The sequence below is a fragment of the Triturus cristatus genome, chromosome 8 (genome assembly GCF_964204655.1).
Source record: "Triturus cristatus chromosome 8, aTriCri1.1, whole genome shotgun sequence".
In the NCBI taxonomy this organism is placed as follows: domain Eukaryota; kingdom Metazoa; phylum Chordata; class Amphibia; order Caudata; family Salamandridae; genus Triturus; species Triturus cristatus.
The window spans coordinates 1476064691-1476353048 of record NC_140591.1 but is presented as its reverse complement, the minus strand read 5'-3'; the positions used below and the strand labels follow the sequence as shown (position 1 = coordinate 1476353048).

Sequence of the window (288358 nt, the reverse complement as noted above, 5' to 3'; positions counted from 1 at the left end):
CAAGACCATGCATACTGCCATTGCAGGCTGCGTGTTTTAGTGAAGAGCTAACCAAAGAGTTGACATGGCAAAAAGCCCTGTGTGCCATGCCCCCATACACTGCATGCGATATAGGTAAGTCACACCTACTGCAGGCCTTAAAGCCCTAAGGCAGGGTGCACTGTATCCCATGTGTGGACATATCTGCATGAGTAGATATAAGTCCAGAGGGAAGCCATAGACAGCACATGGGCTGGATACTTGTCATTACGAAGTCCCAAACTCCATGATGGCTTCACTGTACCCTAAGATGTTTGGTACCAAACATCTCTTCTTAATAAATCCTCACTGATGCCAGTGCTGGATTTATTAATGAATGCACATAGGAGGCCCTTTTGAGGGTCCCCTTAAAGGCTATCAACCACTGGTGCGGTCTCTGTCTAGTTTCAGCCAGCCTGCCGCCACCAGACATGTTTCTGAACTCATGGGGTGACGGTCAGTGCTCTCAGAGGCCAGGAACAAAGCCTGCTCTGGGCGGAGGTGCTTCACACCTCCTCCAGGACAGGCTGGCCTTCCGACGCAGCAATCTTCAAAGGCCAAGCCACATTTGAAATGCAACCCAGGCACCTCCAGAAAGGGGAAGATGCCTACATACTTTTCAATCTCCATTTTTTGCGGGAGGAAAGGCAGGAACATTTTTTAGATGATGTGTCCACATTCAGTGAGCACCACCCCTAAGGTGTGCCAGGCAATGTGGACCCCACTTTTGCAAATCATCCATCTTGGGATGGTAGAAAAACATCCTATCAGGGCTAGGGTAGTGCCCCTTTCCACAGGAAGTAGTCACTTAGAGGGTTTAGACACCCTAAAGGTATTTAGTCCATTGGCTACTACCTGTCTCTCCCTTTAATACCCCTAAATTTAGTATTTCGGTGGCCTCCCTGGACATTTTTTAATATTTTTTTTTAATACAGAGTTTTATATAGCGTGAACTTGACCCGAAGGTATCGGGTATCAGAGTGCTTTACACGAGCACAAGTTGGGTTACATGAGGACACATTCATTTTTGTTAGGCATGGGGAGATTAAGTGATTTGCCCATAATCACAGGATGTTGCGGGTCTTTGCAGAGACTCGAACCCAGTTCCCCAGATTAGAGGTCGATTGCCCTAGCTGTTAGGCCAACTCCTCTACCCGACCTTGAGTGTTAGATTCGATGGACACAAAGAAGAAACGGACCGCGAAGAACAGCTTCCCGAGAACTGAACCCTGCTGAGGAAAAATTGGCACCAAACCCTGCCTGCTGCCTTAAGGACTCGACCATTGTGGTGGGCTAGCTCGTCTTGCCATTGTGAGGTGTCCAAGAACCCAAGAGCACCTCCAGTCATCCACAAATTGCAAAAGAACCTCCCTTGGAGCAGAGGCTCTGGTCCCCTGCGACACCTGGCACTGGACTGCAGACTCTGGCCTTACCGACTTGGCGCTTCCCGGCGACTCTAATGCAGCACTGATCAAAAGTGGTACACCAGCTCTGAAGGGTCAGATCTGTCCCCGCACCAAGTTGGAGGACACCAAGACCTACTGGAGCTTTGCAGCGCCAATATCCAAGATACCCGACCCCTTTCAACCAGTACCAAGGTGAAGAGTCCACTCTGGACTCCAACTGTGCAGGAAGAAAACACCTATCGAGGGACTTTGAGGCCCCTGAGACCCACTTCATGAGAGGCCCAGCTGTCCCGAAATGGCCTCTCCATACTGCCTGCCACTGACCAAGAGGAAATCTTGACTCATGCTACCCAGCTGGCCTATCTGCTCTGCACCCATCCTGACCGGTAACGACGTTCCAGCTGTGCTCCAGTGGTCCTGAGGCCCTTGCGACCTGCTCCCTTGAGTGGCCCCCCCGGACTTACGTGTAAGTCCCCCTGTCCAGTGCATTTTCAAGGGACTCCCTTCTTCAGAGCGCACCAGCTACCAACCACCTCAACACCCTGTTCCCGGCTGAATCTGGCACGTTCCTGAGAATCCGCTGGTGGAACATTGGACCTGGCCATGCTAACTACTAAAATCCAAGAGGTGAACCTTGAAAGTTGACTGTACGATTTTATATGCATTTTTGTCCTTTTCCCCATTGACTTCAATGGTGTATAATTGTGCACAAAATGTATCTATTTTGAGAACTATAAAAATTCATAATTTTTTAAGTACTTACTGTAGAACGAAGTTCTTGGTCTGAAAATTGTATATAGAAATCAATATTAGTTTTGCAAATTGAGTGTGCGTCTCATTTATTGCCTCTATGAGAACAACGGATACTTAGCACTACCCTTTGATAAGCCTAACTGCTTGTCCACAATACCACAAACTGAGCAATAGTATTATCTCCTTTTTCCCTTGTAAACCAATAAGGGACATACTGGACTCTCTGCGCAATGCTCTTCGTTTTAGTACACTATATAGAGAGCCACCTTCCTACAGTAGTCCGAGTAGCAGAGCACTAGGGAAACATGCCTCATGGGTGCAGTGTCCCCACAAGGTGGCATTGGTATGGAGTAAGAGCAGAAAAGGGGTAGGGAACACTCACTCCCCGTGCCTGGAATGGGTGGCATTGCAATAGCTCTTGTGGTCCATTGGGAGGTGTGGTACCTCCTTTTCTGTTCCACGGTGTAAGAAAGGGGAGTGTGGTGCGCTGCGGAGGTAGACATGTGGTGCTGTGGGGGCAGCGCAAGGCTGTCCTGAGAGAAATGTGTCAGAGAACACAGCAACAGTGCCTGGGCATCGGACCATCACTGGCAAAGAGGAAGGTCTGGCTGCCAGCGGGATGCTTAGGGAGTGCGCGCGACAGTGTAGTAGTAACAGGGCAAGTGATGATGGTGGGGAACAGCAGTCCAAAAACCAAAGGAAATGATGGACGGAGTGTTGAACATTGCAAGCACTCACCCCCAGTCAACTGATCTGGGTTTAATCCATCACCGTTCTTTAGCCCACTCTGCCACCCCAGTTCAGACATGGCCATATGCAAATCAGTCTGACCCTGTGCCTCATGGGAACAGTCCAGCCCGAACTGCCAAGCCATGTCTTCCCTGGACCGGAAACAAGCTTCCTAGGACCGGTTTCTGGCACTTCAGCCGTCTTCAGCCAAGCTTGCTTGAATCCAGTGGCAAAGTGAGCAAGGGACTCACGTCTGAGCATACCCTGCCAACTTATGGCGAACAAAGCAAAAACCAAAGGAAATGATGGACGGAGTGTTGAACATTGCAAGCACTCACCCCCAGTCAACTGATCTGGGTTTAATCCATCACCGTTCTTTAGCCCACTCTGCCACCCCAGTTCAGACATGGCCATATGCAAATCAGTTTGACCCTGTGCCTCATGGGAACAGTCCAGCCCGAACTGCCAAGCCATGTCTTCCCTGGACCGGAAACAAGCTTCCTAGGACCGGTTTCTGGCATTTCAGCCGTCTTCAGCCAGGCTTGCTTGAATCCAGTGTCAAAGTGAGCAAGGGACTCACGTCTGAGCATACCCTGCCAACTTATGGCGAACAAAGCAAAAACCAAAGGAAATGATGGACGGAGTGTTGAACATTGCAAGCACTCACCCCCAGTCAACTGATCTGGGTTTAATCCATCACCGTTCTTTAGCCCACTCTGCCACCCCAGTTCAGACATGGCCATATGCAAATCAGTCTGACCCTGTGCCTCATGGGAACAGTCCAGCCCGAACTGCCAAGCCATGTCTTCCCTGGACCGGAAACAAGCTTCCTAGGACCGGTTTCTGGCATTTCAGCCGTCTTCAGCCAGGCTTGCTTGAATCCAGTGGCAAAGTGAGCAAGGGACTCACGTCTGAGCATACCCTGCCAACTTATGGCGAACAAAGCAGTCCCCCTATGGCCTGCAACAATTGTGTTTGAGGTGATGGGGTAGCAAGGTGTCTGCACAAAGGCCATTGCAGCGGGGAGGGGCAGAGCAGAACCAAGTGGCGGTAAAGAAAGGTAGGAGGTTGTGGAAAGGGTGGATATGGAAGTGGAGCTGAGCACTGGCGTAGAGATACGGAGAGTTAATGCAGAAAAAGTGGTACTGGTTCAGGTGGCAGGTAAGTGGGGCTTATGAAGCATGTGAGTTAGAGTTGGGAAGGAGCCAGGAGCAGATGAGGATGGGTTCAAAGTGAGGATGGGAGTGCAGCAGAAGCGATAAGCATAGAGGTGCATTGGGCAGGTAGCCAGACGGATATTGTTGAGCGGGATTTCGAGGAGAGAATGAGGAGAAGCAACATCCGGCAGCCGGGAGAGTCTTGTGTGGCTCCCAGACCTCGACCGGAAGACACGGTGTGGTCTGGTGTGTTTGAACTAGTGATGTCAAGGGACAGGTCTGGAGAAGTGCAGTGAAGGTCTGATAACAGCCCCCACCCCTGAAGAAGAGGACAAGGTGTTTATTGGTACTTGATTTTGTTGACAGCTGTGGGGGGTGAGGAAGAACCCAGTACAAATAGTGTGGGAGGGAAGAGACAGAGACTTGTTGGACTATGGTGAGGAAGAAGAAGAAGTGGAACAGGGGGTGGTGGTAGAAGGGTATCATGAGCAGCATGATGAGAGGGAGGATGGATGGTGGTTCTGGTCTGAGGACCTAGGAGCACAAACCCAATGATGGAGCTTGATGTGTTTCTGGAGTCAGCAGAACCACCTGGTGTGTGGAAGAAGCTTGCCTTCTCAGGGGATGGATGTCAGACATTGGCAGGTCGCCAGACCTCGGTGCGGGAGCCGATCACAAGGGCAGATCAGATTGTCAGTCTGTCGAAAGGACAACACGTGGTTGATAAGGGGATAGGGACGGAGGAAGAAGCGAAGGCGGTAGCATGTGGAAAATTAGTCGCAGCATCGACAGGTGGAAAAAGTGATGGGAGTGAAGATCCGGAAGATAAGGAGAAAAAAAGTGAATAAGGAAGTGAAACTTAAAAAAATCCCATCAATTTGGATGACAAAGCATTTGGGTGCTCATTTGATGTCTGCAACAACAACAAAAAGATTTGGAAGGGCAAATACCGTGAGGTGTTTCAATTGATGCAGAGAGGTGAGAGCTAAAGAGGGATTGAAGGAAGAGCAATGGAGGCTCTCTAAAGGGCCGAAGGTGCCTGTGACTATTGAGAACTGGACGTCGGATGTAGCAGGCTGGTGGCGGAGCTGGACGTGGATTTGTGGATGCGGCAGACTGCACCCACGAGACCCGCCACCACTACATGCCAGGCCAGCGGTCTGCCAGGTGGTTTACAGGCCCTTTTAGGGACGGCTCATACTGTATATACATACGTAGTGGCATATCTTAGTAGATATGATAGTTGATCAAGGTGATGATAGTAGATGTGGCGCTGTTTTTCTCTCCCCCTTTGACGTAACGTAACACAGCGCGGTGCAACTGCCCTTCGTTTTGCTAAAAGTTAGTACATGTGCCCCACACTGTTAAACTCACTGAGCTATCTTGCAGACATTCAGCTATTTCGTTAATTTGGTGCTACATTCGAAATATCCAAACACCACCAGCTTTGCTAGGAGCAACAGTGCCATAGTGAGACATGAATACGATTATACGACTGAATATCGACCCCCAGAATATTGATCTACATGAATATTGTGGACAGAATAAAGAGGGCCAAAATATCAAAAGGTAAGTGCAATATATAGACTTTTATACCTATCTTTGTGTAATACAAAATTTTATTTATGAAATGTTTGACAAATGTAAAATTGCCTGTGAGAAACCACGCTTTTATATTTTGTTAAATCCAAGTCCTATGTCTATACTTATTTGAAAACTTTATTGACAATTTTGTAAGCGGTTCTCTGATTGGGCACCTTATATATAGCCACTGATTGGTCCTGCGCGTCATGTGATCAACACTGCCGTGGGGCAGTCGAAACGCGTCAGGCTGAGCACTTGCGAATTATTTTGCACTATGCACTTTAATCTGCACACCAAATAAAGAAAATTCAACTTCCACGCTGTGGTCCGTACCTGCTTTTTAGGTTCTATCGGGAACCGTTTCAGGATACTTGGTTATCATATATATATATATATATATATATATATATATATATATATATATATATATGTGACCACGAGCTGGATAGCTCGAAATGCATCTTTTTATGTTTGCCCTGAAATAAATACTTATTGACCAACTTGGATCGGTGTGGCTCATGTTTGCGAGATTTTTGAGAGCTTGTTGGTGGATATATATATATATATATATATATATATATATATATATATATATATATATATATATATATATATATATAGCGCCATGACACATATATGTATATGTGAAGTTAGGATAGTAAATCTAGACTTACATGTCGCTATTTCAGTTTTGATATTTTGTCCTCGATACTCTTTGCCATCGATATTCGGCTTTCGATATTCATGGAGCACAATATGAAAATGAAAGTTTATAATCTTGGGTAATTGCAGAAAATGTCCCTTAGTTGAAAATGATTTAGATAGCGAAATGGAAAACATTCAGGGAATTCCCATGTCCAAATGAGTGAAAGGAATGAAACAATTAATGTTTGGTTACCAAAATTATTATATTTGACTGCCCCTACCAGGTAAGTACCCAAAAGCAAGTTAAAATGTCTGGAAATCAAAGATGGCGTCCTTCAGATCCTACAATGAAAAAACATAAGAATGGGCACGTGAGGCGCTTCGGTATAATAGCATTACGTTTCCGTTTCTGCTGAAACAGCAAATAATCACATTTATGCAATGTGATTGATGTAAGAAGCGATGCAAGATGCAATGGAGGTTTATTATGAAAAATGAGGACAGAACAGCAAATTTTTCCAAAAACATTAAAAGTGATATGCCTTGTGGCGACCATGCAATGAAGGGTCCATAATATGGCATGCTGATCTGCATGGGGCAGAAGCGTTTGTTAGACTGATGTCTGCGGCCGCAGGATTTCCACGTTGAAGATCCTCTCCTCTTGACTGGCTATCATCATCTACTCAAAGCCTTATCTTCGGTACTTGTGTATTCCTCATCCATAAGCTTCTCATATATTCTGCTTGTATTTTATTCAGAAGAGCAGAAGGAGGAGTTCCTTTAGTACAGATTGAGACTAACACTCCCGGCATTCATCAGATTTAATGGCCCGATTCACAGAACTAACTTAAGACAAAATCCTAAACTTACTACAATTTTGGTATTCACAGAAGGCACTTACTCATTTTGGTATTCACAGAAGGCACTTACTCATTTCGGTATTCACAGAAGTTTGGAGTCCTAACTTTAGGCCTCCTAAACTGAGAAAAATTCTAATTTTAAGACTTTCGGTATTCACAGAAGGCATTTAGGAGTCCTAAAGTTAGGAATCCTAACTTTACTACTCCTAAACTGAGAAAAATCCTAACTTTAAGACTTCCGGTATTCACAGAAGGCATTTAGGACTCCTAACTTCTGTGAATACCGAAATGAGTAAGTGCCTTCTGTGAATACCAAAATGAGTAAGTGCCTTCTGTGAATACCAAAATGAGTAAGTGCCTTCTGTGAATACCAAAATGGTAGTAAGTTTAGGATTTTGTCTTAAGTTAGTTCTGTGAATCGGGCCCCCTGTCTTTAATAAATCCACATTGTGACCAGAGAATTCAAGTTATTTGTCTCTTCTTCTTCTGAGTACTTTTGAAGCTATCAGAGAATTATAGAGCTTCTGTCCTCTCTGTCTCCCCTCCCTTGTTGATTTATTCTTCACTGATACATCAGTCGGTGCCCTGAAGAAGGTAGGTGGTCGGCTGACTTCTTTACACCAAAACATGCGGTGGACTAGCTCTACAGCCACTCAGACATCGAACAAAAGTTTGATTCATAAGTGATGTTCTTTATCTTTGTGAATGTATATAATCCCTGCCTCTTTACCTCACTCTTGCAGGTTCTTTTTCATCCCTGCTATTTCCTTTGCTATCTCCCTTTGTCACTGTCTTTCCGTCTTTCTCTCCCTCTTCCTTTCCTCCTTTAGTGTTTCTCTCTCTCTTGCTCTGGATTCAAGTCTGTTGAGAAAATATGAGCGCAATGGGCTGCCCCTGCAACCACTGGCTCAAATTAAGTACGGAGTATTCTTAGCATTTGCTAGTTTAGAAAATAAACAAACATTGGGAAAGCCTATAGTTCTTGTTTTATTAAGCTGTTAATTCTGCCAATGATTTTACTGACAATATGTAGCTTCGCAAAAAAAAAAAAAGCCATGCTGCGTCATTCCGTAGTCATATCCCCCTCGCATACACATCTACTGAATGACGCAGAAGCCCTTTAATTATTTTTTTTATTTACCGTTCCAAGATGGCGGCCTTTTTTAGATCAGTAAATAAAAGAATAAAAAATCTGTTGCACTAAAGCGCATTTCTCAAAGCACTGTGACCCGTCAGCAAGTGGGAGTTGCTGGACGCTCCGAATAAAATAAAATAAATAATAAATGTATGAAGGACCGCGAAGCCTGGGAGAGCAACAAAGGAGTAGTTGGTGTGACGCAATGGAGTGCGGGTGAATGGAAGAGGGGAAATGCAGCCCACAAGTAAAAGAGCAACACTGGGGGAGAAACACACAAGGAAGCAAACAATATGGGGCGAGGGGAGAAGCACGGGTGGGGAAATGCAACAGGAAGCATGGGGGAGAAGCACAGGGGAGAGAAAGAGCAATTTGGAGCATGGTAGGGGAAGAGAAGCACACAAGGGGACAGCTGGAACCCATATGCAGTCTCATGGAGTGCATAGCCAAAAATAAAAAAGTAGTTTCATAAAAGTGAGCAGTGAAAGCATAGAAGCCAGCCAACCAGGAAGATGGTAAACAGGCAAGATCGAAAGGCTGGGACATTAAATACTATTGAATGAGAAGCAAAGAGATGAAACTGACAATTAATTGAACCAATGGTAAACCATGGGTGGCCGACAAGCCCCTGTAAGTTCTAGTTAGCCCAGAAGAGGCCTTTTGCAACCAGACCGCTTTTGTTGTCGGGTAGGCTCCACCTACTGTGTCACCCCTGATTAGACCAGTCATTCCTCCAATGGAACACCACAGGAATACTGCCTTCCCTCAAGTAACTCCATCGTAACTGCTGAGCATTCACAATGAGGAAGGAGTTGCCTGATTGAAAATGTTGCACCTTGTCATTAAAGAACTGCTCAATTCTACACCATTTTTGATGCTTCATTATTTAGGAATGGAGCGAACACATGCTGCTCCTAATGTTGTCGAGGCACTGACGCGTGACGTTTTAGCAAAGTTAAAAGGTGTAGCAAACTGGTATAATAACTCGAGTATTTGAGTGATTCTTATGCAATAGACAATGGAGCAAAGCCATTTTGCTCCACTTTTCAAATTTGAAACCAGACTTTGGCCTAGGTGTACTCATTCTTCACACAGTAGCTCTGAAACCAGATTTGCTGTTCAATGTTGTGTAAGCGGGAAACGCAGCGCAGCGCCAAATCTGCTAAGATTGGCCTGCGGCTGCTGTCCTCCTCTGCACATCTGCTCCAATCCTTGGGCACCGCACAGCCTTGCACCATGGTGCAGAAGTGAGTGTGCGCTGTTTAGCAAAGGATTTGTACTGGATGTATACCCTTCCAATACACATTCCTATTCCTAGACAAACTCAGAAGGATCCCACACAAGTGGATGTGTGCTATGCAGCGCAGCGCAAAAGCACTGCATTGTTTTTTGTTTGAATAAACACACTTCCCCTTGTTTACGCCTGCTTGAATCAAGTGTTAGTGTTTGATGCAAGCTGCAGTATGGCTGTCTTACTAGGCCACCATTGCATCGAAACCTTTAGGTGTTTGCACTCATACCCCCCTGTAACACCCTTGTGGCTTAAAGTTTAAAGCGATACAAACAGTGCAGAGAAAAGGCCAACTTTCAACCGCAAACCGCCTTTTGCAAAGTGCCTGGATAGTAAACACCATGGGCCACTCTGCGGTGCATTGCATTGGCACAAAGCCTTAGTAAATCTAGGCCTAAGTTTCACATTAAATGCTCCTTTTCCTGTTAGGTAAGCAGCAATCACAGCGCAATATCATTTTTCCCATTTTGGCTCATCTTTAGGCAATGTGGCCATCAGCAAAATCTGATGTTTGCTCCGTTCAAAGTAACGCGTGTTGCAAAAATGGCGCAAAATAGACGTGCATGATGTTCCACAGTACTAATTATGTTTGATAAGGCCTTTAGTCCCAATGCCATGGACCACACCAAGCAGCACAAAATCAAGATGAGTGGAATTTTAGAACAGTAGAGCACTTTCGACTGTGGAAATTCAGCCAGTGGAAAAATGCATGGAACACCCACAAACTCATATGTTTGTTGGATTCACAATTGTTTCCACCCTGGAAACAATAGTAAAGTTGTTTCCAACAAGACAGGAATAACTGGGCCTCTAGGTTGGAGTGACCCTCAGGCTTCCTAAAGATGAAAAAAGCCCTAAAAGAGACAAATGTCCAAAGCACAGTTCGATTAACTTACTGATGCGTACTTTAACAAAAAGTGGAAAATCCACACAAGTATATATTGTTCACTAAAGGTACTCTTGCAAACTACAATTACCATAGATGTCTGACTCTTTAGAGCAGAGCTTTTTGAACCAGGCCTTTAGAGAGTAACAAAATACCTGAGGCCAAGCACTCCGCCTAAGACCCAGCCAACATGCCACTACCTTTGACTGGGCCATGCTTGTTGCAGAGCTACACTCTATACATACATGTGCTGCTCTCAATTTGCCACAATCCTTGATCGAGTGAAACAGAGCACTCTTCGTTAGTGGAGATTTGGGAGATGAATCTAGTTCATTAATTGGGTATTTACATGTGTGCATTACACATTTTACATTAGACATGTGTGCAACGTGGGGTTTGCTCAGAATCACATGATCTTTGGTCTAGCGATGGAGCAGGGACCAGAACACAGACCTGCAGGTTCCACGGTCCCCAACTTAACCACCAGGTCACATCTTCTAAGAGAACTTTGGCAGAACCCTCTACATATGCTAAATAGAGTGATTCCAAGATGGCGGCTTACATGGGCACTATTATTCCCTAAGGCGTGCTTCAACTACTTTACAGATTTTCTTCCCATATTGGCTCACTCGTACCAGGCTATTCTTTCACCTATTTGTCACACATGGAAGTGCCACAAAATGGCTTAGGATAATTCTATATCATGCTGTAATATCCTTCCGGATGCAACATTTACTACAAAGAGCATATGCTCCTGCGATTGAGAACAAACAGTGTAATGGAAATGTTGGACAGATGCTTATTAATGGCTGAGAATACCGCAGGAACTGCATAATCCTATCATTCTTTAGCTTGTCTGAGCCATCACAGAATGGGACCAACCCTAGCCAGACCAGTCCCGACTTGAACCACCATAACTCTTCCTCCCAGTACCAGACAACAAACAACCCAGATCTATTTCAGCCTCGTTGGGCCTCACCAGTGACTTCGGCTTACTTCTGTAGCTTCAGCGCGCAGGAGACCCACATCTGGACACGCACGCGCCATTGAAGGATACTAGACGGAAAAACCAGGGGGCATAACAGCAACACCCGGCGATAATTATCGCTCAGCGCTCTTAGCGTGAGGATAATTATCGCCGGGTAACGTGGATTTTTATCGCTGAGATAGCGTGCTATTAGCAACGCTTATCTCCTCAGCGATAAAAATCCTCATGCTAACTGCCTAACGTGAGATTATCGCTGGAAACCCAGCGATAATCTCACGCAATGTGGCGTTAGCTTGCTGATAGGGACTCACAAACTTAGCCATGATATCCACCCTCCATAGGATATCATGGCTAAGTCGGTCCTGAAGCAGGCGTAAGGAAAGTAGCGATAACAGGGGTTATCGCTACTTTTCTTGCCGCTATGCTTCATAGCGTGGGGCTTGATGATAGGAGAAACGTCGCTTAGCGACATTTCTCCTGTCATGTTAGGTCAGGAACACCCACTTTGCAACTCATTAAAGATGCAAAGCTGGGCGTAAAGAATCCCCACGCTAAAGCAAGGTTTCACGCGTTAGCGTGGCCTTGCTAATTAGGCGATAAAATTATCACCGCTTTTCGGCCGAAAACGGCCGCAAAAGCGGCGATAATTTTCTATCGCCGCCTTGTAAATATGCTCCTAAATGTGATCAGAATGCTTGAGCTGCAGCTTCTAAATTACAGTTTACACCTGGATATGTTCTCTGGTGCTGGTCTTGTATTTCCCATTACCGAAGAGGACCGACATGATGCAAATGAGTCCAACACTGCCCCGATTGGAGCAACCTGAATAGGACGCAGGGACTAAATCCCTTCTTCACGAGTCAAAATATGAATGTAGGTCCCATTGTGTTTCAGCTTTTTCGATAGACACCCTGCGAGGGGTAAACTGTGCTGTAAAGCCATTCAGCCAATTTTTATGTTCGTGTCCAACCCTTGGATGCAGCCAACCATGCATGGTTCGTCATTGGCCAATCATGGTTGGCCATGGCTTGGTCGTATTTCTAACTGGGTGTTTGCATCTGAGTTCTGCTACAGTTCTGTGGTGTCTTTGCGACTCCTGGCAGTCTTTGATCCTCACCCTTCACGGCGAGAGACTATCCTCCATCTTAGAGTTCAGCTTCGCCTTCCTACGCCCCCTTAGGGTTCAGCGTCCATCCCTCCCTCCGTGGACCGTCCATGCTGCTCTCCATGCTTGTTACTCATTAACAGCGCCCTCTCTGCACTTGGCAGAAATCCCCAGAGGAAATTAGAGCTTGTTATCCTCGCAATTGCAGACTCTGATTGAGCCGATCTTTGTGCTCCGTCTCAGGGGAGATTTATTTGCTGTTCTCTGAAATTGTGTGTAATTTGAACAGGATACTCGGTCTGCCTGGACTCCAGGCGAGCTCTCTGGCGCGTTGCAATATGTTTAATGTCCTCTCTATTCTTCTGCAGCATTGGATGATGGGAGGCAAGCCATGGCTCTGTCTGGAGTGGAGACAGGGGCGGTCTACGGAGCTGCTCTCCTGCCCTGATGAATTTGCCAGTAAGTTGTTGTGAGGCAATGAATCATGGCGGCCCTTCACACTAACATGGTCTAAAGGTGTGACTGGTTTTAATCATGAGTCTGGGCATGGAATAAAGGCATACGCTAATGCCACATTTAACTCATTTTTAATATATAATTTTTTTTGTGAGGAAGATAGAACAGTCATTACTTCCTCTACGAGAACCCATGGAGGCTGAGATGTACATGCGACTTGACAGAGGCACACGCAAAGAGCGCTATCAGATTTTGCCCTAGTGTTGGTCCCTCCACCTTGTTTTATAGGAAAGCTGCCAATGATGAGAAAGCGAGCCAGATGGTGAGTAACAGCCAACAGGCTCTTGGTGGCCGCTTACGTGAGACACTTCCTATATAAGTTCTTCTCTGTGAAGTCCTTTGTCACCGGGCCTGGCAAAAGTATCGCACACAGGCATAGGGGCAGCATCTGAACGTATAACAGAGCGGACGCTCCCCTTATGAAATAAACTCGGATACTGGGGGTCGCCTTTTGAAAAAATATATACATCTTGTGTGGCATGTATCAAGTGCTGTGGGGTATACATAGGGTAAGGCGGAGGAGCGTCGCCCCACTGCTTTTCAGCAGTGTGAAAAAAGTAAAAATAAAATGATAATGACATGATGTGGTTATCATTTTATTTGTTCCTGCTACGGCCGCTTTGCGGGTGGGGCAGGGCAGGGCTGGGCTGCTCTCACAGGAGCTGCGGGAGGAGTGGTGGGTACACTAAAAGTGTGCAAGAATGTTTGGCCGCCGTCTCAGCCCGGACAAACAGTCATGCGCACTTTGCATGTTCTCCTACCAAGCTGCATTAGAGCCTGAGTGGAGAACATGCCCAGGCTCCCACTGCCTGTCTGAGCGCTGAATTACGGCGGCGCTCAGACCAATCACAAGGGAGCGTGGGTGCTTCCTGCTTCCTGTTCCGGCTGGGTGAGACGACTGAGGAGAGACTCGGTTAAGGGTAAATGCATATATATTTTTTTCTTTCTGCCCTGCCCCCACCTGCCTCCCCCAGCCTCACCACCTCCGATCCGCACCAGCCGCCATTGCTGGAAGCTTCTGGAACTTCCTCCAGCCCGACCCATCCATTCCAAACACATCTACATGCGGCACTGTGTATGTATGTATGTTTGCTGTGCATAGCATTTCATGATTAACACTCGCTCCATACATTCCACTTTCTTTGTCTGAACATTACGTGCCTCTATATGAGTGGTCTATTTTCCAGCTTGTCGGCAGTTCTATGCGCGGGAGGTGAACCAGCGCACGTCCGAGGAGGACGGGACACCGACACTTGGGTGTCAACTGCGCCGACTTGCCGTATGGAGTGAGTAGCAGCTAGTAGCTAGGTTACCACTGGGATTTACCGGACTGTGTGCTCGCTTCCAAGGAGTGTGGTAGGTAAGAGTATCGTTGTCCACCACACCACCACGTGTAGATAGTTCCTGAATAGTATAGGTCCTGATGAAATGCGATGGATCAGTATTGACCGCTACGCATGAAACATGTCGACCCCTTCACACGAGTAGAGCTGAGCTCTTTTGGACCACTGAGCCTGAGCACAGCCACTCAGCTTGTTTTTAAGAACGGGGATTACCATTCTAATAAAGGGTTTTTGTGGACTATCCAACCTTTTTTAATATCACTCACATACACCACATCTACACGGTTCTTCAGGGCCCTCACACCCACGCTCCAAACGGCAGGAACAAAGGATCTCCGATAAAGAGCCCCGTTTAGCGTTTGCAGCACCGACCCGACGAGGAGCAAGTCCATATGATGAAGCATGACACATAGCTTGCTTGGTGTGTGAGGACTCTAGTTCCGAATAGGAGGATCCCCTCATCCTCTTCCCCTCCTTGCCCTTTTCTGCCTTGTGGAAACAGCATACCATTATTGTGGATGATGGTCTATTTTCCTCCACGGTGTCACTCCTTCTTGGGAGTTACAAATACCAGGAGTATTGGTAACTAAAACTTATTGATATCAGGGGTGTCAGTAACGAGCAGGTGAATTCCAGGGTTTTTTGACATGTACTCTGAGGGAATGCTCAGAAATTAAGAATTACTGGGGAATCAGTAATGCAGCACCCAATTGCCTCTGTAATTCCTCATTTTCCCACAGAGTTTCACTTGGAAGTTTTGCCTATCTGGAGCAGCTGGAGAGTTTGTAGGTGAAATATGCTGGTTCTGGGAGATCTGAGCAGCGGCGGCCGGCAGGTCTGGTCGGTGGGGGGGGTGGTCGTGGGGTTCGCGAGGGGGGTTGTGGGGGCATAGGTGGGCGCGGGAGGTGTCATGCAGGGGGGCAAAATAATAAATAAAAAGAAAATCTAAACTTACCTCGAGGCTCACTCCCGCGTCTTCTCAGCTCCTGCTCTCCTGCCTCCGACAGAACCAGGAAGCAGGCAGCCAGACTCCCTCCCCTAAGCCAATCACAACACTACCAATAGCTGACCCATCTTTGTCAGATCTGCATTCTGATCACACTCTTATCCAAGTGGTGGGGTAATGCAGGGTTATTCAGGACAGGGAGATGCGGCGAGTATGGTTGTTTGTGGCCTGCACGATTAGTCTTGCACAGTGGCATCCAGAGCGAGCAACCGATCATTTTTATATTATGTACCAGTTTTGAGGGGCTTAGTGGTTATAGCAGTGCAGAGTTCCCCTGTCAATACATGGTCTTATTCTATAGGAACACGTGGCGCACCACCCATAGGGGCATACCAAAAGGCAATGTAGCTTGACTGTGCAGTATGAAAGCATCGTTCCATGTCAGGGACCGCAAAGCCTCCCCGATGAGTGTCTCTCATTTTAGCCCCGGGTTGGGTGCTGCCCAGATTACACTGATTAGCATGGACAGAAGGTAGAGAAAAGAGTCTGGTTCGGGGAAATTGGAATATTATGAAAAAGGTATAAAAAGCTACGGCACAACTGTCATTTTTTATTAGGGCGATACGACCCACCATGGAAAAGGGCCGTGTTATCCATCTCTTAACTTGGACCTGCAGCTTAGCCAGGGCTGGGCCATAGGTGTGCAGTATCATTTGGGACTTGTTCCTATTTAACATGATCCCTAAGTAATGCATCTACCCCTCACACCAACTAAAGGGGAACGCCATCTTTGGTTTACTAGCAGTGCCTGTCAGTGGGAACACTTTGTATGTAGACTAATTAATGCATATCCCAGACGTATCGCTGTAGTGTGAAATTTCATCTATAAGTGGAGAGAGATGGGGATCTTCAACGTAGAATGTGATATCATCAGAATAGTATTCGCTTATTGGGGATCCTGGAGTTGGGTTGTCAAGGGCTGCGTGGCCAATGCAAACAAAAGGGAGAGAGGGGACATCCCTGCCACGTGCCCCTACCTATGTGGATTGGATCATATACGCAGACGTTGATGTGGATCGGGCCATATTTGAAAAGGGAGGCCAGTGTTACGAAGAACTGCAGACAAAAAAGGCCATTCGAGAGAATCGAATGCCTTCTCGGCACCTAGGACTGCTACAGCATTTAGTTCTGGGTTAATTTGTGGCATAACTGCAAAGAATGTACGAAGATTGTTAGAAGAAGCCTCACCTCGGGCAATTCCCACCTGCTTGATTAGTATCAGTCCAGACTCTGCGGGGGGGGGGGAAATGTTTGAAACACTGCGTGCCAATATCTAGTTATCTATGTTGAGGAGGTATCGCAGTCTGTAGGACTGGCAATGCTGACAATCTAAGCAAGTTGACTCTTATGCAAGCAATAGGTTTCTTTTTGTGCACTACAAGACAGTTCAACACTTAGAAGAATTTCCGGGGAAACCCCACTATTCTGTCCTATGGGAAAAACGAAGTGTTACATTTGCAGGTGAGTAAAACAGTTTAGGATTGGGGTTTTGGGGGGTAGAACCAAGGTTCAGGTTGGCACTCAAGGGGCACCACCAGTGGCACTGGGGCAGCCGAATGCAGGGTGCCAATGTAAGCCAATGTGTCTAGGGAGGCACCTTGGTGGGGGACTCTCACAGGCAGGCCACTCGTTCTCAGGAGCCAAGCTCCCAGGGTGAAGGTCAGGGCAAAGGAGGTTCCAAGTTGGCACCAAGTCCACGCCACATTGGCACAGGGAGGCCGAGTCCAGGGTACTCCGGACATGTCGAGAGCCCAAGGCTTTTCAATGGAGGATGTCAGTCACAGAAAAGGATTGCAGGCTGGAGCCAGAAGACTGGATGAAGGAAACCAATCACTGGTGGATGAAGAGGAAGAGCTGCTGGACACCAGGACACCATTGGTCGGGCACCTCAGCACTCTGGAGCTGGGTGTGTAGGGCTGTCCTTTAGTGTCAGATTCTTTTCACCTGTGCCAGTTGCGGTTGGGGGGACCCTTCAGCAATAGGCTGCAGGCGTCGAGGAGAAGGTCACTGAAGGTCATCCAATGCTTGAACACAGGCCACGATGCCGGGGGACCTTGCTGGGGTGTTGGGCCACTCGAACTCGGGACGTGGGTGTCGGGTGCAGAGTGGTGAGGACTCGTGGATCCGGCTGGATCTGGAGTCCTGGCTTGGGTTGGTGTTGGACAAAGCCGCTGTCCACGGGAGATAGGAGTTCTTTCTTTTTAGAAGGCAGGGCTGGTCCCCGGGGTTCTTGAAGGCTACTGGCTGCAGGACACGCCGGGTTCACCTCGCAGGGGTTCAGAGTCAGAGACAGGCCGGTAGGGCTGGGGCCAAAGGAGTTGTCGTCATCCTCCTCTTTTGCAGCGCAGCTCTTTGGTCCTTCTACTTGTCATGTTGCGTCTGAAGAGGCAATGTCCAGGGGTGCCCCTTAATACTAGATTTAGGGCTGTTACAGGGGTGTGCAGGTTGGGAACAATTGGTCCCTTCCCTGTGGTGTCTACACCCCCTAGTATTACACCCTCCAGTGGGAGGGGATTTTAAGCCTTGATTGGAGGAGTCTCCTCCATCTACAAGATGGCAGGGACTGAGATGTGCGTTCACCTCGACTCCCCCACCAGAGGTGTGGGATTGGCAAAGGTTTTACCGCCGGTTCTCGTGCCCAAAATGGGGGTCAGAACCAGTAGAGCCAGTTGCTGATAGCATCAAAAGACTAAGGATAGTTATCAAAGGTGGCATGTCTTTTAAAGCTCCCTCGAGGACCCTTCCCATCATTAAAACCAGCACTGGCATTAGTGTGATTTTAATGTGCTGGGAAGTTTGATACCAGACTTTCCAGACTTCAGTAAAGCCATCATGGCGCTGTGGAGTTTGTGTTGACAAACTCCCAGCCCATGTGCTCAAAATGGCTTCACTGCACTTACAATGTCTGAGAATGGCACAGACACTGGAGGGGCATATTGCTCTTGCAGCTATGCCCTCACCTGGACATGGTGCACCCTGCCTTTTGGGCTTTAAGGCCAGCTAGAGGGGTAACTTATCCATGCCACAGGCAGTGTTGGTGGGTATGGTATACAGGGTTGTGTTATACATGCATGTGTATTGCACACAACTAATAAGATATTGCTTTAAGTCGATGTTCAATGTAGTGTAACAATATGCCTATTTAGCATGCTGGTCAAGTGACATTTGACACTTGAAGCAACACACTGGGATGTGTGCCATGTCGACTCTTTAGTTTGGCCTGCACCAAAACACCCAGTCTGCAATGGCAGGGTGGGGGTGTTAAGGTGAGGGGTCTCTGAGGGTGACATAATACTTGCTGCGCCCTCAGAGGCCCTCTCTGGTTACAAGTCACAAGGCCCTTGGTACGAGGGGTATCTTTTACAAGGGACTTACATGTTGCCCAGATGTGTGCCAATTGTGGGTACAAAGGTACAGTTTTAGGAAAGAACACAAATGCAGGGGCCTGGTTAGTTGGATCCCAGCACACACTCAATCAAGTTGGCATCAGTTATCTGGCAAAAATTTAGTGGGTAACCATGCAAAAAAGGGCACTTTCCTACAGCCTGGCTACAGTGTCTCTAGCCAACAAACGCATGTCTCTGTCTAGTAGATCTTTACTCTCAGCGTGGTGTCACCAAGTTGGTAAAGTAAACGTGGGTCATGAGTCACGCCATAAGTGTTCTCTAATTTTACCATGTATTTCTCTAGACGAAGAAGTCATCCCTTCATGGATTGCAGGACTCCATCATATTTGCTCAAGGTAAACTCCCTAATGTATACTTTGAAGGTTTCCCATATTGTTGCAAACCTGGGGGTAGAGCCAATATTAATATCAAAAACTCTGTAATGGTATATTGCAAGTCTTTGGTGAAGACTGCATCTGCTAGAGTGCCATTTGGGAAGCAGCAAAGCTGATAGGCATGGGTGTCTCTGGGGAGCTCAAGTACACACGCCAATGGAGAGTGGTCAAAGTGTGTGGGGTAAGTGCTGGAGCTCCATGATCCCTGGGGGGACTTTCCGCAAGGAAAATAAAAAATCTATAAGGGAGTGTAAGTTATGCACCGTTGAGTAATAGGAGTATACCCTATCCCCCCCACATCTAGCCCTCCGCACATCCTGCACACCATCCATATCCAATGTGTTCTTACACCTCAGTAGCCAGCGGATGGAACACACGTGTAGGGTTGTTGCTGTCAAGTGCAGGGTTATTGATGAGGTTAAACCCCCCCGTCCCCAAAGAATATTACAACCAGATCACCACCTGAATAGTGTGAGTATGGTTTCAAAGAACTAGGGCAATCAACTTCGGAGGCATAAGAGTTTGTCAGCGTGACATACGCTGTGTTTGGTGTACCCTCCACAGATATAAATCTACCTTCAGGGTCTGTAGGGAGAAATATCAGGTGGAAGCATACAGTCTTTTTGATGATTATGGCTACACCCCTAGAGTATGTACTGTAGGATGCATAATAGGATAAGTGTCTCCAAGCTGTGATGGTAGTCAGCGCCAAATGTGTCTCCAGTAGGAACCTCACCTCTATGTCATGCCTCTCCCTATATGTTAAGGTGTGACATTCCTTATTTGGTTTGCCAAGACCTCAGATGTTCCATGTGATTGCTTTAACCTTGCCCATCAATAGCCTTACAAAATGTGATCATTGAGGAGTGGTATGTATCAGCACCATACCATGTAGTATGTATGACATATATATCTCCATCAACAAATAGTTACAGGACAAAAACATCTCAGAAACTCTCTCCCCCACCCACACCCACACTGAATTTCCCAACTGTTAGTGTAATACCACGTTATACCAAACTGTTCCATAAACAAAACAACAGGCTTGTTGCTCAGGGGGGGCCCAGCGCCGAACATTCCCTGCTCCCTATATGTTACAGTATACCTTGAGATAATGAATTGCAATGAAAGCATTGCCGGGGTTGCCAAATATTTGGGAGGCGGATGAGGCGTCCCCCAGAAGGCGACATAGGCCGCAGTTTGCTCGATGCGAGGGCAGCCCAAGGTACTCGCAATGGGGGGCCTTTACCTAATGTAGCAATTAAAAGAGTATAGTCTGGATCCAGCCACGGCGCGTATAGGGCGTGCTACCGGGGCGGTGACGTAGGGCGGGGGAGGGGCAGGGTGGGGGTTTGTAAAATGCGGCATACGGCTGATTTAATGTAAGTAACGAAAAAAAAATAAACCTAATTTTGTTGCGCGCGCTGCATCACATTTGGCGATGCAGCACGTGCAACGAAATTCGTTTGTTTTTTTCCGTTACCTACCTGAAATCAGCCGTATGCTGAAATTTACAACCCCCCGCCCTATGTCACCGCCTCGGTAGCACGCCCTATACGGGCCGTGGCTGTCTGGATCAAATGGTCCAGTCAAGTTGAGTTATCTGAAGTGGGATAGTGTCTGGGACTCTGCCTCGCATTCCCGAGGTCTCCCTAGTCCGCCCTCCAGGGATCATCTGTGTCATTTGGCTGGGAGCTGCAGAAAAGAACAAGTGATGGACAGAATGTTTAACAATGTCAAACATGCACCCCAGTACAGAGATCTGGCAGTGGCGGCTCCTCCGCTGAGGCGGAGGAGCATCGCCACACTGCTCATGGAGCAGTGTAAAAGAAAAAAAGAAAATGATAATGACATATGTTATTATCATTTTATTTTTAGTATTGCCAGGTTAGGGCGGGGCTTGGCTCCCGTGATGTCGGGAGGAGTAGTGGTTGTAGCACTCTTAAGTGCGCATGATGGTTTGGTCGGCCGTCTTGGCCTGGCCAAACTGTTATGCGCACTTTGTATGTTCTCCGCCCAGGCTGCGTTACAGCTGGGGTGGAGAACATGCCCAGGCTCCCCTTCCCCATCTGAGCACCGACTCACGGTGCTCTGACCAATCACAGAGTTGTGATTGGCTAAGGGGAACCAATTACAATGCTGCATTGAGGCAGCATTTTTGTAATTGGGAGAGACGGAAGAGAGACGCGGCGATCAGGTAAGTGAATTTATTTTTCCCCCCGCAACCCCCACCACCCTGCAACCCACGCCCATCACCCCTGTACCGTATCGGACGCCACTGAGATCTGGGCCTAAATCCATAGGGGCTCATTTATGAGCCCCTGCGTCACTTTTGCGCCACCGGTGCGTCACTTTTTGTGACGCACTAGTGGCGTAAAACATGCGCCATGTTGCGCCATATTTACGAAGTGACGCATGTAGGTAGATGCGTCACTTCATAAACCCCTGCGCTACATTATACCTGCGCCAGGTATAATGTATGCAGGGTGGGCGTACCCCCGCAAGAAAGAGTCGTAGGAGTGGCGCAGCGAAATATATGAGATTTCGCTGCGTCACTTCTAGGACGCCAATGCGTCAAAACCTTACGCCTGCCTCATGGCAGGCGTAAGGGTGATGCAGGCCCTTGTGAAAGGAACATTGCTGGAGTTGCGTCAGGCTTCCAACACAACTCCAGCAATGCGCCACTTTTTGCGCCGACAGATACGTCAGTTATACTGACGTATCTGTCCTTCCTTGCGCCATGATGCGTCATATTATAAATATGACGCATCATTGGTGTCGCAAGGAGGGCGCACAGAGAAGTGACGCATCGCTGCTTTCACGCAGCGATACGTCACTTCTCATAAATGAGGCCCATAGTTTTTTTGCTCCCCATGCCATTCCAGTTTAAACTCAGCCATATGCAAATAAGTCATGACCCTGCTCCCCATGGGAAGAGTCCGGCCCGAACTGCCATGCCAGGTCCTCCCTGGACCGGAAACAAGTATCCTAGGACCTGGTTCGGGGTTTCGCCTCTCATCAGCCAGGCTAGCTTAACTCCACTGGCATGGAGAGCACTGGACCCACGTCTGGGCATCCCACTAGGGATGACAAGTGCAAAAAAAAACAATTGATGGACAGAATGTTGAACAATGTAAAACATTCACCCCAGTACAGAGATCTGGACCTAAATCCATCGTTTTTAAGCTCACTACGCCACCCTAGTTTGGACCCAGCCATATGCAAATCAGTCTTGACCTGCTCCTCATGGGAACAGTCCAGCCTGCACAGACAGGCCAGGTCCTCCCTGAACCGGAAACAAGCATCCTGGGACCGGTTTCGGGGCAAAACCCCTCATCAGCCAGGATAGCTTGAATCCAGTGACACAACGAGCAAGGGACCCATGTCTGGGCATACCCATCCCACTTAGGATGATTTGCACATGGCTGGATGAACGGGCAAAAAAATATGGATGTTACCCAGATCTCTTGAGTGGGGGTGAATGCTTGATTCATTCATCATTCCGTCCATCATTTGTTGCTGCAGCTCTTTTCGCCCTAAGTGTTTGGAGGCTGCTGGCTCCTCCTTGTGGTGCAGAGCTCCATAGTGTTTGGTAGGTTTTGGGCTATGTCTCTGCCCACAATCAAAGATGGTCTCAGTGGCCTTCAAAATTCAGCATGGAGTGTAGGTATCCCAGGCCAGGTCAGGGGGTGTTGCAGGGAGCACCGGCATAGAGAGCCAGCTTGCAGCAGCTAGAACGTAGGCAGCACAGGCCCTTGCACGAGCCCCTCATCTCCTCCTCGTCGTCGTCATGTCGTTGAGCTCTGTTGCGTTTGGTAGGTTTTGAGCTATGCCTCAGACGATGTCTGTGGCCTTTAAAATTCTGCAAGGAGTTTCGGCGGTGATGGGGGTGAGCGCTTCTTGTCGCCCGCCATCCTCAATAGCCCTATCATCAACATCGCTGCCCCATTCGGATGACCAGTAGGCCAGCTGTAGACCGAGCTCGCCTGGTGGATCATGGCAGCCGTGCAGGTAACTGGAAAACCCCGGGCTACACAGTGCTCAGTTCCATGAGGTGTACGCCAATTGGTACCACCTTGAGAGAGTGTCCCGGGCACCATATACTACAGGGGTTTACTGCATTTTAGTGACATGGATGAGAGAGAGCTCTGCTCTACCCGGCCAACTTCGCCGGCGCCTCACCCTGCCCACCAGATTGTGTTTGAAATGTACATTCTTTGTGGTGGATTAGGGCAGTAATCTATTGTGCTATATCAGTAAACCTAAGCCATGTTCTGAAGTTACTTGAATTTTGCCAGATTTTGATGACCTCGCCACACAGTGTGCTCAAAAGGGGAGCAAAACAAAATGATTTACCAATATCAGTGATGGTATGCATTAAGCCAAATCCTCTCTTACATCAAGCAAAACACCAGAGTACATGCCGACCCAATGCTACTTTCAGACTACCATTTTAGACGTTCATGTCAAATCAGGCAAACTCTTGTTTCCCTTTCAACATTGTGGTCTTGGCTGAGGGAATCTTGTGTGATTTTATAACAAGGCTTCAAACTGAAAAACAAGCATTGGCAAAGCCAGTAGGTCTCACCGTTGAAAGGAATGAGCAAACCTTTTGGCAATTCTTATTGATGAAGCAGTTTGTAACTGAGAGCAACAACGAATAATGGGGTGGAGGGTGCAAATCAGCGCTGCTGAAGGTGCAATGAAGGAGTTTGGGAAGGGGTAAAACAAAAAAGATTCTAAAGTAGTTCAAAGCCCACAGGGGGACTATAGGGCCCATGGACTCTTATGTACCTCCTTTGCAGATGATACTCCATATAATGTCGACAGAGAATCCCCTTAGAGATTTAATATTATGTGATATCTATATGTCATCGCTACTCTTTATTTTGATTTTATTGATTATATATGTGAGGCATTTATTTTGAATGATGTGTCCTATTTGACGATTGCTTTTTTTCAGTTGTTTTTTTCATTGTATTGTTATTTTATGTTAATAATAAAAATATTTATACATTTTTTTTAAAAAGCCCACAGGGATGAGGAGGGGCAGCGGATGCAACACAAAAACAGGGAGACACCGTTTTGGGGATGTAAGAATATTTTCTTTTATTTAGCTTAAAACAGCCAGTGTGTTCCTGTGCCTTTTTAGCGGATTCATTCTTGTCTTTACAGTAACAAGGATTGGCAGTGTTCCTTACTGCAGGTTTGTAGCTTTTACATAGAAGGCTATGTGCGTACCTGGTTCACACACCTGAACTGGTGCAGCAGGAATAAAGTGATCCTGTAAGAGCTCAGAGTTGCACTCAAGAAGGGCATTTCAGCCCTTCCCTGGAGTGGACATCAGCCGAAAGGAAAAAGAATGCCTTAATTATGATGTTTAAAGCCTATGGTTAGGTTTTCCAAGATGCCCTCTTCGGTGTGTTTGAGCAGTAGTTTTGTGTACTCTTTTCTGTTTGGTAAATATATGAAGAACGTTAAACTGCTGTGGAAACTGTGTGGACAGGTGTGCCACCACTGCTGTAGGAGATGTGCGAGTAGATGTGTCGTTTCTTTTGTAGGCCCTGTGTGGACAGGTGTACCATGTCTGCAGTAGGGGATATGTGGACACGTGTACCACCACTGTATCTGGAGATGTATGACCAGATGTGCAACGTCTGCTGTTGGTGATGTGTGGACACATGGACTACCTTTTGCTGTAGGGGCTCTATGAGTAAATTACCTGTTCGACCTGGCCTTTGTTGGCATGGTCTCCCCTAAGCTTTTTGGCTGCCGCCATCGTAGTGGTGTTTGGGACTGCCCCCCAGACATGCGGCGGTCCCACCACTGCAATTAGGATGCGCCCACCATACTGGCAGGCGCATCCTGGGCTTTTAACATTGCTGGCCGTACTGCTGGCTGCAGCACCGCACGCAATGTTAAAAGTGCGTGCACAGCATTTCCCTGCACTACTTGGCAGGCACCACGTGGTGCCTGACACTTGGTGCATGGAAATGAGGGGTACCTCCCAGGGCAGCGACACCCCACCACACACAAGGGGGGCCTGCATGGGGCCCCCAAACCTAATCCCTGCCAGCCTTTCCATGGCGGCATGGCCACCATGGAAAGGCCTTTTTGGACCCACATTCTAATGTGGTGGACGGTGCCTGATAGGCACCGCCACCATATTAGTGGCCCTGCTCCGTCCGCCAGGCAATCGGTGCGATTGCCTTTGGTGGTGAAAACGGCGATCATAATGGCCCCCATAGTGTTTCGTATCGATGAGTTCGTTCTGGCGAATCCTCTCTGGTAGTGGAGGGAGTTTGACATTACGGTGCTGGAAATGTTACTTTAGGGAAGTGGGCATTTCGATGGTTGGGGCTCTGTGTGACTGGTGGCCTGCCTTCTAATTCACAACTGGGGGCTAGGGGGGCTGCCACATCCGTGCATTTCTGATAGAGGGCCGTAAACAGGGAGTTAATCGGACCTCTGACTCGGAGGGCCTTTCTTGGATCGTTACATTGGGGTGTGTTAGACCTGGCACCTTGGCGTGAGTCTCCCTTCCACTTTTTGTCGCTGTGCCTCATGTGTTTTAATGGTGTTGGCCGCTCAGAGCACTGTGCCACTGCCAACCAGTGCCACAGTGCAAGTGTTCCCTATGTAAAATGTATATGTTGGTTGGATTCCATGATTGGCTTATTTGGTTTACTATCAGACCCCAGTAAAGTGCACCAGGAGTGCCCAGGGCTTGTAAATACAAATGCCGCTGGTGGGCTTGCAGCACTGGTTGTGCCACCCACAGACGCGGCCTGGTAAAAATATGCCTAAGGTCTGCCATTGCAGAACCTGCGTGCAGACAGGTACTGACATGCTGACTGCACACACTTGCCAGTCCCTAAACCTTCCCTTAACTTCATATTAGTCACCCCTATGGTAGGCCCAAGGGCAGGGTGCATTGTAGCATAAGGTAGGACAAGCCCTGATGTGTGTGGCATGTCCTAATAGTGAATTACAGCCATTTTCGTTTTTCACTATTGTAAGGCCACCCTGTTCTCATAGGCCAGAATGGGCTGTTAAGATTGTTACATCCTATGATCCTAGCAGGCCATGGGAACATGGCAGAAAATCGAGTTTAGTATGCCTGAACTCAGAATAATAAGGTACATCTTTTAGCAACGTTTATTTTAATATTCTGCGTTTGCAAATGCCACTTTTAGAAAGTTGGCATTTGCTTGCCTAACCATTTCAGCCCGCCTCTGCGTGATGTGTATCTGCTGTCTGGCTTGTGTGAGTGACAGGGCTGGGGAAACCCATATGGGCAGGGCTAGGTAGCCTGGTGGTGAATAGAAAGATTGACCTATAGATGGGTGGGAGGAGTACACCTGGACTCTCAATAGGGCTGTGCTCTGCCACCACAATGCTGGCTCCGCCCCCTGTGGAGCGTCTGATGGCTGTGCCCTGCACCCTGAAAGAAGAAGTCTGCATCGCATCAACAAAGTACTCCAGAACTGGACTGAACTAGGCAAGGGCCCCCCTAGCCTGAGAGAACAAAGGATTTGTGGTATAAATGTAGGAGCCCTGCTCCTATGAAACTAGATCCTGTCCTGCCAAGAAGAAACCTCTGTCAGACCTGAAGGAACTGGAAAAGCTGCATGGAGGAGTACTGTCCCTGACCTGGGGGATTGGCCTGCAGTGGTTGCCTTGCTGCTGAAGAAGAGGAAGAAAAGACTCAAGAAACTTTTATTTGACTTATGCTGAAGATCTCCAAGGGCTTGTGAGTGAGCTTGCCCCCTGAACGAAGTCCAAGGACCAGTGGACTTCACCGCCGTGAGATCGCCTTGGAAAACGGATGGTTTTCCCTGCATCTTCGACTCGAACTGCTGCGTACGTCTCGCTGATCGCAGCGTACCCCCTGAAAGCTGGGATCCCGCTGTCCGGCCCGAACAACGTGACTAAGGCTCCTCTACGAGCCGTAGCTCGCACCGCAAAGGAAGGTATCGTCCGGCCTGAGCAACGCGACTAACAGGCCCCTACGAGCCGTAGCTTGCACCGTAACGGAAGGACTGCGAACCGTACTTGCTACTATCCCCTACGAACCGTACTGCCGGCGTACGCTCCTCTCCCCTGCTTTGGAAAGGCTGCGGTGCGTACGGTAGTTGCGTGCGCCTCCACTGTGCGGAGCGTACTGTTCGCTTGTATCCAAGGGCTTCGAATCAAGATTGCCGATCTCATGGTACGGCGCGAACGCTGCGACGAACTTTGAATGCACGGTACCTACGCACCGTCCCCTGAAGCCCTGCACGCCCAAGGTCTAACGTACCGTAGTACGCATCGCCCCAGGAGGACAACGCACCGTACATCGCGCTTGATGTCAGCGCAGCATCCATGACAAAGTCCCAAATAAAGGTACTGTGCCTGTTTGCACCGTAGGGTGTACGCTTCATCCCGAAGCACCTACAGTGCGTGTGAGACCCATTCCCAAGCAGTTTTTACCACGTACGAAGCGTACGGACAGGAACGAAGCGCACAGAACTTTAAAACTACGCTAAAACCAAGAACTCTTTGTTTAATAAGTATTGTGGACCGTTTTTACGTTATCTGGTCTTGTGCTAAGCCTAAACTATATATATATAAAGTATTATTTTTCTATATCCCAGTGTGGAGTCCATTTGTGGGGTTGTCACTGAGTTACTGTGTGGGTGTTCACAAATACTTAACCTGAACGCTCTGAGATAGGCCTTGTCTGCTCGCGCCAAGCTACCTAGAGGGTGAGCAGGGGTCATTGTTGGAGTGTACCCCCTACCCTGACTAGAGGAAAGGTTCCCTGCTTGACACAAGTACCTACCTGTGCCAACCAGAGAACCCGGATTCTAACATTGGTGGTCAGTGGTGAGGATTACGAATTTGCATTTGTGATACATACACAGTGATTGGTGAACGCCACATAGTGAAGGCAGACCAATAGCGCAACCACTTACTTCTAATTCGCATTTTTGCTGGAAATCGCCGGTTGTTAAAGAAATCATGCCTGGTTCAGTTGTTGTTGAAAGGGCAGCATCCCTCATCTCTGAAACTAAAGACATGGAATGGGAAGAAGAGAGATTAGAGAGCTACACCAAGGCCCAGCTGAAGGGCTTCTGCAGAAAATTCAAAGTCCCCACTGTTGGATGTAAGCTCAAAGTAGATCTTTGCAAGGCGCCGAGGGCCTGGATGGAGTCAAGAAAAGACTCTGATGAGGTGGAGGAAATTGAGCAGGCAGAGATCATCGTTAGCTTGGGCAGAGGCCTGTCGGCAGAGGAATTGGCCGACAGGAAGGAAACCAGAGCTCATGAGACAGAGATGGCGAAACTAAATGGACAACTGGCAATGGAAAGAAAAAGGCTAGAGATGGAAGAGAGGAGAAGCCAAATGGAGCATAAGATGAAATTGAGGGAGCTGAAGTTGAAAGCCCAGGGCTTGGGAAGCACTCCCTCTGGTGGCAGCACACCCCCAGTGCAGGTAGAGTCCAGAGTGTACATACCCAAAGATGTAGTGAAGGATTTTTTTTTAAATGATGACATAGGGCAGTGGTTCAAAGCCTACGAAGTAGCCATGTCCTCCCACCGGGTCCTTGAGAAGGATTGGGGAGCGGGGTTGTGGGGGCGGTTCTTGAGTGAAGGGCGGGACACACTGCTAGATTTGCCCTCAGATGTGTATAACTCTTACCGCCATATGAAGGGTGCTTTAATGGCTAGGTATGGGTTAACTCCTGAAATGTATAGGCAGAGGTTCAGGGATTGCACTAAGATCCCCAATAGTACGTATGTGGAGTATGTGACTTTTTTTGGCAGAGCACTGGATGGTTGGGTAAAGGGTAGCAAGGTTGATAATTTTCAAGGGCTTCTTGATTTAATGGCATGGGAGCACTTGTCCAGTAATTGTTTTCCTGAGCTACGCCAGCACCTGATTGATAGTAGGCTGACTAACCCTAGAAAGCTTGCTGAGGAGGCGGACCGCTGGGTCACGTGGGAGACTCCACCAAGGGTGGGCAGGGTACCCAGCAGAAGAGTGGGGGGGACAAGGGTAAACAGAGGGAGTTCCAGAAGAAGCCCCAAAGTAATCCCCAAGGGAACCAAGGGAAGGGTTCTCAGCCTCCCCCACCCCAGAAACCGACCGGGGCCCCGACAGGTACCCCTGTTCAAAGAGGGCCCCCAAACTGTTACAGATGTGGTGAGCTGGGTCATTTTGCCAATGATCCCAAGTGTCGCCAGTTTGGTAAGCCAGCACCCACTGGTGCACCCTCCCCCGGCAGACGGCTAGTGTAGCCCTGGGTGGAGAAATGGGTGTCCAAGGTGAGTGGGGTTCGGTAGAAATGTCCGTGGTCTCATTAGGAGACCGTGAAGTGGTCCCCAAAACCCAGCTGCCTGAGAACACTAAGAAATACAGGCAGTGGGTGACCATAAATGGCCATAGGGTTGAAGCTCTGAGAGATACAGGAGCCAGTGTGACGGCTGTCAAGCGCCACCTGGTGTCTCAGGAGCAGGTTGTCCCAGGAGCATTCTATCCGGTTGTTGCCGCTGACAACACGGAGAGTCACTGCCCGGTGGCTCAGGTTCCCTTTGAGTGGGGGGGGGGGTCTCTGGTACTCTTCAGGTAGACTCTTCAGGTAGCTGTGAGGCCCGACATTCCTATAGACTGTCTGTTAGGGAACGATCTGGAGAGCTCACCTTGGGCTAAGGTGGAGCGGAGTGCTCACCTGGAGATTTTGGGTATGCCTGATTGGGCGTGTGTCACCACACGGTCCATGGCAGCCAGTAGGGGTGCTCAAGAGGACCTGGAGCCTGAGAGGGAGGCCCAGGAACCGGCCTTAGGGAGAAGAGGCAGGGGGCACGGGAAACCGGCCCCCGAAGTTCCCACGGTCCAGGAGGAAGCAGACCTTGAGGGGGATGCCCTGGAACCTACAGGGGAACAGATAGCTGAACTGGGGGACCTGCCTGAGCTGACCCATTGGCAGCAAGAAGGAGGACCCTCCAGGGAAGAATTCTGCAGGGAGCAGAAAGAATGCCCTTCTCTAGTGGATATGCGGCAGCAGGCTGCTGACCAGGCCAACGGTGATCAGTCTGGAACACATTTTATTTACTGGGAGAACGACCTCCTGTACTCTGAGCCTAAGGTTGCTGAGCCTGGGTCAGCCTGTGTGCTGGTGGTACCCCAGCGCTTCAGAGCCTTCCTACTGGGGCTGGCTCACGATGTGCCATTGGCAGGACATTTGGGGCAGGACAAGACCTTTGAAAGGCTTGTCACCCACTTCTTTTGGCCCCAAATGCGCAGGAGTTCAGACACTCACTGCAGGACCTGCCAGACTTGCCAGGCAAGTGGAAAGAGTGGGAGGAAGCAGAAGGCTCCTCTCCAACCATTCCCTGTGGTCAGTACCCCCTTTGAGCGAGTGGGGATTGACATCGTGGGGCCGCTGGACCCCAGGACAGCCATGGGCAACAGGTTTATCCTGGTCCTGGTGGACCATGCCACCCGGTACCCGGAAGCCATCCCTCTGAGGACAGTGACAGCCCCCTTTGGTGGGACGTGCACTGATGGGAATTTTCTCCCGAGTGGGATTCCCTCTAGAGGTGGTGTCTGACCGGGGTACCAATTTCATATCCAAATATATGAAATCCCTTTGGCAAGAGTGTGGTGTAACCTACAAATTCACCACACCTTACCACCCCCAAGGAAACGGGTTGGTTGAGAGAATTAACCAAACCCTGAAGGGCATGATAATGGGTCTTGAGGAACCCATGAGGCGTAAGTGGGATGTCCTCTTACCATGCCTTCTCTTTGCTTACAGAGAGGTACCCCAGAAGTCTCTAGGGTTCAGCCCCTTTGAGCTTCTGTACGGCCACCCAGTGAGAGGACCCCTAAGTCTGGTCAAAGAAGGCTGGGAGCAATCTCCCAGGAAACCTCCCCAGAATGTATATAGCTACATGCTGGCCTTCAGGAACCAGACTAGGCGTTTCAGGGAACTTGCTGAGGCAAACCTGGAAGCCAGCCAGGAGGAGATGAAGCGGTGGTACGACCAGAATGCCACTCTGGTAGAGCTTCAGCCTGGACAGAAGATATGGGTCTTGGCCCCAGTGGAGCCCTGTGCGCTCCAGGATAAGTGGACCGGTCCCTTTGAGGTTGTGGAGCGCAAGAGTTCAGTTACCTTTTTGGTGGACTTACGGTCTCCAAGGAACCCCTTAAGGGTCCTTCATGTCAACCGCCTCAAGCCCCACTTGGAGAGGTCCCAAGTGGGCATGCTCTTGGCAACAGATGCTGGGATAAAAGAGGAGACCAAGCCTCTTCCTGACCTCCTGTCAGCCCAGGAGCAAGATGGGTCAGTGGATGGTGTCATCCTCACTTCCGCCCTGACCCCTGAGCAACAGAATGGTTGTCGCCAGCTGCTGAGGCAATTTTCTGATCTGTTTTCCCTGGTCCCCGGTGTCACTGATAGGTGCGTCCATGATGTGGCCACTGGGGATAGTACACCTGTGAGGCACAAGGCCTACAGGGTGACTGACAGGGTTAGGGCATGCATCAAGGAGGAGGTCTCCAAGATGTTTGCACTCGGGATAATTGAGTCCTCCAGCAGTCCTTGGGCCAGCCCAGTGGTCTTGGTCCCAAAGGGTGCAGCGCCGGGAGCCACACCCGAACTCCGGTTCTATGTGGACTACAGAGGACTCAAATCAGTCACCAGGACTGACGCACACCCCATCCCCAGAGCTGATGAGCTCATAGATCGGCTAGGGGCTTCCAACTACCTCAGCACGTTTGATTTAACGTCTGGGTACTGGCAGATCGCCTTGACCGATGGGGCCAAAAAGAGGTCAGCATTTTCCACCCCTGATGGGCACTACCAGTTCCGGGTTATGCCCTTTGGGATGAAGAATGCCCCTGCCACCTTCCAGAGGTTGGTCAACCAGGTGTTGGTTGGACTGGATTCGTTCAGTGCAGCCTACCTGGATGACATCGCAGTGTTCAGCTCCACTTGGGAAGAACACCTGCGCCACCTCTGGGAAGTGTTGATGGCGCTGCGGAGGGCAGGCCTCACGATCAAGGTGAGTAAGTGCCAGATCGGGCAGGGTTCCGTGGTGTACTTGGGGCACCAGGTTGGGAGTGGCCAGGTGGCGCCCCTTCAACCCAAGATAGAAACCATCCTGAATTGGGAGTCGCCCGAAACGCAGACAGAGGTGAGAGCCTTCCTAGGTCTCACCGGGTACTACAGGAGGTTTGTCAAGGGGTATGGCAACATTGTTGCCCCCTTGACAGCGCTGACTTCTAGGAAGCAGCCCAGGAAAGTGATTTGGACGGACACCTGTCAGAAAGCTTTTGAGGCCCTGAAAGCTGCTATGTGCACGGTGCCTGTGCTCTGGGCTCCCAACTTCTCCAAAGAGTTTATTGTTCAGACAGACCCTTCAGAGCATGGTGTGGGGGCTGTTCTTTCACAGATTAATGAAGAGGGCCTAGATCAACCCGTAGCCTTCCTTAGCAGGAGGTTACTTCCACGGGAACAGAGATGGAGAGCTATTGAGCGTGAGGCATTTGCTGTGGTCTGGGCGCTGAAGAAGCTAAGACCCTACCTGTTTGGGTCTCACTTCCAGGTTCAGACAGAACACAGGCCCCTCAGATGGTTGATGCATATGAGGGGTGAGAATCCAAAGCTGTTGAGGTGGTCCATTTCCCTACAGGGTATGGATTTCACGGTGGAACATCGCCCTGGTACAGAACACGCCAATGCTGACGGTCTGTCCAGATTTTTCCGCCTTAGTGATGAGGAACTCCCTGGGGTAGGGTAGTTCTCCCCACTTTTCAGCTGGAGGGGACACGTGTTAGACCTGGCACCTTGGCGTGAGTCTCCCTTCCACTTTTTGTCGCTGTGCCTCATGTGTTTTAATGGTGTTGGCCGCTCAGAGCACTGTGCCACTGCCAACCAGACGCTTTATAGCATGTTTTTGCACAATTTAGCGCTCACATTCAGTTCGCGTTTTTTCTTTCAAAACGGCAGGTAGTGGGTTCACTTTCCTAATTTCAAATTCAATGTGTGATTTCATGGATTTAACACCACATAGAACTACCATTAATGAGATCACGCAGTGGAATCATTGCACCAACCAGACCTATGTTTTTCAATGACTTCTTGATCAACTGCATTGATATACTGTTTTCACTGGTCACTATTCCTACTAACCTATTTAGGTTTGTTGTACATAATGTTTTTTCGTTCTGGCATGATCCCTCATTGTGACACTCAGCTATATATTTTTTGTTATTCAGATATCCCTGATGAAGGGCCCAGTGTGCCCGAAATGCATTGGGATCACGCTTAAGAGCGGGGATCAAAGCACTCTAATTGCATTTGGATCTTTTCTGCATACAATTTATGGAATACTAATAAAGTCTTGTCAAAGAACTTTGAAAAAAAGATAGCATCAATTTCATTGATTCAACTTTCATCAACATTTCAAATTCGCTGTTGCGAAGACTCAACGTAGCGCCCAGAGGGACGTAGTCTGATGGCAGACAGCGCATGAGGAATTCTTGATAACACACACTCCTTGGGTTCAGAGAGTGATACCTCTGTGGCACACGACAGCAGCTCAACTTTTGGACACACAAGCGGTTAGTGCACGTCCCAAACCTCTATTGACCACTGCCAACCAGTGCCACAGTGCAAGTGCTCCCTATGTAAAATGTATATGTTGGTTGGATTCCATGATTGGCTTATTTGGTTTACTATCAGACCCCAGTAAAGTGCACCAGGAGTGCCCAGGGCTTGTAAATACAAATGCCGCTGGTGGGCTTGCAGCACTGGTTGTGCCACCCACAGACGCAGCCTGGTAAAAATATGCCTAAGGTCTGCCATTGCAGAACCTGCGTGCAGTCTGGTACTGACATGCTGACTGGACAAGTGCACACACTTGCCAGTCCCTAAACCTTCCCTTAACTTCATATTAGTCACCCCTATGGTAGGCCCAAGGGCAGGGTGCATTGTAGCATAAGGTAGGGCAAGCCCTGATGTGTGTGGCATGTCCTAATAGTGAATTACAGCCATTTTCGTTGTTCACTATTGTAAGGCTACCCTGTTCTCATAGGCTAGAATGGGCTGTTAAGATTGTTACATCCTATGATCCTAGCAGGCCCAGGGAACATGGTAGAAAATCGAGTTTAGTGTGCCTGAACTCAGAATAATAAGGTACATCTTTTAGCAAGGTTTATTTTAATATTCTGCGTTTGCAAATGCCACTTTTAGAAAGTTGGCATTTGCTTGCCTAACCATTTCAGCCCGCCTCTGCGTGATGTTTATCTGCTGTCTGGCTTGTGTGAGTGACAGGGCTGGGGAAACCCAGATGGGCAGGGCTAGGTAGCCTGGGGGTGAATAGAAAGATTGACCTATAGATGGGGGGGAGGAGTACACCTGATCTCTGAATAGGGCTGTGCTCTGCCACCACAATGCTGGCTCCGCCCCCTGTGGAGCGTCTGATGGCTCTGCCCTGCACCCTGAAAGAAGAAGCCTGCATCGCATCAACAAAGTGCTCCAGAACTGGACTGAACTAGGCAAGGGCCCCCCTGGCCTGAGAGAAAAAAGGATTTGTGGTATAAATGTAGGAGCCCTGCTCCTAAGAAACTAGATCCTGTCCTGCCAAGAAGAAACCTCTGTCCGACCTGAAGGAACTGGAAAAGTTGCATGGGGAAGTACTGTCCCCGACCTGGGGGATTGGCCTGCAGTGGTTGCCTTGCTGCTGAAGAAGAGGAAGAAAAGACTCGAGAAACTTTTATTTGACTTGTGCTGAAGATCTCCAAGGGCTTGTGAGTGAGCTTGCCCCCTGAACGAAGTCCCAGGACCAGTGGACTTCACCGCCGTGAGATCGCCTTGGAAAACGGACCGTTTTCCCCGCATCTTCGACTCGAACTGCTGCGTACGTCTCTCTGATTGCAGCGTACCCCCTGAAAGCTGGGATCCCGCTGTCCGGCCCGAACAACGTGACTAAGGCCCCTCTACGAGCTGTAGCTCGCACCGCAAAGGAAGGTATCGTCCGGCCTGAGCAACGCGACTAACAGGCCCCTACGAGCCGTAGCTCGCACCTTAACGGAAGGACTGCGAACCGTACTTGCTACTACCCCCTTCGAACCGTACTGCCGGCGTACGCTCCTTTCCCCTGCTTTGGAAAGGCGTACGGTAGTTGCGTACATCTCCCCTGTGCGGAGCGTACTGTTCGCTTGTATCCAGCGCTTCGAATCAAGATTGCCGATCTCATGGTACGGCGCGAACGCCGTGACGAACTTTGAATGCACCGTACCTATGCACCGTCCCCTGAAGCCCTGCACGTACCGTAGTACGCATCGCCCCAGGAGGACAACGCACCGTACATCGCACTTGATGTCAGCGCAGCATCCGTGACGAACTGCCAAGTAAAGGTACTGTGCCTGTTCGCACCGTAGGGTGTACGCTTCATCCCGAAGCACCTACAGTGTGTGTGAGAGACCCGTTCCCAAGCAGTTTTTACCATGTACAAAGCGCACAGAACTTTAAAACTACGCTAAAACCAAGAACTCTTTGTTTAATAAGTATTGTGCACCGCTTTTACGTTATCTGGTCTTGTGCTAAGCCTAAACTGTATATATAAAGTATTATTTTTCTATATCCCAGTGTGGAGTCCATTTGTGGGGTTGTCACTGAGTTACTGTGTGGGTGTTCACAAATACTTAACCTGAACGCTCTGAGATAGGCCTTGTCTGCTCGCGCCAAGCTACCTAGAGGGTGAGCAGGGGTTATTGTTGGGAGTGTACCCCCCTACCCTGACTAGAGGAAAGGTTCCCTGCTTGACACAAGTACCTACCTGTGCCAACCAGAGAACCCGGATTCTAACAGGGTGGAATTGGCTCCTGCATTCCAAGGGGCAGGGTCATGACCCCGCTAAAGATTGTGATCAAACCTCCCGGGGTAGGATGGCAGACAGGACAAAATTTAGAGAGGGCCTTTGCATTTCAAAGGTGGCCTTTTGACCTGACCGTATCTTCAAAGGCTATGGTGGGTACAACTACTGGGACTTCGGCCTCTGAAAGTAGGGCCACTTTTGGATTTGGAACAATACTACGCTGGTTCGATACTGGGACATTGACACAAGGAATCATTAGGGCAGGAGGGACTGCAACTGAACTATTCTCATACTCATGGTGGATTGGAACTTGTCGTGCTCCAGGAAGGGGACTATCACTTGGTGGATTTTGTCTGGACTTTGCTCGTTTGACGCAAAAGGCCTGGGTCTCAAAGTACTCTCCAAGGGTTGGTGAGCTGGCCTCCTGTTCACGAGATCCCAGGGACACAAAGGATCTCACTATCTCCACAAGATCGTAAAGGCCGCACTGGGTGCAGCGGAGGCAGGTGGAAGTGATCGTGGTTGGGTCAAGGACCGTCCTCACATACACCATCATCACGCTGCGCAAGAGTAGTGTGTGCAGAGTCCGAGGGATTTGTGCTTGCAAACAGGGGACTTGTGCTCACTTGCGCTCCAGTGGGGGGGTGTTGAGGCAACTTGAGCTGAGATCTGAGAATGTCTTCGACCACCAGATCGGGAGGATGATATTGCCTGACATCGCAGCCTCTGACCGAGGTCGTTGACTCCCCCTCCCATGGACCCATGCCACATGGTGCTTTGTTTTGGAAAACACTGTGGCGAGACCCAAGGGATTTCGTGTGCCTTGTGGGCATCTGCAGCTAACTGTTGAGGTCTATGGCAGGTCACCCCTCCTCTTGAGGGGAAAACATTTCTCCAGACAGGGAAGCGTGCCAGCTTCCTGGGTCACAACCTTTTGTCTATGGGGATAGCGAACCCGCACTTGTGTAAGTGCCATCGGGCGCCTATAGGTCAAATTCGGATGGACGAAACTACGTAACTGTTTCTTTCAGTGTTAGTTGGTTCCGACTGTTTAGTCAACAGGTTGCCAGCCGGGGCAATGTGTATCATTGGCGGGTGGAGTTGAAGGTCACAAGGCATAGTCAGAGACAAGTGACTGATTGACTCTTTCTGCAATGGGAAAGTTTAACAATTGCATATAACTGTAAAGTGTATATACAATGGGGCATATATACAAAGAAATGTCGGAGCGTGGAGCTGCACTAAAATTGGCAGCGCCGCACTCCGACATTTCGAAAATGCAGGGATGTACTGTATTTACAAAAATACAGTGCACCTTTCTGTTTTCCCTAGCGCTGGCGCTAAAATTAGCTGCCTAGCGCCAACGCAGGCACCCTTGCACCATGTTGCAAGGGTGCCTGTGTTGCATGGAATGATTGTTTATGTGCAGGAAGGTGTCCCTTCTTGCGCATAAACAACCAATAATAGCGATTTGTTACTTCTATGTGTGCTGCAGATGTAGAAGTAGCAAATCGTCATTATTTAAAGATTGTTTATGTGCCGGAGAGGACACCTTCCTGCACATAAATAATCATTCTTGGCATTTTGCTCTTTTTACGTATGCTGCAGAATGCAGCAGACATAGAAAAAGCAAAAATAAGGAGAAATACAAATATTTCTCCTTGTTTTGCCATGCTCTTGCATGGCACTAGTTTTTGGCGCTGCCTCAGATTTACAGATCCTTGTAAATCAGGGGCAGCATCAAAAAGCAATGGGTGTTGCGATGGAATGCCCACAGTAACACCCATTGCACACCACTTTCGTGCAGAAACCTGCGTGAGAGGGTACCATGTTTACAAAGCGGTGTTAAGCAGCAAAAAGTGGTTTAACGCCACTTTGTAAATATGAAGCAGGGTATTGCGCCACAGGAACGTTGTTAAATGTGGTGTTCCTGTGGCGCAATGCCCATGTATATATGCCCCAATGTGTATTTCGTTTTGATTTCAATGGAGAAGTTTGACAATTGCATGCAACTGTAGAGTGTATTTACAATGTGTATCTCGTTTTGATTTCAGTGTGTGTGTGTAATACAAAGACAAGTGTTTTTATACATATAGCATGCAGCCTTTTTGTGGCGTACACAGTGTGTTGTGATGGGGGGTGTTGTGCCAATACTTTACACTTGAGCCCTGAGACTAAGCCTCTACTGCTTGGTGCCAAGCTACCAGAGAGTTATCACAGGTTATCAGACGAGTGTATCGTACTCATCCTATTTGAAACTGTGGATTCTGACTGGCTTTGATATGTCTTAACCAGCCCGAAACCGCTGGGTCTAACAGTACCACTTTTGTTGTAGATGCTGTGTGGACAGGTGAAACACCTCTGTCATAGATGATGTGTGGACAGGTGTACCATTTCTGCTGTAGGCATGTGCAGGCAGGTGTACAACCTCTACTGTTGTAAGTTCTGTGTGAAGAGGCGTGCAGCCACTGCTACAGGTGCCGCGAACACAGGTGTGCCGGCACTGCTGTAGGTGCAATGTGGACCAGTGTATAACCTTTTCTATAGGTGCTGCAGATGTAAAGTATATAGCTCTGTAGTAAAATGTGTGGACAAGTGTACCACCTTTGATGCAGCAGCTCGGTGAACAGAAATACCACCTCTTTGAGGTACTTTGCGTAAAGGTGCATCACCTCGGCTACACTTTATTGAGGACAGGTTTATTAGCCCAGTGTACCACTTTTCCAATAGGTGCTATGTGACAGGTGCACCTCCTCTGCTAAGTACGTGGTCTGAAAAAGTGTAGTGAGTTTTTTTGATCACCATGCCATTCCAGTTTGAACCCAGCCATATGCAAATCAGTCTTGACCCTGTGCCCAATGGGAATAGTCTAGCCCGAACTGCCAGGCCAGGTCCTACCTGGACTGGAAACAAGCATCCTAGGACCGGTTTCGGGGTTTCACCCCTCTTCAGCTAGGATAGCTTGACTCCAGAGGCGTGGAGAGCACGTGACCCACGTCTGGGCATACCCGTCCCACCCACTCGGGGTGACAAATGCAAAAACAATTGATGGACAGAATGCAGAACAATTTCAAACATTCACCCCAGTACAGAGATCTGGGCCTAAATCCATCGTTTTTTTGCTCACCATGCCATTCCAGTTTGAACCCAGCCATATGCAAATCAGTCTTGACCCTGTGCCCAATGGGAACAGTCCAGCCTGAACTGCCAGACCAGGTCCTACCTGAACTGGAAACAAGCATCCTAGGACCGGTTTCGGGGTTTCACCTCTCTTCAGCCAGGATAGCTTGACTCCAGTGGCATGGAGAGCACGGGACCCACGTCTGAGCATACCCGTCCCACTTGGGGTGACAAATGCAAAAACAAACAATTGATGGACAGAATGCAGAGCAATGTCATACATTCACCCCAGTACAGCGATCTGGGCCTAAATCTATAGTTTGTTTGCTCACCATGCCATTCCAGTTCGAACCCAGCCATATGCAAATCAGTCTTGACCCTCCGTCCATCAATTGTTTCTTTTGCATATGTGGCCCTAAGTAAGAAGGGTATGCCCAGACGTGGGTCCCGTGCTCACTACACCACTGGATTCAAGCTAGCCTGGCTGATGAAGGGTGATGCCCTGAAACTGGTCCCAGGATGCTTGTTTCGGGTCCAGGGAGGACCTGGCTTGGCAGTTCGGGCTGGACTGTTCCCACAAGGAACAGGGTCAAGACTGATTTGAATATGGCTGGGTCCCAACTGGGGTGGTGAGCAAAAGAATGATGGATTTAACCCAGATCCTTGTGACTGGGGGTGAATGCTTGCATTGTCCAGCATTCCGTCCATCAATTGTTTCTTTTACATATGTCACCCTAAATGGGAAGGGTATGCCCAGACATGCGTCCCGTGCTTACTACACCACTGGATTCAAGCTAGCCTGGCTGATGAAGGGTGATGCCCTGAAACCGGTCCCAGGATGCTTGTTTCCGGTTCAAGGAAGACCTGGCTTGGCAGTTCAGGCTGGACTGTTCCCACAAGGAACAGGGTCAAGACTGATTTGCATATGGCTGCATCCAAACATGGGTGGTGTGGTGAGCACAAGAATGATGGATTTAACCCAGATCCTTGTGACTGGAGGTGAATGTATGACATTGTTCTGCATTCTGTCCATCAATTGTTGTTTTTGCATTTGTCACCCTGAGTGGGACGGGTATGCCCAGAAGTGGGTCCGGTGCTCTCCATGCCACTGGATTCAAGCTATCCTGGCTGATGAAGGGTGATACCCCGAAACCAGTCCTAGGATGCCTGTTTCCAGTCCAGGGAGGACCTGGCCTGGCAGTTTGAGCTGGACTGTTCGTGGAGACATCAGCAGCTGATATTGAGACACAGCGATAACAAGAACTCCTAATACTACAGGAGTTGCTTATGTTTATTTTTATTAGGAACTATAACTGTAGACAGGATACAAAACTATCCTGAAAGCATTGCTGAAAGATCATCAAAGCAGCTCATATATTGCCCTATCATCATACAAGAGCTCCCGAAACATTCAGCGAGAGGGCTTGGGGGAGTGGGACAGAAGCCCTCAGACTAACATTAACTTTGAGCATAGGTTGTGCAATGAAGCACACTGAGTGACATGGAGCTCAGGGAATGGAAAAAACAGACTTCCTGAAAAGCAAGCCCTCGTGAAAGAAGCAAAGAAGCCAATCAGAGAGGTAGTAAAGAGGCTGTGCTCCAAGATGGGACAAAGTCATGCTAGATAGGTTAAAACAAATAAAGCCAGGAAATACAAAGAAAGAGAGTGACCAAATACATAGCAAATGGTAAGCAATAGGCGGAATATATTCCTAGGCCAGCTCTCAGAATGTCCCCAATATGTCTTTGCAACTGCAGGCTTGGACAAACTGGTGTTACAGACAAGTAACCAGGGCCGAACTGGCCGTAGCGGGTATCGGACGTTTCCCCCGGAGGCTGGAGAGTGTGGGGGCCAGTGTTATATGCCTGGGCTAGGCCCATGTAGCGAAGCTCCTCATTTCTTACATTGCCCTATTCTTAAAAATAACATTTCTGTTGGGACCTTTTGCACACATTTGCTTGCACAACAAGGTTGGATTAGTTTCTCTGAAACTACTTTATTTACACATCTACCTCCGTACAACATTATTATGTTGCCTCAAACATCATGTACAAGGCCTTTCTACACACACTGGGGCATATTCTCAAGAATGTGTGATAACTACCGCTAAATTAGCTTAACGCAGCTCTTCACATCGCAGTCTATTGCGGGAAAATAATGCCGTGTTAACGTGATATTCCCAACACAGCGGTACCATGCGATAGCCTCACAATAACGCGTCAAATGAACGCGTTAAAACCAACGCGACGCCGCAAAAACGAGAAACACCAATGTGAAAATAGTAGCGATGATGTAAATCGCAATACAAAAATCTGCGAAAACCAGCCACAGGCCTGCAATTCTCACACGTCATGCGTGAAAATGCACTATAAATGTAGAAAACAAAATACAAACAAAAGCCAAAAATACGGCAAAGCACAATGGAGGTAGCCAGAGCAAGTACATAGGACAACCAGAACCCCACAAGCCCCTCGGAGGACCAGCCTGGGACCTCGGGGTCAGGGAAGGACAAGAAGAGTAAGAAGAAGCGGTTCAGTCTGCAGGAAAACAGGATCCTGATAACGGAGGTGGTGGGACACCGTCAACTACTGTTCGTCACCTCCACTGTGTCACTGACAACTAAAATTGGAATATGGCAGACCATTGTGGACAAGGTGAATGCAGTCGGAGTGCTGAAGAGGACAATGGAAGAGGTCAAGAGGCGCTGGAATGATGTGAAGCGCAAAACCAAACAAAAACTCGCAAACAACTGGAAGGCAGCAATGCAGACTGGAGGTGGGAGTCCAGCGCCACAGGAGGAGCTGGACGAGATGGAAGAAATGGTGTCCACAGTCAGCAGTGGGGAGACGGTGGCAGGAGTTGAGGGCCCGGACACTGCTCAACATGACCAGACACAACAGCAACACGGTGAGTAACGACCAGGGACTGGGGGGACAGGGGGAGATGAGCACAATAGCACACATGCACAATTAAGCATAGCACATCTGCAGACAAACCATGCCCCAGACCCCCAACTCCCACCAAGAAACCAATGCACCCAAGTATGCAACAGCTCAACACTGTATAAGTACAGAAGCCAGAGGCACACCGCATGTAAGGGATAAGGGGCAGCTAAATCAGAGTTGCAGGGGCGACTCCCCCAAAATGCGGCACACACAAATTACATGCAGAGCACATCAACATTGACAACGATGTGGTACAAACCGCAACACGTCCACAACAGAACAGAGGACAGAACTGGTGCCGCATGTGCGTAGAAATGCATTTGGCATTGCAGGGAAATGTGAGTTGACAATGTACAAGTACAAACACACATCCGTGATGTTGTCGGAATGTCCACTGTCCCGCATAAAATAGGAAGCTCCCCCACACAGTCACAATGTACACTGTCATGCAGTCTGAATGTAAATATATACAATGCATCAGCATACATGTGAACACAAAGTTAAACTGCATCTCCCCTTCACATTGCAGGGGGGAATCCAACACCTCCTGCAGAGCAGTCCCAACCTCTCTTCTCTGATGACGAAGAGGACCACCACACCTTTGACTCCGAAGGCCACCAACAGCTCATGGACAGCCTCCGCACCCCACCTCCAGGAGCAGGGCAGCCCAGCTGCTACTAGGAGAACTCACCCCCTGCACAGAACACACAGCAGGCAGCAGGCAGCACCCACCACCACGGCTGCCTCCCAGGACCCCCACGATGAACACATGGCCTTCCAACGCCATGTGTTGGGGTGCCAGGAGAAGCTGGCTGAACAGGTGCAGGTGGGGTTCAACCACATGGCAGCCAAACTAGACGCCATACGTGTGTGTCTAAGTTCCATCAGGGACCACTCACAGTCCCTAACGGACACCCACAGTCCGCTCCATGCTCTCCAATGAACCATGGATGACATCGCTAGAGTCCTGACTCTGCGACAAGAACGACTGTCTAGTCAGAGTGCCTCCAGCGATCTCGCCCGGGAGTTGGGACACATGCGGAGGCTCATGGAGAACATGGAGCGGACGCAGGTGGAAAGAGTGGCTGCCCCGGCTGCACACCAGCGAGAGGTAGCTGGGTCCCTCAATGCCCTAAAGACCCTCTTCATGGCATTGCTGCCACAAGGCCTGGTGCTGATGCATGCTGCTGCTACCACTCCAGCCACATCTCCGGCCCCTGAAGTGTTAGTGTCACACAGTGCTGGAGACAGAACATCACCACCCACTTGTGAAGCACACGCAACAGCAGAGGACGAAGATGTGGATGAATCTGCCTCAGTGGTCAGAAGGACGCAGTAGCATTCATCTCCGCCATGTGGCCTGTTTCTACTTGGTTCTGCCCTCTGCATCATCACCTTCCACTGTCCCCTACTCACTCTACAACACTCACCTTGGACCTCAACATGGACTGCCATATTCTGTTTGGTCACCAATGACACAGCTATCAGACTGCGGACTGAACTCCTCCTCTTCTGATGTACTTGTCATTCCCTGAAGGACTCTGGCTGGCCCTCCACGGGCCAACAATGTAAAGTGGGGTTTGCATGGCCCTGTACTGCTCCAGCTGCAAAACTCCACTGAATGTGCAATAAACATTCATATTCACACAGATGTGTCATGACTATGATCTTTCAAGTGTGGAAGTATGGATGAATGTAGGGTCAGTGATTCCCCCTTACATCCATGTTGTGGGACTTGGGTCACAGGGTGACACATTGCCGATTGCGGTCCAGGTGGCGCCGACACCACTACGGAGATACATGCATTAGTTAATTCCTTGTCCAGGCCAGGACAGAACCACGCCCAGAGCCCCGGGGTCATTGTTCACACCCTTACGCTGGACTGGCATATGCTAGGACAGCCCACTCCGCTTACGCTCCCAGGGGGGGGCGGGGGGGACAACGCTACATGTCCCAGGTCTTCCCTGTAGGGATCTGCTGCTCACAGGTCTAGTGGTCAGCATGCCACAGCCACTCCCTCATGGCTGGTTTACACCCACACCACACCCATCCAGCACAGGCGGCACAGGACATGTGACCCTGCCAATAAAAAGAGCCTGGCGCACGTGCTGGACGCCATTTCCACTCTCTAACTGGGTGTCTCTGTGTGGTTATCATTTATGCATGAGGGCCTAGGGCCCTGCCACCTCACATTGCCCAGTTCCGGGGGTAACATGATGGCATCCACACCACAGGTCTTAATCATAAAGGGTCCATGGCTGGAGGTGCACAGACTTGGTGGCACCGGATACACTGCGGCAGGCACAGGCACACCGCCACGGGACGGTGTCTGGCGGTGCACTGAGGTAGGGGCACCTAAAGCGCTGAGCGGGTGTGCAGCCTGCAATGATGTACCGTCCTGGCGGTCTGGACTGGTAGGGATTAGTGTTTGCCCTGCTGGAACGCAGTGTAGGCCCGAGCCAGCAGGCAGTGCGGGCCTCCTGCCATGTAGTGTTGCCTCGCTGTTCACAGAGTTAGTGGCACCTCAAGAGCTGAGCGGGTGTGCAGCCTGCGATGATGCCATGTGCACTGATATGGTCTCTGCCATTGCGAAATCAAGACCCAGAATCATGTGTGCGAACTGGTGGCCCGCGGTGCGGGGCTGCATGATGTGGAGGGTGCCATGGTCGTGGGCCCTGGGCTTGGAGCTCCCACTGGCACGTGGTGGGCCCTCTTGGAGACACGCAGGTGGCGGAAGGTGAGCAGTGAGGCCTGGTTGTGCAGGGGCGGGCAATCGTCGCTGGGCGGCGGGAGGGGCTGGGGTGCAGCAGCCTGTGTGCACAGGGGCGGGTAAGTGATGATGGCGTGTGCAACTGAATGGACTCTGCCATTCATGTCTCTGGAAACTGTTTCAGATAAGGGACCTGGGGGACTGCAGTGTATACCGGCACGTGGTTGGAGACACACCGGTGGCAGCAGATGAGCAGTGAGGCCTGGGTCCGCAGTGTCGGCACTCTCTCTCACTTTCTTTCTCTCTCCCTCTCTCTTTCTCGCTCTCTCTTTCTCTTTCACACTCTCTCTCTCTCTCTTTCTCTCTCTCTCTCTCTCTCTCTCTCTCTCTCTCTCTCTCTCTCTCTCTCTGTGTACTTTGATGAGCGTATGTCACACCTTCTTATCTAGTTTTCTGTCTTGCAGGCTGTGACTTACAGAATGTCCTGAGAGGACACGCCATGATCCTTCAGAATTGTTGTTTTGGTTTTATTCTGTTATAAACTTATTATTTGAGTATTATGAGATGAATGTATGATTTCCATTTTTTAGTCCACATATGTATGTTAGGTGTTGTGATTGTGCGACTTCAGGCAATTGTTTGGTTCATGATTTCCTAGGGTTGATGCGCAATATCTTTGTCCAAAGGGGGGGGGGGGGGGGGTGCCAGGGGTAGGGCCCCGGGTTGGGGTGTCCTGGGGGTGTTGGCGGTGGGTATTGTTGCCCTATTGGGGCTCTGGGCTGCATGATCAGTTTCTCCATGGCATCGGTTGTTCTTCATATGTGGCTATGGGCTGTGCTCCCTTGTCTGGTGCCGTTTGTCATTGAACTTTACACCAGGTAAAAGCAGGTGTTAAAATCCTGCTGCTAACGCGCCTTATCGCCTGTTTTGTGATCTAATCGCTGATCTGGGTGGTCGTTGAGAATGTTGTGGAGTGGTGTTGTGGTGGCTTTTTGCACTGGAACGGCTACTCTGCATATCATTAGCGTTAGTTGCCGGGGTCATCTGTGGCGATGTTTTTTGCGACTGCTATCGCAGGTAAACTGGTGATATTGGCTGTTAGCACCAGCTTGTGAATGGGGCGATAAATGTATCGCGACTTTGGCTGCGATAAAGTGCCGGTAACTCGGCGATAGATCCTTGAGAATATGCCCCTATGTACGAATGTCATTTCTATCTTCATCCACGGGGTGACAGGGCTATCTACATATCCATAACATTGCTAATCTATATACACATCGCAAGGCTGCTTTTATTATTAATAAAGAGGATCCCATAAGATTAGCAGAGGAGGCACTTCAGCTGACACTGAGGGTCCCCGCATGCTGAGACTTCACTACGCTGCGTTCTGACATCTCTGTGAGTGGGTGTCCAGTTTGTGACCAAGACAGGGTCCTACATTCTCTCCCCCCAGGTAATGGGGTTAGATCGTCCCTTGGGGGGATTCTTGGCTTCACACCTACACACACTCTAGGTACATGCAGAGTAGGGTTTGCACAGTAGGAGTAGGGCTGATTATGCCTGCATATATACACTGTTTCTGCACCATGGTAGAACTATATCTACTATTCACCCTTTTGGTGCTTGTAATCAGTTTCATCTGCTTCTGTCTACTGATTATCGCAGCACATTTATTCTATACAAGAATAACGTTGGTTCAATAAATATATTGAAAACGTCCCATTGTGTATTCTGTATATTTGTGTGAGCACAAGAAGGCACGAGTGACTGAGCAAAAGGTTCTGATCTGTTTCCACGATCCCTGAGGGGTCAGGGTTGTAATGTTAAGGGGTTGCCAGAAACTAGTTGCTACCTAATAAGGTTCGGGGGCTTACGGTGGAACTGTGAGCTAGCTGGTCTCTAGGCCAACATATCCTGCGGGGGGCTTGGAATCAGTTTGGACACCTCAGCCAAAGTCTATGTTGTCCAACAAACGTGCAGGTCCTACGGATTAGTGGGAACTACATGACACCGGTTTTGCAGCAGTGGGGTCGTTTTTGTTACTGGGGGATGGATTTGCAGCGGTGCTGCAATATCGCCACCCACTATCAAAGGCAGCAGTGCTTCACAGTTGCCCCCCCCCCCTTCCCTCAACCCTCTGGGGGGCTGGTCCATCAAAATTGCCAGGGCTGCTTTGAGTTCCCAGTCTGGCGCTGCAAGTAACTTTCTGCTTTGTAGCATGAATCACTAACAAAAAACCCATCCTTGAAATAAGATAGCAAGTAGCGTAGTACCTGGTAGGGAAGAGGGTTTGAACTAAAAGAAGTTGTCACAAAATCCCACATTGCTTTTTGACCAGAGCATCTTACCTTGGAATCAAGGACGTAGAGGCAAGAAATGTCAGTGCCAACCCACATGCTTCAGTCCCGAATATTTTCTGCAGTGGTGTATCCTCTTTGAATGTTGTTGTAGACACCTGGCTTTGGCAGAATGTACTGTTGGCACACTGGGTTAAAGGTTTTTGCATTCTGGTTCACTATGCCTTTTATTGTGATTTGTTAATGCCAACCTGTAGCCTTCCAAACAAATTGCACAAGAAGGGATAATTTTGGTAACTCAGTGGTGGCTCCTTGGGGTGAATCATGTTTGACGTATGTCCTTCCATGTGGATGTTAAAGTCCTTTAAAACAGAGAGCAATTCCAAAGTTGCAACTATGGCTGCGTACCCCAGCAGCAAGTATTAGTCTAACAGGGGAATTTATCGTTTTTCCTTGTCAATTTGTGATTTTTAAGTACTTCCTTGTTAATTGGGCATAATGTATGGGAATAGGTCAAACAGAAATGCCCACATATTTTTCAGCTGTAGTCTTCCAGTCTTTTCAGTTGTATTTGAATGGCAAATGTCTTTATTTGGAATAATATAACTGTGAAAATAAGGTCAGACAACACATAGACTCATAACCTCTGTCCCAGATGTATAAATATTTGACACAGCACAATGCAGTAAGACAAGTTGCTGCGCTGCGTCAAATGAAGAAGGCAGGTATGTTCCATATTTACTAACATATGGAGAATGCCTGCTCTCTTTCTCTCTCTCTCTCTCTGCGCTGGCTCAATGTGTGCTGCCTAGCGCTAATGCAGGCACTTTTGCGCCATGCGTAAGGATTATTTTTGAGTATGGATGAACGAAATAGTTTTATAGAGCACGCAATACCCGAAGGTGTCTTAGCGCTAGACGGATCAATGGACTAAGGAGGGAGCATCAACCAAGTTAGGTCTGAGACCTTGTTGTTTACCGGCGCAAAGAGCCAGGTCTTTAACTGCTTTCTGAATAGCTGCCGGCTGTGTTGGGATCGGAGGGCAAGAGGAAGTGAGTTCCATAACTTTCCTCCCTGGAAGGTCAGTGTTCTGCCGCCCCAGTTTACTTGCTTAATTCTGGGAATCAGGACCTTATGCGGCGAACTAGATCTAAGTGTTCTACTAGGCGCATACGAGGAAAATCGCTCCTGGAAATAGAGGGGGCCAGTACCGTGGGGAGCCTTGTGCATTAAGCACAGACTTTTAAATGAGATTCTCTTCTCCACTAGTAGCCAATGAAGGCCGTGTAATAGCTGAGAAACTGGTTTAAACTTGGGGATCTTCAGAAGGGTTCTGGCTACCATATTTTGTAGAAACTAAAATTGTTTTACCAGGTATTTCGAGGTGCCAAGATAAAGTGCATTGCAGTAGTGCAGCTTAGAGCCAATGAGGGCCAGCATTACGGTCTTCTGAAGGTCGGTTGGAATGAAAGGGAGGATTTTTTTGAGGACCCGTAACAAAGTAGCCCCCAGAGGTCACAGCATTGATCTGAGCATCAAAGCATATTCTGGTGTCAAAGATGACTCCCAAATTTTTAGCCTTCTGTACCGGCTTGGGTAGTTCACCCAGCTCCTGTGGCCACCAGGAAGCATTTCCAGAAAGAGGTCTCATTCCCAAGGAGCAATACCTCAGTTTTATCCGAATTCAATTTAAGACAGTTCTCCTTCATCCAGCCTGCCACTGGAGTCATACAGCTGCAGAAATTGTTGGCATCCTTTTAAAAACTGAGATGGAACGGACACCATTATCTGTGTGTTGTCCACGTAAGATAGTACGGTCAGGCCGAAGCTCAGAATAAGCTTTATAAGAGGGGTGACGTACACATTGAAGAGAGTAGGACTGAGTGCCGAACAGTACGGCACCCCACACGGGAGGGAAAAGGGGCTGGATTTTATCTCTCCCATCTCGACCCACGGTTGCCTATTTTCAAGAAATGAACTCAGCAGGGATAGTGCAGTGACCCTGAGTGCAGGCGTTTCCTAAGAAGCACGTGGTGGACCATATCAAAGGCGTCAGAGAGATCGAGTACAATTAGTGCCGCTCTGCCGCCCTTGTCCGCTATACCTTCCTGCACAAAACTATCTTTAGAGGCGTTTTCCTCTTTCTAAGTGTGCTGAAGAAGGAAGAATTCAGCACACTAACAAAGAGGGACAAACCCACAATTCTTTTATAAATCTGACCCTCTGTTGTTTAATTCATAAAATGAGGGTTGAGTGTGCTGTTATTTCTCAATTAGTGAAAAACTGTTGTTTATTATCCACTAATGATTATCTGAATGTAAATTTACCGCTTGTGCTCTCCTGAAAATGGTGTACAACAGGGGTGCACTCATAGTCCCTCTGTTTGCTCTGAGAATTCTGAAGGGGCGGGGTCTTTCGCAGCAGTGCCCGAGTTTGTTTTACCAGGCAGGGAAAAAAGATCAGTAAAATTTGGGGACAGATTTACCATTTAAAGCCACAAATTCTGCAGTAAGCTGCGTGAAACGGAGAAAGCAGGAGAGTGCCATAGTTACAGAAATATTGCGATCTTCTCCTCTTTCCCTAGCGCCGGAGCTGAATTCAGCTGCTGTGCGCCACAAAGACACCTTTGCGCCATGGTGCAAGGGTGTCTCCGTGAGTCTAGCATAGGTTTTGTCCTGGAAGGGCACCCTTCCAGTACAAAATACTATGCTTAGACTAATTTTAAAATTGTTACTACTTTGTGTGTGTACTTTCAAGTGTAGCACACGTACAAAGTCGAAAAGGAATGAGAAATGAAAGCATTTCTTGGTACTTGCGCCTACTTCAAAAGGGCACAGTTTTCTGATACTAAACCCTGTCTACGTTATTTAGTAAATAGGGTTTAGCGTTAGAAAACCTTAGGTGGTTGCTTTGGAACGCCCATGCACCACCCACGCTGCTTTGCATAACTTTTATGTTATTTCCAGTGCTAAACAAGTTTAGCGCTGGAAAGTAAATCGGAAAAAAAGAATTTGCGCCGATTTGCTTCACTTGTGTAAGATCTGAGTAAATCTCCCTCTCAGTCTTTTTTTGCAGTTTTATATAGCACAAACTCGACACAGAGGTATTGGAGCGCTTTACATGGACACCAGTTACATTACACAAGGACACATTTAATTTTTTTCTGAACTTGGGAGATTAAGTGATTTCCCAGAAGCACAGGATGTTGACCCAATGCCGAGACTCGAACCTGGGAGTGCCACATCCTCTCCCCATTTATTATTGTGACATTTATTGTTGCAATCAGAGCGACAAACCGAGTGGAGAAGTTGCAGGCACCGCCGGAGGAGGAATCATGCATGGTCTTCCATAGATGTAAAAGTCCTATCACATCCACCATAATTATTCTTTTCATACGTTTTTTTCTGTCTTTGACTTCAACCAAACCATTGGACCACCAGTGTTCTTTTCTATTGAATTAGAAGTCTGAGGACATTCTACCAATATATTTACGTCTCTGGGTTTGCTGGGAGAATGCTGAAGGTCATCCTAGACAAGATGTGCGTCAGAAATGATACATTTATATACGGGCTCTGCGATGCCAGCAGTAGTGAGTACACATTTCCTAGCTTGAAAAAATGAACGCAGTCACTTATAAACGCTTGAGTTGTGAGGGTTTGGGGTTCGATTTCTCTACCTTCGTGGCAGTAGAAACCCTAGTAGAGGATTGGAACCTAAATCAGAGCATATAGGCGGGCAGCATACCTGCTCTTCATGATAAATGTTGACATGGTAGCCTCAATTCGGATCTGGGAGACCAGGAGCACCGTGACTGCCCAACGCCCTCCTCGCAGTCCCTGCATAGCGCGTGGGACGCCGCGGGCAGGATTGCAAGGCTGAAGCTGCAGCACCTACTGGTGTGACTCAACAACTGAGTAAAAATGGCGGCCATCATTTAATGAAGTAGATCAAAGAAGGTGGACCTGAAGTCAGGGAAGGGGCTGGCCAGTTTGGAAGGCAGCAATGGGTACACCCCTCCTCCATCATTAAGAGTTATCCCAGTGATTTCTTCCTCAGGAGCCCGCCTCCTGCGCTGCCAAATGCTGGAGTTGCCGAATCCTAAGATTACCCAGTCTAATGACTATGGGCCTGATTCACAGAACTAACTTAAGACAAAATTCTAAACTTACTACTTTTGGTTCCACAGAAGGCATTTAAGTCTGTCCTAAGTTTGTCTTAAGCTTGTCTTAAGTTTGTCTTAAGTTTGTCTTAAGTCTGTCTTATGTCTGTCTTAAGTTTATCTTAAGTCTGTCCTAAGTCTGTCTTAAGTCTGTCTTAAGTCTGTCCTACCACTTTTGGTATTCACAGAAGGCATTTACTAGTAGTAAAGTTAGGATGTTGTCTTAAATTTGACTTAAGACAGACTTAAGACAGACTTGAGACAGACTTAAGACAGTCTTAAGACAAACTTAAGACAAACTTAGGACAGACTTAAGACAAAATCCTAACTTTACTACTACTAAATGCCTTCTGTGAATACCAAAAGTAGTAAGTTTAGGATTTTGCCTTAAGTTAGTTCTGTGAATCGGGCCCTCTTTCTTCTCCACCTTCGTGTCTTTTTATCTCACACTTGCAGATTCTTTTTCATCCATGCTTTCTCCCCTTGTCACTGTTTTCCTCTGTGTAAATCACTGCTCTGGGGTCGGTCACTGAAATCAAAACCATGTTACTCACAAAAGGCTCTTGGCTCCAGGTTAAAAACAGAAGCCGGCCTGCCTCCTTTCTTTCCCTAAGGGTTGCGTGTAATGCCTCGATGCACAGATGGGATAACCTCAGGTTTTGGAGCCGTATCTGTTCCCAAACTGGTTCCTGTGGTGAATAGTCTGTCTGGTTCCGTATTTGTCAGTAGATCAATTTTTGCTCATTGAATAGCTTTCATCAGCAAACAATTTAAATGGAGTACTTTTTTTGTGGAACTAAGGGTTTGCGTCTCGGTTGCTGTTGGGTGTTTAATTGTTAACTCTCCCAGATGAGAGAGAGTCAGAAATGCTTTCCTCAACTCACCCAATTAACATGCCCTCCCTAAGCAGGTGAGGTTGTCCTCCCCCACCCCACCCCACCCCCTATTGGAGAAGCACCATTACAGGGTATGGGGACTCTGGGTGACAGCGATTCGGTCACCCATGGGACCAGTTACACCCATTTCATCCCAGGCCTCCAAAACCACACAAACCGCTGTCTGTGACTGACCTAGCCTCTCCCCATTGTGCAAGGCGAGCTCTCCCAGGAGCCCTTTTAATCAATGTGTACCTGACAACATAGGTACCAGTACCTCCTACACCGGCTGACCTATTGGAAGGTGAAAAAATAGAAGAGAGAGTGAAAGGGGGAGCATGGTCCCCCAATGCCTGGCTGCCAGGGCCCCTGCACCTCATGTGCTAACTGATCTATACCGCAAATCTGAAGGGGGTAAGTATGTTTTAGAAGTTGCAATGAAAACCCCCAAAATATGTTTAAAAACAAAACAGCCCCTTTTTGCCTGCCAACCAGGGCCACCATGGGTGTTGCCCGGATACAGGAAGAATGTGGTTCAACATTCTGTGTCTGCAGCCCCAGCCCACCTTAGGCCATCTTCATGGCTGCTTGAATAGAAATCTGATCAAAGGGGATGAGGCACAGAGGAACCCCAAGTTTGCAATCATTACATTGCGACACCTGCAGACCAAGTAAAAGCCTTAGAGTGTATGTGTGGGTGCGAGTTGTTAAGTAGAGCGAACAGCAATGTTTTTACAGGACCGAACTACTGAATAGCGGGACCAGCGATGTCGTGGTATACCAATGTCAAGGGCAGACTATCGAGGGACGAAGTATTGAAAGGGAAGTGCATATGAGGAAGTGTAGATTTACTATTTCTAACTCCGCAAGTACCTATCTTGAAGGTATAGGTGCTGAGTAGCAGCCGCGGTCGGTAGTAGCATCGCATTTGGGGATGCAGTGCACGCAACGAAATTCGTTTTATTAATTTATATGTTAACTTACCTGTAAACCCCCGTAATCCATAGTTTACTACCCCCCACCCTGCCCCTCCCTCTCCCCACGTCACCGCCCTGCAGGTACTCCTACTACCGACCGCGGCTGCTGAGTAGGCAGTGCTTAATTTGTAAATGAATGAGCGCAGGTGCCCAAAGCGCTGATCAGAAGCCTGCAGCTGGTGCAATTAAATGTCGACTCGCTGAATCCCAAAGCTGTGTAGTCTTCAATTCACCTCACACCTCTTTAATCCACTATCAGACACTCCCGCAACCTTTACCTCACTCTTCCAGGTTCCTGCTTACTCCCTTTGTGAAATGTTTTCCGTCTTTCTCTTTCTCCAACTTTCCCCTTTGTGTGTTTTTGCCTTTCTTGCTATCAGAAAATATCTGAGGTGGAAAAATAAGTGTTGGTCCCCAAAAATAAGCGCCAGTGGCCCCCACCGCGGTACAAAAGGGGGTGGTGATGGACGGAGCATCAGAACCAATCAAACACTCACACCCAGTCAACAGATCTGGGTTTGATCCATCACCGTTCTTTAGCCCACTCTGCCACCCCAGTTCAGACATGGCCATATGCAAATCAGTCTGACCCTGTGCCTCATGGGAACAGTCCAGCCCGAACTGCCAAGCCATGCCTTCCCTGGACCGGAAACAAGCTTTCTAGGACCAGTTTCTGGCATTTCAGCCATCTTCAGCCAGGCTTGCTTGATTCCAGCGGCAAAGTGAGCAAGGGGCTCACGTCTGAGCATACCCTGCCAACTTATGGCGAACAAAGCGGTACAAAAGGGGGTGGTGATGGACGGAGCATCAGAACCAATCAAACACTCACACCCAGTCAACAGATCTGGGTTTAATCCATCACCGTTCTTTAGCCCACTCTGCCACCCCAGTTCAGACATGGCCATATGCAAATCAGTCTGACCCTGTGCCTCATGGGAACAGTCCAGCCCGAACTGCCAAGCCATGCCTTCCCTGGACCGGAAACAAGCTTCCTAGGACCGGTTTCTGGCATTTCAGCCGTCTTCAGCCAGGCTTGCTTGAATCCAGTGGCAAAGTGAGCAAGGGGCTCACGTCTGAGCATACCCTGCCAACTTATGGTGAACAAAGCGGTACAAAAGGGGGTGGTGATGGACGGAGCATCAGAACTAATCAAACACTCACACCCAGTCAACAGATCTGGGTTTAATCCATCACCGTTCTTTAGCCCACTCTGCCACCCCAGTTCAGACATGGCCATATGCAAATCAGTCTGACCCTGTGCCTCATGGGAACAGTCCAGCCCGAACTGCCAAGCCATGCCTTCCCTGGACCGGAAACAAGCTTCCTAAGACCGGTTTCTGGCATTTCAGCCGTCTTCAGCCAGGCTTGCTTGAATCCAGTGGCAAAGTGAGCAAGGGACTCACGTCTGAGCATACCCTGCCAACTTATGGCGAACAAAGCGGTACAAAATGGGGTGGTGGCCCCCACCAGCAACCACCGGATTAAATTAAGCACTATGTAGGTACGTATATGTGAAGTTAGGTATAGAAAACTAGACTTACCTGCCTGTTGATATCTTATTTTCGATATCCTTTCCTTGATATTCTGTCCCATTGATATTTGATATTCAGGGGGCACACTGTTTTACAGGAGTATTTACCCGCTAGCTCGAGTAGGTCTATTGGCAGTATTGTAAACAATGGTTTAAGCTGCCTCAGAAGCAGATGCAATAAAACATGTTTTCATCACAAGACTGCATAAATGGCTAGCTTTACCATTACAGGACTGCACGTTCTTGTTTTGGGAAAAAGATGTATTTGATGCACAATTAAATCTGATGCCATCTCTTGAAAGTATGCAGTAACAACACAAGGCGATCAGGTTCTAGGCACAATAAACCAGGAGCCATATTTATGGAAAAGTAAGGCAACACAGCGCAGCAAGTCATTTTGCTTCGCTGCGTTACATGGAAAGGGCAGGAATGCACCGTATTTAAAAGAATGATGGGGCATATTATCAAGACACGGCGTTAAAATTATCGCTGCTTTGGCGGCAGAAAACTGCCGCTAAAGCGGCGATAATGGGCTTGATAATATGCCCTTGAGAATTCCCATAGAAGCCCATGTTCTGGTGTCAACATGGGCTTCTATTGGAATTCTGTGCGGCATATTATCAAGCCCATTATCGCCGCTTTAGCCATGCTTGATAATATGCCCAACAGTGCATTCCTGCCTTTGTCCCTGCACAGCTGCCGTTTTGGCTGCCAGGCGCCAACATAGGCACCCTTGCATCTTGGTGCAAGGATGCCCATGGTGCATGCAGTATTGTTTTTGTGCAGGAAGGGAAACCTTCCTGCACAAAAACAATCTTGAGAGGCATATTCCTCTTTTACGGTGTGCTGCATAATGCAGCACACCTATAAAGAGGAAGTAATGAGGAGAAATAAAGATATTTCTCCTCTTTTACGGTGTGCTGCATAATGCAGCACACCTATAAAGAGGAAGTAATGAGGAGAAATAAAGATATTTCTCCTCGTTTCGCCTCCCATGGGAAGGTGCCTATTTTTGGGGCATTCCCAGGTGTACCCCTTTTGTAAATCGGGGAATGTGTCGAAAAATCATGGGAGTTGCGTGGGAACACCCATGCAACACCCTTGGAACCCCTTCCCATGGCAGAGTAACACAAAGCAGCGAGTTGCGTCGTGTTGTCTTACTCCAGATTTATGAGGACTTGCGTGGCTTCATAAATCGCTTGTGGTGTAAGTGCGACGGAACTCCCCTTATAAATAGGACCCTCATTGTTGGGAGTAGTGACAGCTTTATTTTCTTCAGGTGCCCTCATTTGGAAGGCGATGGTTTCTTCTTTAATTGGAAAATGACACAAAACATACAACTCGATATCAGGCCAGCTTTTTAGCTGTATGTGACATCGTAAACACATTTTCCAGGTCTGAAATCGAGTTGTATGTTTTTTGTCATTTTTCTGCCATTGTATATCTCATGTCTTTTTATATAGAAAGTTAGAAATTATGAGTTTTGTAGCCATGTTAACAATAGTTTTGTATTAATAAAATCAGTTTTTTATAATCAATATTGGTACATCGAGTCGATTGCTATCCCCTCAGATTTATGGTCTGTTAGTTCCTTAAGACCAATTGGTTGCTAGGGATTCTTTTTATGAACGATAATATACAGCCTTATAGCCCGTGGCCAAGGGCTAGACCGGCTGTTGGGGCTTGGGCCTAGAACGAAGAAGAGGGCCTTTAAGAACCGGTATTGCCCGAGGCAGAAGGGTCTTAACACTATTAGAACATTCCACCCACTACAGCTAGAATGCTCTAAATTAAAAAGTGAGAAACATGAAGACAAACATTGGAATGTTGGCGCTCCGGGCTTACTCCATTGTCTTCAATGGAGCTCTTAGCACTCCAATGTTCTAATATAGGGTACAGGAAATGCACAGGTTTCCAGGCATACCTTCAGATGGTGTCAATCCCACTGGGGGTTAAAAATCAGAAAGGGGTGGTGGTGGGGGCAGAAGTCTAAAGTAAAATCAAAGGGCACTAGGAGCGGGCTTCTGAGATTCCACGTAATATAATCAGCAACCACTTCCGGTGCAACCCTAATAACCCTTGCAGGCACACAAAGGGCTACATTCACACAAAAAACTAAATTTTACTAGTCTTCTGAAATAGTGTGCAGATTCAGATCTAGGAATCGTAGGCTCATGCCTTCTATTTTAGCAGGGTTTTAAATTATTCTTTCGAGACTCAAAATTCCCATCATAGATTTACAGACATGCGTCAAGTTCCGCACCAATACAAAATGTGCAGTTGCACATTTTTTCTAGAATTTTTTTTATCTCAGTATGTACAACATTTTGACAATCTGAAGGCATTCTTTAACCTACGCCTCCTGAAAAAAGGAAATGCTTGGAAATGTTTGGTACACTTTCACACCTTAAAAGAATAATTATGTCAACTTTTTTTTTGCAATGATTTAAGTTCCACTTATTGAGAATAACCATACATTTCTGATTTTCAAGACATTTATTATATTCTGAACAGCCAGCCATCACTCAGCCTTGGTGTGGTAGCGTCTGTGAATAAATAATAATGATAAATAATTGTTTTATGATGAATATGCAAATGCTGAATTAACATGTTTGCAATTGAAACAAGTTTAATATTATATTTATTATTGTAATTTAGCTGTGCCACAATTTCCCAAAACCGCCATATTGAATAACTTGGATGCTGTACCGATGCTGGTCTATAATTCCCTACTGTTCTTCCCCCTCCCATCTCATCCCCCTGAGCATCCTCGCTTCCCACAAGCTCTGCAGCAGCGAAGACAACTGATGTCACGACGTTTTACATTATAATAATGATAATAATCCACATTTGTAAAGCGTGAACAATCACCCGTAAGGGTCTCTAGGCGCTGGGGGCCATCGGGAAGATTAAGCAAGCTATTGCCCAGAGTCACATGGTGCTGGGCTAATCTGCCGCCGGCGCTGGGGATCGAACCGTGATCCCCAGATTCCGGAGTCAGTTGCCCTGGCTGCGGCGCCACACCTCTTCCCTCACATTGTGCATGTATTGTGAATGAACTTTCAGGTGTTCCGAACTGTACCATTGCTCAAAACCCTTCCGCTATCGTTCCGCTGCTGGGCCTCGTCTTACCTGTTTGTGTAAAGACTCATTGTTAAATATTTCATATTACTTGCACGCATCTGGATAGCAATAACATGGAAGATGCTCCATGCCTTCTTAGAATGGGTTTGTGCTTCGGAACTTTAGAAGTGACATTGACGACTCTGATTTGTCGAATAATTTTTTCGTTACTTGTGATCATCGCACGTTCTCAATCAGACTGCGGTGTTCTGAATTTATTATGCATGAATTGTGTATAAGAACCTCTTGATTGTGGGGGTGAGCCAGAGATTTTTCTTAACCTCGTTCAGCTAGGAATATTGTCTGATTAATTTACGATTCTCCTGCTCATTTGGGGCTTAAAATATTTCTGATTCTTGACTACTCTGTATAACTTTGTATTTGAGCCTTCATAGCTTTTATTCTGTGCCGCTCGATTGTGAAGTGTTTGTAAAAAATCCCTTTAACTATCTTTCTGATCTAGAATTCAGTTATTGAGTGGTCACAATACTTTTGATTATTACTCTGCTAAATTGATGCGGGGGAGTGTACCTTCTTACATAAGATGAAATGGGGCAGAACTGTTATTTTCTAGCCTATTCACGAAATCTCCGAAACTATAAAATCTCTCACTCCACACATCCCTCGATGGCTTAACTATAATATGTGTCGGCCCCCTTTTGTGCGGATCTGTGAAAGACATCAATCGAACCAGGGGACTGTTTTTTTAGGTCTTGCCTGACCCAGCGCATGCGCTGGTCTGGCAAGACTTTTTGAGAGGGCTCCAAAAAGTGCTACCAGGCCAGCCTAGAGCTACAGTGCATGTGTGCCGGTGCGCGCGCCACCCTTGACCGCGATTACTTTCACTTTCGCGGCCGCTTTGATGTTTGATCGCGATTTATTAGTTATGCAACTGTTGCATGGCTAAACACTTATAAGGTCCCAAAGCGAGACCTATTGGCTATGCCAATGCTTGTTTGGGGTTTAGTGAGTTTGTGCAATGTTAAGTTTCAAAATGTTTTGTGTGACTTGATGCAATAGTATAATAAGTTATTTCTAGGTGGATCTTTGTGGTCTTAATGTATATAGGTAGGTATATCGAAGCACCAGCCCTTCTTCTCTCGATTGAAAAATGGTCCATTCCTTAGTCAGAATACTGAGCTTTTTTACAAGCATCACAACCCAGGTGTGCATCATAAGACACAATGTTGGTCAGATAAGGATGTCCTAAGTTTATGCTAGTTTTTACTGTGTGTTAGAGTGTATGCTAATGTGATACACGACAGGGCCATTGATTTGGTATCACTGTGCAACTATGCGGTCTTGATCAATCAATCAATCAGGGCATTTGTAGAGCGCGCTACTCACCCGTGAGGGTCTCAATGCGCTGAAGGGAGGGGGGGGGGGGAGCCGCTACTGCTCGAATAGCCAGGTCTTGAGGTGTTTCCTGGAGGTGAAATGGTCCTGGGTCAGTCGTAGGTGTGCGGGGAGGGAGTTCCAAGTTTTGGCTGCAAGGTAGGAGAACGATCTTCCTCCGGTTGTGGTTCTGCACATTCGTGTGATGGTGCAGGCGTTCTCTGTACTAAGTATCTTAGTGCGACCAATTATGGGTGAGATTATAATGAAGTGTGGGGTTACTGTTGGGTATGGGGTATTATAGTTGCAAGCAATAAAACAGTTGCACGGTAATAATAGGGTTTCCTTGTTAACACAAATCAATTATGATATAATTTCCGTATTCCGGGAGCACTGATGATTTGATTATGAGTATAATTTCTATGTTTCTGCGGTGTGTTCACTCACCCAAGCATCTATAAGGATCATCAGGCTAAGAGAAGTCCCTCCACTAATAAAGCTTGTCCTTTATAGAAAACAACCTTGTGTGCAATGTCTATTGAGGACGAATTGTTCAGCGCTCTTATCCAACAAAACGGTTCTCATGTTATTGACCTTGGGAGGCTGGACATCTGACCGTGCACGAGAGACACATGACGGCATATTTACTAAAAATTCATGCAACGCAGGGCAGCAAGCAAAGATGCTCACACTCGGAGATCTGCACACAACGCACTCAACCCTCTAGCCTTCAAATGCACCGCCACTCACAATCGAGAGCATCAGTAAGCATACTTTGTTTTCATTCGTTTGAGGGGGAAAAAAACTGAAATAAATAAATTACCAAGCAGTCATTTAAATACCTTTATTTCTCAAGTTGCAGAAACAATTTGGTCTACAACTGCTACAATAAATAAAACCAGCCAACGGCTCCAACTCATAAAAAGTTTCAACTAAAAGCAGTTCGTTCCCTTGTGATTCAAACGTATAAATAACAGAAATCCGGTTGTTAAATATTATAAACAATGGTCGACGGCAGGCAGCAGAACGAGTCAAGTGTAAACGCACAGCAGCCGCACTGAAACCACACGAGTAGCATGTTTGGCGCCGCACAAGTCTTAACAACATAACATAACAAAACTTACTGTAAACATGGATTTACAAAATCAATAATTTAAGTAGCATTTTCTTTAAAAAATAAAGCGGTTCGGTGGCCACAGTAGGAGATGAGGCAATTAATGACCCTTAATTCTGGATATTTTGTGGTGCCTATTTCATGGTATATCTATGGAAGGCAGCAAAAGGTTGCTTTTGAACATTGTTTAACTTCTAAAAGAAATTACAAAAAGGCACAGGAAAGACTTTGCGACCAGGAAAATATGATTATGCAGCTTTGCTTCCTGGCGAGTCGCACCTCAGCCCACTATCTGCGACTTTAAAAAAAAATAATTAAAAAATGGCTGCCACAAGGGCCAGACCACGTGTTCCTGAGTGTCTTATGTGCAGTGACACCCAGTACAGATGGGATGGTTGGTAGTGCAAGCAAACCAAGGCAGTGGAAAGCAATCAGTGGCAGAAAGGTGTTCTCATCTTGAAACAGAGGTAAGTAGTGGTAATAGGAACAGGCTTTCTAGCCACCAACCAACACTAAAAATATGTGTGAAGCAAGTTTAGAAATAAATTAATAAAGCAAGTACAATGTCTTTCACCTCACCTCCCTTTGTAGCTTCTGCTAGCAACATAAAGCATGTTTTTCCTGAGCCAACCAGCAGATGGCGGAATAATGCACAGCATGTGAATCTAGAATAGGTACATGTTGCAAAAAACCTACACTAAGTACGCTACAGTGATATTTCTCCCAGGATACACCTGGCTATGCACAGCTGTAGCTTAATGGTCTGCAATACATATGTGTTGGGTAAGTCAGTTCTGAAATTAGCAGATCAGGATTATCCTCACCCTCCCTAGGGACTGTCCCATGCACACATTGGTTACAGCCAAATTCGAAGTACAATGCTTGATGCACGCACTCGGAAACCTCTTCATTGGTTCACAGATGAAAATCCAACAGCACAACCAGTGAGAGACTCTTAGCAGACCGAACACCTGGGTAGTGGACGAGAAATACCTCCTGGGTGAGGAAGGCCTTGGCATGGTCACATTGGGCCCACTGACCGCCATCTTGCATGCAGTTAAGACCACATTCACTGGGCGTGCAGTTGGATACATAATTTTAAGGGAAGTTGGCAGTTAGGGATAAATTCTCAGTTTGTTAATTTAATGTTGCTGAACACTACTATCAACATTTATGTATGATATGTAGGCAAATGAGAATAACTTAATACAGATTAAAAATAAAATATTAGCATAAAAATCTTTGATCATTTAACTCCCTCTCTGATACCACTGTCCTATCTCAGGCAGCACTTTCACTATGGAACACTTTCCATAAAGAGACATAATTCGAATTTTGTGCACAGCTTTGTTTGTGAAAAGTGTTTGTATTATAGGATATTCTCCCCTAAGACTTACTCAGTGATGGAATCCATGCTCCTAAAATTAACTTACTTTGTTTGTTCATCCTCTATCTGAATGAATCCCAAAATGTACAATATAGAAATTAACCCTATATTGCAATGACAGTGTGAACAATAAAGCACAGTTGCTTTAAGCAACTCAATTAAGCAGGAAGGTAAGACGAGCCTGCTCGGTGATGTCTACCAATGTTTCAAAACCAGGCCTGGGCAGTAAACTCTGCTCCGTTCACAGAGTTTTCTGCACTCCGCGGAGCTCGTGGAGTGCAGAAATCTCTGTTCAGCATAGCGCAGCAGAGTTTTTTCCCAGCTCGCCAACGGTAAGTTGGCGAGCATGAGCTGCTGCTAAAAGTAGAATTTTTACCCAAGCAGCAGAAAGATCAGTGCGAATGGCAGTTCACGCCGCACTCCGCCGCTTGAGGAACTCTGCGGAGGCCCAGGCCTAGTCAAAACATATTTCACAAACAGCGATATGCAAATTGTCAAATAGTTTGAGAGTGTGCAAAGCCCCCCAGGCGAATTCTATTTGTAAAACTCATTCTTCGGCCAACATAGTGTTGTTTTCATTAAATAAGGAAACTATTCTTCTCTTTAAAAGTTGCCCATTCATCTCTAAAACCTTGAAAAATCCTTTGCAGTGGAATACGTACATCACATCAGAATGAATTTGTTATATTTTTGGAGTTCAATGGGCATGGATACCAGTGTCATTGGTTTTGACTCTCAGTTTTCTACTTCAAAGTCAAGGAAAACTTTCACAAAATATATCTCTTGAAACATATACCTTAGTATGCAAATCTATATGTGGTTGCTTTTCTGAGTAGGTTGGAATGAAAATATTGTTCGCAATGTTTTATTCTTTGGCTTTATACATTCAGTAGACCTTGAAATTGCATCTACTGTTCGAACATTTGCTGACGTGTTAAATTGGTTGGTGCTCGCGTCTGGTCGCCGGTGGATTTTACTAGTTGATGCCTCGGGCAGTGTATTCTGCTTGCCCGTCTCTCTGGCTGTCGGCAGAATCCTCGAGCCTCCCCTGTACCAAGCTGACACTGGATGCGGATGTCGCAGTGATAAACTCTGATGGAATATTGTGATATGAAATGGCTCCTCTGACCAGTACAGCCATTGTACCTTTGAAAAGAAGAGGCACGAGGGAAGCTTTCCATCGAAGGGGGTTTACCTGCTTGGAATACTTGTTAATACTTACTGCATCAATTTATGCTGCTCTTGGGACATGCACACTGCCAGCACAAAATCATTTTGCAAGTACCAGTTTTAAGTTTGTCTTCGAAGTCATGACTTAATCACGGCGCTATATCGAGTTGACTGCAGCGTGGAAGGCCTCTGTTGAACTTAATCGCCAGTGCAAAGCACCTTACGTGCAAGCTCAGACTAGCTTTCAACTGATACCCTCCCACCCCAAAATGACTCAACCCAAAAATACTTTTCCTGTCACTACCAAGAATACTGTCTTCTTTGTGAAAAAATACTTGGATTGTTGCCATGGAAGCTATTGGCATGTAGTGGTTTTTTTACGCGTTGTAACTAACTAGAAATATACATCCCCTCCCCCGATTCTTCATAAAAATAAGTTTCGTAATGGAAGGCGCGTTCTTGGAGAATTTATCCCCTGAACCACAACACGTTGCAGTTTCTGCCATCCAGATCTCCTCATGGAATGTGCCTCGTTTTCGACTTCTGGATTCCCACAATTGTCTTTTGCGTTCTCACTAGAACTCTTGGTCCAGAAGCCTTGAAGCAACACTTTTTGTCAGGTCTTGTGGTTGGTGAGGCAGTCAATCGACATCCTGGAGAAGACATAGGAGAAGAAGAGCACAAGAGTCAGTCAAGACAGGAGCACACTTTCTAAACAAGAGAACATTAACACAACGAACCGGTCCTCCTTGACATTGAGGGGACGATTCTAGGCAGTACGTTTGAGAAAAAAAGATGGAAAACTTGAAGTGAAAACCTTTAAACTTGAGAATATAAACTTTACGTACAAAATGCAAATAGTTTAAAAACATTTAGGGGCGGATTTATCAACAATTTGTGCCGGGCAAAGCCAGAAAAACTACGCAAACTGGTGCAAAGTGTTGCTTTGTTATTCGGTGTACAGCTCACAACTTTTTCTGCGCTGGAAAGTTACCAAACGTAGCACAAAGTAGCCTTTGTACAACATTTCGTGAAGGAGCGTTCCATTGGATGTACCTGGTCATACCTACGCTAACATCCATAGTTTTTAAATGCAAAGCCATATATGCTAACATTTGTAGGCATGGTTTTGCACCAACAAAATATACCTCCTCAAGTACGATGTAAACATGGAGAAATGCTTTGATCATTCCAAACGTTGAATGTTTGCTGTACGCTATAGCACACACAATGTCTGAAAGATTTAAAATGTCGAAGCATAGTGTGCGCACACACACAACACACACCTTTTTTTGCATAAAGGTGTGTTTGTGGTGCAAGGCAGCCTGTTTGAGAGCAGCCGGTCCATATATTTGTACCTTTGGTTCTCCGCTATATATTACCCTTCTGAAACACAGTGCAGCAACTTTGGGTGCTGTGCAACATTTTAATAAATCTTCTCTTTAGTGAGATATTCTTCCACATTTAAACAACCCTAGGTTTCACCTTACCTCTAATTCTTATGGCAACTAGATACCCTTCCCCTTAGAGCTAAACCTGACCCTAACCTGAGCCCCCCAGGCATACACCCACTTGTGGCCCTCGCGGGGCCGCACTTGCAGCATGTGCTGCACTTGTTCAAGCAGGCAGGGCTCTTCAAAGTGGTGTTGTAAGAGCGCCACCTAAATCGCACCATGGTCTAGGCTCAGGATGCGTTTGTTATTTTTCCTCTCTGCGTTATGGTAAATGACGCCTTTTGCAATTTTCCTAAGGAGAGGAGTGTTAATGTTAGCCGCTCATTAGCAGTGTGATGGTCACAATTGCATCTGAAAGGCTATCTCTGCCCTCCCACTCACTTGGATGTTTAACACATGATTGTCTACAAGAAAAGAGGAAGAAAGCCATGAGCTACATTTTAGTTTTCTGTTCACAGCTCTGTGATTTGGCACCATGACAAAGATACCATCATCTATTTATTTTACCAAACAAACCAAAATGTTGCATTTAATAGATTCACAATGGGCTCAAACCCCAAGATACAAAGTGCTGTTGGCTACAATGACAGCTTTGGCTAATTGTCAGCCATGTTTTAAGTTTTTACAATGTCATCTTTTCAGCTATGTTTTAAATTTTACAAAATTGACAACTCCATTTAAACTAATGCCCGTTTCTTGCATAAATTGGAGTAAACTTTTTTCATATATTTTATGAGGGTTCACTCTTTTACTCAAATCATGCATTAAAGCAAGCATTGGCAATCTGAATCATTTTTCTTATGTGCAGTGGAATATTTTGTACCGAGGTTCAAGACACAATCACGGTAAAACATGGATAGCAGCAGCGCAACCTTCGCTAACACAATTAAGTTAAGGATAGGTGGCAGCAGCAGAAGGAACAGAACACGATTCTCTCACACATACAAGACAGGGAGTGAGAGGCATTAAATAACTTGTATAATTTCCAGAAACCTACAAGAAGTATGAATGTCCTGGAAGAAGCAGTCAAACTTCTTATGGAAGTAACATACATTCATGTACTCATATCGATGACGAATGCTCACCTACCTAGCGCGGCATTCTTCATCAATGGCTTCAGTATCTTGCACTGGGAAGCATTCAAGGATGCTACTGTTCTCTGGTTATGAAGGGGCATATTATCAAGAAACGGCGTTAAAATTATCACCGCTTTGGCGGCAGAAAACTGCAGCTAAAGCGCCGATAATGGGCTTGATAATATGCCGCAGAGAATTCCCATAGAAGCCCATGTTCTGGTATCAACATGGGCTTCTATGGGAATTCTCTGCGGCATATTATCAAGCCCATTATCACCGCTTTAGCGGCAGGTTTCTGCCGCCAAAGCGGCGATAATTTTAACACCGTGCTTGATAATATGCCCCACAGTCTCCTAGCTCTGGGTTCTATAGTTTGGGTGCGGTTTTGTCACTTATGTCGACATTTATGTTCTCCCTTCGTTAACCGGTCAGAAGTATATTAAAATGATATGTGGGTGAGCTAAAAATTGTGTTTTTTGGTGTCTCTACCACAACTTTAAAAACAGGAAGGGTGAGCACAGACCCTACTTCTCTTTCCCATGGACATGTTTTCGTCCTCGAATATTGCCCCTTGGGGTTAAGCATCTTACCCAGGAATTTAGGTACCTAGGTATCTCAAATCAAATATTAGGAAACAGTCACTTCCTAGTGCATGTTCAGTGGCCTCAGAAGGGAGGTGAGGCGACAAGGGGACACATTTCTTAGCCCCCACTCCTTGAAGGGGCCTTGCAGCATGCTATTGGGGAGGCTGTCCGCACGGGCACCATGTTTCAGAGGGCGAGTCACTGTAATCCTAGCCTGTGCTATGAAACAGGCCATGCAGAGGTGCCAAGCCAATCTCGCAGCTGACTTGGTGTTGGAAACATGCAGTGCCGGCCCCCATTAGGGCGCAGGAGCATCGCCCCCCCCCCCCGTTGCCAGTGCAGCAAAAGTGAATGGTAATAAAATGAAATTACCATTTCATTTTCACAGCTCCCAGCCCAAGCTTTGTTTGGGGGCGGGGCATTGCTGCTGACTGGCAGCAGGGGAGTGGGGCTCACTCTACCAGTTTACACTGCGCAAGTCACTTTGGCCGGCAGCCTGACATGCACAGTGTAATCCTCTACACCTAGCTGTCTTAGACAGCTGGGTGGAGAGCAGGCACAGGCCCCCTGTGATTGATGAAGCGTCGAGGCAAGCTGCTCCATCCAATCCTGGAGCTGCTCTCATGATGCTCCTCTACAGCATGAGAGCAGCATCGGGATTTGGGGCCAGTTGGCTGAGGCTCCAGGAGGATTCGAGCTGACTAAGCCCAAGACGAAGAAGCATAGGTAAGTACGTTTTACTTTTTTTTTGGGCCCACTGACAGGCACTGAGAGAAACTTGCATCGCCTTCAGTCTTAATTCCAGAGCTCTCAGTCACGGCCCGTTATAAAATCTGTTAACAAGCCATGATTGAGAGCTTTGGAATGTGAGCCCAAAGTCACTGTGATTTATTACAGTGCCTGCTACTGGGTTTGGAACTCAGCTCGACGACCCTCCACTGTTGAGAGTCACCGCCCGCCACTGGAAACGGGAGTGCAAAGGCCTTGAGACTCCGAACCACACACCTAATGCCACAGCATCTCCTACTTTGCCACCAGTGCCAGTAGGGCAGCGGTAGTAAGGTGGTGGCGGCTGGGCTCCATAATTCTCCACAGCCTTATCAATATTGCATGTAGAAAAGCGGCACTGGAGGCTGAGAAGCAAAGCACTTGCAAAGTAGGAGATGCTGTGGCATTAGGTGTGTGGTTCGGAGTCTCAAGGCCTTTGCACTCCCGTTCAACCACACACCTAATGCCACAGCATCTCCTACTTTGCCACCAGTGCCAGTAGGGCAGCGGTAGTAAGGTGGTGGCGGCTGGGCTCCATAATTCTCCACAGCCTTATCAATATTGCATGTAGAAAAGCGGCACTGGAGGCTGAGAAGCAAAGCACTTACCTCATCCTGGACCTCATGCTCTGCTGCAAGTGTCGCTAGCTGCACCTTTATAGTTGAGGTACAAACTTTGACATAAAAAATTGTGGATGGATGGTTTCACTTTAGCACCTTAGATGATGTCATTGCTCGGACGGCCTTTATTAGAATCGGTGAACCAGGCCCTTTCTGATGCGACAGTTGTATTAATGACTCGAGGGGCAAGTCAGTTGTCTTCTTTCTCCTATATAAGCCTTTATTTTTTATGACTGGAGGAGCATTATGGTCCATTAAACCATACACAAGAGAGATCGTGTACAGTGTGCATCCAGAACTGAATTATTATAAGGTGTTCTCAGAAGTGATGATCATGAAAAAGGAGAGACAGGGAAGAAAAATAAAGCCTAGGATCAGACAGTTTGGTCAAGCCTGGAAGCCAGACTGAAACCAGGTTTCCTGGAGACACTGAGCAGTTCTGATCGGTAATGGGTATCACGTCCTTTCCCCTTTCTGCACGATGACAATTTTGTTAATGACCAAAGAGGCAAGTCATTTGTCTTATGTCGTCTTTGCAAGGCCTTTTATGTTGTAGATGAAGCAACATTGTGACCTATTAAAACATGTAAGACAGCGGTTTATGTACAGTGCACTTCCTGAACTGAATTATTTCAAGGTGCTCTCAAATATGATGATCACAGAAAAAGGAGGGAAGATAAATAACTGCCCAGGGCCACACTGTTTGGTTAAGCTGAGAAGCTGGGACTGAAACTAAGGTCTCTGGGTCAGGACTAGGCCTGGGCAGAGTTTGTGTAGTTCCGCTCGCAAAGTGACCAGAAAATACGCCGCGCTAGGCGGTGGTCTGCAAGTGGCGGGGTGCGTAACGTTGCGCCGTTCGTGCTGATTCTTAGCGCTGTGTGGTTGTCCGGCGCTGTAAGACCAGCGCGAATGGCACTATGTGCAGTGCAACAGGGCGCTGCTTCTTTCTGCCGCTCAAGTACAAGTTCTATTGGAGCAGCAGCTTTCTCGATGCGAACGGAAGGTTTCTCAATGCAAGAGGTAGCGACCATCCTCGACCGCGCTGAGAACTCTCGCTGGGAGGTGGTCAGGAGTAAGATTCTCCTTGCTCGGCAACTTAACATTGGCAGGTGCGAGCGAGGAACTCCACGCAGTATGCGGAGTACGGAGTGGGAAAAACATTGCAAACTCCACGAGCTGAGCGGCATTTCACATTCCGGACTAGTCAGGACCCCACAACTACTTTTGCCCTGGGTTCAACAAAAGCTTCTGACTGGCCTTGGCATGTTAGGCAAGTACATTCAAAATATCATTTGGGGGCAACGGTACTGGATTGAATGAATGAATGAATTACTATATTTTATAAAGCGCAACATCTGTTCCAACCAAAGTGTCCCGGCGCTAACTACTGAAAACACAAGAGACTGGAAGAAATCCCTCAGGAAACTTAAAGATTCTATGAGGAGAAAGGAGTAGAAACCAAGAAAAATCATATCTCTTTGAAGAGATAGGTATTTAAACAAACCTTAAAATTGGTCTCTGAAGTAATAGTCTGAAGATGATCAGGAAGAGAATTCCATAGCTTAGGAGCGAGGGACGAGAAAGCTCGGCCTCCGGCTCTTGATCTGTGTAGGTTAGGGACGCACAACAAGTTTTGGGGAGTCAAACCAAGGTTTCTGAGGCGTAGGTACTTTTTTCATCTTGTTTTACATGTACAACGGGCCCTTCTGTTGTGATGCCCTAAATGTAAATAGAAGGGTTTTGAATCTTATTCTTTGGCTAATGGAAAGCTAATATAGGGTCTTTAAGTCCTTCCTGGTTGAGTGCCATTGTTCAATTGTCAGCACCAACCGTGCCGCAGCATTCTGTACCCGCTGCAGTCTGTTTATCAGCTCTTCAGGGTACCCAAGGAGCAGGTCATTTGCATAATCTAACCTTGATGTGATTAAGGCACGGAGGATGTCTTTCTCAACTTGAAGGTCTTTCTCAAAGCTTTCAATAAGGCAAACAAAACTCGGGCAGGGGTTTAGACTTGGGGCTTAAAAGAGAGAGTTGTGTCAATCTTGACCCCCAGATCTTTTGCAACAGCAGTAGGGGCTGGAGGAATACCCAATTTTTATGGCCAAATTGCAGTCATGTTAAGTGCGAAGGTGTGACAAAAATCAAGATCTCAGGTGTATCAGAGTTTAGGCCAAGGCAGCTCTGGATCATCCATTAAGCTCCTGCCAAAAGGCAGCCCTGGAAACTGGCTGTAACTGAATTGTCCAGGTGGTTAAAGGCATACATTAATTGAGTGTTGTTCACATAAGACACAACATTGAATCCCCAAGTTTGTTCGATGGAGGCAAGGGAGCAATAGAGACGTTAAATAAGGTCGGGCTATAGGCCGAGCCCTGCGGGACACCACACTTGGCCTCTAGAAATGCCGAAGTGAAGGGGGTAGGAGAACAGCTTGTTTACTATCAGAGAGGAAAGATTTTTACCAGATCCAAACAGTACCAACAATACCAATCTCTTCAAGACGCTGCAGTAGGATGTCACGAGACACTGTATCAAACGCGGCAGATAGATCAAGCAGCACTACTATAGATTTTTTCCCCAAGTTCAATCTATGTTTTAATAAAATCTATCACCTCTAAGAGGGCTGATTCTGTGCTGACACTGGCACGAACGCCGGAATGCGAGGGATGCAGAAAATAATTCTCGTCTATGAATTTGGTGATTTGAAGATTGTCCAAAGATTCAAGCATCTTTCCTAGCACGCGCAGTAGAGAAATGGGTCTATAGTTACTTGGGTTTAATGGATCCAAGTTAGTCACCTATTGCCTTTATCCAGCTTTCGTGCATGGATCCAGAGTCTCGGGAAAGATTAAAGAGAGAATTCATCTGCAAATTTAGAGTCACTCACAAACCTCGGAATCTGCGGAGGGCAACCATCTAACGGAGAGCCAGGTCTGGATTTCTGGATGATCATTTCAGGATCTTATAGCGATATCTCGTCGAAAAAAGTTGGGGAACATTATCCAGAGCCTTTGGAGGTGATATAATAGTGACATGATTCTTATTCTCTTTACTTTTTGAATAAATATTACTAACTTTTCTCATAGATGCCCTCCTGGAGGAGGGAGGAGACGCCACTCTTCATAGAGCGGGCCAGAGTCAGTGCGAGCTTCCTAAAATCTGAGGACAGCTACAACTAGGAGAGCATCAGGACAACCCTTTCCCGTCACCGGACAGGCTCAAACTGGACTGGACAGCAGCCGAGCAGGCTTTACTGCCTCACAGAACCAGGACTGAGTGGCAGTAGCAAAGCAAGCTTCCCTCTCTCACAGAAGGCGAGACGTGCAGTCTTCCATTAATCACAGAACCGAGATTTCACCTTTCACCGAACAGGTACAGTCATGGCATGAGCGACATACATGTTACAGACAGAACCTGGAGTTGGTGCTTAAGTCACTGAGGTGAAGGTATAGGCGGGTCAGTGAGTGAATATTCGAGTTTTGACAGCATTATTGATTAGATGATATTCCAGGTCAGCCTCCTGGAAATCCTGCTGCTCTCAGTTGGAGACCTGCAGTTTGTGTTGATTCTTTGGTGTTCCATGTATTCGGGGGTAGATTTAAGTCAATGTTATTTGGAACAGACGCACTACAACATAACTAACTGTGCTCTAAACAGGCAGACAAGCGGCTACCTCTTCGAAAAGGTTTTAAATGCATGTGTCCTAGGCGCTGTGCAATCCCAGACTCAGTGCTGCATCTGTTCAAAAAGTGGAGGGCTGCCAGTGCGTACCCCTATTAGCCAAAGTAGCTCTCACTCCTTACCCCGTTGTGTATTTGTAAGGTTAACTCCCTCCCTTACTCAATACTGCAGCCTCACTGAAACTGTAAATCGTATGCCTTCCTTTACCTGCACGCTCTCTCTGTGTCCAACCGAATCCTTTCCCATAACACATCCCCAGTGTAAGGGCGCTCCCCTGCCTTATCACTCACCCATTGCATTTACTTGTTTTTCCAGCTTTTTTAGAACTTTTGTTTCAGACTCAACATTTACAAACTTTTTGCTTTACCTATCTTTACAATGTTTTCTTTCTCACTATAGTTTTCGGACTTTTGACGTAAAAGGGAGTGGTCATGTGAACCAGTCCTGGAAATTAAGGCTCACCATGTTTCAGGACTCAGAAATAGGTTAGCAGCTCTCCGGCGTTTGGAAATGTTTTCTGATCACACACAATAATTTACTAATCCCTGATCAGCTTTTGTTTTGGACATCTGGCTGCTCGTGATCGAGTCCTTATTCAGGGATATGATGTCAACATTCCGGCTTTTCACGGTTGGCTATGACTAAGGTGCCCATGGCAACCAGACAGGCACTTCCCCTTACCGGCTGTCTCGAGCTCACCTGCAGCGTGCTAAATCCGTCCCCTGAACCAAGGTCACCGCTCACCTCAACTCGTTAATCCAACAGGCTGGGTGGAGGCAGCGGGGAGGGGTAGCCTGAGCTCAAAAGAATGACTGAGGAGCCCCAGAATTTAAAGTATCTATCAACAGGGCTGGGGAGGGATCTTGGGCTCTGCAGACCTGCCAACTCACACAATATCGGCTCCCATCAATAGTGGATTTGCAGCTTGTTTTCCGAGGCTTCGAACTGCCAACGTCCAAGACATCGGCACCAGCCTCAGCAGGCTTTTTTTGTGGAGGAGAGGGCTTGGGGGCGTGGTGGGGGCAGGGTGGGGCAAAAGTGCCTCTTTTGTACTTCTCTGGACGAGGCCCTGCCCCCTCCGAGGCCCCGCCCCCTCCTCGCAGGATGAGTTTTTTGTTAAAGTTGGCAGGTCTGGGTCTGTTGTGTTCTCAATCTAGTTGGCATTCCAGCCTTGACCTCTACAGCTGCCTCTCGGACTGCGGCTAAAGGTTATTAGGAGGGCCATCCAGGGAAAGATGTCACAATAGGTCTCAAAATCCAAGAAGACAACATCAAACAAAGGAACATTCTAGAATGCCTATTGTTGAGTTTTTATTCGGACTGCTTAAGGAGAACTGCTTTTTCACATTTACATAAAGAGCTTACTGGGTCTGCCAACAGGCCGCGTGCGAAAACATAGACAGCAAATAAATCATTGATGAAAACATATAACCAAAGATAGGAACAACCTCTTGATCTTTCTTGAATATCACATTAAAATGTTTCGACCAGAACATAAACCCACTATCGAGCACTTGCTTTCACGCATGGAGGCACTGGAGTTAGACTAGCAGATAAATCCAGTCCAAGCATGAGAGCAACTGAGGGGTATATTTACAAGCCCCCATCGCCACCATAAACTCACTTTTTATGACGTTGCGGTCGCGATAGGGACTTTGCCTTATTTACAAGGTAGTGTTAAGCTAATTAATGTGGCTTAACGCTGCCTAGTGAATAAGGCACCCTTTCACCATACTTAATGTGAAAGGGGCAGGCAATGGGTGCCGCAACACCGATTGATTTTAATGCTGACCTATATCTACAAGGGTGGCGTAAATATGGGGCAGTGCCAAAATTAAGACCAGGGAAAACTTGGTCTTACCCTGGCGCAATGAGGATAAATGTTTAATTTCTCCTCGTTTTTGCTGTTTCCATCCGTGGTGCGTTGTGCAGCACATATAGAAACAGCAAAAGGCCATTGATTGTTAATGTGCAGGAAGGTGTCCCTTCCTGCAATTTAAAAAAATGATGTTTTGCAACTTCTATATGTGCTGCATTAAGAAGTAGACATAGAAGTTACAAAATACCATTTCAAGATTGTTTATGTGCAGGAAGGGACGCCCTACTATGATGCAAGGGTTTCTGCGTTGGCGCTAGGCGGCTGAATTAGCACCAGCGCAGGGGGAAACGCAGGGCTGCACCGTATCCTTGTAAATACAGGGCAGTCCTGCGTTTCAGAAGTGGCGGAGCACGGCATTAAGCCAAGGAGGTTAACGGCGCGCTCCACCACTTCTTGTAAATATACCCGACTTTGGCTGTAGGTTGAAAAGTTTGTGCAAAAATTTGGGCCGGGCATGTTTACACGTGCCACCAAGCCATCAATGTATTTATATGTCAGTACATCCCTTTAGAGAAAAAGTACAAAGGTACCTAAACAGATCATGCATACATTGAAAACAGAAATGTACCATTATGGTATGGCAAAGGCCTATGCCTATAATCTGCGACAAGCACCCAGCCCCAAATATCAGAGGACTGCAGTTAGAAAAGTACTTCGCCTGGTCATGCATGGGCCACATTCTAAAACCTTTTCTATTCATCTAGGCACAACTTAGGCAGATAAAAAGCATCATTTGGCAAGAAAAGTGCCATTTCTAAATCAGGAATAGAGGGGTTTTGCCCTAGAAAGCTGGGTTTACTCTCTCTGGAAAATTCTGGCAGTGTGGTGGTGTTTCCTTGTGAATAAATCCACTTTTAGTGGCAAGTTTAGGAGTGTTTCAGGGTGGGTCTGTTTCTAAAAGGCGATGAGCACTCAAAATCTCGCAGGTTTTAATGTATTTACCCACAATCTACATGTAGTTTTCCCACCCAAAAAGCTTGTACATGACACTTAATGGCAGGAGTAAATGCACTATAAGGGGGTGGGAATGGGAAGGAAACCCCCAACATTGATGGGGGTGCAGGAAGAGGGGTTTGTCGACAGGGAAAATATTTCCCCTGCAGTTAGCCTGGACCCCTCAGTCAAGAGGACTCAAGTGCAAGGGGAGTCCTGGCTCTGACTGTAGATATCCCAGGATGCCTTGCGCTCATGCACTACTAATGTTGACTCTGCAGTTACCACTTACACCAAACTCCCCAAGGTACTGTCGGTCTTACTGAACCTCGGAGAGCTCTGAAAAGTGACGAAGGCACCAGGAGCGCTCCTGGGCTTTCAAAACCGTCCCCCAAGGGATGCAACCCCCGGGGAAATACCTGGTGGAACAAAAGGCCTGCCCAGCCAGGCCTCACCACCAGGCTACTTCCTTGGGCAACATGTGGCATGGGATTCAATACTTTCGGAAAAGCCAGGCCCCCTGGGCTCCAATAATCTTCAAGATTCTAAACTCTTGTCACGTGTGATTGACAGCTGTTAGCCCTTCGGACCACTACCTTTGTAGTGTCCACTGAACCTACAACCTCCCCGACTCTTAGCCAAGGGACTGGTCATACCGTCACATGCCCGTTTTGCCAACAAGAGATCGTCCTTCCCAGAAATGTAGGAGTAAAACAAACTTGGCCAATACAGTTGCTCCTTTAAAAAAAAAAAACGTTCAAAGCGAGAGGCACAACAGGCAACGCGGTGAAGGCCACGGGAGATGCTTCTAGTTATAAAGAAGTCAGATGCAGCTAACTCGCCCTGGCCTACTATCTCCCACTTTACATAAACCCACGGTCCACAAATACCAAAAGCAGCTGTCCATTCCTGTAGATCACGCCAAAAAGATATACGTGCTTTGGAATCGTTTCTACTATTTTATCAACTACATAGTATTCCTTTGATCGACTTCAGAAACAGCGGTCCGCACTAAAACTGCTTCTTGAGTGTTAAAGGCAGCTCTCTGCGGCAGGCTCTCTGCCCACTGAGCTGAGGAAGATTGTATATTGCTACACAAAAGAATTTCTGAATGTTATAGCAGACGGGGGCTGCCGAGCCACCCTCCCACTTCTATAATGCTGTGTTAGGTGTTGCCCGTCCCCCCGACCCGTCGTATGCGGGCACTGTGTCCCTAGGAAGCCTGTTGAAGAGCGGCCCTGAACCTGCTCTCCAGCGTGAGATGGCACAGCAGTGAACCTGACCACAAATGTGTGACGTGAGGGGGCGGGCGAGGCTGGTTGTGGGGAGGACTCATCCGCTGAATGTCACATGCATGGTATGAGTATTCCAATCACGGCCACCCTCTGCCTACACGTCCACCCCCCAACCCCCACCCCGGCCGGTCAGGAGGTCGCCCGCTGGCCCTCAGCTTCGGATGCTGATGGCAGGAGTGAGTCAGCCGGGCTCGGAATAGCACTAGGCGCTATTTCTGTCCTATGCGTTGAAAGGGCCGAACGGAGCCTTCGGGGAAATGTAGGATAAAGTGCCCATACATATACAAAGACCGCGTGCCTAGGGAAGGGGCCTCGGTTGACGTACTCTGGAAGTGCCCTATGAAGATGGGGCCCCAATCCGGTTGCTCCCCGGACTGCGCGAGGCGCAGGCCCCGCAGGTGTGAGGGTGCATGGCAGTGGGAATGGTACAGGGTGGTGTCTCTGGAGAGCTGCAGTTCATGTGGGCCTCGGCTCCTCAGCCCTGCAGGTAGTAGGGTGCATGCTGTGGGACTGCTGTAGGGGCTAAGAGGCGCCTCTCAGAGCTGCAGTCCACGGGAGCCTCGGCTTCCCAGGCCCCGCAGGTGTAAGGGTGCAGGGAGGTGCCTTCGCAGAGCTCCAGTCCACGGGAGTCTCGGATCCTCAGCCCCGCAGGTGTAAGGGTGCATGCTGCGGGAATGGTGCAGGGAGGTGCCTTCGCAGAGCGGCAGTCCACGGGAGTCTCGGCTCCACAGCCCTGCAGGTAGTAGGGTGCATGCTGTGGTACTGCTGCTCAGCCCGCAGGTGTAAGGGTGCATGGCTATGTGAATGGTGCAGGGTGGCCCCGCTGGAGTGCTGCAGTTCACGTGGGCCTCAGCCCTGCAGGTCGTAGGGTGCATGCTTCGAGGCTGCTGCAGGGAGGCGGCACCTCTGCAGAGCCGCAGTCCACGAGAGCCTTGGCTCCTCCCCGTCCGTCTGCAGATAATTAATTTCTCCCCCCCTCGCTTGCGTTCTGCTGCACTGCTGAAACCCTTTAGTCATCCTGTTCACCAGCAAGCACGACAGCGTGACAGTGAAATATGGCGCTGAGTGGAGGGCGAGCAGGTGGAGCGTGCAGGAGGGGAGATGGGGGAGGGGTGTTTGAAGTGACGGCTCCTCCCTCCGATGCCTTGGCTGAGGCGCCCTCCTCCCATTGATATACCCTACCCCAACTCCCCTTGCATCTAATCACTCTCTTTCTGGTATTTCCCCCGCCCCCGTTACATCCAGCCCCTTCCAGAGCAGTGACCTATTTATCTCACACGAGTAAGTCTCCTTCCATGCCAGTCCCTCGTCTCCATCACCGAGTCATTCTCCTTCACCCCAGAGTAGTTACCCTCCCATGAATGTGTCTTGTCTCCATCACATGGAGTCAGTCCCCTTCCATGGCTGTGCCTTGTCTCCATCACATGGAGTCAGTCCCCTTCCATGGCTGTGTCTTGTCTCCATCACATGGAGTCAGTCTCCTCCCATGGTAGTGCCCTGTCCCCACCATGCTCAGTCAGTCTCTTTCCATGGCGTTGGACTGACTCTACCACAGCAAGTCAGTCTCTTTCCATGGCTGTGTCTTGTCTCCATCACATGGAGCCAGTCTCCTTCCATGGCTGTGTCTTGTCCCCATCACATGGAGTCAGTCCCCTTCCATGGCTGTGCCTTGTCTCCATCACATGGAGTCAGTCTCTTTCCATGGCTGTGCCTTGTCTCCATCACATGGAGTCAGTCCCCTTCCATGGCTGTGTCTTGTCCCCATCACATGGAGTCAGTCCCCTTCCATGGCTGTGCCTTGTCTCCATCACATGGAGTCAGTCTCTTTCCATGGCTGTGTCTTGTCTCCATCACATGGAGTCAGTCTCCTCCCATGGCTGTGTCTTGTCTCCATCACATGGAGTCAGTCCCCTTCCATGGCTGTGCCTTGTCTCCATCACATGGAGTCAGTCCCCTTCCATGGCTGTGTCTTGTCTTCGTCACATGGAGTCAGTCTCCTCCCATGGTAGTGCCCTGTCCCCACCATGCTCAGTCAGTCTCTTTCCATGGCGTTGGACTGACTCTACCACAGCAAGTCAGTCTCTTTCCATGGCTGTGTCTTGTCTCCATCACATGGAGCCAGTCTCCTTCCATGGCTGTGTCTTGTCTCCATCACATGGAGTCAGTCCCCTTCCATGGCTGTGTCTTGTCCCCATCACATGGAGTCAGTCCCCTTCCATGGCTGTGCCTTGTCTCCATCACATGGAGTCAGTCTCTTTCCATGGCTGTGTCTTGTCCCCATCACATGGAGTCAGTCCCCTTCCATGGCTGTGCCTTGTCTCCATCACATGGAGTCAGTCTCTTTCCATGGCTGTGTCTTGTCCCCATCACATGGAGTCAGTCCCCTTCCATGGCTGTGTCTTGTCTCCATCACATGGAGTCAGTCTCCTCCCATGGCTGTGTCTTGTCTCCATCACATGGAGTCAGTCTCCTCCCATGGCTGTGTCTTGTCTCCATCACATGGAGTCAGTCTCCTCCCATGGCTGTGTCTTGTCCCCATCACATGGAGTCAGTCCCCTTCCATGGCTGTGTCTTGTCTCCATCACATGGAGTCAGTCTCCTCCCATGGTAGTGCCCTGTCCCCACCATGCTCAGTCAGTCTCTTTCCATGGCTGTGTCTTGTGTCCATCACATGGAGTCAGTCTCTTTCCATGGCTGTGTCTTGTGTCCATCACATGGATTCAGTCTCTTTCCATGGCGCTGTACTGACTCCACCGCAGCAAGTCTGTCTCTTTCCTGGTCAATCCTCACCTCCATTGCACCTGCTTCTTCCATGCCTGCGCCTTGCCTCCACCACACCCAGCCAGTCTCCTTCCCTAGTAATTCCCCGGCTTCAGCACCTCAAGCTTTTCAGTCCCCTCCCTATCCCTCCCCCTATCTCCAGCCTACCAAGTCACTCTACTTCCCGGGTAATCCCCTGGTTACATCACATAGAGTCCGTCTCTTTCCAGGTAAATCCCATGTCTCTATCACGCTGAGCCAGTCTCTTTCAGTGGTAAACTTCCTAAACCCCTCCGACCTCCATCAGAATAAGACAGCCTCCTTTCCTGGTATTCTCACACCCCCATCACAGCCCTTCTCCCAAGGCAATGTTGCAGGGATGCTGAAATTCATGCCAACATTTTAGGACAGGGACGTGGGAGATTTAAAATAAAAGATCGGGAGAATGAAAATTCCCCATTGACTTCTATTGTACAAAATGCAATTTCAGGCTTGAGACCGCTAAAATAAAGCAATTTATGGCTTGAAAAATCGGTATTCTCCCGCCTGAATCGGGTCTATTGGCATAAACACTTCTAGGACTTCCGCCCGTCTCTGTCCACATATGGGTCAGGCGGAAGTGACATCACTTCCAACGGAAATATTTAGGCAAACACCAGAAGGGTGCTTTAGTAATGTTGTTAACTATGGAATACATTATGGCGGATCCGCCGTCCGATCAGAAGTGACTGATCTGCCGCCACGTCCGGCTGGGTTAACTCTGGGACAAACTGTCATGGAAATGTTGGCAGACTTTCACAAAAAGGTAATGCGGGTGGCTCGAACATGCTGGGAAACGCCCTTACTAAATTTTTGGCAATGACTGGGTACTGAACGAGTACTCCCCTTTGGAGGAAGATTCTCATTGGTCATTCGTGGTGCTGAAAAAAAGTCCAAACACTCTGCTGTGGTTCGTCTTCTAAGCTCTACACCCGGCTGCAGATCTCCTATGCAAACCAGTTGCAATTAAAGAGCACACGCTGAGAAAATACACCAAACAACAGAAGAGAGATGTAGTTTCAACACCAACCACAGAAGAGGAAACGAAGCACTTCCAACTTGTTTGTTCATTTTTTAAGGTATTAGAAAGTTCATTTGAAAGGTATCAATGTTAAACGCACACCAAGGCGGGATTGTCAAATCACCGTCCACGTTATGCAAGATCCATCAATCCCTCATTAGACTGCATCTGCTGTCTTCTGCTCAGGAAAGGTGACCCTATGTCAACTCTGGACAACACCAAAGAGGAGGGGGGGGAGGGGAAGGCGGGGGCTCCCTCCCTTTGAGGTGAGCTTGCTTGCTGTCAGGATTTTGAGGCCTTCAGAAGCAGAGTGACAGTAGGCATCGCCTTACTTGAACGACCATCAACGGCGCGCTTGTGTTAATCCTTTGGTGCCAAGGAAAGCAGCAGTGGCACGGGGAAGAGCTGGGAGGTTTCTCAGAATAGATCAGTCCTGCCCACTGACCCCTGTCCTTACTCAGAATCCACCTGATTCCAAGGGGTGGTGGGCGTGGTGGAAGGATGGCGATAAACACAACACACAGATGTTTGAGCACTAGATAACTCCCAAAGCACCCCGTCTGAAGAGGTGGCCTCCAACACAAAGCACTGACGTGGACGTTCAAGGTCTATTTTCAGCTTTTGAAAAAGTCCATCAACCTAGGGGTGATTGGAGTTTAATTGATGTCTAGGGCCATTTCACGTACATTACTGTGCTTGTGATGTCACTACTAGGAGTAACGTTGGTATACACAATTATCAACTGATTAGCACTATGAATCCTGTCAGCCGTGTCCTGATTGGTTGCTGAAGCATCAGTTGGCCCTCTGTGCAACTATGCACATTAGAATTAATGCCTCACCAATGTCCAAGCTCACTTCTGACCATGCGGCTGTTGTAATGGCGCACAAGTAACGCCTACTGGCAAATGGTATGAGAGTGAGCTCTAGGGAATTGACCAATGGCATAAGTATGCAGTTCTATGACATCTGACTGGGGCACAAGAGTATGGTCTTATAGCAAATGACATGAGAGTAGGGTCTATGGAACTGACCAATGGTTTTAAATTAAGAGTCTATGACGCAGGCCAAAGGGTGACCTGTTGGCAAAATAACACAAAAGTAAGTCTTCGGCACGGACTAATCGCAGATAAGAATGGTCTGTGGCATTGGATAATGGCAGGACAGTATCGTCCGCGTTGCTCTGGGGCCAATCACCAAGAGTGCAGCTGAGAGTGATTAGGAAGAAAGGGGAGAAGAAAGAAAGGGGTGGCTGTGGTATCACTCTGACAAACCCCAAACTTATGTCCAACAGAGGCAAAGAAAACCACAATCTGTCCAAGCCCTGGAACCTCAGTGAGCAGCTTGAAGGAAGGGTCATCTGTGGGTCAAAGCTCGAACCATGGACAGGAGAAGAATTGATGATTTACCCAGTCATCCATTTAGTTACAGTTTGTGGTATAGACTTCAAGTTAAGAAACTTTGGAAGCAGGTCTAACACCACAACACAATGTCACAACAGTGAGACTTGTCTCTTTCATTGGGCCCCTTACACTATCCCACCTCTTCTGCCCCCTGGTTCTCATTCACAGGTCTCTTTCATTCTAATTCGTTTCTCCACTGTTGTCTTTTTTCACCATCCCTAGCATTTGTACTCACTGATACCTCCTGCTTAAGTCCCCTGACTCTCTCCTCTCTGTACATGGCAGTTCCCAAACCATGGACTTTTAATCACGATGCACTCTAAGGTCTTTCTTTCCACTGCTTGTCACTTTGTCTATGTCTCTGTCATATCTCAGACCTACATGGCTTTCAGACTTTCACGCCTCTTCCCGCGAACGTCCCATGATCACTCTGTTATGTTCACCATCACACTTTTTATGTTCACCATTACACTTTTTATGTTCATTATCACACTTTTCTACATAATGTATCTTCGCATATCTGGTGCACCTCTTGCAGCGTCTCTTAAGGATAAACATGCCTTTTCTCATTTATATTTCTTCCTCTAATGACTCTCTCCAATGCCTCTCCCTCTGGCTCTTCTGTCATCTCTGTGTTCCCCATATCTCTTCCCACTCGCATTTCTTCCCTACCTCGTGCTTCTTTAGATGCCTGTTGCTTCCTCAAGACAATTGCATCTTCTCACTTCTCTTCTAGCCATTTCCCTTTTTGTCTCCATCGGGTCTTTTCCTTTTCTCATGTGTTCCTCCTCTGGTCTCTTCTTCTCATTTCAGTTTCTCACACTTCCTCATGCCCCAAGTCTGCTTTCCCCTAATGTTTTTCCTCTGCCCATGATTCCTTTTCTCTCAATGGACTGCCATGATGACTCCCATTCCCAGTCTGTTTCTTGCAGACTTCCGTATCCCATCTCTGCAGGTTCCCAGCTCCACTGCCTTGCGGGTTCCTGCCTCCCTTTTCTGTAGGTGCCTGCATCCGCCGCCCGCATGGTTTCCTTCTCTATAGGTTTCTGCTTTAACCCCCTGCAGGTCCTACTTCCTGTCCAGTAGGCTCCCGCCTCCATTCTCTGGCAGACTTCCATGTGGGTTCCTGCCTCAGCTCCCTGGATTTTCTTACCTTCACTCCTTGCAGGTTCCGGTTTCAATTCACTATCTATATTTCATATACGTTACTGCTTCAACCCTTTCCAATTTCGTCTCCTCATCTTACAAGTCCCTGCTTGCCTGCAATTTAGGTTCTATATAGGTTTGTGCCTCAACCCCCTGGAGGACCTGCTTTTCCTTGTTGAAGCTTCCTGTTTTTCGTGTGGGTACCATCTAAGTTCTTGCTTCTCCTTGTTGCAAGTCCTTGTCTCTCTTCCCTTCATGCTTTCTATGCAGTTTTCTTCCTCAAATCTTTATAGGTTTTCACCCTCCTTAGGGGCTTCTGTATGATCTACCAGACCATCTGCATCAGACCAGATTGTAAATGGAATGGACAAGGACGAGGAGGCACTTTACACTACAGTAAGCAGTTGAGGGGGGTTATTCATACACTAGATACAGGAAACAGACACGCTACCCAGAGATAAGCATGGATCAGTAACTTAACTAAGTAGGATATTGCTTAACAAGTTGACCATGAGTAGCTGGAATAGGTATAAACATCAAAGGCAATCAGGGCTCCAGAAGAGTTTCATGTGCCAGCGGCTCCAGACACAGGGCACGGGAATATGTGACGTTACAACAAGGTTGTTACACCGTGGTACGTTACATCGCAGTTATTACAACGCAAGTCGTTACAAGAACTTGCGCTGGAGGGCGCTGGACTTAGGAATAGTATGATTTACTATTCCTACTCGGGCCTACGTAACAGTAGGGAAGGTGTTGAAATAGCAAATCATACTATTCCTTTGTGTATAGCGCCATACAGCGCAAGTCGTTATAACGACTTGCGTTGTAATGACAGCGATGTAAATGAACCGCGGTGTAACAACCGCGTTGTAAAGGTCGTTCGCCGGGCACGGTCTTGGATGCTCAGCACACACAGTGACACAGCCTTCTCTTTGACATTTTTTCTTGTGGGCCATACATTGAGATATATAGAGCTTCTCTACTACGACATTTATTTGACACAAACAGTTTAGTGCCAATGCTTTTCAACTCCGAAGATAGCAAGGTCACAACTGGAAAAGGGCCATGGTGAAAACTTTATTAAAGAAACCCAATCTGGATCCTGCAGATCTGGGCAACTATCGCCCCATCTCTCTTCTTCCAGGGATCAGCAAGATCACTGAGAAATACATAAACCAGACTTGATCTGGTTTTCTTGAATCACACGACTTGCTTCATTCCTCCCAAACAGGATTCCGCCCGCGACAGCGCACCGAAACTGCTCTGTTAGCTGTGGTGGAAGAATGCAGAAAGATTCTAGATGCTGGTGGGTCCTCAGCCATTATACTCCTCGACCTAAGCGCAGCCTTTGACACGGTGAACCACCGTATCTTTGTTAAGCGTCTCAGGAGCGCCGGAGTAACTGGTACTGCGCTTCAATGGCTGCGTTCCTTCCTGGAGGGAAGATTTTTTCAAGTATTTGAGGGTGACAAGGTTTCAAAGCCCCTTCCATTACAGTGTGGAGTGCCTCAAGGCTCATCGCTGAGCCCGACTGTTCTTAATGTTTACATGGCCCAACTGGCGGACATTGTAGCCCCATTTGGGATCCACATGGTAACGTACGCCGACGATACCCAACTGGTTTTAGCATTGAATCATTCAGATCAGAGATCTAAAGGCCTCCACTTATGTTTGGAAGAAGTCTCTAAGTGGATGGGCAGGTCACATCTTAAGCTCAACGGTGAGAAAACCGAACTCATGATTCTGGGCAATCCCTTACATTTTAAATCCAGCACGATGTGGCCAGCGTGTATGAGCCTGGCACCGGTGCCAAAAACCGAGATAAAGAGCCTAGGCATCTGGTTAGACCAGAATTTAAACTTTAAGGTGCAGGCCAGGAAGACTGCGGCCACCTGTTATGGCCTGCTCAGAATGACCCGCAAAGCGCTTCCCCTCCTTCCTTCTCAAGCAAAAAAAATGTTTGTCCAATCGCTAATACTGTCCAGGATTGACTATGGCAACGCCCTATATTTGGGCGCCCGTACTGCAGTAGTCTCGAATCTTCAGACAGTACAAAGCTGTGCAGCGAGACTGCTGATGGGAGTTTCCAATCGCCATTCAGCAAAACCTGCACTCCACTCTCCCCATTGGCTTCCAGTGCGAGAAAGCATCAGTTTTAAGGTCCTTTGCGTGGTTCATAAAGCCCTGCAAGGGAACGGGCCACCGATAAATTCATCTAAGATCCGCCCATACAAGGCCAAGAGGAAACTGCGATCAGATGAGCTCCATTTAGTTGAGGTCCCTAGGATCAAGAAGGCCAGAAGTGGAGGTCGGCTGTTTTCGTATAACGCTGCTAAACTCTGGAACTCTCTGCCTCTGTTCTTGCATAGGGAATCTAATCACCTGGCCTTTCGCAAACAATTAAAGACTATTCTCTTTCCTTAAGTTCTGTTACCTGTCTCTAGTTTTGTCCAGCGCTGGGATGCTTCTGGGTAGCCATGCGTTACATAAATGTTTTTTTCATTTCATTTACAAGGGAAGCCACATGTTTGTATAGATAGAGATAGAAAAGGCTGATATTGAGAAAGTGACCTGTGACTTCCAGAGACGCTTCAACCTGTGGCACAATAAACCTGTTTGGGTTCAGAAATTGGGCATCTTTGGAGAAGGGTGCAGACAGAAGGTCCCCTAGGGCCAGCTGTAGGTGGCTAAATACCAGTCGGTAACGCCGAAATTCGGTAAATCAGCGTTACTGACTGGTATTTAGCCATTCCTAATGTAGGTAAGGAATCGGTAAATACCGATTCCTTATTGCTCTTGCATTTAAGGAATCGGTAATACCGATTCCTTAAATGCAATGTAGGAAGCACATTAAAGAGTGCTTTTGAGCCTTAAGAAATCGGTAATTACCACCAACTTGAAGTTGGTGGTAATTACCGATTTCCTTTAAAAAAATCACTTTTTTGTTTTTTGTTTAGTGCCATGTGGCACACATTCATGTCCTTAGGGCATGTATGTGCGCCACATGTGCACACATCCACATTTCAGGGGTGCAACAGGGTGTCCTTTTGACACCCTGGCACCCTTGAAAGTGCTCCCGCTATTAGCGATTCGGTAATACCGAATCGCTAATAGTGAAGGTCTTCACATTCATTTCTATGGGCCTCCAAGCCCATAGAAATGAATGGGTAGGTATTCCTTATTACCGAATCTCAATTACCGATTCGGTAATAAGGAATATTAAGGATTCAGTATTTTTTACCAAATCTTTACCTACATAGGAAATACCGATTTCTTAATAGCGAATCGGTAAAATTCGCTATTAAGAAATCGGTATTTCAGATTTACCAACATCTGGTCCCTAGACTGTGGTGCTACAATCTGTAACAGGGTGAATCCTTTGACCCCTATAAAGCTTCCAAGCTTGTGGCGAATTAGCTGTAGATTTGGGGAGACAGTAAAGCTGAGGAATCTCGGAAGAGAGGTCAATGCCTGAGATATCCTATTAACGGACTCCAGTGGACACCTTCCAAAGCTTTGAGTCAATCCCCTGTCAATGAAGGGTAAAGTTTTAGTTAATGTGATGCCATATATACTTTCAGCATTTTTATCAGAGCTCTGGGTCTTGCATTTTTAGAATGCATGGTACGTTTACTATAGCTGTATGCTTCCAACGTTATGGAATACAATAATGTTGAATTTTCACAATACCTGCCTTAGTCATTCCTTCCAAAGATTGAATCGCATGCGTGGCTGGGTCAATCTCACAGAATTTCAGAAGCAGGATGAAGCAGAGAGGCTTAACTTTCTCCATTTGGCGTCTCATTTGACATTTACTGGAAGTAGAATCTTTTTTGAGCTTTTCCCAGGCACTCACCCTGCCCTTTCGCCAAACTGGTATATGGTTTTTCTCTAGGTATGGACAACAATCATCCCATGTATGCGAGTGCCGTTGCAGTATCCCTGTGGCTCCGAATCCTAGCCGACACTTGATGACAATGTGGTGAGCATGATCCTGGAGCTGCTGTTACTTCTCTTCCTGGGACTTTTCTGGGGTAAAATAGACTAAAAAAAGTAGCGAGAGTTGGTAAACCACTTGCTCTCGGCAGTGTTCCTCTAAGGGTGGACTGACAGCAGACTGTTCATGGGCTCGAGGAATGAGGCTCGGTTGGTGAGACAAGTTCAGGACTTCGAATGCCAGGGAAGAAGTCAAAACAATTCTTAATGTTTAACGCCAGCTTTGGTTTTTAGACCAGCTGAGACCTTCATCCTTATTGCAACCACCTCGACCCGCTCGTGTCAAAAAGATACAAGGTGGAAAACGAATAGTTTCTTACCTGTCGGTGTAGTTTTGCAGCTTGAAGATCTTTCTGGATTCACTATGCTGTGCATTATTCCGCGATCTTGTGGTTGGGTCCGGATTCGTAGTCTTTTCTTTGTTTTTTTTTTTTTTTTTCGTAGCCCAGGTGGGCGTCGACGTCCACCATTTGGTGCACCTCCCGTGACGTCGTCGTGCTTCCTGCGGAAGTCCCACCTTTGGGGCGCCATCTTCGGGTTCTTTTTTCCTTTCCTTCTTTTTTTTTTTTTTTTTAACCCTAGGCGATTGATTAATCCTTCTTGTCCCTTTATCTGTATGTTTTCATTTCTTTGATCTTTTCCATTTTACCCCCTCCTCCTCCAGCCTCATCTTCCTGGCGGAGGTGGGTGGGTTCGCTAGTGAATCCAGAAAGATCTTCAAGCTGCAAAACTACACCGACAGGTAAGAAACTATTCGTTTTGCAGTGTGAATCTTTCTGGATTCACTATGCTGTGCATAGACTTTGTAGCGGTTTTCCTAATTCTGTGGCGGCTGGGTGGTAGATGAGCGTTGGTCGTTGAAAATGTGCTGAAGCACCTTCTGTCCAACCTGTGCTTCCTTGTTCATCTGAATGTCCACGCAGTAGTGTTTCGTGAACGTGTGCACAGATGCCCAAGTTGCCGCGAGGCATATGTCCTGGATGGGCGTGTTCGCCAGGAAGGCCACGGTGGCCCCTTTCTTCCTTGTGGAGTGAGCCTGCGGCCCCTCCGCTAGCTCCTGTCCAGCCTGTTTGTGGCAGAATTGAATAGTGAGGGCAATCCACCTTGCGATGGTGCCCTTAGTCACTGGCCTACCCATGAAGCTAGTAGCAAAGGACACAAACAGCTGTTTCGACTTCCTGAGTTCCTTGGTCCTCTCAATGTAGTGCATCACCGCTCTTCTGGCATCGAGGGTGTGCAGTGCCTTTTCTGCGTTTGTAGTCGGGTTTTGGAAGAAACTTGGTATCTGGATACTCTGATTCATGTGGAACGCCGACACTACCTTGGGCATGAAGTGTGGGTCCGTTCTCAGGACTATTCTATCTTTGTGAATCTGAATGTAGGGTTCCTGCAGCGTTAGTGCTTGAAGCTCGCTCACCCTGCGTAGTGAGGTTATGGCCACCAGAAAGGCTGTTTTCATAGTCAACATCTGCAGTGTGGCCTTGTGAATGGGTTCAAACGGTGCCTTCATGAGCTCCGTCAGGACCACATTCAGATTCCATGCCGGCGGCGGCAACCTTTTCGGGGGGGCCATCCTTTTGGCTCCTTCCATGAATCTCCTCACCACCTGCGAGCTGAAGAAACTTCCACCTTTTTCACCTCTGGTGTAGGCCACGATGGCCGCTAGGTGTACCCTTAGTGAGCTCGAGCAGAGGTTACTCTTTAGAAGGTGTGTGAGGTACCTCAGTACTGTTGAGTCTCTTGTCATTCTGTTTTGCAGGCCCTTTTTTCGGCACCACACAGTGAACCTCTTCCATTTTGCGCTGTAGCATTTTCGTGTAGTTGGTTTCCTCGCCTCCCGTAGCACTCGCATCGTGCTCGGCGGCAATCTTAGGTGTGCGAACTCTAGGTCTTCAGGAGCCATGCCGCCAGGTTGAGGGTCTCTGGCTCTGGGTGCAGGACCTCTCCGTTTTGCATTGAGAGCAGGTCCTTCCTCCTCTCGAACCTGTATGGGTCGCCTTGTGCCATTTCTTGAATTTGTGAGAACCATGTCTGCCTCGCCCACTGCGGAGCCACCAGGATTAGAGTCATGTTGCTGGTTCTGCACTTGTCGAGCACTCTGTGCAACAGGGGTATCGGTGGAAAGGCGTAGGCAAATGTCCTCGACCAGCTTATCCATAGGGCATTTCCCTTGGATTGCTGATCTGGCTGCCTGGACGCGAAGCTTTGGCATTTTGCATTGTGGCGTGTTGCAAATAGGTCTATTGTGGGAGTCCCCCATCTCCGGAAGAGTTTCTCCGTTTCCTGGCCATTGAGCTCCCACTCGTGTGATGCTGAGGTCTGCCTGCTTAGCCAGTCTGCCTCCACATTGTCCTTCCCCGGTAGGTGAATTGCCAGTAGATCTATCCTGAGAGGTATGGCCCATCTCCAAATCTCCTGAGCTAGGGATGAGAGCGGGAACGACTGTGTCCCCCCTTGTTTGTTGATGTAGAACATCGCCGTGGTGTTGTCTGTTTGGACCAACACCCTCTTGTTGAACAGGTGTCTCTGGAATGCCTTCAGGGCTAGCAGGATTGTTTTCAACTCGAGGTAGTTGATATGGCGGACCGCATCTGCTGGGGCCCATAGACCCCTCACTCTGAGGTTGTCCATGTGCGCTCCCCATCCCTTCTGCGATGCGTCCTTGGTAATGGTCACTGTTGGGATTGGTGGTGTCAGGCTTCTCCCTGTTGTTATGTTGTCTCTGTTCCACCAAGTTATCTCCTCCTGCACTGCGTGCGTTACAACCACTAGATCCTCCCAACTTCCGTTTGCTTGTGACCATTGTTGTTGTAGCCATTCCTGGAATGGTCTCATGTGCAGGCGTACATTCGGCACCAGCTGGATACAGGACGCCATCATCCCCATCATCTTGCTCACAGCCCTCACTGTCAGAGCTCGCCCCTTCTGGTAGAGCTTCGCCTCCTTCAGTAGAGCCTCTGTCCTCCTGTCGCTGGGCACTACTGTACTGTTGCGGGAGTTGATCTTTGCCCCCAGGAAAATCTTCACCTGCTCCGGTTCCATCGATGATTTTCCCCAGTGGATCGAGAATCCCAGATTCGTGAGGGTGTCTGTTACGCGTTTTGCGTGCCTCTCGCACTTTCCGCGTGAGTTTGCCTTGACCAGCCAGTCGTCCAAGTAGGGGTAGACATGTATTCCCTGCCTTCGTAGGTGCGCCGCTACCGCCGACAGGCATTTTGTAAAGACCCTTGGTGCTGATTTTAATCCGAAGGCCAGGGTCGTGAACTGGTAGTGTTCTTGTTCGATGTTGAATCTTAGAAGGCCCTTGTGCCTTCTGTTTATTGGGATGTGAAGGTAGGCATCCTTGAGGTCCACGGTGACCATGAAGTCCCCTTCTCTTATCTGTGGCAGAACCTCCTGCAGTGAAGTCATTTTGAACCTTTGCGTTCTGATGAACTTGTTTAGGTAACGGAGGTCTAGTATGGGTCTGAGGTCTCCGTCTACCTTCGGAACCACGAAGTAGTTTGAGTAGACCCCTTTGTTGCGTTCTCTGAACGGCACTGTCTCTATGGCTCCCTTTTGCAGGAGTTTCCGCGTTTCTTCTCTGAGTATTGCCAGTTCTTGGGCCGATCTCAGTCTTCCCTTTGGTTTCCTGTTTGGAGGTCTTTTCTCCAACTCTACGCAGTATCCGTACTGCACAATGTTCCGTATCCACTTGTCTGTGGTTATACGCCGCCACTCCTGAAGGTAGAACCTCAGTCTTCCGCCTACTGGTGTCGTATGCTCGTAGGCTCTTGAATCTTCTCTTCCCCCTGATGACACTTTTTTGCGCCTCACCCTTGGGGTCCTGACGAGGGTAGGCGTCCTCTTGCGTGCTGAGTCACTTCGTCGAGGGCTGTTCGCCCCCTCTCCTCCTTTGGCCACGTCCGTTCCCTCTCCCGCGAAAGGACTGGCCCCGAGGTTGATATTGCCAGTTTTGCTTCTGCTGACCTTGTCCGTGACCTTCACCCTGCTGACTTTGTTGGAACGCCTGGTGCGACGTCCCCTGCTGGCTTCCTCCCCTACCGTAGGGTCTCCGAGGGATTTCCTCGCCTCATTCCCCTGAGTTGTAGGGCCCCCATGGACCTCGCCGTCTCGTTTTCTTTTTTCAGCTGGGTGAGCTTGTCGTCCACTATTGCTCCGAACAGTGTCTCTCCGTTGAAGGGGGTGCCAAGGATGTTGTTCTGCACTTCCGGTTTGAATCCCGAGATTCTTAGCCATGCATGCCTCCTCTCTGTGACCCCTATGGCCATGAGTCTTGCTGAAGTCTCTGCCCCATCCAACGCTGTCTTTATACAGGAGTTGGCGATGTTCTTGCCTTCGTCTATCAGGTGAGAGGCTCTCTGGCGGTATTCTTCGGGGAGGTGCTTTACTAGCTCCCCCATCTCATCCCAGTGCTGGTATTGGTGTCTATTGAGGAGTGCATTTGAAATCGCCATGCGCCAGTGCATTGCGGCGTTCCTCTCGACCTTTCTTCCTGTGAGGTCAATCCTCCTGCTCTCCTTATCCGGAGGTGGGCCCGAAGTTGCTGGTACGTTGGCCCTTCTCCTGGCCGTGGAGGCTATGATGGAGTCCGCGGTCACGCTCCCCTTGATGTAAGGGGGGTCCAGGGAGGAGTGCTTATATTTCTTCTCTGTCCTGGGCGTGATCGACCGGCAGGTCGCAGGTTCCTTGAAGGCTTCTCTCCCCTGACTCATCACGCTTTGTAGCATGGGGAGGAACTGGCTCCTTGTCTGGATGGGGAGCAGTGTCTCGACGAGAAAATCGGCTTTCGGTTTCTCCTCGTCGAGTTTGACGCCGAAGGCCATTGCTGCGCTCCTGACCACCATATTGTAGACCCCGATGTCGTCGGGTGGCGAAGGCCTCGAAGGGTACGTGTCCACGGGCTCCTCCGGGTTTTCGGTGTCGAGATCGTGCCATTCGACGTCGTTGCTGGTAGATGCCGCCGATTCGTAGAACGACCGTTGGTCTTCTTCCTCGGCTTCTCCCTCATAATAGGGCTCTTCTTCCTCTTCGAGATCCCTTGTCAGCCCTTCGGCGTCGAACTCGTCTTCGACCTCACCGACGTCCGCCGATGAAACCGTTGGAATCTTGAATTCCTTCATCCTGGCGTCGAACTCCTTCTTCCTTTGAAGGATGTTCTCCATTTCGGCCTCGAGCCGCCTCTTCTTTTTCTCCATCTCGGAGATGCTTTCGGCGTCGACCGCGGGTCTTTTCGATGAAACTTGCGTCGACGTCGAACGTTCTTTCTGCGTCGATCGGCCCGTTTCATGGGATGCTTTCGACGACCCTTGCCTTTCGGCGTCTTTCGGCACCAGGGAGTCCTTTTCTAAGGATCCGCTCTGCCTCTTGTCCGTGGTTCCCCCTTTGGACGTCGAAGTTTTCGGCGCCGGGGCTCCCTTCGTGGACTTTGACTCAGTTTTTCTCGAGTCACCCTCGTGTTGTCGAGGAACTTTCTGTTTTGCGCTCGACGATTCTCTTACCTCGTCTTCTTTTTTCTTGTCGGTCTCTACGACCGTGAAGTTTTCGGCTGTCTCGGCGACGTTGTCCTCGTCGTCCGTGGAGAGGCCCAGATCGTAGAGCGTCGGGGGCTTCCCCTTGCCATCCATGTTGGCGTTGGCTCTTCTCTGCCGCTCTCTCACCCTGAGTGTCTTCGGCGCGAAGGCTGAGCAGGCGTTGCAGTCGATACTCTGGTGATCGACCGGCAGGCAGAGGTTGCAGACCGGATGCTGGTCTTTCTGCGCGAACTTGTGGTGGCAGTTTGGGCAGAACTTGAATGGCGTCTTGTCCATTGCGCTCAGGGTCTCTGAGCGTGCATTCTCCAAGGCCGTCGAAGAAAAGGGGCGCTGGTCCTCCTTTCTTCGCGCTCCTGATGAAATCTCTTCCTTTCCTGATATCTTCTAGTGATTCTATCGACGAAACTCGCTTTTCTTCCTTCTTCCTTCGAGTGTAATTCTGGAGCTTCCCGATGACGATCCAGACCCAACGGCGGAAAAAAGAATCTGAAGATGGCGTCCCAAAGGTGGGACTTCCGCAGGAAGCACGACGACGTCACGGGAGGTGCACCAAATGGTGGACGTCGACGCCCACCTGGGCTACGAAAAAAATAAAAAAAAACAAAGAAAAGACTACGAATCCGGACCCAACCACAAGATCGCGGAATAATGCACAGCATAGTGAATCCAGAAAGATTCACGCTGCAAAAGGCGACCTTCAGCTGGGGCAGGAAGAGAGAAGCTGCTCTGAAGCCTTGTACGAATTTTCCTTATTTTGATTTTTACATAATCCAGTATGATGTCACTATGTAGTTAGGTATTTCATATTCAAGTATAGCTTTCCATTCGGCTCCATGACTGTTAGAAAACAACCTCTTGTATGAATTCCACACTATCTTTATCTCCACCACAATACTGGTTCAATTCTATTGGTGTTTTCAATCCTGCAAGGCCTGTTCTGATCTCCCGAGCTCTAAATTAAACCATTGCTTTGTATATTTAAACTCTTTTATTTTATTCTCATTGGGGCTTCCTTTCCGAATGATCTTAGATCGTTCGGTGTGGGTGAGATAGGTGAAGCGAGCCTAAGTGGGAATGGTAGATTGGTCTGGAGACACACGCTACTTTTATTTCTGGGTTATGGATAGTAGTAATCCATTTGAAGATTTAATACAAAAAGGGCTTATGGGAGGTGCTTGCTCAAACCCTTTTGATAGGGTTTCAGGCCTTCCTGTGACTCTTAACAACATTGAAAGTGAATGAGGAAGGTTGGCGAGTGGGGGCCGATCCTCTGGGCCAGTATTACGCACAAACACATGTTGAGACAACAGGAACCACACAGTAAAACAGGAAATACTATAGTGAATATTTCAGGAAGCAAATGCAGTCAAGAAGAAAGGTGGCTGTGTGGGTGGTTGCTAAGTGGAAAGTCACAAGTGAATCAAGTGGCTAGGAAAGCTGTTGAGTTCCCAAGCTGAAAAATGGTATGTGAAAAAAGGAAGAAAGCGTGTCATCGACCAATAGCACGACGCATCGAGTCCGGCAGCCATTAAGCAAAAGCAGAGACCGAGATTAGTGAGTTCAGTAGTAGAGCACAGTTCCCCACAAGTGTTAGAAAGCAGAGATGGTGGCTAAGTCTAACACTCTACAGCGAAAGAGCCGAAGCATCCTTGACCCGTTAGGACTAGCAGCGTGGGCGTGATTATTACCTTCAGAGGACCAGATCTTTCTCTCCTCGGCTAATGAGGTGCATACTGTCCTGAAAGGAAGAATCGTTAGATTTAGAAGAATGCATCTTCAAACAGGACCCAAGCATCACACCACTGCGCTGGTAGACGTCTCCAGTTGCTTCGAGGAACATTATACCTCTTTATGGTTCCAACAAACTCACACGAAGATTTGTTTTCTCCTCTTCCACGGATGCTCTCATAAAATTACTCTAGCAAATTCACACCAAACACCACCCAGCAACCATGAGCACAAAAGGAAGAGGGTGTTTATGAGGAGGCAACAGGCCTGGTGTGTAACATGTAACTGGAATTGCATTTTCCCATTGCCACAGTTCCGCTGGATTGAAGATTTAGTGAGTGATAGGGTCCACCACAGACAGATTTTCTCTAATTCAAGTGTGGAGGTCCATAAAGGACTGCATTCAAATGGTTTCCCTGCTGATGAAGCCCTTGTAAGGTACAGTGTATACAACGGAGATGCACAAAAGAACTGTGACTGTCGCATGAACATATGGTTCGTCCGGAGGGTCTGGTCTCCGATCTCCAGACTTTTACCCAAGTGAAATCTCTTGCAACCTCTCTCCCCATCCCCGTGCAAAATGTGATGTTTTAAGGTCTAATATTGGACTGCTTCTCAACAAGGGAAAAAGCAGTGCACCCCAACATATAGTGCTACATGTAAACATTAAGAGATGACAGAACCCCACTTAAAACAAAACAGTTAAGGGACATTCATTTCCCCATGCCCAGCCCCCCAGGCCTATAATGTACTCAGTCCTGAAGGCATAGCCCTAGTTCTTGTTTTTCCAGTGAGGGGTTATGCATGAAACTGGGTTGTAGCGCTTTGCTCTGCACTGTGAGGGCATGTTTGTCCTGGTCTTCCAAGTCGAACATTTCTCTTCTCTGGACCACCTACCATCAGGAGGTTGGAACCAGCAAGTGCTAAACCACCCCTTTCTACCAGCCCTATAGAGCAGCCCACTGAGGAACACCCACGCGGAGCAGGAACGTGGCGATACACATTACTGTATGTTTGCATTGAATAATAGTAAAGTGGCAACACACAGTGATTAAGTGACTTGACCAAGGTTACGCTGTGCATCAAGCAGTTTAGCTGGTCTTAAACTCATATAATTCTAAACCAAAGGATGTCATGTATATTTGTTTCTATGCAGGGATTGTGCACGAGATCCATGGTATGCCAGGGAATGGTTGGTGTATTTAAATAAAGACTTGTCTGTGGGCACACACCTGTCTGGGCATTACCAATTACAGGTGTAATAAAAACCGAAGCAGCTCAGTGACTTGTCTGTAAGCACACACAGAGTCTGGGAGGACCTGCAATGGAATAATTATACTATGATGTTTGCCCTCACTCGACCACATCTTTGGCATCATTGGCCAACTAATCCGAAGACTTATACAGCACGGAAAACAACTTGAGCGTCATCATTAAGTACACCAGTGTAAAGATCTATAAACAGACTGAGTCACATGGCTCTAACAAGCTCCCAAACCATCTCAGGAAGACACCCAGGTAGGAGTGATCTACCCACTGGCCAGAGGAAAAGCGCCCTGCTTGGTGCGGTCTACTTCCTGTCCAGTTCGAATCCTTGTAACTTCTGCTTCGATGATTTTACTCCTGCTCTTGGCGTCACCCTGGGGCATAGAGCCCGGAAATATCAAGATAGGCAAGCAGTGTGTGATGTGCAGTGGTGCCACTACGTCCCACTTCGGCATGCTCCCAGGCCATCTTCTAGTCTTCCTATACTTTGTCGTGGTCGTAAGCCACATATGATAGAAGAGGATGCATGACAGCGCAGATTAAGAGTTGGATATCACGCAACGCCTTGTGAAGAGAGTGGTTAGTCGAGCTTGCATGCTCGTAGATGGATGATGGTCAAAGGTCCAGGTGGAACTGCCTCAAGGATACAGGATGCTAATGCAAAGTTAACTAAAATGACTTCCAGGGTATCTTTACCCTAGTTTCATAGCAAATCGCTACAAACCTCTCATTCTATCTAGATCTATCAATGTATCAAGTTTAAAGTGTGCGCCTCCTATATATCTGCATCATACCTAACTATCTGCAAAGCTCTATATATCAGCCTATCACATTATCACTTTCTAGGAGGGCATGTACGTCCTCGTCAGCAAAGTAAGACCTTTCTTCACAATTTTCTTGGTTATCAAGAAATTTGCCCCAAAGTGTTTTTTGGAGATTCCACTATTCATTCCTCTAGCCTACAAGAGTGAAACAGGTGAGTGACAAATTGAAGGGCTGAGAACATCCCATGGGATGAATAGAGGAGGCGAGCGTATCCCCTCAGGATGTGATGCAAGGATAACAGATCATATAAGATGGACTTAGGGGGAATCACATCACTAACACGAGCACGTTTTTCTTAGCGTATGGCGGTAGATGCACGGGAGGATGGGAAGGAGGAAATCAGCATTTATGGTTTTTATGGGGCCACATGCCACCCCGAGACCTCTTCAATAATAGACTGAAAACTAGGAAGACTAGGAAAGACACAGAGGAAATACTGTAAGAGCCAAAAGCGGTTGTGCTTTCCTACAGCACTCACTGAACACCCAGATTAGAATGGCCAGCTCTCTTGGTTTTCAATTCATATTTGTATCCTATTTAAGCAACACTGATGATCCACTGGCATCTGAAGGCGGGCAATCTCTGCTAATGTGAGTTACACGAGTAAGATCTCTGTCCCACAAAGAGATTCTCTGAGAAATGCAGAAGGTAACTACTGCTATATGTTTGACACAGTCTCGCAATTAACCCGCTGCTCACCACAGGGTGGTAAATAGTGTCCTCAACACAGACAGACCATGCTGCAGGAACTTCTGTAGCAGTATGTCAGAGAAAGGGTCTCCAGCTTAAAGATCTCACTATTGGGTAGAGATGTTTTTTTGGTCACAAAAAATAATTAGAAGTTCTCTTAAGACAAACGAGATGCCTGAAGAACAATATGTGGTGGAAGTGTCGGTGACAGCCCTGAACAAGGTGTTTCGAACTCAGTGGCACGGTCTGCTATTAGAACTCAAGAACCACTCACAGCGTGCATTGCACTGGGAACATGGCGCAGCAATTGTAAGTTCCTTAGCATGGACTGTGGTGGCAGCACAACCTCAACCACATGACCCGCACCTTCACTAGCTTTCTCTCCCAGGAACAGAGTGCTCGACAGAAGTCCTGCTTCCTTCGAAGGGATGCAGGATTAGTTGGGGCATTCTTCACGACTGATGCCCACTTTAGGGACGGCGGATCAGCTTCATTGGCATGGCCATTAGGATCCCTGGCTTTCACACCTACCACTTTTACACATCACATTGATGCAGCAGATGGGCATTTGACCCTGAACTCCACATCACAATATTGATCTGTTCGAACTTTGATACAGTGGCATAATCTTGTATACTTTTCGGAATTTCATGCTACACAAAATTACCCAAATTTGCCATTATGCCTCGTTGTGTAGTTTCAAGTCAGTTCAGGTAAAAATCCTATTGCGGATGCAGGGAACAACAGGGATGAACAGAACGTAAGCAGCACTTGTAATTATAGTGCTATACTTTAGTGTGAAGTGCCAGATTTGCATTTTGTGTAATTTTGCTGCGTTTTTATGAAATTTGGCATAATTTCACAAGAGAAAATTATGCAAATTTAGCAAACACCCAATAATAAAATACATGGGTATAAAGGGAGTGCGGGCATAGCAGAGAGGAATGGGAAGAAAATTATATTCTTCTTTTCAAGCCTGCTATCAATCAATGAGCTTCCATTGAATAACTGATGGCCGGCTACTACTGTTCTTGGCGATCAATCACTCGATGGCAGCTCATTGACTGACAGCAGGCCAGCTATGGGTTTCCATTCCCCGCTAGGTTGGCAACTGCGGAACACTTCCGTTACAAAGCACAGGCTGTATTACACTCCGTGTCCTGGGCCTACTAAAAAAAGATAACACACATTCAAGACAGAGGTTGTATGCAAGAATATCATACAGATGTTGTCTGCCACATATTTTGTGCCTTAGATATTGTTCACACCAATGTCATGCCATTGTGTGTGAAGTTTCTATTATTTACTCCAATGGGGAGATATTTTGTAGATGATATTTAGGACACAATATTTATATAGAAGATACTCTGGTACCACATCAAGATGGAGGATGCCAAGTGCAGCTCGGACAAAAAGCTGCCACATTCAAGGTTTCCCAAGTCCTTCGGAATTAGGTCTTAAGACCCCTCCAGACTGAGCCATCCACAGCACCCGATTAGGTCAAGTTGCTAACGCAGGAGACGCCTCAACCCAACCCTGTCCTCATTCACCAAACCTCAGGAAGACTGCAGAAACCTCTGCAGCAGCATGTAAGAGAAAGGGTCTCCAGCTTAAAGATCATACTAATGGGTAGAGATTTTTTGGGGGGGGGTCAGAAGAAAATAACTAACAGTTCTCTTCAGACAAACAAGATGCACAGCCGTGGGAGCTGAGGAGATCTGGCCCTGGACACAGCTTACTCACCTCTTGCTGGTTTTCTGCTGGTTTCAGCCATTTTGTTTTCACACCATTTCCTAGTAGCGTTTTCTGCTCCACGGGATGGCTGGGCGCGGCCTCTGTGGTGTCGTGGTTGCTAGACTCAGAGATGGTTTTGAGTTCTGTGGGGTTCAAGCTTTGTCTCTGCTCTGGTATGCGAGCTACTCGGAACCTAGAACAAATGTAGTACGATGAAGAAGGATGAGTACAAATATATCTACACAACAACAAAATATCAGCACTATATTCTTGCTTGGCTAGAGACAATCACATTTCAAAGTCTTACAAACTGGACTGGTCGCCTGGTTCCTCTAAAGATCTTCTGATGTTTGAATGTTGCATGCAGTGTCCTGAAGGTTGCTAGACCTCATGTCCGCGTTGAAGGTCAACTTCCCGAAGACCCACAAGCTCAGATAAATTCAACTTTCCCCCCTCCTCTGTTTTTAGCATCCTGCTTTCAGTCACATTGCCTTGTGCGGTCCTTGTCCTGACACTGTGCCAAAGATGAATATCCAGTGTAGCTGGATAACCAACCTGCATCCTTCACATGTGTACCCCTAAAATGACACCTGAATTGCCTTTGAAAAGGATCCCCCCCTCTTATTACCCAAAATCAGTTCAGCGTGGCCCTCTTGTGCCAGGACATGCTACGCCTATGGCTCCATCCTCTCTTATTACCACTCAGGGAATGGACAGTTTGTCATCAAGGAGGTGGAGATGTTCAGTACAGCTTCAGTCCCTCAATGGTTGACGAAGGCCGAAGAGTCCCTTATGGACATCACTTGTCCAGTCACCACCAGCGCCAGACAAGTGACTCACAAGAAATGTTTCAAAATGGCAGGACACAACCATGTCATGAACCACACGGCGTGATTGGCCTTCATCACGAGCGATTGTGTTCCAGATTTGGGTACCGCAGCATTGTGCGAGGAAGGAAGTTGGTGAGAACTGCTTCAAAGTGATTGTGATAAGGAGAAGAGTGGACAATAAGCTATAAAAAAATGGACGTTCTAGAAACATCACCTAAGAAACACTTTGAGCTCCAAATGCCTAGAGTGTATTGAAAAGTCTGAGAAATTGTTCAATCACACAAGAGTATCTATGAATAAACTACACATGCTAAAAGTGCCCTGACTTACCGGCCCACAGAGAGGATGGTGATTTCTCCTGGTCGGCCGGTCTTGGCTACTGGCTTTGGGGGCTTTACTGGCATGGCGGCCATGGCTGCGGCCGTCTCCGGGGACAGGAGCACCTCTGGCCATTTCTTCTGACTGCAGCGAGAGCAGCAGGAGCCGGAGCGGGAGCCCAGGCCCTGCACCGTGTGAAGGTGGTGCTGGTGCTTGCAGATGTGGGGTACCTGGGGCAGGAACTGCAACCTGCGGAGAGAAGGAGGGGGGAAGTGAGATGAGCAGACACATACCGAATGCCAGCATCCCAGACACAGTGAGTAACCTCCCCCCCTGTTCTGTGAATGGATCACCCCGGAGAGTGTTCTCACACGATGGAAGCTAATTGCACTAGGAAAATCGTGCATCTCAAAGTATGTAGTATGCCCTGTCTAAATCTGCCCCCCAAACCCCTTCACTTGCTACCTGTAATCCTCCAGTTACCCAAACCTTTAACAGTCCTCCTACGCATTGAAGCTCGGTTTATGTTTGATAAATCCTCAAACGTACATATCTAAAACGTATATGCATGCACAGCTCTATGTCCAAGAGAGCAGGTCAATTTGTTTCATTAAAATACATAGTAAGCATCCTTTCTGAATGCTTTGCCATGTGAAGTTAAGCCTCTTTATACTCTATTTTGTCATGTTTCCTTACAAATGTGGGGTTTTTATGCTCCCTTTCTTTCTCTTCTGTCTGATTCCTTTCCAGTGTTTTATATAATGTCATGCTAGCATATGCTTCCATAGTGCCAGGGCTATTCCAGGGTGCTTTAGTTGGCGCTATCTGTTGTATAAATAGTAAAACCTGCCTCCTGTCTAGCTGTGAACCTTTCTAAAATACAACATTCCGCTCACATGTCTATGGGGCATCGCAGCATGTGCCTTAATTAGATGTTTATGACTTACTAGAGCTGTTTACTTACCATGGCCCATGTATGTCTCACCTGAACTGCATCTCTATACAGGAAGGCTGGCCTTACATAGACTATAATACCTGGGGAGACAGCCTGCTTCAATGTGTCTCATGTCCCCTTTCTTAACCCACTGGGCTTGCTTTGCTATTGGATTATGTGGTTTTCATGACCTGCAGCTGGTTGGGATGATGGACACTCGTGCACCCTCGTGGTGCAGAAGGGTACATACACCATGGTGGCATCTCAGAGCAAAGAACTGGTAAAGTCAGGGAAACAGCTCAGTGGGCTAATGCCCACTGAGCAGAGACGTCACAGATCACAGCTGGCAAGTTAACACCAGCCTCAATGGAAGTTGTTTAATTAAACCCAGAAATATGGAGGGCACCCAGGACCTGAAAAAGGTGAAAACTATTTTCTATTATTCTTTAATGTGATTTTTTCTGTATCCTCGTCTACTCCCTTATTCTCTTTATAAGTTATACTCCTGCCTCTTTCTATTCAATACTATTATATGTCAGAGAGGCAATACTCCTGCTACACAGATGTGTGCAAAACCAGGTCACAGGTTTGAATACTACAGGGATGACTCAGCCTTTCATCCTTCTGAGGCAAAACACTAGCTGTACAAATCTGTTGAGTATTAGCAACAGCTGCCATTTACACTGAAGACCCGTCTCTTTTTCTTTGTATATTTTTCTAGTTTGGGCCTTCGTTGTGCCCTGGTGGTTCCTAGCGCTATGCTAATGCTAGGTTAAGGCAACGCTATATAAATACGTACACTCAAAAACATGTACATTGTTATGAATATAAAACACAACAGCCACACTTTATTCAAGGACAATTGAATTATACCTTCAGCCAGCTACCTTATACACTTGTCCACTCTTCCCTCTTCATATCCGCAACCCTCCCTCTCAGATGCCTCTGCCTTTCTTGGACCTGCTCCTTTTTAGCCCTTCTCATCTGTCCCTATGTATGCCCCCTCTCTGCCGGCTCTCCTGCTCACCTCCAATCCCAATCTTACTGGTGAGCTCTGCAGAGGTAGGAAATGGAACCTGCTCCCTCTTGAGATAAAATGACTAGACAGAGGGCCTGATTTAGATCTCAGCGGATGGGTTACTCCATCACAAGGGTGACGAATAACTCGTCCGCCGAAACATATATCCCATTATATCCTATGAGATTTATATTTCGGCAGACAGGATGTGCGTCACCGTTGTGATGGAGTAACCCGTCCGCCGAGATCTAAATCAGGCCCAGGGTCCTGACAGTAAGAAACATACGTTTGCAGGAACGTAGCGGGTGAATACAAATTCTTGATGTTGTAGATCCCTTTCATGAAAGCACACAGGGGCGGAGTTGTTACGGTGTTCATGCGGGAGGTCAGATCATAGAAGCGCAGCCCTCTCATTTACTTTCCCTGTACCCCTCCTCACTTAAACAATGATCCTTTGTGAACCCTTCAAGTATTCAATCACTCATTTACAAACAGGGAATACTACTCTGTTGCTGGGCGTCTCTCTGTCCTGCGCTAACTTACACGTTGCGGCCCCTCAGACCTTCATCAGGCACACAAAATGTTGTTTTGGATTCTGAACAACAAGCTGTGCATCACAGCGATAATTTGCACACAAGCAGCGCCCACTTATCTGCTGCCACTTACTTGCTTGGAGGCTTGCTGCTGGTGGTCACAATCTGCTTACTCTGATAATCCCTCAGCAGTTCTTCCAGGGCAACTGCGTTCTCTGAGGGGGAAGCAAAGACAGGTAGAACTCAACAACAGCAATACTGCGAGCTTTGCTTACTAGGAAATGGATTTAATGAGGTTCTGTCAGCATGACGCGTTTCGGCCAATCCTGGCTTTGATCACATACATATATATGTATATATATATATATGCCCTTTACTCCTTTAGATCTTATACTTTCATTTCTGTAGACTCTATTTCTGTATTAATTACTGTATTGAATGCATTTGCTTTTGAAAAAATAAAAACAGTACCAACTAAAAAACATACATAACTTTAACCTGTGCAACTTTGGTTTTGTAGCTGTTTAAGCAATGTGTAAAGCATGCGGCATGCAGGTATAGTGGTGAGAGGCAGCAATAACTCAGAGATCACAAAAATATTAAAGATTCAGGGCCTAATGTATGAAAAGTGTTGCATCGCTGCATGAAAACAGCGATGCAACACTTTTCAGTGCGCCCTCCGTGTGCTACACCATGGATGCACCATATTTACTATACGGCGCTCCATGTAGCATGGATTTACAGATACGTCAGTATTCCTGATGTATCTGTAGGCGCAAAAGTGGCGCATTGGTGGGGTGTGTCTGAAAAGAGACGCAACTCCAGGAATGTGTCCTTACACATGGGGCAAGCCCCATGTGAAAGGGCCTGCGTCAGAGTTACGCCTGCTGTGAGGCAGGTGTAGGATTTTGCCGCAAGTGAGTCCTGGAAGTGTTGCAGTGAAATCTCATAGATTTCACTGCGTCACTTCTACGAGCCTTTTATGCGGGGGAACGCCCCCCCTGCATACATTATACCCGACTCAGGTATAAGGTAGCACAGGGCATTACAAAGTGACACATCTGCTTAGATGCGTCACTTTGTAAATATGGCACAAAGTGGCACATTTTTTATGCCACCGTGTTACAAAGTGATGCAATGGCGGTGCACAGGGTTTATAAATAAGCCCCTCAGTCCCTACAAGATTTGAGCTCCAGAATGTCATATGTATAATGTCCAATTGCAACAGTTTCGGAGCCAGGACATTCAGGCCCTAGAAGAAGGGGCAAGTTTGTCTCCGAATCTGCAGCTGAGCAGACTGCAGGTAGCTTTATTTTCTATTGTCTTAAGGATGCTCTAAAATCAAACTTTGGGTGCAACAATGGGAGCCTTGGATGTATCCTCCTCGTGCATGTAGCTGAGCCTTACTACTTGGAGACAGGCAGATACTTGGACCTGGGGCATATCAGGTTCAACAGAATCACACATCTGTAAAGTTTCAGCTCTGAATTAGAAATACTAAGCAGATACAAAATGTAAACAAAATAAGAAAGTAAATACAGTTGTGCCAGCATATGGGCTGCATAATAAACTATCCAACTAGCTTAAAATGAAAGTGTATATGTTAAAGCGCCTTAAATGCGTGAGCTGGAGCGCGGTCCATCCTGCAGCAGTGCTAAAGATGAGGGCCGAGAGCGTTCTCAATCACTGGTCCTTCTATACATCAAAATGAAGAGCATCAAAGTGGCAGTAAGCGCTGGATCAATGCTCCGCCTGCTTGCAGCGACGGCCATGGGTAACACTCCAGCAGGCATGAGACTGAGGGCTGCTGTGTGCAATCCATTCCTAAATGTCATGCACGGGGGACAAGCAGCACTTCTGTGACAAAGAGCAATTTATGGATAAAAGCTCTTGCTGAGATGTGCTTAGTGCACTCTGTGTTGAAGAGACTGGCAGACAACATGGCCGGCTCCCGCTGCTCCATGCAGTAAGAATCTAGGTTCAGGGAAAAAAGGGCTAACGGGGTAGAAGCAGGACATGGTCACTTCTAGGAGCTCTCATTCAACTGGGTCCCCTCACGGGTGGCACCTGTGTTTCGGGGTTATCCAATGACAGTGAAGCTTTTAGCCTCACTAAGGCTTTCTTTGTCTGCGTGAAATGCACTTGGTGGGAAGGTGTGGACTCCGATGATCAATTTCCTGCTGACTGCACATGGGGATGTCACCCATCAAATGCGCGATCACTTTGCCTCAATGACTAGATCAGATGTCCACTGCATGCAGAGAGATCTAGAAAATCATGTTGCTCTTTATGCCCAAAGGTTATCATGGATCCAGTCTAACAAAATCAGTATCAAGTCCCACAGGAAGCAAGAGGGATCCCAGGGATGCGAGGACTGGTCCAGAGATGCAGATCGCATCTGCAGAAAGCTAAGCGCAAACACGCTCAGCCATAGGTGGGCAACACGGTACAGCGGCTAAACCACAGATTCAATCATGTAATCATGCGAGAAGGTGGTGTCTCCGAGAGGACATCAGGAACCCATAACTGGTTGAGAGCATCACCGGGAGACTATTCTCCCTGTTTCTGTAGAGGTGTCCCAGTACCAGAGGCCACAACATGATGTTGGAACGCAGAGTCCCACCATCGGGATCCGTTCTACAACTGGAAGGGCACAGTCACTCTCCAGTGCGAGCAGTAAGCACATAAAGAGGAAGTATAGTCAGTAAGAGCTGTAGGAGTCAGAGAGAAGCTGAAGACCACATCAATCAATCAAACAATCAAACAAACAGGATTTATAAAGCGCTGTTAATCACCCGCGAGGGTATCAATGCTTAGGGGTCTACACTAAGTGGGGGATAGGCCAATTAGGGCACCCTAAAAGCTTTTTTCTGCTGCCAAGCGTAGATACTGTAGTTTGGATTTTGGCACACAAATACAGAAGTTGCTCGATTGAGGTATCACTCTGCACCCTTCACGGCCTTGCCTGCCACTCACCTTTCTTTTCTGTGATGAGGCGCACCAGGACTCCGATAGTGTCCTCATTGGCGTCTTCCACTCCGAACATGGGGTTGTTCGCTGGAAAGAAAAAAACACCTTTTAATAAATGATGCTCAGGTCTCGGAGAGCCTCCAAAGAATGCCCCAAATATTCAAGGTTACCCACCATTGCTTGTACACAACAGGTGAAAGAAAATTATTATCTATCTTGGGTACCAGTAGTTCTCTACCCCTCTTGATGCCCCCACTCTTCAACATGCCCACCAGTGATTGGATACCGGACACAACAGATGATAGGAAAAACACTGTCCATCTTGGGTACCAGTAGCTTCCCACCACTCCTGATGCCCACAGACATCAACATGCCCTGCGATGCTTGGATGGTAGACACAAATAAGGAAATACAAAGTCATTGTCTATCTTGGGTACCAGTACCTCCTCGCCACTTGTGGTGACCACACAAATGAACATGGCCACAAGTGCTTGAGTAATAAATGCAACTGGAGAAGTGAACAACAATACCTAAAGATGGGCCACACGACCACTCATATTGTTTAATCTCTAGCCAGTCAGATAGCAGTATCCTGTCGTTAGTGACAGTCATAAGCAGCTGGTTTGATTGTTTCCTAAAACCAAATGCTAAAGAACTCTGCAAACGTTGTTCATTAAATCTTTTAGGGGTAGCTCTGATCAAATTCCCCAAGAATTAGGGGTTCAGGTCCGATGTCTTAACTAAAACCTCCCCTTTTCAGGTTTCACCGCCTTCTCAAAATGCATGAAAAGTGGGTGCCACAAAGAATCACAGCTTCAAAATGGCTCCTTGTCATCAAGGGTAAAAGTGTTGGGGGTCAGCCAGGTGAAAGCACGGACTAGCAATGTCCTGTGATAACCAAGGCAAGGGCACACCATTGGCCTCTTTTTGGCCATGACTCTATACCTATTTCTGTAATGCTTACAGCCCAAGAGTGGACCCAACTAACTCCCTGCGGAAGAAGAGTGCAGAAAAACAAAGTCAATTGACTCAGGGAAAGATAAAGGCAGGAAATTAAAACAGAAAGGGATGCAGATATAAAAACACAAAACCAAACAGACGATATTGTACAACAAGCATTTGCAAAACTAATAGGCCTGGCATTGATTGCCAGTCTTTACCTTTGCTTGGTACATTTTGTAATGTTTTTTTTTAAAAAACGTTATTGTTGTGGGAGCTCCTGGGCACTTGACTAATAGTAAAATTTCAAAAATCCCACGTTGACGTAGTAGTCTCTGACACTGAGGGAACTACTTTATGTGCTCCTTGTGAAAGGGCAGGATGCTGTCACTCACATCCAAGTTAGCCAATGACTGACGTGGGCTGACCCGCTTTCCCATGCGGTATGCTACAGTGAGCAGAATGAAAACGTGAGTAATACAATATCAGACCAAAGGATAAAGAGGGCAGGCTGGAAGGCCCTATCATTAAGTATATTATATATATATATATGTTAATAGAACCAAAAGGTCTTAGCTTACGCCAGACCTAAAATTTCCAAGATGGGTCCAAATAAAGGCTACTTTTGGTAAACCTGGGACACAGTCCAAAATAACTCAAGGATCCACTGGTTTAGATGCTAGTCCTGGTTGAGGGAGGTACTTGTTGAATATCATAAGTTGTTTTAACTATTTATTTAACACACAACACAGAAAAAAAACTATTTTTTTCTTTCACTTTAAAGAACAGGTGATGTTTACCAACCTCCAGAATTGTACTCCTTCGTCAATATCAGAAGGATGAAAGGATAAATTGGTCCATGCAGGGATTCAAATCTGACAACTACAGCAGGCACTCAACCTACAGAGCAATCCTGTCAGCTACAAAGATTTTTAAAATGTGTTGACTGAGCACATCACCTTCCCTCCCCTTCCACATCTGCGGTTTGGGAGGACGTTATACAACTGTGGTGCGACAAAACAGAGTGATTTCACTCTGACTTTGTGCCACAGACAAATGGAGGCTCGCTTCCCGACTGGCAAGCGAGCCACTGAAAAACAACAAGCCAGAAAAATAAAGCACACTCAGACAGATTTGGAAGGGGCGCGGACATGTAAACAACCACATGCCGGCCCGGTGTCCCCGGCACGCAACATCATCCAAAGCCGCTGTCACAAATAACACACGTCACTGTTCTAGGCTGGCAGCTACCACACGTTCCCCATCAGTGTTCACAGCTAACTGGTCGGGTGAGATGACACAACACGACTAACACCTCATTAATTGTGAGAAAGGCTGCTTTAATGAGACAGGTCTGCTCTAACCGACACCACAGCTTACAGCATCAAATAAATATCCTCAGAAAGACATGTCCACAAAGTAAAACCCAGGTGGCCCAATGCCTAGAGCGTAGCTACGCAAAGTGCACTTCGCGAGCTACGCGTAGCTTCGCAAACTGCGTAGTGCACTGTGCAAGATGCTATTCGCACTGATTGCACAGTGCCGAGTGCTTGTCCGCAATGTGCAATCAGTGCAAACTGCATCTTGCACAGTGCAATCGGTTGTTTTCTGCCGCTCGAGTAGATTTCTACTCGAGCGGCAGCTTTCTCAACACGGACTGGTAGTTTCTCATCGCGAGCGGTCGCGAGCATACTCGTCCACTCGCAATGAGAAACCTGACCTCCCCGCTTTGAGAAGCTCACCGGTAGGTTTATTTTCCACGCTCGCGATCGGCAACTTGATGTTGCTGATCGCGAACAAGGAAAAAGTCTCGCCGGGACGTCATTTTGCTTGCTCGCGGTCGCCAACTTGACGTTGAGGACCGCGAGCAAGCAAAAAATGACTGCTGCACTACGCTACGCGTGTTTGCACTGTGCTATGTGCAATTTGCGTAGTGCCAAGTAGCGCAAACTACGCAAGCGTAGCGCTTTGCCCAGGCTTAGTGTTCATGTAAAGCGCTCAGATACCTTCATCGAGTTGGCACTATACAAAAGTCCCCCCCCCTAAAAAAAAGATCTCCCTCCCTCTCTAAGTGTAATCGCCAAATAAATTATTCCACATAGCTGCAAAGTGATGGGTCGCTTCAGTGCCAAGTTTTTTTTGTGACTTGTCGTCCTGGGTTTATAATGGAGTAAACAAGATACAAGTCCCAGCATTCAAAGAAAATAAAAAAAACCTGGACTTCAGCAGCTGCTCACGCATGGACCTGGGGCTTGTCAGCTATGTTTGCCTTCTACAAGCCCCCCTAAATGACAGGGCGGTTCACCGACTTGAAGCCTCTTCACCCCTTGAATAGGCCTGTTGCCCATCTCCTCCTATTAGCCCCCCACCCCCGTGAGCCCCACCCCCTGTCAAGCTTTAAACAGCGATACACACTGTCGCACGAACAGTCACGAACCCTTCGGAGAATCTCGTCTAATCTGTCACAGCAGCGGCAGGAAATACAGAGATAAGCAGAACCTACACAACCGCGCGTCTTACTCTCCCCGCCATACAAACCTCCCCAACCCTTCTAACACTCCCTCCTCCACCCATGATAGGTACTGTGAGAGGGCCTCAGCCGAGCCTCCTGGCGCGTCTTACTCTCCCCGCCATACAAACCTCCCCGACCCTTCTAACACTCCCTCCTCCCCCATACTAGGTACTGTGAGAGGGCCTCAGCCGAGCCTCCTTGCGCGTCTTACTCTCTCCGCCATACAAACCTCCCCGAGCCTTCTAACACTCCCTCCTCCCCCCATACTAGGTACTGTGAGAGGGCCTCAGCCGAGCCTCCTTGCGCGTCTTACTCTCTCCGCCATACAAACCTCCCCGACCCTTCTAACACTCCCTCCTCCCCCCATACTAGGTACTGTGAGAGGGCCTCAGCCGAGCCTCCTTGCGCGTCTTACTCTCCCCGCCATACAAACCTCCCCGACCCTTCTAACACTCCCTCCTCCCCCCATACTAGGTACTGTGAGAGGGCCTCAGCCGAGCCTCCTGGCGCGTCTTACTCTCCCCGCCATACAAACCTCCCCGACCCTTCTAACACTCCCTCCTCCCCCCATACTAGGTACTGTGAGAGGGCCTCAGCCGAGCCTCCTTGCGCGTCTTACTCTCCCCGCCATACAAACCTCCCCAACCCTTCTAACACTCCCTCCTCCCCCCCATACTAGGTACTGTGAGAGGGCCTCAGCCGAGCCTCCTGGTGCGTCTTACTCTCCCCGCCATACAAACCTCCCCGAGCCTTCTAACACTCCCTCCTCCCCCCATACTAGGTACTGTGAGAGGGCCTCAGCCGAGCTTGCCTCCTTGCGCGTCTTACTCTCCCCGCCATACAAACCTCCCCAACCCTTCTAACACTCCCTCCTCCCCCCATACTAGGTACTGTGAGAGGGCCTCAGCCGAGCCTCCTTGCGCGTCTTACTCTCCCCGCCATACAAACCTCCCCGAGCCTTCTAACACTCCCTCCTCCCCCCATACTAGGTACTGTGAGAGGGCCTCAGCCGAGCTTGCCTCCTTGCGCGTCTTACTCTCCCCGCCATACAAACCTCCCCAACCCTTCTAACAATCCCTCCTCCCCCCATACTAGGTACTGTGAGAGGGCCTCAGCCGAGCCTCCTTGCGCGTCTTACTCTCTCCGCCATACAAACCTCCCCGAGCCTTCTAACACTCCCTCCTCCCCCCATACTAGGTACTGTGAGAGGGCCTCCTGGCGCGCTGTAAAGGGCCACGAGGAACATTTCCCAACGCCTGGGAAGATGGGGGCTGCTGCAACCTGCCACCCCCCCCCATCCCAAACCAGTGTTTGATAAAAACTGGAGGCCTTACTGGTTCCAAAGACCCGAGAGGCTATGACCAGCCTTCAGGCCACCACAGAAGGGTGTCTAGAAGTCAGAAGTTTGCTACATTTTTCTATTTCTTTTGTTTATCGAATTAAAGGGCACTGTAAATGAAATATGAGACTGGTGAATTAAACATTAGAGGCCTGTGGAAGGGGTAGTGGTCTTCAGAATGTCTCAATCACTCCTGCATTGTTCACTTTGTGTTAGAGATGTTTGCTCATTTTCTTTCCACATCTCCCCATCTGCATGTCTTACACCTCATCTCTTTCCTCTTCAGCACCCTCTTTTACTCTCTCCTCAATCCACTCACTTCTTTGCATCTCTGCCACTTCATCACCACCAAACAAACAACGCATCCATTCACCTACAAGCATTTCACTTTCACCTTTTGACAACCGTGTACCTCCCTCACACTTTCACATAATCACAACTCCAAATGGAATATGTGATCAATTCCCCTGTGTGCTCAGCAGAAACCAAAGACTGGATGGGGTGTATTCGGAAGCACCTTTTGACCCACTGACACTGCCTCCAGCATCAACGCCAGAGCTCTCAGTCGAGGCCTGTTCCAAGCACCTTGAGGCAGCCCAGTTTCAAGACTGCGCTATACACGAGCAGTGTGCTGCACGAAACCATAAGAATACAACAGAAACACAACATCGTGGAAATATTGAAAACTCTTAGGGAATGAGAAATTAAGAAAAACGTAAATTATAAACAGCAACTAAATCGCCGACATTAATTATTTTAACGTTTTTTACATTCGATTTTCAGAAATCAAACACTGTTTTTGTCAGTAAAGTTAAGGAATATAAGGCCAGATCGAGACCCGTTTCAATCTCAGTTTTTAATTACTGCCGAATCTGACCTGGCACATTTAACCCCAAGTGCTTAATTTGGGCCAGTGGTGTCCAGTGCCTAGCACCGGCACTTAATCATCAACACCAGCGTTTTTTTATATGAGCACCAGTTAAGGACACATTTATTTATGGTAGGCACAGGGAGATTAAGTGATTTGCCCAGAATGTTGAGCTGACGCCGAGACTCGAAACTGGTTCCGCAGCTCTGAAGCCGGCAGCTCTAGTCATTACGCCACATCCTCTCCCCACTTTCATGGTTAGTAGTTGGTTCTATTTTAGGCGGCGCAAACAGGAGAAATGGGCTGCTTCCTCCTGATGAGAGCCCCAGAGCCCCAGCATTTTTTAAAATACAAATTAACCCCTGTAAAGCCCTAATGCTCCAGGCCACTGATTCATTCACACAACTGGATTTCACAATACAACTCTTGGGCTACAAAAATATTGTGCCACTCACAATCGGAGAACAACATTACACGAGCACAAAAGTTTGGAAGATAGCGGTAAGGATAAATATTATGGTCAAAGTTAGGCACAGGTCAAAAAAAAATAGCCAATGACGAAAGGCAAAAATGTATGTTAGTGGAAGGAGCCTATGGGCCAAAGGGGGGCTTTGCATATATAGGTAAAAAAGAATTAAAACAAATTCTCCACCGGCTTCCTCAAAAAAAAAAAATGACCAAAGATTATTGTAGGAAAATTAAAAAGCATAAGAGCCATAGATTAATCTCAGAGCAATTGATTGTTCCAAAAAGAAACCACATAGAACTGAGTTGCAGCTTCAAGTAAAAGTAGAGAACTGTTTCTTATGGTATCTAGTCCATTGACCACATACACTTCATGCTGCACCGGTCTGCTGGTTTGTGCCTTCAAGAGGCTCCTGCTCGCCTTTGTTAGCCACTGGCGAACCAGTCGGTGGCATGATGAACCCAAACCCGAGTCCACGTAGTCAGGTAAGTCTTAGGTAGGTTGTGAATCTAGGATGTTTTCTCAGTATCAGAAGTTGTCAACAATGATGGCTTCTTTACAGAAAATGTAGCCATCACCAGTCATTTCTGGGATAAAACCACATAGCATTCACCATGACCACGACACATTGACACTGTGACAAGCCTTTTACCTCTTCATGAATGGGGCTGTGCCCCTCCATGCTGGTGACCGCTCACTGAGTGTATGTAAATTGAATCTGGTGACCTTAGTGAGAGTGCTAAACCTGTCTGGCCAGTGCCAAATTTGGAAATACACAGCACACACCTCCTCGTCACAAGTCTCCACTCCATGCTTGTAACCACATCTATATCTAAACTGTCACGTCCTAGCTTGCCCTGAATGCGTCGGCCACTTGAGAGGTTCCGCCGCGAGCTCAGTTTCAATTCCTCAAAGTGTGTCCTCCGGGATCCACCGTATACAGCTGCAGCCTTCCTAATGGTGCCCGGCACTGCAGGAGCCTAAGACCCAGGGTCTCCTGACGTGCAAGAAAGAACCGGTGGAATAAGGTGTCCAACACAAATACTGCGGGAAACCAAACACCAGGGTTAGGGCCTGCTGCAGCCCCAGCGGCTCTGCATCTATTTTTGAATGAAACGTGTATCCTCCCTGCCGGTGTTACACGTAGACTGCCCACACAGTCTACTATTACCGGAAGCATGACGGTCTCACATGACGCATCACAACTACAAGGAAAAAGTATATATGTTGAATAACCAATCTATTAATGTACACAGAGGTCCATATCTGTCAGTCTCTTTGGCAACGTATTTCTTGTCCAGTGAAGTGAACCAATGCATCTCAACCTCGACCTCGGCACCGCAACAACAAGCGAAGAGTTGGCAGCCAATGGCAACCACAGCTCGGCAGACATCAGAAATAGTCAAACCAGTTCTTAGTCCTGAAGTCACTTTTGATTGAAACCAATCATTTGTATCCTATGCAGATGCTAGTCCTACTTTTATTGCACAGTGCTTCACTCGGTTATAGGTAGGTTTGTGCAGTATTAACATTCATACAAGTATATGCAACACAACAGAGCCTTGGATGCAGCCCTACACCCTGTCTGTGCAGAAAGAAAAGGGCTCACTGTAGGGCATGGTAAGGGGCTCTCATCCCTTGGAGACACTTGGAGATGGAAACAGCGGGAAAGCCTGAAGTTGATTCACAACAGAGCAGCCTGGATTGTTCTTAAAGTGTAACATCGCTAGTTGTTGTAGAAGAGTCGACATGTCCTCGTAGGCTCACTCTAGGAGGATGATTAAATGTACACTTTTGTGTATAATGTATAGAGTCGTCTACGGCTAGATGTAAAAACGACTGTCTAGCGAGGTCTGCGAATGGAAACAAGCCACCCATTCCCACACTGGAGGGATCTAAGGTTCTTTGACTCCGGTGAGGCCTTCTCAGAGGACTCCTCTGAGAACACCTCACCTCAGTCAAGTGGTCATCGATGGAGACCCTTTACCCGCCTATCAAGTGATGTTTCCAGGTGGAAGCTCCATGCCATCACTGGAACTACTGCCCAGAAAGTGTTTAGTGCACACAGAGTATTGTTTTAAATTGATAAATAACACAGCAGTGTTAAAGGGTGCATTGCTCTTTGTCTTTGCTCCTCCTGAAATGCTCTGTTCCAAAGCCCTACACAATCACATCATTCATCCAACCACACTAGCGGGCAGTCAGACTGTGCCCATGTTCGTTGGCTGGCAGGATGGGCTGCTAAACTGTTTTTTCCTCTTGGCTGTTTCTCGTGGTGTGATCTTCAGACAAAAGGCATTAAAATAATTTGAAAGTATTTCATTGAGCTGCATGTGTTTTCTTTCCTAAAGCAAGAGGGGGGATGTAGAATTTGTGTCAACTGCAGTCTGGTGCAAATGTTCATGTGTGTGTCGATCCCGAAGTCTCAAATTATCCCTTGTCCAGTGTGGTCAGTTTGGTTTTTTTCTTTGATGTCTCGGACTTGCAGTTTTTTTAGTTTCTCAGGTACTTTGAGAAATACTGCGTAGAGCTTCACTGGTGAAGAGCGTGCACAAGCATCCTTAAGTGCGTGTCAAGATCATCACCATTTTCTAAAATCAGCAACTTTGGTACCTGCACTCACAAATGGGTGCATAAAGGGCAGTACGCTTGCATTGATAATGGGCAGGAGAAAGGCACTGACCCAGGGGGCGCCTTACATTCTTCAGAAAATATTGGATCAATAGGGCAAGCTTTGCATCACTGAAGAGCTGGTAACCAAGGCTTGTTAGAATTCTTTGTGCAGACCACAGCTGCATGCACCGTCCAGAGTCTATGCTTCATTGGTAGATTGCATTTATTGTGCTAAAGTGTGAGTAAGGATAGTTGATGGTACCCTAGCTGAAGGCATCACCTGTAAACAAAGATATCCACAAGGCTTAGGAACTAGGGCCATCTGCCTTTATGTGTGTTTTTTAGACAGAGCACATATGCATTGCCTACAAGTCCTAAGATTCACTTGACTGTGGAATGCGAATGGCCTCAGTTAATTTCATATTCTTCAATTAGATAATTTACACAAATAATGCCAAGAAAGGCAGCACCGCCACAAGTTTCCCAGACGGCGACAGACCATATATTCTTCGTAAGGGCTACCAACTGGAGGATGCGGTCACAAGCAATGTACCATGTGCTGGGCAACTTCAAACCAGTACAGATCGGCGGGGATAGAGGCTGTGGCGCCCAGGTACTCACAAGTACGTACTCACGTACACCAGCCGTAGGAGGCTCCACCCCTGCACCTGTCACCAATGACCAAAGGGGGCAGCAATGCAAAGAACGCTACACCCACGCACCTTTCCATAGAAACAGCGCCGCAGTGACACATAAAATGTCTCGCCATCCACCAGCCCCGCGGAGACTCGCTACACGTAGGTAAAACAACCTGCTTCTCTAGTGACATTACCTCCTAATTTGTGCAAACTTCGCTTCCTTAACTGATGCCAATTAGCAAGTAAAGCTTGCAGGTACCTGCGGTCCCCAGGGAGAACACTGTTTGTTCTGGCATCTTACATCGCTCACTCGCATCCCACGGCTCCCAATTACTAGGTCAGAACCGAAGGCTTAACGGAAGCTCCATGCCTCTGTTTTATGATGGTGAGGGGGCAGGGATACAGCACACGCTCTTCATGGAGCGGGAGTCCTTTCATGGCACCTTTTCAAGATGGAGGACAACGGGTCACGTGGGAGCCAGGAGTCCATGCCAGGGCAAGGGAAAGAGTGAATATGGCAACTGGCCCCAAAGCGGTCCTCAAAACATTTCGCAAACTCAACGGCCAGAGGTGCTCTCCTGCACCCCATTCGCCGGATGCGACAAGGAGCGTCACTGTGAACAACTACTCTGTGTCTGTGATGGACCATGGCTGCGGGAGATGCTCTGTGGATATCAGATGTTCTCCAACCCACTCCGACGAAGCTCACGCGCTCCACCTCGAATAGAGGAGGGGCACGTTGGCCTTTCCAGGACTCACTCCTGTGGCCGGCAGATGTTGCAATGGAGACTTCAACTAATTCAGCCATCTTTCCGGTAACCACCGCCTGTTCCGAAGGACACAGTAGCATGGCTCGATGAATTCAGTGAAAACTCTATCACTGTTACACATTATATTACAGTCCTATTGGCTAGTACTGACTTATAGTGTCGCTGACCTCGGGGGCCTCCATGCGCTTTACAGTACGTACCGTAATAGACACTAGCATTGGTAGTCAGCTTTCTAACACAGGGAGGATAAAATGCTTATGGGCAGGAAAATCTGCGATCTGGACGACACCGAGCGCACAAGGGGTCTTTAACAAGTGAAGCCATGGAAGACAGACGGCATCACAAGCAGGTAACAAAGTTGACCTCAGTGGCAAAGCTTACAAATGTTGACTTTAAAGTTGCAATAACTTATTTATCTTCGTATTTTCAACCTTGGCTGATAATTACCTGTTTCATGGCCTACAATGGAACGCGCCACTGCTCAGCAAAAATCCTTCCTGAACCAGGATAGTAAAAGTGTTGTCAAATGCACTCCAAGCAAAATATACCTAGATGCTGCTCTGCTCTTGTGTGCATCCATTCTCGTGATGTCACATTCTCCCATCCTTTCAGTTTCCCCCAAGGTACCTTCGCCGAGGTCTAGTACAAAGAACACATTTTGTACGGTCGGGTTCACAGCACTCTTCACATTTAGTAAATAGTGCTGCCACACACAGGCAAGCTGTGACCACAGCAGCGTTGTGTTTTGTGCTCCGTGCAGCAAGACAAGCCGATAGTAAACACTGCACTATGTGCACTGCCCTATTGCCTTGTAGGCCAGTCCGACCCTGGTGAAATGTAGATTCCAGCACTTGACGTGCAATATGGCCGCCCACATGAAGAATAAGTTGTGCGCATGTTTAAGACTACAAGCACTGGAAAGGCTGGCTGCTGACGGGGCACAAAGAGCCCCTGGTGGTAAGACAATCCGCGAAAGCGATATGAAAAGAACTTTCTTTTTTCCCCAGTTCATTCAGTAAAAAGAATCAGAATCCCCCGAATAACAAGCATTGGTACAGCTAAAAGGTCTGGATTGCATTTTGTGTCTTGACTAAAATATTTTTTTAAAGGATCCTGCACTGAAAAATCAAAACAAGATCTAAAAAATATTTTTCTGTATACACTGCACCTATGAGAAAAATAATGTCATGTGTGATTATTCAGTGTACGTTTGAGATGTAAAATAGTCCTTCATGCATTGCAGTCCAGACACTCCAATCCTGCCTATATCATGAGGTAAGAGGGTAACACTCGCATGGGGTGGACTAAAGTCCACTCTACATGCTAAAGAACTGGGAACCATAGGTCTTGCATGTAGATGTGCTGTCAATCTGGACCTGATAAAGGAGCTGGAAATTAATATACTATCAGGTTATGATACATAATTCGTATTTAATACAAATATTTTGCAATGTTGTCCAATAAAATGCAGCATTTAATTGTGCTGCACACGCAGCACCACTGTCATGAAAATACAAGCGGTACTGAAGCGGCCCACCGTGCCTCCTGATCCCTTTCCGTCTTCTAAGCGTCATGTCTAGCGTTACCATTCCCAGGTAAAAAGGTGTGTGTCCGAACTATGTGCCTACATGTAGAATCACAGGGTAAGGAGGTGACGCAGGGAGTGTTAGGGGTACGTAACTATTGGACCTGTATATGTTCTCTTTAAATGTGGCTAAGCAGACGTGCACCCTAAATGTGGTACCTAGTTGAAGGGCCTTATAACGGGGAAGACAATGTATAAATGCACGGATATCAGTCAGGCACATGGTGGGCCGGACACGGCTGGTACTGCTCCTGAAAGCCGGGCCTTGAGCAGGGTGAACAGCAATCACCAGAACATCAGAACATTTCTTGTTCCAGAGCTGACCCATACTCTTGTTTCTACCGGTCACTGCCTTCTGGCTGTGTGATGGGCCAAGTGGACAGCCGTGGCTTCATCTGCACAGTTAGTAGTGGAAAGACTGTCAGGGCGAGTAAAGAAGCGCTTCGTGTTACCTCATTTACAGCTCCGCACGTGTTTTGGGGGAGCACAGAAACTTTACTGCGATTTAGCAGTGCTACAGCGCACAAAGTTCTAAAACCAGCAACATCAGGCAGAAAAAAATGAGGGGACCACAACAAAACATGATGCCATTCCTTAAAAGGCAGGAGCCAATTTACTTCAATTTAGTGTTATGTAAATGAGCTAAAGTTAGATTTTTTGGGCATTTCATGTATTACCCAGTTAAAGCCTCTCTAAAAGCTGAGAGTTTGAACATAGCCCTAACAACAAAGTCCCTGATTACAAGTAAGGGGCTAATTAAGCTTTGGCGTGCGAATTCGTGCTCGCGCCCAAAACGGGATTCAAAGTTGGACGCTATTTGGCCGCATGCAAATTGGACATGTGTGGAAACTGAGCACCCCACCCTGTTTGCAAACAAATTTTCAGAAACTAAAATCAAGGGAGAGTCTTTTTGGCAAATAGCACACAATTCGGATGCAGCCTGGAATGCAGCCTGGAATGCGTTCCAGGTTCGCAAATCAGAATTTTATGCCATTTGTAAAAAAAAATCCCTTTTGTCTTCTGTAAACGTTTGAGCATGAAATAAGAGATTTAAAAAAATTGCACAATTACACTTGTGCAATTAGCGCATGGGCTCAGACACAGGCGCTAGACGTGAAAGAGGCTGAGCCACGCACAGATGCACCTAGGCCATGAACTGTGTTGAGATTATTAGCTCCTGCAACAGAACAAGAGAGCTGCTCACTCCAATGCAACAGCGCATAAACTGCCCACACACACCTTCTTCCCCACCGCATCCACTCATCCCTTGCGTCCAATCACTCCTTTATCCATACGTTTCGAAGGCGTTTGGCAAAGCATTACTGTGGCTGTGTAATTCTGTTTACATTGATTTCTCGGAATGATGCTCCCAGCTGTATCGCTGCAGCTGGAGAGAGGCAGAAATGGAGATTTAGCAACAGAGAACTGCTGGACCACGAATGTAACAATGTTTAAACAAATTACATTATCCGCAGAAGCCCTGTCTCCGCTCAGCTCCATTCAGTTACAGATCCCGGAAATTGTTCATCGAGCTGGCGACTGACGCCATCTTAGCTTCACTAATAGAGAAAATGGCTGCTTAGGTGTTCTTGCCCTCAGACCATGGACAAAAAGTGGTGAGGACTGGAAACAAGGGTTGACCACTTGTGTTTCCAATCCTACCCAGTCCGACCGCCAGGAAGGCCGGGGGGCTTAAAGTTTTTGTGGTCCATGCGCCAGTAGCTCGTTCAGTCTAGGTATTTTACTTTGCAATATGGAACTTTTAGTCCTGCTAATCCCACTATAATTTTAAAGACTACAAACCCCAGAATGCAGTGCAAAAACCTGGGCGGCATGAGCTGCTCACGCATGGACTTGGGATACACGAAGGCCCTGCTGACATAGGTGCTGGTAGTACGGATGCGAGGGGGTGCAGCAGCACCCCCAAAATAATCATGCTCGAGTTCAGAAGGCGAATGAGCAATAAAGATGCCTTTAAATATTTATTTTTTTTCGTGAAAATTTCTGTATGTCCAGAGACAGAGGTGAAATATCAGGCTATGTCTTCTGATAAATTGTTGCTTATTCTTTTAACATGGAGATTAAGGTTCGTTCCTTTCACTGACTGCAAAGTTAGAGAATTTTGTCAAGTGAACTATCTGAAAATCTTGCTGGGTTACAGAAAGTGCGAAAGGAAGGGATTCAGAGTGTCGTTTTTCGAACTACAAACATGTAAATACCTGCGAAATAACTGTATAAATATTTCAAAATGTATCAGAGGTTACAAAAGCCCAAATGAAGCACATCTTTTTGTAATTCTGAAGTGTAATAGAAACAAATATACTAAAAGGATTAAAACAAATCAAGACACTTTACTTGGTGATGTGTAAATGGTAGATATTTGCTGAAAAACGATTTCCACACATTAAAGTTTTATCAGTAAAACTGCATGTCAGTGTGAATATGGAAAATGTGCTGTTTGTATATGAAAGTGTGCTACCACCCTATGCTTTAGGAATATTTTTTGCAACAGTGTGCTCCAAAATGCACTACTATCGACATACCACACTCATTGACGGCGCCATTTTCAGAGGCCTACCAGGAGCACGCAGCAGCCTGCGAACCAGAACCAGAACACACTTACAGCTAGACCCTTATTACCAACCAATCTTTGCTGGTATCTGGCAGGGACTCCCACTACTCCTGGCTCAACCTTCCCTGAGATCCACTGAGAGAACCCAATGTTTGTACCCAGGCATGAAGGGTGGTAGTGGACTTTCTATGACTGCGTTTTTTAAGCTTGCTACTAACCACACCTTTTATTCCACAAGGCATTTCCCCTGTTGGCACAGCAGGGGTGCTGTGCCAACAGGGGAGATGCCTTATGGAATAAAAGTCCTGTCCGAACCCGGCCAACTGTATCCCTTATTCTAGCCAACCATGCTAGGGAGGTTTGCCCCCTGCTCCTCACTCGCTCCGAGCCTTCGGACGATATATAATTTAAATATAAATGCCACTGTCCATAGATGCTTGCCACCTTACCCGAGTATTCCTCGCCCAGGTTACAGTGAGTCAATGGGTGCACCCTTGTCTAACACCTACGTCACTGTGTACAGATGCGTGCCGGCTACCACGCCTTCTCGCCAGATAGAGTCCTCCTCGCCCACATTCAGGCCAGTGAGCAGATAGACCCTCTTCCAACTCCTACGGTACTGGACGCAGATGTGTGCCACCTTACTTGCCTTCTTACCAGATAGCTCTCAGCGCCCAGGTTCGATCCAGTCAACAGGTACACCCTCTTCTAACACGTATGCCACTGTGAGCAGACGAGGGTCGGCTTACACGCCTCCTAGCCATATACAATTGCTCACCCAGGTTCAGGGGGCCAGCAGGAACTTGTAACCCCATGCGACTGCTTGAAGAGGAGTGCCAGCTTACCCGCTTTCTCGTCCGATAGCGAGGCCTCCTCGTCCAGATGCTTCTCAGCCGTACAGTGGTAGCCCTTCTTCTTCAGCAGGTTGCAGAGCAGGATGCCCAACAGGCCCATCAGGCAGAAGACTGGCACAATGGCAAGCACAGCGTACTCGGTCCCAGACTCCTCCAGGCCACCGGTCTGCGTCCCGTTGATGGCCACTTTAGTCTCTCGTTTCACCAGGGAGATCGCCGCCTTTTGAGGTTGATCAGGAGAAGCTCTGAAGCCTAAAGTGCAAGAGATAAACCGGGGCATGGGATGAGAATGAAGGGGAAAGGGGACAACTGTATACAACTGCCTTAAGGCAACCTAGATCACCCTCAAGGCAAAGAAGAAACAAGGACTTAAGACTTAAAGGGTACAAGGCGAAAGAGGATTGGATCTCCCTAAATGGTGTGGTGAAGGCCAGAGCACAGGGTTTTGCTCATATTCTCTTTGTTCTCCAGTGTCTTTCCTCCTCACTTGTATCCCTCTTCCACCATTTTCATCTTGGTTTTCCTTTGCCCCCTCATTTTGGTCTTTCTGCATCTTTACTCTTCCATTCACCAGACTTCCCTTCTACTCTTACGCTCTTTTTTTTCTCTAAATGGATTTCCTGAATCCTACATTCAATCCTTTTTATTACTCCCTTTGGTGTTTCTTTGCAGATCTTCTTTTTATCTTCAACTCCCTTTTCCTTGCTTTATTTCTCCAGCTTCCCTAGTCCTGCCTCTCATTTTCTTCATTCTCAAAGTGCTCTTATCAGTTTTCTTTCACTTTTGGACCCCTAATTCCTTTACCCATTCACCTTTTCTCTACCTTAACTCACTGACCCACCCTACTTTTTTCTTCTTTCCCTGTATGTTGTTCTGCATTGTCCTTTTTGTATCCATCCTCGTTTCTCTTTTCCTTAATCCCTGCTTATCCTTAAACTGTTGAGTCATTAATTCCCCCTTCCAAATGTGTGTAATAGCCTCTTCCATTTTCTTCTTCCATCAGCAGATTCGCCCTATAAGGGTCTTATTTCCTTTCCTTCACACAGCTAGCCCTTCTTCTGCATTCTCTTCCTCCTTTTTGCCCTACTTTTCGTCTGTAAAAGAGATCCTGGTTTCTGCAGAACATACCAAGTCACGTGTAGAAGGGTTGCCTAATGCACCACAGTCCTGAGAGCACATAATATATTGGCCTATTTACTGTAAACAGAGGCCGTTCTACCTGCTGGATTCAGGTAACAAAACAGAAGAATAAATGCCCTGTTCTTATCATATTGCTCAATGCTTGCCGAAGGCTTGTTTCTGGAATCTCCCAGCCCTTGCGTGTAGGAAAACTAGGCACGGGAAGATACAGAAATGTGCAACAGTGTGGTTGAAGGGGGAGCCAGGGTTCCAAACACGGACAAGGCAACATTGTGTGCAGCACACAGTGACACATCATTCCCTTGGCTGCAGCCCATTTCCCCATCCTGACCTGTTGTCAAAATAAATATTGTTCATTATGATTGGGACTATGAGTGACTGCCTGTGTTCTTGGCCACAAGCCCTGAAAACAATAGGCAGGTCCACTGGAATTATGCATCAGGAGAGGGCCAAATTATGCGGCAGGGTTGAGTAAAATAAGCGGCAAGAAAAGCCAAATTATGCAGCATAAGGTGGCACAGTTTGTAATAGTATTTACTTCATTATTTTGTCATTTCTAAACTTGATAACACTGTCTGGGCATTGATTGCACATCACTAGTACCAGTAGCAATAGGCAACAGAAAGGTGACCAGTCCAGCTTTGCAAAGGGCCTCCCACTGCATGGTAACATAGGTCACATAATTGTTAGTAACTTTTGAGACGTTTTGGCCAGAAGCAATTTTTTTGGGGCTAAAATATGCAGATTATGCAGCAGATGATGGATTATGAGGCAAATGCATCAAATCTTTAATTATGCCAAAATCGCCTTGGTCGCACAATTGCATAATTCCAGTGGCCCTGACCATAGGTAACCATGATTGGTCAATAGCAGGCGGTCCTGCTCTTTGGCCTAAATAGAACAAGAAGACACACATTTAGATGAACTGACCATATGGGTCTTCTCTTGGCCAACACCAGCTATGCTTTGAACTCAAGTGGTAGCCAACCCAATGGCGCCTTCTGATCATAAAATACCACGATGTACCACCAAAGCACGTTCCTCTCTAACATCAATCATAATTACCAGGATATGTGCCATTTCAGGGTGAACAAAAATACTCTGCAGAATGCAAAGTGGTATTGTGCTCACCCTCTTCCTCAGAGTCCAATGGTCAATAAAAATGTTAGCAATTGGAAATTGGTGGCCAAGAACCCAGTTCATATCACAAAATTGTCTAATAATAATAAAAGAAAACGAACAAAAGAAAAAAGAAACAGAAAAAGAATGGAAAGAGAATGGAAAGAGAATGGAAAAAGAAAAGATGTTGTGTGGCTCACAAGAAAGGTCTTCTGTCTTTGAAAGCGGCTGCACATAAAGGGTCTCCTGTGTAGCGCTTGTGATTATGCATCGCTTGTCGTGTCATCAGCCGCGAGTGGATCAGTTTGGAGAGCTCCTATTGTTAAAAGCTGCAGAACAGAGATCTCACTTATCAGGGAGAGAAAGAATGTCTGTGTCTCTGGCCAGAGCGGACAACATGTCCAGGGTGGAAAAATGAAGGAATGGAGTGCACCCAGAGTAATCACAAGTGGTGAAGATTAACTCAACATTCCATCCATCACATTTTGTTCTCCTCAGTGAGTCGCCCTGAGTGCCAGGGATAAGCCCAGACTTGGGTCCCAAACCTGACTTTAATATAGGGACTCGAGCGGCACCTCCCTAATGAGTCGCCATAAGGCGGAAACACATCTGCCTTAGTTTTCCTGTCCAGAGGGGATGTGGCCTGGCAGTTTGAGATTAAACTATTGGGGCGGGGCCAAGACTGATTTGCATATGCATGGCAGGCGATTGTATTGGCATGGTAGGCAAACCAATCCTGGGAGAGAGAATGCCCAGGGTAACTATCAGTGGTGTGACCGCTTCCCCGTGTGTGAGGATGGAATGAGTTGGCAGCACCGCCTCCTTCCTTCTGAGGAGTTTATTACTGGTTGCACCGCCCCCTTGCTGCAGAGGCGGTTGTATGCTACCAGATGAGAAAGCTCTCAGTGAATACCCCTCAGTGTCTGAGGAAGTTGTCATTGGTAGCGCTGCCTCTTTCCTGCTGAAGGCGTTGTCACAGGAACCACTGCCCTCTTCCTACTGAGGGCGTGGTCCCTCGCAGAACTGCCCTCTTTTTCCCAAGAGCGCGGTCAGGATCTGCATAGCGGCCATAGCCGCCCTCCTGCTGACAGCACTGCCACAGTTAGCAGTGCAAAAGGGTCATGGCTGCGCTGACTCCATCTTGTTGAGTGTGACTAGAGAGCCGTGTTCTGCTTTTGATACATGGATACATGGCACTGAATGGCCTTTACCGAAGACAGCCTCCCTGCTGGCATGTGCAACTCTGCTCCGGTGCATGCCTCAGCCTTGGTCCTCAGGATGGGGTGGAACAGTCCATTTGTTTCCCCATCTTACTTGGAAATGGCTTTTGCCATTCAGTGCTCAACTGGTAGTGCAGAAAATTGAATTAAGAAAGGTGAACTCCCAAATACAAAAAGAATACATTCTTTCCCACCCCTGGAGCTCGTTTCCGGTTGTGTAGGTCTGACAGCGTAGAGACATCACATGCCATAACATGTAGATATTAGAGGCGGTAGAGCTGCTATGCTCAGTGAATCTCAGGTATGCGTACTGGTGGCCACAGCCTTCAGTGTGCAAAAAGGTGTTTGCAGTACTTGGAGGGAGAGCCTGGCACTTGCGGTCATAGGTCAGTGATGCAGAACATTCCAGCATGGCGGCTTCCTGGTGCTGTTCAGCAGTATATTTATCTCATCCGTGGAACAGAATAATCCTGCCCTGGTGGGAGTAGAAGGGCTTTTTTGATGGGAAACCTCCTCTTTGAATAAAAGGTGAACTGAAAGGGCCACCGTCCACGAATGACTCTGGCTCAATGAACGCCTTGGGGGGGGATGCCATCTCAGATGTGGTCTAGACCCGAGTGACAGTGGGCAGCAACAGCAGCCGCCCGCTCGGCTCGAGATGCAGATTTCCTTAGTACCAATATCACTTTAAGAAGAACAGAAGACACTTCACTTCTCAGAGAGCATTTGAGATAACGTGGCCTGAAACGCGGACCGGTCCTATCATCTAAGCAGGAGTGGAAAGGCCAGAGTAATTGCAACTATAAAAGATTTAGGGCAATAACTTGAAAAGCCTAGCAGGGTGTCCTGTGGTGCTAGGACTCATGGAAGCCTCTTGTCTTGGGTGAATGAAACGCTCGGTTCTACAGTGGAGAATGGCACCCAACATGGAAGCGCTCATCACATCAGCCACCCAGAGAATAATGCCTCGACAGTTCTTACACCCCAACCAGATCCCAAGCAAAGGGACCTTCTGAGATCCTTGATTGTCGGTCATTCATGGTTGGCTAAAGAGAACAGTTTGTTTTTCTTTAATTGGATGACTCCTTTAAGGTGAACCAACCAGTGAATGATGTCACAATTGATCGCAACACCAAACAAAGCGACATTCTAGAATGCAGTTTGTTGGTCGTTCTTAGTGATGCAGGACAGGGTAAAGGGAATTGCTTTCTTCTACACTGGATGGCCTTTTTAAATGTTACGAAGTCTGAAGAGAACTGGACAGTTGAAGAGAGACAATATGGTGGGATTGACGCGGGCATCAATATACCACTGGAATGGTCTAAGACTGGGGACGCCAATGCAGGTTCAGCAGAGTTGGACCCAGGCCAGATTTTCAAGAGACCCACATAGGACGACTGATCATGCAGATAAAATAAATGGCACTCAGTTACACAGACAGCAATTATTCGGAAAAAATGGCCTGGGTCCAAGCCCTCCTTGTTCTACCTTGAAAATCCCATGACGAAAGTACTTAAGTGCACTTCGTTTTCAACTAACCTTCACATCCAGAGATATCCTGCAAGGCGGAGGAACAAGGAAGGCATGCCGCAAGATGGCTGGCCTCTCCAGCCGGTGCGTAGAACCTGCAAGACGAGGAGGTGTTCAGTGTGAACCAAGCAGTTCCGCCCATGGCGGATTCTCAGCTTAGAGGATGCCCCAGTTCCTCCATACTATGAGCAGAATCATCCAAACACAGACAAACCCATGTATGTACACACAGACCTATGCACATGACAACAACATACCACTTCCTGTAAGCAGCAGGCCACAGTACTACAATAGCAGACACAATAAGACAAGCTGTGAACACACCAGGCTGTGTCTTAGCATTTTTTCTTTTGAGTTCACAATTCCTTATTCTTTCATTCTCCGCAGAAACACTCACAATCGCTCCATCTACCCTCTGTTTGCTCTGCTCATGTGCCTCCATCGTAGGGCAACAGACAAGGGAGAGTCAACATACCCAGACATGCAGTCTCCGCATTGGCTGTTGGTGGTGGCTGTGCCAGGCTGCACCAGCACCCTCTTCGCCGTCTCGCACTGGGTGTGCGGCTGGCATGGTCCTTTTCCATAGATGTCCGAGAAGGTGCCAGGGGGGCAGGCACGACAGCCCATCCCCACGCCTGTCCCAAAACCACACGCCTATGAGAAACAATCAAAAACAAATTCTGTTAAAAAGAACATTTGATGTCATCTTGCCGGCTGTTGTGCAGAATGGTCATAGACATTTCGAACAATGGCGATACAGAATTATAAACTGGCGTAAACGAAGAGAGAAGGCATGAAATTGTTGATTGGGACGCTCACCCAGCTACCAGGTATAACTATCAGGTCACAAAGGTGTGACGCAAATGTGGCCTAGACAAGGTGAAGTTGTCCACATTTCTAGGGTTAAACTGCGTAATGCGGGGCAGACCATTCTATGGACTGGTGCCTCGTTTTTGTAAATCAGGTGCACTCCGAAGCACGTTTTAGTCTTCATTAAGTAGAACCATAAGAGATCCCAGCTTTTCCTAGGTTTTCTGCAGGTAGTTTATCCAATCACTTTTCTCCTCCTTAGCATTCTGGTACTTGTATTTCTGTATGCATAACGGAAAAAGGAAAACTACCACTCCTAGAAAGCAAAGGAAATGATGCTTGACTAGATGAGCTTTGCATGGCTGGCATAGGGCACCTTGCGAGCTCCGAGTATTGAAAAGGTACATTTATATTTTATCGCAGCAGGGTTCAAATTTTCCACGATCAGATACGTTGGGCTCTTCCATGAAACTGCTCTGATGTGAATCCATTTGTATCCATCGTCACCTCTTGTTTTCTATTTGTTGCAATTTGAGAAGTAATCCATTTAGAATCCCCACCTTTATCCCCACGTATAAATAGCGAACTATCAGGGCCATAAGCGCATCCGGACTTGGCAGGAAAGGGGAAGATTCCTGCGTCACGTGCGTTTGCGCGCTCGATACGGAATGTACGGCAGCGAGACAATATGTTTTGGACACAACAAGGAACTCAATACAACTACTGCCAGAGAACAACAATAGGCCAACACAGAAGACCGTCATCATCTGAGCCAAGGAAAATTTACGCAAGACTGTGTCAGGTGGCACATCGAAACCTTGCATCTGATGGAGTGGAGGCCAGGCCCATCGAAAAACCTTGCAACTTACGTACTCATTACCCAAAGACCCTGTTCTGTCTAAGTGAGGTAGACAATTGGCTACTTGCCGATAACAACTGTGCTGCTCGTCCACTGTGTTAACCCTAGAGTTGGCATACAATATACATTATGTAATGCTATGTTACAATTCCTTGTATTGAGCACCCATTGGCTGGTTGTGCTGTCAGAAGATGAAGCGTCCTTCCTTGTCGTCACTGTATTTGGCCGGTAATAATCTATCGTCCAGTAAAGTGTTTGCGTATGTTTCTTTGGGGTTGGATACATAGAGTTATGCCCCGCAAAAGAACTTTCTACTCAACCACTGTTTGTGGGTGCATGTGCAGTAGGAGTTAGGGGTAAAGTTTTTCCATTATCCAGTTTTTAGTGTTGTGGCTGTTGATGCTGTGTCCTTTGCAAACTATGTGGTTTTAGTGTTGTGTGCGAGTGTGAGCTGTCTAGTTTATCCATGTTATATTTTGTTAGTAGGAATGCGTGTTCTGTTGGTTCCCTGCAAACAAAACAGCCATTACCCTGGGGTTTAGAATTTAACAGGTCTGGTCATTGTTGTCCTTCCAGATGTGGCACCACGAGCTGATTTTTGAGGTTTCTGCATCAAAAGCCAGAAGTAGCGATGTTACATGTTATTCTCTGCCACTTGAAGTGAGGGTTGTCAGGTCTGACCTGCCAATATGTACAAAGGGGACAATAACTGTTGCAGAGTTTATCCCCACCAGTAAGTAGCAGGCGCAGTAAAGTTCGAACTACTCCTTATTCCGAACCCTGCGCGAACCCGGTTTTCTCAGGGACCAGTTATCTGGATCTCCTGTAATCAGGGACACGGTCTGTCTGATCAGAGAACCCAAAATGTCAAATGTGCATGGTTCATGGGGTCCGGAACACATCTGTACATTGCAGTCCATGTAGTACAGCATTATTGATGGTAATCACAAAACTACACATACCACAATCCCAAGAAATACCAAAACTAACTAAGATCTCACTATTTCAGTTCCTGTTTTGGGAATTAGAATGAGGAATAACCGTGATAGGCACTTTGTGTCTCCTGGCTTACCCTATCAGCTTCCTGTCCCGGCGGGCACTCCGTACAGGGTACACACTGCCCATCTTCCGCCTGGTACTCACGTTCACCACACTCCAGCAGAAACACCCCGTGCCAGTTCAGAACCTAAAGACAAAATACATCAAAGTCAAGACTGGTCATAACAACATAATAATAGGAAACAGTGCTTTAAGAATGATGGCTACCACAGCATACGTGTGCTCGCGTGTGATCACTACGCTGCTTTATTTTTGTTTCCAATATCTGTCCTCAAAACATTGCCAACAAAATAATGTTGGATGGTCAAGTGGTTCTGGATCATTTAACTAGTGGCACAAACCTGACTGTAATTTAACCTAGTTTTTTGTAGGGAGGGTTATGCACGTGCTGCAGAGATCTACGCGTTTCTACGAGCCTAAAGGTGTAATACTTTAAAGATAATGCCAGATGTTACAAGGTTTGCTGGAGAGATGGATACGTGTGCAGCTTCTACTCTCATGTTTAAATCGCCATAAAATAGCTCAGTGGGATAAATAAAGAATGTCGATTTCCTTTGTGTGAACTTTTCATTATAAAATAATCCAGCCTAAGCCATTCGGCATAACTTTTCCCAATCAACCAATTAGACCTACAGGCTTTTCATCATAACCAACTTAGATCTACTGTCTTGAGCATAAGGTTTCCCACAAGGCATATGTTAAGTATTCCGTAATTTAATTACAAATATGTATAGAATTATGGTGGTCAAAGCAATATAATTTCACTGTTGAAAGGGATATCACAGGGCAAATCTTTTATCGCCATGGTTTCTGCAAGTGGATCACCAGAACCAAACCCTTGACTAGTTTGCAAAGAGGGTAAATTCCATGTACCCCATTCCTGTCCCAGGCTACTTGGGCATCATATGCCTCACCAATTAAAGCAGGAAACAAAACACCTATGCCTGCTTATGGTGCCTGGTTGTTGCACACCATCTCCAACCACAACATGGATGACACCAACTCTTCTGATGCGGAGGACACCAAATGGGGCCTGCCTGGGAGCCCTTCCCCGATGGTCCTAGCTTGGATGCTCTAGGGCGGATGGATCCAGCCTTGGCACACTGCACCCCGACTGGCCTAGCCCACTGGCCAGCCCGTTCCTGCAGGCTAGAGAGGGTTCACTGCAGGACCACAAGCTGGGCGAATTGGGATCTTTTGTTATTCTCCCCTGTTGGCAAGACTCTTCTGCTGTGCTCTCTCGCGAGATGCAAAATGGGGGCCGGTCTGTAAAAATCTGACAGGGCTGAGTTTAGTTCCCAATCTGGGGTGACATTCCAACTAACTAAATCTCTCTTTGTGTGCTCTAATACAGAGTAATAACGCCCACCTTGAAATGCATATTGACTTCAACCTGTGCTCTTCACAATAAAAGTCATTCCTACGGCCTTTATCATAACGTTTCATAATAAACAGATCAGGCCTACAGTCTTGAACATTGGTTTGTCACCACAACAAAATAATGAGTCCTGCTGCACTAAGCATAAGATTCCCCACAAGACAAAAAGCACAAATCGAGCGCTCTTTCAGTGGGAGACGACGGCATCTTCCCAATCAAATGTGGTACCCAAAACAACCAATATATGGGCCTCTCATAGAAGTACTTCTAAAAGCTCTTTTTCTCTTGATCACATAAGGTAGCACCTTTTGTAAGAATATGTTGGTGCTGGTGACGATTTGAGGTACGGCACTGGCTGGTCTACGACATCTACTAATGAAAAAGAGTCCCCATTTTCTCACTCAGTTTCACGGCACCTCTTAACCTTGAACACAGAAATGTATCTGCAACGTCACTCGGCCGAAGCACATCCTTCTGTTTCCATAGCAATTAATGGAACAAGGATATTGCTTTCTGGCTGACACCTTGCGTAGCGGGCCATCACACCAGCTGGCGATGCGCAGCCTCTATTATTGATGAGGGTGCGGGAACCGATGGCGGTGACTGTCACGCTGATGCGTACATGGTGCACACACCTGCCTTTGCTCCGCGTCACATATCCTTGGGGGATTCCCAGCCAAGTCAAGCAGCACCTGTCCCAGGAACACGCTGAACCTCTGTAGCAAGGGGAAAACGGGGGATTGGCAAGAATAATGGGCCTGCGATGGCAACTAATCCAGGTGAGGCAGGTACACGAACAAGGAACCAGTCTCCAAAAATGACACAACTTACTGGATCAATACAAAGAGTGCCCCTAAACTAGACATCTACCAGTGCTTAACTTGAGCCGGAGGTTTCCGGTGATCAGCACTGGCACTTAATTGTCAACACAGGCGTAATGTGACAGTCTGCCTCAAGGTGTCGCTTTCTGGCTAATTTAGAGATGATTACAACAACAAGTAATTAATAATTCAATATACATTGAAAAGGACTATTACCTGTCGCCCATAGCTCTGGAGGCCTGAAATATTCAGAATTGTCGCAACTGTAGGAGTGTGATGGTTAGTAGTTGTGTTATTACTATCACTGGCAGCATGGCAGGGGCAATGTGTGGTGCAAGCTTCAGGGGCTCTTAACGAGAGCCCTGGCACTTACTTTTTTTTTTTTTTTACAAATTAAGCACTCATCTAACACATCTCTACTAACCAAACAAAACTAAGCAAGTATCCATAACCTATCAATAGAAGTCCTAAAACATCACAAAAAGAGCGCCCAGATTGAGAAAGCCCTCAGATGCTTTACTAATGCTAGAAGGCACTATACCCATACTGATTTATTTATTTATTTGAAAGTTTTTATATAGCGCCAACATGTCCCATCAGCTGATAACATAACATATTCCTTCGCCCTATTCCCCTAGCAATGGCTTTTAGGGGCACTGTGGGCTCCAAGCTGGCACCACTGGGGTTTTCACCCATCGCCTTTCGGTAGACCCAGCCCTGGCATCCACCCACAAAAGGAACTCTGTAAAGGTGCTCTCTAGCATGGTAAGCCAGCTCTAGGGCCCAAATCAAAGCTTTCACCGAGACATAATGCCACCTAATGTGCCTTTGTAAAATTGTTCTCTCTACCAGCCCAAAGGAGGACAGGGCTGCTGTTTTCAGAGCCGTCATAACTGAAGGCATGGTCCGGTCAACTCACTTTAAGGTCATTTGGTCAATGTTTGTGCAAAGGGATCAACCACAGGCCACAGGGGCTAGTTAGTGGCAGAACATGCTACCACTATGTTGCTACATCTGCAGCTGCTTTCTTACACCTATGACCTGGGCCACTGCGGGCCTCAGCATTTTCCGCATAGTTACTGATTTGCCATATTTGCCATATATTCCAACATCTGCTGCGTGATTTGCAAATTGTAACAAATCTAACTCAAGCAGGTCAAAAGTTATTACGAATGAAGGTGACGTGCTGCCTCTCAGCGGTGGCTCTTTCCAGAGGTTGGCTGGCCCCCTTTCAGTTGCTTATGGTCGTATTTGAGTGCTGCTCTGTTTCCAGTGGGTGCAAGCCTCTGCCCAGGCAGGGTTAACGTGCAAAAATGGCAAAATAATGAAGTAATACTATCAGAAAATGTGCCACGTCATGCCGCATAATGTGCCTTTTCCTGCTGCATAATTTAGTCTGTTTTACATAATGTGGTCCACCCCTGTTGCATAATTCCAGGGGCCCGGACTGTGATTAATCGAAGCTGACAACCAGTCTTTTAAAAGTAAACACGGCTTCAGTGCCTGCTCGCGTCTGTTTTTAATCCACTTACTTTCAGATCAGCGCAGGGTCACACGGAGGAGGCTGAAAAGCAAACCCGTACCCGGGAGCCGCGCCTCTTGTTGCAACAGATCAAGGCTTTGCGCTAGATGGATTGGCAAAATGCCGCTTACCCAGGGGACAAGCACAATTGCTACCCCGGGCAGAGGGCATCAAAATGTCACCAGCCTAAGGTGTCAAGAGACCATGTGCTGGCTCTGGCATCACCGCACAAGTGATTTCAGACTGAACGTTTGCATGGAAAATCCCACTGCCTCTCGCAATCCCTGTCCCACACTGCCCCTGTCCCACACTGCCCCCCCCCCCCCATCTTCTCCGCCATCTTGCAAACTGCCCGAACTTGAAATAGTGCAGAAAGGAGCAAGCGATTCACAAATGGTGCAGTTCGCACCAGGGCAGACGGCGCTTCCTGCGCGGAGCCGTGCCGCCTGAGGCCATCTGTTCCTGACACTCCCCAGCCTCGCTGGCTCTGCTCCAGGCAGGCAGGCTGCGAGAGAGACATTTCTTTTACTTATTCATTATCTGCACAGCTCACAATACTTCTGGAAGATGCTGGACACAGCAATGGCAGGCCGCTACACTGGACACCTGGTAGCCCGGGTGGCTACTTAGAGATGGGGCCCCGCTGATGAACATTACAGGACTTACTTAACTGTGTTACGGTATTGTTTACATATACAGGTGGGGGACCGGCCCGAGACCTACCCAAATCATCCCCCCCCCCCCCCCAAATGGGGACTCCTGTAAGGGACAGAGACACGCAGACACCATCACTGCGTCAGAGAATATACAATTCTCAGGCCGTATATATTACAATCAACATAAATACGACATTTTATGTCAACAGAATTATTCAATTTTCCAAACTTTCACATGACATTTACATCAAGAATCCTTTGATTAGAGGAACTAATACAGGTCATCTCCAAGCAACAGATCCTTAAAAGGAGTTATGGCTGGCAACCCCCCAGGCATCATGGCATTGACTCGGGACCGTGGTCCCCATACTACAAGTTGCATATCACAAGGCAAACTCACCTGCCCCCTCAAAACAGAGGGAGAGTAGGCCAGCATGAAAACTGGATCCCCAACATACCATGCCAGAGCCAACCCAAGAAGGGACCCCCCTGGCACCCAATGGGATGGGCCTGTGCAACCAGGCCATACCTTGGACCCCTTGCGCAGACGCCATCCCCCGACATTCTCCAGGGCCATGTAGTGGAGTACCGTGAGAGGCTAGGGACAATCGCTGTAGCGGAAGTCCACACCCCTTCCCTACACCTCCACGGCAACCCCAGTCCCGGTTTTAAGCCAAAATCTTCCTAATTCAGAATTCGCCTGCACTTCAATTACTGATGCCAAGGTTGTCCACCTGTTTTGTGACCAAACATGACTTCTTCCCCGCCACAGGCCTGGATGGTTCCCCGACCGGCCAGGCCTCCCCCCAGCGGCAACTGGTGAGACCACCAAAGATACCTGCAGATTCTTTTTCTCTTTTTTGCAGCAGTCGCCGTCACCAGACCCCTCGGAGTCTGTCCTAGACCAATAAACTTCCGGTGCAAGCAAGAGCAAAGTGACGGCACAAGCAGCCACAAAGCGTGCTGCGTCCAGCCGACTTCTGACGTGGATCCGGATGAAGGAATCAAAGCTTGAAGAGAAGAGCTGAAGGAATCCCTCCGCGAGCGACCGGGACGTCCGGAACGGCAGCCGACAGAAAACCAGTGACCAAACCAAAACAAGCATTGGCATAGCCAATAGGTCTCACTTTTGGGACCTTATAAGTATTTAGTTATGCAGCACAATATCCTTGGTGCAACAACATCAACTGTTGCATGGCTAAACACTTATAAGGTCCCAAAGGCGACACCTATTGGCTATGCCAATGCTTGTTTAAGGATGTTTCTCATACTGAACGGCATTCAATATCAGAAGAGTAATTTTAAGGTGATTAAAGTATGTTTCTGTATATGTTTGGGTGAGAAGCATAATGCTTAATTTGTGGAAGCCTCATTTTAATGGATTGGCTTTAAAATTAGAAATGTATAAATGTCAGAAATCTGAAGCGGTCTTGCAATCCTATGCACTACCTTTCAGTAGAACCGTGGAAAGTACTCTTCTTAAATAAAGGTTAAATGTGGGAGGCATGGCACAGTGGTAGGTTTTGGCAAAAGTCCAGGTTTAGCCATTTTAGATTTTGCACCCAACCCCTATCCCCAAAGATTTATTAATTGCAACCAGCAATACAATAGCCATTCTGAGAAGTAGCTGGCAGCATAGTGTCATACCCCATGCTAGATTCTTAAATACAAAGGACCAGTCTAATGTATCTAATCAGCTGCCAAGCATCGCCTGGAACCGAGATAAATTTAAACGATTGGAACCTGAACCAAAAATGGGTTGAGAAATGTATCTAGGGCATCAAACAATGCAGATGAACTGCAAGGGATGAATGCTCTCCATCGGATGATGAATAAAATACTTTACTTTTTATATCAGAATTTAAAATAAACTTTTAAAAAACACACAATATATATCAAAAAGGTGATTGCGAGCCCGTGTATCGGATGTACCCTGCAAGTACTTAACACAGAACAGTTTAGCTGAAATATCAACAGGCTAGTCTAGTCAATATGGGCATTTATTTAAGCGTTTCGCATTCCATTGCTATTATTGTAATGCGTGTTTTCGGCCTTTATGTAAGACATGCAAAATGTAAACTTACAATTTAAAGAAACAGAGAAAGGTTGGCTGCAATTTCTAAACGCAAAAATTTAAAGTCGTGCATCAAAGAAGGCATGAGTTAAATCGTCTTCACGGTAAAAAGATTATTCACACCGATCATCGTGAATGCAAAAATGAAAAGTTAGAACCTGAACCAACAAGTATATGCTGAGAAAGAAAGTACCTGCAAAGTTGAAGCCGGTCGAATGTGTGGCGAAAGTGAAAGCAGAGCAAATTAAAGAAAGACGCGGAGGGGGAGGAGCGTTCAGAGAGGAAAGACAGATGGTGCCTGATTGGGCGCTTTGGCTGGCGGTTGCGCGCGTACACGCTTGCGTGAACGCAAGCGCTAGGCCAGCCAAAGCGTGGGGTAGCACTTTGAAAACCCCTTAACTAAAAGTCGAACAGCAGCACATACGCTGCTCTAGGCTCGACCTAAAAAGGCATCTTCACTGCCGCATTCCCCATTAGCAGCAGCAAGGTCCAGGGTGTGGGCACGGCAACGAGGTCGTCACGTGTGATGCTAAATGCACTGTAACATTGCACCATGGTGCAAATGCCTTTGAGCAGTATCTTGTGACTTTTGCACTCAAGGTATGCTCTTCAGTACAATTAGCTTTACATGAAGCCCCTCCTAAGAGTACAGAGAGTAATGTATGTACTTTGCATGAGTGTTGCAAGTATCACATGTTAAAAAAACATGCAATGTGACCCATGCCAACTTTTCCCCACTGCTGCACGTGTTTGTATTTGACGTTAGTATTCCACACTACTCTAGGTTGTGTTACCTGGCATGACTTTAGTAGGGCTGGCTTTGACCCCACTGGTGTTTGCATTTGCAGTTCTTGCCCCGTGAAGCTCACTTTTCATATGTATGTTCTACAGGGGTCAGAGGCCAGCCGAGTTATCAGGGGGTTGCACTACATTACGGAATGCCATTCTGAGTGTGCAGAAACTTTAGGCGGGAAAGCGCTTGCGTGCGAAGGTTGTTGATCAGCGCTATGGTTTGCGTTGCAAGAGCGCCCACTAAGACGTTAGTGAATATGGACCCAGATATGTGCACATAGTTCCGCGAGCTCTGGACGGCTGTAGAGTAGGAAGCTTTACTGCTACTACACACTACATGTTGTTGAGTTATAGCCTGTCCTACATGGGTTTTATCATTAGATATCCCACCGAAGCTTGGTTGATACATACTGCTCGGAGGGTGTCATCACAAGGCACAGCGCATCATTATCACGGGATACAGCGTCCCGCTGGGACGTTAGATTCCAGGGAATCTGCGAGCGCAGCAGTTTACATTTGAATCCTGAAAGATTTGCAGAAATGTTATTGCAATCTTTGCAAATACTTTATTACGCATACTGCAACCTTTGTATACATCAATTTGTGGATTATATAGTTTTACCAGCAGATCTGTATGTCTATGCAAATTTAGTGGGCATTTCAATGGAAAATATGCGGTCTGTAAATGACAGTGTGTTACCTCACCAGTGCTCCAAAAGGGACAACCGGCGACATACTGCAGCCTTGAAAGACATATTGCATTGCATGCATAGACTTCAATATCACATATGGCCCTCAGTGAATGACTGTCTCACTGAGTACAGCATGCTGTAGAACAGCGCTTCTTAACCTTTTGACATCTGTGGATTCCTACTTAAGGATTACTAGAACCCGGTGACCTCCCACTGACTCATTATCGGAGTCCGGGAATCCCCACTGAGACATTATTGAAGCCGGGGTCTCTGGCCTAAGCAATTGATGATTTGCACCTCAGAACAGTACACAAAAATGCAGACACAAGCATTCAAACAAATACACAAATTATTCAATATTTAATTTAATTCATAAGAAATATATAAAAATATACATTTTCATGGCAGAACTATTTTATTATTTCCACAAATATAAAAAATATACATTTTCATAGTAAGGGTGGAGCTTTTCTAAATTCAGTTGCAGCCACCCATCGTCCACACTACATTCTGTTTGATGCTCCTGCACTTTCTCTACAAATCAATCTGAGGAAACCAACTTAATTTTTAGCATCCAATTTCAACTTCTTTCAATTACAGAATGTGTTCAAATTTTAAAATGTACATTTTGCCTCTTTATTTACATATATTAATCTATTAATATTATTAAATTTTCTAAGCAGTCGCGGAGCCCTTTAGTAGGCGTCACAGACCCCTAGGAGTCCGCAGACCCCAGATTAAGAGCCACTGCTATGGAAGAATGTAGCTGTTGGCAGCACTTAGTGTGTTGGGGTTTTAATATAACACACAGCACTGATATTTGTGTGTGGGACACTGATATATTGGATTCCATGCAGGGGCTTCAATATTAGACCCCCTCAGCATAGGGCATTCCTCATTGGCTTGGCATGCTGGGAAAGAATGTTGCTGTTGGCACCTCCTCGTGTGAAGGGGTTTCATCACTGGCTACGACAGGCTGTTGGCGGGGGTTGTTTTACAATGCTGTGGACATCAGTGAATATGGGGTGGAAACAAAATCTAACAACTGAATTTATTTTGGCCTGGTAGATCCCCTTCTTTTCTCTCTAAGTGGAAGGCCCGGCCTATTGTGGAATCGACCATCGTTTCACAGTATTTCAATTGTGTGTTAGGTCAGCCTTCTGACATACTACAGGAGTTGAAACACATCACACGGTATTGTCAGAGGCTGTAGAAACATAAAATGTGGCAGGGGCGCCGGTGCGGGGTCGCCGGATGATGACGATGCTGTAGTCCCAATGACCAGTCTATGTAGGTCCTGCCAGATCTAGTTTATTGTACGACACCTTCACCCAGTAGTGGCTCGCTAACCAGAAGACCTCTACGCTATGCTGTTTTTAAGATCATATTATAATTATTGACACAAAGCTACCTGTTCCAATATGCAAAGGGATTGTGGCTTAGAATCACCTAGGGTCGGGTGAATGTAACCCCTTAGACTTGTGTACCTTAGTGGCTCAAGCTAGGGTTGGGTGAAGGAGACCTTTAGACCTGTGTACCCTAGTGGCTCACCTCCTGAAATCAGGGCTGGTACTTTATTAAGGCAACTGTGGCAAGCTGCCTTACAATGCCACCACAACATGCCGTAAGAGGCCACAAGATTGCAACCAATGGCCTTAAAACGAGGCGGCTAAGGGAGGGGCAGCGTCCAGGCAGCAGCACGCCATTTTGCCTCTGGTTTAGAACCCCTTCTGGCAAACCAATCTTGATTGTGTGGCTGGAGATGGGAATTTGGGGATGTGCCTTTAGCTGGATAGCAGCTGTTAAGCGGCTCGTGGGAGTGCAGGCAGATGAGGAGTGTGATTATTAATATCTTCTGAAGCTCTGGGATTTAAATGCTAATTATTTGCAATATTTAGAAAGTAGAACACGAGGGAAGAGAACATCAAATCAGAAGTAAAGATCAGCTTAGCTTCAAACATTTTAAAGTACATTTCCCCCATCATCTCCTTCGACGTAATTACCACCGCCTTGTAGTGAAAATAACTGCCCAAACCGTAGCCACAACCAAGCAATCCCAAGCTCTGCTCCATGAGATATCACTTTCTATCCATAGCTGAATGTTGATGGAGTAAGGCAGATGCAAAGGCCAGGGAGGTGGGGGTGCTATGTCCAAAGATACACCCTAATTTCTTAACTGGCACAGTGCAAGTTCACAGGAGTGCCCACATTGCAGAGTTGCCCATAGACAACAAGTCATGGCCCCATTGCAAGGGTCAGTAAGTCCGCCTTTTGCCCCACTCTTGCCTTTCTAGGGTACCACACCAGTGAGGGAAAAGACTGGGTCCCGCAAGGCAGCTGTGCAGGAGTTTTCTGTGTTTTGGGGAATTCAGACAACGAGAGGAGGGCAAAGATCCAGGCTTGAAAAGTCCCAGAGATCTCCTCTATGTTTTTTCTGGTGAGATTTGCAGGCAGATGCTTGCGTGTTTCTTAAAGGAAGCCAGGGAGATCCCTCCGCGAACAGGAAACAATATCCAAGCTGAGGTTAATGCAAATTGCATATATATAGCTCTTCATACTGCACTTCTGCTGGTTGTAAGTAATGTAAATATAGACTTATGGGATTCTGCAGAAAACTACCAGTTAAAATAAGACAGCAGGAGCCAATTGCAAACACTAGGAAATCCCTGAATGACCTTAAATGACCTGTCATTCACACCAGTTACATGTATTATTTCTGAAGGAGTTTTGTAGGCTCTGGGGCTTGTGGTTACAGTGTTCCGAAGAGCTCCTTACAAGCATCTCTTCAACCATCGCCAGAGGACTCTTGCAACTCTGGTTTTCCAGGGAAAGAAAATGCAATAGAGGACTACCCAGAGTCCTTTGGCTGCAACTGGGGACTCCCACATTTCCTGTGATGTTCTTACCAGTAGAAGTATTACCTTCTCCAAAAGGGGTACACAACCACATAAACTATTTGTCAACATGTTTGTATTTTTCCTGTGTTTTGTCAATCGCCTTTACGATTTGTATTCACAGGTACATTGTTTCAGGGCTAGCTGCTCTTTTTCGATTCAAGGGAGCTGACGAATACATTCTTGTGTTTGCTAATTTAAGTCTTGTTAATGTAAATTGTCCATTTATTTTCTGAAAGTGGAGCTTTATGCTGAGCCTGAGACCAAAGACTAGGCAGAAGGTAAACTTTAAAGATGCTTCTTTCTGCCTGTATGTGATCAATTTGAATCTTTATTGATCCTAGCTTCTGGTTTAAGGTGACATCAGCTGCTGTTTTCTGGGTATTTGTATTTATTTACCACCACAGCATTTTCGAACAGAAATGCTGTAATGAGCACAATCGTATGTAAGGAGAGAAATCAGTTTCGGTACGGAAATAAGAGATGGCCGAGTGCCGTAAGGAAGGGATTGACGATGGCCTCCGCTATCCTCAGCCGCCAAAAGGGAGCCGGGTTCAGATCCCCCAGACCTGGAGAGGCCGAAACATGGTCCCTTGCAGGGTCTGGTATCTGCAGCGATTATATCACTAGCGCAGAGACACCTAGTGCAGGTATGTGTGCACTATTTAAGTGCAGTGAGTCGCGAGTAATACAATGATCGTACTATCATTGATGTTTACATACAGCGAGTATCTTACATATTTACAGCACGTAGCCTTGCACTGGCTTAGATCCGGACTATAGGAGTAGTCGGTCCCGGTTAGTGAAAGAGGGGGGCTCGTTCGTCACTTGAGGTGCATGAGAGATTTTAGGTTGGCCACACGCGTGGAGGGGGGTGGCGGCTCTTGGGTCAGAGCAGGGAAAGTGCCAATGAAGGAGAAAAACAGAAGCAAAGACCAGAACCTGGATGCTGGACAGGGTGGTCTCTTGGTTCTCAGGTGCTCGTCAGCAGAAGTCCTCACAGGCGGTAAATATAATTTTCTCTCTGGTCAACAGAATATCAGTGGATTTGCAAAAACAGGGGAGGAGTAAAGGTGCCAGACCTTTGATAGAAATCTCCGATTCACACACCTAGACGTGATGTGCAGAGGATTGTCCTGTCCTATGGACGAGTGACCCTGTATCTGCCGCTCCGCACGCATGACAAGGCTGGAAGCAAACCGCGTCCTCCTCTTTGTTCGGTCAATGCTGATGCATCAGTTCCCACAGTGTTGGGAAAGAGGCACATCAACAAGCATTTCTACAGCTTATCGTGCCCAGGGGCAGAGCCTGTGAATAAATGCAGTCTCTAAATCCTGGGTGCAGCGAAAAGATGACTCACAGACTAATCTAGAGGTGTGCATGAGCTGCAAGCAAGCAGTGTCAACCACAAGTTATTCAGGAAGAAGAAAAAATGCCACCTAGTTATTTTTACTCCACATTCACACCAGAGACACCGCAGTGAAAGCAAATAACACAAGTCTTATTTTTGCTCCTCTTTCTGACATTACTGTGTTTTAATTTTACGAATCTGAGTACATAGGATTGTGGGTATGGAAGGCTTTGTTTACCACAGGCACCATCTAGGATGAGGCTCGAGTTGGTGGGGGGAGGGTTTGAAGCATGTTTGGCTAAATTATGGAGAAAGAAAAGTTAAATTATGAGGTGTAATACGGCACATTTTTTGACGGCATTAGTGCATTATTTTGGCTTTTCTTCACAAATGAACAGTGCCTGAGCAAAGGTTCACCCTCGCTAGTAACAATTACAATTTTTGTTAACGGCCTTGCACTGCTAGGCAAACCTGGCAACTCATTTTAGTAACTTTTGATCAGTTTGGGCAATGAACAATTTCTTTGATACAATCTGTAAATTATGCAGCAGATAATGGATGATGTGGCAAATGCGCCAAATCCATAATTATACGGAAAACGTCATGGCTGCAGAAACTCATAATTCCTGTGGCCCTGATGGCGGGTAATCAGTAAGGAATGAAAGTCGCACCTATTGATCAATGGTGCTTGGTTATTTTTTTTTGGGGGGGGGGAGCCATGAATTGTTTGGCCTGACAGCCTTTTTGTGCTGGTTTTTGAAAACATGGATGTTTTTATCTATTGGCAAAAGGCGCAGGAGTTTGGAGTCAGGAAAGACCCAAGGCAAATCCAGACTCACCCCTTTGATACACTCTCAATTTGCTTATGCAGTGAAAACATAGGTTATTTCGCCATACTGGAAACAGGTTTTCATCCAAACTCTATGTGAGATATGTTAGGAAAGCACTCTGGCAACTGGATCACGGGTAGGGTTCAACAAACAGGATCTCAGAAAGAAAACAGATTGGTCAGATGTTCAGACTGTGACTGGGCAGTTCCTAGAAGGAATTATGAGCCTGAATTAGATCTTGGCAGACAGGTTACTTTGTCGCAACGGTGACGGATATCCCATAGGCTGAAATATAAATCCTATGGGATATAATGGGATTTGTATTTCGGGGAACGGGATACCTGGACAAGGTGAGTCAGAGAAACAGCCTAAAGACTGAGTAGCGAGAGACAAGGGGATATTTCGAGAGCTGTACTGTTTACTCCTTCCGTTGCGTGTTAATATGGCCACCTGAAATGGGCACTAGACTTTAGACAGGGGTCTTTCTACCCCTTTAGGTTTGCCAAGCAGTGAAATGACCAGCACTCAGCGAGGGACTAGGAACATAGCATATTGGTTGTTGTGAAGTTTCACGCAGGCACAAGGCTGTCTGCTGGTCTTAGTGGAGGGCACACTATCAAGAAGATATGTCACGAGACCTCGGTAGAGGGCACCATGAGGGAACAGGTAAAGTATCTAATGCCTCATCTTGAGAAGCGGACTGGAGGTGTGGCTAGAAGTACTTGGGCTGAAATTCAACGACCTGGTGCGGGAGCTGGTCAAGGAGAGTTTGCTGGAAATTAAAGAGAGCGAGAGAGAAACTGGAGTCTTTCTACATTACTGTTACCACAATGCAAAAATACGGGTCCATCTGAGGTTGGCATACTTGCACCCAGGCAAGAATGTGCATGAGCTTTGAAATACGAGCGTAATGAGACAGCCAGCATCTAGCTCCTAGGAGTAACTCACCACAGGTGCAAAGCTCTGAAGAACTGGCCTGGGCAGTAAATTCCGTTCCACTCACGGAATTTGGGTAATTTTGCGTTCCGCGGAGAACACGGAATTAACCAAAATTCTGCGTTCCGCGGCTGCGTGGAATTTTTTGCTTGTTCGCATTCTCAAAATGCGTGTTCACGAGATATTTTCCCCCCGAGCACGCAAACAGCGTTTGCAAATAGGAAAAAGCATTGCGAACAAGCAATTCCACACATTTGCGGGATTTCTGCGTGCTTGCTGAGATTTTTTACTGTTTCACGGAGCTTTGCATAGCAGGACTACGCAAATTCCACCCACCCCTATTCTCCACAAATAAATACTGGACGGTCCCATGGACACTGGCAAACACCTGTCCCCAGGAGGACTGAGAGAACTGAGGATTCTCAGGCAGTTTGACCCTGAAAGTAGCCCCGAGGGAGCGGAACACAACTACTAGTAATGAAAACTCTGAAGTGCAAGTCAGTGTTGAAGGCTGTATCGGAGCTTCATTGGCTCCCTGTGAGGAAGAGAGGGATGTTAAGGCCTTGTGCATGGCACACAAGACCTTCCATGGTGATGGCCCAGCATACCTGAGAAAAAAATTCTTGGTACCCCCAGAAGAGCTTTGCGCCCGGAAAATTCTAAGACAGTTAATGTCTCCAAAATCAGAAGAAAGAATTGAGGTGGAAGGAGCTTTATCCATATTCCATCCCAACTCTGGAATAAGTTAGAGGTCCGTCCAATCTATTCAGTTTTAGGAAACACCTTAAAACATGGCTATTTTCTCAAACACTCCAGTACTTATAGTTCTTATTCGTCCTATACACTGTAGCTCAACTTACCCCATTACTCAACGTTTTAGATATCGCGCCAAGACGCCACTGGCATTTGCGCTATATAAATTATTTCAATATCAATTTTCTTCTAGGCCCATAAGTCGGTTTCATGCTGCAGACACAAAAAGCTCCTGAGTACACAGAAGTCTGGGAATATTTAATCACTTCTTCTGTAGAGCTGCATATGAAATGAATCACATTTCAGCCAATATATTTGGTTAATGTTGCACTAAAATGGAACCTTTCTCCCCATTCTTTCACAAGTGTTCTAGCAGGGAATGTCCTCCGACACGCCTCTTGTGCTTGCAGGGTGCACGGTGGGGCATTCTCCGGGGCTTGCAGGACTGCTTCAGCTCCCAGCCTAACCCTGACGGAATGAAATCCACTCCAACGTGAAAGGAAACTCTCTCTGTCTGTGCCCCTGTCCTGGGACCACATCCGTGGGCCACAAAACCACAAAGCCAGAAAAACGACAAAAGAGTGGCCGACTGTCAGACAACACACCTACTCACGAGCAGCCCTGATTGGCTGGTTTGTTCTCAGCTCAGGTCTCCAGGGCAGTCGGTCCATACTTTACCATGCATTTCGCAGAGGGCGGTATCAGGTGTTCACAAAAGAGAGTGTCACCCAAGCCTGTGCCAGTGAAGGTCACACCTGTTGAGTTTCCTTCCAAGTCAGCAGACAACAAAGACCTGGTGCACCAGAGGCAAAAATCGTTGCACTTATAAAAAGAAACATGACCTTTCCTTTCTCTGGGAGTAGGGATCCGGTAGTGACTTCCAGGACACTGCGCCCGCGGTGGGAGGGCCCCCTGGCCTCGGAGGCGAGAAGCTGTTAGAGCGGGGTGTCCAGCTTCAAACCCACTGAACCGCCATGTGCCACAGACCACCACACTACTTCCTGTGGGGGAAGACTCCTCAAAAAAGATGGCGTGCAGCAGTGCTTAATTTGACCCGGTGGTTTGCCAGAACCGCGATTATGGCACGGTGACGCTGTCTGGCTAATGTAGGTATGAGGACATCAACAGCCATTTATTAGTCCAATTTACATTCACAATGACTAATACCTGCCTGCCACGGCATTCTTATAACTTTGGCGGCCTGGACTAGTATGAATTGTCACACTTGTAGGGGTGCGACGGTTTAATAGTTGTGTTGTTACTATCATTGGCAGCGCTTGCAGGGTACGGGTGATGCAAGCTGCAGTGGCCTCCCGACCAGAGCCCCGGCACTTATTATTTTACAAATTAAGCACTGGCCTGCCCTCCTTGGGCAGTGCAGGCCCTCCCCAGCAAGATGGACCGCTTTGTGCAATCTTCGCCTGTTGCCTGGAAATGTTGGGTGGGGCTTAGAACTCACGCTTGTGATGATATAGGTGTGGAGGAAATGTTCCGGAGAATTTCGAAATATACAACATTCCCCTGTTCCTTTTTCGGCCACACAAGCTGAACCACAGCAAGAAAGCCCAACACAGTTCATTTCATGAGCATAGGCCTGCGTGAACTCGTGCAATCTCCTTTGTGGAAATTACACGAAATTCCTAAAAAATGACAATTAAAGTCGATTTAGAGTTTTTCACTATTTTTTTGTGCGAGTTCTTTGCGCGCATAAAGAGTGCAAAATTACACGTGTTCACATTGTTTCCGTGCTACTACAATAGGATTAAAACCCAAAAAACATCTTAATTAGGGCTCCCGGTTATATTTCACATTTCCATCTGTATTTATCCATATTTATATTTCCCTAATTTTATCTGTATTTATCCATATTTATTTTGGGTTTTGCGACAAAATGAAGGTGAGACAAGTATATTTCTACATTTATTTATCCGATAAGTATGCTCAAAATGGCTAAACGCATGCCTGGTCTCAGTGATATAAACACACTCAGATGATAAAATATGCACTTATAAGAAAACATGCACATGTTAGTATCAAGGTTGTGTGCATCTGCTGAGGTTTAAGATTCTTTATAAGAATTCCTTTATTTTGTTAACCCCACCCTTATCTTTCAGTCCGCACAGCTATTGGCCTGACAGTTGTGATTGACAGTATTTACAATCACTGAAAAATCAACCCAATTTCCGTTTTTGTGCACTTTTACAAATAATGACACAAAGGAAAATACATTGATTTCTGTTTGTATCAATCTGTAAAAATCAGTAATAACAGAATACAGGGAGCCTTAATTTTAATTAAGCGACTGGCATTACAGCTTGATCTTGAGCATTTTGTGTAACAAGCGTAACATGACATGCCAGAAATTAAGCAAGAACTGCTGGTGTAAACTGAATTTTCCAAGGGCCTAAATGTTAGGAGTCAGGCAATGGTAATGGTAATAGCATTACAGTAAATACATGGCCTGAACACGTGATATTGTTCTTGGGAGCATCTTTCCCGACAGGGAAGCCTGTGTGCAGCTCCTGCCTACAGGATCCTCCTGGTGGTCCACAGGCGCGTTCTACGCACAGGAAGCGAACCCCTGCTGGGGAGCTAGCTTTGCTGCACGGAACCTCAGTGTAATTAACTGAATGCAAGTACCATTAAGGTTGTCCGGCCCTCTGACAATGATCAACAGTAGCACAAAAATGACCTAAGCGAGGAATTATGCACCGCAGGTTTTGTGCATTCAGCTCTTTTTAAATACGAGGCACGCAGGCGCATGACCAGCGAAACAGGTGTCATTGCCCAAGTTTTGTATCTGCTCACTGCATTTTGTAAAATAAAAAAAAATTGCGCCCCAAAGCCCTTCCCATCTAGGGATGAGTTTCAGCACCCATGCAGGATGCGACTGAACCCGAATGCCGAGACGAATCAGGAGCCCCCCTCCCCCCATCAGCGCCTTGAGACCCTCATGGGTTAGTAGCCGTGCTTTATAAAGCCCTGATTGATTGACTGATTGAGGATAGGAGCTCAACAGCCAGGTGACAGTTTCGGTGGGGAGGCGGAAACTTCTCGGTGGCCGCGTCCAAGTTATGGAACATCCTCCCCATGGCCATCCCCTGGCCTCAGGCCCATGCCCCTTCCCATGAGGCCTTAAACCTGGCTCTTTACTCTCTAATGGAGGGATGGGTCCTGTTTTCCGCTCTTTCCTCCTTCTGTGGGTGTAACCCTATTAGCGCATAGACACCTCCGGGCAGTTGTTAGCGCGTTTATACATTTTTTTCATTCTGTTTCATATTGTGTCAAGAGGACGATGGGGAACCCGTAGGCAGGCCCACTTCGCTCCTTTCGTTGCTTGAGATCCTGTCACTGATCCTGGAGCAGGGATGCCAGGCTGCCCATACCACCCCACGGAGCCGCGAACATTTTAATCTATGTTACTAGAATGATATCTACTCCTTGGTGCCAGGGCCCAATCGAATGCACAGGACTGCGTCAAGGCTGCAGACATCCATCCCCACAAACGGAGACACTGGGACTCTCCCCCAGAAAGTGGTATTTTTAATGACATGGTATTTAGTGGTTTTCATAATTTATCGACGTTTTCCGATATTCTTAATAGGAAAGTCCAAATAAAGCAACTTGAAACTGGACATTTAACTAAGACCATGCCTTGCAATGGCCAAAAAAAGTGGAAAATTCACCAGGCACCATTTTTCCTGCCTACGGCTTGAGCAATGACACCTGTTTCGGTCACACTATGACTTTTAGTACTACTACTACTACTACCAATCATAATACCAACAATAATATCCATTTTCATAGCATCTGCTACAAACTGGACTGCTTCTTGGCGCTTACTGCTAGTTTTCAGTAATTCAGCTCACTAGATCTCCGGTCATACACCTCAGAAGGACAAACGACTAACTGGAACCTGCTGAGATGTAAACCACCGGTCACCCCCGGGCTGTACACAGGAGTGTGGCATGGCCTCCAAACCCACTGAGCTATCGCCAGTTTACACATCTCTTACTCTTTTCTGTGCAAACCCACTAGCTAGTGATAGGGCAAGCAGTAAGCGCTCTTATTGGTCAGATTACAAAAGGCAAGCAGTAAGCGCTCTTATTGGTCAGATTACAAAAACTCTTGTAAAAGGTCTCAAACGATTCAATATCAGCTTGGCAGTGCTTGGCTATGCCCAGCAGGCTCTGCACATATCTCTGAGCAGCAGTTGCACAACCCACTGAACTATCCTACCAAGGTTCCCTCAGAGCCTCAGCTTTGAAAGCGACAACTCATACTCACAGTGACAAGCAGAGCCAGCGCCATCCGCAGGCCGGAGTCATGACTCATCGCCATTTTGGAAAGTCTTTTCACACCAGACAGGTTTCTTTACAGGTGAGTCTGCAGAGAAGACAAAGAAAGAAAAGTATGAGTCAGCGCAAAGTTTCATGCAGTGTATAAATAGGAGACAATGCTCTACGTCACGTAGCAAACTGGTTTTCAACCGTCTATGGTACCTTCATCAGAGCCACTGGAATAATGCGATTTCGCTGCCACAGATTTTTGTACATAATAATGATTTGCCATGTTTGTCACATAATCCATCATCTGCCACATAATCTGCTGTTGTTTCTAGCTCAGTCGGAGTAAAAGTTACTAAAAACGTGGCGATGTGGCTTTACTCGCAGTTCAAGGCCCTTTGTAAAGGTTAACTGGTCATCTTTTGGCTGCATTTCGTCTGCATTTGGTTGTTAAACTGGTACAAGTGAGGTGAAATCTTTTCCCAGACGTGTAAAAATAACAAAGTAAAAAAGTAATAGTACCAAAAAATCTGCCGCATTATTAGCCTTTTCTTGCTGCATTTTTAGTCAACACTGCCACACACGTTGGTGCTCCCTTGCCGCATAATTCCAGTGGCCATCAGTAGAGTATTAGTGAACAGCAGCCCTTTCATTCTTCATGTAAAGATTCGATAGCATAACCTGGGCCACCCCACAACTGTAGAAAACTCTTTCCGAGCAAAGATGGAAGCCTCAAAGAAGAGGCTGGCATGGCTGCATGGCGGTTCAGTAGCACCCTGGCCAGCAAGGGCCAAATCGGAAAAGCAACAAGCCACAAGTCAGTGTTACATCAGTGGCACCTGCACCAGACCCAAGCACTGACTCAGAGGAGTTATGGATCTAACCGCGCTCCTTTTCATGCCACAAGCAGGACAGGGGCAGCACTTCCGGAGAACCCCACAAGACCTTATGCACAACACTGACACTTCCCAGGGAGGACACACTACACACCTGCTCTCCACCAGCCATGTCTACAACCTGCAGCTTAAAGCAAACTCTGACAAGGCAACCACACTTGCAAACAATCCATTCAATGCAACCATTCACACACACACACTGACTTGCACTATGCCGGATGAAGCAACCACCCACCCTAGCTCTGGCTTGCACCACACTGGACACTGCCGCCATTCACCTGAGATCTAATGTCCACCATACCCGGGCGATGCCTAGAAGGCGCGACAGAGCCACACGACTAGCAGCAAAGCTCAATACCGATCCCAGTAGCAAAACCAATGACTTCAGTCCTAAGAGGGGGTTTGCTTTGACCGGTTGCATCTAACGGAGCTACCAGTTTTAAGGCTAAGTGGAGTTTAACACTCAACAGCAGTCAGGGTCCACAACACACCATGTAGTCAGATCACGAATCATGAGCTTAAATGTACTTCATTATTTGCAATTTGATTGAGAAAATGTTGCAGTAAACAGGTTTAAAATAAATTAAAAAATCCATGGGGAACAAACTAGATATGTGTCTATAAAGGGCTTGGTTCAATCACTTCAAAGACTTGTGGTGCAATGCCTGACGCCTTGCAAATCAGGCAAGCGGACTACGAGAGGGGCTCTATCGGAAACAGTGCCCCGGGGCGGTCCGCAGCATGGACTCCCAACGAGATCGCGAACTACTACAATATGGTGACGTAGCACGAGAGACCGAGATGGGGACTGGTGCGACATCTGCATTGGGCATCACTAATGATTTGTGGAGGGTGGGCAGAAAGACACGGTGTAGGTTTGTGTGTCCTAACTGTTCACAGGATTTTCCATTACAATGTTCTGTCATGAATGCAGGCCGGCTTGGCCCTGATATGAGGCAAAAACACAAAAAAATGTGTTAGGGAAAAAAAGTGACCTGGGGTGCAACAGATGTGTGCACCAATTTTCTGCACTGTCGTGGGTGGCACTTTGGTGTTAGAGAAAGAGCCCGCAGAGCTGGCACAACATAAGCGTTGGCACAATCTCAAAGCGAGGTTCCCTCATTTGCATGGGGGCGGGAACACTTTGCTTCTGCGCCTGCGCTGTATCAGATGCAGGCCAGAGGTGACTGAGCTGCTAAGAGGCACGCAGGGGTGGAGCAGTGAGTGCGCCAGCCTGAGGGCACTCTTTAAAATGAGGAAAAGGAGTGAATGGAGCCCGAGGCATCAATCAGCGGGTGGGTGAAGACATTCACTGCATACACCAGGGGTGCATTGCCAGGAGGGGTGCGACAACCACTGTTACATCCCTAGGTCATAGGGATTGTGAAAAATCCAAGCGTCTCACAAACAAGTGTGGCAAATGTATTCAGCAGAGGGCTAAGGGGGTAGCATGGAGCAGGATTTTTGAGTAATTGTCGCATATATATTACTAAAGCATGGTGTGGTAGCGCATTGTTGTTTATAGACAGCACAGCTTCCTTTGAAATTTCCACTAAATTTGCAGAGACATGCAGTTTTACTGCTAAAAAACTATATAGAAACACAAACCACAAGGTGTGGAAACTGGGTTTCAGTAAATATTGTTTCCACATCACCAAATAAAGTGTCTTTGTTTGTTTTGATCCTATTAAAATCTTTCTCATCATACTTCAGACTTACAAAAAATGTGATTCATTTGTCCTTTCCCAACTGCGGATATATTCTGAAATATATGAACATTTGATTTACATACATTTAAAACTTGTTGTGTTGCAAAAGAAATTGCAGCCTACATCCTTTCCTTTCCACACTTCCTGTACCAGTGCAAGATTGTCACACAGTTCACTTTACAAATTCCTCCCACTTTGTAGTCAGAAAACGAAAAGTAAACACCAATTTGACATTTGACCTGTCTTTGAACACACAGCAAATGTGAGCAGCCAAAAGGCAAAATTAAAAGGCATATTTAATACTCATTCACCTTCTGAACTCCAGCATGTTTATTTTGGGGGTGCCGCAGCACCCCCCCCCCCCACTCCCCTGCTTCAAGCACCTGTGGCATCCACCTGCAGGGATATCACCGCCCCCCCTTCAAACGCACGCAGATTGCCACCTGCAGTGCTGGCGGCTTCAAACAGAGGGTGCACTATTCAGGAATGCTGCACAGCCTTTCCTGTACTAGAGTGCACAATCCCATCTGTGCCTGGCGCATCCTTTAAAGGTGTGCTGCACCTGTCCATCAACTCTTGTTTTTGCATTTGTCACCCCGAGTGGGACGGGTATGCCCAGACGTGGGTCCCGTGCTCTCCATGCCACTGGAGTCAAGCTATCCTGGCTCAAGAGGGCCCCGAAACTGGTCCTGGGATGATTGTTTCCAGTCCAGGGAGGACCTGGCTTGGCAGTTCGGGCTGGACTGCTCCCATTGGGCGCAGGGTCAAGACTGATTTGCATATGGCTGGGTCCAAACTGGAATGGCATGGTGAGCAAAAAAACGATGGATTTAGGCCCAGATCTCTGTACTGGGGTGAATGTATGACATTGTTCTGCATTCTGTCCATCAACTGTTGTTTTTGCACCGTAGACCTGGGCAGGCGCCCGGGCTTCGCACACAGTGCGCACCGCAGACTTGGGCAGGCGCCCGGGCTCCGCACACGGCAGACCTGGGCAGGCGCCCGGGCGTCGCACACGGTGCGCACCGCAGACCTGGGCAGGCCCTGCACAAGGTGTGATGCTTCAGCCCACTCTGCGGCTGCTGTGGTCGCCTGCGTCTTGCAGTCTCCTTCACAGCCCTGAATCTCGACCCCTGGACCGCTAACCGCTCTCAGAAGGAGGCCAGTCTCCGCAACCATTCGCCTACCCCGGAAGAGGAAGGTTAGCTTGATCCCAGGCCGGCTGATGCGACACCGAGCTCGCCTGCCTTGTGCTCGTAGGCAAAATCTAATTATGAGACATAGGCGGGTACACGGTGCGCGGCACACGTGTGCGCTGGGACTCAGCAGCAAAGAACATCCCTCGCTGTGTCTTTCCTGAACCGAGTGCCTGGTGAAGGCGCTGGGCCTGAAATCAGCAGCCGGGCAGGGTTCGGCCGGCCCTTTCCCGGGGAGGGGATGCTGCAGAGATCTCTCTGCTGCAGGTCCCAGCGCTGGAGAAGGCACCGCCCTGGCTCAGTGCTACGCGCGCCTGGAAGTCCTTCACCTGCTCCTCACCCGGGGTTACCAGAATCCTCCAATAGCAGCAGTGGGGAAGGTTGCAGCCCCTCCTCAGAGGGGTTAAAGGCCACAGCAGCAAAGCCACTCAGGTTTGAAATATGACAATAACACCAAGGGCTGCGCAGAGCCTTTCTGCCACATCTGAGGAATTATTTGGAAAATGTTGCAACTTCTGGAAGATTGCAAATTGTACTCTTTTCCACATTTATGTGACAATCATGACTTTTACGACTATATGTAGCGAATATATCCTTATTAAACCCCAAGAAAATGGTTCAGCATGAGGGTCACGTTACAGAAATCAGTTACGTCCTCAGTACGTTTCCTGTTATTTGGGGATGAAATACCACACCCACTGAATACAGATACTGTTAGCTGCAGTATTATCGCACCTTTCCGAGATCTGCATCCCGTAATTAAAGTACCCTATAATGTCCAAGGCCACTGGAATCATGCAGCAGGGGAAAAACAATTATGAGGCAGAGTTGACTAAATTATGCGGCAAGAAAAGACACATTATATGGCATAATGCTGCACATTTTTTGATAATATTACCAGGGCTCGAGTTGGGAGTACACGGCTTCCCCCCACTCTTTTCACAGGGTGGACGCCGTCCCCCCCCTGCCAAGAAGTTGGGCCCCACAGAAATATGCTGAACTTGTCCGAGTGTAATTTTCAGACACCGGGACAGCTCAGCAGCACCTGCACGTCGCCTGCTTTCCATTCCCAGCAGCAACGTGCAGGCAGGGAAGGGAGCCTATTTTCACCTCCAGCTGGGCCGAAGTTAAGGGGCCATCCGACCTCCTATTGTTTGTATGGGCTGACTGGGGGGCCGCCTGGAACCTTACACTTGAATGTAAATACCACAGAGGGAAACAAAGGCACACAGCTTGCCTTCTCTTCACAGGTACAGCATGCTTGTCTTTGTTCTGTCCCTGTATATAAATGCAGACACTAAGACTGTCACATGGGTTAGTCTGTCCCTGTATTTACACAAATAATTTAAATAGCACTATTGTATTTCTTTTATAGCGCTACATCGTGACGTCATGAGTTCATTTGCATATTGTCGTAGTTGCTCAGTCCCCCTACTTCTTTTTATAGGACTTGAGCCCTGAATATTACCTCAATATTTATACAGTTTTTATACATGTGATCACTGTCTTGGGGCAGGTTTCACCTCATAAGTACCTGTTTGAAACCCAAATACCGCAATAAGCAACAGAAAGGTGACCAGTCGACCTCTGCAAAGGGCGGCCTTCCACCACGCGCAGCAACACTTGTGACTGCGATGAAGCAAGAGTAGACATGGTGCGAACAAAGAGCACCCCTACTCTCTGTTTATTGCCCTTACTATTAGCTTACGTGGTGGACTTAAGTCTTAGTTACTACCACCAAAAGGGGCAGCGTCCGTTTAATCTGCTTTGGAAGAGCCCGGCCACTCTGATTCTGCGGGTAACAATATTTCTCCGCAGCAGGCACTTAAATGCCTGTAAAATGCCTCCGGATTTTTTACACTTATCCCAGAAAGATGCTCTCAAGCCCTGAAGACACCACGCACTGTCGCATGGTGATGACGTCACCGCACGTTCTGCCGGATTGGCTTCAATTTAAAAATAATTAAGCAGGCAACGTCACCGTCAGTACCGAGACTGTATATGATCGAACAGGGCATATGCAGATATTTGCGTCCACATGAATGTCACACCAGAAAGCATTAACGTCACCTCAATTGCAGAGGAGTAAATAGAGAATGGACGGGGATTGGAATCTTGCCACCAACGTCCAGATTCTCTTAAACTAAAAAATGAATACGTGTATTTGAAGCATGCAAGATCGTATTTAATAACTGCTAAGGGAATACAACGGGGGCCTGGTTAGGTTGCTCACACCAAAATGAACGAGTACCGGGTCCAAATCCCTCCTACAAATTCTTGTTTATGTTGTGTGATATTGGGCAAAATATTTTTTCTGTGCGGCTCACCGCCCCATCATGAAGTGTCTACAACAGGCTCAGTTTCAGTGCATAGCGCTACATAATTACATGCACACGCATCATTTAAAAAATTAAAATCTAAATGATATAACATCTGTACTTCTGGTGTCTGCAGACCTCACTCACCCCTCCCACGTAGACCTAACTGTAACCAACACCCTATCAGGCAAGCTCAGGGGGCCTCGTCGGCGGTACGAGGCGCTATTGAAATCCTACAATAAAATAAATACTGCCTTGTTCCTCCCGTTTTTATTAATTTAGAAAAGACTCTTGAGTAGGGGGAACCAGGAACTATATTCCAGCATTAACAGAAATTACAGCTGTTAATGTTACACTCAGAGCAGGCCAGGTACTTAACTCCTTTTAAATAAACAGGTGAATGAATGCAGCATATAGGATATTTCAAGGGTGCCCATACTCTGACAGCACTACAGTGCCACACACAGACTCGTAACATAAGGCAGTCTAGGACATGGCGCTCTGCACACTCGTGCACTACGAGTGTGCAAAGCGCTATGTGTTATTAATTCACAGCAGACTCACGAGCTCGCCCTCTTCTACTCTGGGTGAGCAGTCCAGATTTCAAAACCCTTCAAATGACTTCCTGAGCTGTGTAGACATTCAGTCCTTAAACATAAGGACTGACCGTCTCATAGCAGGCCCCGACCATGGCTGGGTGTTGCTCAGCTATCACCCCCTGCTCCATGGCTCCCTCCAGTATCTGGGGAGGGAAGGAACTGATGTACAACTGCTTCAGTTTCCGCAAGTGTGCTCGTCTTACCTTTGTCACCAACAGGAATGTTTTTCTTCTTTGTGGCTCGGTGGACCGTGCGCTCTCCTCGAACTCTCGAAGTGTCCGAAGAAGTCCAAGATCACACCGTGTCGCCCGGAACGCCGGCACCTCCTGACGCCGAGTCCACACAAGCGGCAGATGAAGGCTCCGTGTGCCTCCCGTTACCTGCCGGTACCTCTCCAAGCTGTCAGCCAATGGCAGCCGCAGTCTAGCGGGCTCCAAGAGATCACCGGCCTGGCGCGCACCGACAGCTGCAATTAGATCCCGTCAGCCGGGTTTCTGCAGGCTCATCACCGGGGGAAAGCGAGTCCTGGTAGCGCACTCTCATTGGTGAGTCACCCGTGACCTGGAGCATGAAAACCCACTCTACCTGTCTCTAGTTCCGCTGTCAGAGACGACTCCACAGGTGTGCGGTGCGCTCCCAGGAAACGGGGCCTCTTATTCCTTTCGGGATGGGGGCGGGGCCACCGGGGCCTTCCTCTTTCTCCATCCCACCCCGCTGGACCAGTTCCCAGCTGGAGACTGGGGCCTTTCCCATCTCCCCGGAAGCATTTAATTTTAATTAATGCTCAACTTTTACAAAGCGCTGCGTGTCTCCTTCTGGTTACTTCAGAGCGAGGAAAGTTTTGGCAAAATAATCAACTTTCAGCAGGTTTGGTCTGAATTGGTGAGGTCGGTGGCTTGTCCGAGGTTCTTCGGTCATGACCGAATCCCGGGGCCAGAGTTACAGAGGTGTAACACAAGGCACTGTGGCAACCGAAGTTGCTACTTTGCGTGAGAGACTATAAAGCGCCATCTCTACGGAGATATGGCGCTATACTGTTCTCTCCGTGCCCTGGCCACAATCAAGCTGTGTGGCGCAGCGCACACACTTATGGTGTCTGACATATGTTTTGTATTGGAAGGCACCCTTCCAGTATAAAATACTATGCATACATTATCTTTAAAACTTTTCCCACCTCGGATGTGTGTTGTGCAGCGCAGCACACGTGCAAAGTGGGAAGAGTTAGGCGAAATAAAAGCATTTCTCATTGTAGTGCCGGCTTCAAAGCGGCGTCATTTTTTGGTGCAAAACCCTACTATCGTTGGTAGATAAGATTTTGCTTTGAAAACCATGGTTGGTTGCATGGGGACGCCCATGTACCGCCCATGGGATGCCCCCTTGACGCAGAGTGACGCAAAGTGCCGCTCTGCGTTATTTTGAGGCACCCTGCGCTGGAAAGTATATCCCCCAAAACATTTTGCGCAGGGTTGCGTCAGTGCACAATGTTTGCAAACCTGTGCCTCGGGGTTAGGTTCAATGGCAGGGTTTGCCGTGAGTCCTGAAAAGAGTTTAGCTTAAGTTGCCAGTAGAGAGGGCATTGCACCCTTTGTAGGGCTGAGGGAAAAATAAGCCATTCCCATACTGTATATTTATTCCTCCAAGAATATCTTTCCACGTGTGTCTCTGGCTTCCAGCTCCCTTCGTCCTGTGGCCACCCAGGACGATGGGAAAACCCCAGGAGGCTGGGGGGCTGGGGCCTGGCTGCTTGTATGGCTGGGCGGACTGAGGGATCCAGATTTGAAAGTGAGCCCAAGGGAACCATCACGTTTTCTAATACACAGAGAATTATTTGCTGATACTCAGAAACAACCCTCCTAGGTTTTTTCTATAGAACCCGGATTCTTGGGATATTTCATATATTCCTTTTCCGAACAGCGTGCAAAGCTTTTGGCTTTTCAATAAATGCATTTGGAAAATCGTGCTATAAAATGCCCATCTGGACCCATTTTCCCTGAAACAATTTCCAGCTTCCCAGAAGAATGTCAGACCACGCCATTCACGGCCAAGTGGAGCTGGTATGACCCTTTTCGGTTCCCATCCCAGCCCTGCTATTGTCTGGTGGCCTGTGAGGGACTGATGTGGTGGAACAGAACCGGTCTGGCTGTGACGTTAGGCCTCTGTGCGCGGGTCGCCTTGCCTATGTATCACAGGCAGTGCCATCAAACATGATCTGTGGGTCGGCAGGACTCTCAGATTTTCCGGGTCACACCTGAAGCTGCCCCAGCAGAGTACGAAAGGGCTTGCTCAGCCTCCTGAACCAAGCCCACCTGGGAGCTTGATTAGGTATCCAGACACAGGCTTTGAAAAGGCAAAAATACGGTAAGTTAAGTAGGCGGTAAGATAACACAGCGAGATATAGATGATCTGCTGCCGAGGTGTTTCCAATATGCAGGTTGCAGAATCTCGGCAGGGCCGACATAGTATTTCATCCTTCTGAGGTTGAATGAATACCGACGAGTTCTGTAGTGCAATTTGTTGTTTGGTTTATTTACCGCAAAACACAGCAAGTGAAGCAATAATGTCAGCTTTTTGGCCTCAGGACAGTGTGGGAAAAAGTTAGCCAAAAGGCCTGCTTAATTTGTATAAATGTGACACCGATGATTTTCAACGCCGCAAAACCGATAGTAAGTGATACATGTCAAATATATATTATTCTTAGTTTGCATGTGGGCCATTCCCAGTGGCAACATTCCGTGCGCATGACTGTGGAGAAGAGACTGGGGCAATACCCCTGAGGGACATCTTGTCTTTTCTTTTTTTCTATGAATTGTTGCCTGGCCCGACAGGAACCTCTTCACTCTCTAAAAGCAGGGCCACTGGAATTATGCAATTTTACTTCTGCAAAGTTTTCTGCATAATCATTGGTTTGTCGCAGTTGCCACATAATCTATCAATTGCTGCATATTCTGCAGATTTTAACGAAAACATGTTTTTAGGTCATATGGATAAAAAGTTATTAAAATTGTGGCAACCTGTTTTGCTGCACAGTGGAGCGGCCTCTGCAAAGGTTGACTGGTCATCTCTCAATTGCTTATTAATATATTTCAATGTTAAACTGGTACAAATGAGGGAAACTTTGCCCTGGAAGTGTTAACATTTGAAAAACATTTGAAAAACTGACACAATTATGAAGTAATACCATCACAAAATGTAACGCATTAGGTTGCATAACTCTTTTCCTCTTGCATAATGTAGTCACCCCTGCCGCATAATTTGTTCCTCCCTGCAGCCAGTGGCCCTGCTAATAACTAAGAAGTACACACCTCATACTGAACTATCTCTTGGTGCTGCCCTTAAATAACGATCTTGGCTAAGAGCTCGTTTTAGCAACTTGAGAAAACAAAATGCTGAGTCAACCATACTAGGATTAAAACCAATCATGCACGGGTTACTTTGAAATATATGCTGCAAGTGCACGAGCCCGCCGAACTATCTTAACGTCTTGCACCTCGGTTACACCAATGCTGCTTATGGTAAGTTAGACCAGATAAACAGAACTGAACTACCTGTGCTCGATGTGGTCATTTCAGCAACTTGAGAAAAAACCACAGCAGCTGTATCGAACATGCTAGAATTAATACCAGTGATGCAAAGATTACTCTCAAATCTCTACTGTAGGTGCATTTACTCATATAACTATCTTATTGTTTTATACCTCTGTTACGCCAATGTTGTTTACAATAAATTAGATTTAATAAATAACACCCACCCCAAACGTAACTATCTCTCATGGCTGTTGTTTCCAGAGCTTGATGTGCTCGATGTTATAACCGGAGTCACCGCGCCTAGGATTCACACCTGTGATCCGCACACGTTACTCACAAATCTCTGCAGCAAGTGTATTAACCCACTGAGCTATCCGACCGATGTATATCTCTATGATAAGTCTCTAATGCCGAGGTACTGACTGCAGCCTGAAATAATCCGCGACTGGCCTACTCCGGGGGGAAAATCCTGAATGTGTGTAATAGAAACCGCGAAATCCTGTAAATCCCAGGCCCGCCGGTGTAATTAGAAAGCATTTCTGCCGGTTGAATCAGGTTAGTCCTGAGCCGCGAGCCCCATTACTGCCTCACATTCCTGGCACCCGGAAATCCACTTGAGGGAGCAGCTTGCTTTCCGGACAGGCCGGCTCCATACAATGGAGCTCTGCGGGGGTGGCTTGGAACAATGGGTGCTCGGCACCCCCGCTGCACAATGGAACAACCCGTGCAGCCGCACGTGCAGCGTTGGTGTGAATGGGAAGCATCAGGTTAGGTAACAACTCGTGCGAAAAGGTAACCTCTCGTGATAATTACAAACGCCGCTCTCTAGACTTCTCTTTGATGGTAATATTAATTATCATGTAGAGTGAAGGGCCGCAAGTAATATTACGTAACTCGATTGTGTTTTATCAAGCGTGGAAGGGTGGGAGTAGCCACGTGCAGCGGAAGCTGTCATTATCGTCTGAGCAGAACTCCTCTGCCTCCGGCGCATGACCACACTGAGCTTCGGATCTTACCAGAGCACCCTTTTCTGCTGTTTCTGCAAATCAAAGGTGATTGTTTGCAGTGCCTGGCAGACAGGGCAACGCTTGTCCCCAATAACACAATAAGGGATGTACACCTCCAGACACGTGCACTCAAATTGTTTGTATCATGACACAAGGCTGTGCATTGTTTCTTGATCCTTGTAGCTCACACATTTTTTCAGGCCTGGTGTTAGCCAAGATCTTTGGATTTTACAATTATATACATGTTATATGCACATTGAAAATTCAAATAGCTCTGTCCAGTCACAGGCCTATTATTGGGTCCCTCAAAATCTTCTTCCATCCAATTACAGCTTGCAGCAGGGGGCAGTGGGTCAGCCCACTTCAGCCATTGGCTAACTCCACTGTGAGTGACAGTCTTCGGCACCACTGACAAGGAGAATATCCACTCACAAAGTGGGCCCCTTTAGTGCCAGGTTCAGGCAATGTGTGCTTTATAGAACCAAAGAAACTTATTTTTGTTTTCAGACAATGCTTTTTTTTTTAGAATGACGAGGGCTTGTACAACAATAAACTATGACAAAGCATGCATTGACAAATGCAAAAGCCTGGCAGCCAACACCACATCGATTGGCTTTGCCAATGCTTGCTGGTAAGTTTATTAAATTCTAGGTCCAGTGCTCTGACACCAGTGGCGGCTCCTCTGCTAAGGCGGGAGGAGCGTCGCCCCACTGCTCTCCGAGCAGTGTAAAATGCAAAAATAAAATGATGATAACACAAATTATTTCTGTTATTATCATATTATTTTGGTGTCAGCTAGGTTGGGTGGAGTGACATCTAGGAGGAGTAATTGCTGTACTCGACCAAACAATCATGCGCACCTTTCATGTTCCCCAACAGTCTGCATTACACAGCCAGGCTGGGAACATGCCCAGCCTCCCATTTCCCGTCTGAGTGCAGAGACACGGCGCTCAGACCAATCACAACGTTGCATTGCGACGCTGTGATTGGCTTAGGGAAGGGAGCCTGTGTGCTTCCTGCTTCCCCACAGAGAGAAGACGAGGGACTGCAGCAAAGAGGTAAGTGTTTTTTAAAAAAATTGCACCACCCTCGTGACCCCCCACCATCACTCCTGCCCTACCTCTCTTGTTCCCTGCCAGCCGCTACTGTCTAACACCCATAGTGGCTCCTTTTGTACTCCAGAAAACAGGAGAGGATATCCTATGTCCCTGAGCAAGAGAGGTTCCCGAGTAGGGGAGGGCCATATCTAATGTTCCCGAGTTGGGGGGAGTGTGGTGGGGAGAGATACAATGTTCCTAAACAAGAGGGGGGAACTGATGTTTCTGAGCAGGAGGGAGAATATATAATGTTCTTGAGAAGGGACAATTGGTATCTAATGTTCCAGGAAAAAAGGGGGCATATGCAATATTCCAGAATTGAGGAGTAGGAAATCTAATGTTCATGAGTGGAAGAGGGAAATCTAATGTTCATGAGTGGAAGAGGGGAGATAGCTAATGTTCATGAGCAAGAGGGGAATATCCTTTTAATTGCCGTTCAGATGTTGTGCCTCCACGCACCATTATCTATCCCTACAATCACCGCACTGCGATGGCCGGCTTTCCTCTGCCTTGTAAGCTTTAAAATGGCGAGGCCCTGATTGCTTTGATTGCCGTGCCCTGTTGCTACGGCATGCATCTTGTCCTCCGCTCTGTCCTCCTCAAAATGGCGGCCCCTCGACTGCTCCAAAATATCTCTATCGACCCACTTCTTGGACGCCTGCGATTACCGCGCTGCGATGGACGATTCTCCTCTGCCTTGTAAGCATTAATATGACACACCAATATTCTAATAATGGCCACCACGAGTGGGCCCCTTTCCGAAGCACTCCTTCTCCCCTTGTTGGGGAGGGAGCCAACATTTATGTCCTGGAGTCTCAGAGACCCCTCTGAAAGAGTCCACAGCGACAAGGGAGTCTCACTCAGCGGAGGCCTGGGTTTTTACCCCATTACCGCTGGGAGCACAGCACTGTACACCATGACCGGCGAGCTCGATGGAACTTTTTGGACTATGCCCGCTAGGCGGAAACTATAACCTTTCTGTATGTACTGCGGTGGCCGAACAACCTCTGGCCGATGACCAGTGGAGCTGTCCCACACAGCTATAGAGGAGTTTGGCTCTGGTTCACCCCTCGGCCGTCACCTACCCAGCCGGATGTCGGACAATGTTTTTCCTCGGCTCCCCGTTGTGCCGCCTATACCCTCCCCCCCCCTCCATTATTCTCCTCTACCTCTCCTCTTCCTTCGCTCTCTCCCCTATTCTTCTCTCCCCTTGCCTATTTGTATCTGATGTTCCTCAGCAGGAGAGCGAGACATGTTCATGAGCAACAGGCGAGTACCTAATATTCCTGGGTGGAATAAAGGATCTTTACATTTTTTGACTGGAAGTGGTGGCTTAACAATATTCTAAAACAGGAGAGGGTGTCTAATGTTCCTGGGTGTAAGAGAGGGTATATTATGTTCCTGGGCAGGAGAGGGATAACAAATGGTTCTGAGTGGTAGGGGGATATGTATTGTTTTTGAGTAACAAAGGAAATATTTTATGTTCCTGAGCAGGAAAGGAAGATGTGTAACATCCTTCAGTAGGTTGGGAGATGCTTAACATATCTGAGCAGCATAGGAGAGCATATCCCCCTGGGTGGAGGAGAGAATATTTACATTTCTTGGAAATGGGGGATAACCAATGTTTTAATCATGGAAAGGACCTCGAAGCTTGGGACCCGGGTTCGAGTCTCGGCAGGGACGCTTAACTTCCTGTGATTCTGGGCAAATCACTTAATCTCCCTGTGCCTAAAAATGAACGTGTCCGTCTGTAACGCAACTGGTGCTCATGTAAAGCGCTCCGGTACCTTCGGGTCAAGTTCCTGCTATATAGAACTAAACATAAAAAAAACTCGGGTGATGTGTAATGTTTCCGAGTGGAAGAGGGGATATTTTGTGTTCCTGAGAGAGAGAAGTTATCTAATACTTGTAACCTTGATAAAAATGCTGTTTATCAGAGGACATGTTTCGTTGGAACCAGGCATCGAATATCTTTGTCATGGCTTGCTCGTCTCTTCCTACTGCCGCCTTTTAGGCCACCATACCACCCCCCCCCCCCCCCCCCCCCAGACTTTATTTTCCGGGCGGTAAATTCTAGATCAGGACTTCCTTGTTAGAGAGTTCGTCGTTCTTGTGAGTGAATGAAGTACATTCATTCCCCTGTCACAGGGTGTCCCACACCCGATGTCTAGGGTAAGCTGCTAAACACGAATGTCATTGGGCGAGAGCTAGGACTTGTGTGGACGTCACAGAAAGAGGAGTTTTCGAGGTGTTGCAAGAGAGCTCACGGCCCTGGAGCGCACAGATGTTGCACAATGACTTCGGCGGAGCAGGAACCACATCTCGACTGTTCTGACGTTTCAGTCATCCTAACCCAACAAGCCTTTTGCACCATGGCGTGTTCCATGTGAAATCACGATGCTCTGGTGAATGGTGATAAATCCTGTGGAAGCAGCGTCCTTCCAGACTACGGGTTCACGTGGAATCCCTTCACTTTTTTGTTTTTGTTTAAATTATTCGCAAAATGACTGTTTCTGCTTCCCCTCTCCTTCCTAGGCCCAGAGTGGGAACATTCCAGAACATTCTTCAGGAAGCTCAGAAAACAGCGCACAAAAGATCCGCAATGAGGCCCTAAAACGTTTTCTTTCACTTCTGTAATATTTCTCTCCATTCCACCTCGCCCGGGAAAGCTTTTGCGATGGATTTCGAAGCACAAGTACTTCACCCAGAGGGGGGGAAAACTGTCACCTCCTCACAGAATATCAAAACGTGTATGATTCATCACCCTCATGTTCTCGGCCTCCACTGTGGCCACCCACTCCGCGGTCTCCTCGGCACCTCGGGCCGGTTTCTCCTTCGTGTGGCCGGGTGTGTGGCCTTCAGCCGGCCCGGGGCGTCACTAGGCCTCGCCCTGCCCCCGCCGTGCCAGGGGCCTCCTGACCCACAGGGGCCAGTACTCGTTTCGTCACACGACCCTTCAGCAGGGCTCAGCTCTGGGTGGAAGTCTGTGAGTAAACGTGCATTTGTGTTCACAATAGGTTGTCGAGCACCGGCCCCTAGAGGGGGAATCGCCCTCATCTAGCATTTCCCACGCTTCACTCAAGGCCAGAGGACAGGAAGAAAGGATCCGAGCCTCGCCTCGCCTGAGTGGTAGATTATCATTATGGAGGTCTGACTTGAAGCAGGCCGGCCTGTGCTAAGGAGGCAGTGAGGGCGGGGAATTAGGCGCCCTTGTTGATGGCAGGGAATTAAATGAGGCAGCAGGGGGTCCCCTTTGTGCTCACTGGTCGTACCTGGATGAGCAGGGAATGAGAACCGCCCCCCCCCCCCAACACAAACATCCCCGGACCTCCCCCAGCACACCTCAATCACTGATAGCTGAGCTGCTCCAGGCGGATATGAAGGTTTTGTTGAAGATGTGTGTCAGCAGGGGTCAGAGGGTGAAGGGGGGGCAAGGAAGTGGGGCTAAAGGGGTGTTCAAATATCACCTGCCATAGGATAATGAAGGACTCAAACCTGGCAAATCAGACAAAAACGAACAGGCAGGGACAATGAGCGGGCTGGAGCGGAGCACTGCTGTTGGCATAATCTTAATGCACACAGCTCTGTGCGCCCCTCAGAATATAGACGCCCTGGGCCGAGGCCCAGTTCACTCATGCCAAGGACCGGTCCTGGTTTGAAGTGTGTCTGTATTCAGAAAAAAAACATTCGAAAGAAATCTGTGTGTGTGAAAGAGTCAGATCCCCACGCCTTTTAATTAAGGTTACCCAACGACTGCATGTCATGGAAAACGGTGTAGTGCATTCTGGGACTTGTAGTACTGGTTCCTATCAGTTGATCTACTTGAACGGATATACCTGAAAACAGCAATTTGGGAAAGAAAAGCAGAGGACTGGAGCATGTCCTCCGTGGTGACGTCAGAACCATCTGAAATCCTTAAATGTGAACGGAATCAATGTTCAAGATAAGTAAAGGAGAGAACTAAATAAAAAAATGCTACATTCTGGGACCCACAATAGAGGTTTTCCTCCGTGAAGGGGAGTTGTTGGGGTGTCCTACAGCTTTCACCTTGGGATAGTTACACTTTGTGGGTACAAACAGCACGGAAGCACCTACTGCAGGCAAAGGACTGCATTTTCATTTAGTTACATGATTTAAGCCCATTTCAGGCAAACCCATGCAGAGTTCAGCTGCAGGAGTTACTGTTGACAGCTTTGAGTCTGGTGTAATTACCCCCTCACTGCATCACCGAGCACAAGCGAGAAACTCATGCCACCGAATATTTATGTGAATGTCAGGAGACTGGTGATGCCTTTTGAGGGATTATCAGGAAAAATTATACGTTGAACTTTTAGGGCTTTTCACTGTAAGGATATATCTCCTTAACGTCACTCCCTGGGCCTGGTGGCACATTTCTCACTTATGTGCCAGTCAGTGGGACTGAAAAGCACTCTTATCACAGCGAGCAGAGCCCCTCTGCCACCCACTGCTAATTGGCATCCGCGTAATCCTCTGTCGCTTCAAACCTATGAGCATTAATCTCTTGACACATTAAAAAAAATGAAAATGAGTGTAGGCCGAAGCTTGTCTGCAGCTCTGGAGCAAGGAATTTCATAGCCCCAGACAACATGACAGTTTGCCACGCCTCACTAACAAGGCCTTAACTAGAGAATTTCTTGCAATCCGGTACCCTCGTGTGGTGGTACCGTAAGGCCAATTCACTGGGCATGGCGTTTTTCCGCATAATTATGGATTTGGCCGCAATTCCCATATGAGCCATCATATTGTGCATTTTTTGTAGATTTTAACGTACAAACAAAAAATGTTCTAGCACAACCAGGATCAAAAGTAACTCAAAATGCTGCAATGTGTTGCAGCGCGGCAGCAGACTTTGTCACACAGAAGCTGGTCACCTTTCAGTTGCTTATTGCTGCATTTTGGTGTAAACTTTGCCCGTGCAGTGTTAATGTGTAAAAGTGACAAACTAGCGAACGCCGCTTCAAAATATGCTGCATTGCAACACATATATTGCCGCATAATTTTGTTAAACTTGTCACATACTGCATGATTCCAGTGGCCCTGTCCACCACTTGTCAAGGCTAGGGTTTGGAGTTGGAATGCACACGCAGTTAGAGGCCAGAGCTCTTCTGGTGAAACACAAGCTTCCTGTGGAATTCCTGGGGGTAGCCATCTATCCTTGAGCCCAAGATCACAGCTGAGGGTGAGCACGTAGCTAGCATTTCTGAGGCACAGCTCAAGTAATGTTATCCTGTATGGCCCCTTCCATCGCCTCCCTCCCCCCTTACCCAAGCCCCCAGGGTGGGAATCCTATTCCTGTTGGCAGCTGCATATCACTGATCCGCAGTGGGTGATGTTATCTGTGATGTCATCTGTGGTGTTACGTGCACGGCCCAAAGCAGTGTATGAGGGGCAGAGTTCCAGTTTTTTGAAATTCTCTTACTTTTTAGGTCGAGCCTAGCGGCAGCGAGCATGTGCTGCTCGCTCTGTGAGGCTTGCTGTAGTAGAGTATGCTGTGGAAGCCTCGCCCACTCTCCTCCCATATTTTTCATTGGCTGGCGTAATTGTCCTTGGTAAATGCTGGCTTCCAATTCATTATGAGGCGTGTTAGGCCCTCCTTGTTACCGCCTTGTCGCCATTTGTTACTGCCCATAACGACTGGACCTTTTACTTGGCACGTTACACAGTCGGCTTTATCTAGGGAGTCAGCACTATTTTGTTTATGGGCACTTATGGGGACACTAGCGGATGCTATTTTTTTGTATTTGTTTCCTGAGCGCGGCGCCCGCTTTAGGGACACCTTGCTCAGTTTATTTATTTATTTATATTTAACTTTCATGTTGAGCGCGGCGTCCACTTCTGGGACACCACACTCTGTTTATTATTATTTTTCAGTTAAACTTTCATAGTGAGCGCAGTGCTTGCTTCAGGGCTACCGCGCTCTGTTTGTTCTTGGTTTGTTTTTTTTTAACTTTAAAACTGAGTGCGGCGCCACTTCAAGGACACCACGCTCGGTTTCTTTCTTTATTTTTTTAATTTACCACCGAGCACGGCTTCAAGGACACTGCGCTCCGTGTTAAAGTTTAAAAAAAAGAAAAAAAGAAACCGAGCACGGTGTCTTTGAAGCGGCTCAGTTTTACACTTAAACAAACATTTGCAATGCAATAGGTCTCGCATTCACACAAGTTTAAGCTATTGACATTGTAAATGACAATGACTTTTATTTATGTTTTAAAAAACAAAAATAATAGGCATTGTCATTTACAATGCCAATAGCTTAAACTCGCTTAAATGCGAGACCTATTGCATTGCAAATGCTTGTTATTTTTTGTTGTGAGACTTTCGGGTACTTCACTAACTTTTTCTACATTACGAGAAAAAGAGGTTTAGTATTTTCTGTCCCTGCACACGGGGTCATGCAAGCAGGGCATGGAGGTCAGACAGAGATATTCAAACAATGCTTAATAGAATGATCATATTGACAAATTATAAATCTCTTCCTTGCAGCTCAAATACTACCCAAATTGATGAAAAACACTCCGACCCAGCGAAGATGAAAACATGCTCCAGCCCTCCGAGAAGCTAAGTTGTGCTCTGCAGGTAACAGCCGAAGCCTGCTTCTCGCCGCTCAGCATCCTGTCTTGTGGTTGCACCATCAGCACCAGAACAGAACTCTCCTTTTGCAATTAGGGTTGTCTAAATTATAAATGAACGTTTTTTTTGCATTATTTAAGCAACGATAATGAACGTTTTTTGCATTATTTAAGTGACAATAATAAATGAACGTTTTTTGCATTATTTAAAAGACATTAATAAATGATTTTTGTTTTGTTGCATTATTTAAGTGGCAGAATGTGGCACTTCATTGCTACCAGCATAAAAGTGGGGTTGCATGATGTGCTGCTAGTCACCCTTTTTTATTGGCACCAAAAGGCCCTCGTGGACCGCAATCCAGACGCTCCATAGGAGGTGGAATGATACACCAAACAGCCAATAGCATGAGGTGAGAGGGTTTACTAGCAAGAGGTGGACTAAAGTCCACTCTACGTGTATGTTAAGTAATCGGTAACAACAAACCCAGCTACGTGGTCCGGTCAGACATAACAAGTTGTTATGTCTGGCTTGACCACAAGGTAAAATAGCTGGATGGCCCAGATGTCGGCACAGTGTGTGGTCCCTACGGCTGCCACAAGGGTCCCAAAACGTCACACACTCCACATAAAGGCCTTCGCTGGCGGGGGCCAGTGGCATGTTTCTATTTGCAGTAACAATGATGGTCATATTTTTTTAATTTATCTGTCATGCACGTTGATGGTGCCTGTGTCCATTAAGGGCTGTAATTAGCTGCCAGGCAGAGAGCGCCGGTGATGGCGCCAGTTCCGTCAGCATTCCTGACGCCAGGTGAGTCAACGTGTTTCTGTGGAAACGGCGGTGACGCTGCAGAGGCAGGTGGGGGAGGGGATAGAACAGTCTCTGTTGCCCTAGATCCCTTCTGATTTGTGGGTACTCACAGTGCGTTGAAAAAAAAGAGCGCCCTGAAGACACTGTATTCAACCCAACATCTCTCTGACCCTCTTGCATATTGTATTGGAATTGCATTTATGTAGCGCCTACTACCCCTGACAAGGTGTCAAAGCGCTTTTTTGGGCGAGTAGCACGCTACTCCGGAAACCCATAAAGGATTAGTGGTGAATTAGTTTATTGAAATATGAAAGTAATTAGAGTGGTGGATATGTTAGTTATTTGGAGTGAGAAGGATAGCGGGGGATAGAAGAGGGAAATAGATTTGCATTTATATATCACTTGTTAATCCTGATGGGGTGTTGAAGTGCTTTTTTGGTGAGTAGCATGCTACTCCGGAACCCATAAAGGATTAGTGTTGATATATAGCAGGGGTGCAACTAGACCCAAACTTTGGGGAGGAGAGGCTAAGATTTTGAATTGTAGGGGCGCAGTGATCCTCAGAGCACGTGTCAAAATTACCCATTGGGGACAGCGATGTAACACTGTTAAACGTTGCATTTGAATGCACATTGGGGCAGTGACCTGGTAGGATGCAGAATTCTGTGTTTCATTTTCTAGGACAGTCAAAGGCAAATGAAATATTCGTAACCACACTGGGCCTTTTGGGATGAGTCTCAGCAGCATCAGGCAGGACGCCAGTAGTCGAGACACCTCTCTTGCGGTCATGGGCAGATGCTCATGTTCAGGCACTGTTAGCACACGGGATGCGGAAGCTGCAATCCTTGGTAATGCACAGTAACCCTGAGTTTCAGCTCCTCAAATATCCTTGGTTTTGACACCCCATGGTCTAAAATGCAACACACATTTGAAAAGATGTTGGCAGTACAGCAACACCGAACACCAAACCCAATCAGAAAGCGCAAGCATCCATGGTGCTTCCACAGCAAAGACCAGAAACCCAAACCTGCAGCTCTAACAAGAAACATTAGAAGAAGCAGAATAGAATATAGAAACACCCTTAGCGAAAATATCAGCCAACAGAATCTTGTTCTTCAAGGACCATCGTCCCGAAGCTTTCCTTCTGCCTATGAACTCCTCAAACCCGACATTTCTAACCCTGATGGTCTCTGTCCTCCCAGCAGCCCCACCGTCCCTCCAGCTCTAGCTGTCCCTCTTCATCTGTGGGCACAGCACAGTGTCCTAGGTAGGGGCATGAAAGGTTTCACTGCAGACACTCTGGAAAGACGGACCGTCTCGCAGCTCTCAGCGGCTCTCATGGCCGCCCTGGTACACCCTGCGCTAAGCTCTAAATCCGCCACCCCACACACGTATATCTGCTCTCTCCCGCTCCTTCCTTCCCTCCCTGCCTGTTAGTGGTTAGAGCCTAAGGCAGTGTATCTGTGACTCACTGTTTCTTCTGTCTTGGGGAAACCACTCCACCTGCAAATCTCCCTTCTCATTCCCTTTAGTGTTTCTCCTCAATTCCTCTCGCCTCGGCCCTCATTTCTCCTTCTCTTGCCGCCTGTCGGCAGCGCTTTGAGGACCCCTTACGTCACTTGAAGAATTATACAAATGAGAAACATAATAATTTAGGACAGACAACAACCACAGTCCCTGATCATTGACATGCTAAGCCATTACTGGGTTACTTTCACTCAGTATCACTCTTGGGTATTACAAGTTCTTTGTCTCTCTCCCAGTCACTCTTTCTATGAGTCTTTCTCTCGGTCTCTCATTCTTGCATCAATCTTTGGGCCTCTCTCTTGGTCTCTTACTCGCCCATAGTGGAGCGTGAACGTCAGCACAATGGAAAACTGCTGATCATTCATAAGAGAAATTGAGAAGGAATATGTAATTGTCACCAAACAGTTCTTCATTACCTCTTCCTCCCTCCCGGCATCTCCCACACCTCTCGACAATAGTACGACAGCCCCTGTATCCTACACTGCTCAGAAGTTCCTCCTCTGCCCCTCATCCTACACTCGCGTAGCACTTCCTTGTCCTTTATCCATCTCTCTTCACAATTCCCACCCTATTCTGTTTTGAGGACTTGCCCTTACACACCCAGGGGATTCTTTACAAGCCCTTTGTGCCGGCAGAACGTCACTTTTTCCCATATTAAAAGTGATGCACCGGCAGCGCAGGGTACTTGCAAATAAGCCCCCAGTGTTTAATCTGTGCATGTGGTTTCGGGAGATGGGCACCATCACTAATGCGGTCTGCCAGCGCCGGCCACAACCACAACTCATGGTCAAAGGGTGTTTTACTGTGGCCTACTGTTAGGCGTTCACCTAGGGGTCATATGGTCCGGTGCACAATTGGATGAGTATTGGTCTTCATGCCCTGATGAGTTTGCCAGTAAGTTGTGTGGCAGTGAAACGTGTCGCCCGTTCACAATAAAATGGTCGAAACATGCAATTTCGTTTTTAATCATGAGCATAGGCATAAAATACAGATGGATGTGATATGCCGTATATGACTCGTTTTTAGTGTTTTCTGTGAAGAGGATAGCATTGTATTTTCTTCCTTAATGAGGGTGACAGGAGGTTGAGGGTATTTGGTTGTTTATATAAAAGTTATTGAGCACCATTAGTGTTAGATTAATATAGCAAAGTGGCCGATGATGTTGCAGCGAGCCAGTTGATAACTCCTGGTGGTCGCTTACGTGAGGCACTCCCTATACATATATTTACTAATTCTTGATGTGTAGATCCCTTGGCTCTGGGCTCGGAAAAAAGTATCACACCTGGGATCAGGGTTTGTCTCTGAATTGTTATTGGAGCATGACCTCCACTTAGAAATGATGTTGGCTTGAGGTTGGTGTCCTATGAATACCTTTATATAATTTCTGTTGGGTCTGACAAGTAACAAGGGCTTTGTTGTTGGTACTGATACTTTGAGTGGAGGGCACCCTTGGTATTTCTTTAGTCCTTCTGTAGCCCCTTTTTAGGTCTCGCTGAGTCAGCGCACATGCGCTGCTCGGAGAGACATTTAGTATGTGAGTTTAGAAAGTGCTGCTGGCTGGCGACAAGCCTGCGTTCCCGCGAGCGTGCACACGCGCAGCCAGCAGCTTTGCAATATGTACAGCCGCGATCACTCACTTTCGCGCGCACAGCCTACTTTCACTTTTCGCGCGCGCTCAACATTCGCGTTTGTTTTCTTTCATGTGATGCTACCCTCAACTGTCTTTCTTTTATTCATGCATTTGTTTATTTGCCTTCTTTTCCTTTGCCCCCTTTCTCTTCCCTTCTCTTCCTCTCTTTCATTATTTTTTTACGTCTGAGTTATACCTTCCCTTCTCACTTCATTTCCCCTTTGAGCTCCCCATCCCACATGTATTACTTACTCGCCTGCCTTTCCTCTCTACCAGACCCTCTCTCATTTTATGTTCCCTGTTTTATCTTTTCTGTTTCCTTCCAATAGCCCAATTACTCCGTCCACCCTCCTTCCTTTCTACCGTACCTCAAATCCACTCTTCCATCTCCCCTTTGATACTTGTTTTATCTCTACATTCATCTCATGGAGCTCTTATCGATAATGACCGTTTTAAACCTTCCCTTGCTCTCTCCGTCCTTCTGTGGTTCAGACCCTCTTCCATCCCACATTTCTTAATTTCTTCTGTCTTTTTTTCAATGTGAGTGGTCGCTTGCATTCCGTCACCCCTTTTGATCTACACCCCCCGCATAGTGGACCAGCATCCCTGCCTCCTCCACGGGACGCTGTGCCAGTCAGAGTAGTTCTCGCAGTCGAGGCGCGAGGGTAGGCGGGACTTCCGGGTCCCACCTCCCTGTCCTCCCCACGCGCACTTGACTTATTCACATACAGTTAAACTCACTTAGCGTGATGCTATTATCCCCAACAGTTCAACAGCAGTGGGAAAAATAAACAACACCCCCCAAGCAATGTTAGGCAACGCGAGCAGCACGATTTATCAACGTCTGCGGGAGGTTTGGCAGAGGACTCGCAGATGGAGGATGTGTCAAATGCTGCGCGATACTCGGCGATGACATGTGCTGGCTGAACTGTAGGCCTGAACCAGAATGACACGTCCTAGCTAAACTATACGGAGGTGCTACGCAGGCTGGATAGTACAGTTGGCCCAGGAGGGCACGTACCTCGCTGTAAGGCATGAACAATATGACACGTGACATCGGGATAGTCAGGCACCACAAACTTAACTCACCTCTGAGGATTGGAAAGATGAAACGGAGGGGGGGGGGGGCAGGGGCTTAGAAAGGGAGGGATCCATACAAGCAAAACTCTTGTGTCCTGAGTTGACATTTGTGTGTTAAGCTCTACAACCGACCATGTGGTACTGGTACCACCTGAACGGTACGCAGGCCACAATTCCTAAACAAGCATTGAAAAAGCAATAGGTCTCGCCTTTGATTAAGTTAAAGCAATTTGCTTTGCTAATGGTATTGTATAGCAAAGCAAATGGCTTTAACTTAATGAAAGGCGAGACCTATTGCATTTTTAATGCTTGTTGTGTTTGACTTCTAAACTCAATCAAATCAGGGGATTTATAAAGTGCGCTACTCACCCGTGAGGGTCTCAAGGTGCTGTAAGGCTAAAAGTACTGCCCTGACACCTTAAATTTCTTCTCCAAAAAGAACCAGGACACACAAAGCCTGCAATTGTAGCTCATTTACGATGTTTCCTTTAAATGTTGCTGGGAGAGGGGATCTTTCAAGTGGGCTGCAGTTCGCTTTTATAGCTGACACGTTCTGCAATGTCAGATATGAGGCCAGCTTAAATGGGGGGGGGAGGTGTAGGTTGTCAGCTGGTCTCCATGCCTGTTCCCAGCAGGCAGCTCATAGCTGCTCCGTCTCCTGGGGTTACAGAGCCAGTGGTGCCCCCTCAGCAGTCATTTTAGAACTGCATGGCCATATGAAGGGGTTCCAGGCCAGCGGTGTCATGAGGTGGATTGTTTTTCGTCTAGCAGTGCTGTTCCTGCGGTCCTGCCTTTTGTTGTGTTCAGCCTGTTTGACGGAACACTGCACCATTGTTTGTAGATGAACATTTCTGAGAGTTTTTATTACCAAAAAACATAGAACACATATTAGTAGAGTGCAAGTTCAACCCCCAGAGTTTGTTTGTGCTCTTCAGTGGTAATGCTTCCTCAGCTCAATGGTACTCATTTCATCAACCTCAGAAGGATGAAAGGCTATATAAACCCATGTGGAATCGAACATGTGAGTATGGGGGGCAAACACAAATCCTTGGAGTGGGCACATTAGCTCCTTGGGTCACCGGTGCAACACATAACTGTTATTATACCACGTGTTCCGGTAAGATCATGGTGTTCGGACACTGAAGTGACACAGAAAGAGTTAAATGTTTAGCTGCTATTGCTGTTCACCTCTGCAAAATTGCTTATAAAAAACTCAAGCAACAGCAGGGGCAGGACCGGCCGGGGGCAAGGACGGCTATGTTCTGTTGGTGCTGCGGAGTGGCTCCCTGTTTTCCTGGTGTGCATTTCCTCAGAGCAGCCTGTGACCACCAAAGGGGCACACTGCAAACCCACTGACCACAGCCCACTCTGCGGCGACACCTGACACACAGTGCAACCCTAACATACTCAGTAAAACCACAAACCTTCGACAAACTCTGCAAACCAGCTAACCCACAACACATTCTGCAAATCTCGCCACCCTAAAACACAATGCAACCCTCATTGTGCACTCAATATATTGCACGCATACACAGCAAACAAGGTACAATACATCAAAAACAGTCAAATTCATTTGTAATGCCAGAAATAAAGACCTATGTGGAAGCCCCAGTGCAAGAAAGAAAATGTCTGCTAAAACAGAGTGCAGCGCTTTAAATGGTGGGTGTGTGCATTTATTTCAGGCTGTGAGGTGTGAGCCTGAGGCTGTGATCTGCAGGAGGAGGGGACACTCTCTGGGTGCTCTGGGCTTGCTTGGCTTCTGTCCTAAAAACTGCAAACAATAAACTGCAACTTTTGCTGCCCACCTTCGGCTGTTTGTATTTGTGTGTCCTAAGGGGACAGCAGTGGTTGGTTGCAGCCTTCTTTCCCTGCATCTGCAGGTACAGTAGACACTTAGAAAGAACAAACGCAACCTCGTCAAGCGGCACCATTCTCTGACAGAATAACTTTTGATCAAGCAGGACTGCCGCCCTCGCCCAGTGAGCCCAGCCCAGGTGGGTTTATAAAGCTTGATTACCCTATGGTCGCTGCACACCTGATCTATGGCTATAACACATGGAATGCACCCCTCCTAAATGGGCTGCTCCCCCCATTCTGCAGTCATTCTCATCCATGGTACTTTTGTCTATTGTACTATGCAGGGAAACTAGGGAACACTTTATTCCAGCCCGCCCTTTCCTAGAAACCAGTGTACTTTGGACATTTTGTTTAATGGAGGCGAACGAAAACTACCATTCATAGAATGTACTGGACTGTTAAACGGAAGCCTGGCACTGAGAAACAACGATGCTGCCATGTTCACCAATTTGCCCTCAGACGGTCCTTTCCAGATTAGAATTCACTATTCACCCTATGTCCTAAACAATCGTGGGAAAAAACACACAACAATTAATACTGACGCAGTAAAACACTAAAATGTTTTTGCGATGTAGCGGCAAAACAGCGTGGCTCTAAACGAGAGGGATTGTAGTGGTGACAAAATCATAGGGTTTTTTCACCCAAACTTGAAATGGGGTGAATACATTATGATGCGTATTTACAAATTCTGCAGTGGTGGCCTGACAAAAGTCTATCAAAAATGTGGTGGGAAGAAACACACCAAAAACTTCCTCACATTGTTGTGTTGGGCACCAGTATGTGTGATGGAAGTGTGCGCTGCTGGGGGTCCTAGGTTGCTCCACACTGGAAGGATATGTACCTATCTCTCCCATATAAATCCCTACTCGACTTGGTGAATGTACCCTTTAACTAACCTCACTGCTGGTCAGCAGATATCAAGATGGTCCAATTGCTCTACGAAAACGTGGCGGCCATTTTGGCTGGACTTCCATTTGTCTGCTGTTCCCTTTGCTCTGATAGTGGTATGTGTAAGGTTACCACACACCTCCATGCCACTGGGTCCGTTTTTTTACAGTTCATTGTTGTCACGTGCTTTGGTTCGATTGGTTAAGGGCAACTCTCGATTACATTGGTGGGTACTAACCCTCACAATGTAATGATTTAGTAAGAAAAAGCCCAGAGTGGAACACGGAGGCCTGATATGGAGCTGGTAGCTAAACCTTATTATGTACAAACAAGGCCAGCCTTTAGCATGGGCGAGCTGAGCCTCGGCCCAGGGCTGCAATATTCTGAGGGGCGCGCGAGCTGTGTGCATTACGGTAATGCCAACAGCAGCGCCCTTCTCGTCTTGCTCCAGTCTTGCCCTCGGTCCCTGCCTGCTCCTTTCTGAGTGAGTTTTAAGTGGTTTTGGTGCTTCATTGTCATATGGCGGGATGTCTTTAACACCCCTCCTTTAGCCCACGCCCTTTCCCTCCCTTCACCCTCTGACCCCTGCTGACACACATCAACGAAACCATCATCCCCCCCCAGGCAGCTGAGCCATCAGTGATTGAGGTGAGCTGGGGGAGGTCCGGGGATGTTTGCCTTCAGGGGCCAGTCCCTGCTCATCCAGGCACTGACCAGGGCACAAGAGGGACCCCCTGCTGCTGCATTTACTTCACTACGTCAGCATGGTCGCCTAATGTCTCCCTGCCCAGGGCGCCGTCTTAGCGAAGGCCGTCTCTGCACAAATCACAACAGAGAACTGCAGTGCCCGTCGTCAGGTTTCCGCTTGCCGTGTCCTTCCTGATACAGCCATTAAATAATCGTGTTTTGTGATTCTGTTTGCACCTTTAGTGCCGATTTGAAATGTGTCCATAATTTGCACGAATTAGCTGAGTGAGATGTCAGTGGCGGCGTGTAGTGTAAAGTTAGTTTGTGTAAAGTCATGAATGTCCGCCTGCAGGCGCTTTTACAGCCTGACCCGGTATCGGAAGTTACGCAGTCCGACATTTGCCTACATTAGGAGCGCATCACGCCAACTTCCGCTGCTCCTGTGCCTTGAGGTTCTGCCTGGGAAGTGCCCCCTGTGAGATGTGGTGTGTTTGTGAGATGGACGCTTGCACTGCGTGTGTGGTTTGTGTTTGTGAGACGGAGGGTTGCACTGCTGAGGCAGACGTGGTGCGCCCGTGCCTGTGTGGTGTGTTAGTGAGAGGGACGCTTGCACTGCTGAGGCAGACGTGGTGCGCCCATGCCTGTGTGGTGTGTTTGTGAGAGGGACACTTGCACTGCTGAGGCAGATGTGTAGATCCTGCGCGTGTGTGGTGTGTTTGTGAGACGGAGGCTTGTACTGCTGAGGCAGACGTGGCGCGCCCCTGCCTGTGAGGTGTGTTAGTGAGACAGACGCTTGCACTGCTGAGGCAGACGTGGCTCGCCACTGCGTGCGTGAATTGTGTTTGTGAGACGGAGGCTTGCACTGCTGAGGCAGATGTGGTGCGCCCGTGCCTGTGAGGTGCGTGTGGTGTGTTAGTGAGACAGAGGCTTGCACTGCTGAAGCAGACGTGGTGCGCCCGCGCCTGTGTGGTGTGTTTGTGAGAGGGACGCTTGCACTGCTGAAGTACACTGGTGCGACCGTGCCTGTGAGATGTGGTGTGTTTGTGAGACGGACGCTTGCACTGCTGAGGCAGACGTGTAGAGCCTGCGTGTGTGGTGTGGTGTGTTTGTGAGAGGGACGCTTGCACTGCTGAGGCAGACGTGGCTCGCCACTGCGTACGTGTATTGTGTTTGTGAGACGGAGGCTTGCACTGCTGAAGCAGACGTGGTGCGCCCGTGCCTGTGTGGTGTGTTTGTGAGAGGGACGCTTGCACTGCTGAAGCAAACGTGTAGCGCCTGCGCGTGTGTGGTGTGATGTGTTTTTGAGACGGACGCTTGCACTGCTGAGGCAGACGTGGTGCGCCTGTGCCTGTGAGGTGCGTGTGGAGTGTTTGTGAGACGGACTCTTGCACTGCTGAGGCAGAAGTGGTGCGCCTGTGAGGGGTGGTGTATTGTGTTTGTGAGACGGAGGCTTGCACTGCGGCAGGCAGACGTGGTGCACCCGTGCCTGTGTGGTGTGTTTGTGAGAAGGACACTTGCACTGCTGAGGCAGACGTGGTGGTCCCAGGACAGTCGGTGTAAGTCGCACCTCGTCTGTCACACTGTACAACACCACTTGGGAAGCCTGTCTCCTTCACACTGGCAAGAGGCCTGCGAATGGATGTCCGTCCGCGTGAACTGGCCTCCTGCAGGCAGGCAGCAAGGGCGCAAATGACTCCTGTAGGGACACTCTTGTCATGTACGTGCACGAAGAAGACATTCCTGTTTCGCAGCGTGGTGCACTCTGGGCGGGGAGATAGCTCAGTAGCGAGAGTGCCTCGTGCAGAGAGCTGTGCGCTCCCTTTAGTGTCACGTTAAAATAACCAGCGCGGCAGCCTGGCCACTTCAAATTCCAGAACAGGTTTGCGACCAAGATTACCCCTCCCATAGCTATAAGTATGGAGTCATTTCAGTTTATGAGGACAGTGTGACCAAATGATTACAAATTAAAGAATGCCTCCATGATCCCCAGGTGTTGACTCAGCAATGTGCGACGTAGAGCAATGACCTCCTGACCCCCGGGTATTTAAACTTCTTGTAGCAGTGGAAGCCAGAAGACGCACTTGCTTCACAGATAAATAAAAACGTGGCACACATTTCCCGCGAAGTGAAAACGATTTGTTTTTTGATTCACGGCACATAAAAAGGTGTTTCCCTTTCTTCGTTGAAAGGCGAGAAGGTGCAGGAACTTCAACATTTAAATGGCGTCCTACTTCCGTATCCAACCGCTCACCTGTAGCCCGGGAGGGGAAATAACTTCAAAAGACCTTTGTTGAAAGGTGTAATTAAGGATGTAGCTTTACAAACTGACATGGCTAACGGGCGAGGCGTGTAGCGCCGCTCCCATGGGAGCAACAGCACGTGTATATTTATAGAGAGGCGCTATGTAGGTTCATAAAAGCAGACTATGTGGACATGAAGGGGGCTCATGCATCCGCCGCGAGGCAGTGGCTACCGGAACCTGGGGCACCCTCCTGCAAAGTACCTAGAGGATACCCCAGGACCCAATCAGCCCGTCAACAGTGCTGGAGAGGACCTCCTGGAGCTCCCCCCCCCCTCCCCTACAGGGGCTAATGTTACGCCACTGCCGCGAGGGAGTCTCCAAGGCACTGGCCTGTTGATTTTACGGCGCGGACACCCCCGAAAACCAGTGCCCAATGGTTCCTGCTAGATCGAATCTGTACTCATTACAGTTAGGCGCACAGCCTTGTGCCTGCGGATAGCTCAGTGAGCTAGACGCTCGGCGCTGACATCAAATGTGCAGTAACTCCCTTCTTATTTAGAAACGGCAGAGGTGCGGTTTGAAGCGCTATATTAAAAGATAAATTATTAAGCAATATCACAATGGAGCTTAGAAAGGTGACAATTAAAATATCTATGAAAACTAATTTGACATGACACCCTCTTAAGCTAGAAACCAGTACCCGGCCATATCTGCTTTTCCCCTCGGCACCGGCACACACCTCATCACTTCTAACCGTAGCTGCCCCCGAAGTCTCTTTTATCGTGCCTTGTACTCCTGTCCTTTTCTTCCGCACCTTCTGCTCCCCCAGTATTTACTTCTATTCCCCCCGCTCTTCCAGTTCACCTCCACCAGCTGCTCCCTAACAATCTTTAATTCCACCCATACCCTCCCATTCGTGACTTCAATCATACCGTGCTCCCCTAAACTTTACCATTTCATACTTTCCTAATCTTGACTTTCATGGTGCACTGCTTAATTTGTAAAGGAATGAGTGCCGGTGCCCAGGGCTTTGCTAAGAAGCCTGCAGTCTGTGCAAGTGAGCCAGCCCCAATTACGGAGCCTGCGTAGACATGAATCCAACTCAGGCCTCTTTAATTCTCTATCAGGCACAGCACTCCCTTCAGCTCACTCTTGCAGGTTCTACTCTCTCCCTTGGTGACAGTTTTTCAGTTTTTCTCTCCCTTCGTCTTTCTGCATTGTGTGTTTTTCCCTCTCTTTCTTTAGTAAATGTCTGATGCAGAAAAATAAGTACCGCCCCCCAAAATGAGTACCAGTAGCCCCCACCGGCAGCCACCAGCTCAAATTAAGCACTGCTTCCACCATACCCTGCTCTTCCAATCTTTACTTCCCCACTATACCCTACTCTCCCAATTTTTCCTCTTACCATACCCTGCTCTTTAGTCCTTAATCCCACCATACCCTGCTCTTTAGTCCTTACTCCCACCATACCCTGCTCTTTAGTCCTTACTTCCACCATACCCTGCTCTTTAGTCCTTACTTCCACCATACCCTGCTCTTTAGTCCTTACTCCCACCATACCCTGCTCTTTAGTCCTTACTCCCACCATACCCTGCTCTTTAGTCCTTACTTCCACCATACCCTGCTCATTAGTCCTTACTCCCACCATACCCTGCTCTTTAGTCCTTACTCCCACCATACCCTGCTCTTTAGTCCTTACTCCCACCATACCCTGCTCTTTAGTCCTTACTCCCACCATACCCTGCTCTTTAGTCCTTACTTCCACCATACCCTGCTCATTAGTCCTTACTTCCACCATACCCTGCTCTCTAAGTCTTTATTTCCACAGTAGTGGGCGCTACCAATCTTATCTTCCAGTGTCCGTACCCTGCTCTCCCGGTCTTTAATCCCACCCTGTCTGCTCTCAGAGTATTTACTTCCATCTTCTCTTACCTCCCACTCTTTACAACCTTCTCTGCTCTCCAGACCTTCGCTTTCACATCCACGCTCCCAAACTTTACTTCTACCTCCCACTCACCCAATCTTTACCTCCGCCTCCCACTCCCACTCTCCCAATCTTTAATTCCATTCCTCTGCTCTCCTAGTCTTTACTTCCACCATACCCTGATCTTCCATTCTTTACTTCCACCATATCCATCTTTTCCAGTCCTTCCCCCTTGCTACTCCAGTCTTTACTGCCACCCCTCTTCTCTCCTAATCTTTACTTTCACCCCTTCACTTTCTCACTATTTATCTTCACCTCCTCTTCACTCAGTGCTTACTTCCACTCCCTACTCATATTTCTTCTTTTTTACTCCCAACCCCTCCGTCCTCCCAATCTTTCTTCGGCCCTCTTGGCTCTTCCAAGGTTTACTTGCACTCATTCTCCCCCCTAAACTTTACTTCAGCTTCCTCTGCTCCCCCAGCCTCTTCCCCGGGACCCTCTGCTCTTATACTCTTTATTTCCCTCCTCTGTCCTCATACTGTGACTCTGCTCCCACTCTTTACCCCCACACTCTCTTACCTCAATTCTTTATTCCAAACCTCTCTTACCTCACATTCTTTACAACCACCCCCTCTGCTTTCCCGGTGTTTACGTCTACCCCCATACTCTTCAATCTTCACTCCTGTCCCTCACCTCTGCAATCTTTACTCCTCCTCTGGCCCAATCCTTACTTACGTCTCTCTCTCTCTCTCTCTCTCTCTCTCTCTCTGTCTCTCTCTCTTTCTCTCTCCCAGAACATCACAGATGCACAAACAATGCGTACATCGGTCTGAGAATCTGTAAACCACTGGTTAACGCTGAAAACAGTTTTCCAAATTCCAAGCATACTACATTTGTACAAACAACCTTGCCCACACCTCAGAGGGACAGCATGACAGCCTCTACTTTCCAGAACATTCTGGCTTTAAAAATATACACTTCATTTTACCCACTGTCTGTGCCAGTCTCTTCTCGCCCGTTGCCCTGGCTACTGTCACGTGCTGATGAAAAGTTTACAAAAGGAAAGATTCTTCCAAGAAACGAGAATTTGCAATAATAACACTGAGTGGATACACGGCGCTCAATGCCAGCTGAACGGTCCTCACCTCTTAATAGTACCTGGAATTGGTATTAAACTTAATGCTACTGGGATTTATCAATTTAGAAGAATGAACATGTATGAAGTTATTTTCCTACTTACATTCGAGCCTGTAACCTGCAGTGGGAGCATGGAAGGTGCTCAACCCACTGAGCTATCCACAGCAAACCCCACCAGTCTCCGCATATATCGCCATTCTGCTGGGCGGCCAGAATTCCACCTTTCCTACTATATATCCCGGGGAACTATTTTATAACGCAAGCGTACTCTTCGTATAGGTCCGCCCCTGTGGGTATCAACCGCCATTGGTTCCTTAATGGCCTCTCCCGCCTTGTATGTGGATCCGATGTCACCAGGCGCACACTGTGACCCAGGCGGTAATTCCAACTCGGATGGACTATAGTTACCTCTGCCTAGGACTTCCAGATTAAACATTACGAAGAAGGCAACTCATTCCAAACATGGCTTCTGGCCTTATCCTGGGCTTGCCTCCTTGAGCGACAAAGGAGGTGCTTTGGTGATACGAGGGACTTTCGGCAAAGCGGGTGGTCATGAAGCCATGACTGTAAACAGCAGCTGATACGGCTGCCCACCGGCAGGCGATCACCCAGAGGACATATGATGCAGCGAAACTGTGGTCCCCTTGCCCTGAGGAAGGTGCTACAATATTCTTTGGCACTGAAACGTGTTGACCATCCATAACATACATGTCAGAGCATGCAATTCTCTGGTTTTAATCAAGTGCCGAGGGACTGCATGAATAAAGTAGATAAGCCCCTAGGACACGTTTTTAGTCTACTGGTCACAAGACCCAGTGAGTGCATAGCAAACCTCTAGATAGAGGATCGGACACACTACACTCCCCTTCCAGTGCAAAATACCAGGCCTAAACTAACTGAAGCTTTCCCACGTTGGATGTGTGATGTACAGTGCAGCACACGTGCATAGTGGGAAGCGTTAGGAGAAATACATTTTCTCCTTTTAACACCCGCTTCAAAGTGGCGCAATTTTTAGGTGCAAACCCCTGTCTAAACTTGTTAGCAGATTGCGTTTTGTCAAAAAGCATGAGTGGTTGCATGCGAACGCCTATGTACCACCCAAGTAACGCCCCTCTGACGCAGAGTAATGCCAAGCAGCCCTTTGCATTACTTTAAGGCAACCTTTCAGTGAAAAACAAGTTTTGCGCTGGAAAGTAAATCCAACAAAAAAACGTTTTGCGCAGCATTACATCACTTTCGTGACGCAAGCCCAGCACAAAGGGTTTGCAAATCTGGTTCCCACTCTCTCTCCACTGGGTACAGGTGACAAAGTGCTCTATTTGAAAGGCTCTTTGCCTGTGCTGCAGAATCTACAATGGCACCAGCACACCTTCGGAGCCACTGGTTGGATACACACCGGCAAGAAGTCTTTGTTCGACTACCGCAAACCTCCTACAACCACCCCAGATCAGGAACGCCAGGTTGTAAGCAAGAGTTTTTTTTAATATCTTGCCTCGAAGTAATCATTCATTCAATCACCACAGTCTCTCTTCAAGCGACTAGTCCTTGCGCTCAAAGGTCTGCCACCATATATTAAGTAATTTAATTTCCCATGTAATCAAAATTAACTCTGACGCACAACTCGTTATTCATCCGCAGCCGTAACAGGGTGGGGCAATGAGGGAGGCTCTCCAGGGAATTCCACAATTATGGTGACCGTTCAGGGCACTAAGGTATTGCCCCTTGTCCCTTGACGCCAGAATGTTACCTAAAAAGAAGCAGTGGCAAAGCCAATAGGTCCGGCCTTAGCTGCCAGCCTTTTACCTTTGCCAATGCTTTTTTTTGTGTTATCATTGTTTTTGCAAAACTCTATTTTTGCGAAAGCGAAAATATTTTTGGGTATTAAAAAAGTACATTGCGATAGTAGTCCATGGGACTGAAGTGAACTACTCTGAGCGTGAATGCGTTCCTTGTGAAAGAACAGAATGCTGGTGTGACGTTAGCGAATAGGTGGAGTGGGCTCACCCATTGGTCCATGCAGTGGGAGGAAGAAAAATGTGAATGACACAATAACAGACCAATGGATGAAGAGGGTTCACTGAAAACCCCTATAAGGGTATATTATTGGCTAACACCAGTGCTTAATTTGAGGTGGTGGTTTTCGGTGGAGGCCACTGGCACTAATTTTTTTGGGGGGGCCACGTATTTTTCCACATCAGACATTTGCGGAGCGAAACACAGGGAAAACACAAAGTGGAAGACAGAAAAAAAACGTCACAGACGGGGAAAGCAGGAACATGTAAGTGCGAGACAAAGGGGCAGGGACTGCCTGGTAGTGAATTGAAGAGGCATAGGCAAATCCAAGAATATGTACGTAAATCGCTCTGACTGCGGCTTCTAAGCACAGCTTCGGGCACCGGCACTCTGTCTTTTACAAAATAAACACTAGCTAACGCCAAGACCTTTGCAAAAACTGGCTCTGATTAGGTGCCCAAAAAGGTTACTAAATGAAAATGCACTCAAGCAAACAGTAAAATAAATTTAATGAACAAGCTCCAGCGAATCCTTTTTCCACGTGTCCGGGTGGAACGTCTGCTGGTGTGTATTCACCAGACGGTTGGCGTTTCCAAATCCCGGCGCAGTGGACTCAGCCCTTTTAGCTTCTGGGGCCGCTCCACCCGGCGTGGACTCTCTGTGCCTAATGATACCGTGTGACCCTGGGCAGGAGCCACGGTGCAGTGTGGCCCCGGATTTGCTGCGGGCAGACACTTGTGCTAAGTGCACGTTAGCAGGTACACTCCTGCAACCACTACAAATTAGAGCGCAGACATGTATTTGTGCACAGGGAGCGTCGAGCGCATTATTTTAGGTGTACGTGCTGTTCTGGCACACGCCTATGGTGAACTGCACCGGAAGTTACGTGTGTATCCTGTGCGAGATAGCGTCTGGGAACAAAGCCGGGCCTTCCTTCGGCTTTCTGGTGCAGTTCTGCAAACGCAGTAATTTTGCTGATACTTTCTTAGGCACGGACACACAGTAAACAAATGCACACTAGAGAAGTAAAGAAATACATACTAGAGAGAGAGGGGAGGAAGTTGCAGGATACACCGGCTGCGTTTGAGAGATGGGATAGATCCATTCTGCTTTCCTACCAGATAATCTGCTGGCATGTTGAGTCCTGCCTCCCCCTTTCCTTTCAAGTTTCCCTATTTTCACTCTGAGGTCTGTGACCCTCAGGGGCCACCGGGTGTTCACTAACAGAGCCATGGCGTGCTGCTGGCTGGGGTAGGTTATGCATGTCAACAGACCCTCACGATTTCTACCCCCTCGGGCTCTTTGAGGCTTTTTTTTTTTTACAAATTAGTACATTTTGCCCTCTAGGGGCAGAATGTTCTAATAGCCTTAGAGCCCTCCATAGCAGGCTCTATCCGCCATTAAAGGCCCTCTCCCTTGTTAAAGGCCGAATACGCCTTTAACGCTGGGGCGGGCCTTTAATGGCCGGTAGAGCTAACTACAGCGAGCTCTAAGGCTATACTAGAACTCAATGGAGAAAATACATTCCCCCAAGTTTTTTACAAAACCCTCACTTTCCTGGTCTAAAATGTTGCCATATGTGCGGTACGACTAGAAATGGGGTCATTAACAAAGCTACAGATTTTATTTGGTCACGCATGTGTAATCTCCCTCGATTAATTAAAGCGAGAGTACTTGCTTGGTCACTCTCGACCGAAGTTTAGAGTGTAGGCTTTAACGTTACCACTCGGGCGAAGCCTACTGGCCCAGGAATGGTCTAGGGTACAAGGCTTCTTACCTCAAGAAAAGAGAGAGGGGCCCAAAAACCAAAGGAGAAGGGTACCACAACAAGACCTTAGTCACACAGAAATCCCCTTTGGGTAGTTATACATACACCAATACACACTTACACTAGGAATACCTTGTCACCAATATGAGAACAATGAAAGGAGATACAAATCAAGTGGGCAGTATACATTTATTCAATATGCTATAACATATACACTCTTTTACTTAAAAACATATATTAAAATTCACAATCATTTCCTAAGTACATTTCCTAATGACAAAAGTACAAAAGTATTTCAGAATTTATACATTTAAAAAAACATGTACAATTGGTTCGTAGCAGCAAAAAGTGCAAAATTGGGAGAATAAACAGGAAAAAAACGTCTCAATTGTAGAAAAGACTACTCAATCTTGCATGGATCTAAACAATGTTTCTAGTGTATTGCAGGATTGTTTCATCAATAATGATTGTCCACATAGATTTGTAGTAGGCCTTCCTTATTTTAGCATCTAACGCGTTTCGGTGGGTACCATCACCTTCTTCAGGACACAACACAATCATTCCCAGTAAAAAACAGATTCTTAGGTGAAGTCCACCACATAGGGCTACATAAGCCTCCAATTCGAAAGCTCGTGGGCAGATCTCTATTTCTTGCTCCTACGAATATCTCAATATTTCTTTCCACATTGGTTTCACAACATAACTCGCCTTCAAATGATTAATAACAGCGCGATTTCAGTGGGCAATACTTCTCCAATACCTCCAAGTCTTAATCCGAGGTATCCGTAGATAATTGCTTTTCCAAAAGCCCAGTGCGTCTAAATATCTTGCAAAAATCTGGTTTATTTCATCTATCGCTCACTTTCAATCAATGTGACACCATAGGTATTGAGATAACTTCCGTTTTGATATCTCAATTCAGCCGGGAACAGCGCGGGGTATACCCCTCCGTTTGGTATACAACTTCTTACCACCACTTCGAGGGAATAGTGTGTGTTAAAAAGCCAGAATCAAATGGATGAAACACCCCCTACAATGATTTGACCCCAAGACTTTATCAACTCCTTAGAAGGGTAGCAACTTTGTGGCCCTCTCCCCCTAGCCAAAGTAAATTATTCTATAGATTTTGTGTTTTTACACCAACGGGACATGGCAGCAGTAAGGAAACCCATGTGGACCGTGAAAAAGTGGTGTGGAGGGACGGCTGCCGCACTGGGGGCATACATTATTTGAGATAATGTGGCACATTTTGTGAAAGTATCACCTAATTATAATGTCATTTTTTCACATGTTAACCCTATCTGGGCAAGTGTTTGAGCTCATTAGCACTAGTCTGACACCCAAATACAGCAATAGCAACAGAAAGGTGAGCCTTCCACTCTGCTGCAACACACCTCGACACGTTTTTAGTAACTTTTGATCCAGTTGAGCTGAAAACCAATTTTTTTTTGTTAAAATCCGAAGAGTATGGAGCAGTTGATATTATGAGGCAAATGCAGAAAATTCATAACAATACATAAAACGCAGTAGTCTAAAAATCTCATAATTCCAGTGGCCCTGCATATAGAAGGCCCCTCTCAAATGCCGCTCAAAGACGAACATTGGCCCATGGGTTAAAAATGTACGTTTCTTTGTGTATGCAGGTGCTAGGCTATGAGGCTAGCGGCAAACACCCATAAATTATCACTGCCCCATGCATGTGTATTGGCGCAGTTGACTTCGATAGGTTTGGTGGTCTTATCCCCGTAGCCATTTTGTCTGAAAGCTTGTTCAGTCTGTCTCTATATGGATTAATCTGAAAATAATTCCCTCTGGTTGGACACTGACTATATCAGTGTTTATTGTGTTTGAGACTTCACGCCACCTCCCTTGAACAAGGCTATACCTGCTCCCCCACAGTCACCTCTACTGAGCTTTCTGCGGAGCACACCACTTCCTCTAAAATCTGGACTTCCGGCCCTGCCCCTTTGCTTATCTCCCACATCTCTAGGACCCCACCCCCTATTTATATTATGTTATGTTATTAACATTTATATCGCGCATGGCTACTCAAGAGTGTCCCGGCGCGGAAGCCAAATAAAAACGACGAGGAGCTAACAGAAACTGAACATTAGATAAACAGCAGGGTTTTTAGCCGTTTCCTAAACAGCCTGGGGTCTTGAGTGTTACGCAGCTCGTATGGAAGGGAATTCCAAGCTTCTGCTGCCTTGAGGGATAGGGCGCTGCTCCCAATTCTTGTAAGATGGAAGCGAGGGATCACTGCCCGACACTGCGTAGCTGAACGCAGTTTTCTTCGTGGCGCGTAAAAGCTAAAACGTTTCCTAAGATAAAGCGGGCCAGATCCGTGGAGGGCTGCATGGGCCAGAGTAAGGGCTTTGAATTTGACTCGTTGGGCCACGGGAGCCAGTGCAAATCATGCAAATGTTGTTTTATGCCTGACCTTCCCGGGATGTTGAGCAAAGCTCTGGCCGCAGCATTTTGTATTACTTGCAGTTTCTTCAATCGGTATCCTGGCAAGCCAATGTACAGAGCGTTCGCGTAATCAATACGTGTGAGAATCAGGGCGCGGGTAACCATTTCCTTAGCTGCCCTGGGTAACAGGGGTAAGAACTTCCAAAGAGATTTCAGTGTGCCAAAGCGCTGTCCTGCTAATTTCTTTATTTGCGTGGAGGACCAGAGATCTTCGCTTAACCAGACCCCCAGATTTTTGACTGGTTGACCCGCAGATATGGGGAGAGGGTAGTCTGTCGGCCTCCCTCCCCCCACTGAGCAAAATGCACCCCCAGTCAATCTATATTGTATTCTTCTCTCCTGTACAGCGCTTCCTCGCTTTTCAATTAGGCTTGGCACTATATAAATCTCACTCATGCATAAATACACCCCAGGGGTTGCAGGTTCCTGTCCCACTGACGGCATCACGTTTGAAGCTGCTCTCACCCCTCCCCCCCCATAGCAGGATGTTTTTGCTCTGTATCCTCAGCAGACACACATCAGCAGACACTTCTAGGATGAGCCTTCCGTGCACATCTGCCCTGCAGAAGGACAAAGAGTGTTGTTTTCACAATGGCCTCGACGCGCAGAGGATCACCCCTGCGTCACACGACACACAGCACAAGGGCCCTCTTGTCCCACAAGCGGGCACCACCATCGGCATCGAAGCACGAAGACACTGGCAGCGAATCAACCCGCTATACCATGATGAAGGCTCAGTTTTCCATTTTTACTGATTTTTACAGATAAATAATGACAGAAAACAATGTGTTTCCTGTCTGTATTTATGTTTAAAAGCGGGAAACTACTGAAAATTGCGCTTTTTGGAAAGACTCTCAATGCTCTCTTTCATGAATTCGAGGCAGAAACTGAGGAGATAGACAGAGAGGGAGTTACAAAACAGGATCAGATTTCCTTAAATACAGGCATATGTTAACATACATTTGTAGCATAAAGCTAATGTGAACCTACGGGTGTAGTGTTTTGTTATATGTGGCTGCTAAATTTGCTAAAACGCGACAGGCTTCCATGTATTAACACTAGTGTTTATCATTTTTTGTCCTCTTCACGGAAAGTCCAAATGTCCCACTTGTCTACCAATGTGCAGGCACCGCTGGAAGGTGAATAAGTGCATCAATGCAGTTCATACACTTGAAATCCTGCGATCGCATTCATGGCCGCCACTGTAGCCGTGCGCGGGCTCCCACAGCCTTGCACGGCCATGTTCAAAGTACTGTGCATGAAACGACGATCACTGTACGGCACACGCCCAACATTCCTACCAATATTCATTTCACAAAAGTTTGACAATCATCATCCTAGGCAAAACCTCCAATCCAACACACCCCTACAGTTCAACTTACCGTGGTTCCAAAAAACCCAGAGGCCGCTCATTCTCAGCGAGAGCGTACAAACTCTGGAACTCCCTCCATACCCGGATTAGGAAACACCTCACTTTCCCAAGGCAGCACAAACTTGGCACTTAAAATGATCACACCCTTGGGCCCTCATTACGAGTAGCCTCTTAATTAAGATCAGTATAATGAGATATGGAGTGAACTACAGATCTCTTAATTTTCACATGGAGATTAAAATCTGCATGTGCAAATCTGTGGGGTAATGAGGGATTACCATTGGAATCAGATCTGACATTTCTGATTCTCCAGTAAATCCTCATTTCTAAGGGTAACTTCACGGTCGAGGCTGTAATGGGCTGGATTTTACCCACCGCTGGCTTTTACCGATACCCCAGTTATTGGTAACTCCAAGGGTGATAACATTTGGGGCATTTTTTGTGTCACAAAGATACCTGAGAAACTCCAAGAAACCACCTATCAACCACAAAACTAGTGGACCACACCACAAACAAAATGATACATATCACAGGCGAGAACACAACAACAGGAAACATAAAGCTGTATGGAGTGCAGGCCATCTCTCTCAAGTAACCCTAAAATATGACCATACATAGTGCCACGCTTACTGGGACACCAATAGGAATGGTTTCGTGACCTCACACACCTCTCCAACTCTTTCCACATAGGTCCTACTAGAATCTCAGGCTCTGTAAACATGCAGAACCACCTGTAATCGCCACCTGTAATCCCCCGGGCGGTTCGAGTGCCATGATGCCACAATAGTGGCCAATGAGCACTATTCGGAACAACTTGACTTAAGAAATCCTGAAGTGATTGATCGAGTTTAGGGCTCGAGCCAGAGGGCCTCTGAGCCAGATCCTGTGCCATACGGACTCGAGCAGCACACCACAGATGAGACCCAAGAAGGCCCTTCCATGTCTGGGTTGCTTCTGTTCTCCTTCCCAGGGGGCACAGCAGTTCAGGCTGGACTCCCACCTGTCCTGATGGCGCCAAAGAAATATTGTTACTCCCCTTCTGCAAAGGAGAAAACAGCTAAAACGGATGAATGGAATGCTACTCGCAGACTTCTCAGTGGTCAAGAGTAATGCAAGCATGCCCATTTACCACTTGCGTGCTGTCGGACACCACTCAGCAGTTATTCAAAGCAATGACGATCTTTCTGAAGTCTCCGAGCAGTGGGCACAGTTTCAATAGATTCCGCGTGGACCTTGAAGGGCCTTGTAGCCAGGACGGCCACGTCCATCAGCCTTAGTGTACCACATGGTGGCGACACCACATTATCATCAAAGGTCTGAAAAGTGGCCCTTTCAGAGTGTTTAGAGGGTTTGGGGAGCGCTCCAGGAGGCACAATTTTACTTAGTTTGGACCAATGAAGCTCCTTGTTGCAGCTTTTGTGGTCAAAGAAAAAGGGGTTTGGATAGGCCATACCTGCGCTGACCTCTGCCAATGTCTGGACGCGATGGCCTTCACAAACTTCTTTAGATGTACAGGTGCATCTCCATAGTCTTATCGCTTTTGTAATTAATATTGTCATTGTTGTCTGCCCTTTATCATAGAAAGATCAGCCTTCTTGAAAGAGTGGATCAATACAGGGGTCTCGGAAAGGGGGGCTCACATGCTGTCTTTCATGAAGCAACTATACAAGTGAGCTAGTGTGAGACCAGCAAAGAGAGAGTTAAAGTAGTCCAGACACAAACTAACACTCCAACTACTGGCCCCAAATAAAGTCATTTAATGTTGTTCATCATCTGTATCTGAAAGAACCACCCCTACCTACGGTAGCATTGATCCGCTCCGCTCGACGAGATACAACCTGGAAGGCACAAATGTAGCCCTGTGCTTGGTGACATGCCTCAGTTTACCACGTGGACGTATTACCGGCTGCTCCATGGGCTTCCAGTGTTACACATAGATAACCCATGTTGGCTGCAGATCAAGGCCAGCCCTCGCATGTAGTCATATTTAAGCCCAGTCTCTTCTTTTTCTATTATTGTACAATGCCTTTTTTTGAGCGATATTAAGAGAGGGAAAGAGACAGGTGAGGAGAGAGAGAGAGAAAATGGAGAGAAAATAAAAAAAATTGTGAAAGAACACAAATATACTAGTAAAAGATGCAGTGTCAGGATTAAAGAACAACCCCGGCATGCAGTGACAGTGAGAGGGTGGAGACTGTACTTGTGTATCGTACATGGGGCGGCTCTAGATTCCGGTGATGTGGAAGCCTTGAACGGCCGCTTCATCCGCTCTTGTGATCTGAGTGCATGGGCAGGAAGCTTCAGTGTCACCAAAGGAAAAAACAAATGAGCACACAGCGACAAAATAGTTTGCGTATCCGGCAGGCCATTCTCGTGCAGTACACTACAGACTATTCCTTTCCGCTATCCTGGTGGATTCCAGCTGAGGGCTGAAATGTCCAGTGGGGAAGTGTTCATCCGCATCCGTAGACCACCAAAAGAGCAGGCACCGAGTGGTGGCCACCACACACCACCACTGGATGACCGGAACACCAGCAAATGACCAGCACGAAAGGATCCGGCTCGGAAAGATAAACAAGTGCAAGTGCATATCAGCGCCCACGTGAAGAGAAGACCCACATCCCACATATACCAAAGTTAAGGTGCAAGAAGTGGCGGTCTCTTAACCGTGGCGCCACTCAGACTGCCACGGAAGAGAGCTTGCCCAACCAGTGCTTCATGAAGCAAACAATGGTTTACAAACTTTGCTTTCAAGGTGTGGCGTTTTTCAGCAGTGACGAGGCAATTGTCACGAACGTAATACATCCTGCCGTCAATTGGCACGCGTCGCCTTTCAGGCATTCAATATCAGCTGTATTACATGCCCTGATGCTCCACTGCCTGAAAACTGGATGAAAAGAATAACGTCTGAGACTAGAAAAGAGCACAAACATAAAACAAGTGACAGTGACTCTTGATTAAAAACACAACCCCTACATATACCGCCCAAGGTGCCACTCTGGCGTCCATACCTGTGCGCTTTGAGTGGTATTAACCCGAATCGCATTTGTTGAGATTTTACTGTGAAGTTTATAGGAAGTGATGAGTACACAGGAAGAGTCACTGGTTGATAGAAAACAATTTGCAGGTCAGCATGCCTCTTCGTATTAATGGAATGTAAGAGCCTCGCTGGCTTCATCTATAATTTTGAAAGACTTTTCGGGGGCAGAGCGGTCTTCAAGAGGTCTCTAGCAACAAGTCGCTCAGTGGCTGCTTGGATAAGCTCGTAGGTATCTGATTTCCTATCCTGTGTGATGTCCCACAAGAGATTATTGAGTGATCTCTGCTCAGATATTGCAAACTTGGAGCACATAGATAAAAAGCTGCCGTATAATACATAGTCTTGACGAACCACATTAAACTCCAATCGAACCTGTGCTTGTGCAGAACATGCCTGGAACTTGAATACACGCGTGTAGCATTGGCATTGAGCCCGCTCAAGGCAGCTCGTAATACGATTGGAATACACAAATGCTCCATAGGTCAGTGTGGGCATACATTTGCTTTCAATAACTTAATGGATTTGCTCTCAGGTCCGGGCCAGAGAGGTTTTGAAGAAGACTTTACAAAGCAAAAGTAAGGGCCTTCGCTGATATTGCCAGAGGCTCGATGTGCGGGGTTGGAAAGCCGAGTTCATTAATCCAAACTTCTAGATACTTGATGCCGGGTGCGCTTTCAAACTTCTGGGCGTTTAATAACCAAGCTCTTTTCTTGTTTTTCCTGTTACCAAAGACTAAGATCTTAGTTTTCGATGTGTTGAAGCTGAGTTTTTTAATATCTCGCAATACTCAGCCTGGAATGTTAAGGCTTTTTGAAAGCCAATTGTGGTTTGGTCCAGAAGTATCGTATCATCGGCGTTTTGTAGCATATGTACCCTATTCCCTAAGTCCCAAACTGCACACTCTCTGAGTGACACAACAGCTCTGCTCTAATCTCTCAAGGTCTCATCCAGCACACTGTCTACCTAAGTGAGAGGACAGCTCTCCTCTCATCTCTCTTGGTGCCATACAGCACATTGCCTCCATGGATGACAGGACAGCTCTGCTCTCATCTCTCTAGGTCTCATACTGCACCTTGCCTCTGAGAGAGTTGGCAGCTCTGCTCTCATCTCTCTGGGTCTCATCCAGCACATTGCCTCTCTGAGTGACCGGACAGCTCTGCTCTCATCTCTCTGGGTCCCATCCAGCACATTGCCTCTCTGAGTGACAGGACAGCTCTGCTATCATCTTTCAGTGTAGGTGAAACACAAGCGCATTGCCTCTCTAAACGAGTGGACAGTTCTGCTTTCATCTCTCCAGGCCTCACATAGCACATTGCCCCTCTGGGTGAGCAGCAGCTCTGCTCTCATCTCTAGGTGTAGATGTCACACAAGCACATTGCCTCTCTATGTGTGAGTAGGCGAGTTTGCTCTCATCTCTCTCATCCAGCACATTGCCTCTCTATGTGTGAGTGGGCGAGTTTGCTCCCATCTCTCTCTCATCCAGCACATTGCCTCTCTATGAGTGAGCGGGCAGCTCTGCCCTCATCTCTCTAGGTCTCATACTGCACATTGCCTCTCTGAGTGAGTTAGCAGCTCTGCCGTCATCTCTCTAGGTCTCATATAGCACATTGCCTCTCTGAGTGACAGGACAGCTCTGCTTTCATCTTTCTAGGTCTCATCCAGCACATTGCCCCTATGAGTGAGCAGCAGGTCTGCTCTCATCTCAGGTGTAGGTGCCACAGAAGCACATTGCCTCTTATGTGTGAGTGGGCGAGTTTGCTCCAATCTCTCTCATGCAGCACATTGCCCCTCTGAGTGAGCAGCAGCCTGCTCTCATCTCTCCAGGTCTCATACTGCACATTGCCTCTCTGAGTGAGATTAAAGCTCTCCTCTCATCTCTCCAGGTCTCATATAGCACATTGCCTCTCTGAGTGACAGGACAGCTCTGCTCTCATCCAGCACATTGCCCCTCTGAGTGAGCAGCAGGTCTGCTCTCATCTCAGGTGTAGGTGTCACAGAAGCAAATTGCCTCTCTATGTGTGAGTGGGCGAGTTTGCTCCAGTCTCTCTCATCCAGCACACTGCCTCTCTCTCGCTACATCTCGTTCAGCACATTGCTTTTCTAAGCGAGCTGCAGCTCTGCTCTCATATCTATTTGTAGGTGTCTCGCCTGCGCACTGCCTCTTCATGATAGGTGGGGCTGCTCACATCTCACTGGGTGTTTCACCAGGGCATTGCATTCCATGAAGGATGGGAAACTTTGCTCCCATCACCCCACGTGTCGCACCAGCACACTGTCTCTCTATGGGCGAGTGGGCATGTCTGCGCACATCTTTCTGGGCGTCACACTGACACGTGAGCACACCGCCTGAATGAGTAGAAAGAATAGGAACTCACAAGCATATGCCGATTATACTCTTCATGTCTTGGCAAATGTAGTCCTGAATATGCCCAAGAGAACAGTACAGCGTGCCCTGTACCAGAGACTTCTTAATGCGTTCATTTCATTTAATTATCTCCGGTGCTTCTAATCAGCGACATTCCGGCTGCACTCGCTTTCGGGAAGGTTCCAAGTACTCTGGGTGTCACACCTATTGGCTGCCTACAAGAGATGGGCGGGTTTGCTCCCACCTCTCCGGCTGGCACGAGAGCACATTGCCTTTATGAACGAATGGGCGTATCTTCTCTCATCCCTCAGGGTGTCACACTTATAGCATCTCCTGGACAGATGGGTGGGTCTTCACCCATCTCTCTGGGTGTCACACCAGCACACTGGCTCTATGAGCGAGTGGGCGGGTCTTCATACAAGTGTAGGTGTCACACCAGCACATCGCATGTCTACGAGAGAGTAGGCAGGTCAGCTCCCATCTCTCATAATGCCACCCTGATCACCAGTCTGATGAACACCAGCCTAGCAGAAGGCCTGCATCAGGTGGCTCAATGAGTTAATTGCTCGCTGTTGACATCTGCAGGTTATGAATGTACTTGGAACCCTGGCAGAGGAAACTCAGCCTTTCATCTTTCCAAGCTTGGTTATAACAGAACCGATTTTGCAATATTTAAAAAAAGAAAAACTTTGAAAATAAGCACTATTGAAAAATTAAATATGAATATTACTAGACGGTCTGAGTCAACCTATGTGAAAGCGGAAGCAGGGGGTGGGGCTCTGGCTCTGTGTGTGAGGGCGGTGCTCGTGTCTGAAGCAGGCTCTCAGCACATCTGCCTCCAACCTGAGAGACCAAGGCTGAGGCCCAGAGGTTTAAAGCCCCTGTCTAGGCCTGGCGCCTTCTTAAGGCAGGTAAGGCTGCTGTCTCATTGTTTCACAACTAGATGGCGCAAAGCCACAGTTAAAGACACAAACAAATTGTATTTTTAAGGTTGTGGGGTAGGCTCGAAAGGCAAATATCTTTGCCTGGAGGGCCAACATACCCTGCACAGTTCTAGCCGCTGCTAAACCCTCAGCAGCTAGGGGCCCTTCTGACCTAGGCTTCAGAATGTGACATGCCATTGCTCCACCCCCAGCAGCTAGGGGCCCTTCGGACCTAGGCTTCAGAATGTGACATGCCATTGCTCCACCCCCAGCAGCTAGGGGCCCTTCTGACCTAGGCTTCAGACTATGACAGGCCATTGCTCCACCCCAGCAGCTAGGGGCCCTTCGGACCTAGGCTTCAGAATGTGACAGACCATTGCTCCACCCCCAGCAGCTAGGGGCCCTTCGGACCTAGGCTTCAGACTGTGACAGGCCATTGCCCCCCCCCCCCCAGCAGCTAGGGGCCCTTCGGACCTAGGCTTCAGAATGTGACAGGCCATTGCTCCCCACCCCCAGCAGCTAGGGGCCCTTCTGACCTAGGCTTCAGAATGTGACAGGCCATTGCTCCACCCCCAGCAGCTAGGGGCCCTTCGGACCTAGGCATCAGAATGTGACAGGCCATTGCTTCTTGGAGGTGGTCCTCCCACCCTATGTTATCATGGACATCATTTTTCCAGTTCTGAGCACTTGTGTGTCAACCTGAAGCTTTATGGGTAAAGTAGTCCTGGATGCTTTCATTGGATTATTAAAACTACAGCACCCGGTGGCAATGACTGTAAGTGGAACCCCACGATAGGAAATTGGAAACAAGGTGCCCATGATGGCATGGAATGAGGTGCCCACCCTATCGTCGGTGAGCCTGAAGCAGCTAGCTCCATCTCAGGGGGGTTTGGGCAGGTACGAAGCTCTTAAACCAAGAACTCTAACCTAATCCCGAAAGCAAAAGCCCTGGGCAAGAGACCCCTACAAAGCAGGGTGAAGCCGATGGCTGTTGGCAGCCTGCCCCCTACTGTCCCAGTGTGAGTGCTGCACCCCAGGTTCAGTGCCCTTATGAAACCCCGACATGCCTATGCTCCTAAAACCCCCCTGCAGCCCTTGGCGGAAAGAGGGGGTTGTTATTAGCCCCCCTCCCAAACTTATCGAGGTGCATGATCTGCTCAGTATGCTACGTGTCTTTTATGGGAAGAGTGAGGGGGTCGGCAGGGGCCCTGGATAGTTTCTCAACTTGTCTGTTTACTTCATCTTTTCGAAACCCCTCCTCCTCATCCCTAGTTCTCTCTCAGCTGCTATCCCAAACCCGTGCCCTCTTCTTTTCTTTCAGTTATCCTCCTGAGTGTCATGTCAAGAGAGGAGTCACCTCAACATGAACTATAACTATGTCTTTGTAACTAGAACTTGCGCATGTGCAGGGCACCCCCTGTGCTGAAAGCAGCCGCCCAGCGCTGGCTTCTGAATGGCTTCACTACATTCAATGGGCGATGCGCCACCTTTGTTAGTGCTTGACAGTTCATAGGGAACCCTGGCTGTTAGTGACTGATGCCATATTCTGGAACCCTTGTCGGTGACTAATGGGATATTCTAGAATCCATGCAGTTGCTGAACACTCTGGAACCCTCGGTGTTTGCAATCAGTGGGATGTCCCCTAAAGGCTGTTAGTGACAGATGGTACATTCTAAAACCACTAAAACCAGTGATTGGTGGTACATTCAGGAATTTCTGCAGTCACCTACTGATGGGACATCCCAGACCCCTGCTGTTTAGTGACTGACTGTACATTCTGGAACCGCTACATTCAGTGGTTGATGTCATATTCTAGAATCCTTGCTGTTTGTCCGTTGTAGAGCCATACTAATCAGCAGTACAGTCTGGAACTTTCGCAGCCTTTGACTGGTGGCACATTCTGGAACTCTTCCAGGCAGTAGCTGACGGAACATTCTGGAACCCTTTCTGTTTCGACTGACGGGGCAGTCTGGGGCCTTTGTTGGGGATTCTACAACTCGTGTTGCCATGATTGATTGGGCCTTTTGGGACTCTTGCTGTTGGTAATTTTAAGCATTCTGAAACCTTTGCTGCTAGAAGGCTAAAGGGATGAGTGACAAGAAGATTCTTTTTCCTTTTGGCAGGACGGTCCCTTTAACTGGCTCTGGGAGACGGCGAGGTCACCCTGGGCGTCATGACGCACGCACACGGAACACCACGCGCATATCAGAAAGGGGGCTTGTTCTGCTGACTCCTTCCCTGGCTTAGCCTTTCTGAGAAAGAAGCGGAGAGGAAAGCAGCGCGGTTTCCTACCAGAACGAACCACATTTTCAGGAAATGGCGTCACATCACAAGTGCAGCATGCCTTGGTTCTGTGGGGAGAAGCAGGCTTCGCTGAGCACTGGCCGTGGCCCGGCTGCGCCTCTGTGCGAGGCCAGCCCAGCTCTCTGGTTCCCGCTGCCTCTGACGGTGTTGTGGTGATTGGGCCCTCAGGCCCGCATGCGGATAACGGATGGACACAGACACAGGATTACTGGTGCAATCAACTGGCCTCGAGCACGTGCGCTCGGCCCCTTTTATTGACAGGGTCACCTGACTCGTGACGCCTGTGGTGGGTGGGTGTTCAGTGTGGGTTACAGTAAAGTGGAACACTAGAATGTATCCAGCCGGATACTACATCCCTCCCAAACTTTAATGAAAGTTCAACCAAAATGAAGTCCGAACCTGTGGGAGTAAACACAAATTACAAATAAAACAGAAGTTGGTGATCAGGACTTCCACGTAGTCTTTTTGCTGATGGTCAACTGCCGGCGAGGGTGTTCTGACAGCCGGGACCACTCCGTCTCCTTGGCACGATGTCCGAGGGCTCTACGGATGTGTTCTTTTGGACTTACACCGTGGAAGTGCGCCTCACAGTCTCTTTCTTGTACCGCCAACGGTGGAAGTGTGGGTGAAATGATGGTGGACCATTGTTATTCAACTTTCTGCTGTATGCCCTGGTAGAGGTGTTTCCTCCCACTAGTAGTTGTCTTCGTATAGGACTCACCGTTGCAGGATATCCCTCTCACGGATACCCCTCTCTCGTGGGTGTCCCCTCTCACTGGACGACCCGGAGGCCCTTTTGTTGCCAGGCTTCCACTGGAACGGTTGACCGCGCCTGGTCGCTCCAATCGCGTTGGAGGAGTCGCTACGGGTCCTTTTTCCGTGTCCGAAGTTCCACCTAAAAGGGTGCTGTTGGCACTTGGTCCTTCGCGCTCTGCCTCTGTTCTCCTGGGATCTCCAGAGCCAGCTTCAACAGTCCATCTCTCGTCTTGAGATCCGCTGCCACCGGTGTCCCTGAGGCCTCTGCCCCTTGGATGTCCACGGTCCTGTTTCCGTGACGTCCCAGAGGTGGTTGTTACCAACGGACCGGCCTGCTCGTCTCTGTCATCCCCTGGTGACCTTCGGGTTAGCGCATCGACGTATACTCCCAGTGGGGCTGATGTTGTTTTCCAGGTACTGGGTCTGGGTGTCCATGCACCTTCTCACTCCCCTCTTCGGGTACTCCTTCTGGTGTGTGTGTTGATCTGTCACGCACACCTCTGTGCTCTTCTCCTTTCTTCTTCGGGTGTTCTCCTTCTGGTGTGTGCGTGTTGATCTGTTACGCACACCTCTGTGCTCTTCTCCTTTCCTCTTCGGGTGTTCTCCTTCTGGTGTGTGCGTGTTGCTCTGTTGCGCACACCTCTGTGCTCTTCTCCTTTCTTCTTCGGGTGTTCTCCTTCTGGTGTGTGCGTGTTGATCTGTTACGCACACCTCTGTGCTCTTCTCCTTTCCTCTTCGGGTGTTCTCCTTCTGGTGTGTGCGTGTTGCTCTGTTGCGCACACCTCTGTGCTCTTCTCCTTTCCTCTTCGCGACGTGATCCAGTCTTCCTGCCTTTTGCTCGTCCTTACCAGGCTTCCTCGTGTAGCGTGCACTCTACGCGTTTCCCTCTGGTCTTGTCCCGCCACTAGGACACTGTCTTCTTTTCGCTCTGTGACTAGACCGGTCGTCGCGACCTTCTGTCTCGTAGTTGCTTCTGATTTCGAGTGATGTTGATGTTGCTGGACCTCTTGTCATTCTCCTCCTGGTCCTCTTTGTGAACCTCTTATGGGGTCCTCTTCACTTCTCTTCTCTCCGGCTCTGACCCTTGGCAGGTCAGTGTGCTCTCTGACCTCTTGTAGGTCTGCATCCTCCTTGCGACCAACTGGTGGTCAGCGTCGTCCTCCTTGCGACCATCTTGCTGGTCGGCTTCTTCCTCCGCGCGACCATCCGGGTGGTCGGCAACCTTCGCGCGACCATCCGGGTGGTCGGCAACCTTCGCGCGACCATCCGGGTGGTCGGCAACCTTCGCGCGACCATCCGGGTGGTCGGCAACCTTCGCGCGACCATCCGGGTGGTCGGCAACCTTCGCGCGACCATCCGGGTGGTCGGCAACCTTCGCGCGACCATCCGGGTGGTCGGCAACCTTCGCGCGACCATCCGGGTGGTCGGCAACCTTCGCGCGACCATCCGGGTGGTCGGCAACCTTCGCGCGACCATCCGGGTGGTCGGCAACCTTCGCGCGACCATCCGGGTGGTCGGCAACCTTCGCGCGACCATCCGGGTGGTCGGCAACCTTCGCGCGACCATCCGGGTGGTCGGCAACCTTCGCGCGACCATCCGGGTGGTCGGCAACCTTCGCGCGACCATCCGGGTGGTCGGCAACCTTCGCGCGACCATCCGGGTGGTCGGCAACCTTCGCGCGACCATCCGGGTGGTCGGCAACCTTCCTTACCAGGCTTCCTCGTGTAGCGTGCACTCTACGCGTTTCCCTCTGGTCTTGTCCCGCCACTAGGACACTGTCTTCTTTTCGCTCTGTGACTGGACCGGTCGTCGCGACCTTCTGTCTCGTAGTTGCTTCTGATTTCGAGTGATGTTGATGTTGCTGGACCTCTTGTCACTGCGGGTGGGCTCCGCTTTACTCTTCGGCAGCCGCATGGAGGGCACAGGCACGTGGGCTGCGCAGAGGGCGAGGCACCACTCCTTGGGGGCATGTTGCCAGGTAGTGCCTTCGCGCACTTGGTTTTAAGTTACTTTTGGCAGCGCTGGCCGCTGCCAGTGCATTCTTGTCCTGCCGCCGGGGTCCTGTGAGTGGGCCTTGACTGCGCATGGCCGGCGGCGGCCATCCTTCACTTTTGCGATCGTCCTCACGCGGGGTAGGCACCCGCTGGTTATGTCTTTATTCCGTCACTGTGTTTGCGTTGCGGGCCAGGCAGGCCTCGCGCTCGTCCCCTCTGTCTATTTCTCTAGCGCTCCGATCCGCGCCTTCGTCCAGTACGTTGCTCTCCCCGCCCTCGGCAGCTCCTTCATTCACTCGCTGCTCGGGGCGGGGGAGGGATGGTGCCGCTTCTACTGTTCGTCGCGGGTGGGCTCCGCTTTCACTTTTAAAGTTCTCCCACCCCCGCGGCAGGTCCCTTCCCTTCACGGACCATGCGGGGGGGTTTCGCCAGTGCCGTTCGCTTCTCTTCACGGGGCAGCACGGGGTGGGCTCCCGCTTTCGCTCTATGCCAATTCCGCCCCCACCGCAGCAGCAGCGTCGCAAAGCTCACACGCTGCGGGTGGGGGGGGGGGGGGGGGGGGGGGAGAAAGTCACGGCATACCTTCAGTCGGCGGGGTGGGCTCTCGTCCGGCGTCCTCGCGTGGACTTCACCACACGTGGCCGTTACTTCTGGTGCTGCTCCTCTACGTTTGGCCGGCGGGCCTCTTGTCTCCCGCGGGTGGGCTCCGCGTGGATCGCTGCCCCTCGGTGGGTCGCGGCCGCTGCGGGTGGGCTCCGCACGGTCCGCACTTCCTCTCCTTCACCGGGCAGGTCGCGGCCGATGCGGGTGGGCTCCGCACGGTCGGCACTTCTCCTTGTGAGCGCTTCTGGGCACAGCGGCAGGTCGGGGTGGGCACCCGACTGCCACGCTTCCACTCAGGGGCACTGTGTTTGCCCGCGGCGGTGCTGTGGGCTCCGACTCGCCCTGCCAGCTTCTCGGCGCGTCGCGCCGTCACCCGGGGGCGTGCTCACCGGGCAGTCCTCTTCCCCCTCAGCCATCGATGGTGCGCCGATCGGGGGCTGCACACGCGGGGTAGATTACCCGCCTCATCGCCAATGTGGTGATTGGGCCCTCAGGCCCGCATGCGGATAACGGATGGACACAGACACAGGATTACTGGTGCAATCAACTGGCCTCGAGCACGTGCGCTCGGCCCCTTTTATTGACAGGGTCACCTGACTCGTGACGCCTGTGGTGGGTGGGTGTTCAGTGTGGGTTACAGTAAAGTGGAATACTAGAATGTATCCAGCCGGATACTACAGGTGTGAACCCCTTCACGTGTCTGGGTTTGCCCTGGCTCCTCTAGGTATGTCCCTGCCTGGCTCCTTCCGCCTTTACCTCTAGATGCACCCTTTTATGGCCCCTTCTGCCTGTCTCTGGAACCCTTCTTCTCTGTTACTCAGAGCTTTAAGTGGACCGGGTCTGAGCACCGGCAGTTTTATTTAAAGGGGCTCAAAACGGGTCTCTATCGGGCTCTGTTTTGTGCCCTGGCACAGGAGGTCCGTTTTCTTCGGACTGCAGTGACAGCAGGCGCATCCTGTGCGCTGCTCACACTGCTCACTTGTCACTAGTGGAGAAGTGACGGCATGACGTCATGCCTGTTCTAAAGGAAGGGAAATCCTTTAAAGAGTCATTTTCTCTCTGGATTTCCCTTCTCTTTTTGAAACTCAGGAGCAGCAACATTGTCTGGTGTCACCAGGGCTTTAAGTGGAAGCTTTTTCAATATTATATACAAGCCATAGTTACTGCTTTTTTAGGTCTCGCCTGATCCAGCGCATGCGCTGGTCTGGCGAGACTTATTGAGAGTGCTCCAAAAAGTGCTACCAGGCCAGCCTAGAGCTACAGTGCATGTGCGTGGGCGCGCGCGCCGAGTTTTACTGCAATTACTTTCACTTTCGGCCGCTTTGATGTTTGATCGTGATCGCGATCACTTTCACGGCCACTTTGCATAGCCAATAGGTCTCGCTTTTGGGACCTTATAAGTATTTAGTTACGCAACTGTTGCATGGCTAAACACTTAGAAGGTCCCAAAGGCGAGACCTATTGGCTATGACAATGCTTGTTATCTTACGCAGCTAACAACCATTGACGAAGCCAATAGTCCTGACTTGTTGTAGGGAGGATGTTACTTGTTGAATCATATATCTGGATGCAATGAAAGAAAAGAGCAAAATACAAGTCGGGCGGCACACTATGCTAAGCACAGACTTTTAGCTTATGTGTTTTTAAGCCACGCACTTAATTACATTGGCCACGCCCCTTTGAGAGACCCCCAGTTTTTTCATCCCACTTAAAGCCCTGCTGTTACCCATCGCCTCCAGCACCGTACATATGTTGGATGCAGCCTCTTGCATCTCTGGGTGACCACTGCCTTCATCTCGTAAGCCCATCTTCCTGTACATCTGGACAAGGCTGGCTTCAGTCCTGGAGGCGCCCTGTGCGACAATGTTTGAGCCTCCCATTGACGAACTCCGTGGATTCCCTCACCACCACCCTTTAACAGTGTCGCCATAACCACTCTCTCTCTCACATACAGTTCTAATGTTTTATAGCGCCACGCATACGCCAGTGTAGGGTGTCAGAACACTTTACATCACATAAAGACAATCATGCGTTTGTAAATCAGTGTATAGGAAATGTTACATAAGACAGCAGACTACAAGGTCTAGGAGTCACATGTCAGCCATACTGGTAGATCGTATAGTTTAAGTACGGAGAAGCAAAAACACAGAATTTAAAACGTAGCACCATTGTTGGGATTGTGTTTACTAATAAGAAAGATTTATACCAAATTAACCCTGTTTACAACATTAGGATAGGACATAACGTTCCAACCAATGGGTACTCGCAAACCTTTTGGCAGAACCAAAAGGTGTGGTCTGTGATGTGACCGGGGGCTGCATTGATGCCAGATGTGTGCGGTCGGGCCCGGGTTGGGGGTGTGTGTGTGGGGGGACATTGGTGGTAAGGTGGGTGTAGGGGAGGCAAAGCATATACATCAACTTGCTGAATTGCACAATGTGAAGCCAGAAAACCTGGGATTAATCCCCGGCTTCCTCCCTTTACCAAATTGTGTGATTCTAGGCAATAGTTTCATTTCACCTTCCCTCCTTTTTCTTCATTATCACATACACAAGGATCTAGAAATGTAGGACTTCAGGTTGCACGCTGTAGAAAACCTCGTCCTGTGTTTGATTTAATAAACTATAATGTTTTACTTGTGTAACAGGAACCCAAAGAGTGCACATAACAACAAACTTGCGTCTTTAGTTCACTATTGTCATTGTTATCAGGGTGAGGAGAAGCATTAATGTTGCTAAATTCATGTTTGAAAACCATCACTTTTAAAATAATACTTCTCAATGCACTGATATTATCTGATGTACTAAAGTGAAAAGGTTTTCCATATTAATTAGATACACTTTTTGAATTTGAGACTTTATCATATTCTTACACTTTTGACGCAAGATGGCTTTAAAAATAAAAGTGCTCCTAAAGTTAAGTGGTGCAGGATTCAATAGTTACCTCCTTTATTTGGCACCAATTAACCTTTACATAAACACATGCCTGTTTATTCAACATTTTTTTTATGTTAGCATCTCTCTAGTAAACAGCAGCGGAGTACTGCTGTACACCAGGGGGCCGCATGTGAAGGTCGGGAGGGCCGCATGCGGCCCCGGGCAGTACGTAGAGTATCAAGGTTTTAACCTATACCTGGAAGCAGGCATGTAGCTCTTTGATGACAGTTAATACCTCCCTGTGCTATATTAGGAATGTATCCTATAAACTGCAGCTAACAGAAGGATATCAAGCAGTAACCCACTGAACTAGCTACATTATACGCACTTTGTGATCTGCATGGTACGCACTGCGCTCTTTGCACAAAATGAGGGGTTGGATGCTTCCCAGAACTTCTACTTGTGGTTTGGACTATTTGCAAACGCCCTCCCATCACCTTTTGTGTGTTTGATTAACTGAGTGCCAAATCAGTTGGATAGTTGCATGTCTGATGCCACTATGAAGTGTCTAGAGTGCAAAATACGAGTATTAAGCACTATATTAGTGGAACTTCAACTACTGTTACGTTTGGAGTTTGCAAGTGTGTGACTGTGGTTTAAAACACATTCCATGACAAAATGGCGTAGATACGTAGAAATTGGCATCTAGGCCCTGACGTACTAGCCTATTTTGCAGTTTCAAATGCTGCGATTGGCAAAATGGGTGTGTTTGTGATTGCAAAATAGCTGTTTGCTATGTACTAATCCCATTTTAGAAGTCTAAAATATTACTGATTCCTAATTTGGGATTGTGTAGGGATACTGATTCAAATTGTAAGGGGCGTGTTAGAGGCATCCTTACAAATAGCTCAGTACGAAAAACGAGCTTCCTTAAAAAAACTGCACAAAACAACGTTATTTAAAGGCAATCACAGACATTGGGGCTGCAAAACCTAGTAGGGCCCAGCCTTGTGATTATTCGTAGTGAGTCACAAACTGCACCCTGCCTAATGACTATTCATGTGTCTGAAAATCACTAAGATTCTTTATTTTGCTAACTGACCAATAAGTGCACACATCTTCATAGATTAGGCTTCTGGTGCTGTGACGTCACAACGGAAGAATGTGCGCTATTTACGTGTGTGTAGCATAACACAAAATAATGAAACGACTCCTCTGGCACCCTCCGTTGGCTAGGTTCGCTTTGCAGCATTCTACTAAAAAGCCAAAGGATATAGGGGCTTATTTACAATACGTCACTTCTTCCCATGTGAAGAGTGAAGCACCGGCGGCGCAAGGGGCTTGTAAATAAGCCCCAAAGAGTCTACACGTAAAGGTGCAATGAAAATCGACAAATCCATGTTCTGTGCAGGGATGCGAGGCCACGTGCCGTCTACCATGTATGAGCCAGAGTCAGTACTGTCTTGAACTAGTAAACAAGACGTGACCACCCAGGTCAGGGGCCCCTCGCTGTGGACGTCACTCGCCCTTATCTCTGCGAGCAGGCCTCAGAGTCAGTCCCCTGCGGGGGGTGTGGGGGGCACGTGTGCACGCAGGGCTTTAGGCGGGGATCTGTCGCCCCAAACATGCCGCGTGCACCACGCCCTTCACCCACTCGGGGCACAATTACAGGTGCAGGCGTCGGGCCACCGGGGGAGCTCGAGACATGACCGCATCCCGCGGCACGTTGAAGTGGGCACCGAGCCGCGTGCATGTGCCTAGCTCAGCCCTTCTGTGCGCCCACGGGAAGCGGGCTCCGCCGACCTCTTCCGAAAGAAATTATAAACTGCCCTCAAGATGGAGGGGTGCCAGGCACAGACGAGGGCACCAGCTCTGCAGGCCGTGGGAAGGGAGGGGCCCTTGGCAATAGTAACTTGTATTTACATAGCGCTTAGTCTTTTAGCTTCGTAGCACTGTAAGTAACTCCTTTCGTTGATCCATAAAGGATAACACGCAGTGCTGGCTTCTACTGGGATTCAAACACGTCGAGGCAACTTGAACACCAGACTTCACCCCCAGGTGCATTAATATCTTTCCACAAATGGTTAATACACACGTGTAGGGCCGCGTCGCTTCCCACACTTTCTCCTACCTACAGCAGCATGTAGGCACTGCTGCACGCTTGTGGCAACACAGTTAAACCAGTGTCTGTCATACACGAAAACACTTCCCACGTTGGCCACCGTGCACTCAAGCACTTCCTGTCTACACGCACCCCAGCACTTAAAGCTTCAGCGTCAGGCCCCTTACTCCATCCTTCCTCAAGGCCCTGCGCATGCGCCGCAACAAAACTAGCACAATGCTGGTGCTCACACGTGATGTTACACGCCACCCATACTGCCCAGATAGCACCTTCTGCCATACATAGCACTTTGGGACCTCTTCAGGGGTAGGAGGTGTCGTGTGCAGCTAGGATGCAGCCATATTCTCACTCATTTAAGCGGTGGGTGCTATGGGCAATTGAAGGGTTTTAGATACCTTTAAACACCATTCACCTTTTGGTCATAGGTGTGACTCCAGTTCCAGTGGGACTGGCATGCTTGTATTATAGATGGCTTCATTAGTCAATCGCGAGAAACCAGTTCATGCCCTTTATGCAACAGGATCCATGCAACTATAAAATAAAAGTTGGCAGTCTCAGAAGAGAGGCCAAGGGAGGAATGGGCGATAATCATAATAAGTTATTTGTATATTGTGACACAATGTTTTTTGTGTCTGTTCTACCCCTGTAATAAGAGCTGTACGATTACACATTAAAGTATACAAAAAGTGATGGGTAGAATGCCTGAATTATTCTCAGCCACTGGTAATTTAATTGAGGCCCCATCAAAGTGCATCCTTATTTTCGGGCATAACCGTCCCACTTATGGCAACACACTAGAGTAGGTTGCTTGTGTTCTAATTCAGGGAGGGCCTGGTCTGGTAGTTCAGGCCGGACTGGCCCTATTGTGGCAGAGTCAAGATTGATTTGCATATGGCTAGGTGAAAACTGGGGTTTCATGGTGTGCAAAATAATGACGGACTGGGATGTGGCCCTAGTGATCCCCTGTGGCCGAGTTTAATTCAATCACGCCATCCACCACTTTTGTATACATTAATGTTATCATTACACAGGGTAATGCTACTCAATGCATCAACAGTAGAAGGATGAAAGGCTTCGGTGGCCCAACCAGAGCACAGCCTCGTAGCTTGAAAGTAAAACCAGATGCAAGCAACCTGCAATTTAAGACCACTGTACTGTTCCATGGGGCCTCACCCCCCAGACCCACTCATCCTGCTCAGAGATCACGTGATACCCCGTATCATGTCTGAGGAGCTTTTACAGACCGGTATTTACTATTTTCAGTCTGGTTGACGGTAGCCCTGGCTTCAAAACTCCAGAAGCAAGGGGAAAGTATCAGAAATAAACACTATTGCACAGTACAGTTCAGCTCATCAGCCAGAGCTTGGCAGAACAAAGTGGTGGTGGTGGGGGGTGAAAGCTAGGGAAGAAAGAGAGTGCGAGAGAACATGAGAAGGGGCCGGGGCGAAGGGGGAAGTGAGAGAAGAGAGAGCGCGAGAGAGAACATGAGAAGGTGAGAGAGTGTCAGGTGTGAGGCAGCAGAAGAGAATGTGAGGGGATGGAAAGAGGCGCCGTCCACACCTGCCAGGCGTTTCCAGACAGGAGCCGGGAAGGGAGGGGGGAGAGAAAAAGAGGGAGGGGAGAGTGGAAAGGAGAGGGAGAGATTGCACCAAAGAGAGCGAGGAAGAGACGCTTCTCCCGGCTCGGCCCATCTGCCATCTGCCATGTCTTGAGGAGAATAAAGAGCGCGAGCAAGTGGCGCTACCCCGCTGCCCGGGCCACGTGCCGGGCTTGGCAGGCGCTCACAGCGCCTCGCTCCAAGAGTCTTAAATCTGGTGCCAACTGCTGTCTGAGGGCGAGGCTGGCGGGTGCTGGCATATGTCACTTGGGGTCTTAAACGGCAGAGCAGATGCACCTGCCCGAGAGCTGTGTCCGTCTATCGCGAAGCGCCACCGGCCGACTCCGGAGGAGTAGAGCTGACGTTCCCCAGATGACTCCCTGTTACCCCCTCACCCTGTGAACCCATAAGACCACGCTACCAAGGGGGAAATACTCCGACTCGGGCTGTCCTTTCACAGACACTTGCCTTTTGGTGTATTAGTCCAATTGGTGCTAAGTGAAGGAAGACCACAGCTACCACAATGCATTATGCTGTTAAACAACTGAACCTCGGGCAGGTGCCTAAAAGCCCTCGAACAAAATATAGCAGTAAATACCAGGGCAGGTCCTGCGCCTATCCAACAAAAGACGATTAAACAGTTCTCAAGTCAGACCCTCCAGTTTCCTAGGCCCATGCTTGAGGCCGTCACCCAGTCCAGGGGTTTGCTTTGCGATCTAGGTGTTATAATCTGGTTTGTCCCGAATGTGTATCTTATGGTTTTTTATATGGGTGAAAGACCCCCAAACCCGCCACCATTTTTTATTTAGTATAACAATAATTGTGTTTTTGGGAAGCAACCCCCTCCTTTTTAGGTGTCGCCTGACCCAGCGCATGCGCTGGTCTGGCGAGACTTTTTGAGAGGGCTCCAAAAAGTGCTACCAGGCCAGCCTAGACCTACAGTGCATGTGCGCGCGCCACGCTTGACACGAGTACTTTCACTTTCACGGCCGTTTTGATCACTTTCGCGGCCAGAAGGCCGCTTGGCATAGCCAATAGGTCTCGCTTTTGGGACCTTATAAGTATTTAGTTATGCAACTGTTGCATGGCTAAACACTTATAAGGTCCCAAAGGCGAGACCTATTGGCTATGCCAATGCTTGTTGTTTTTGCAACCATAGTACGCTATTCCCTTACCCACTCCTAAACTCTATAAACACGCTTACCACCCAATTCCTTTACTCCCCCAAACCCTAAAAACACCTTTACCGCCCAATTCCCTAACTCACCCTAAAAACGCCCATACCAGCTTATACCCTTACCCACCCCTAAACCCTAATAGCACCCAATACCCTTACCCACCTCTAAACCCCTAAAACACCATTACCACTTATCCCTAAAAAGTCTCTCTCTCTCTCCCCCTTCCCCCTCCCTCGTATACTTACCATTGTGCGGTAAAGGCATTGCGTGGCAATAGATTTGCGGTACAGGCACTGCGTGGTAATGGACATGTGGTAAAGGCATTGCATTGTAATGCCCGCTTGGTAAAGGCTGTTTACCGTTTGTCCCATTTTAAAATCAGAACTACGAGTCCCAGGATGCAAAGCAAAAGACCAGGATTGGCTGAGCTAGTCATGCATACAATATGAATTGGGAAACTTGAGAGCTCTGTCAAGTCTGTCTGGGTTCCATAGACTGGTCTCAATCTCACATGCCCTCTGGCAACACCTGCAGCAACACAGCCCCTCTCGTTTCAGTCCAGCCCTCAAAAGCCACCTTCTGTGGCGTTCCAAAGTGCCCCCCATGCCCGCCCCCAGAGCTCTTACGTTTCCCACACCTATGCATGAACAGCTCAAGCAGCCCTGGATTTCTTTGTATTCAGGAACTTTTAGTCTCGATTTAATAACGGGTGATCATTACTACAAATCCCAGAATGCACAGGAAAAAAAAACTCCTCTCGCATTCTCCTAGGAAACCTGGCAGCTCTGCCTGCGGCTTGATTGAATGACAGAGAAGTCTCTACTTTGCAGAGCAAGCAGCTCATCCACTACAATATTTTAATTTTTATTCTAGGGCTGCCAGTCCCGAAACTCACCCAATAGCACTTTGCATTCTGGTATTTTTTATGCCAATCCTTGCAACATTAAAAACAAAACTACAAGTTCCAGAATGCAGCTCTCAGGTAGTTTCGAAAGAACGTGGCTGACTGAGGGGGTCCAACGTTATGGGTCAATTTGGGAGCTACGCTGGCCTTGCAGAGTACATTTCCTAATGTAAAAATGAGCAGGCCCTATATCTTCCTAAATGATATTTAGGGCCAATGGAAATATGTGATTTTGTGTCTACGACGATTCACCCGTAATTATGGATGCGTCGCATGTGCCACATAAATCATCTGCTGCACAATCTGCAGGTTTTAACCCCAGAAAAATATTTTCAGGTCAAACCGGTCAAAATTATTAAGAATGCAGCACCGCGTGCTGGTGCGTAGTGGAAGGCCCCACAAAGGTTGACTGGTCACCTTTCTGTTACTTATGGCGGCATTTTGGTGTCAGACAGGTACTAGTAAGGACGAACCCTTTGACCAGATAGTGAGAAAATGGCAAAATACCTATGAAATTCTGTCAACAAATGAGCCGCATTATGCCGCATAATTTGCCTCATCTTGCTTCATAGTTTCGTAAATCCTGACGGGTATTTTGCTCCAGCCCTGCTCATAATTCCAGTGGCCAAGAGTACATGATGACATCTTATATGGGCCCCCTCAAGGGGTCCTTCTAAACAGGAGACACAACTCAGCACCAGTTGAGTTTGTACTTCATTTGACCGTCCCATGGGGGGCCCGGCTCCAGGAATTTTTATTTGGGTGGGCCAAGGGTGCATTTGGGTGGGCCACTGCGGGCTCGATTTGTCACATTTATGTCTAGGCAGGCCTGCTTCAGGGCCCTCCTTTATCTCTTCTCAGTCTTACAAGGCCAAGTAAAACGTACTCTTTTCCAAATCTCTTTCTAAATGTTATCACTCTCAAAAAGTGGTTTTTTTCCCCATTTAATGTCCCTTTGATGGGAAGAGGAGGTTTTCTGAGGTGAGAGTATCAGACAAGTGACACTACCTGGGCTCCCTCTGTGCGAGCCTTCAGGGAGAAACCCGCTTCATTACTACCTCCACCTGACCCCGGACTCTGCAACGCACCCCCTTACAGGCTTGATTATCCACTGCTCCTCTCCAGTGCACCTTATCTCACAGCTGACCTTGGGCCCCAGCCCCATATCAGGCACCATTGGGCTCCACTTTCATTTTTCCTGGTAAAAACATTAGTACAATCACCTTCAAACTTAAAACATTGAATATAGCAGTAAACATATTTAACACACACTTTAAAGTATGTTCCACAGTAGACCTTATGACCCGGCTGCTAATTAAATAAAAATAATAGAAAGGCCATAACAGGGCCGGCTTCAGCGGTGATGCGAAAGTCTTTTTTGGCACCGCACCAATAACCTCTTTCTCCATAAATACCTTTACTACCACCTTCCAACAGTGCCCCTCATCCCTCTGTGGCCCCCCTATTGACCTCCTTGGATTCCCTCACTGCCACACGCCACTAGTGCCCCATATCTCTCTGTAGCCCATCCCCCTCATGACCTCCTCCTCAGACTCCCTCACTGCCACCTTCCAGCAGTGCCCTCATCTCTCCCTAGCTCCCCCCTCCACCCCATGACCTCTTCCTCGGATTCCCTCACTGCCACCCTCCAACAGTGCCCCTCATCGCTCCATAGCCCCTCCCCTTATTGACCTCCTCCTCGGATTCCCTCACTGCCACCCTCCAACAGTGCCCCTCATCTTTACGTAGCCCCTCTCTCATATGCATTTCATTTGTTGCACAGCGCTACTCATATCAGTGTAGTGTGTGTCAGTACTTTACACCACGCACACATTATACAGAGACAATGAATCATACAAGTATGTAAATCAGTCTACAGGGAATGTCACATAAGCCAATGAGGATTACAAGGTGTATGAATCACGTCATCCATACTGGTGGGCAGTATATTTTAAGAGGGTTTGGTCTGGGCAAACACAACCTTAGGATTTAAAGAGTATTCCATGGGGGTCAGGTTTACTGGTAAAAATGTATATCTGCCCAAACACTCATTTTAGCAACATTAGAATGATGAAAGACTGAGGAAGTTCTAACTATATCACAAAAAAAAAGCGAAGTTCTAACTATACCATTCATGTTTGTACGCATCTCTTTGATGACAGTTCATTGGTCACTGTCCAATGTTAGGATTGTAACTTCTGAACTGCAAGTAACACAAGGATCTCTGTGACAAAGGCAGTAACCCACTGAGCTTCCACATAAAATACAGTTCATCTGCATTTAAAAACTACTAACAGACAAATGATTGCTCTCCAGCAGGATCATTAATCACCAGCGTTATCTGGGCATTGTGTATTGTCTTAGTTGTCCTGCATCGGCCATGATAATGATAAAAACTGTTTAAATGAAGCGCACACGAAGTATGTGCCCTGCTGGGCCTGTGCATATTTTAAAAAGAAAACCAAATAGTAACACATTCTCTTACCTACTCCATTAGTCAAACTTTGTGTCGCAGCCTGATGTGATAAGCAGCTGCAGGGGACAGGAAAGGTGAATAGGAATAAACAAACTTATTTTCTCCTGCGCTGCATAGAAAAAGAAATATCCACGCAGCAGAACATTGTCGCCTTTGCCATGTGGAGGTGAAGCGGTGAAAAAATAAACAAAGCCTCCTTAACATGTAAATGGTCCTTTAAAGACCTGTGAAGTACTCGGGTGCGGCGGAGACAATCTCTAAAACTGTCTGTGTGTGTGTGCGCGCCCAGGAAGTTGTCTCGGCCGGGCAGACACACACGACGTGTGCTTTGCGCGCCTGCCTTCAAGCCCTCACTGCGAGGGCCAAGGCTCCTGTTTGGGTGGGCCAGGCTCATGTTTGGGTGGGCCTGGCCCACCCGCTTGAACCGGGCCTGCAGTTCCGCTACAAAGTGAATAAAAAACATGGCGGCAAAGAAAACTGTTCTCTCTGAAGGGAGAACCGGCCGCCCTGGTAAATGATTAGTGAGACACCTGTGTTGATGCAACAGATGGCTCCCAGGCAGCGCCCCCTCCCGAAGCAAGAATGTCCTCTGGGGCAGGAGGGCCGCACGCATCACAAAAGACAAGAGTGTAATCCATCGAGGAAACTCCCTCCCGGACTCACAGCTGGTCATGAGGAGGGGGCGGGGCCAAGGCCAGCTGCCCATAGCTGGCATGGCGTCCGCATGCCAAGAGGTGGGGAATTCCTATGCCCCTGTTTCCTAGATTACAGCTGGGCGGTTTCTTTTTTACTCAACTACTTCATTCCATTGACAAACATAGCTCTCAAATTTCCCTGGCCCATGTGTGCACAGCAAGACCAGGTTTTTTTTTATTTGCATTTTTTACATTTTTTATAAAGCGCGAACTCGACCCAGAGGTATTGGAACGCTTTACACAAGCACCATTTGCATGTAACGAATTCACATTTTTTTTATAGGCACTGGAAGATTAAATGATTTGCCCAGAATCCTTGAACATGGTTCCACATTTCAAAAGCCGGCAGCTCTGGTCCTAACGCCACATCCGCTCCCCGAGAGATTTGCATTCTGGGGCGGGTAGTCCTGTTATTCCATTGTAAAAGCAGGACGACTCCCAGAATACAAAGTAACATACCAGGCTTGCGTGAGGTACTCATGCATTGACATGGGAAACGTGAGAGTTCTGCGAATTCTCTTTATACCGGGCCATCAATTTCGCATCTTTCGCCACTTTGACACTTTCCAAAAAGTGTTTTTTTGATCAAACAATCAGCTTTTTATGAAACACTTATCCTCCTCTCGAACTCTAAGCATTCTAAATTTTAGAAAGAGACGATGAACGATCTCGAGACATTTGCTCAGGATCACACCACTTGACAGAATTCAGCAAATCCCCTTGCTCCTTCTTATGCTGATTCTAAAGCCAGCATTTTCTCTCGGCAGCTGCCCTTTCTGGATATCTGGCTTGTTTTCTGCATTGATTCCTGCTGCATGCAGAGCTGTGTGCACGGATGAAAAATACTTTGAAGACCTAAATAAACACATCCTGCCTCGACTGCTTAACTAGAGGCCCAGTGGGGAAAAGACGCTTTGGGAACAGTCCGTAATACTCTGTAAACGGACTTCTGTTGAACTAATTTCCCTTTACCTTATAAGAGAAAGGAGAAGCCCGCCTTGGCAGACCGCCCATAAGTAAAAAATAGATCTCACGAACAGACAAAAGCCATGCTTGACACCATAAGAAAGTCCAAGCTTCTTAACCAACTGTTGCATTCTGGTACTTGTAGTTTCAGTTTTAACATGGGCTCAAAATTCTCACTTTGCAAAGTCGCCTAAAGAAGCCGTTGCCAGAGACAAGCCTGTTGTGTGGCTTGAGCCCTGGCTTGTCCACTTTCTCTTTTCAGAGTACAACACCCAGAGTGCATTTGCCCAGGACTGGAAATACTGTCCATCCAGGCCTTTGTGTCGTGAAGGGCCACAAAGGCTCAGGTAGACCTTCTTCTGACAGCTTTTCATGCCAAGGCGAACAGCCAGGCAATACTAGACAGGGAATCACCCCTGGCACCGGATTCTACACTAACCTACTTCCTGGCATTCTGCCAAGTTTCCCAGGTTCAGACGTGATGTGCTGCCTCAGTCCTGGTTTTTACTTTGAATTCTGGGACTTGTAGTCTTGTTTGTTCCATTATAAAACGGAAAAACAAGTCCCATAGCGCAAAGAAAAAACCTGGACTGGAGCAGCACATGCATGAACCTGGGACACTTGGCATCCATGTCTGAAAGGGCAGCAAGGGGACGATGTAGTGCTATAAAAAAAAAAACAATACATACATAAGTGAACTACAAGTAACAGTGCTTCCAAGCTGGCCTTTTTGAAACATTTTAAGTCCAGGAAAGGACCAAAATACCAGGAACTCAAAATGTTCACAGATTGCATCAAGTTTAAAGTGTACAGGGCTCTTTGCTAAAAAGTAGGGGCAGGCTGAATGCATCAGGCGTGACAGAGGGCTACTTGGCAGGTATGGAGATCAGTACATCGCACCTGCACAGGGTGGGCATTCAGTGAATACAAGGGCCCCAGTGTCAATCCACTACAGAAGTAAGTGACAGGCAACTGACCAGAAGTTTGAGAAAACAGTTGGCAAAAAAGCAAAATTGGACAAATGTTTACGCTACGTGCAGAGTTTGGTTTGAGAAAAACTCAAAAACAGAGGAAGACTAGAAGAAAATGTCATCTCTAACACCTAAACACTGTAAAGGCCTGTCTATAGGCACCCATCCAGGGATTTCCTACATAGCCATAGCATTTCTGATTGGCCAGTATCAGCATGCGCTGCTCTGCGAGACATTTAGTAGGTGGGTTTTTAAAGTGCTAGCCCACGCTTTGGCTGGCCTAGCGCTTTCGTTCACGCGCGCAGCCGCCATCTGTCTTTCACGGGTCATTTAAGCGTGTGGACGCTGCAGCTGCTTTCACTTTTGCAGCCGCGCGCCCACTCGCTCCGCCCTGTCCGTGTCCATGTCGAAGACCGCTTGTTGTCATAACGGCACTGTGCCCACTACACGGATGCCGCGTTTCTGGTTTCGTTTTTAGGTCACGCTCCTCCCCGACCACCCACATGGATGCACCCTCTCTGAATAAGAGCAAAGGTAAGAAGAGCTCTTAGCAGGCCAAAAGTATTAAGGTATGAGAATATGTTGTCATTAAATGTATTTGTCCACAGGCTGCGACTTTAATGTGGCACATTTCCAGTCTCTTAATCTGAAAACTAATTTCCTCTACCTTTGTTTCTGCACTAACTCTTTGCTTTATTCGACCCGTGTTCAAAGACACACCAAACTTTCTTTTGCAGCCCATCGTATCGCTGCACCAAATGTTCTTTGCCTTAAACAATCTGTTTCCTTTCTACCAGTACCTTTCGTCCGACCCCACTGCATCCTAACCCATTCCTCTGGTTGCACCTTTATCAGTTACTCTCACTAGCACGTGTAACCTCAATCATAGGCATTTATAACGCGCACTACTCACCCGGAGGGTCTCAAGGCGCTTGGGGGGGGGGGGGGGGGGGGTCTGCTACTGCTCGAACAACCAGGTCTTGAGCTTCTTCCTGAAGGAGAGGTGGTCTTGGGTCAGGCGTAGGTCGGTCGGGAGGGCGTTCCAAGTCTTGGCGACCAGGTGGGAGAAGGATCTTCCTCCTGTTGTCGCTCTGTGGATGCGGGGGACGGCGGCGAGGGTGTGACTGGTCGAGCGGAGGTGGCGTTTGGGAGCGTAGAAGTTGAGGCGGCTGTTGAGGTAGGTCGGGCCTTGGTTGTGTAGGGCTTTGTGCACGTGGGTGAGGAGCCGGAAGGTGATTCTTTTGTTGATCGGAGCCAGTGCAGGTCTCTCAGGTGTCTGGAGATGTGACTTCGTCTGGGGACGTCGAGGATGAGTCTCGCCGAGGCGTTCTGGATCCGCTGGAGTCTCTTCTGGAGCTTGGCGGTGGCACCGGCGTAGAGGGCGTTGCCGTAGTCCAGTCGACTGGTGACGAGGGCCTGGGTGACCGTCTTCCTGGTCTCGGTGGGGATCCACCGGAAGATCTTACGTAGCATGCGCAGGATGTTGAAACAGGACGAGGAGACGGCGTTGACTTGTCTGGTCATGGAGAGGGAGGAGTCCAGGATGAAGCCCAGGTTGCGTGCGTGGTCTGTCGGTTTGGGTGCGTTGCCCAGGGCGGGGGGCCACCAGGAGTCGTCCCAGGCGGAGGGTGAGGAGCCCAGGATGAGGACTTCCGTCTTGTCTGTGTTCAGTTTCAGGCGGCTGGTCGTCATCCACTCGGCCACGTTTTTCATCCCTTCGTGTAGGTTAGCTCTGGCGGTGGCGGGGTCGTTGGTCAGGGAGAGGATCAGCTGGGTGTCATCGGCGTAGGAGATGATGTTCAGGTTGTGTTGGCGTGCGATGGCCGCAAGGGGGCTCATGTAGACATTGAAGAGGGTGGGGCTGAGCGAGGAGCCCTGAGGGACGCCGCAGATGACTTCCGTGGCTTCTGATCTGAACTGGGGCAGGCGGACTCTCTGTGTCCTTCCGGTGAGGAAGGAGATGATCCATTCCAGTGCCTTCTCCTCGATCTCGACGTTGCTGAGGCGCTGCACTAGGGTGCGGTGGCAGACAGTGTCGAATGCCGCGGAGAGGTCCAGGAGGATGAGGGCCGCTGTTTCTCCGTTGTCCAGCAGGGTTAGGATGTCGTCGGTGGCAGCGATGAGGGCGGTCTCGGTGCTGTGGTTGGCCCGGAAGCCTGACTGGGATGGGTCGAGGGAACCAGTCGTCTCGAGGAAGGCTGCCAGTTGCTTGTTGACGGTCTTCTCGATGACTTTGGCTGGAAACGGGAGGAGCGAGATGGGGCGGTAGTTCTTGAGTTCGGTGGGGTCCGCCGTTGGTTTCTTTAGTAGAGCGCTGAGTTCGGCGTGCTTCCAGCTCTCAGGGAAGGTGGCGGTGTCGAGGGAGGTGTTGATGATGTCCCGCAGGTGGGGTGCGATGACAGCGTCGGCCTTGTTGAAGATGTGGTGAGGGCAGGGGTCGGTTGGGGATCCGGAGTGGATGGAGTTCATCGTGCTGATGGTGTCTTCGAGGTTGATCGGTGTCCAGGCGTTGAGGGTGGTGGTGGGGGGCGTTGGTTTGGTCGCGGGGAGCGTTGGTTGTGTTCTGAAGATGTTGTGTATGTCAGCGATCTTGTTGTGGAAGTAGGAGGCGAGGGAGTTGCAGAGGTCTTGCGATGGGGTGATGTCGTTGGTTCCGGCGTTGGGGTTGGAGAGCTCTCTGACGATGTTGAAGAGTTCCTTGCTGTTGTGTGCGTTGTTGTCCAGCCGGTCCTTGAATGCTGTTTTCTTGGTGGCGTGGATCAGTTGATGGTGCATTCGGGTGGCGAGCTTGAGGGTAGTTATGTTGTCCGGCGTTGGGTCTCTTCTCCAGGCTTTCTCGAGGGCACGGCAGTTCTTCTTGGAGCTCTTGAGTTCGTCGGTGAACCACGGGGCCTTCTTACTTCCGGGTCTGCTGGACGGGGTCCTCAGAGGGGCGAGCTCGTCCGCGCAGGTGGAGATCCATTTTGTGAGGTTGTCGGCGGCTTGGCTGGGGTTCGGTGAGCTGGCGGGAGGGTGCTGGCTCAGGGATGCGGCGAGTTGTTCGGCTGTGATCTTGTTCCAGCTTCTTCGTGCAGCCTGTTGCTGGTGGTGGGGGACCGTGGTTCTTTTGAAGGTGAAGTGGATGCAGCTGTGGTCCGTCCAGTGGAGTCCAGTGGCGTGGCTGAAGGAGATGTCTTTGCTGGACGAGAAGACGGCGTCGAGTGTGTGTCCGGCGAGGTGGGTGGGGGTGGTCACCAGCTGCTTGAGTCCGAGGGTGGCGAGGTTGTCAAGCAGGGTGGTGGTGTTGCGGTCGTTGTTGTTCTCCAGGTGGAAGTTGATGTCCCCGAGGAGGATGTAGTCAGCGGAGGGGAGGGCGTGCGGGCTGATGAAGTCGGCGATGTCTTCGCTGAATTGAGTGCGTGGTCCCGGGGGTCGGTAGATCAGGGTGCCTCTGAGGGTGGTCTTGGGGTCGGTGTGGATCTGGAAGTGCAGGTGCTCGGCGGTTGTCAGGGTGTCGTCGGCGTTGGTTGAGATACGGATGGTGTCCCTGTGGATGATGGCGATGCCTCCTCCAGTCTGGTTGTCGCGGTCTCTCCGGATGATCTTGTAGCCCTCTGGGATGGCGATGTCGGGCGCTGAGGAGTCGTTCATCCAGGTTTCCGTGAGGAAGGCAACGTCAGGAGCTGTGGTGTCGAGGAGGTTCCAGAGTTGAACGGCGTGTCTGTGGACGGAGCGGGTGTTGAGCAGGATGCACTTGAGGTGGTTGCTGCTGGTGTTCCGTTTGGTGGGTGCTGAAGCAGTGCAGGTCCGGATGCAGGAGAACTTGCAGGACTGGCAGGTGAAGGGTCCGTGGGTGCGTCTCGGAGTGGCTCGGTAGCACCCGGGGGTTCGGCCGGTGTTGAGTGCGTTGAGGGTGGCGGCATCGTAAGTCCGGCGGGTGGGGTGGCCTCTGCGGGGGCCAGGGGTTCTGGCGCTGGGCGCGGTCCAGGCGCAGACGGGCTTACCTTTGGCGCACCTTCGGCGCTCAATCGGTGCTCCCGCTGCGCGCGTCCGCTGCGCGGTCGCTCTGGGGGCGTCATAAGAGGGGAGCCGGGAGGGAGGGTCTGCGGGGAGGCGGGGAGCGCGGGACCCAATCGGCGGGTGGGGGGGCGGGGTCTCGTTGGTAGCGGCGGGAAACCTGGGGGCTCGGTGGCGGCTCTGAGGTGGCTGGGGCGCCGCTCGTCGGCCCTGTGGCGGCTGGGGCGGCGCTCGGCGGCCCTGTGGTGGCTCAGGCAGCAGGTGGCAGCAGGAGGCTCAGCAGGTAAGGAGCAGGCGGGAGGTGTGGGGGCGACCAGGCCGAGGGCGCAGTGGTCACTCCTGGGGCAGTGGTGAGGGTCCCCACCTGTGTTGTAACTCGCACATTACCATCACCCTTTTCTATGACCCTTACCATTCTATGATTTTCTCTTCGCCCTACCCTTCATTCCACATTATCGTATCCCTTCCTTTTGTGCCATCTTAGTTTATATTGCATATACATCCCTATCCTAGTACCTGCTAGCTCACCTTTACAGGTCTCCCCTTCTCTCCTTAGGTAGTCTTTGCTTCACTCCACACCCGCTATAATTCCTTTCTCATCATACCCACTTTTCAGCCGTGTTGTTTATTCCCACCAACAGATGTACGTACCATTTGTTCCCTCTACTCTTTCTTCCCTATGACCCCCACTATCACCTGTTCCCCCTTCATTTTATGCATTTCGGTCCAAAGTCCTCCCCACATTTCTGCCTTTGCCTAAACATTCTCCTTGTTCTCCTCAGTACTTTATTCATCCCTCCCCTTTAGTTCCGAGTACTGTACACGTTTACTTCTTACTCGCCCCCATATCGCGCTTAACTTTCTCTGTGTTCTATATGGCTTTAAGCTTCTTTTTTCTCTGCATTACTGAACCACAATCTGCTGCCCCCCTCCTTCCCCACCCCCAAGTCTTCCTGTAATGTAAGCTACATGTGATTCTGCTTATTCTCGTGCTTTCTGTCACCCTCTGCACCCGTCTCCTCTTCGTGCTGCTGCTGTCAACGAAGTCATTTTGTGCCCCTTGGTGGATAAAAACATTAGTCCTATTTCTATGTTTGTGGTAAATCCCTGTTCTTAGGCCTCGCCTGAGCCAGCGCTTTAGCGCTGCTCTCGTGAGAGCTTTTGTAAAAGGGGGACCTGGAAGTGCAAACCAGTGCTTTCAGGCCGCCAACTACAGTGCATGTGCGCCGGGCGCGCGCACCATTTGACAGCCTGCGTGATCATTTCGTGGCCGCTTTGATGTTCTCAGTGAGCCGCGCGGCCACTGAGAACATCAAAGCGGCCGCGAAATGATTACTTTAACTTTGCGTGCGTTCTTTCGTTGTTCTGCCGTGGCTGCCTGGTGAGCACTTTTTTGTTGTTGCATATTTATATAGCGCGAACTCGACCCAAAGGTATTGGAGCGCTTTACATGAGCACCGTATTTACATTACACATTCAGGCACTGGGCGATTACGTTTTTTGGCCAGAATCACAGGATGTGGACCGTGGGCAACCCTCCTACCCGCACTTCCATGTTATTTGGCCGGAATGTGCGCTCTTAAGAGAGGCGCGTTACTTTAATAACATTCAGGTGCCCCTGGGACACCCCCCAGACTGACTATGCAAGTGTCTGAGGCCGTGGTGCAGGCCGGGCGCTGGGGCTGCTGCTGTGCCCTGCGCCGTCGCTGCTGCTATGAAGGTGCTGCCAGCGCTCCCTTCACGAACCCAGTCATCATGGGCCCCTCCATGCCCCCTGGCTGACTCCCTGCTGAGGATCACACTTCCAGAACAGCGCCGGCATCTCCCCCAGCCCTGCCATCATGGGCCCCTCCATGCCCCCTGGCTGACTTCCTGCTGAGGATCACACCTCCAGAGCAGCGCCGGCATCTCCCCCAGCCCTGCCATCATGGGCCCCTCCATGCCCCCTCGCTGACTCCTTGCTGATGACCACAGCTCCGGAGCAGCGCCGGCATCTCCTCCAGCCCTGCCAGCATGGACCCCTCCATGCCCCTGGCTGACTCACTGCTGGTGATAACACCTTCGGAGCAGCACCGGAATCTCCCTCAGCCCTGCCAGCATGTCCGCGCCCAGCAGGTCTGTGGTGCTGAATTCACCGGGAAAGAAACCAATGGACACACAGGTTACATTTCTCCTCAAGCTTCAGGTCCTGTGAACGTAAAGTGACGTCACTGCTCTGTGAAGTATGTCTTGTTTCACTTCGCCAAAACAAAAAAGTTTTAACCTTTTTTAAAGTGTTGTATGCTGGCAATGTTGAGAGCTTGTGACGTGTGCAATTTTAATGTGAAACGAAGCAATATTCATTTTTATGCTTGGGAATAGCTGATTTCATAAGCATAAACTTTAAACTAAACGTGCACAGTAACACTACATGAGGTAATAACCTTCTTTTGAGAACTTAGACAACTATTTAGAGAATTGAAAAACGGAAACTTTTTTTACCATAAAGGTGATTCATTCAGTCCCTTTGGACATTTTCACCCTCCTGTTTAGTTCGCACAAAATAGTAGCTGAAATGTCTTTTATGAGTCACCACCTCAGGTATCTTACAAGCAGTGAGGAGTGTGTGATTAAAGTGTTTTTTTTCAAGGTGGGAAAATCTTCACTTCAGCAGGGCTCGCACTTGAATGAACAGTGTTGTGTTACAGGAAGTGCTGTGTATCCTGTTTACTTTGTAGAGCCAGATTGTCTCAAACTGGGGGCTAGGTCTGTAAATTGTGGCGGGTACCGTAATTTGTCCTTGGCATCACCCGCTGTTTTCTATGCTCTGATGCGATACTGCACTGACCTCGGAGACAATCCTGCTAAATAAGCAACCGCGATGAGATTTTAAAGGCACAACCTGGACCCAATCCCAGAAAACGTTGCATCTTGGTGATAGAATAAGGAATTCTTTATTATTATATAAAGCAGACTTTCCTGCCTATTATGTATTATCTAATATTTTGGAGCTGGGTTCTTCACAGAGGGGTATGTATTGCCCAAGAACACCAGGGTGCCACTTAAATCTTCATTTTGAAGAATGCAGTCGTTTCATGTTTAGTTATTATTAATGTAATAATTTTTTCAACTAGGCTCGTTGCTCCAGTTAGTACATTGTTTTACATTTAGTATTCCAATGCACTTTCTTGTGTTCTACGTTTTGCTTAAAATATTACATTTCTCCCTTCAGAAAAAGAAAGCAAATAGTAGCAGAATGTCTGAAGTCGTTACCCCTTGAAATGCTCGACTCTTACCCCACTGAAGTAAAAAGATATTTTTTTTACTCATAATTCCCAAAATTGATCTAAGAAGAGGGCAAGGAGCCCCCCCATTCAAAGGCTTCTGAAGCCTTCAACTTTGTCAACTCAGATACTGGGATTCCTCTAGAGCAGAGGTCTTCAAACTTTTTGATGCCGAGACCCCCTTGTCAAAATCTTTTTGGTGTAAGGACCCCCTTCTGACAAAAAATTCTAGAACTTAGTACTCCTCATCATTGACAACTATCGACAACTATAAACGTCCCCAATTCCCACAACAAATAATTTTTACAGTGGGCAAATAATATTAAAGTGTTTAGCAAAGCAAAGGTCAATGATCGTGGGGGCGTTGTCAAAGGTCTGTCTAAAAACAAAGGGCCTCATTTATGAGGAATTGGCGTAGGGCAGCTCCGCAAGTCTTCTTGCTGCGCTGCCCTATGCCAAAGTGAAGGGGCAGGAATGCACCTTATTTATGAAAAGTGGTACATTCCTGTCCTTTCACTCTGTGTTGGCACACAAATTGCTGCCTACCGCCAACATAGGCAGAGTTGTTTTTGTGCTGGAAGGGGCACCTTCCTGCACAAAAACAATCCAGAGAGGGGTTTTCCTCTTTCTATGTGTGCTGCAGAATACAGCACACATGGAAAGTGGAAATAATGAAGAGAAATGAAAACATTTCTCCTCGTTATGCCTGCTGTGTTGATGCATACGGTTTTGGCGCTGCCCCAGGTTTACATGGTTTTGTAAATCTGGGTCAGAGTCAAAATCCGAGGGAGTTGCGTGGGAACACCCACTGCAACGCCGATGGAACACCTACTTGACACAGAGTAAGGCAACGCAGCAACTTGCACTGCTTTGTCTTACTCCATATCTATGAGGCCATGCAAAGCCACGCTGGGTGACTTTGCGTCGCCACATAGATATAATTGAGACGCTTGCGCTACCAGAGCTTCTAAAAAAGTGACACTCCAGCGGCACAAGCATCTCATAAATAAGCCCCAAAATATTTTGTTCGTTTTTTTAGAACTTTCACAATTAGGTAGCTACATATAAAATAATGGATAGCTTAAATGAAAAATACATTTTAAAAAGAATTAACTCAGTGAGAAATGCACTGTAGTACATTATGAAACCTCTATTAGTTAATGCACTGCAGAGGTCTGTGTCTTGGAACCAGAGAGCCACAGATTTACATTTGGTTGGTGCAGTGGAGAATAGGGACATGTCATTTGTTGTGCTACGAGGTCACAGCCTGTGACAGAAAGCACTGTGAATGCGTAAGTCAGAATTTTATAATATTGTAGGACAAAATGAAGCTTTCAAAACGTAGATTTTAGTAATACCAGTACATAAGTAATGCGATTTTTATTTTGCACAACTGTCCCTTCAACCCTCCTCCGGGGTACTAAGCGCTGTGTACATACAGGTACAATTAAACGCACGCACTATACAGCCAAGGTATTGACTCTTCCTACTACCACTGAAAAAATACCAAATCTTTGCAATCACAATGCTTGGAGTGATTACCACTCCCAAGTACCCTTTACATTTGCAGATTAACTCATACCTGCATTTGCATTTCATTCAGTCAAGCAGGCAACCTGGTGTGAAGTATTGTTTTACCTGTCTGCTCTGTCTCTCTTTTTCACAGCACAGGAGACTCAATTAACATCAGCAGAAGCATTTTACCTATCATAATAAAGCGCCCGGAATGGTGTCTTTTTACAAAAGGAAAAGCACATGTTGGATTCCAGGCAGAAGTGAGGCCTGGAAATGTGCGACCCCCTTTCCATGACTCCAGGGCCCCCCTGGGGGTCGCGCCCCACAGATTGCAGACCTCTGCTCTAGAGGGTATAGCCCCCCTGTGCCAGTAGCAACCACTTGAATTTCTTCCATGATATTTGTATTCATTCACTGGTCAATGTCGCGACCTCCATGACATTTTTAGGTCAAGCTTGGGCAGTGCATGTGCTGCTCTGAGATGCATGCTGTATTCAGGTATGGACTTGAAGCTCCGCCTACTCTCCATCCATATTTTTCATTGTCTTGTATCATTGTCCTTTGTAAACTCTGGCTCTTCTTTGGTCAATAGCCTACGTAGGCCCTCCTTAGGGCCGCCTTGTCTCATCTTGTAACCTCCCATAAGGACTGGCCTTCTAACGTGTTGTTACTCAGTAGGCTTTATTTACAGCCTCCGAGCACTATTTTGTTTAAATGTTTTCACCTGCCTGCTTTGGACTCGTTCTCTCCTAACGCTTGAATATTTTTTTATAGCTCAGCATGCCACAGGGGTGGCCACGCTTTTGGTTTATTTGTAGTGCCAAGTGTGGCCATTTCAGTTTTTCTTATTTTATTTTGCTCTTTATTCACTTTCTCATTTTTGTTGTTTGCAAGCACCCCATGCCGCGCTTGCATGTTAATAAAGGACACGTCCCTTTCTTTAGATGAGCCACGTCTAAAGAAAGGGCCATCTCCACCATTAAAATGAAAGCGCTGTTTGGGGCTCTTTCACCAAATAAGCATTGTTTTTCAAACAAGTGCTTTTTTGGTAAAGCTCCCCATACTACGCTTTTACTTTAATAGGGGCCGCGCCCCATTCCTTAGACCCGGTTCGTCTAAAGAAAGGGGCCTGGCCTCTATTAACATGTAAGCGCATCATGGGGCTCTTGGAAAAAACAAATATTTCCACTACTATAGGACTCGAATTTGCGACAATTTAAGCTATTATCATTTGCAATGCCAATAGCTCAAACTCTCATAAATGCGAGACCTGTTGCATTGCAAATGCTTGTTGTATTCAGGCTCTGGTCAGCTAGTCCTGCGTCTCCAGAGACTGCACCGTCACATACAGTGTCATGGAGCTTCACCTGCGGCTGGTCTCTGCCAGGTTCATGAGGAACAACCTTTGGTTCATCATCCGCTCTGGAATAATCTTCTTACGGAGAGTCCGGGCACACGGCCAGCCACTGCTCTTCGCTGAACATCTATCTCTTTTTCTGCCAAGCGGCTGTCAGGGCTATCATCGAAAATAAATTCAATCAGTCCAGGAACAAGGCATAAGAATGGGGCTAGCCCTGCTACGTGGTGTCCTAGTTCCACACAACTACTTTTTTTTGTTGCAGTTTTATACAGCTTGAACTTGGCCCAAGGGCATTAGAGCGCTCTACGTGGGCACCAGATTGCATTACTCTGTTTTTAGGCACAGGGAGATTGGGTGATTTTCTCAGAACCATAAGATATGGAGTCGAATCCGGAACTCAACCTGGTTCCCTAGTTCCTAAGCTGGGAGCTCTGGCCGCGAGGACACATCGCCTTCCAGTGGCTGCTGTAGCGCAGCAGGAACACGGAGGGGAAAGAGAAGGCGCATGGGTTTCCAGGCTCTAAATGTGTACCCAGGCACTCCTTTCACTCCCTGGGACAGATTAAATGTTTGTTTTAATTAGTTGTCAGATAAAATGTTCATGAAATGAAGAATTGAGATAGAAGAACTGTTTGAAGATCTGTAGTCAGCAAAAACTGAAATACAACACAACTAGTCCTGGCCCTGAAAGAGGAGGCCAGAGAGAGATTCTCTGTCAGTAGGTACCTGAAAGCGGGAAAAAACTGCTGCTCCTCCTCAGACTACAGCAGGATAGCTCAGTGGGCCCAGGCAACCGCTGTAGAGCTCTGTGTGTAACATGCAGGTCACAGGTTCAAATCCAACCAGATCCATCTGCCTTTCATTCTAATGAGGATGATAAAATGATCACCAATGAGGTAGGTGATATATCCTGTGCTCACCGTGCCACTGGAACCAACCAGCACTCGACTGACGAGCCACATTCAGGGCTCCTAGGTTGCTTGTGGTCCAATCGAGGGAGGGCCCGGCCTAGCAGTTTGGGCTGCACTGTTCCTATTGGAGCAGGGTCAAGACTGATTTGCATATGGCTGGGCACACACTGAGCTGTCATCGTGGGCAAAAGAATTATGGGATTGGAATGCTTCCCCGAGCGACTTCCAATGGTCAGACTTTTTGCAAGCATCCTCCCATCACCTTCTGTGTGCTTGATGTGATATAGAACACCCATCACTTGTCAGGAGACATTCCTTTTGCGGTGGAGCGCTTTTAACCGGACAGAAAAAGCAACTCATTTCTGGCCTGTCCAGCACACTGATGAGGTGAGATATCACTAAATAGCACCTGGTACTGTGCAGCGGGCATCACAAAATGAATTCTGCAGCAGCACTGTGAAATAAAATGAACTTTGATTTACTGCGGGCATATATCAGAATTGTGATATTTATTGCTGCCAATCCGACAGCTTGGTGGTGGTATGAGGTTGGACTGTGTACAAGGACATTAAAGAGAATCTGAGTAAAGAAATGTAGAACTAAATGCAGAAGTGTAAAAGTATTGTGGCATGACCAACAAGCAGGGAATTAAGAGTAGTCCAATGCGCTATGGACAGGTAAGGAAAAGACTGATGTGACTGTGTGGAGGGTTAGGTGGCCTTTTTTTTTCCAGGAGGTGGACAAGCCAACAAATTAACATGAGAAAGCCGAGCTGAGCCAAGGGTCGGGCGTTCTAAGAGCCAGTGCATGCGCCGAGCCAAGAAAATATCTGGCATGCAAATCATGCAACTAACATCATGTAAAAACACAGTGTCTTCTAAAATTAAAAAAGTGTATTTCTTTAACATGCAGAAGTGTTTCACCTTAGTACATCAGCTCATGTCACCTCATTGAGAGATATTAATTGATAGTTTTTAGCCATGAACTTTCCTGCACCCCTCCCCCGACACTGACAACTAAGAGGCCAGACAGTTGTCATGTATGTGCCTATATTCTTATTGTAGATAAAGCTATATATTGTAGTCCTTAAAAATCAAACACAAGGAGTTTTTGTACAGCGCACATCCTGAGCTCACATATTTCAAGGTGCTCTCATAAGCAATAATGAAAAAAGGTGGCTCAGTGAAATAAAATATTTGCCTAAGATCACACAGTTTGATCAATCAGTGAAGCTGCGATTAATCGGTGGATTTCTGATTCAGACTGTGCAATGTCACTTGATCTGTATCTCCCTCTTCACGTCAAAGGTTGTGCTTTGTCTTTATTTCTTGGCGCACGAGGGTAGAGCGTGGGTGGCCAGCCTAAGCTTCCTGGTAGCTCGGCTCGAGGATGACAAAGACCGCGAGCTGATCCGGAGCCAGGCATGTGGCTCGAGTTTTCAGTGGGCCGCCCCATGCTTTCTTTATAACCATGCTCAGTGATTGAAATCTGTGTGCTTTAGCTTTGTGCCCCGGACAGGTTTAAATGTACCCCTAAGTTTCTTGCAGAGGGTGCTGAGCTTATGTTATCTTGGGGTGGTGGGGGGAGGGGTTGGAAATACAAACGTGTACTTTGTTTTGCATTGTTGGATCCTGAGAAAATTAATGTATTGAGAAGTCCACATGTCCCCTGATCTTAGAGACGAGCAAAACGCGCACACACAGGAAGGTCACTTCCGCCGGAACCACCCGCTTCCTCGCTGAAGAACTGAAAGCGACACAAGGTTCCAACGTTCCGTATTCAACATTAACTTCCGGGTGTGAATGAAACAGCAATCCGAGCCGGTGGGCGCTCACATATGGCCCTCTCACTGCAAAATTCGACGAGGTGTCTTAAAATATCACATTACAAAGGCCCTGGTGGAGGGGGGGGGGGGGTGAATAGAGGGTGGGGCCCGAGAGCTGACACCGTTGCACTGCCAGTCGTGTACCTCATGCCTTTGAGCCGGACATTTCTTCACACGTCTCATGACACGCTGGCCATTGGCCCCACTGCTGCAGTTGCTGGTAGAGGCGTACTGAGGGCCCAGTTATTTACCCTGTGTGCTCACTGGGGTTTTTAGCCTCTTTGTTCACCTGTGAACTACACAAACCAAGAGCGGGAAATAACAGGCCGAGCCCCCTGTGAGCAGCTACACAAACAATGCAGCAAATGCGTGAAGGGGCCACAGAAGGCTCTCTGGGACCAGGGGGGCGCCGATCTACCAGAAGAGCGCCCCCTGCTGGCCAGACACGCCTCCATTATCCACCAAGAACAGTGCCCCCTGCTGACCAGCTACGCCTCTAGAATAGCGCCCTCCATAGCGCCCCACTAACCTCCCAGAACAACCCCCCTGCTGCCAGACACGTCTCCACTAACCACCCAAAACAGCACCTTCCTGTGACCAGGCACACCACCGCTAACCTCCCAGAACAGCGCCCCCTACTAACCAGGCACACCACCGCTAACCTCCCAGAACAGCGCCCCCTACTAACCAGGCACACCACCACTTACTTCCCAAAAGAGCGCCCACACTAACCTCCCAAAAGAGAGCCCTCTGCTGACCAGGCACACCTCCGCTAACCTAGAGAAACGCCCCCCACTAACCTCCCACAAGAGAGCACCCTGTGGACCAAGCATGCCTCCACTAACCACCCAGAACAGCACCCCCTGCTGACCAGGCACACCATCGCCCCCCGCTGACGAGGCACACCGCCACTAACCTCCCAGAACACCGCCCCTGCTGGCCAGAAACACCTCAGCTAAACTCCCAGAACAGCGCTCTCTTCTGGCCAGGCACACCTCCGCTAACCTAGAAGAGCGCCCTCCACTAACCTCCCAGAAGAGAGCCCCCTGCTGGCCAGGCGCGCATCCGCTAACCCATCCAGAAGAAGAGCGCCCTCTGTTGGCCAATCACACCTCCGTAACCTCCAAGAAGAGAGCCATCTGCTGGCCAAGCACATCCGCACCAATCAAAGGGGAGAGAATTCCAGAACTTAGCAACAATAAAGCTAAAGGAGCGTCCTTTTCTGGCTCTTTTACCTGTCGGAACAGGGACCAAGCGCAGGCTAGTGGAGCGCCCTATTGGGGACATAGTTAGTAACGAGCTGCTGAAGGATGGGAGGGCCTTTCTCATGAAGGCCTCTACGGGCAATGCACAGAGACTTAAATGTAATTCTTTGTGCAATGGGGGGCCAATGCAGCTCCCTCAGCCCCTGCTGGACCGATAGGGACCTGGGGATACCCAGGAGCACGCGTGCAGCCGCATTTTGTACCACTGTTTCTGAATGGTGGCCTTGGGGTAACCCAGGAATAAAGAGTTGCTGTAGTCCAGGTGGGAAAGAATTAAAGCCTGGACTACTACCCACCCGGCTTGAGGTGTGCGGGAGGAGTGGAAGAATCCGTAGCAGCCCAAAACAACCGGCTGACATTTTACAATACTCGGGCATTTGATGACAGCATCAACTGCAGTACTCATCCCCTCCTCTGGGGAAGCAATTTCACTGCTGCCCTCCCCATCTCTGCCTCTCACACAATAACCACCACCCTCAAACACACAACACCCCAACCCACCCCACAAGATGCCAGAAGGCACCAGCTTCAGTGCCCAGGAAAAGAAACTCAGAATTCTCAAGTTTTGCAAGTAGCTGAACCAGTCCAGGAACTTTTTTTTGCACGCACGGAGTAGGGAGGCCAACTTGCATACATGCCAACATTTTAGAAGAAGGAAGTGGGAGATAAAAAAAAAATAACTGGTAGAATGTATTTCCCCAATTGACGTCTGTTGAAGCAGAGACAATTTCAGGCGGGAGACAGCCAAAGTAAAGCCATTTTTAGCTACACAAATCGGGAATCTCCTGCCTGGATGGGGTCTATTGGCATGTATGAACTTGGATACTTTGCGCGTGTTGAGACACTTTGCATGCAGAAAGACATTAGAAGACGTTTGTTGAGGAGCGTGGAAACTAGGAGTCATGCAGTGCCTTTCTTTTGGGGTTTCATTCCATAACTCCCATTTTAAAATCAGGCCATCGTCATACTGAGTTCCAATCCGTTTACCTACTCTTGGAGTAAGACTCGACTGCTCGCTTTTGCCACTTATAAGAGACAACGTTACAAAATGAATGACTCTGTTAACCAAATGGAATGAAATAGTCTGAAGCCCTGAAACACCAACGGTAAACCATGCTACCCCCTGCGGATACTGCCCGTAATCAACTAATGACACAACACATAAAGGAAAGGTCTAGCACAGGGGTCTCCAGCCTCTTCTGTAATAAGAGCTACTTATGCTCAAAGAAAATCATCGTGAGATTCTAATATATTAGAGTTATAGCAGTGACCACATTAGACAAGATTCTTTTAGTGCCCCCTATGCAAGAATACAAACAGCAGACACCTCAGCGAATCAGGCAGGGTTGCCAGAAGAAATGTAAACAAGCATTTGCAATGCAATAGGTCTTGCATTTAGGCGAGTTTAAGCTATTGGCATTGTAAATGACAATGCCTTTTATTTATGTTTTTAAAACGAAAACAAAAATAAAATGCATTGTTATTTGCAATGTCAATAGCTGACGCTCGTGTAAACGCAAGACCTATTGCATTGCAAATGCTTGTTAGATTAGTGAGTAGAAATGCTCCCTTTTGGCCCACGCAGCAAATTAATTAAATAAACAAGCGCGGCAGCTAAAGTGAAGGCAGACCACGTTGCAAATAAAAAAAAATAGTGCTTAACAACTTCTGAAGGAGACCGTGTAACTCCACATGTAAAACATCCAGTCCTCATTGGAGGTGACAAATGGGGACATGGCGGTAACAAGGAGGGACTAACAAACCTCATTATCAATCGGAAATCAGCATTTACCAAGGACAATGACACCAGCCAATCAAAAATATGGGCGGAGAGAAGGCGAGGCTTCCACAGCATACTCGACTACTGCATGCCTCGCACAGCGAGCAGCGCTGCCGTTAGGCTCGACCTAAAAAGGATTAGTCACCTTGGAATGCCTTTACAGAGTTAATACATAGCAGCCATACTGCAATGCTGCCAGTGTCAAGGAAATTAAAAAGTTAATAAATCTCACCAATGCCACATCATTTATCACTCCGATATCAGCTTTAAAAAAAATATTTAGGAAATGCAATAATTTTTCATCATCTATCAGTTTATGAGCTAGGAAAATACACACATTTTCATCTCGAATGCACACTTTTCAGTTTTGGAAAAATATATTAATTCAACCAAGCAAAAGCTTCAACTTTTTGGCCGGACTGCAACCTAGAGTAGCTACTCACAGGTAGCTGGGGAGCTATCAGTGGCTCACGAGCTACTCGTTGGGGAGGCCTGGTCTAGCAACGCGCTCATTTCTTTCTTCTATCGTTATATGGACATATTGGGGGAGCCCCGAAGAAAAGCTCAATACAAGAAGTGAAAGCTATATCATATAACTGGGCCTTGACAGAACCCCTAACAAGGCGGGCAGGCCACCGGGGTGGTCCAGCGGGAATGCTTTCTGTACTGAACTAGCACACTTGAGATCTAGTCTCGGTTTACCACTTCATCTAAATATGCTGGAAATAGACACTGGACTCTACATCTGGAGAGGGCCTACAACACAGTAACATTTCCTGAAGGGTACAGTCTGGGCGATGCCACTCAGGACAACGGCCTCCCTAGTGGTGCGCTCGTGGGCTAGCTAGAAAGTGTGGAAACTAGAGATGAACTTTCTAATCCCAGCCCCACATTTGGCTAAACTGTGTGTCCTTGGGCAATCACTTTTTGAACTTTCTCTTTTTCTCCCTTTTTGTCAAGACCAGCATCATTTTGAATCCATGCAAACACGGCTAGTAAATATGAAGTTAAAAACTAGGCTGGCTATTAGCTGAAGGTGGATTAGAGACAGTACCTAGTCTCCTGGTCTAATCACCCAAATGAAATATGGTGGTAAATTAGACACAGCGCCAGGTGTGATCCTCCTCTCTTGCTTGCCCTGAGTGGCACAACCAGGACATTGGCACCCCTCAGCAGATCGACGTGGGCACCGGGACAGATCACTCAAAGGAGGGGTCAAGCCTGCAGAAAATGGGACCGCTGGCCCCCTAGATGGGATTTGTAGTCCTAATTGCAGAATGTGATTCCTGGACTACAAGTACCTGAATGCAAAGATCAAACCTGGATTGGACGAGCTATTTACACGTGGAATGTGGACACTTGAGCTGTGACTGGTCAGTACATTAGTGCACAATGTGACAGGCAGTGCAAGATAATATTGAAACCTCCTCAAATGGCTTAAAAAGAAATCACGATCTCTGTAGGGGTCTGGCTGCTGCTTTTCCTTTCCAGCCAACTCTCTGCCGCCTACAGGCCCTCGGGCATTAGCACTTCACAAATAGAACATCCAATCAAAACATTGCTGGTGTCACGTGTGAACAGACAGCATCCTTACTCCAATGGGGCAGTCTCCAATCCTGCCACCCTGGGGACAAAACAGAAACAAACTGAGAAATCCTATGGGCCATTCTGCTGCCAGACTGTATCCTAGCTGAGCCGACTCAGCCTTTCATCTTTCTTAAGGTCGATGCATGAGCATCAATCCAGTTGAGTTTGGGATGTGCTCCTTATAAACTGATATAGGGGAGGGATGGCTCAACCTGGGGGCAAGGAGAAGGTCACACCTTCGAGTGCGAGCAAAGGAAAGTGCGTCATTTCCGGCAGAAGGGTAACATTGATGGTGGTTTGAAGCTACCAGGTCAATCCATTCTCAATTTCCTCGTCTAATCTTAACACCAAAGGCACCAACGTGTCTCGTCTATCGCCACAATTCTCCCATTAATGATCCACTGGTCTCCTTATATTCCTGGGTGCATAAGCATTTTTTAAGCGGATTGATGCGGATTGATGGGCAGGACAAGCGAAGCATTGGTGGTAGGTGGGCGGTGGAACGCTTAAGCAGTACCTCAGAGGACGCAAAGCAACACAAGGCCAGGTGGGAAAGCAATGCAGAGACGCAGGCTGGTGAGCGCAGGAGGAAAGGGCAGGCAGAAAGGACAACAGAAACTGAAGGGGAAGAGAGGAACATGAGGGAGACAGCAAGAAAGCCCATCACATAGAAAAAAAAAAGGAGTGCTCGTGAAGCAAGCACTGGAAGCAGTAATGCTAGCTAATCAACATGACTGTGAAGAGGCAATGCTCCATGGGTGGGACAAACACATGATTGACAAGCTGGGGCATGAATAAGAAACAAGCACATGAGAGTGATGAAGAACGCCAACCAATGGGCAGCAACGGGCGGCTTCAAGCCCCGCCATGGTCTTGGTATGTCACAATATCCCTCAAGAGGGGTAGGCCCGACCTACGGAGGGTGAACCATTGATCAAAATATTGGTATTTATGTCGTTTAAGGGGTGGGAGAGCGCTTTACAACACGGAGAACCAGCATGTAATAAGAGCAGGGAGACAAAAACAACCGCACAAGAAGACGCCGGAACACTGCAATGCAGCAAGACCATAGAAGCCGCTCACTTGTCCTTGCAGCTAGCAGTGCAAGGCCCATTAATGGCTGTGCAGATACAAGTGCAAGGGCCACAAATGGACATGCAACTAGGAGTGCAAGGCCCACAAATGGACACGCAACTAGGAGTGCAAGGCCCACAAATGGACACGCAACTAGGAGTGCAAGGCCCACAAATGGACATGCAACTAGGAGTGCAAGGCCCGCAAATGGACATGCAACTAGGAGTGCAAGGCCCGCAAATGGACATGCAACTAGGAGTGCAAGGGCCACAAATGGACATGCAACTAGAAGTGCAAGGCTGACAAATGGACACGCAACTAGAAGTGCAAGGCTGACAAATGGACACGCAACTAGGAGTGCAAGGCCCACAAATGGACACGCAACTAGGAGTGCAAGGCCCACAAATGGACATGCAACTAGGAGTGCAAGGCCCGCAAATGGACATGCAACTAGGAGTGCAAGGCCCGCAAATGGACATGCAACTAGGAGTGCAAGGCCCGCAAATGGACATGCAACTAGGAGTGCAAGGCCCACAAATGGACATGGAACTAGGGGTGCAAGGCTGACAAATGGACACGCAACTAGGAGTGCAAGGCCCGCAAATGGACATGGAACTAGAAGTGCAAGGCTGACAAATGGACACGCAACTAGGAGTGCAAGGCCCACAAATGGACATGCAACTAGGAGTGCAAGGCCCGCAAATGGACACGCAACTAGGAGTGCAAGGCCCACAAATGGACATGCAACTAGGAGTGCAAGGCCCGCAAATGGACACGCAACTAGGAGTGCAAGGCCCACAAATGGACATGCAACTAGGAGTGCAAGGCCCGCAAATGGACACGCAACTAGGAGTGCAAGGCCCACAAATGGACATGCAACTAGGAGTGCAAGGCCCGCAAATGGACATGCAACTAGGAGTGCAAGGCCCGCAAATGGACACGCAACTAGGAGTGCAAGGCCCACAAATGGACATGCAACTAGGAGTGCAAGGCCCGCAAATGGACATGGAACTAGAAGTGCAAGGCCCACAAATGGACATGGAACTAGAAGTGCAAGGCTGACAAATGGACATGCAACTAGGAGTGCAAGGCCCACAAATGGACATGCAACTAGGAGTGCAAGGCCCACAAATGGACATGCAACTAGGAGTGCAAGGCCCGCAAATGGACATGCAACTAGGAGTGCAAGGCCCACAAATGGACATGGAACTAGAAGTGCAAGGCTGACAAATGGACACGCAACTAGGAGTGCAAGGCCCACAAATGGACATACAACTAGGAGTGCAAGGGCCACAAATGGACATGCAACTAGGAGTGCAAGGCCCACAAATGGACATGGAACTAGGAGTGCAAGGCCCACAAATGGACATGGAACTAGAAGTGCAAGGCCCACAAATGGACATGGAACTAGAAGTGCAAGGCTGACAAATGGACATACAACTAGGAGTGCAAGGGCCACAAATGGACACACAACTAGGAGTGCAAGGGCCACAAATGGACAGGCAACTAGGAGTGCAAGGGCCACAAATGGACACGTAACTAGGAGTGCAAGGCCCACAAATGGACACGCAACTAGGAGTGCAAGGCCCACAAATGGACATGCAACTAGGAGTGCAAGGCCCGCAAATGGACATGCAACTAGGAGTGCAAGGCCCGCAAATGGACATGCAACTAGGAGTGCAAGGCCCACAAATGGACATGGAACTAGAAGTGCAAGGCCCACAAATGGACATGGAACTAGAAGTGCAAGGCTGACAAATGGACACGCAACTAGGAGTGCAAGGCCCGCAAATGGACATGGAACTAGAAGTGCAAGGCTGACAAATGGACACGCAACTAGGAGTGCAAGGCCCACAAATGGACATGGAACTAGAAGTGCAAGGCCCACAAATGGACATGGAACTAGAAGTGCAAGGCTGACAAATGGACATGCAACTAGGAGTGCAAGGCCCACAAATGGACATGCAACTAGGAGTGCAAGGCCCACAAATGGACATGCAACTAGGAGTGCAAGGCCCGCAAATGGACATGCAACTAGGAGTGCAAGGCCCACAAATGGACATGGAACTAGAAGTGCAAGGCTGACAAATGGACACGCAACTAGGAGTGCAAGGCCCGCAAATGGACATGCAACTAGGAGTGCAAGGCCCACAAATGGACATGCAACTAGGAGTGAAAGGGCCACAAATGGACATGGAACTAGAAGTGCAAGGCTGACAAATGGACACGCAACTAGGAGTGCAAGGCCCGCAAATGGACATGCAACTAGGAGTGCAAGGCCCACAAATGGACATGCAACTAGGAGTGAAAGGGCCACAAATGGACATGCAACTAGGAGTGCAAGGCCCACAAATGGACATGCAACTAGGAGTGCAAGGGCCACAAATGGACATGGAACTAGGGGTGCAAGGCCCACAAATGAACCTGCAACTAGGAGTGCAAGGGCCACAAATGGACATGGAACTAGGGGTGCAAGGCCCACAAATGAACCTGCAACTAGGAGTGCAAGGCCCACAAATGGACATACAACTAGGAGTGCAAGGGCCACAAATGGACATGGAACTAGAAGTGCAAGGCTGGCAAATGGACATACAACTAGGAGTGCAAGGGCCACAAATGGACATGCAACTAGGAGTGCAAGGCCCACAAATGGACATGGAACTAGAAGTGCAAGGCCCACAAATGGACATGGAACTAGAAGTGCAAGGCTGACAAATGGACATGCAACTAGGAGTGCAAGGCCCACAAATGGACATGCAACTAGGAGTGCAAGGCCCACAAATGGACATGCAACTAGGAGTGCAAGGCCCGCAAATGGACATGCAACTAGGAGTGCAAGGCCCACAAATGGACATGGAACTAGAAGTGCAAGGCTGACAAATGGACACGCAACTAGGAGTGCAAGGCCCGCAAATGGACATGCAACTAGGAGTGCAAGGCCCACAAATGGACATGCAACTAGGAGTGAAAGGGCCACAAATGGACATGGAACTAGAAGTGCAAGGCTGACAAATGGACACGCAACTAGGAGTGCAAGGCCCGCAAATGGACATGCAACTAGGAGTGCAAGGCCCACAAATGGACATGCAACTAGGAGTGAAAGGGCCACAAATGGACATGCAACTAGGAGTGCAAGGCCCACAAATGGACATGCAACTAGGAGTGCAAGGGCCACAAATGGACATGGAACTAGGGGTGCAAGGCCCACAAATGAACCTGCAACTAGGAGTGCAAGGGCCACAAATGGACATGGAACTAGGGGTGCAAGGCCCACAAATGAACCTGCAACTAGGAGTGCAAGGCCCACAAATGGACATACAACTAGGAGTGCAAGGGCCACAAATGGACATGGAACTAGGGGTGCAAGGCCCACAAATGAACCTGCAACTAGGAGTGCAAGGCCCGCAAATGGACATACAACTAGGAGTGCAAGGCCCGCAAATGGCTGTGCAGATATAGGTGCAAGGCCCAGAAATAGTTGTGCATTCAGAAGTGCAATGCATACAAACGGACGTGCAGCCAGAAGTACAAAGCCGACAAATGGCCGTGCAGCTAGAAGAGCGAACAAGCAGCCGACAGTGCCACTAAGGAAATTTGTATATAAAAGTGATACACATGGAGGTAACACTAGAGGGAGAGGGCACGACGGGCAACGGTGCAGTGCCGTGCAGTGAGAGGTGACACTAATGGTGCTGTAACTGAAGGTGACAATAAGACTGACGCCCATAGACGTACGTCTCGGAGTGAAAGGCACAGAGTGCCCGGCGTGGTCTTGCAGTCAGAGGTGAGGGTTCACAGAACTTTGCAGCTAAAAGTGAACGATGCGCAATGCCGCACTGAGTCAAGCGCCTATAAGTGAAAGGTTCACAGTGCCACGCGAAGCCATGCTGCGGGTCGAAAGTCTGACAGTGCCACAAAAGATGCCAATATCTCGGTTCTTTGTCCTCTTTCTTTCCGCTGCTGTTTTCGCGCCAATCATCCCAAGAAACGAATATCTGCCCGCAGTCGTCAGTTATACGTGGCACAAAGCGCCAAAAAGCAGTGCTACATACGGACAACGTGTATCTAGAACATACTCCGTATAAATCTGGATTTGGTCAGTAAGAACCAGCAAATTGACATGAATATGACATTAAAATAAGTTCGAAGATATTAATGACAATCCGTGAACACATAGTGCTCGAGGCGCTATACATACAGTGCACACTACAAACAGATGGCACGGAATGCGGGTCACGTATAGACAGGAAATACTGCACATCACGCGCTAGAGGGACGGTGTACACTTTACAGCAAGAGAGAGGCTAATAATGGTAATCCGCGGGCACACAGTGCACGAGGCGCTATAGATACAGTGCAAACAGGTGGCAAGGGATGGATAGAGAATACTGCACATCACGAGCTAGAGGGACGGTGTACACTTTACAGCAAGAGAGGCTAGTAAATATAATCCACGAACACACAGTGCTCGAGGCGCTATAGTTACAGTGCACTTTACAAATAGTTGGCAAGGAATGCGGGTCACGTATAGACAGAAAATACTGCACATCACGAGCTAGAGGGACGGTTTACACTTTACACCCGGAGAGAGAACAGTACTGCCAATCAGCGAACACACAGTGCACTCGAGGCGCTATAGTTACAGTGCACTTTACAAACAGATGGCAAGGGATGCGGGTCACTCATTAATAGACAATGCTGCACATCACGAGCTAGAGGGATGGTGTACACTTTACAACAAGAGCGAGGACGGTTCCGCTTTACACACCCCGTTTACCAAGAGCTCAATCCAGTGTCTCCATAGAGTGTGCCCAGTGTACACCGGTAGCAGGTTATGCAGTGCAGGGGCCACATAGACGACACTGCACATGATCACGAGATGCGTGTGTGTAACTTGCCCTTATGAGCTACGCACACAGCAAATTAACAGGTACGTGCACAGAGAATTCACAAACACTGTCGTAGAGTACTCAAACAAACACACTATACATCCGGAAAATGAGTACTCTTAAACAAACACACTATACATCAGGAACATGAGTACTCTTGAACAAACACACTATACATCAGGAACAATGCCCCACAACTCTGAGCATCACGAACATCACAATGCCCTTAAACACATTGTATAACCAGCCGCCCCCCCCCCCCCCATGAACACTATACACGACGATTGACGTGTACTCCACAGTGTAAACGTGAGAATGGTGTATAGTGCCAGCTGGCATGGGACACAGGTAGCCAAAAGTACATCACCCCCACCTGCAGTATAGTACAGTGTACCGGGACCTTACAGATCTCTGAGCGCTCCCGGGGGGGCCATGCCTACAGTGCCCTATAGAATACACAGCCAGAGGTACCGTGTCCTTATAGATCTAAGAGCGCTTCCGGAGATGTCACGCCTACAGTCCCCTATAGAATACACAGCCAGCCCTACAGTGCCCCTATAGAATACACAACCAGACACACAGTGCTCTCAAAGGGCCATTCCCACAAATCCCCCTATATAATACACAACCAACGGTACAGTGCCCCTATAAAAGTCAGAGCGCTCCCAGAGGGCCCGTGCCTATCATGTCTCTTTAGAATACACCGAACCCGGGCAGCCCGTGGTCCGTTTGCCCTCAGACAGCGCACCCGGTGCCTGAGACTCACAGCGCCTCCTCTCACACTCCATCCGCTGCCGCTTCCAGGCGCTGCGGATGCTGCTCCCTGAAGGTCGCGGCTCTATCCGCACTGCGCACGAGGACATCTTACCTGAGCTCCTTCGCGGGGGTCCTTCAATCCGTGGACACCGAGGGCAGGGCGGCACCGGGCACAGGCAGCAGGACGGGGAGTTCAGTGTTCAAACTCTTTGCCGGTTGTAGGGTCTTTGTGACCGGCCTCATTTGCATGTCCTCGCCCCGGGGAGTCATAGCCCCGCCTCCTTCTCGCCCTCACAGAGCGGGAGGCGGGATGCTTCAGTTCTCTGAACTGGACGGGCTCAACGAAGGATGCGTGAGCTTCGGGCCGCGGGCGCCCCCTATCGGAGAGACCCTGGAGGTGCAGTGCAATGAACATTTACGGACCGTTACTCCGAGAGAGAGGCTCGGGACTCTGGTGCATTGGCAGTCTATTGAGGAAGAGAGCAGAGGCGGGCATTGAAGCGCATACAAAACATTCGTTTCAGGTTTTTATGAATTTTAGCCACCTCCCTGACCCCTGTTTTTACATGTTTGCCTTTGTGCAAAATTGTTTTTTTTTGTGAGGGGGGTGTGAGCCCTTCTCGAGCAACAGCCACAAACCTGTGGACGCGACCTCAAGGCTCGAACTCTGGTTTCCAGCACCAAAGTCGACAGTTTCGCCGACTGGACCACATCCTCTCCCCTTAGAGGTACTGTGTAAAGTATTCATGCAGCACATAAGCAGTTATAAAGTGCAACCACAACACATAACAAATCCCAAGCAATTTAGAAAAATAGAGTAAATTGTAATAAATAATTTGACACCAAAACAAAAAAGATCCAATCAGTAGACCTGGAGTTATAATTTTTTTAAACTTTAAAGTGAAAAATAGCACCTAAAAGATCAAAGCACCAACCGAGAAAATCTAGTCCTGCAAGACGGAGGCAAAGTCAAAAGTCATGGCTGACCGTTATAGAGCTCAGTTCGGATGCTCGAAATGGATGGGCTGGTCTTCGTTTACCTTCGTACTTAGAATTTTTTTTTAGACAAAATGCCTGAAAAGGTAAAGTTCAGCAGGGTAAGGCAGCTGACGGTGTCCGAGGAGGAGGTGTCATCGTCAGGGAGCCACTGGATGAAGTTGTGGTGAAGATTTCTACGTTCGAATTTAGCTCAGATTTATTGAGGGCTTGCGCGGTCCTTGCATAACGCAAGCCCTTAACTGGGATTTACTAACCCATGTAAAGCCACCTTGCGTGGCGCTTCATGGTTTAGTAAATCGTTACCCTGCGTAAAGGATGCGTTCCATGGGTTTAGTATGGGTATTCCCATTCATCCATCCATGGATTTTTATGCAATCCCAGATTTACGAAGGCCAGTAGGCCAGGGATTGCGTCAAAATAGTGCGCCTTCCTGACCAAGGATCAGCCAGGAAAAATATCTATTTCTCCTCTCTATTTCCTCTTTCCATATGCACTGCATTCTGCAGCACACATAGAAAGAGTAATATGCACATAGAAAGAGTAATATGCCCTTACAGAAGGTATCCCTTCCTTCACAAAAACAATCCTGCTAGTAATGCAGGCACCATTGTGCTGTGTTGCAAGGGGGCCAGCATTGGCGCTAGGCAGCACACAGCGTGCCAACATCTTCGTAAATATGACACAATTCTGCTCTCTTCCTGTCGACAATGCAGCGCAGCATGTGCCCTTAATGCATTACTTTGCAAGACTTTTTAGTAAATCTACCATGGTCTCTTGTTTTGAAAGTTGAAAATTTACAATCTCAAGTGCGACGAAGCTGCAGGCTATAGCTGATGAGTTTTCCAGGAGGCCGAATACCCTTCCTACGAAGAGCAGCTGAACAAGATTTTTTGCTGTGGAGAAGAACATAGCGGGAGCTACCGAGAAGTCAGCCCGACCGGCGATGCACCATGAGCAGATTGGTGAGCTGGGATGTCCCAGTTTCCTCTCAGTTCTCAGGGCACATTTTGGCTGAAAGTCCCAAGTTTTCGATTTGGGCACGTTTAGCACCACTTCCAATGGTTCAGGTTCTCTGAGAGTCCTCCACAGGTACAGAAGTGAACTTAAGAATGGGTCTGAAAGTCCTAATTATATATCTGGCACCAGCTTTGAAGTGAAAGAAGCTTCTGGAGTCCCCCCCCCCACAGATGGTATTGGTATTTCCTTCCTCTCTGCCTTGTTCCCAGGAAGTCTGGGGTCACAAAAGGCTAGTGCGAAGTTCTTTGTGTGTGGGCTGAGGCAGCTTCTATGAAGTGCAGGTGGGGCTATGCATCCTGTTAGAATGGCCCATCCTGCCAACATCCAATCCCCCTATTGTGTTATTGTCTGTGAGTAATACACAAAGCCCATCTACTAACTACACCTAGTCATGTGACCCAGGAAACAGGCTGCATGCACCAAATGGTTAGCACAAGAAAATGCCAACTTTCTAAAAGTATAAAAATATTAGGAGATGGATAGAATGCTCCAATTAATCTCAGTCACTAGTGATCGCTCGGATCGCATCCCACTCCCTCATTTTTTGCCCACCAGTGCCACCTAAGTTTGGACACAGCCATATATAAATCAGCCTTGACCTTGCTCCTTATGGGAACAGTCCAGCCCAAACTGCCCGGCCATGTCCTCCCTGAACTGGAATACAAGCAACCAACAAGCAGTTTTGCCCATATTATGGGCTCACCAGCCAGGTACATCCTGGTTCGAGTGGCACAGTGAGCATGGGACCCAAGTTTACCCGTCCCTCTTAGGGCATCGAAAATCAAGGTGGTGGATCAAACGCTTGACTTATTCTCAGCCACTTACGATCGCTCACAGCCGCATCCCAATCCATTCTTTTCCGCTCACTATGCAACCTCAGTTTGGACTGAGCTGTATGTAAATCAACCTTGAGCAGGGCGAAACCAGACCTGGGTTGCTTGTGTTCCGGTTCAGGGAGGCCCGGCTTGGCAGTTCAGGATGGACTGTTCCGATTGAGGCAGGATCAATACTGATTTGCATCTAAACCAGTTCTCTTTTCATTATCAATAAGAATCAAAGAACAAGTTGCTCACCAACAAAATCAATATGTCGATGTACCTGGTGTGTCTTTGGTATAATGGTACCTGCCACCCAGGTGAGCACACAGTTGAGTCTCTGAAGTCCAGACTCATGTTAAGGAATCAAATAGACTCTCTGTAGGCACGTTAGTGGGACGAGTACTTACACTCCTCAGCAGGGCTGGACTGGCCATAGAGGGCACAAAGCATTTTCCTGGCGGGCCTGAAGGGCGGGGGCCAGTTTTTCAGTGGTGGGGGCTGTTTTTGTTACTGGGGCAGTGTTGCAATATCGCCCCCCCTGTAACAAAAGCCGCAGCAGTGCTTCTCACTAGCACCCCTATCCACCCCCCCCCCCACCCGGGGCCGGTCCAACTGAATTGCCCGGTGGCCATTGCTCCCCAGGTGGCCCAGGGTGCCTACTACAGCCAAGCAGGGATTCTGCAGTTTTTAAAAGTTAAAGGGCTCTCTTTTTACTCTCTTTTTCTCCCTCTATTTTTTCTCTCTCTTCTCTCTTTCATTTTCCTTCCCATTTGTTATAATGAAGAATTATACATACATGTCATTTTTTGTTTACTGTATTTCATCTTATGTTTAAATCAAATAAACTTCTCTTTTCAACTTAAAAAGTTAAAGGGCTCCTCAAACCCTGGAGCAGCATCTTCCTGTTGTGGGTATCCAGCCCACTTGCCCAGATAACCACACTGAGACCGGTTTGGACTGGTTCCGGGGGATGGATAGCGCCTGTCTGAAAGCTCTCCTTGACCAGGGAAATGCCCACAAAACTGGACACTTTCACATTTTCCTGCCTCTTTTTAATTCGTTGTCCATATTTAGGAAGGTTTTGCTTTGCCCATGCACCAAGCAAGGGGCGCAAGGGCAACACAAAACCCAAGTGAGATTTATCAAGCTCCGCAAGGCCACCTTGTGTGGCTTTGCGTGGCTTGAGAAATCTAGAGGAAAGCAACGCAGAGGAAATTGTTGTGTTGCGTTACTCTGCGGAAGAGAGGTGTTCCATGGGCGGAGTGGGGGTGTTCCCATGGATTTCGACGCATTCACAGATTTACCATTAGTGGTAGACCTGGAAATGCGTAAAAATGCTACACCTCCCCAGGTGAGGCGTAATGAGGAGAAATATCTTTATTTCTCCTAGTTTTTTCTTCTTTCTATGTGCGCTGCATGCTGCCTTCTGCAGCACACAGCGAAAGAGGAAAATGCCTCTCATTGTTGGTTTTGTGCAGGAAGGTGTCCCTTCCTGCAGAAAACAATCCTGCCTCCAATGCAGACACCCGTGCACTATGACGCAAGGGTGCCTGCATTGGTGCTGTGCAGCCAAGAGTGTGCCAGCGCCAGGAATGTGCAGGAATGTGCAGTATGATGGTAAATACGATGCATTCCTGCCCTTTCGCTTTCATGCAGCGCAGCACGGCAAGGTGGCTTGCTGCGCTGTGTGAAAGAATGATACATCTGGCCCATTGTTCTTAGCTTACAGGAAGAACACGTGCTGTAAATGAAGCGCCATCTTCAAAGTATGTTGGCACCTTAGGCAACGTACACCTTTGTGCCGCAACCATTTCTTTTTGTTTGTTTGCACATTGCTGCTCTACATACATGTACCAAGGGATTCCACCTAAAGTCACTACTAGAATCAGTAACTATGCACAACTCACAGAAGAAAACACACGTTTAGATACTTTAATTCCAAGTTTAAACTCAGAATCATCACCCGACCTATGCAGTGTAACTACTTTGAATGTGGCTATGTCGCAATCTGTCACTACGGAATTTGGCTGCGTCATACCATAGTAACTATGTCTCCCACTTTGATGCTGTTTTGTAACATTTCCATCTGTCTTCATATGTGGTTGCAGCCCTGCCTCTGTCAACTACACATACTGGAAGAGAGGTGTGAACCTTACTACCCCATCCCAAGCTCTGTGTGCACACCTGTACATCTGCCTGATACTTCTGGCCTCCTGTGCCGTTGGTCATTGCCAAATTCCTCTCTGTGCACTTACATCCCGCAGCCTGCAGGGCACATAGACGAGTCAGCTGGTCATTGCCATCACCTCATCTTCTGTCAGATCCTAAACCTCAAAACTGCACCCTATCATCCACTATCTTGTTCTGAAAATGCATTCAGAACCTTCTCCATCCCAGGTGACCTCAACACCATCGGAGTTCAGAAAAAAAGCAAACCTTCTACCACATGCTTCAGAAATACCAGGGTTCGTATCAACAGCAAACCATGTATCACATGCTCCGGAAACACCAGGTTTCATGTCAACAGCAAACCTTCTATCACATCCTCCTGAGACCCCAAGGTTCATATCAACAGCAAACCATCTACCACATGCTCCAGGGACCCCAGGGTTCATATCAACAGCAAACCATCTACCGCATGCTCCAGAGATCCCAGGGTTCATAAAAACAGCAAACCATCTACCACATGCTCCAGGGACCTCAGGGTTCATATCAACAGCAAGCCATCTATCACATGCTCCAGAGATCCCAGGGTTCATATAAACAGCAAACCATCTACCACATGCTCCAGGGACCCCAGAGTTCATATCAACACCAAACCATCTTCCACATGCTCCAGAGACCCCAGGGTTCATATCAACAGCAAACCATCTACCACATGGTCCATGGACCCCAGGGTTCATATCAACACCAAACCATCTACCACATGCTCCAGAGACCCCAGGGTTCATATCAACAACAAACCATCTACCGCATGCTCTGGAAACACCAGTGTTCATATCAACAGCAAACCATCTACCGCATGCTCCAGAAAACACCAGGGTTTATATCAACAGTAAACCATCTACCACATGTTCCAGAAACCCCAGGGTTCATGTTCAACAGCAAACCTTCTATCACATCCTCCTGAGACCCCAGGGTTCATATTTCATATTAACAGCAAACCATCTACCACATGCTCTAGAGATCCCAGGGTTCATATAAACAGCAAACCATCTACCGCATGCTCCATAGACCCCATGGTTCATATCAACAGCAAACCATCTACCGTATGCTCTGGAAACACCAGGGATCATATCAACAGAAAACCATCTACCGCATGCTCCAGGGACCCCAGGGTTCATATCAACAGCAAACCATCTACCGCATGCTCTGGAAACACCAGGGTTCATATCAACAGCAAACCATCTACCGCATGCTCTGGAAACACCAGGGTTCATATCAACAGCAAACCATCTACCGCATGCTCCGGAAAACACCAAGGTTCATATCAACAGCAAACCATCTACCACATGCTCCAGAGACCCCAGGGTTCATATCAACAGCAAACCATCTACCACATGCTCCAGAGACCCCAGGGTTCATATCAACTGCAAACCATCTACCACATGCTCCGGAAACACCAGGGTTCATATCAACAGCAAACCATCTACCGCATGTTCCAGAAACACCAGGGTTCATATCAACAGCAAACCATCTACCACATGCTCCAGAGGTCCCAGGGTTCATATCAACAGCAAAACCATCTACCACATGTTCCAGAAACACCAGGGTTCATGTCAACAGGAAACCTTCTATCACATCCTCCTGAGACCCCAGGGTCCATATCAATAGCAAAGAATCTACCACATGCTCCTGGGACCCCAGGGTTCATATCAACAGCAAAGCATCTACCACATGCTCCAGGGACCCCAGGGTTCATATCAACAGCAAACCACCTACCGCATGCTCTGGAAACACCAGGGTTCATATCAACAGCAAACCATATACCGCATGTTCCAGAAACACCAGGGTTCATATCACCAGCAAACCATCTACCACATGCTCCAGAGACCCCAGGGTTCATATCAAATGCAAACCATCTACCACATGTTCCAGAGACCCCAGGGTTCATATCAACAGCAAACCATCAATCATATGCTCCAGAGGCCCCAGGGTTCATATCAACAGCAAACCATCTACCACATGTTCCAGAAACACAAGGGTACATATCATCAGCAAACCATCTACCACATGCTCCAGAGGCCCCAGGGTTCATATCAACAGCAAACCATCTACCCCAGGTTCCAGAAACTCCAGGGTCCATGTAAACAGGAAACCTTCTATCACATCCTCCTGAGACCCCAGGGTTCATGTCAACAGCAAAGCATCTACCACATGCTCCTGGGACCCCAGGGTTCATATCAACAGCAAACCATCTACCACATACTCCAGAGACCCCAGGGTTCATATCAACAGCAAACCATCTACCACATGCTCCAGAGACCCCAGGGTTCATATCAACAGCAAACCATCTACCACAAGCTCCAGAGACCCCAGGGTTCATATCAACAGCAAACCATCTACCGCATGCTCCAGAGATTCACAAAAAACAGTGCTGGCTCCTTCTATCGAGCATCATGAGACCTCAACCATAGAGGTCATCACACCTCTCTCAGCATTGTAATGCTACCCAAAACTGATGTTACTTCTGCCCTCGGAAAAGTGTCTTCTTACACCGACAGAAGGGTAAATCAGTGAAGTCACTGACCAACAAATAGTATTAAGTGGCTTACGTCTTTTGAAATGCCAAGGTACATTTCTGGAAGCAACCTGCAGGAAATCAAACTCCCACTTAATCGTATGGTGTACACGATTCACTGCAGAGTGCAGAAAAATTCTCTATTTCGATCAAAAAAAGACTATTTCCAAAGCCGGATTAGTGAAGCTGACAATTCAATCAATGTCCTTTTCAAAGACCTACAAGGAATTTACAACCACTCTTCCCTCTGTGAAACCATCCCAGCTATTAAGTGATGACATCATGATCTATCTTCATGAAAAGAACATCACCCCCAGAACCAACACAACATCGCCCTACCCATCTCTATGGCGCAACGAACACAACAACTTTAGGCACCTTCATATTCATTGAATTTCCTGCACCCATGAGCCAGGAATAAATAATAACACAAGTTTCCTCTAGGTGACCCGCTTCCTTCAAAGAGCTTTAACCTGCCCCTCCATGTCCCCTGGAGCTACCCACGTCTTAAATTTGATATCTCCGTTAGATTTTCATTGTAAATTCCTGTGCTTATGCTTCCCAGACTTACTCAAAACCATTTTTTCCTCTGACTGGAAATCAAACGAATTCAAACATTTTTATCAACTTCTGCAACTGTTATGGGTTTTAGTTAGGCCCGTGGAGGAATGCCGCCATTTCTACCTTGTACACGTTTTTTAAGTTGCCTTCTCTGTTGCACGATGACTTTTGAAACACATTTATTTGAATGCATGACCACGCACTATTAGTTTCTCTGAAACTACATGGCTTACAAATTCCACTTAGTAAGAACATTATCTTGACACCTTGAACATCACGTAGAAAGCCTCAACACACATTGCGCAAATGTCGTTATTTGTTTTCATCCATAAGGCGACGCAGCTATCAATAGATCATAACAATGTTAGCCTGACTAAGGCCTCGGCTTGAGAACAAGGATGCCTTTTGATATAAATAAACAAGCATTTCCGGGTTTAGGCAGACAAGCACTTGCTATCACTGCGAGGTCACTACATGCTGAAACCTGAGCCCAGCTGCTTGCTGAACCCTCTGCGAGGAGGGATGTCCAACCTGTGACAAAGACAGGGACCTACATTCTTTCCCTTCAGGTAACGGGGGATGGATCATCCAATAGGGAATTCTTGTCAGAGTGCGCACACTGATCCTAGACACTCAGGTTCGGTAACGCATAGTTGGAGTGCGCTATATAGATATTGTTTCATATGCTCACATGTACACATTGTTTTAGCAAGATGGTGGAACTGTTTATCCTGTTCAGTGTCCGGATATTGCTAATCACTTATCTTCTTCTGTTTATTGATTATTGCATCACATATATTCTATTCAAGAATCACATTGACTTCAATAAATATTGAACAGCGCCCCTCAGTGTATTCCTTGTATATTTCTCTGAGAGAAAGTGAGCACGAGCGACTGCGCAAAAGGGGTCTAGGTCTGTTTCCACGATTCCCAGGGGGCTCAGGATTGTCATGTTCTGTGGTTGCCAAAAACATTTGCCACCTATCTAGGTTTAGGGGTACTTATTGTGGCACTGTGGGCTGGCTGGCATACAGGACAGCATATCCCGAGGGGGGTTCACGGAAGCAGATTAGGAACAACCCAAAGTTTATGTTGCATAACAAATGCGCTGTTCCAACTGGAAAGTGGGGAACTACACAACGCAACCTGTCATCTAAATGTGAGAGGATAACATCGTCAATGACGGTGGAGAGGAGTTGGCCTAACGGCTAGGGCGCTCAACCTCGGACCTGGGGAACTGGGTTCGAGTCTCGGTAATGACGCTGAACATCCTGTGATTCTGGGCAAATCACTTAATCTCCCCGTGCCTAACAAAAGTGAATGTGTGTCCTAATGTAACGTAACTGGTGCTATGTAAAGCGCTCTGATACCTGATTGGATTCGGGTCAAGTTCGCGCTATAGAAAACTCTGCAAAAAAAAAGACGAGGGAAATCATCTCAAAGTAGATCTACAGCCTGAATCAATATTAATGATTTTAGAATTATGCTCTCAAGATCATCTCATTCATTGTCCTAAAATCCTAAAAGACTCACATCAACTTTCACAAACTGAACCACAAGGACAACTCTCCTTGATCAATGTGATCCAATCTATGCTGACCATGTTCACGGTTGTCCAGTGTGCTTTGCTCAAAGATTGCTGGGGAGGCATTACGTCACGCTTCGAAATGATCACGAAGAACTTCTTCACGTTATTATTGGTGGGCATTATTCCCAATGATTTAATTTAGTGGTTCCTTATCTGGGGTCCAGGGAATGGGGGGAGGAGATGGGGTCAACCCCTGTTCATCCTGGCCTCCTCATTAAGCCACACGTGGCTGTTGAATGCTGCCACGTCCCGGGTGGTGATACAGAAAAACAGACTCTGCACCTTGCCAGACAGTTATTATGCCAAGGTACATTTCACTGCAAAGTAGCAATTGCTTGAAGCAATCCATGAGCCTACATATTTACTCAAGAAGTTTAAATAAGAGTCACATGCATGCATATATCTGTATATATTTATATATACGTATATCTTTATTACAGAGTGGCAATAGCGACTCTGTAGTTCTGGTTCAGCTACACTTTCTTTTAAAAATACATCTTTGAATTGCTAATAATCATTGGTATCTTGGGGGTATTCTATCCCATCACTTCATTTGTCTGGCCCCTACTCCTCAGCTATTCAATACCGCCCTGTGCTGGGCAGTAATACAGAAAAAAACAGACTTCAACGTGCATATACATTAATACGTCTAAGTGCAAACTAGAGATTGATTGAGGCAATATATTTGCCTACATGTTTATTTAAACTTCACAATTATGACCTCTCTCTCTCTTGATGAGTGTTCGGTATACGTGTGGTGTTTTTGTATGTGTGTTGTGAGTGAGTGTGCTACTCAGCGGCAGTCATCACTGGGTAGTTATAGTTAGAATCACTTTTCAATAGGGAATAGATTTTTGGTTTGCTTATAACTTTAGTGCCCTTTGACAAATCTTCACAAAACTTTTCAAACAAAAGTTCTCACCCACCTCTGCTCATTCCTGGAAAGGTTTGGGGTGATCCGTAAAATGAATGGCAAAGAAAAAGAGGGTCCCAAAAAGCGTTTCCCCCATTCATTTTCCATTGGAAAATTAGACACAGCTACAGCCAAAACAGCTGAATAGAATTACATCAGATTTTTTCAGGAAAGCTAGATCTCGGTCCAGAAAGCATTTTTTGTGATTTGGTATAAACTCATTCGGTATGTTTTGTGAAATTAAGGATCAAACACTCTTGTGGGAGGAAGAGATTCACACTAGCCCCACGGGAGCTCTTGATCCGATTGATCGGCCGTAACACAAACAGAAATGTTGCAGCCATTGCAGGACTCAGGGACTCAGTCTTGAAAATGAAAAATAATTAAGGTATAAGGGGACAGGGTTGGGATACCCTGCCCCCTAGGCCTTGTAGGGGAGAGCGCCATGAAGGACCCCACCAGGGGGTTAAATTTAAAAAAATGTTTCTTTTAGGGTGATGCCATCACATCGTAGTCTCTCGGGAGTCAGCACGGCCCCTTGTACTCCCGCGAGAGTCTTGCGGGAGCACAGGTGGACACCCTGGCATTGAAGATCCTCTCGCAAGAGTCACATGAGATCAAATTTTTAGGGGGAAATAGGACTTTATGCAGCAGGGGTTTGGCTGCCTGTTGGGTGTTGGATGCAGGCACGGGTGAAGGCTATTTTCAACGGGGGTTGGGGACAGACCTGGCGTATGTCAGGCCCTATTGCCAACCCCCAGCAGTGCACATTCAAAGGCCATATGCCGCGTGGGGAGGTGGAATAGTTACGTATGGTCATACAATCTTAATTATGTACAAAAAAGTAGAAATTCACTGAAAAAAAACAAAGATTAAAGTGAGGTAATAGTTACGAATGGTAATAATATCTTACTTTGCATTAAAAAACCTTAGAGATTCACTGAAAAAGCACAATGGCTGTTAAAACGCAACATTTTAAAGAAAAACAAAACCTGCTGAAATTCACCAGTTATAGTTAAGTGAAGAACATGTAATTCATGCCCTCACCATGTACTGCTTATGACCTCACATATTATGTCACTCATGAAATATTCTATAGCATCATTATTAACAAAATTACATAATTGATTACGACACTGTTCATGATGGGGTTGGAGTTATAATTTCGTCAGTTAACTATAACTGGTGAATTTCAGTTGTTTTTTTAGGCTGAAATGTTACGTTTTAACTGATATTTTCACTTAACTATAACATCACTTTAGCCTTTGTGTTTTTCAGTGAACTATGTGTATATAAAAAGTTCTGTTATCTATTTGCTTCTTTTTAATCTGATACTGTACAAATAGACGACAGCGACATCTGCTGGCTAAAAGTGTGTAGTTACAGACTGAAAGTAGTAGTTTAATAGACGCGGATCTTTTGACTCCCAAATCCTATTAAATAATGCATGATTCATATTTCTTGGAACACACATCAAAGTAACTCCACATTTCCAAGAATCGCACAAACTGGAAGGACAACATCCTGTTTTGGCCGCATTGTGTCAACAATCTTTAAGAAAGAGACCCAGGAGGGCATCGCAAAGACAGAAATAGATAGCTCTGGGGATCAAATTGCTGCAGTGATTGTAGTGAGAGCACAAAACTGACAATTTGCCCCTGCTGCTAGACAGCTAGCTGCTAGCAGAACAATGCACCCCTGGTTCAAATGTTCCCATAAAAGTATGAATCTAAAAGTCAAACATGCCAGGTATTTCTGGTTAGACTCCCGACATTGACTGATGGTGTCACAAACAAAATGCAAAAATGAATTCATACCTCAAATGTCAAGTGGAAAAAACAAAGGAAAGTCATCGGGTCTGATGCAAACACCAACTGGAACAAATAGACCCAATTATAACGCAATAGCCAGTTAGAAGGTGCAACTGGAACCAGTTGAATTGTTCTATGTTTCTGTTCAATCAGATGTCCAGAACCCCATAAGACCCAAACTGGATCCAGTAAGACCCATTTGTAACTGGTGAAGGGGAACCTGCATCGGGGAAGGATGCTCCTATCAGTTGCTACGGTATATGAACAGCGGTTCTGCCACCTTAAAATGTATCTTTTCTGTCCCCCTGAAGTTGGACTCTCAACAAAAATTGATGTTTCATGTTTTTTGTATACACTTTGTAGTGTCGTGATGTGCACAGTCACAATCTATCACCTTTGTATGCCACTATTGTAAATTATCCCCTGTATTTGTTGTGTATGTTGAATATGTTGTCTTGTTATTTTCTCTAAATTACAGGATTTTTTCCCAATACATATATTTTTCCAAATTGATTGCCACTCTGTTTCAGTGTTGTGCTGTTTAATCATTTGTTGAGACTCCCACCTTCAGTTGGACAGGAAAGATACATTTTAAGGTGGCAGAACCACTGTTCATGTACCGTCCTTATCCCCAGGTTCTGCGCATTACTGGGTTACCCCACTGAGAATATCAACATATCAGTTGCTAGGCATGTGTATGTTCAGTATAGTGCAATGTTTCTTTTACATCTGTCATCCCCCTGCCAGCTGCATAAACCCCCAAGCCAATGCAAACCCATTCCCTTGAATTCAATCACAGGAGCTGGCAGTCACTTTCAGTTCACAGCCGAGGTGGGCGACTCAGCACGTGCACAGGGAGAGCTGGCACAATGCCAAGCCAGGGGTCTGGTTTAACTGTAAAAACAAAGGCATGCGCCCTGCCAGCTAGGGATTCATCATGCAAATATCATGTCAAAATATCCTAAGGACGCTTTCAGATTAAAAAAAAAAGGTTATTACCCTAATGCTTGGTTCACTTTAGTGCATCACTTTACATTAGAACATTGGAATGTTCCGGGCTTATAATGGCTGGTATAAGCCCGGAGCTCCAACATTCCAATGCTTCTTTGTTCACAGCTCTGGCTGTGAACAAAGACTTCAGGGAGCCTGAGGGGATTTCAATCCCCTCGCGCTCCCTGAAGGCTTTGTTTTGTTAGAACATTCTGCCCTCTAGTGGCAGAATGTTCTAATAGCCTTATAGCCCTTCGTAGCAGGGCTATACCGGCATTTAAAGTCCCTCTGCATTGTTAAAGTCCCTCGCCTTCGGCTCGTGCCTTTAATGCTGCAGCGGGCCTTTAACAGCCGGTATAGCCTGCTACGGCGGGCTATAAGGCTATATTAATACACTGGCACCTGTTGAAGGAAATAGTTTTTACACATGAACTGTTGTCAGTTTGTCATGTGCAATGTGTATAAGACCGTCCTCACTATCAAAATGAGTTTATTTCGCTAAGATGTACCATAAAATAGGCAATAAACACAAAGTCAAAGGAATAACATAGTACACAAGTGTGTCTGTCAGTCTAATACAGCAGAACTCAATTAAACAGCCGTAGGCTGGTGGCAACCTCTTGAAGTTAATAAAAGCTGCCTGCAGCTAGAAAATGACTATGTTTTAATACCCGGACAAGAGACTGAGGGGCATATTTACAAACAAATGTCAGAGCGCGGTACTACGCCAAGTTTGGCAACGTCGTGCTCTGACAATTTTTAAACACAGGGAGGCACCATATTCACAAGAATATAGTGCACCCCTGTGTTTCCCCTAGCGCTGGTGCAAAAATAGATGCCTAGCGCCAGCGCAAGTACCCTGTCGCCATGTTGCAAGGGTGCCTGCGCTTTAGGGGCAATTGTTTATGTACAAGAAGGGAGACTTTCCTGCACATAAACAATCACTTATGGTGATTTGCTCTTTCTATATATCATGCTAAGACCAGGTATTCCCTGGTGTTAGTTTTTGGCGCTGCCTCAGACTTGTAAATCTGGGGCAGCGTCAAAAAGCAATGGGTGTTGTGGTGAAACGCCCACTGCAACACCCATTGCGCACCCCTTTGCTGCAGAGGACTGCGGGAGAAAGGGGCATATTTACAAGGTGTCGTTAAGCCAAGTTGAGTGGCTTAGTGCCACCTTGTAAATGCCACCAAGGGCTCGTAGAAAGTGCCGCTCCGGTGGTATATGGGACTTATAAATATTCCCCTGAATTCGAGACGATCTATAAAAGTTGCAAAAAACAGGAAATTTGTCATAGATTGTATCAAATCATTGTCAGAGGAGCAAATAATAAGAGAAACAGAAAAGGACCTCCCTAGCAAAAAGAAAAACTTTAAACCGCAATGCCAATTCTAAATCTGGGCACCAAATAGTGTTCATTCATATTGGCGACTCATTCCAAATAGGGCTTTAAACCGCATAGATAGACTTAACACCAAAGACCGATGTTCTTGTATGTTTAGCAGTTTAGACTCTATTAATCAATACATAAATTAGGTTTTTATGTAATGTAACCTGAACTGAAAGCCAGATTTAACAAAACATTGCGATGCCCCTACCTCACGCAAGGTGACGCAAGGGCAACGCAATCCTCAAGGATTGCAAGGTCACCTTGCGTGGCCCTGCACTGCCTTGAGGTATTCTGCACTGGGAAAGTGTTACGTGGATGGAGCGTGGGCGTTCCCACGCATCCACCCATGTATTTTGGCCCATTTCCAGATTTAGCAAGACGGGTAAAACTGGGAATGCGCAAAATTGTACCCCTTCCCGATAGAGAATAGATATCTTTATTTCTCTTATTGTTTCCTCTTTCTATGTGTGCTCCATTCTGCAGCTCACGTAGAAAGATGTAAACACTTCTAATGATTGTTTTTGTACAGGAAGATGTCCCTTCCTGCACAAAAGCAACCCTGCCTGCAACTGAGGCACCCCTGCTCCATGGGGGAAGGGTGCCTGCGTGGCGGCCACTAGTGTGCCAGCGCCAGGAGGGAGCAGGCATGCGCTGTATCTCGATAGATATTGCGCATCCCTGCCCTCTTCTTGTCATGCAACGCAGCGCAGCAAGTTGTCTTGCTGGGTTGTTTGACATTTTAATATATCTGCCCCTGAATTCTCAACGGCATCAGATTTGGCACTCAATCAAAACGAGGGACATTGAAGTAAAGAATTTAAGTAAGATAATACAATTTAGTCAAGTTTGAAAGCCAGAATTCGAACCCAGGTTTCCCAGTTACATCTTTTGCGCTTCATCCTTGCACTATTTAAACGCAAACCTTTTTCCCTCCTCTATCCCTGCACTACCCTTCTCAATCCAAATAACTAACCAACATATCCACCACTCTAATTACTTTAATATTTCACTATACTAATTCACCACTAATCCGTTATGGGTTCCGGAGTAGCGTGCTACTCGCCGAAAAAGCGCTTCAACGCGTCCTCAGGGGTAGTAAGTGCTATATAAATTCAATTATAATACAGTCCTTAGGCTGAATACCCTCTTTTGTTACCTTTGTGCTCAATTATTTCATGGCCTAAATTGCTACACTATGTTCAATAAATCCAAGTATTATATACAAAGAGACGACAGCGACATCTGCTGGCTAGAGGGAAATTTAGTGACTTGGATTCTTGACACAGTTCAACAGACATCATGAACTAGGGCCGAGGCGCATAACTAGTCCTTCCGCCCCAGCCAGGCTCGCCCACCTATCTTCTGGTTTAGTGTAGGCAATCTTCGATTAGAAGTTTTTCAGAAAAATCGCTCTTTACTCAGTGAAAATTCGCCCGGCAGTGTTCATTGTTAGTGATCTAACGGTCGACTTTTTGGGAATGATAATAGGAAACGTACTTTAAATCACCTACCAGTTCGGGACAGTTAATCTGATTGCTGAAAATAGAGTCACAGCGACACCTAGTGGTAGTAACTGAGAAGAGCGCGATGGACCAAAGTGGAGTTCATTAATGCAGTTGTCTAGGCAACAATAACCAAGGGATAACACATGTTCAAAAGGGATTTAATTAGCAAGCACAAAACACCTTTTCAGCTCTACTGTGTCAGAATGTCTTGTAAGAACTAGGACGGGAATAAACAAAGGGATTTTGAGAAAATGATTAAAGAGTCGGTAGTAGAAACTCCATGACACAAAAACCACCAATTAACCTCCGTTTAAACAGATTAGTTTGGAAACATTTCACGTGGCTGCAGATTTATAGGCTTCATTCCATGGAAAAGGGGTGGATTTTTACATTTTTCACCCATCTGTGTGAGCTGGGTCCTGTTCGGGTGGCGAGTGACAGCACATTGCAGATTCTAGGTCCTGACCCTAAGAATGTTCGACCATCCAAGGATTTTCTCACTTGTCTTCTTGGTTGCGGAGACCTCCTCTAATATCGATTAAGGACATTTATTGTGCAGACACTACAGCAGAGTTTATTGATACAGGTACCTAATTTACATGTGTTTTGATTATCCTTGCAAAGGAGGTTAGGAAGGACATTTGCATCAAAGGTATATGGCCCCTAAAGGGAAAAGTCCCTTCCTTATTTATTTAGACTTGAAATTTCCTCTTTGTGGTGGGTTGCAATTCGGATAATTTTTAATGTGAATAAGTGCAGTATGCAAATGTATAGAAAAAGCAAATAACAGAAATCCACTGGTGATGACTCAAATAATTGAAAATGAAGATAGTGTAAGGAGAAATGAACAGAAATAGAAGTTCGAAAACTAGGGGAAAAATATCCAAGAACAGCTACACAAATAATATCAATTCTCCACAAAAATATTTTTAAAATAAGAAATCTATGGAATATAGCTGAAGTACTGCATCAGATAAGTAGAGGTTAGGGTAGAAATGAGGAGACGTTAGTGGAAGGGGTTCCAGGAAGTTCTATATATGTCATGTGGAGCCTCAGTAGAAGTCTTAAACTTGCAGATGGACATTTTTTTTGTCTTGATCTCTCTTTCTCCCCAGTGCCTCCTTCCACTCCCCGCGCTGATAGTGACACAGGGTAAGGAACACCATACCCCTGGAGCAAGAGAATAACATCCGCGGAACGGTGGGCGCAGGACTGCGGTATCCATGGTCTTTTCTTCTTGGGGTGGGCAGGAGGTGTGCTGTGCAGGCCAATTGTCTGTATGGACCAGATGGATAAATATTCTAAATCCTTGTATAGCCTTGAGGTTCTTACCCTCAACTCATCTCTGCATTTCAAATGGATTGTATTTTTGTGGTGCACACTCAAAACATATGACATTCCTTGAGGTCAACAGTACAACATCCGTTGAGTCCAGCAGCGACATAGGTCTTTGGTCAAGGCTTACAAACTATGCCGTAATCAAATATTCCATTTGTGATATACAATTTGTTGAACCAAAATCAACACATTATACAGACATATGCAGAATAACGGACAAGAACCGTCCAGGCACTGCTGCATCTCCAAATTGCCAAAAACCCATCACCACGTGTTAGACCCGGCCCTCGTAGCATAGCCATCCTGTCCCCGCACCACATAACCTGACCCATGCACCTCACGCAGCCCCCGAGCCCACGGCCTAGCCGATCCTTCCTACCAGAACACACACACCCGACCCGGACTTCCCCGTCCGTGACCTTCCTCCCTTCGGCCACACCGGGCCCGCGTGCCCACTTCATGCACCATGATGGCCGCCCGGCCCCAGCGCGACCCTGGCCTAGAGGCGCCACTCCGGCTGGGGGACATCGCGCTCCCATTGGGATGAGAGAGGGAGGAGCAGTTTCCATCGCACCTCTGAGCTTCCCTGGGAAGGTGGGTTTCAACCGGCCCGCCGGCCTCCCCGAGGGCTGGCTCCACGCCTGCTGGGTGTCTGGGACTCCCCCCCGACCCGGCCCTGAAAGGATCAAAAGACAATGGCAGGAAACCCCGACAAGCGACCCCCAGGTGACAAGACCCCTGCCTGCACAGACTTCGGACATCAAAGAGGGGTCGTCCTATAACAAGGGGTGCTCTGGGACTGTCCGGCAGATTCGCCTTTGGAAACACCTGAGCCCTGCAGAGTGACTCGCGGCTCACTGAAGATCTAAAGACCACCGAACTTGTGCTTGAGCCCTGCTGAGTGACTCACGGCTCCCTGAAGATCGTAAGACCTCCGAACTTGTGCTTGAGCCCTGCTGAGTGACTCGCGGCTCCCTGAAGATCGTAAGACCTCCGACTTGTGCTTGAGCCCTGCTGAGTGACTCGCGGCTCCCACAGACTCTCCTGGTCCCGCCGGACCCCGACGACGACAAGCGTATCCCCCAGCTCGAGGATTGTGAGCTGTGCGCCGGGTACGCTCCTGCATTTGATCCATATCCCCAAAGACTGTCCCGCTACCTCCTACCCCCCTCCAAGACTCTGTGAGCCCGCGCTCCACTTGTATATATTTGCCTTGCTGATCATAAAGATCCTACAACTCCGATCTGATAAAGATTTGTTCTTAAGAACCCCCGGTGTGGTGTCTCTTTGTCGTGTTGTGCCGAGTGTACGATCCTAGATACGAGATTCCTCCCCTGAGGAGTCTTCCGCCAGTGCCCGGCTACGAAACCTCGAGGGTTGGTCTCAGGATAGTCAGGGCCCCCTCCAGGCTCCTCTGAGGTCGCCTTCTAACATTGGTGGCAAGCGACGGGATTCGGGCCCATAATCTAGAGATCATACCGTGAACGGCTGACGCACTACCGACAAAGATGGCAGAAGGAAACGCCGTGGTTCTCACAGAAAACGACACCAGTACCGTGTTCCAGGCGGAACAACTGGAGGAGTACACACACAGAGAATTGAAGCAATTCTGCAAAGAACTCAAAATCGCTACCACTGGTCTCAACACCAAAGAAGATATGCAGAAGGCACTAAAAGCTTGGGTGGATTCTGGAGCCCCCCGCCCAGAAGGAGCGGTGGAGCCCCACGACGAAGCTGGACCCTCCCAAGGAGAACGCAGCAGCAACCAGGTGCGAAGCTTCGTACCAGACGGGGGCCTATCCCCGGAGGAACTCGCAGACAGAGAAAGAAGTCGCCATCACAAACTCGAATTAGCCAAACTCAAAATCGAGGGCGAGTTGAAATTAGCCGAGAAAAAGCTAGCAGTGGAACAGATGCGGGTGCAAGGAGAACTAGAAGAGAAGAAACTCCAACGGGAACACGAAGGAAGGAGACTTCAACTGGAGCACGAACGCAGCTTGAAGGAAATGGAGCTAAAAGCAAAAAGCGAAGAAGCGCGGCCCCCGGGGAACCGAGAGGCGGCCTCCCCGGCGGAGCAGAAGGTCCACATCCCCAAGGATGTGGTAAAAGAATATTACAAAAACGATGACATTCAACAGTGGTTCAGGGCCTACGAGGTCGCCATGACCTCCCATCGGGTCCCGCAGAAGGATTGGGGGGCCGGGTTGTGGGGACGATTCCTGAGCGAAGGGAGAGACACGCTGCTCGACCTACCAACCTCCATGCAGACCTCCTACGACCACATGAAAGAGGCCCTCCTCACAAGGTACGGTCTCACCCCGGAGATGTACCGACAGCGGTTCCGGGACTGCAGGAAGATCCCGGGCACCACCTGGGTGGAGTATGTAAACTTCTTCAGCCACGCATTCGATGGGTGGATCAAGGGCAGCAAGGTAACCACCCTAGAAGAACTAACCGACCTTATGTTGTGGGAACACCTGGCTGCGAACTGCTTTGTGGAACTGCGCCAGCATCTGCTCGACAGCAAGCTCACGGATCCGAGAAAGCTGGCTGTCGAGGCGGATCGCTGGAAACAACACCCGGGTCTCCCGGGGCCCTGTAGGAGAGTACCCCCGAGCCAGTCAGGGACCACCCCGCCAGAGAGGGGGGGTAAACCAGGGAGGGCAGAGAGAGTCCCAGTCCAGTCCCCCGAAAACCCAACCTCCGCCTTTCCCGGCACCCCCACCAGCTGTATCCGGCCCCCCCCTGAGACGGGAGCACCGGGTCACCATCCCTTGTTTCCGTTGTCAGAAGCCCGGGCATTACGCCAACGACCCTGAATGCCCCATGGCCCCACACACCACCCAGGCAGCACCCCCCGCTAGACAGATAGCCAATGTAGCACTGGGGGAGGAGGTTGAGGAGACCGTAGAGTGGGAACCCGCAGCCATGGCCCTAGTATCCTTAGGAGACAGAGAAATGGTCCCTGGAAGCCTCCTGCCCTCCAACACAAAGAAATATGGGCAGCTCGTAACGATCAATGGCCACCAAGTAGAAGCCCTTCGTGACACCGGGGCCAGCATCACCGGTGTCCTCAGTCATTTGGTCAACGAAGACCAGGTCCTCCCCAACGTCTTTTGCCCGGTCATTTCCGCTGACAACACGGAAAGTCTGCGTAAAGTAGCCCTGGTGCCTTTTGAATGGGGAGGGGTGGTCGGTAAACTGAAAGGCGCAGTGAGAACCTCCCAGCCAGTCGACTGTCTCCTGGGGAACGACCTGGAAAGTTCCCCCTGGAAACAAGTCGAGCGCAAGACCCACCTAGGGATGATGGGTCTCCCCGAGTGGGTGTGCTCCACCACCCAATCCATGGCGACCCGACTGACCCCCCTGGGGGAAGTCGACGACGCCCTGACCACTGAAGATAGGATGGTCCCCGCCGAGGGTCCCCACATCCCCCCACAAGGAGGGTCGGTCGCCAGTGACGAACCCCCACCTTCCGACTCCGCACAGGTCAGGCGATCTGCCCGAATTGGCCCAGTGGCGCCACGAGGGGGGCCCCTCCCGAGAGGAGTTCTGCCGAGAGCAGGCTACCTGTCCTTCCCTGGTCGGGCCCTGGCAACAGGCAGAGGCCCAGGCCGCGGGCGACCAAACTGGAACGCACCGGGTGTATTGGGAGAATGACCTTTTGTACAGCGAGCAGAAGTCGGTGGAGCTAGGATCCGCCCGGGTGCTGGTGGTACCCCTACGCTTCCGAGACCTCCTCCTGGGCTTGGCCCACGACGTTCCCCTCGCAGGCCACTTGGGCCAGGACAAAACCTACAGTCGCCTTGTGACTCACTTCTACTGGCCCAGAATGAAAGCAGATGTAGAAGCCCACTGCAAGTCCTGTCCCACGTGCCAGGCCAGTGGGAAGAGCGGAGGAAAGCGCAAGGCTCCCCTCCAACCCTTCCCTGTCGTCAGTACCCCTTTTGAGCGGGTCGGGATCGACATCGTGGGGCCTCTGGACCCCCAAACCTCCCAAGGGCACCGCTTTATCCTCGTCCTGGTGGATCATGCCACCCGATACCCTGAAGCCATACCGCTGCGCACCGTCACAGCCCCCGTGGTGGGCCGGGCGTTGATGGGAATCTTCTCTCGTATGGGTTTTCCCCGCGAGGTCGTGAGCGATCGCGGTGCGAACTTCATCTCCAGATACATGACGTCCTTGTGGCAACAATGCGGAGTGTCCTATAAATTCACCACCCCGTACCACCCCCAAGGAAACGGCCTGGTAGAGCGGTTTAACCGGACTCTGAAAGGGATGATCGCGGGCCTGGAAGAGCCCCTCCGGTGTAAGTGGGACGTCCTGCTCCCCTGCCTCCTGTTCGCCTACCGAGAAGTTCCCCAGAAATCCTTGGGGTTCAGCCCCTTTGAGTTACTCTACGGGCACCCCGTCCGGGGGCCCCTCAGCCTGGTCAAGGAAGGGTGGGAGGCGGCGCACCGAGGCCACCCCCGAGATGTGTTCCGATACGTCCTGACCCTCCGAAACCAGACTAGGAAGTTCCGAGAGATGGCCGAGGCCAACCTGGAGGCGAGCCAGGAAGAGATGAAGCGCTGGTACGACCAGAATGCCACTCTGGTCGAGTTCCAGCCGGGCCAGCAGGTATGGGTCATGGCCCCCGTGAAACCCTGCACCCTCCAGGATAAATGGACCGGGCCCTTCAAAGTGGTTGAGCGGAAGAGCCAGGTCACGTACTTGGTGGACGTCCAGTCACCACGGGACCCCCTCCGGGTCCTCCACGTGAACCGCCTCAAGCCCCACTTTGTGCGGACGGAGCTGAGCCTGCTGCTGGCCACTGATGACGGGTCCGAGGAGGAGTCGGATCCCCTCCCTGATCTCCTGTGCACCAAAGAGAAGGACGGCTCCGTAGAGGGAGTGAACCTCTCCCCATCCCTCACTTCCCAGCAACGTGAGGATTGCCGCCAGCTCCTAGGGCAGTTTTCCGACCTCTTCTCCTTGGTCCCCCAAGTCACCGACTGGTGTGTCCATGACGTGGATACCGGAGACAGCCCGCCGGTAAAACACCGAGCCTACCGAGTTCCTGATCGGGTCCGGTCCTGCATTCAAGCCGAGGTCTCGAAGATGTTGACCTTAGGAGTGATCGAACCCTCAGACAGTCCCTGGGCCAGCCCCGTGGTCCTGGTCCCGAAAGCAGCTGCCCCCTGTGTCGCCCCAGAACTCCGCTTCTGCGTGGACTACCGGGGACTCAATGAAGTCACCCGAGCCGATGCCCATCCCATTCCCCGAGCCGACGAGCTCATTGACCGACTCGGGGCTGCTCGGTTCCTCAGCACCTTCGATCTCACCTGTGGCTACTGGCAAATTGCGCTCACAGAAGGAGCCAAGGAGCGGTCCGCCTTCTCCACCCCGGATGGGCACTATCGCTTTCGCGTGATGCCCTTCGGGATGAAAAATGCCCCGGCCACCTTTCAGCGACTGGTAAATAGAGTCCTGGCCGGGCTGGAAAAATTCAGCGCTGCCTATCTAGACGATATCGCAGTTTTCAGTTCCGAATGGAGTGAGCACCTCCAGCACCTCCGGAGGGTGCTAACCGCGCTGCGCCAGGCAGGCCTCACCGTGAAAGCCAGCAAGTGCCAGATTGGGCAAGGTTCGGTAACCTACCTGGGGCACCAGGTCGGAAGCGGCCAGGTCGCCCCTCTACAGCCCAAAATCGACGCCATCCTAGCCTGGGAACCCCCCACTACCCAAACAGAGGTCCGAGCCTTTCTGGGCCTCACGGGCTACTACCGGAGATTCATCCGGGGGTACGGCAGCCTCGTCGGTCCCCTCACGGGACTCACGTCCAAGAAACAGCCCAAGAAAGTGCAGTGGACCCCTGCCTGCCAAGAGGCGTTTGATGCCCTAAAAACGGCCATGTGCACAGCCCCCGTCCTTCAGGCTCCAGACTACTCCAAGGAGTTTGTGATACAAACGGACGCCTCCGAGCATGGAATTGGGGCCGTCCTGTCCCAGGTGAATGACCAAGGCCTAGACCAGCCCGTAGCCTTCCTCAGCCGAAGGCTGTTGCCCAGAGAACAGAGATGGAGCACCATCGAGCGCGAGGTGTTCGCCGTAGTCTGGGCCCTCAAGAAGTTACGCCCTTACCTGTTCGGCACCCATTTCAAGGTCCAAACCGACCATCGCCCCTTGCGATGGCTCATGCAGATGCGAGGAGAAAACCCCAAGCTACTGCGGTGGTCAATCTCCCTCCAGGGGATGGATTTCACCGTGGAACATCGCCCTGGTACTGACCACGCCAACGCCGATGGCCTCTCCCGGTTCTTCCGCCTCAGAGAAGAGAACCCCCAAGAGGATAGGTAGTTCTCTCCGGCTTTCAGCTGGGGGGGACGCGTGTTAGACCCGGCCCTCGTAGCATAGCCATCCCTGTCCCCGCACCACATAACCTGACCCATGCACCTCACGCAGCCCCCGAGCCCACGGCCTAGCCGATCCTTCCCACCAGAACACACACACACCCGACCCGGACTTCCCCGTCCGTGACCTTCCTCCCTTCGGCCACACCGGGCCCGCGTGCCCACTTCATGCACCATGATGGCCGCCCGGCCCCAGCGCGACCCTGGCCTAGAGGCGCCACTCCGGCTGGGGGACATCGCGCTCCCATTGGGATGAGAGAGGGAGGAGCAGTTTCCATCGCACCTCTGAGCTTCCCTGGGAAGGTGGGTTTCGATCGGCCCGCCGGCCTCCCCGAGGGCTGGCTCCACGCCTGCTGGGTGTCTGGGACTCCCCCCGACCCGGCCCTGAAAGGATCAAAAGACAATGGCAGGATACCCCGACAAGCGACCCCCAGGTGACAAGACCCCTGCCTGCACAGACTCCGGACATCAAAGAGGGGTCGTCCTATAACAAGGGGTGCTCTGTGACTGTCCGGCAGATTCGCCTTTGGAAACACCTGAGCCCTGCTGAGTGACTCGCGGCTCCCTGAAGATCGTAAGACCTCCGAACTTGTGCTTGAGCCCTGCTGAGTGACTCGCGGCACCCTGAAGATCGTAAGACCTCCGAACTTGTGCTTGAGCCCTGCTGAGTGACTCGCGGCTCCCTGAAGATCGTAAGACCTCCAACTTGTGCTTGAGCCCTGCTGAGTGACTCGCGGCTCCCTCAGACTCTCCTGGTCCCGCCGGACCCCGACGACGACAAGCGTATCCCCCAGCTCGAGGATTGTGAGCTGTGCGCCGGGTACGCTCCTGCATTTGATCCATATCCCCAAAGACTGTCCCGCTACCTCCTACCCCCCTCCAAGACTATGTGAGCCTGCGCTCCACTTGTATATATTTGCCTTGCTGATCATAAAGATCCTACAACTCTGATCTGATAAAGATTTGTTCTTAAGAACCCCCGGTGTGGTGTCTCTTTGTCGTGTTGTGCCGAGTGTACGATCCTAGATACGAGATTCCTCCCCTGAGGAGTCTTCCGCCAGTGCCCGGCTACGAAACCTCGAGGGTTGGTCTCAGGATAGTCAGGGCCCCCTCCGGGCTCCTCTGACTGGTCGCCTTCTAACACCACATAAGAAATAGGATAAGGGTATGATCTCAGATTCCTCGACAAGCTATGGACCAGACGTAGCTGAAACCATCAGGATACTTCCTGCATCAGTGAGGCTGTCACAAAGACTCAACGTTATCACAGAAGATTCGCGGTAGTATCCAAAATTCATTAGAGAAATGCAAACCGTCCCCACCAAAGACCGCCCAACGCTCTTGCATCTTCAGCTCTGTTCCGATCCCTCCTGTTACAAGACACAGCATTCATCATTCTTATTCTCTTAGGGCCTCATCTACAGGGAAATGATGCAGCACGGTGCTGCAAGCAATTGAGCGTCGATGTGCTGCGTCATTTTCAAAGCACAGGAATGTGTCATATTAACAACCACATGACACACCCCTGTGCTTTCCCCTGCGCTGGTGCACAATTGGCTGCCATGCACCAAGGCAAGCACCCTTGCGTCATTTTCAAGGGTGCCTGCGCTGCAGGGGTGATGGTTTTGTGCAGGAAGGTATGCCTTCCTGCACAAAACAATAATGAATGGCATTTTCCTCATTCAATGCAGAACGTATAGAAAGAGGAAAAATAAGGGGAAATAAAAGTATTTCTCCTCGTTGCGCTATTCCTACGCCTCCACCGGAAAGGCTTGGGATTCTGATGCATTCCTAGTTTTAGAAAATGTTGTGAATCTGGGAATGTTCCATGTTGTGTGGGAACATAGAGTAATGCATGAAAGGAGTCCATATTTACAAGGCCATGAACAGTCACGCAAGGTAACTTTACGGGACCTTATAAATATGGACAGACACACTGCAGCACCGGTGCATCGAAAGAGGCACGCACCGCCGGTGCAATGGTTTTGTAAATAAGTCCTCAAAGATCCAGGGCAAGGCCAGTCAACTCAACTCTCGCCTTCACCATACAGAGGATGAGCCCAACCACCAACAAACCTCAAGCACAGCAACGATCAATTGTCAAACCAATTAGTCTCACAATAGTTTATCAACAACCATCAAGAATCCCAAATAGAATAAAGACCCGGCTCTTCCCAAGTTCTCATCTCAACTCAATCCCATCAGAACCACAACAAGAGGTAAGAAAGCTCTATAGAAATGCTACAGTAAAATACAATATAATCAGACTTATGTATAGAAACCTGCCATAACCTGAGCATATGGAAGCTGTAATAATGAAGGTATTGAGGGATGCGCTACTCTTTCTTCCTCCTACCATACCAAAAGGCATGCACACACAAAGACAGGGCATCATTTACTATATTTTGACACACAGCAGCGCAGCAAGCCTGCCTCCTGCACTTCCCTAGTGTCGGTTGTAGGGACCCAACGGGTGGAGGGTTAGCAGCTTTTCACTATAGTGTTTGCGGCAGGGGGGTCAGGAGTTTCTCTTGGGTAATATTTAAACTAAGATGCTGCCAAGTGACAAAGTCCAGGGCTAAAGTTGTCATAGGGCCTCCCATTGGTGCCACCTTCAGTTCCATGAATTTTCTTCTGTAACATCTGGTACACATGAGTCCAGGCCTTAAAGGCTGTCCGAGAGGTGTTCTACCAAAGGCCCATGACTCCGGTAGCCATTTAGAGCTGGACAGGAACGAGCCATTTGCGAAAAAGTGCTGGATGCCCCACCCACTCATGGCGTCGGAAGCCCCTTTTTTTAAGGTAGACCTTCCAACGCCATTTAGGTGATTTTGTGTCAGGTCTGGGACCACCACGTATACCATAGCAGGACTTGTCTAGAAGATTCTCCAACGTCCAAACATTAATTCTTTTATGCTACCTCTCTTTGCGCACCTCTTTTTCACCATTATTACCTCCTCTCCGCCTCTCATCCCCTGCACCCCTTCCCTAATTCAACTCACCCTCTGTGCCCCACCGTTCTATCACTACCGCAACTCTGTATCACCTCACAACTTTCTCTACCCATCCCTCCCTGACACAACCCTACTTCTCTTTCCCTACTATATCCCTGCCTCTCTATTTCACCTCGTTTCACTCTATACCTCTTATTCAATTACATCCTTTAACCCTCGCTGTGCCTCACTACACTTTACTTGATCTCTTCTTCTACACCGCTCCTTAGTTTGCCTTTCTCCCTCAACACTCTCTCTACCTTGCTTCTCTCTATTCCTCTTGCTGCCTACCTCTCTACTACTACCTCTACATCACCTCTTTCTACCTTACCCATCTCTTTCTACCTTGCCTGCTTTCTCCTTGATGTACCCTACTCGTTATCCTCTCTCTGGATTTCATTCTTCTTGTCTCGAATTGTCTACCACTCTCTAAAACCTTACCTATCTTTCTCTCTTCCTCTCCTTCTCTATATCTTCTGTTTCTCACCTTTTTCTTTACCTTAGGACTCTCTCTACCTCGTTTCTGCTTCTACTTCCAGGGACGGCTCCTCCACTATGGCGGAGGAACGTCGCCTCAATGCTGAAATGCAGCAGTCAAAATAAAAATAAAATGACAATAAATCTATTTTGTCATTTTATTTTTACTTGCAGTCTGCCGAGTCGAGGGCGCAGCACGGCCAGGCCGCTGCGTCACACAGCAGGGGGAGGAGGCGTGGCAGGCACTAAAAGTGCGCATGCCGGCCAAATCGACATGCACATTGGATATCCCCAGGCTGTTCCTTGGAGATATCCTAGTGCTTAGGGACACAGGCTCCCAGACCCTGCTGGAGTGCAAAACCGGCCCGCTCCGCCCAATCCCAGCACTTCTCTCATGTTGGGAGAAGCACTGGGATTGGGTAGGTTCTAGGAGCCTGTGCCCATGGGAATTGTAGTGCCGGACGGGAGCAGAGGCGCGGCACGGGAGCGGAAGATCACGGTGGCCATCAGGAAAGACAAGTTTATATTTTTATTATGTTTTTTTCCCCACCTCAGTTTGGCAGCAGCCACCCCGGTCTACTTCACCTTTCTTGCTACATGGTTCTCTAGCCTCCTTCCATTTCTTTTACGTAGCAGAGTTGGTGGTTCCAGTCTAGCGAGAGACATGCACACATTGGAAGAGGAGTGGTGGGACAAGCCAGGGTAATAGAATGAAGGAGAATATAATCGAAATCTATCTATTAGAATGGTTTAATTCTCAGAGCTGTGCTTTGATTTTCACTTTTGTAGCAAGATTCCCACTCGCAAATGTGATTTTTTCCACTCGCGAATGTGATTTATTTCCAAATACGAACATCTGACAAAGTTACAATTTCAAGCACCATCTGTACATGTCTTATTGTAATGCTGTGCACAGGTTTACTAGACATTAGTTAAAGTAGTTGCATTAACTAATAGAGGTTTATAATGGACGATAGTACACTCCCCATTGATTAATATACCTTGCACTTAATTTTCATTTAAGCTGTGCCTTACTTTATATGTAGTTACCTAGAAGGTGAAAGATCGAAAAGTTACAGAATATTTTCTTTCTTAGCCATGCCTCTGACCACACCCCCACACTCCCTCTTCCCGCCCCATTGCGAGCAGCATCACAGTTCCCATACTTTTTTTAATGCACTTCGACCACTGCCTGAAACCTTTCCTGGGGGCATGCTGGTTTCTGAAAATCTGTGGTACTAATTGGGATGGCCTCAGGTATGCCACCTTCTCTATGCCTGTAGGCTGGGGCTCAGCCAGCAGTACTGCAGGGGCTGCTGTTCTAAGGTAGGGTGAGAAAGAGCTACCTGTGATGGACCTGGTGTGACCAATGCGACCTGACCCCGTGACCCTGCTAGCCTGCTCCCAGTGAAACCAAAGGTCACATCACAATCCACAACAGGGATGTGATGGCAGCCCTGTGTTCTCCCCCCCACCCCCCTAGACCCATCTGGCTTTTATTTTCAGCCTCCGCCCTAACCTAATCCCTTTGTTCTTTATCGTATGATGAGGCTGTGCTGCCCACTTGATGCTACTTGCCGTGACGACGCGATGTGGAAGAGAGGCCAACTCCAGTGTTTTCAGTCTATTTGCCTGGTGTCAGAACCCAGTTTCCCGGCCACAAGGAACGCAGGCGCTACTGGGCCTTTTACCCCTGATGTCCCGGGTTCCACCCTACTATGGATCCCGGTCTACTGGATCAAGCGCCCATTTCTGCACCGAACGCAGCTGCGTAGCGAAGCTCGAACAGACAAGGCTCCCTAAGGGAAGCTCAGGTACATCAACATGCGGGCAGAGTGGCAATACAACAATGTCCACTCAAATACTTGTTTTTGTATAAAAAGAAGTATTTTTATTCTAACTCTATGCATGCAAATGTAAACGACAAAAAGTAATAGCACAATCCCCTTGAGGTTGGGGGTCTGGTTTTAAAAGCTATTTTTAAGATGTCACTCGTATAAAATTCAATGCAGCCTGCAAAAAGAACAGCCATTGCCTTGATGAACCAATCTGTATCAACAATAGGACTAACAATGACTTTTCTAGGACTGCTATGAGAAAACCTAATCATGTAGACCTATGTATTATGATCATATATTCCTACATTTCGTATTGGTTTGAAGCTCCCAGTAGCTTTACATGTGCTTGCAAACTGACCCAGAGGCCATGTTATTCAAGGTTGTACATTTGCACATTTCTGCAAAATGTGACCTTGTTTTCAAATCCGGCAACTGGAAGCAGGAGTTTTGGAGAATAACGAGCTCTGTAATGTATTCATAAATGATATCTTCTCCTCCAAGACGTCCAGCGCTTCCGGCCACCTGCTAATTAGATACATTTTTGCTGAAAGTAACAATTTCTGTCACGTGATTAGGTTCCATAGACTTGTATTGAGAGAAAGCCTATTTAAACTGTGCAAATTTTGTGTATGTTAGCGTTATGATCCAACTGGCCCTTTTCTAGCGAGAGCCCTGGACAGTTGAAATGACAATTGTCTTTTAATGTTTTTGCTCTGCGGCTGCTGATATCATGCATTAAAAGCACACTTTGTTTGGGAAGCCCACAGTTCAGACAGTTTTGTTATAGTTTGGACAGGGGCGGCTCCTCAGTAATGGCGGAGGAGCATCGCCCCACAGCCCTCGCCAGCAGCTGTCATTTTATTTATTCTGCCTGTCTGAGCTCCGCAATAACTATAGTGGTGTGGCGGGCTGGGCATGTCAGGGAGGACGAGTAGAGTACACTCATAAGTGCGCATGTGTGCTTGGCCGGCCATCCTAGGCTGGCCAAACACACATACCCACTTTTGTTTCTCCAACCAGGCTGTGTTACACATCAGGGTTGGAGAAAAGGCACCGGCCCCAATGCATGGTCTGAGCGCAAACTAGGCCACTCAGACCAATCCTGGTGCTGCTCTCATGTGAAAACTGCATCTGGATTGGATGTGGAGGCTGTGCCTTGAGGGCGCATCCCCTTCCGGCCCAACTGTGACGAGAAGAGCAGCGAGGTGCCCGTCAGCGGGAGCGGAGCGGCAGATGTTTTTTATTTTTTTTATTTTATATTATTTCAACCCTACCCCTCCCCAAACTGCTGCCCTCCCTCGCGGCTGCCCTACCACTTAAGATAGGCGGCAGCCGCCACTGAGTTTTAACAGCTATTTTGGTAACCCATCCACATTTTACTTTACACCACATTGCCGTTGGAGCCTGCGTTGAATGCTGGAACCGGGAAGAGCAGAGACGTGTGGAGCACCGGGGTCTGCAGAACATAAAAGGCTTCTTTTATGAAACAACGTGTGCCTAATTTACATCTGTGTCCTCGCTGCTGCCTAAAACATAAATGGAGACATAATTTTCATGGATGTTTGAGCCAGGGCGCCAGCTTGAAAGGAAAAATAATCTCTAAAGCATTTTAGGGTAAATATTAGATTTGCAAACAGTAAAAGATTAAAAAAAAATTATAACCCCCTTAGAAGGAAACATGTATAATTGATTTTTAATCACTCTGCTGCAGAGTACATTCGCTAGGCTGTGGCAAAAAAACGCAATTTGAGAAAATGCTTTCCTGTACTTCCTACTTCTCAACGACTGTTCATTTTAAGACTCGGTGCTCTAAATAAAGCAAATAGATTTAACCCCTTCGGTGCTCATGACGGAACGGTTCCGTCATGAGCCACGGTTGAGCTGTGCTCATGACGGAACCGTTCCGTCATGACCACGCCCGCGCAAGATTCCGTCAGCACAGCGGCGGAATCTGCGCAGCATGGAAGGGGTTAATAGAGGAGATTATGGAGTTGGATCAGAACAGATGTATTTTGTGGCTTAGACATGTGTTTTTTATGGCTTAGAAAGTTGGGCCTGTCCCAGTTTTGGGACGACCCAACAGCACTGTCCTCGGGTTCTAAGAAATTGCTAAAATCTACCTTCTGGGCATATATCCAAAGTAGTGTGTTACATGGCTCATCTAACGGATCGCTAACGACTAGATTTCTTTTGTTTAAGGACAAAGCAAATTTTGAACCTTTTCTTGATGAAGTGCGTCCTCAACTTGCAAAAACCTTATATATGAAATTTAGATACGGTGTATAGAACATAAACTTAATTACATCACGCTGGGCCGTCAATCATGATGGAACCGACACTGATAAGTGCACTTTATGCCTAGATAAAGTTAAAGAATATGATTTGCACGTTTTATTATTTTGTCCTGCATATGTTAAGCCTAGGAAAAAATGGATTATACCCATTTGTAAAAACCTACGAACACGATCTAGCAAAGAAGTAGAAAGAATATTAAAGACTAATACAGCTCAAGTAATTGTTTTTAGTATAAGTAAATTCTTACTAGCTGCAAGCTTCGTAAGGGCCAAAGCAGGACTAAAGTTATAGTGAACATGATCAAGCAGTTTGGAGAAATCATTGATGAATCTACTTTGTGTATGTTGAAGGGAATAACAGAGTTTCATCATTGTAATAAGGTATTAATCTGGAATAACCATTGAATTGAGTTTTCTAATGGACGATGTAATAAGGCTTGCCAACACATGAAATCCTCATTTTTATTTTTTGATGCCTTTTTAATATATTTATTATATTTATATTCTTAATTATAGGGCAATAGGTCATTATAAGCCTCTTTTTTCTACATTTTTATTCATAATTAGTTGAAATGGCATTGATGCACTATTTGTATTAAGTGTTGTATGTACTGTTGCATCTTTTATGGTTTAAAGGAACTGAAATAAAGATTTTTCTGATTCTGATTCTGAAATAGATTTAATAGCGTGTCAAACAAAAGATTTCAGCAATTATCACTCCAAGGAGGTCTATTCTTCGTTTTAAAGTAAAATATAGACACACAATCTTGTTTCCAAAGGTCAAATTACTGGGGCAAATATTCAACTGTACACAGAATCTTTTCACAAGGTACACGTATGGGTGATCCTAAAATAATCAATGTTTCTCTCTTGCATCTTTTCCACCCACCATCACACCCCTGCCTATGTTTCCACCCTGGCCAGCTGGCATTTCCCCTAAAAGCAATTTTCAGATGCCTGGGTGTAAATGGATCTAACAGTTTCTGGCATACATTCGGTCCCGATAAAATTAGATATATGAAAGAGTTTAGTTTCCTTGTGACCTGGATCTGTGTTGGGGTGACCTTGACAATGATCGCATTTTTTGGGGGGTGTTGGACTCCCCAATCTATTTTTTAAGCAAGGCTTAGAGTTGGAGGTGTTTGAATGGGGACTTCAGTTCAATAAATGGAGATGAAAGCACTTGTAGGAGGGATATGTAGATTTGTAAGCCACGCCCTCTCCTGGCAGGGTAACCTGGCGCTGGTGACGAGGTTTTCAGAGCAGGAGACCCCATTGAGGGCAATGGAAGGCGCTTCTCTTCTTTAGAGGGTCAAGATGAGACCAAGGAGGGTGGCAGAGGGTGATCTGAGAGGCATGCAGGCTTTTTGTTGGCTTAATTGTAACTTTCTTCACATTAAATTTACGTTAATGGATTCCCCAATTGGTTTTTCAACCTCCCCCTTCTTATCTGCTCCTAAGCATTGGTTTGTGTGGACATTTCTAACAAGCATTGGCAAATCCAATAGGTCTTGCTTGCATTTACAGTTATTAAGTCAGACGAATTGGCTTTGCCAATGCTTGTTACAAAAGCATTTCATTTGGCAAGTTACCAAAGACACATGTGGTGTAGCCATATCGCATGATGATAGCCAGTGTATAACTAGCACAATAAATAACCGAGTTGCCACTGGTATGTGTAAGGATATGGGGCCTGGTTTATCATTATTTCACGCAATGCAGCAAGACAACTTGCGTGCTGCGTGAACGGAAGAGGGCAGGAATGCACCATATTTACTAATATATGCCACATTCCTTCTCTCTGCCTGCTCTGGTGCACCATCTGCTGCCTAGCACCACCGCAGGCCCTCTTGCACCATGGGATTAGGGTGCCTGCGTTGCAGGCAGGAATGTTTATGCGCAGGAAGGGACGCCTTCCTGCACAAAAACAATCCTTACAGGCTTTTTCCTTTCTTAGTGTGTTGCAGAATGCAGCACACTAAGAAAGCAGAAACAACGTGGGGAAATAAAGATATTTCTCCTTGGTGCGTCTCCCCTGGGACAAATAGCATTTTGACACATTTCCAGTTTACCTGTCTTGGTAAATCTGTGAATGCGCCAAACATCATAGGTGGATGCGTGGGAGCACCCAGGCTCCACCCATGGAATACCTTCCTAGAGCTGAGTAACACGAGGCAGCGACTTGCACTGCCTTGCGTTACTGCAGATTTACCAAGCAATGCAGAGACTTGCGTGGCCTTGCGTTGCTTGCTATATCTGACTTCCGTATTGCGTTGCCTTTGCAACACAATGAAGGGCAGCGCAATGCAATGATAAATCTGGCCCATGGTGCTTTCGCAGACTCATATTTAATGCCCAATGGATCGCTGGGGTGCCGCCCTGCCGCCCCATAACCGCAGATTGTCTTACTTAGGCACCATCAATACCACATTACAAACCATGAGCGGACACCTGGGTATTGACAGTTTCCTCCATATTCCAAAACCCACCACCTGTGCTGACAGTTGATTGGTTGTCCAAGGACCTGTTCCATATACTCAGCCAGAAGGTCCTTATGGCCGGGCATTCCCATATAGAATGTACCAATGCCACCCTCCCTTTGGTTACAACCTCGACAAGACCTCTCGTCAGAGGTCTTGTCCATTTTGTAGAGACTGGTCCATGTAAACTACACTCAATCTTATATCTTAAGCTGTATGAGTCGCAAACCTGCTCTTATCGCCACCTCCCTGGGATACCTGAACGCATCCTCCGAGTCTGTATCCTCGACTATCCCTACTTGCCATTTAACCTACTTAGGGGTTGCAGGCTGGTCCTAGCTATGGTTGCATAGATCTGTGAGATTGAATGCTGGTGTGATGGGCTGCCTGGACCTTGCCTTCTAACGGAGTTTCCTCAGGTATTTCTCCCAGATGTGCCGTGTGTTCCGTCAGAGCGTGTTTCACCTGGATATATGTAAATCTTTGGGAGCTCTATAATCCAAACTGCTCCTGGAGTTCCTCGAATGTTAACATGCCCGCTGGACCCCAGAGGTCGCCCACGATGGAGATACAATAATACCAGTATTCAAGGGCATAGCAGCATTCACCATTTTGCTCAAAGGACCTTGCCCAGACCCAGGGATCACCTTCCTGCACAAAAACAATCCTTGGTGGCTTTCTCCTCTTTCTAAGTATGCTCCAGAATGCTGCCCATGTAGAAAGAGGAAACGAAGAGTGGAAATAAATAAATTTTTCCTGGTGGCGCTTCCCCTGGGCAGGCGTTGCATTTTGACTCACTCCCAGGTTTACCAGTCTTGGTATATCTCCACCAAAATCCATGGGTGGATGTGCGGGAACTCCCAGGCTCCCCCCATGAAACGCCGTCCCAGGGCAGAGTAAAGCATGGAAGCGGCTTGCGTTACTCCAGATTTACCACGCAACGCAGGGCCGCACAAGGTGGGCTTGCGTTGCTTGCTAAATCGGACTTAAGTATTGCGTTGCCCTTGCGACACCATGTGTGACACAAGAGCAGTGCAGTAGAATGATAAATCTGCCCCATGGTGTTTTTGCAGGTTCTGTGTTTCTGGCCACCAGCACTGACTCACTGCAGCGTGTTACAATTAAATGAAAGATACGTAGTCCAGGTGATGTAGTTTAGGATCGTTGCGCACACACACACAGTCACTATACCACCAAATACTCACAGTTCATCAAAGCTCTCACTCACACCAGCTCACCCATAACCCACTTCATGTCTCACCAAGCACCCACTCACAGGTGCTCACACAAGACTCATGCACTTCTAGCAATACACATTCATGCACTCACTGTACATCTACTCACACCCGACCCTCCTGCACTGGCATCACCACTCATGCATTCACTCACATTCACCAGAAGTGGTGTTTATGATGACTAAGGAGCAAACTCTCCAGATATTTTTCTTTTCATACAAAGAAAATTGGAAGTTCAACGTGTTGCAAAGTTCGGCCCCCAAAACAGCTCCCGCCCCCAAACGCATACAGTTATATAAGGCACCACTAATTGACTACTACACATAGAGCACCTCTGTAGTGCTTACAGGTGTCACAGATGTAAATTGTACAGTATGTGGCGGTCTGTCTGATCCCGGAAATAGGAAATACTAGGAAAAATTGTTAAGTCAGTTCATATACACCCAGGATCTGGAAAACAAGATTCTTATCCATCGAGATTGCTCCAACCCTGCTCCAGTTTAGTACGCGCCAAAGTCCAATCCCTGTAAAGAACACTACATCACACTGCAGTAACAGACCACCTTTGCACCCCATATACCCCTCTAATAACTGGTTGACTGTATCTTTGCATTTAAACCCATATAGCTCTCTGCTGCCTTTGGGGTAGGCTCACACGATATAAACACATATGTAGATACTTAAAATCTAGGGGGCTAATTTAGAGTTTGGCGACAAGGGTAATCCATCGCAATGGCGGGTATCTTCTCATCAAAATTAAGGTCCGCGCGCCTTATTTACAGTCGGGCAGACCTTAAGCATGTCAGCAACGGAGCCTATCCCTCCTCGGTCACTGACATCCTTCAAGTGGGCGGTCACATTGCCAATTTTTACTGTCACTTACCGACATGAAAAACCTGGTAGTAAGCGACTGTAAAATTGTTTAAATGACCCGCATACCGTGGGATAAGACTCCAATGAGAAGACCATGGTGTGGGGGTCATTAGTTTTTGTTTTTCAAAATTAAAATTACACTTTGGAGTTTTGTTTTTGAAGAAACAAAAACAAGATAAAAGGTTTTACAGGCGTCCGTCAAGTTTACGCCTGAAATAAAACTTCTGCACCATAACATTTCATCCAGATGCTAAATCCACACAGATTCAATTGGATTATACAGACTAACCAGGGCCATACCAAGGGGGGGGGCAGATGGGCTCTTTACTCTGCAGATTGTGTTGCAAAATAGATTGAATGTTTTTATTAAGAGAGCCCTGGTCAACGCCTTCATGAGTCAGCTATCACGGGTGCATCACCAATTGGGGACAAATACAGTTTCTTTCTACAGTGAACATTTTGTCTAAATATGAAATGCTCCTTGGGTTACAACCCACAAAGGCGATCCACAGGAGTTTTTGCCCTTGGTCCACATAAGGATCTCACACATATCACACTCCTTACATGTGGGTCCAGCACCAGCGTATACAAGGAAGTTTCTCTCTGGCACTGGGCGTGTCACACACTTGGGTAAGGATCAACTGGTTAGCACTAACCCTCTACCGCGATCTCACTTTAGCACCTAATACCATGTGTCAAAAATGCACCATAACAAAACCCCATACCATGCAGTTTGAACACTATGGTTTAAAACAGCTTTTTTCCTGGCCAGGAAAAACATAATTTAAACCCCCCCTGAAGTACTGGGTATTTTAGACCCAGCGGTGCAGGGGCACACACCCTATGACTTCGGGGTTTCACCCTGTTCCGGACCTACAGAAACACAGAGTCTTCTGGGTGAAGTCAAAGAATCGTTTATTGGCTGCAGACCAATGACAGGTATCCTAGAAGTACAACAGCGTGTATGTTCTCAGGAGACTGCTGAAAATCATAGGAACGGACTTCTCCTTAAGTACAAAATATCATGCTCCAGGCATACATTCCTTGGTTTACGATATGGTCATATAAAGGCATACATTACAAACGAAAAAGCAGAGTCATGATGACCATCCCACATTCCAGTTCGGCCAGCCCACAATGATTTACACAGGAAGGTTCAGATCCCATGTTTGAAGTAAATAGACCCCCCAATAAATATGAGCATCTCCTGTTTTGGGAAACAAGTCATAAAGCAAGAATAAGCAGGTGTGGAAGAGATTAGCCGGGGGATTGTGTAGAATGAAAGGGTTTTATGACGGGTCAAGCCCTGATACGAATCACAGGTGGAAGGAGGAAGGGGAGCTCGTGAGACCGGTTTGACCCGGGGCAGCAGAGCCAGCTGCCCAGGTCACAGAGAAGTCAGAGGGAAAGCCCGTGTACTGTGAGGCCCGTATTAACTCCATCATAGCCTATGTGAGGGCAATGACAAGATGGCCACTGCTTCCAAAATGGAACCCGCGTAGTTGAGCAGAATACGTGTACACAGTGCATTCGTAGCTAGAACGGCACATAAAGCACTCGTACGTGCCGCATTTACCATTTGCGGTTCGCTAATACCAAAATAGAAAGAGGTAGGGCCCTGTCCCCTACGCGGTTCCGAATACCAAAGTACGACAGACCCTCCTTTTGCCCTTACATAGGCAATCACTATACTCATCTTAATCCGAGTCTAGGTCAATGTTCACGAAGTCATGGAGATGTTGCTGTAGCATCATCCTATTACTTAGCTCGTCCCTCGATACAGGTTTCCTTACACATAAGGTAGCACAGAGACCACATATCGCAGGAGCACACTGTATGCACAGACAGAACAGGAAAAGAATGGCTAAGATCATTCCAATGACCATCAGAACTTTCCAACCCCAGGCAGATATCAATTCCCAGAACCATCCCATCAGTGACCAATCTCCCTTATCCACGTGTATGGCTTCAGATATTTTATGGAGTTTGGAGATGGCTTGATACACTGTTGGAGCATTATCTGGTATGAAAATGCAGCAACTGGATTGGATGACCTTGCATACCCCACCGCGGTCTGCAAGAATAACGTCTAGGACCATGCGGTTCTGCAAAGTCATAAGGCGATCCGCTTGGAGCTCAGCTGTCAAATTACTAAGGGCACCAGCCGTTACATTGACGGTGGATTCAACCACACGAGTCAGCTGTCTCAGGTTCCTACTATTGACCATAGGTCCCCAAAACGGCAGGAAACCCAGGAAAAAGTCTCCTGCTTCCTGACCGGCAGTGTCCTCCTTACTAATCACACCTCTCACAACTCTGGTCTTGTGATAGTCAGAGGCAGCAGTAAATGTCGGCGGTAGCAAGTTCGCAATATAACATGTGCCCGAGAAATCAGGGGGCAACCACGTATATGCTCGGTCATGACAGATGAAATATGTGCCCTTAGCAGCCAAAAACGCAGGGGAAAACTGTGACGGGAAAGTGTACGTTTCAGTACAGTCACTTCTTCCCAGTTGAGCCCTAGGGTTCTGACCATTACCCTGTAAGCAGAACCGACCCATGTGGGGTACGACCCAGATTGGAGATGAGATTTTTCGCTGTCTTTCACCCAGACTAATACTATACCCCGTCGCGTTCCATCCTACATAAGGTCTCAGCTCTTCTTTGGGAATGGACGAGTATGCATTAATATCCCTACTCATATCGGCAACTCCTTTCATCAAAGCCTTATTATTGGTGATGGGTCTGATGGAACGCGGTGGGCGAGGGGAGTATGTATCTAGGGCGTAGAGAAACATGGTTTGGAATGCCCATGACGATCCATTGTAACTGTACGGTAGCACCAGGTAGGGAATACCCTTGTTAGTGGTATGGGGCATTAACCCACAGACCCAGCAATTGGTCGTATTCATTACCAGTTGGTGCTGGTGCAAGAGTTGGATAAACGAGTTATTTACGAACTCTGATCGTCGGGTCTGTTCGTGCTCAGGCAAAGGGTGAAAAGAGTGAGAGGAGGCAGTAGAAAGAGATATAGGCTGTTGAGTGGGTGCAATGGGTTTTGGAGCAGAGAAAAACACACATCCTACAATAAACATCATGATACTACACAGTGTAACAAAGCACAAAAAGACAAAACATTTACTTTTTACAATTCTACACATCCTTGTTTGAGAGTTCATTTCCTCAATCGGTCTCTCCATCCTACAAAACTCCATCCTCTACTCGGGCCGCTCGCGGTGGATGAGTTTCTTCTGCTAAGGAGTACGCCTGTCAGTCCAGGGAAACGCCCTAGACCAACCAGAACCGTTGACCTAGCGTCTTCGGCCTGTACCCCAAAGTCTTGGCACCGCGACCCTGCGGCAGAACCCGGATGGTGGTTCGAAAAACAAAAATCAAGAAAGTCCTTCAGATGGGAGAGCAAAAAATGTCAAAAGGGAAATAATGAGGAAATCTTTATTTGTCCATGGGCCTAGGTCTCAAGTTATAGCGGAGACGGCCAGGTGCTGTTTGGTCTTGAAACAAAAGTTCAGGCTCAGTGGTGTCCAGTCGATTTGATGGCGGCACAGCTTCCTGCAGAATATTGTCACTCTCTTGGACTGAAGCTGTGTCTTTTAGGCGTGCGTCACTGAATGGTACAAAGCGAGGTACAATGTCTGTCTCTGAGTCGGCGATACCCTCGTTGACCCACTGGTCATATGGCAGAGGCAAGGGAACTACCTTGCAGTGAGTACCATGAATCCAGTGCTTCTTCCCTTTCACTCGCACTGCTGATCTTGTCGAAAGAAGAACAAGATGGGGGCCGATCCAGCGAGGTTCGTCGTTGCCCTTACGCTGGAAATTCCGGACCAGGACCCACGAGCCAGGGTTGATGGGGTGTCCAGGAGGTTCAGAGGCTTGGGGAAGAGTATCATGTACCTGTTGGTGCAAAACACGCAGTTTAACAGTCAAATCATACAGGTAATCGAGCAGTACTGGATGCTCTATTTCACTGAACTTCGTAGGCCTTGGCACACCCCATACGTTGGCCGGGCGGCCAAAGACTACTTCATAAGGACTAAGTCCCACTCGTGAGTGTATCGTCATTCTGGTGGACAAGAGTGCTAGAGGCAGAGCGTCAGGCCACTTAAGACCAGTGCTCGCCTGGATTTTGGCTAACTTGAGCTTTAAGGCTCCATTGTAGCGTTCAACTAGTCCAGCTGATTGGGGGTGATTTGCAGCGTGGAATTTCTGCCTTATGCCTAAACCTTCACATACATTCTTCATCACTTTACCCACAAACTCACTACCATTATCACACCATACCATTCTCGGCATCCCAAACCTGGGGAAAAACTCCTTCACAAGGGCTTTGGCTGTGGATAGGGCAGTGTTATCTCTCAGAGGATAAGCCTCTACCCATTTGGAAAAAGCACAAACAACCACCAATACATATTTCAGGTTGTTGCATCTTTCCATGTGAATAAAGTCCAGCTGCAAAACTTCGAATGGACATGATGGGGGTGCAAAGTGACCGGCCGGAGTTGGGGTTCCCCTACCAGGGTTGTACTTCAAGCATACTATGCAATTCTTGACCACATTCTCTGCACACTTGGGAATCCCAACATTCTGCCATACTGGAGCCAACAACTTACAGATACCTTTCGTACTGATATGCGCCATTCCATGTGCCATAGTAACCACTGGAAGCACATATGCATCAGGCAACAACCATCGTCTATGTTCTGTCAGGTCAATCCAACAACCATTCTCATCCAACTTACCCATACTCTCTCTCCACTTGCTTAACTCTTCTTCTGTAGCTTCAGCCTGAAGCGACTTCACACTCTCTATTGTGTTCTCACACATTCCCACATCATTAACCCATCTTGCGGGGCCTGCAACATACATTCTAGTCTTCACATTCTGTGCTGTCTCTCTCGCGGTCTCATCAGCAAACGCATTCCCACGTCCAACATCATCTGTGACTTTCCTATGCGCACTGCATTTCATGATCGCAACTTGCAAAGGTAGGGTCAGTGACTCAAGGAGATCATTCACCAACTTGCCATTCTGAATTTTAGCTCCATGCGACGTCAGGAACCCACGCTCTTTCCACAAACGCCCAAAATTATGAGCCACGCCAAAGGCGTACTGGCTATCTGTGTATATGTTCACTCTCATTCCTTCAGACAACACACATGCTCTCGTGAGGGCGATCAATTCTGCTGCTTGGGCCGAATTATGTGGCACTCGTGCAGTTTCCACGACCGTATGTAAAGTCCTGATAGCATATGCAGCAGTCGTGTCACCATTAGGGAGCTTGAAACATGACCCATCTACCCATAAAGTGCCATCACATTCAGTCAGGGGAGTATCTTTGAGATCTACTCTCCCTTTCGTCTCTTCTTCTGTCCTGAACAGACAGTCATGTTGCTCAATCTCATCTGAGTCTGCTGGAATCGGCAATAATGTGGCTGGATTCAGCGTATTGCATCTTTTTATGTGTATGTGATTCGCTAACAGTGTGAGTTCATACCCTGATAATCGCGCACTAGTCAAGTGTTGTGTCTTGGTTCTATTTAATAATGTGTCTACAGCGTGTGGAACCATGACAATCAATGTGTTGTCCATTACCAGACCAGCAGATTGTCGGATAGACATCGCTGCAGCAGCTGTCGCTCTCAGACAGCTTGGCAATGCCCTCGCTACAGGGTCCAAGGTGGATGAAAAATACGCGCATGGGCGCGGTCTGTCGCCAAAAGGCTGTGTTAACACTGACAACGCACATCCATCTTTCTCGTAAACATACAATGTAAAAGGCTTGCTATAGTCAGGGGTGCCCAACACAGGAGCTGAACATAATGCATTGCGTAATTCCACACAACTTTTCTGACACTCTTCAGACCATGGGATAGGATTCGGTGTGTCTTTGCATGTTAATGCTAATAAAGGTTTTGCCAACAAAGAAAAACTAGGGATCCAATGCCTACAGTATGAGGTGATGCCCAAGAAAGCACGCACTTCTCTCTGTGTCTTTGGCACACTCAACTGTGCAATGGCTTGAATTCTTTCTGGGGTCAGTCTCCTTCCCTCCTTCGATAAGAGATGACCTAAGTAGGTCACTTCTTGTCGACAATATTGCAGCTTAGAGAGAGACACTTTGTGATGGTAAGCGGATAAATGGCGCAACAGTGACAATGTGGCTCCTTTACAGATCTTTTCAGTATCCGCAGCGATCAGTAAATCGTCCACGTACTGGATCAGGATAGCGCCACTAGGTAAAACAAGTGCATCAAGCTGCGCTTTCAAAGCTTGACTGTATATGGATGGACTCTCGCAGTAGCCTTGGGGAGCGCGTTTGAAGCGGAAGCTTCGGCCTCCCAGACTAAAACCAAAAATGTCTCTGCTCTCTTCTGCAATTGGGATACTAAAGAAAGCATTCTTTAAATCGATCACTGAAAACCATGCAGCAGAGGTTGGAATCATCGTTAACAAGGCAGTTATATCAGGGACAACCGGAAACTGAGGCACAACAATCTTATTAACCTCTCTAAGATCAATCACAAATCTGTAAACAGGTGGCTGTGAAGGGTCCGTTCGTTTTAAGACAGGTAAAATCGGACTATTGCAAACGTTGCCTCTTGTCTCTTCAATCACACCCTTATTAATCAAGTCGCTGACAATGTCTAACAATGCTCTCTGGCCTTCATTAGAGATCTTGTACTGGGGAATACGTGGCAGTCTGACATTAGCCTTTAAAGTCACCACATATGGTGGTATTTCCAAGAGGCCCACATCATTGGGACCAGTAGCCCAAAGGGCATCCGGAAGGGATGACAATTCAGGCGGCGTTGTATTTTTAGACAAGTACATCGGGGAAATCACTTTCTTGCCTAATGTAAGTTGTACTCCTGAAGGAGAACAATACAGTGTAGCGTGCAATCTTTTCAACAAATCTAATCCCAGCAAATTCTCACCACAACCTGTTGTCAGGATCAGGGGCGCTTTCAGCTCGCAAGGTCCAACGGAAAGTGACATGGGACTGGAAATGGGGTTCCTAACCGGGGCGCCAGAAAAACCTACTGAAACATTTATATCGCCAGACAAAGGTGCGCCAGGGAGTTTGGAATGCATGATTGAACTCTTTGCAGCACCAGTGTCTAGCAGAAAAGGCTCCGTTACATTTGCTGTAGTCACCTCAACGTACGGTCCACTCTGATCCACTGGCACTGAAACAACTCCCTCTCTCTGTCTATGGCTGTCCTAGTAATCATTATTCTCTGCATCACCATCTTCTGCATAATAATCATTATTGTAATACTGAGCCGTATTACTAGTCGCGTTAGCTTGCTGATCAAAACTATTAATGGCGCTTTGGGGCGGAAGAGGACGCGCGTTTTGGGGAACACTCCCACGCCCTCTGCCTCTAGGAGCTTGCTGACCACCTCTACCTCTTGCGCCATACGCATTACCGTTCCGTTGCATTCATTTAGGACAACTATATTTAAAATGACCTTCCTCTTTGCAGTATGAACATTGGTTGGGACCTACAGGGACACGTGGTTGATAATACCCATTCATTTGCTGATTAGTCTGAAACTGTTGGGGTTGGTGATAGACACCTTGGGGTTGTCTATAATTATTAAGGCCACCACGTGGTGGATAGGCCTGCTGTAAAAGGACCTTTGTCTTTAGTTCCTTCGTTTTCTTCTCCGTTCTATCTTTCTCGTCTTTATCTCTGTTCTCATAATACTGTGCAGTAGCCAGTATTTGCGCTGAAGAAGAAACAGCCCAAGAACTCTCTGAATCTTTCAACTTTTTACACAGGTCAGGGAGTAAATTCTGCACAAACTTATCCACAAACAACCGTTGGCCACCCTCAGTACTCATATCTTGCCCACTGTGGTCAATAAACGTTTCCTCAAACCTAGTAAAGAAGTCTGACACTGTCTCATCTTTCTTTTGCTTACATGCAGATAACTTGTCCCAATTTACGCGCATCGCAGGCATTATTGTCTTCATATACGTGATGATTCTACCAGGCAATTCAGCTACTAAAGGTTCTGGTTTCGCACCACCCGTCTGTCTAGCATCAGCAGCAACAATGTTAGCCCAGGTATCCCCTAGTTCTGCATTGTGATCTACATTACGAATTGATCCCCATAGAGGCTGTGGAACAACATTACCAAACAACATGTCTATGTCGGCCAGATTCATAATGCATGACCCTGCCGTCTGTGACAACTCTTTATAATAACCTGCTGGGTTTTTACGGGGATCAGGCAAGGACTGCTTAAGTGCTAACACTTCAGAGCGCTTCCATGGAACATGCACCCAAACACGCTGGAAATGCGCTGCCACAGCGGGGTTACCACCGACAGCTGCAACCGCTTCCTTCCATACCGGGGGAACTTCTCTCATAGGGTATTGTCGCGCTTTTGCCTTTTTCCCCACAAGGACCTCTTGTTCAAACAATGACTGTTGGCAATCGTCATTCCTTAAGGACAATACAACCGCAACTGCTTTATCTACTTCGCGGTCCACAATTATACCAGTTCCAAAATCGAACCTCACTCTACACAATTCCTGCGGGTTCGGATTTCTACCACTATCCTCCAATTCTTCACAGAGAATTTCGCACATTTTCTCAAATACATATCTCTGTTTCGGGGCATCCCATTGATGGAAAGTGTTAACAACCGATTCCACATCATACAGTGAAGGAAAAACGATCCATCTACGCGCCATGTGATCTATCACCTTTTTCTCATCGGGGTTAGGCAATTGGCTGCGCAACTGCTTACGCTGTACACCAGGAGTTGCACCAGATGACCCAAAGAGAGGCGACATTAATGTAGTAACCACATTAGCTAAACGCTGTCGCGCTGAAGGAGAAGCTGAGGCGAGAACAGGGGGAAAAACAGAGGGAAGAAAAGAGGATGTAGAGACAGGTACTGGAGTGGTAGAAGGAAGAGTGTTAGGGGAGGCAGTTACTGGATTAAGCAAAGTCGCAGGAAGTGCGGGGGCAGTTGGAAGCACTACCGGAGGCGCTTGAGAGGACTGCGCTACAGGAATAGGAACTGGTTGCAAAGCAACTGGCGGTTGCGGCAAGGCTTGCAGTATATGCACTGGAGGTGGCATATTTACAAGCTGGGGAGGCGCCGTGGCAGTTTGAGCATACGGGGGTGGCGAACTCAACAAATGCGACATCAGGGGATCTTTCTCCTTTTCTTCTGACTCATCCTGCTTAGAATGTGGCAAAGCTGGGTAACATTTGTCAATCCCTAACTTACGCTGCCTGTGCAATTGCTCATTCATTTGCTCCTCTTCATTGTCTTTAAATTGTACAGCTGCTTGCATTACTGACATACCTCTCTCTCTCTTATTCTTTTTCGCTAGCTTAATTTCCTTCTGTTTGGCTTCCTTTCGCCATAAGCGGAAAGAGTCAAACATCGCCGGCCGGGCTTTCTTCTTAAACAATTTAATTTCCAGGTTATCTAAAATATCGGTATCAAAACTACCATTTTGGGGCCATTTTAAAACACCGTCTTTCCTGGTGTAGTGGATCCACACTTCGTTATATGCAATGGGGCCTACGCCATGTTTCACATAGAGCTCATAAGTTGGAGTTCCAACCGGAGGAACCGGACATGATTCTTCCAGCTGGAAATCTTTTCCACAACCCAAACAGAATAATCTACCAAATAGTCCAGAACCAGGCATCTTCGCTCACTAGTCTAGATCCAAACGTCAAAGGATTATCGATTACGATATTCTCGTGAATACACGAGTCCTCTGGCTTTGGGGTTTGCAAACACCAAATCACCAATTACCAAATCAAATCAAACGATCCCGAGGGATACCAAAACAAATGGGAGACGCTCCACTTATACTTAACTGAATATTGCTGATCGATGACGTCACCAGAAGACTCTCTCGATTGTTTCGCTCTCTCAAACTCGTCAAGGGTCCAAAACAGGTCGATTAATCAGGGCAGCAGTCCTTCGTAGCCGTCGGGACGCGGAGAACCTCGCAGAAAAGACTTTCGGACCACGTCGACATGCAGGGGTCGATGAAGTGGCGGCCTTCCTCCGGAATTTCCACACGAAGCTCCTCACGAACCTCTGGCTTGGACTGGTACCGCTGAAATCGGCCCGAGTTGGGCGCCAAACTGAAGTACTGGGTATTTTAGACCCAGCGGTGCAGGGGCACACACCCTATGACTTCGGGGTTTCACCCTGTTCCGGACCTACAGAAACACAGAGTCTTCTGGGTGAAGTCAAAGAATCGTTTATTGGCTGCAGACCAATGACAGGTATCCTAGAAGTACAACAGCGTGTATGTTCTCAGGAGACTGCTGAAAATCATAGGAACGGACTTCTCCTTAAGTACAAAATATCATGCTCCAGGCATACATTCCTTGGTTTACGATATGGTCATATAAAGGCATACATTACAAACGAAAAAGCAGAGTCATGATGACCATCCCACATTCCAGTTCGGCCAGCCCACAATGATTTACACAGGAAGGTTCAGATCCCATGTTTGAAGTAAATAGACCCCCCAATAAATATGAGCATCTCCTGTTTTGGGAAACAAGTCATAAAGCAAGAATAAGCAGGTGTGGAAGAGATTAGCCGGGGGATTGTGTAGAATGAAAGGGTTTTATGACGGGTCAAGCCCTGATACGAATCACAGGTGGAAGGAGGAAGGGGAGCTCGTGAGACCGGTTTGACCCGGGGCAGCAGAGCCAGCTGCCCAGGTCACAGAGAAGTCAGAGGGAAAGCCCGTGTACTGTGAGGCCCGTATTAACTCCATCATAGCCTATGTGAGGGCAATGACAAGATGGCCACTGCTTCCAAAATGGAACCCGCGTAGTTGAGCAGAATACGTGTACACAGTGCATTCGTAGCTAGAACGGCACATAAAGCACTCGTACGTGCCGCATTTACCATTTGCGGTTCGCTAATACCAAAATAGAAAGAGGTAGGGCCCTGTCCCCTACGCGGTTCCGAATACCAAAGTACGACACCCCAAAAAACATTTGATTGAAGTTGACAGTACACAACCACATACCGTACTTAAATATTGATTATGACTTATGGCATGTTGAGGACATTTGCAGATCAGGAAGCCAGATGCTACCCCAGCCCCATGTCCCACCCCTTGCCTTACCGGCCTAGTGTTGGCTCGGTAGTCCAGAGCCTCATCAATGGGAATCAATTCACAAACCCCTGTTACTCCTCCATTTCTCATATTTCCTCCTCTTCTCCCACAAGCCCCATATTTTGTCAGATTTCTTAGGGCATCCCCATGCATGGTATACAGTCCGTTCCACTTGCATGCACCAGTCCATATTTAATGCCCAATGGATCGCTTGTGGTGCCGCCCCATAGCTGCAGAAGGTCTCTCTTGGCAAATATCAATGCCACATTACAAACCATGAGGGGATACCTGGATATTGTCTGCTCCCCTCCCCCGCATTCCAAAATACACCACCTGTGCCGACAGCTCGATTGATTATTCTATGACCTGTTCCACGTATCCCTGTTTACTCATTCAGAAGGTCCTTATGGCCGGGCTTTCCCATATAGAATGTACCAGTGTCTCCCTTTGGTTACAGCCTCAAAGACACCCCTTGTCGGAGGTCTTGCCCATTTTGTAGAGCCTGGTCCGTGTATAGTATGCTCTATGTAATATCTTAAGCTGTATGAGTCCGAAAACTGCTCTTATCGCCACCTCCCTTGGCTGCCTGCACGCTTCCTCCCAATCTGTATCCTCGATTAGCCCCACTTCCCTTTTAACCTATAGAAGGGTTGCGGGCTGTTCCTAGATAGGGTTGCATGGATCTGTGAGACTGCGTGCTTGTCTAGTGGGCTGCCTGGACCTTACCTTCTAACGGAGGATCCTCAGGTATTTTGCCCATGTGTGCCGTGTGTTTAGTCAGAGAGTGTTTCACCTGGATGTATGTAAATCTTTGGGAGCTCTATGATCCGAACTGCTCCTGGAGGTCCTCAAATGTTAACATGCCCGCTGGAGCGCAGAGGTGTCCCACCCTGGAGATACAACAATAGCAATATCCAAGGACACAGCAGCATTCGCCGTTTTGCTCAGCTGAATTTGCCCTGACCCAAGGGGATGCATCCTGCTCTTGCCACAGCCAGGCTAGGATGAGCACTTTTGCACATTTGAACTTGTCACTTTAGGTACAGAAGGACCCACTGAAAGTGTTGAATGCTACTGTCGGCAGTGCCAGGCGCAGCAGAACACTACTGAACTAAAGCTTGCAGCTGCCAGACGCTTATTACTACTGGCTCAGAAGAGCAGTTTGGCACAATTAAACCTGCCATGTCAGGACCTGTAGGATGCATGCCACTCTTGCCAGGGCCAGGACCTGTAGGATGCATGCCACTCTTGCTAGTGCCAGAGCCTGAAAGATGCATGCCACTCCTGCCACTGCCAGGACCTGTAGGATGCATGCCACTCCTGCCAGTGTCAGGACCTGTAGGATGGATGCCACTCTTGCTACTGCCAGAGCCTGAAATATGCATGCCACTCCTGCCACTGCCAGGACCTGTAGGATGCATGCCACTCCTGCCAGTGTCAGGACCTGTAGGATGCATGCCACTCTTGCCAGTGTCGGGACCTGAAGGATGCATGCCACTCTTGCCAGTGTCAGGACCTGAAGGATGCATGCCACTCCTGCCAGTGCCAGAAGGATGCATGCCACGCTTGCCAGTGCCAGGACTTGTAGGATGGATGCCACTCCTGCCAGTGCCAGAAGGATGCATGCCACTCGCCAGTGTCAGGACCTGAAGGATGCATGCCACTCCTGCCAGTGCCAGAAGGATGTATGCCACTCTTGCCAGTGTCTGGACCTGTAGGATGCATGCCACTCCTGCCGCTGCCAGAACCTGTAGGATGCATACCACTCTCGCCAGTGCAGAACCTGTATGATGCATGCCACTCTTGCCAGGGTCAGGACCTCATGGATCCATGCCACTCTTGCCACTGCCAGAGCCTGTAGGATGCATGCCACTCTTGCCACTGCCAGGACCTGAAGGATGCATGCCACTGGCAGGATCTGTAGGATGCATACCACTCTTGCCAGTGCCAGAGCCTGAAGGATGGATGCCACTCTTGCTAGTGTCAGGACCTGTAGAATGCATGCCACTCCTGCCACTGCTAGAGCCTGTAGGATGCATGCCACTCTTGCCAGTGTCAGGACCTGTAGGATGGATGCCACTCTTGCCAGTGCCAGAGCCTGAAGGGTGCGTGCCACTCTTGCCACTGCCAGGACCTGAAGGATGCATGCCACTGGCAGGGCCTGTAGGATGAATACCACTCTTGCCAGTGTCAGAGCCTGAAGGATGGATGCCACTCTTGCTAGTGTCAGGACCTGTAGAATGCATGCCACTCCTGCCACTGCCAGAGCCTGTAGGATGCATGCCACTCTTGCCAGTGTCAGGACCTGTAGGGTGCATGCCACTCCTGCCACTGCCAGAGCCTGTAGGATGCATGCCACTCTTGCCAGTGTCAGGACCTGTAGGATGGATGCCTCTCTTGCTAGAGCCTGAAGGGTGCATCCCACTCTTGCCAGTGCCAGAGCCTGAAGGGTGCATGCCACTCTTGCCAGTGTCAGGACCTGTAGGATGCATGACACTCTTGCCAGTGCCAGAGCCTGAAGGGTGCATGCCACTCTTGCCAGTGCCAGAGCCTGAAGGGTGCATGCCACTCTTGCCAGTGTCAGGACCTGTAGGATGCATGCCACTCTTGCCAGTGCCAGAGCCTGAAGGGTGCATGCCACTCTTGCCAGTGCCAGAGCCTGAAGGATGCATACCTCTCTTGCCAGTGTCAGGACCTGTAGGATGCATGCCACTCCTGCCAGTTGCAGGATTGAAGGATGCATGCCACTCTTGCCAGTGCCAGAGCCTGAAGGGTGCATGCCACTCTTACCAGTGTCAGGCACTGTAGGATGCATGCCAGTCCTGCCACTGCCAGAGCTTGTAGGGTGCATGCCACTCTTGCCAGTGTCAGGCACTGTAGGATGGATGCCGCTCTTGCCAGTGCCAGAGCCTGAAGGGTGCATGCCACTCCTGCCAGTTGCAAGACCTGTAGGATGCATGCCACTCTTGCCAGTGCCAGAGCCTGAAGGGTGCAACCCACTCTTGCCAGTGCCAGAGCCTGAAGGGTGCATGCCACTCTTGCCAGTGTCAGGACCTGTAGGATGCATACCACTCTTGCCAGTGCCAGAGGCTGAGGGGGGCATGCCACTCTTGCCAGTGCCAGAGCCTGTAGGGTGCATGCCACTCTTGCCACTGTCAGGCACTGTAGGATGGATGCCACTCTTGCCAGTGCCAGAGCCTGAAGGGTGCATGCCACTCTTGCCAGTGCCAGAGCCTAAAGGATGCATGCCACTCTTGCCAGTGTCAGGACCTGTAGGATGCATGCCACTCTTGCCAGTGTTAGGACCTGTAGGATGCATGCCACTCTTGCCAGTGCCAGGCTCAGAAGAACACTCATCGCTGCATGGGTCAGAAGGATACACTGCAACTGTAGTGTGCTATCTTTTAATTATTTTTATTTCTAAATATTTTTAATGTACAGCACATGCCAGGGGTCCAGTTTCTAGGCACATCCCATGGATTTGACAGAGAAATGAGTTTCTTCTAGTAGTAAGTTACGCATTGCCAGTAGTATACAGGGCAGGTATCACTGTAACAATTGGCAGGGCCAGACCTAAATAAATACTTTACACAGCTGTACTTGTCGCTGCGTGACCCAGCTGCATGCGACTCTAGCCAGCGTCAGCCCAGAAAACACTTTAACACTGAATCAGCCACTGCCAGGAGAAGAATGACCCAGACTACTGCTAGGCCCAGACAGGTGGATGGAGACAGGGCGTGAGGCACGATGGAGCACCGGCACTTTATTCTGCACTTGGCTGCAGGAACCTGAAGCAGCAAGTCATGGACTGCTCACTTCACGTGAGTAACAAAAGTACAAGACATACATTAGGTACATATGCAAGGAGATGTCCAACACGTATCCATGAATCAATCAGTGAATAATGAAATACATAGGAGTAAACACGATGCTTTGGACTACATTTACTCTTTCTTGGAGGAACCGTGCATGCATGCAGCGAGTGAAACCACGAATATAGTGCAAACTGCTGCTTCAGGCAGAGGTGTTCCGGCACTATCGCAAGAGTGAGACCTCGGTATAGACCTGACCTGAGGATTACATTTCTGCAGTTTCATTCTAACTTACACCATACCATGACCCTTCAAGTGAGGAGCCATTTTCCTGATAGTACAACTTCCTTGTCGGTGTGTAAAACATATTTTGAATAACGTCTTATACTATTAGGTCTTGAAACCAGATTTTCAAATGTGCTTGGTATACTGCATTAAACAGAGTGGCAATATTGGGCTACATTTGGGCGACCTTTTGGTTGGCTCTGGGCTTGAGAGGTATTTCATAATCTGACAACACTGTGTACACGTCACATCCATAGTTTCCAGTGAATTATCTGTTGGCACGTGCAACAATAGCATGAACTTCCAGCTCCAGGGGCTGTGTAGGAGGAGTGTGGCATCTTTACAAGTCGCGCTACGTTTTCCGAATATGCAGGAAGTGTCACGTGGAGTAAATGCCAGCAAGCATACAGGCTGATGGTTGTAATTTTTGGTAGTGTGATCAGCTGGTTCACATTCATTTGAATGTTGTTAGAAATTACTCTGGTTTATGACATTTCAATCCCTGTACTTGGCCAAAGCATTAAAACTGTGAGCTGGGGACTCCATGGAGTCTGTGTACATCTCTGTGAAAAAGCGGTGTCTACAAATAAAGCGATTCTGGTCTCGCTCCTTAAACCGTTACGCTCTCTCACCAACCACCAGATCTTGGAGTTCCTTACACCACACAATATCATTGAATGCTATAATTATTTGAAAGGTCTGATGATGTTAACCTATTTCAAGATGCATGTCCATAGCATATAATCTGCCATCGCTAGGGCTTCACGTTGACTCTCAGTAGTCCAGTGTATGACTCT

General features: G+C 48.0%; 1 protein-coding gene across 6 annotated transcripts; it reads right to left on the bottom strand.

The window, feature by feature from the left end:
* Positions 1-59976: 59976 nt before the first annotated feature.
* RELT (RELT TNF receptor) lies at positions 59977-236325 on the bottom strand. 6 transcript variants are annotated; one of them, XM_085623311.1, is made up of 12 exons: positions 236178-236313; positions 145735-145833; positions 126762-126875; positions 124496-124674; positions 124030-124115; positions 119003-119263; positions 103862-103942; positions 101019-101100; positions 98413-98649; positions 97262-97445; positions 92698-92747; positions 59977-63471 (listed from the first exon to the last, which is right to left on the bottom strand). In XM_085623311.1, exons 2-11 carry the CDS (start codon positions 145786-145788, stop codon positions 92700-92702), a joined length of 1326 nt encoding a protein of 441 aa, XP_085479437.1. In that variant the 5' UTR covers positions 145789-145833; positions 236178-236313; the 3' UTR covers positions 59977-63471; positions 92698-92699. The 6 variants fall into 6 exon arrangements, 5 of the variants coding, with proteins under 5 accessions (XP_085479437.1, XP_085479438.1, XP_085479439.1 ...); XM_085623312.1 differs by lacking the exon at positions 236178-236313 and adding an exon at positions 152655-153078; XR_014967947.1 differs by lacking the exons at positions 59977-63471; positions 236178-236313 and adding exons at positions 86050-86197; positions 152655-153078 and having other exon boundaries at positions 91690-92747.
* Positions 236326-288358: the final 52033 nt, after the last annotated feature.

Excerpts from the sequence above, each read along its gene's own strand:
- RELT (XM_085623311.1), bottom strand. The coding sequence starts at position 145,788 with ATGGCGATGAGTCATGACTCCGGCCTGCGGATGGCGCTGGCTCTGCTT. Across the intron at positions 126,876-145,734 it reads CGCTGGCTCTGCTTGTCACT|GTTCTGAACTGGCACGGGGT; the intron begins GTGAGTATGAGT and ends TTTTGTCTTTAG. Across the intron at positions 124,675-126,761 it reads CGGGACAGGAAGCTGATAGG|GCGTGTGGTTTTGGGACAGG; the intron begins GTAAGCCAGGAG and ends TGTTTCTCATAG.